The sequence below is a fragment of the Zonotrichia leucophrys genome, chromosome 18, assembly GCF_028769735.1.
Source record: "Zonotrichia leucophrys gambelii isolate GWCS_2022_RI chromosome 18, RI_Zleu_2.0, whole genome shotgun sequence".
Classification (NCBI taxonomy): Eukaryota; Metazoa; Chordata; class Aves; order Passeriformes; family Passerellidae; genus Zonotrichia; species Zonotrichia leucophrys.
Window position 1 is genome coordinate 1,321,842 of NC_088187.1, and position 287,563 is coordinate 1,609,404.

At 42.7% G+C, this 287,563-nt stretch overlaps 5 protein-coding genes and 1 pseudogene across 24 annotated transcripts; 2 read left to right on the forward strand and 4 right to left on the reverse strand.

Moving 5' to 3' along the window:
- Nucleotides 1-26,891: 26,891 nt before the first annotated feature.
- Nucleotides 26,892-70,949, reverse strand: LOC135455553 (E3 ubiquitin-protein ligase TRIM58-like; annotated as a pseudogene).
- Nucleotides 70,950-100,624: 29,675 nt separating this feature from the next.
- On the reverse strand, nt 100,625-109,355 carry UTP18 (UTP18 small subunit processome component). Of its 2 annotated transcripts, XM_064728840.1 has the most exons (14): nt 109,021-109,355; nt 108,795-108,922; nt 108,595-108,690; nt 107,756-107,835; nt 107,469-107,554; nt 106,772-106,897; nt 105,721-105,895; nt 105,296-105,396; nt 104,435-104,525; nt 103,993-104,116; nt 102,932-103,106; nt 102,061-102,203; nt 101,409-101,468; nt 100,625-100,800 (listed from the first exon to the last, which is right to left on the reverse strand). In XM_064728840.1, the coding sequence occupies exons 1-13, from the start codon at nt 109,324-109,326 to the stop codon at nt 101,444-101,446; spliced, it is 1,656 nt and encodes a 551-aa protein (XP_064584910.1). In that variant the 5' UTR covers nt 109,327-109,355; the 3' UTR covers nt 100,625-100,800; nt 101,409-101,443. The 2 variants fall into 2 exon arrangements, with proteins under 2 accessions (XP_064584910.1, XP_064584909.1); XM_064728839.1 differs by having other exon boundaries at nt 100,626-101,468.
- A 414-nt stretch (nt 109,356-109,769) lies between these two features.
- Nucleotides 109,770-145,024, forward strand: MBTD1 (mbt domain containing 1). 13 transcript variants are annotated; one of them, XM_064728827.1, is made up of 18 exons: nt 109,770-110,021; nt 111,711-111,899; nt 113,714-113,756; nt 117,279-117,480; nt 118,613-118,749; nt 119,328-119,442; nt 119,531-119,616; nt 125,107-125,224; nt 125,860-125,994; nt 126,440-126,528; nt 127,797-128,031; nt 129,230-129,285; nt 129,546-129,650; nt 130,457-130,610; nt 133,032-133,114; nt 133,420-133,654; nt 134,259-134,336; nt 141,116-145,024. In XM_064728827.1, exons 3-18 carry the CDS (start codon nt 113,736-113,738, stop codon nt 141,232-141,234), a joined length of 1,968 nt encoding a protein of 655 aa, XP_064584897.1. In that variant the 5' UTR covers nt 109,770-110,021; nt 111,711-111,899; nt 113,714-113,735; the 3' UTR covers nt 141,235-145,024. The 13 variants fall into 13 exon arrangements, with proteins under 13 accessions (XP_064584897.1, XP_064584893.1, XP_064584898.1 ...); XM_064728823.1 differs by having other exon boundaries at nt 109,771-110,021; nt 118,613-118,752; XM_064728828.1 differs by having other exon boundaries at nt 109,771-110,021; nt 118,613-118,752; nt 130,457-130,604.
- Nucleotides 145,025-145,450: 426 nt separating this feature from the next.
- Nucleotides 145,451-147,966, reverse strand: LOC135455536 (nucleoside diphosphate kinase). The gene is made up of 5 exons (XM_064728852.1): nt 147,810-147,966; nt 147,473-147,605; nt 146,830-146,931; nt 146,114-146,226; nt 145,451-145,687 (listed from the first exon to the last, which is right to left on the reverse strand). Exons 2-5 carry the CDS (start codon nt 147,599-147,601, stop codon nt 145,570-145,572), a joined length of 462 nt encoding a protein of 153 aa, XP_064584922.1. The 5' UTR covers nt 147,602-147,605; nt 147,810-147,966; the 3' UTR covers nt 145,451-145,569.
- A 249-nt stretch (nt 147,967-148,215) lies between these two features.
- Nucleotides 148,216-153,025, reverse strand: LOC135455534 (nucleoside diphosphate kinase A-like). Of its 3 annotated transcripts, XR_010442338.1 has the most exons (6): nt 152,652-153,022; nt 152,029-152,161; nt 151,399-151,500; nt 150,632-150,744; nt 150,058-150,298; nt 148,216-148,304 (listed from the first exon to the last, which is right to left on the reverse strand). XR_010442338.1 is itself a non-coding variant. In XM_064728851.1 (5 exons), exons 2-5 carry the CDS (start codon nt 152,155-152,157, stop codon nt 150,181-150,183), a joined length of 462 nt encoding a protein of 153 aa, XP_064584921.1. In that variant the 5' UTR covers nt 152,158-152,161; nt 152,681-153,025; the 3' UTR covers nt 148,965-150,180. The 3 variants fall into 3 exon arrangements, 2 of the variants coding, with proteins under 2 accessions (XP_064584921.1, XP_064584920.1); XM_064728851.1 differs by lacking the exon at nt 148,216-148,304 and having other exon boundaries at nt 148,965-150,298; nt 152,681-153,025; XM_064728850.1 differs by lacking the exon at nt 148,216-148,304 and having other exon boundaries at nt 148,965-150,298.
- An 11,857-nt stretch (nt 153,026-164,882) lies between these two features.
- SPAG9 (sperm associated antigen 9) lies at nt 164,883-228,549 on the forward strand. Of its 5 annotated transcripts, none has more exons than XM_064728817.1 (30): nt 164,883-165,317; nt 171,361-171,481; nt 183,620-183,690; nt 191,620-191,714; nt 196,271-196,424; nt 200,422-200,632; nt 201,115-201,214; nt 201,779-201,900; nt 204,973-205,030; nt 205,561-205,713; nt 205,802-205,853; nt 206,273-206,403; nt 207,531-207,587; nt 208,415-208,588; nt 209,257-209,386; nt 209,630-209,722; nt 210,007-210,174; nt 210,862-211,033; nt 212,117-212,344; nt 212,981-213,176; nt 213,595-213,717; nt 214,257-214,337; nt 214,816-214,883; nt 216,084-216,232; nt 217,285-217,456; nt 218,408-218,521; nt 220,191-220,229; nt 221,090-221,266; nt 221,635-221,772; nt 224,846-228,549. In XM_064728817.1, the coding sequence occupies exons 1-30, from the start codon at nt 165,012-165,014 to the stop codon at nt 224,959-224,961; spliced, it is 3,969 nt and encodes a 1,322-aa protein (XP_064584887.1). In that variant the 5' UTR covers nt 164,883-165,011; the 3' UTR covers nt 224,962-228,549. The 5 variants fall into 5 exon arrangements, with proteins under 5 accessions (XP_064584887.1, XP_064584888.1, XP_064584890.1 ...); XM_064728818.1 differs by having other exon boundaries at nt 212,981-213,164; XM_064728820.1 differs by lacking the exon at nt 220,191-220,229.
- Nucleotides 228,550-287,563: the final 59,014 nt, after the last annotated feature.

Sequence of the window (287,563 nt, forward strand, 5' to 3'; positions counted from 1 at the left end):
GGTTTTCTCCTCAGCGCTGAAGCAGCATCTTAGTTTACCCAGGCAGCCTGTAGCTTTAAGTCTGGTCTCATCTAAATGCACCTGTCATATGCATTACTTTTGCCTCAGAGACTACATTTATTTTGCAATTACTCCATACTCAATGATAAATCAGAAATGGAGACAATGATCCTGGAAGAAAGGCCTGTAAATGCAAAAATGTACAAAAATCTGGTTGGTTTTAAATTCAATTCCTCTCTTAACTATACAATAATATATTCTTAGAAGTTTCCCATTATGTTGACTAATGAAACATACAAACAACAACAAAAAAATCCAAACAAAAATCCCACACACAAAAAACACACAAAGATGGTTAGCTATTATAATCATCCTACTGAAGAAGTTTTCTGGATATTGTATTGGACAAAACTGTGGATGAAAGAGCTCAGGCAGAACCCAGGTCCTGATGCCAATTTCCCCGTAACACCTTCAAATGTTGTGCAACACATCATCCCTGCCAATGTTTTGATTGCTTCTAAACCTGAACTGTTTCTCTTCTCATTCAAAATCCTCATCAAAACAGCAAAAATTCTCATCAAAATATCGTGTAGCAGTGGATCTCATCTGCATCCTTTCTATCCCTGAGCACCATTTGGATGGTGCAAGAGGAAATGAAGGTCTGAAATGAATCCCTCAAAATACACTGATAAAGAACAGGGTTGAAATGCTATTATTTACAGAAGAACCAGGGTAAAAATATTTATTTAACTTTACATAAATATCTTTGTTTTTTACATCCTATTCATAAACCATTTCTATGTGGGAGAAATGTGCAGGGATTCATAAAATTAGAGGGTTTTGAGAAAGCGGTTAAAAAGTCAGGCCTCAGACAGCAGACTTGTGAACATTGCTAATACAGTGAAAACTTTTTTAAGCAGTAGAGCAGAAGTGAGAAATAGAACAATAGACTTCTGTAATGTGTCTTTATAGGTTGCAACAAGGTTATTTAATGTATATCTTTAGAAGGTTAGTATGAATGAGTCTCTGTGCTTTGTCTCTCATAAAGAAGCCATTGTGTCAGAAAATTAAGTCCCTATTGTGTTAACTACCATTATGTGTATTGCATATGAATGGATAGAATTTTTGTCAATGTTTTGCTCTATGTGTGATTGGCTGAAACCTAGGCTGAGATGGCTTTATGGTACCCTGTAATGTGACGCTTCCTTGGCATTCCATTGGAATCAGAGAGCTGTGAACATCCTGTCTCCATTGTCCTAACAATGTACTGAGACTGATGTGTGAAATAAACAGCTCACAACACTGATTTGGATAGTCCCATCTCCGTTCGTGCTTGTATATAGTAGCCGCAGCATAATGGTACCCGAGTGAGGAAAAGTAGACTAGGATAAAAAAGAAAATTGTGGAAAACCTGGCCGCCGGAGACCCAGGTGTTAATCAGGAGGACTACATCATCCCCCTCGTTGTGTACAGCCGACGTGTTTGCAAGTAATCCTTTTCTAGGGGGCGCCTGGGTGACGAAAATGGGAAATCATTTAACTAAAACAGAATGGGAAGCATTTTACCAGCTTGACACAATGTTACAAGAAAAAGGACATTCCGATATCGCAAAAACTGAGCTTAAAAATTTACTCATCTGGGTGAAAGTGAATACTCAAAATATAAATTTACAGTCTGTTTTTACCTTTGATTTTTGGGATCAGATAAACTGGAAAATCTATAGCTTGTTCTCTCTTGAAAAAGATGAGAGCCTAAGTACACTTATCCCAGCCTCTAGGGCTTTGCTGGAGTGTTTTAAACAAACTAACCAGGACAGTTCTGACTCACAAAACAAAATATCTTGCTCAGATTCTTTAAATCCAAGTAAAATGGAGCCTGCATGCCTCTTGGGGAATTTGTTGGGTGTATCTCCAGACTCTGTGGACAGTGTTGCATCCACTGTTTCTTCCGGGCTTTCTAACGTCCCTGCAGCCGAAAACAGCCTTTCGTCCCTCCCTCTGGGAAAAAATGAACTCTTGCCGTGTCGGGAAATCTGTTCAGACTTTTCATTGTGTTCCGGGAATGTGAAAATTTGTGAAATTTGTTCGGGGGAGGGTGTAAGATGTGTGGAAAGGGGAGATGAAAAGAGGTTTTGTGATAAAGAAACTGTGTGTTGAAATAAACAGGGCCAGGAGACTTCTTCTCCTTTTTAATGCCTTTATTAAAAGTGATCAGCTCAGGATTGGGCGGCTCAGCAGGGCTGCAGTCCCCATCGTGTCTCTCAGGGCGACTCAGAGGAGGAGGATATGTGCAGTTCTGTCCGCTAGGGGCAGAGCCGGGGGATCCAGTCCTCGTGGGAGCCTTTAGGGTGTGATGTCCCTGACAGATCTTGGTTTCCCTGATTTGGTCCAGCTTGGTCCTGGCGTCGGGACGGCTCTCTGCTCAGGGCGAGAGGGGCTCTACATTTCTGCAGGCTCAGCAATCAGCTCCTCATGTCCAGACATCACTTTAGTCTCTCAATTCTTATTTGGCTCGTTGTTTTTGGGGTTTTCTCTGTGCATTTGGAGCTCTAGTCCCCCGCAGCATGCTGGTGGTAGAGTCACTTTGCATAACTCCTCCCTCAAGGTCTCTTCTCCTCACTGTTTGGGAAGGTCCTCACCCATTACTGTCTCAGAGAAGGGCCATTACCTTGCCCCAGCCAGGGCTTTTACTAATACAAAAGAGGAGATAAGCTACAACGACCCGGTATTAAAATAACAAAGCACTAAGAACCCTGGCAGAGACAGATCTGGCTGCGTCCCTGTAACTCTTTCTCACAAAAAAATATTAACTGAATTTTTGTTCATAACAGTCCCCCTGTTTTGCGGAGAAAAGAAGAAACCTCACAACTTGTAAAAGTTGTAAAGCCCGGTATGCTTTATTACGATGCGCGCCAGACGCAAGACTCCCCAAAAGGGCATGCGTACCCTGAAGATTTCAGACCTCCTTTTATCCCCCTTCCAAATGCATATGCATACAGTTTCACAATAAGTTCATACATATTCATCTTGCATGACACTTAGCACTAATTCTTCTTTATCGGAGGAATTCCTAGGTCGGGGGCAGATTGACCTCGTGTTTTTTCTGTTTTTCTTTCTCTGTCTCCTTGCTGTCTCTGGAACGCGGCCTCTCCTTCAGCTTTAGCTCCACAGACCCTTCACCTCTCCCAGACACTTCACCTAGTTCAGGATGGATCCTTACTCTGTCTCACCCCCTCTTTTTCTTTCATCGAGCTTAAATTCTTAAGCTCGCATCAACTCACAATTTTTTGTTTTGAATCCACTGTAAATCTCTTGTGCACTGTGGTAATCATGGTTACTTAACCTTGTTACTTTTCTTGGTTTCTTCAGGTTGGTTTGTACAGCCAATACTGTTTTACTAAAACAGATAAATAAGCATAGTAAAAAGAGCAATCCTCCAAGTCTACACACAGTGAGAAAAACCACCTTTTCCCATACATATTTTCTGAAAATCTCTAAGTTCTCCCACCCACTGGGATCAAGTGTAGGAGTTTGATCTTGATTATTTACACATGCTAATCTTTTTATTTCGTTTGAAATGTCCCTAATAATTGAATTCTTTATTTTTAATACTGCCTGGAGCCAGATGACTTTGTTCAACACAGATATTGGGATCCGAACTTGGCTTTTACAATTTTGGATTTTCTCAATTTCTATTTCACTTTCCCGGTTTTGTTTAATTTCTCCCAAATCATTATATATAGGAACTCCCAAACTTGATCCAGTTTCTTTGGGTAATAAGAAAATTGGTTTTATCACCCTAGCAATGCAGTTGCCAGATGAGATCAAACCTAGGGGTTTAGAGCTCCCCTGAAATGTGTTCCAAAAGGGGTTTATCTCTTTTCCAGTACACTCATATAAATACTTGTAACAAACAATTTTTCTTACCATTTTCACCATTTCTTTGCTTTTTACTAGATCTGCTGAGCTTGTTTCAGCAGCATCACATTCAAAGCACAACCAGGCTTCCCCTATAGGGCACTCTCCTAGGAGTGGCTGCCTAAAAGTGGCAGTATTCTGGGCTATCCAATACACTCTCTTATTTTTCTGATAAAGGACCAATTGGGAGGGGTTAACACAATCAGGGTTAGAACTGATGTGGACTCTCGACAAGGAGCTCACTTCCTTCTCATAGAGGGGTTGGTAGCATTCACTGCACGGCTCAGCTGGGCTTCCCAGAGCACCACCAGCAATCAGAGCCATCATTACTACCCTTCCCAAGAGTCCGGTATGGGTCATCTTGCACAGCCTGCCCACCCGGCCTTGCCTCTTGGGGAATTTTACTGAGGAGAAGCTTCCAAGCTCTTTAGAGTCCCTTCTACCCACTTCTCTGGTTAAACCTCTCTTGGTCTGTTCCCTACCAATTTTGGTTTCCCCCCCCAGGGGAGTGTTCTGTAGAGGATTAACCTGGAGTCTTTAGAATTAAATTGGGGAACTTAAACCAGAATTACTTATTTACAGTCTTAAACTTTTTACCAACATAATTTACACAAAACAGTCTTGAAACATTTTAAGCAATATTAGAACTCTGATACCAATTTTTCCCATACAGTTCAGTCTTTTTGACTCTTTCTTTTAAGAGTCAACTTTAAATCCTTTGGTCCTTTTATCACAGTATACTCAGGTGAATTAACTTGTGATGTGGATGAATCCTTATCCAGTGCCCGGAGGTGAGTGGTGTGGACTCTGGCCCAATGCCAGAGGGGAAAACTGGGAGTCTGGCCCAATGCCAGAAGGAGAAAGGGGTGGAGTCCGGTCCAATGCCAGAGGGAGAATGGGGTGCAGTCCGGTCCAATGCCAGAATGCCAGAGGGAAAAAACCTGATGTTGAATCCTGGTCCAATGCCAGGGGGTGAGAGTGATGTGAGTCCAACCTTTTTCTTTTGGTCTTCACAGTCGAATTAGTAATGAAGAGTACCTGAAATGGGCTTTCAAACACAGGCATTAATGGTCTGCTGGTAATGATTTTATCAAAACTCAGCTGCTCTGTTTAATGTTATCAGTAATTTCTCTTTTTCCATAGCTTGTATGTTTCTCTCATCAACTTCTACATTCTATGTATTTAATTCACTGGATTCTGTTCTATTTTTCAAGATCTTATTTATTTATCTCTTGCTTCTGTTTCTTACTTTCACTTACAGCTTAAATACTTCTTTCAACCCCTTACACTTAATTTCTTTTTTTTTTCCTTTTCTTTTTTTTTTTTCTTACACCATTCTTTTACACATCACACTTCCCTCTAAGGAAATGTGGTAAAACTTGTAATGCACAATCTACATTACTTCTATTCTAACTAGTTTACGTTCACTCTCTCATTTCTCATTCAATTTCACACATTCTTTCACACTCTCAAGACACAAACTGGATCATTATTCCTAGATAATCACAGGTCCCTGTAGCCCCCCTTTCACCCTGGGAGTTGGCCCAAAGGTCTCAGTATCTCTGGGCCTCTTGGAAGGGCCCTGACTCTGGTTGCCTTTGGTGCACATTCACCTGTGAGGCTGCCTGCGTGTCACTCACGCTCTTACAGCTACGGCTCCCTCACCCATCTGGGGAGCACTAGTCTGGTTTGCAGGTCACACACACACTTCCACTGCCCCCTTCCCACCTGCCGGGGAAGTTGAGGCTGACTTTGCTTGTGACTCACTCTCACACACACAACAAGACAACAATAAGGTACCTTTTACTTTCACACCACTTATTACAAGTTTAGTTTTGCTGGCCAGTTTTGGTGCTATTGGATATCCTTTCTACCTAGCTGTGGTTTTTTTTTTTCTAACTTCAGATGTTACTTTGTTGAGACAGGACATATCTGCTCCTGGATCAACCAAAAATTCTAATTCTTCATTTAGGGGTCCCACTTCAAAGTTTACCAAGGGCTCTTCTAGATGTCGCATCAGGTCCCCTAAAGTGTAAAGCCCCTGACCCTCTACTCGTCACCTCTAAGGATCTTCCCTAAATTATCTTGTTCCCTGGCTATTGCCACATCGAGACTGAGCTTTCTACAAAACCTCCTGATGTGTCCTGGCTCTCCACAGTAATAGCAATGTCATTCTCTCAAAGGGACTTGAGGTGTCTCTATCCCTCTTGCACCTGACAGTACAAGAGGCCTATCCTTGCCTCCTCCTGGTGGTGGACCCGCCCACCCTGCACTTTCTCTGGCTACAGCAACCATGATCTTAGCCTTGGCCTTTGCTTTTTCTTCCTCCCTCCTTAAATACACCCTCAATGCTTCTCTTAGTAACTCATTAATGTCCTTCTCTTGCCAATCTTCCATCTTTTCCAGTTTTCTCCATATATCAGGCCAAGATTTGGTAACAAATTGGACTTTTAGTAGCATTTGACCTTCTAGGGTGTCTGGGTCTATTCTAGAGTACAACTGGAAGTTCCGCCTTAGGCGATTAAGCCAGGCAGCAGGAGCTTCATCTTTCTCTTGTGTACCCTCAAATGCCAATTGGGTGTTAGTTCCTTTGGGAACTGACTCTTTGATCCCCCGTATTATCAAAGACCTATATTCCATCATGGCCTTCTTCCTCTCCTCCTGGTTAGGGTTCCAGCTGGGATCCGTTAGTGGCAATTTCGGTTCACCTGTTGGCACCTGGGGTCCTGTACGGTTATCTTTCTCCCAAATTCTTATGCCAGCCACCCTAATCATCTGGACCTCTTCTGGGGAAAATAATATACTCAGGATGGAATTCATCTCTCCCCAAGTGTAGATATTTGGACCTAGAAATTGATCCACTTGGTTGGCTATGCCCACTGGGTCTTCAACTAAATGCCCCAACTCTTTCTTGAATCCTCTCAACTCAGAAGCAGTTAGGGGAGCATTCACAAAGCCAACACTTCTCGCTACTCCTCCCATAGGAACTTCTCTGAGGGGAAAGAGTCTCTCTGCCTTGGAGGTCTTGGATCTGGTGCTACAGTACGGCCCATCTTCAGATGCCAAACTACTTTGAGGGATATCTGGGTTACCCTGAACGTTCTGCCCATCAGCAGGTGTATTTGCTGATAGCTGTTTACTGGGCGAGGAGGCGTTTGTGTCCCAACTAGGAGGAGGTAAAGGGACAGCAATAGGAGGGGGAGAAGAGCCTGAGTGAATATTGAGTGCAGCTGGAGAAGGGGTGGAGAATGCAGCAGGTGGAGTAGGCACTTGGGGTGGTGCAGAAGGAACTGGAAGGGCTGAAGGGGGTTGTGAGGGAGTGGTTACTGGAGGGGATACTGGGTTTATCATAGCGGAAGCTGAAGAGGTAGAAGGAGGAGCTTGAACAGGTGTTAATGAGATGGCAGCCAGGGGAAGAACCGGACCTGCCATTTGAGGTGCTTGAAGAAGAGGATTATAAGGTGGAGGGGCAGAAGGAGGCAAATAATCCAGGGGATCCCATCTTTTACTAGTCCTCTCATCCCCTCATTCATTCCCCTCTTTCTTCCTCTGTACCTTACAAATTCGCACCCCTTCATCTCCAACAGCGCTCTTTAACCAGCAGGCTACATACAATAATTGCTCATGATCAGTATCCCCTTGAGCTGTCAGATAATTATTTAATAGTTGGCACATCCACTTATCCTTCGTCCCACAACAAGGCCATCCTCCTTGTAACTCTAATTCTGGCCACACTTCCATACAATAATGGATCATTTTCGCTTTATCTAATCCCTCCGTGGCCTCTATAGAATCCCATTTTACTAACAGTTCTCGTAAGGGACTACTGGGATGTATATACCTCAGTCTCTTACCGGTCTTTTTACTATTACACCCTCCCATTTTACAGGTCTCAACAGTAAAAAATCCCAATGGTGTCTTTACTGACCGTTAATTTCAAAAAGAACCTTCTTTGAGGAGTTTCAGCCTCCTCCACTGAACTTCAGATTTCTGCCTGATGCTCAGGACTTTATACTGAAACAACTGCCTGGTCCCTTGATTGCCCACCTTTCCCCACGTCAGGTCTTACATCTATCGGGACTTGAACACACGAAACCTCGGCCTGAGAATCTGGGTCGTGCCTGACTCCCTCAGTCAGGAAAAACAACTGCCTGATTTTTTAGTTTGCCTAACCCGCCAATTTTTAGGCTTCACCGTACTAGGACTTAAAAGCAAACCACAGCCTCCTTCGCTGGGGTTTGTGCCTGACTCCTGTGTCAGGACTTCCTTTTGCCTGCAGGGCTTGTGAGCTACCCGAATCCTTCTCGGGACTGACAAAATCTTATGCGAATCCTTCTCGAGACTTACAAATGCTACCCGAATCCTTCTCGGGACTGACAAAATCTGCCTGACTTCCCTCTGTCAGGGCCTATTTTGGGTGCGTGCCACTCATACAAACATTCCCTCCGCACGCCCGGAGGGGAGGGGCCCTTTATTCCCCCTTGGGAGACTCACTCACACTAATTCCAAGCTCCGCCCCCTGTTCCCGGCCGGCTTTCTCGCGAAAGCACGGAACCGCGGTACTGAGGAGTCCACTCGCACTTCGAAGGTCCGGCTGCCGGCCTCCGTCTCATTCACACACACATGCGCACGTCTCCCGCTCCCGCCACCGGCTTTCTCACCAATCCGGTGCTCGGGTGCTCCTCTGTGTTGCTGGTCCTGAGGAGTTCCCTCTGGTCCTGGTAGCCAGCTGTCCTGGAGTCCAAGATGGCCAGTCTTGAATCTTCTTGCGGCGTGGCTATCCCGGACGAGCTCCCAGCTGAAATAAACAGGGCCAGGAGACTTCTTCTCCTTTTTAATGCCTTTATTAAAAGTGATCAGCTCAGGATTGGGCAGCTCGGCAGGGCTGCAGTCCCTGTCGTGTCTCCCAGGGTGACTCAGAGGAGGAGGATATGCGCAGCTCTGTCCACTAGGGGCAGAGCCGGGGATCCAGTCCTCGTGGGAGCCTTTAGGGCATGATGTCCCCGTCAAATGTTGGTTCTCTCAGCCTCGGCGGCCACCTGGTCCTGGCGTTGGGACGACTCTCTGCTCAGGGCGAGAGGGACTCCGCATCTCTGCAGGCTCAGCACTTGGCTCCTCATGTCCAGACACCACTTTAGTCTCTCAATTCTTATTTGGCTCGTTGTTTTTGGGGTTTTCTCGTTGCATTTTGGAGTCGAGGTCTCAAGGCATGCTGGTCTTGGAGTCACTTTGCATAACCCCATCCCACCCTCTCAGGTGTCTTCCCTATGTTGGAAGAGCGCACTGCCTCAGGGAAGGGCCATCCACTCCACCCAGCCAGGCCTTTTACTAATACAATAGAGGAGATAAGCTACAAAGACCCGTGATTACAATAACAAAGCACTAAGAACCCTGGCAGAGACAGATCTGGCTGCGTCCCTGTAACTCTTTCTCACAAAAAAAATATTAACCGAATTTTTGTTCATAACAGAAAGTAGTGAAATCACAACAAAAATCCCTCGCTAGATATAATGATTTCTTTACAAATCTCTTTATATCGAAACTTCATTCTTGAGGAGGCCTGAATTGACAGAAAACTCCAGTCTCTGCGAGGTGACAGCTATCATCCAATCTGCAGGTAAAGTAGCGATTATAAGTTCTTTTATTCTCATTGACATGTAGTGAATACTTTGATATTTCTGAGTTACAGCTCTCCTGCAGAAGTCCTGTATAGGAGTTTTGAATGCTTAATGAAGAAGTATCATCTTTAAATAGAATTATCTTTTCCATGCACCTCTCCCACCACTTCTTCCAACCCCAAAGAGCTTTGGATTTCTAAAAAGTTCACTCATGATAATCATCTTATCTTACCAAGTCAGGAGGTGTCTTGGTAATGTGTTAGTTCAGGTAATTTTGAGTCTAAGCAGGTGATCACCTACCTTTAAGTAGATGATCCTCATAGTGTAGACTAAATGACGATGTGCTGATTTCTACACAAGTATGACTGGCGAACAGCTGGAGTGTGAGCCAGCCAATCCCTGACAAGAATGTAAGCAGGTAGCTATTGGCTAGTGAGCTGAGTGGTAACCAAATCATAGGCAATCAGGTTCAAACGTGGAGTCTTTTGAATAGCCTATATAAGAGCTGTGCACACCATTAACACTCTCTCTGCTGCATGAACTCCAATGTTGTGTCATCTCTCCATCTCTCCCAACCATGACACACAAAGTCCAAAAAGTTTATTTTCCATAAATGTAGTGGTGGAAAACACTGAGTACTTTGACAAAATAAAGTTCTACATACAAAGGAATTTAATGCAGAGAATAGGCTTGTGCTTGGTGGCTCCAGTTCAGCCTCTCCCAGGAAAAGTTTTATTACTCCTTGGTCTGTGCAAAAGTTTGATTGAAACTGCAGAAGTTATAAAAATACAGCCAAAGAAACACAAAACAAAGTATTCACGGTTCTCCTAGCAATGAGGTTTGTCATTCCAATGCAAATTTACCACAGTCTGCAGTGGGAAAAAGATATTGGTTTCAGGGCTGGGAGTGACAGCAGAGGAATGCTAAAATCCCCAGTTTTCATCCTTTTTTACATAGTCTTTCTGTGGCCTCAGGAAACAAGGATAAGTCAGACAAAGATTTGCTAAGCATCTGTTGATAGTTCTAAGTAGTCAGTGCTTTAAAAAATTCAGATTTTCTCTACAAAGAAAGACCTATTTAAGTGTCAATAATCTGGTGGTTGTTCTAAACGTCTCTGCCAGGATTTAAGGATAACAGAGAAATGTCATAAGAAAAGGGAAAAATATCTTTCTATAAACCCTTTCCCTCATTTCCAATGTGAAATTATATCAGAAAATACTCGGTGAAATAAACAGGGCAGGAGACTTTTTCTCCTTTTAATGCCTTTAATAAAAGTGATCGGCTCAGGATTGGGCAGCTCAGCAGGTCTGCAGTCTCCCATCGTCTCTCCCAGGGCGACGAGGAGGAGGAGGATATGCGCAGCTTTGTCCACTAGGGGCAGAGCTGAGGATCAGGTCCTCGTGGGAGCCTTTAGGGCGTGGTGACCCCTCAGAAGTTGTTGTTTGCCGCTTCGCCCCGTGTGCTCCCAGTTTCGGGACGACTCCCATGCTCAGGGTGAGAGGGATTATGAAGGTGTTTAGCGTCTCTGCAGGCTCAGCACTCCGTTCCTCACGTCCAGACATCACTCCAATCTCTCAACTCTTAGTTGGCTCATTGTTTTGGGGTTTTCTCAGTACGTTTGGAGCGATAGCCCCCCCCATACCATGCTGGTTCTGGAGTCACTTTGCATGCCCCCCCCCCCAAATCTCTTCAATATTTGAGGAAAAGTACAACTTAGCCTCGGGCAAGGCTCTGCTAAAACAAAAGGAGCAATTAGCCACAACGACCCGTGATTACAAAAACAAAACAGGCAGAACTCCAGCAGCAACAGTGATCTGGCTGATTTTTGTAACCTTTTCTCACAAAAAATATTGGCAGATTTTTTGTTTATAACAGTCCCCCCTCTTTTTCTTTGATAGAGCTTAAATTTAAGCTCGCATCAACTTACAATTTTTTACTCATGAGCTTCATATTTAATTTTTTGTATTGATTATAAATTTCTTGAGCACTCTGGTAACCGTGGTTACTTAATGAAATAAACAGGGCCAGGAGACTTCTTCTCCTTTTTAATGCCTTTATTAAAAGTGATCAGCTCAGGATTGGGCGGCTCAGCAGGGCTGCAGTGCCTGTCGTGTCTCCCAGGGCGACTCAGAGGAGGAGGATATGCGCAGCTCTGTCCACTGGGGGCAGAGCTGGGGGATCCAGTCCTCGTGGGAGCCTTCAGGGTGTGGTGTCCCCGTCAGATCTTGCCCCTCCTTGCTTATTCGGCTTGGTCTCTCCGCCGGGGACGACTCTCATGGTCAGGGCGAGAGGGACTCCGCATCTCTGCAGGCTCAGCACTTGGCTCCTCACGTCCGGACATCACTTTAGTCTCTCAACTCTTAGGTGGCTCGTTGTTTTTAGGGTTTTCTTGTTGCATTTTGGAGTCGGGGTCCCAAAAAGCATGCTGGTCTTGGAGTCACTTTGCATAACCCCCCCCACCCTCTCAGGTGTCTTCCCTATGCTGGAAGAGAGCACAGCCTCGGGGAAGGGCCATCACCCCACCCCAGCCAGGCCTTTTACTAATACAAAAGGGGTGATAAGCTACAATGACCCGTGATTACAATAACAAAGCACGCAGAACCCTGGCAGGGACAGAGATCTGGCTGCCTCCCTGTAGCTCTTTCTCACAAAAAAATATTAACCAAATTTTTGTTCATAACACTTAACTTCGTTACCTTTCTTGGTTTCTTTAGGTTGGTCTGCATGGCCAATACTACTTTAATGAAACAGGGAAACAAGCATAGTAAAAAGAGCAATCTTCTAAATAAACACACAGTGAGAAAAACTTTTTCCCATACACTTTTATTGAAAATCCATAGGTTATCCCACCAACTGAAATCAAGTGTAGGAGTTTGTTCTTGGTTATTTACACATGCTAATTTTTTTTATTTCGTTTGAAATGTTTCTGATAATTGCATTCTTTATTTTTAATACTCCCTGGAGCCAGATGATTCTGTTTAACATAGATATTGGAGTCTGAACTTGGTTTTTACAATTTTGGATTTTCTCAATTTCTATTGCACTTTGCTTCTTCTGTTTGGTTTCTCCTAAATCATTGTATATAGGAACTCCTAAACTTGATCCAGTTTCTTTGGGTAATAGGAAAAAAGCTGGTTTTATTATTCTAGCTGTATAGCTGCCAGACCAGTCTCCTGACAATTTAGTGTATGCTGTAGTACTAGAGATCAAAACCAGGTGTTTAGAGCTCTCCCGAAATGTGTTATCAGTTTCTGTTGGGCATTCCTTATATTTACACAGTTCTTTCATTTTCCAAGAGGGGTTTATCCCTTTTTCAGTATACTCATAACATTCATATACCTTATAGTGGGTGCACTTGTCTCTTTCTCCTTTCTCAACAGACTCTAATTTGTTTGGATCTCTTGGGATCCACTGGGTAGCTGAATACTTTACTACTAAATACTTTTTATAAACCATTTTTCTTACTGTTTTTACCATTTCTTTTTTTCCCTAGTTAAATGGTAAATGGTACCATAAACAAAGTGCAAACAATGAAAGGAATGCATATGTATTACCTAAAATAATATCTTATGGATAATGTCTATTATAAAAAGTCAGTGAATTCATATTATGAGATTAACCACATAATCGGAATCATTAATATATCAGCAACAACTGTCCTAAGAAGTCAAGATCATATTTTTCCACAGATCTATGCATATATGACATTAAAGTAAAATAAAAGTAAGACAGAAAGCACTAAACATCTTACAACTCTTTAGTTTAGTTTAGTTTGGAATTGTTAGTCATTCTTCTGTGCTATCTATGGAAGATAAAACAGCAAAGGTTGTTATAAATAATTATGTTAATTAACCAGTGCAAAACATTTATACTATAGAATCTTCAATGAAATCAAGAGTCTAACAAATTCTATATTCACATATTTTACATAAGTTATTATCTTATGTCTTTAAACAGGTGTTTACCAATGCTTCATCATAGCTGTTTCAGTCAGTTCCATCTTATGTTTATAACAAAATAACTATATCTTTTAAGTTAGATGAGCAGATTTCAGCAGATGTTAGCCTCATGCAAACTTCACATCATTCATCTCCATAACAAAAGAATTGCATTTTTTAATGTAAACAACCATATTTCAACAGAACTTTAAATTAATTTCACTGAAACTCAATGTTATTTATATATAACAGAAAGTATATCTAATATAACTTGAAGTTAACATTACTGAAACTGAAAAGAAATTGATCTTAATAGAACCTAACAGAACTTAAAATAACAACTTAAATTGAACAACACTTAATTTTGCTTAATCTTTCCAACACCTAATCTTGACAGAAATTAACTTAATAGAACTTAACCTTAAGAGAATTTAAATTTAACAGAACCTTAACACAAATTAAATGTAACAGAACTTCAAGTTCACAGAACATAAACCTAACATCACTCAAGCTTAATAGAACTTAACATTACTTAAATGTAACGGAACTGAGGTCAGAGTTGAGACTGTTCATTTAAAAGTTCCAGAAACAACTGAGTTTAACTCATTTTGACTCTATCATTACAAAAAAGTTACTAGAAATCTGTCATACAACAGTTAAACATCAATGAACAACATGCAGGTAAGCAACTGTTCCATGACTGAAATAGCAGCAACATGGATTTACTGGACAGATTATAAAGGTGTGATAAGTATGATTTTAAGCAATTTAGTTTTGAGAATAGTTCATGGTAACTGGAAATATTATTGAAAATACTAGTAGTGGAGATTTTTCTTGTCTAAGTATAACTTTGTCAGGATTTTTCAAAGTGCAGCTTTACTCAGAAAAATGACAACAGCGTAGATTTTGGCAAACTGCCCTTCAAACTTGCACCTTTTTGAAATTGTCTGTACAATAGATTTGAGCTTGGCCTAATAAAGATAATGGGACATAAATACTGAAGGCTAAAACAACAAGAACCTACTTATATAGTACTGCTATGAGTTTTGCACAAGTAACTCAAGTCAATGGGTGTGTAAGACACATATATAAGCAGCTGCAAAGTCAGGGTTTCAGATTATTCTTATGGAGTGAGCTACTGCTCATGGCAGTTGTGGTCCATCAGTGTTCTTAAACTGTTTTGATATCTAGTCCAATTTCAATTCATATGTGGCAAGGAAGAATAACCACTCTTGAATAACTAAATAGGTATATGGAACCAAAATGCTGTCACAAGTGTCTTTATGGCAAAAGATTTACAACAAATTACTTTAATAAAGATGTGGGGTAAAAAGCAAGCAAACTGGTAAAACTGGCATAATTTGTCTACCTTTGCAGTGGGGTTTCATGTACTAGTTATAGCTAAGCCTCAAATAGTTGCTGCTGATAAAATGGAAGGTTTGCCTTCAATGTTAGCAAATGAATGCCTGATATATGACTTAGCTAATCGCTCCCAGTGCATCATGCAGTGTGCTGAGTCTGGGTTTGAAAATTAATTGCTGCTCTGTTAACACCTACCATAAATATTTGCAAGGAGGGGTCCCCCAGATTTTTTAAGGGGACATCCAATCTTACGAATATAAGCCTTCTTGTCTACAAACTGAAATATTATCCAGTTGCAAATATTTTAGGTATATAAGTTTCTAATTGTTGTGGTAATTGCTAACACCATTATAACTTAACAAAGAATCAGTGTTAATTTAGTGCAACCAGACCTTAAATCAAAATTCTTGAAAAGGGAGTGTACATCCTCCATGGCATGTTCTACCAATCATGCAATATACCAGCATTTTTGTTAAAGAATTTAGATTTTGTCATGTTACCAAAATGTAGGAAGAAACTACATTTACACAGGCAGCTTTGAATCTCTCTAGTAAATAATCCTGTTAAAAATCGCAGCTCACTGAGAATACAAGGTTAATTTTAGCACATGTATTTCAAAGCATCCTCTAGGCGTTCTGATAGCGATGTGCCATAGCTTCAGCATTTCATGCAGGCTATGATCCTGCCATGCAACGGATCTGACCAGCGGCTCCTGGCAGGCATCAGGTGGAGGAGCCACATGGCGCAGGGGCCTGAGAAGGGGTGGGGGAGCTCTGATGAGTTGATGTCACAATCCACTCGTACAAGTGGGGATCGTGATGGTTCATTAACTGATCTCAGAGTGCAAAATCACAGAGAGGATTTCAGTATTAATCAAAACAAATGCACCTTTATTGAGTGCTCACAGCAAATGTGATAGAAGGATTTAGAAAGGAGATAAAGGGTAGAGAGAGAGAGAAAGAGGGGAGGGGTATAGCTACCAGTGGAGAGACGAAATCCTCGTGGTCTAGCCAATAGATCCATCTTGTCACATCTGGGAGCATCTAAAAGTCTTAGTTAACTCAGGGGTCTATTATAGTCGTCTGTTGAGGGAGGAGCAGGTAAAAGATGATGAAGAATAAGTCTATTGAAACCACCAAGGGGAGAGCAGGTAAAAGACAATGGAAGAATAAGGCCATTGGAAAATGAGTACAGACAGTTCAGCGGCAAAACATGTCAAAGCAATCTCAGCAGTGAGCAGGACCCATTGTTTTCAGGATTGGTTTCTATGGGATTGGTTTCTATGGGATTGCCAGCAAACACACCTGCAGGCAACATTTGGCAGACATCTTGCTTCAGTCAGGCCAGTGACTTCGGACCATCTCTTACATTTGAGGGGGCTTTCAAGCCCAGGGACCCAAAACCAGCCATGGGGCAAACTGTGGGCAGGGGGATTGATCTTTTTCCTTGGATCCGTTCTCAGGATCCATTCTCAGGATCCGGGCCTTGGATCTGTGCCCAAATTTGTTATCGGTATCTTTCTTAGCATTCCCTGTTGCAGCTGCTCACAGGAGTTTTAAATCAAGGTCTCTCTCATTTAGGAAAGAGTTACAAGAGTTTTTTTTAACCCGTAATAACAGTTGCTCTAATTTGGAGAAAGTGCTGCAATATTTGCATGTGGAAGGGGCTAGCAGCGGGCCTGTTAGCTAAAGGAGCAGGAAGTAAGAAGAAGCTGAACCAAGGTGATCAAGAGAAGAAAGATGGGAGCATTCTGCAACTGGAGGGGAAACAACTGGAAAGTGTATCAGCCATTTTCACTAATAAAGTGTTGCCAACTGCTGCCAACGGTTGTGAACGGTTGCAAACGGTGCTAACGGTTGACAACTGAGACTAAGACTGAGTGTGCTTGTGGTCTCTGCTTTAAAGTCGTGACCGCCTTGACTGCGACATTTTGGTGACCCCGACGTGATGGAGGTATGCAGCCTGAGAGCTGTAGCAACCTGAAGAGCTGTGGAGATTGAGATATGCAGCCTGAGAGCTGTGGAGGAATATGCAGCCTGAAGAGCTGTGGAAGCATATGTGTAGCAGCCTCAGACCTGTAGAGAAGAATATAGCTATTGAACCAAGGAGCTGTGGCAGCCAGGAGCTGAAATATGCAGCCAGGAGGAGAAATATGGCCTTTGAGTCAAGAAGCTGTGTGTGCCGATGTGATAAGAAAATAGTCGGTGGGGGCCCAGTCCTAGCAATTGGTATACGTGCCCCACTGGGACGTAGTGGGGGAGGCGGCGTTGGTGCAGCTGAGAGTGGCAAGGGGAAGCCACAGGGACCTGATTCCCTCCAATCAAGACACCTGGAAGTAGGTGAGCCACCAACTAGTAATAATAGGAAAAAAATTATCTAAAGAGGAAGAAAATGTTCTGTCTACATGGAAAGTTTTGTTAAGAAATAAGGGAATTAATACGTCAGACTATGCACTTCGTAATATATTGCTCGTAATATATTGCTATCCCACCCTTAGGATACTTACAGTTCCATGGTTCCTCATCCAGCAAACACCACAGACCTAATCAGCTGTACCAGGATCTTGCTTTGTGTCAGATTGTATCTGGCAAAAACTTACTTCCCTAAAGATGTTTACATTCCTTTTTCACATGGGTACAAGGATGGTTCTCATGGTTATGAATTTCTTTCTCACAGTTACTTTCAGGTGAGCTGTTAGCCATACTTAGCTGAAGTAGCAGGCCTGAGCCATGATTTTACAAGGGTAACAAGGCTCTTATTTATAATGTTTTACCTGTATGCAACAGCATTGCAGCTAATTAGTGCTAAATCTGGTAGGCAATTTTTGGATGATGAGCATACTTGTCTATAAAGAACAAAATGAGACCAACAGCTTAGTTTGCGGACTAGAACAAGCAGCCATCTGTCACCCTGGTATTTTAAGGTTTTCTAAACCTTCTGATGTTGACATTCTTGTAGTAAACTTTCTCACACACTTTCTGTAAATAACTCATTGTTTTGCATTCCTTTATGGAGGAAGAGAACGTTAATAGACTGTTAGTTTGACCAGTGTCATTGGAGAGGTGGCACTGTGTGGTAAATAGGTATGATTCGTGCTGATAAAAATCGAAACAGTAATCAATATTGATACAGTAATTAATATTTGAGAATAATAAAATAGTTAATAGTTAAAAGTTGTAATGCCAAAGAAGAGAGGGAAAGGAGGGGCTCCACCCACCCCCCCCTTCCCAGCAGATGTTCTCAAGGACCACAGGAAAGAAGCTGAAGATACAGTTGCTAAAAATGACCAAGAACCTGGTTGGGTCCAAGAAAATGCTAATTATAAGGGACTTATTGCTTTGATATGCAGACGCAGTGATACGTTAGTCTTGGCTTACATTGTGCACATGTGTAACCCAAAAGTGAGTTAAAGAACAACGAAGAAGACTACAGGGCCTTCATCAGTGATGACCCCCAAAGACTTGTGCGACCACCAAACCGAGTGGTGGCGCATGCGTGGTAAAGGTGGTAATGAAGGCGGAGACAGAAAAGTGACGAACCAAAAATAGGAGGAGATGGCATTGACACACGGCATATAAGGGGTGATTTTCACTTGGTAAGCTTGGCAAGGGTCATTGAACCCTGCCGTCTGTACCCCGCGGTAACTCTTGCGTATGCGCTATTATTGGAACCAAATTATCCCTTATTTTAATCAAATTATATTGTATCCAATTTTATATTTTTCATCTCAATTATTTCATTAAAATTGTTACTACTTTTAATATTGTTTGGTTCTTTTTAATGATGGGATAATTGGGCAAACATAGCACACTGTCACCCTCCAATCCGCTGTCACTTGTAGAAAACTGTAAATGTTAGAGTCAGAAAATGAACTTCCCTTTTTTCTTCACCTTGAGAACAGCAATGTGAGCTTGTGCTCTTTCGTGTCCTATAGTGACAGCCATCAGGAGATTATTTTCTGTTCATGAGCTAGAAACTGGTCACCGAGAATGAGGGCCTTTGCCGGGGTTGAGCCATTTGTCAGGGAGGGGAGACTCAGACACTCAATATGAGTGATAAGCAAAATCCGTTTATTGAAGAAAGCATCAGACACTTATACAGCGAGTAATAAGCTTATGAATATTCTGTAAGCTAAGCAATCTATTGGTTAAACTTTTCTCATGTCTCTTTCACTGTTTGTTATCCTACCACAGCTAGGCCCAAGGACACTGCTATCTGTGCAGGTGCAGGACTTGGAATTAGCCATGGTTTTGTACTTTTCCATTTTCTAGCAGCTAAATTCCCAACATCTCCCCTGTTTTTATTTTTAAAAAAAAAATTCTATGGGCTAATTCTGTCACACTCTTTGCAACACAAAAATAGGCAATTCTAACAACTAAACAATATTTTTAGCTAGTAAGGTTTCTTTTACAAGGGATCTAAACTAGGAAAACAAACCAAAAAGGCTATCACTAATTATAAGATATGCTATTTAACATATACAAAAAAAAATTCTATGTGCCACAAAGCTCAAACAAAACCCAGATGTGCTAATATAATTCATAAAAATAAGCTAAAGAAAGTTTGCTTTCTATTCTCAAACAGCAAATATATTTTAAACAAAAACAACTCTACTCATAAAAGCTTCTAATTGTTTCTTTTAACTAGTCTCTAATGTTCACAACAACACTTTGCACACAGGTCATAAAATAAATGCCTATCATAAAAGCATAAATCTATCTAACATCACTTAATAACATTTAAACTTAATATTTTAAACTTAAATATTAAACTTAACAGAAATTAAAACCTTAACAGCATTCAACATTTAACAGAATTTAACATTACTTAAACTTAAAAAATCAGCTAATTTTAAATTCTACATAACCTATACTTAATATAATTTTAATCTTAACAGAAAACTTTTGGTCAACAAAAGTTTGTCTGTAATCATAATAGAAAGCAAGTGATATCCCAAAATGAATACCAAATGCTATATGTTTTTGTTAATCACATGCTTTTAAAAACCATGCTTTTATTAACTAAAATTTGAAATTATCAATTATTTCAAATTTTTTTATTTCATATTTTTATTATTATTTTAATTTATTATTATTTTTATTCATTTTATTTTATTATTATCATTCATTTTATTATTTATCATTATTTCATTTTATTATTCATCATTATTTTATCTTATTATTATTTCATATTTTATTATTATTATGCATTTTATTATTTTTCATTATTTTATTTTATTATTTATTTAATATTTTATTATTTTATTTATATTATTATTATGCCTTCTAAAGTGGCTGGGGTGAGAAGCACTATTTTAAAAAACAAACATTTCCTTTGGATTCAGAGAAAGGAAACAATTCTTATTTAAAAATATTTATATAGCATTTTTATAAAATGCCTAATTTAGGAAGTACAACAACAGATGTTTTCCTTATGCAAAACAGATATTTTTTAGCTCAAATTTTTAAAACACATATATTATTTAAAGTTTATGTTTATGCATTACTTTCTATATCAGTAATTTAATAAAACTTTTAATTTATACCAAAACTATTTTTTCTTTACCACTCTTAATTTAGCTTTCAGGGCTTGAGCTAAAACCATGTCATCAAAAACCTCTGGGTTTCTCATTTCTTAATTCTTCCTCTAAGTATTTTCCCATTGTCTGTGTCCTTGGGAACAGCAAAGCCACATTGCATACCACTGCAATAAAACACTGTTTAAGGTATAGCTGCGAAAAAAAATTCTTTTGAATTCAGTGTTTGCTTTTACCTTTACCACATTTAAACAAAGCTTAAAAAATATAAAAAATACACTTATTATATTTCACTTCTACAACCACTTTAACTTGTTTTTAACATTTTTAAATTTCTCAAAACACAACTTTGGAGTCCGATGCTCCACCGACCAAGTCACCCTGGGCTTCCGACGTCTAAAGTCTGTTAGGAAGAACAAAAGTCCCCTTTAACACTTGGGTGACAAACGTCCTCATATCCTTTGATGTTGCCCGTTCATTATCACTGGTCTCTTAATTGCAGTAGGAATCTTTCTTTTGTTTACAAGAGTTACAATTATTACGGATGTTAAGGTCTCTCACCGAAGCCCTTGCCCGCTGCGGGTCGGAGGGAGAAGCGCTCCGCTGGAAAAAGGGCTCCGGTCCCGCGGCGCGTGTGTCGGAGGGGGCAACCCCCCAGCGCTGGGCTCTTTGCTGCGTGCACTGCAGACACCGCTGCACCCGTGGCCGCGCGGGTCGCTTTCCCCGCGGCCGCTCGGTTCCCCCCGCGGCCGCCGTCGCTCCCGCCGCTGCGCCCATGCCGAGATTGGAGTGGCACAGCCCTGCAGGCGTCCCGAGCCGCGGCTGCTGCCGCCATCGCAGCAGGGTCGCTGATTTATGGTGCATATACTTGCAGCAGCAGCACCACAACGCACGTTTTTGCAAGTCTATATGCAGCAATCTCGGGAATTCTCTTCCCAAGTCAACAGTCTATAGTCCCCGCTTTTCTAAAAAGCATTTAAAAGGATTATATGCCGTTTGTCCCTGTATTACCTTTTAACTTGTCATTCATTTAGCGCGCTGCAGCCTTTCCAAGCCTTTCCAGGATTTCGACGGCATTCAGTCAGCTGGGCTCTCCTGTGAGGTCGCCAGAGCACCGAAGCCCACTCTTTCGCCTTTCTCTAGGTCTCCTATAGAGGGTCGCCTAAGGCAGGGCCGCTTTTTGTGCCTCCCGGCCTGCGTCGGGACTGACACCCAAATACTGCACCGACCGTGGCTCGCAGGGGTCCATAGGGTCGCTGTTCCAGGCGCCAATTGTCGCAGAGAATGAGGGCCTTTGTCGGGGATGAGCCATTTGTCAGTGAGGGGAGACTCAGACACTCAATATGAGTGATAAGCAAATTCCGTTTATTGAAGAAAGCATCAGACACTTATACAGTGAGTAATAAGCTTATGAATATTCTGTAAGCTAAGCAATCTATTGGTTAAACTATACTATCAACTCTTCCTCATTCCTTACGGGTTACATCTCTCTTTTCTCATGTCTCTTTCACTGTTTGTTATCCTACCACAGCTAGGCCCAAGGACACTGCTATCTGTGCAGGTGAAGGACTTGGAATTAGCTATAGTTTTGTACTTTTCCATTTTCTAGCAGCTAAATTCCCAACAGAAACTGTGTCAGAGAACTAAAACTATTTGGAGTCCACCATACCTTGCCTTACCTCCTGAGCCAGTTTTGAATTACCTGCCCTACCTTGGTGTGTCTAACCCAGCAATAAACTCACACTTTGAAAATCAGAAAAATTGCAGATCCGTGCCTGTAGCAACATTCCAGCTTTACAGTGGGTTTCGTGCTCTCTCTCTCCAGGAGATAGATCTTTTATATAAATTAATTAGGTACAGTAGAAATGCTGCTGGTTGAATATTAAAGTATCTGCTTTTGCTGCCTATTTGTACTGAGGAGCATGTTGAAATGCCGGATTGCTGCAGATTTTATGCCAGCCATGTACAAAAACAATTACCTGCAAATGATGTTGACATTCTGCCCCCTTGTACTGGAGCCATGCATCAGATCTCTTACCTCTGCCATATATCACTTGATTCTGAATTGTTCTGCTGTGTCATTAAACCTGTTTATTGTAAGTTTTTAGAAGATTGTTACATTTTTAACCCTCTTTCATACTCTTCAAATTACTCTAGCATTTAACTCACAGCTAAACAGCAGAATAGATTAATTTACCACCTGAGAATAAAAAACAAAGTTGAGGAAAATGGATTTATTTTTACAAAAATAAAACCTTGCAAAACTTTTTAGGGCAGACAATATGTTTTCACTTTGTGCTTGCCTGCTGCAAAGGAGTTCTGGTCTGGTGCTGGATTTGCAGATACCCCCTTAAATACACAGTAAAATTATACAGGGGAAAGGAATACAAGGGAGAAGCTAAAAATGGATTTTTGTCTCTGTGCATGCAAACAAGATAAGCCTCAGGAAAAACAGAAGAGGAGGAAATCCAGCCGTGGGACCACTCCTTGAACAGTCTCCTTTCCCTAGCTGAGCTCTCCCACCCCTTCCTGGAATTATCCATGACTCCTGCCCTATCACATGTGTCACCATGAAAACTCAAATTTTTCTTGAACAGTGGAGAAATCTGGAGACAGCCCTTGTTTATATATGTGTGCCTTGGACTACTTTTAGGGTTTTTTTTTTTTAAATTCCAAGTTTTGTGCCATCACTGAAACTGAGATCAAGGGACATCACAGTGGTGTGCTTAGGGGAACAGATCGTTCAATCTTCCCCCCTTTCCCAGCAGCAGCACATGAGGTTATTAAAGATTTACTATTTCTAGCTCTAGTCCCAGGTTACAATTAACATTCTGCACCATAGGAGCTTTTCAAAAGCTGTGAATTTTACCTGGTGCACAGAAACCTACTCCTTGCTTTATCTCACTTGGCTTAGTTATATTAAAAAGGAAAAAGTGAGGTTGCAAAGTAATTATGTGGTGGGGGGTGACAAGGGGGTGGGGCGTGGAATACAATTTATCATGCTGAAAAGGATTTAGCCCTGCAAATGAGTTCTTTGCAGCAGTTGTCAGAATCAGGAATGGCAAAGGCAGCACTCCTGGGTGGGGCTGCAGGACCAGAGAATCTCAACAGCCCAATCCCTGACATTTAACCTAAACTTCCCCTGGTGCAGCTTAGGACTGTGTCCTCTTGTTCTGTCAGTGGTTCCCTGGGGGAAGAGACCAGTCCCCATCTGACTTCAACGACCTTTCAGGGAGTTGTAGAGAGGGATAAGAAAACTCTGAGGTTTTTCTGAGGAAACCACAGATTGGAGTAGATTCTGACCCTGTGGAGCAGAGAATCCTGTGCAGGATGTGGGAATTCTTGGAGCAGACTGTGGAGATCCAGCTATCTAACACCACCCAGAATGTCACCTTGGAGAACCCCAGGTGAGGGAAAGGCAGAGAGGACCCCTGGGGGTGCAGGGAAGGAGGTTTGGATGTGGTCACTATTTCATGGTGGCAACATCTCCCAGGGTTTGGTCCATCTCCTGCTGGTCTCCCAATGCTCCCACCATCTCTCAGTAGTCCCACCATTATCTCCCATTGGTTCCAGCACCTCCCAGTGGTGGGGAGACTGTCTCCTACTAGTCCACCACCTACCACTTGTTCCACCACAATCTTCTAGCAGTCTCACCATCCTCCCCAGATCCCACCCCTCCATTTCTCCTCCACAGGACCTACTTTTACAGTGGCCACAGCCCCTCCAGCCCTCCCATGCCCCTGCCTCCTCCAGCGCCTGCCAGTTCTCCAGACCCCAATTTTGTGGCTCTGTGAGAGTCCTGGTCTATGAGGCCACAAGCTTCACCATGGTCTTCTTCAACCCCCTGGACTACAACCTGTTTCCCATGGAGCTGGGCCTGGAGCTGATCCTGCTCAAAGCTCACCTGGGCAGGTTGGAGGACACCTTCACCCATATGTCCCAGAGGGGGACTCCCCTGCTAACCAACAGGACAACTGAGGGCCTTCATGTCACCCTGGACACCTGCCAGGAGCCCATCCAGGTGAGTGTTGGCCATGTCAAGGTGACAGCCACCATGTGCAACACACAGAGGTCCATTATCACGGTGGTTCTGCAGGAATGGAAGTATTCAGGGAAAGAAGCTGGAGAGAGACTGCCATCCTATGTGATACCGAAAGGGTTAATTTCATTTTAACTGTGCCTGTGAACTTTCAGCAGAGAAACTAGGCATGCAAAATTGCTTTCCCAGCAAGGACAGTTCGAAGATAAGAAGACATATGGCTCAAGAATGTAGTAATAGACAAAACAAAGATTGAATCTGGGAACTTGGGTGGGTTTTATGGTAATGGGTAAATTGTAATGTGCACTCACTTGTAAAATAATCTGTGCATGTATGGTTAGAGGTATCCTTCATGCAACCTCAGGACTGAATAAATTATGCCCTCTTTAAACAAAATTACTGTTAAGGAGTCTTATTCCAATATTTTGGAGAGCCAGCCAGAAGATCCCCAGACAAAGTTACTGGTAAGGAGGGTTTGAGTGTCTGGCTAAGCTTATTGTGGGGAGAGTTGAGTTGCCGACCTCAGGGGGTCAGAGTTTCCCTGTCCAGAGTTCAAGTCCTCAAGAAGTATTAGGGTTTCAACTCCCCTAGAAGGCATTAGAGGTTGTCCCCAGGAGGTATCAGGAATCATTGTATCAAGCTAAACTCGTAGTTTAAAGTAAAATCATTGTTCCACTGTTTTGTTGCACAGGCTACCACCATTCTGACTTGGGTGGAGGAATGAAGAAGAAAGAAAAAAAAACCAGTCTCAATTTACAGTTGAAACCCAGCCCTGGCCTCATCTGGAGCCACTTTTGTGGTGCAGTTTGGTTAATTTCTTTGCATTCTTTGCATTCTTCTTGAACTCTAAGAGTGTGTACATGTGAGAGTGTTGCGTTGATTTGAGTTTTGCAGCATATCAACATGCGGATGCCCGTGATATAAAAGTTCATTTGCTGAGACGGTGTTGGAGCATGATTGAGTGTTTGCTGGGGTTTTGGAGTTGCTTTAGTTTTGTGTGCATGGCTGAGATCGCATTTGTGGACTTCATGCACCCTCTTGTGTCAGTTTTAGTGATTGCTGGTGCAGCAGTCTTCCTTCTCTTCCCCACTCCCCCTTCTGTTACAAACCCGGAAATACCATTATAATTTTCAGAGATAATAGCTTGTATATTTGTAATTATTGAAAATGGGGCTGGTTTCTTCTAAAACCAAAGTGGGAGATTTCAATTCTCCATTGAAATGTATATTGAAAAACTAGAAACAGATTGGAGGAGACCCACCAAGTAAACCTAGACTAATCCAATATTGTCATCAGTAGTGGCCAGTATACCAGTTAAACTACCAGACTAAGAGGCCAGAGAATAGTACCTTAGTTTAGGGAAGGAGAGAGGGAAATTGAATGAATTGCCTTATGTGGATGTATTCTTTTATTTGGAAAACCATCTGAAACTGCAAAAGGAGCAGCCAGTGTTGGGGTGAATCTGAGGTAAACAGAAAGTTTCTCATGGCCTGGTAATGGTAAAAGTACCTTTCTCTTCCAATTGATCTTGAGGCATGGGTGAGATGCCTCACCTCTTCTTTACAGAGAATATCTGGAGAGACTACCTAAAATATTTGAAACCGTTCTCAGGACCCAAACTGACTGGACATACAGGTTCTGCTAGATAATCTAGTCGATTCTACAGAAAAAGAGATGGTACTACACACTACTAGGAAGGAGGTGAGCATTATAGACACAGAGGGCAGGCTACCAGGAACTGCTGAAGAGCACTTTCCCTCCCTGGACTCCCTTTGGGACCCCAATACCAAGGAAGGGAAGGATTTCCTGGGACAATATCAAAAATGGATATTATTTGGCTTTAAACATGCAATGTCAAAGCAAATCAATTGTTCTAAACTTTATGAGGTGAAATAAGAAACTCATGAGACTCTAACTGTATCTGCAGAATGCCTAGGGGCAACTTCCAGGATATACACTAATATTGATCCAGAAAAAACAGAGGAAGGAAAAGAAACAAAAAAAACAGGCCAAACACACAGAACAACAGTATCTATAGTCAGAGAAACCAGCTGACCAGCCAGCCAAAAAAGCTAGCCCTTCACTCTGCCCCCAGCTCTCACTGGAAATTCTGGTCTGGCTCTCACTCATCCTGATGATCCCAAAGTCTGGGGGATTGAGGGGGAGGGTCAGTGACACAAAACAAACAAAAAACCCCAAAATTGCATGAGATTAAAAAAAGAAAAAAAACAAGATAGTAATTTTTCAGGAAAATTCACATTACACAAGTGCTTTTTTCATACTATCACAAAAGAAAATTTATTTCCCTTGACAAAATAAAATTTCCCTCAAAAAACTTTTCATTCTGATGCATGATTTAGAAAGCTGACCGCTATGCCAGATTTGTCCTCTAATTCAATACTTTTGTTCAGAAGACACAAATCAGCAACCTGATTACAATGTGATTCAATCACAGTATTGACCTTTGAAATGCAGAGTAAACTAATCATCATCATCATCAGAAAACTGCAGTATTGCTAGTGGTTCAGTGTCAGGCTCAGCAGCAGCAAGGCCTGTAGAGAAGAAGGGAAGGAATTTGCCTTCCTGTCTGCTGCCATCAGCAATGCTCAAAGTGTACAAAGCTACTGCCTTACATACATCATAAAAAGAAACCTTCTTGGCTGGGATGTCCAAGAAGATCCCAATCTTTGACAAATAGCCAGTCACAGTCAGAGAGGTCCAAGGATTCGTGCAGGCCAAATAATCTTGCCCGTCTACACATGCGATAACCCAGAAGCCATTCTCAGGACACAGAGTCAAAGTCCCTTTGCGAGCAACAGATTCAGAGGCAATACCCAAGGCCCAGTTTCTTCTTGTCCCAACATTTACTTCCCAATAGTGTTTCCCAGAAGTGTATCCTTCCTTTGCCAACACAAACAGATGGGAATCAAATCTCTTCTGATTTCTGAGCACGAATCCGATGACACCAGTATCTTTTACTGTCCTCCCATCTGCAGAGATTTCCAATCTGGGATGAGCTGTGTCAGCATCCAGGATGACATCTCCTGCAATGGTCAGGTCAGGCCATGAGGAGCAGAAAACACAAGCTCTGCTTTTCTGAACCTTTCCCTTCTCTGCCATCATCCCCCTCTCATTTGTCCTTCCCCCCCTCCATGCTCAGGTGCACTCGGCAGGCTCTTGTCTTAGGATATCTCAAGCTTCTCCCTCTCCTCCTGCCATGTCCGTTTCTGCCAGAGAGAGTGGCAGCCAGCATATACCAAATGCCTGACACTCTTCCAGTGCTCCTGAGACTACAGCAGGCAGCTCCTAGGATGAGGCTGTGCTGCTCAACCTTCTCTGCCTCCATCTCTGCATTGCTGGCAGGGAGTAGCCTGAGAGAAAGGACCAGGAGTTGGCAGCAGATGGAATTAGGTTTGCTTGCCAGCAGCTGTAATTAGGTTTGGATTAACTCCTTGCCAAAATCTGAAGGGGATTTTCAAGTTTTAAGCACTTTTTTCCTCAATAACAGGAGACCACCAGTGTACAATACTGCTTGCACATGGATTAGAGTGGAAGAGAAGCCTGCAGTGCCACAAGGATAGGGGAATGTTTCTTGCCTCAGCTTTCTACATGCATCAGGGGATGGGAGGAACCCTGGTAGGACTCAAGCAAGGTGCAGTGTCACAAACTGAGGTCCTCTAGCTCAATTCTGATTGAAAGGAGAAGGAGCTGCTCCTGCTGTGGAGCAAGATCAGCTCCAGACACTTTTCCTGAGAGGCCCAAGAGCCAAATCAGAAGTGGAAGATGGAGCTGCAGTGGCCACTGCAAGCCAGCTGTGCCTGCTCCCCACAGCGGAGAGGGCTCCTGACGAACACAGGCAGGGCCTTGGGCAGCACATAACAGCAAAAAGTCAGCCAACCACCCTTCCCTGAGTGTGTTCTTCCCCAAACAGCTATCTGAGGGGGTTGGATGTGTTTTCTAGAGCTGCACTCAGGCTCTTGAGTACTCACTTCCTCATCTCACTTATGCTTACCTTTGTAGGACTGTAGGACTGGAAGATCTGTGGGAAAGGAGAAAAGCAGGAAATAAGTGCTTGCTCTGGCAATGAAGCAAAATTGGCCAACTCTCCCCCCTTGGTGACAATGAGGCCACTCTCATGCTCCCCTACTCTGACACTGACAGTATGGTCAGATGCAAGGCTCGTAGTGTTGCTGGGGCGCTGACAACACAATCAAACAGAGAGGGATTGAGGATATCTCTTAACATGACACCCAGCTCGCTCTCCTTCATCACGCTGATGCCACGCCCATGCTCTCCTACTCCCCCACCACACACACGCACCGTTCTCTTAACCAGTTCTACTCTCCTTTCATCAAAGACTCCCAGAGAAAACATCAGGGTGTGTGATAATTTTGTTTTCCAGACATGGGGCATGTGGCTCCAACTTGCTTCCTCTGATGACCGAGGAGGACTAAAATGTGCTGTGAGATGAACTCAGCCTCCCTTTCCTTTTCAAATGGGAAAGAGAGGCGAGAGGAATGGCCAGACCTAAACTAAAGGCTTTCACAGAGAAAGACTTGCCAGGAAGCAAAGGTGACTTTTACTGCACCAGTTACCCCTGGAGACCCTGTCAAAGTGATCGAGCACTGCTGGGCCGGGGGGAAGAGGAGCAGGCCTTGCCCAAGGCCTGAGCCCCTACATTTCATCTGGGACTGTCACACTCGTGGTGGTCCTTCCTTCCCTGAAGTCTCCAACTCCCAGTGTTCTGGGGCACATGGGCTCTGGAAAAAGGAGAACAAAGACCCTCCCAGCTCAATAGAACTGGTTTGGATGGATTGACTGCTGGAGGGCTAGGGAAGGAGCACAGGTCCTGTGAGCACTCCCAAAGGCTTGAGAAAGGCCTGATGGGCAGGATGGAGGGTTGGGATCAGCCCCCTCCATCTCTCCAAACAGCAGTTATGGGCTGTGGGAGACAACAATATTTGTTAAGGGGAAGAGAAGTGGGGAAAGCAAGAAGACAATACTAAGGCGTGGAGGTGGGCTCCTTTACCACATATTGGGTCATAGAGAACCTACTCTACACATTCCTTTCAAAGACAAGGTAATGAAGAGGAACCTTGACCACCTGCTGCCATCATCTCAGTGTTCAGGTGTCTTCACAGGTGGGGACACAAGAGCTACTTGCCAAGAAAATCTGTCCCTCTCCATCCACTTTGAGAAGCTGTGTACAAGAAGCTCACAGGACAATTTGCCTGTAAAGCAGCTTTTGCCTTCAGAGAGATGAAGTTCTGCTGGAAAAGGCCTTGCTCACCTAAGTCATATTTTGTGGACCCCAATGAGGTCTGCAAAGTTTTTTCCAGAGTTTGGATTTCTTGGGAGAGCTGCTGGATGTCCATCAGCCTCATGGATTCCAAGACCCTTGAGGTATTTTCCTTCACTTGCCTTCCTGTAAGAGAAGACTGGTGTCAGTGGAACAGTGGTTTTGCCTCACCTGAGATGAGTATGGTACCACAAGTTACAAGGGACCGTTCTTCTTAAAAAGGACTAAAAAGACACTGTGCTTTTACTCCATCTAAATGTGATGGAGAGAAAACAAACATTTACTGACTCCCAGCACCATTTCACCATCAAAGATGTTCCACTGTCATGGGACAAAAGAGCTGCTCACAAGGAAGTTCTGCCCCATGCACCTACTCGGAGGAGGCAAAGAACTAGATCACAGGACATTTGTAGAGCAGCTTCTACCTTTTGAGAGATGAAGGCCTGCTGGGGAATGGCCTAGCTTACCTAGTTCATTCTTCATGTCTGCTCTTCTCATCTGCAGGTCACACTGTGTAGACCCCTCCATGTTCTGGAATGCTTCCTGCAGAGTTTGCATTTGCTGGGAGAGCTGCAGAAGGTCGTTCCTCCACATGGATTCCATAGTCCTTGTATTTGCCTCCACTGTCCTTCCTGTGAAGAAAGAACCATCTCACTGGAACAGTCTCATTGCTGTCTTGAGGGGGAGACTGGCAACCTGCAATCATAATGCCTTGAAGCTCTGATTTAAACTCCCTGGCAGAGCACCTTCCCTTAGGACTCTCCCATTCCCTGTGGTCCTCCCTGAAGGCTTGACCAAGGCCTGCTGGGCAGCAGTTGTTGGTGAGGATGGAACAGGAAAGCCTTATAAATATGATTGCCTGGCAAAAGATTTTGAGAATATAGAAACCATAAGCGAGATTGAAATGAAAGCAAGTTTTGAGATCCCTTAGTTACTGAACAACTGGAAAACAATGGTGTGGCCAGCCGAAGGTAATCCCCTCTTGATGAAACAATACCCTCTGCAAGCAGGCAGGTCCAAGGGTCAGAGCAGACCCTGTAGCTTGGCAGAAGGGGCCCAAAGAGTAAGATTTAGGGTTTAAAATGTAACAGAGTATGGTAATGTGGTAAATAGGTATGATTCGTGCTGATAAAAATTGAAACAGTAATCAATATTGATACAGTAATTAATATTTAATAATAATAAAATAGTTAATAGTTAAAAGTTGTAATGCCAAAGAAGAAAGGGAGAGGAGGGGCTCCACCCACCCCCCCCTTCCCAGCAGATGTTTTCAAGGACCACAGGAAAGAAGCTGAAGATACAGTTGCTAAAAATGACCAAGAACCTGGTTGGGTCCAAGAAAAAGCTAATTATAAGGGACTTATTGCTTTGATATGTAGATGCAGTGATATGTTAGTCTTGGCTTACGTTGTACTGGCTTGGTGCGCATGTGTAACCCAAAGGTGAATTAAAGAACAATGAAGAAAACTACAGGGCCTTCATCAGTGACGACCCCCAAAGACTTGTGCGACCACCAAACCGAGTGGTGGCACATGCGTGGTAAAGGTGGTAATGAAGGCGGAGACAGAAAAGTGACGAACCGAAAATGGGAGGAGATAAAATTGACACATGGTATATAAGGGGTGATTTTCACTTGGCAAGCTTGTACGTGAAGTGGCAAGGGTCAAGAACCCTGCCCTCCATACCCCGCGGTTGTTCTTGCTTATGCGCTATTATTCGAACCAAATTATCCCTTATTTATACATTTTCTAAACTATTCAATTACAATTGTTGCTACCTTAAATATTGTTTTGGTTTTTTTGATGGGATAATTGGGCAAACATAACAGTAATGTAGTGATTCTTATAGGTTGTATGGAAATGTTATAGGATATGCATGCTGTAGTAGATTGGTTGAAGAGAATCTGAATATTCAACACTGAAGATGATTTATTGTATTGTAATGGGAACTTCGCTCCTCTTCCTCTGCTCTTCCTCTTCTCTTCTCTTCTCTTCTCTTCTCTTCTCTTCTCTTCTCTTCTCTTCTCTTCTCTTTTCACGCTCACCTCTGCACTTCTTCACCCCCTCCTTTCTACATGCTCTCCGCTCTTAAACCTTTAATTCTCTTACACTTTAAGCCTCTCTTCTCTCAGCCCTGCTCCGAGCTGCAGCTGGCAGCTCGCAACAGGGCCTTGCACTCATGCCCTTTGTAATAAACCGATAGTTTCACGACTTGGCTGCAGAGATCTCTCGTCTCCGTCCGTCCCGACCGTGCGTGACCTCTGTCACTCCTACAGTCATTCCCGCAAGCACTGAAGGCAGCACTGGCCTCAATCCATCTCTCCAGACAGCATCTGTGTGCCCTGGGAAACAACACTCTTTTTCACGAGGAAGATGTGGTGGGACATCCCCTACCTGTCCCTAAGAACCCATTGTGGTCCCAGGAATGTTCACTGTACCTCAGCCTTGGTCAGTGGTTCCCGAGATTGGATATGGACCCTGTTCCTGCCCAGGGCAACGTCCCTGGACATTTGGCAGAGAGTGCTGGGTGCTGCCAGTGCCCTCTCCTGCCCCCACCTCATGCACTGGCCATGGAGATGCCCCCTAGCCGAGCAGGTGAGCATGGGGTGGGGCTCATCATGGGCACAGACATGCAGGTTGTGCACAGCCTGGCTTCACCCAGTGTGGCATCAGGACTGGGGCCATAGCAGAAGGGCTGTGGGGAAAGCAACAGGGACAAGGGTTCAAGGGGAAACCTTATCAACTATCAGACAGTGAGAGAACTCAAACTCTCTTTGAAGCGAGGGAGAGAAGAGGGACCTTGAGCCCCTGCAGAGAACACTTTAGCATGGAGGTGTTCCAGTGCCATGGATGACAAATCTATTACCCATGTAAGGGCTGTCCTTCCCCATCCCATTTTAGGAGCTGTCAAAGAATATCCTCTCAGGAAAGATTGCCTATAAAGCAGCTTTTGCCTTTTGAGAGATGAAGGCCTGCTGGGGAATGGCCTAGCTTACCTAGTTCATTCTTCATGTCTGTTCTTATCATCTGCAGGTCACACTGTGTAGACCCCTCCATGTTCTGGAATGCTTCCTGCAGAGTTTGCATTTGCTGGGAGAGCTGCAGAAGGTCGTTCCTCCACATGGATTCCATAGTCCTTGTATTTGCCTCCACTGTCCTTCCTGCGAAGAAAGAACCATCTCACTGGAACAGTCTCATTGCTGTCTTGAGGGGGAGACTGGCAACCTGCAATCACAATGCCTTGAAGCTCTGATTTAAACTCCCTGGCAGAGCACCTTCCCTTAGGACTCTCCCATTCCCTGTGTGGTGCTCCCTGAAGGCTTGACCAAGGCCTGCTGGGCAGCGCTGAAGGCAGCACTGGCCTCAATCCATCTCTCCAGACAGCATCTGTGTGCCCTGGGAAACAACACTCTTTTTCACGAGGAAGATGTGGTGGGACATCCCCTACCTGTCCCTCAGAACCCATTGTGGTCCCAGGAACGTTCACTGTACCCCTGCCTTGGTCAGTGGTTCCCGAGATTGGATATGGACCCTGTTCCTGCCCAGGGCAACGTCCCTGGACATTTGGCAGAGAGTGCTGGGTGCTGCCAGTGCCCTCTCCTGCCCCCACCTCATGCACTGGCCATGGAGATGCCCCCTAGCCGAGCAGGTGAGCATGGGGTGGGGCTCATCATGGGCACAGACATGCAGGTTGTGCACAGCCTGGCTTCACCCAGTGTGGCATCAGGACTGGGGCCATAGCAGAAGGGCTGTGGGGAAAGCAACAGAGACAGGGACAAGGGTTCAAGGGGAAACCTTATCAACTATCAGACAGTGAGAGAACTCAAACTCTCTTTGAAGCGAGGGAGAGAAGAGGGACCTTGAGCCCCTGCAGAGAACACTTTAGCATGGAGTTGTTCCAGTGCCATGGATGACAAATCTATTACCCATGTAAGGGCTGTCCTTCCCCATCCCATTTTAGGAGCTGTCAAAGAATATCCTCTCAGGAAAGTTTGCCTATAAAGCAGTTTTTGCCTTCTGAGAGATGAAGGCCTGCTGGGGAATGCCTAGCTTACCTAGTTCATTCTTCATGTCTGTTCTTATCATCTGCAGGTCACACTGTGTAGACTCCTCCATGTTCTGGAATGCTTTCTGCAGAGTTTGCATTTGCTGGGAGAGCTGCAGAAGGTCGTTCCTCCACATGGATTCCATAGTCCTTGTATTTGTCTCCACTGTCCTTCCTGCGAAGAAAAAACCATCTCACTGGAACAGTCTCATTGCTGTCTTGAGGGGGAGACTGGCAACCTGCAATCACAATGCCTTGAAGCTCTGATTTAAACTCCCTGGCAGAGCACCTTCCCTTAGGACTCTCCTGTTCCCTGTGGTCCTCCCTAAAGGCTTGACCAAGGCCTGCTGGGCAGCGCTGAAGGCAGCACTGGCCTCAATCCATCTCTCCAGACAGCATCTGTGTGCCCTGGGAAACAACACTCTTTTTCACGAGGAAGATGTGGTGGGACATCCTCTACCTGTCCCTCAGAACCCATTGTGGTCCCAGGAATGTTCACTGTACCTCAGCCTTGGTCAGTGGTTCCCGAGATTGGATTTGGACCCTGTACCTGCCCAGGGCAACGTCCCTGGACATTTGGCAGAGAGTGCTGGGTGCTGCCAGTGCCCTCTCCTGTCCCCACCTCATGCACTGGCCGTGGAGATGCCCCCTAGCCGAGCAGGTGAGCATGGGGTGGGGCTAGTCGTGGGCTCTTCAACTTGGAGGTGTTTCAGTGTCACAGAGCAGAAAACTGGTTTGCCATGTAAGGACTCTCCTTCTTCAACCACTTTGAGGAGGTGAGTCCTGAGAATAAGTTCACAGGACTGTTTGCCTGTAGAACAGCTTTTTTCTTTAGACAGATGAAAGCTTGCTGGGGAATAGCCTAGTTTACCTAGGTCATGCTCCAACTCTGTTCTGATCCTCTGAAGGTCACGCTGTGTGGCCTCATATCTCTTCTGGAAATTTTCCTGCAGAGTTTGAATTTGTTGGGAGGCTTCATGGTGGTCTTTCTCCAGCCTGGCTTCTAAGGTGCTTGTTTTTGCCTCCATTGTCTCTCCTGAGAAGAAAGAACATTTTCATTCAGACAAAGGTTTCATGGTTCATGGTTTTCTTGATGGAGAGACCATTGGTCGGTAATGACAATGCCCAAAAGCTCGTCATCACAGCTCATCATATAAAATCCCTGTCAGAGCATCTCTTAGGGCTCTCTTAGGCATCTCCCACTCCCTGTGGGTCTTCCTAATGTCTTGACCAAGGCCTCCTGGGAAGGATGGAGGGTAGGAATGATCCCACTCTATCTCTCCAGAGAGTACTCTGGGGAGATAATATTCTTTTTTATGAGGATTGCGTGGTGTCACAGAGCACAAAAACTGTTTCCTGTGTAAGACCTGTCTTTCCCCATCCCCCTTGAGGAGATGTGGAGGACAAGTTCCAGGACAGTTTGCTTATAGGGCAGCCTTTGCCTTCAGAGGTATGAAGGCCTGTCATGGAAATGCTTCTGCTCACCTAGTTTGTTCTCCAGCTCTCTTCTGATTATTTGAAGGTCACGCTGTATAGCAAGCTTCATGTTCTGGAAAGTTTGCTTCAGAGTTTGAATTTGTTGGGAGAGATGCAGGAGGTCCTTCTGCCACATGAATGCTATATTCCCTGTGACATTTGCCTCCACTGTCCTTCCTGTGAAAAAAGACTGGTGTCACTGGGACAATGATTTTTCTCCCTTGAGGTGAGGTCGTGTCCCACTAATGGCACAAAACTTTCCTTTTAAAAAGGAACAAGGAGATGTTCTTTCACTCCCTTTTACAACAAGTGAGAGAAGAGAGACCTTGACCATCTCCAGTTGCCACCTCAGCAACAAAGGTGTTCCAGATGACTGGGATATAAGAGCTGCTCCCAAGGAAGTTCTGCCCTTTCTGACAAAAGGTAAATGATGAACTCACAGGTCAGTTTACCTGTAGAGCCAGATTGACCTTCAGGGAGATGAAGTCGTGCTGGGGAATGGCCCTGCTCACCTAGTTCATCTTTCAGGTCTGTTCTCATAATCTGAAGGTCTCGCAGTGTGTACAGGTGGGTGTTTTGAAAAGCTTTCTGCAGAGTTTGAACTTGTTGGGACACTTCATGGACATCCTTCTTCCACATGGATTCCAAAGCTTTTGTAGTATTTGCCTCTTCTCTCAATCCTATAAAGAAAAAGAACAGTGTCATTGGGACACTCTCATTACCTTCTTGAGGGAGAGAGCAGAGTCCTTATTTAAATTCACTGTCAGAGAGTCTCTTCAGGTTTTCCCTTTGAGTATTCTTGATCAAAAAACTGTTCCCCACATAGGGATTGTACTTCTCCATCTGCTTTGAGAAGCTGTGGTGGACAATCACCCAGGACAGTTTGCCTGTAGAGCAGCTTTTGCCTCCAGGGAAAAGGCAGCCTGCTGCCTGCTGCTGGGGGAATGGCCCTGCTCACCTAATATATCCTCCAGGTCTTTTTTGAGGAGCTGAATATCACACCGTGTGGACTCCTGCTCATTCTGGAAAGCTTCCTGCAGAGTCTGAATTTTTTGGTAGAGGTTTTGGTGGTTCTTCAGCCAAACAGTTTCCAGGGAGTCCACTCTCCTTCCTGTGAAAAAAGACTGGTGTCACAGAGATAATGATTTTTCCTCCCCTGAGGCGAGGACTTGTTCCACTAGTGACATAGGCCTTTCCTCCTAGAAAAGACCAAGGAGACGCTGCTCTTTCACCACCTTCAAGGACAGGGGAGAGAAAAGGGACCTTGATGACCTCCAGTTGCCATATCAGCAATCAAAGATGTTCCACTGGCATGGAACATAAGAGCTGCTCCCAAAGAAATTCTGCACAAGGCACACACTCCAAGGACTAACTCACAATTCATTTTGATTGTGGAGCAGTGTTTGCTTCCAAAAAGATAAAGGCCTGATGAGGAATGGCCCTGCTTATCTGGTTTTATTTTTTCTTTTTTCTTTCTTTATGCAGGGAAGGCACAAGAAATTCAATTCAGTTTCCTCATGTCCTGCCTATTTCTAATTTATACTCTCAGACTTTTCTTTCCTCAGACAATCCTTTCTAATTCAGAGGCCTTGGAAAATAACTCAGCCCTGAAAAACAAAGATGGGGACTTCACATTCTGATGGACCTGTAGGCACCCTTACTGATCTCTTCCTTGGTTTTCAAATCCTCTTCCACCAAGAGTTTACTCTGGGAAGGAGCCTTGGCCTCTCTTGTGGACCTGCAGTCTTCCTTGTGACATGAAAACTTTTTTCCACTACAGTTTTTACCTGTTGAAAGGAGTCTCAGCATCACTGTGAGCCCTTCTAAACATGAGCTTGAAGGTGCTGTGCTGCTGGTGAGGAATATTGAAAGGAGCCCCATTGCCTCCTCACTCCCCAATGGTCTGGCCACAGGGGAGAACCCAGGCTATGCTGCTTGCCAAGTGAGCAAAGAACATTCCTCTGCCAGCATCCCAGCTGGAAAGAATGGGAATGGGAGAAAAGATGGCCTTAGATCCCAGGGAGGATGGGATCCGGAAGAGTCCAGGATGTCCTGGTCAGTGCTGGGAAAAGCCCACTTTTGGGGCAACTCTGTATCTTGGGGACCTGGAGTCCTGAACATCTGCATGGGGATGGGAAATATAACAAAGGACTTGTTGGAGGACTGTGTAAGTGGGAATTTCCAGAGGGTCGAGATGTTTGATTGCACTGCGCTAGACCCTCATGCACCTTCTTCTTGCTTGGCAGAGGTTTTTTTCCAAGAACTGTGGGTATGTCCTGGCACTGATCCATCAGAGAATGCTGATGGAAAGGCTTCTCTTTGTGTCACATAGGACCTCCCCTTGGTCATCTGTTGATAGTCTAACAAGAGAATGAATCTCATAGAAATGCAGAATTGCAAAGTCAACTCACCAGACAATGGTTTGGGTGTTAAGACACCTTATAGACCTCTCTTTCCAATCCACCATCATCTCTCTCCAGCCTTCCACTAGACCACATTGCTTTAAGCCCAAGCCAACTCGGCCTTGAACCCTTCCAGGGATGAGATATCCTTAGCTCCTACAGCAATCTGTGCCAGGGCCTCACCACCCTCACAGGGAAGATTTTCTTCCTATTATCTGATTTAAATCTACCCTCCTACAGCTTAAAATCAGTTCCGCCTTGTCCTAGTAATCTGTGCCCTTGAATGAAGTCCCTCTCCAGCCTTCTTGTAAGCTACTGGAAAGATGTCAGAGACTGGGTAAGTTTAGTGTCTCAAGTCAATGCTTTCTGTGTGTCTGTATGTGTGTATGTGTATGTGTGTCTTTGCATCTCTGTGTCTGTCTCTGTGTGTGCATGCCTGTTTGTCTGCGTCTGTGCCATCTCTCTGTCTGTCTGCATGTCTGTGTCCCTGTGTGTGTCTGTCTGTGTGTGTCTATGTGTCTGTCTGTGTCTGTTCATGTCTGTGTGTGTCTGTCTGTGTTTGTGTGTCTGGTTGTCTCTGTGTCCGTGTGTGTGTCTGTGTATGTGTCTGTGCATGTGTCTGTGTGTCTGTGTGTGTCTCTGTGTCCATGTGTGTATCTCTGTCTCTGTCTGTATGTGTCTGTGTGTCTGTGTGTCTTTGTGTCTGTTTGTATCTGTTTGTGTGTATCTAAGTTTGTGTCTGTGTGTCTGTGTCTCTGCATTTCTGTGTCTGTGTATCTATTTGTGTGCATCTGTGTATGTGAATGTGTGTGTCCATGTGTGCATGCTGTGTGTGTGTGTGTGTGTGTGTGTGTGTGTGTTTGGAGGCAGGTCAGGCCTTTCTTTAAGGTAAGACAGCACCCTGCCCCCAGACCCCTCAGATTGACTGAGCTGTCAATCAATCAAACAGCAGGGGGAATTTCCTGCTCAGCCTCTGATTGGCTGAAGTTCCAGAAATCCTGTCTAGGAGGTGGGCCCACAAAGTGCCAAGGGATTAAAAGGGATGACCATCCAGTACCAAACCGTCTGGCCTTGCTGGCTTTTTTGGGGTTCTGGTCTTACCAATGTCATAATCCTAGGAGTTGGTAGCTATGCCTGTGGTTTTTCTATATCTTTTCTGTCCTTGTCTCTGTCTTCTCCTAATTCTCTTTTCATGAAACTTTGTGGTAACTTCACATGTTAAGGACTTAAAAGTTTCTAGGTTAAATGGACTAAGTAAATGAAATTGCTATCAAACTAATACTAAGTAATGTCACTATAAGTGGTTTCATGTTGAATTTCATGTTGTATTTAATCCTTTTGCCAAAGCTTGCTTTATCTTCTATATTTTGGCAGTAAACTTTTGTGTGATTTTCAGCTCTTGAGAATATCTGGTGGGGATTTATTTCTCCATTGTGCTATCTAGAATCAAGGAACTTTGAGTTTAACCCCTGGATTTAAGTATCCAGGGTGTAATAAAGGGTCTCTAAAGTCTGCCTAGAGCCCTCTCTGCTTCTGTTGTTTTTCATAACTACCATAGACAATGAATATGGACCATTCTAGATACACCAGGTAGCTGGTCCTGATGCAGCAAAACAACTGACAAGACACCAACCCTCCTGCTCTGGAAGACATCTAGGACAGATAGAACCTACAGTCATGGATAAAATGAACTCAGCAGACATCTTGGTGGGATGGCTGTTGACTATGGAGATGATACCTATGTTTGTATACTTATGTATACAAACATACCTCACATATATATGTGAATGTTTATGTATATATGTTGGAGGGTGTAGGATGTTTAAATGAGTAGATGGTATAAATTAAGTGGTGGAAAATGTCCTGGTTCAGGCCAGGCTGGGGTAATTTTTGCAGTGGCTGGGAAAGGGGCATGACCAGGACCCTAATGTGATTTGTTACAAACTCACATCATTGGCATGGGGTTGGTGGGAAGTGGAAAGGGACACTGTCTCTTCTGGGGAAAAGGGATGCCTTCTGGTCAAAAAGAAAGGGCAGGGAGGGAAGTCATCCTGTATTTTTTTATTGTCATGGGGTCCTTGATGTGGATTTTGCATATGAATGACTCTCTCTTTTTTACACTTCCTTTATTAATATTGTTCTTGTTATTGTTTTTTTTTTCTTATCTCATTGCTGATTCCAGTACATTATTCTTGTCTAAAACCATGATCTTCATCTTTTGTGCCTCCAGTTCTCAACTCATCCTGTAGCAGCAGGAAGAGAGAAGGAATAGGGGACTGAAAGTATGGTGTGTCATTAGGGAGTCTCAGTGGGAGCAGTGAATTGGGGAGTTCCATTCCTAAACCACAATACAGACAGAAATGGAGATGAGGCTGAAGGCACACAGCTTGAGAGAGGCAACTGGTGTGAGGTCAGTACAGCTTTTGGGGAGCGGTCAGTCCTGCCTTGCCATGAGCAATGAGGTGCTGGTGTGGGCCCTTGGCCATGACACACTGCCACAGGTTCCCAAGGTTTGGCAGGGCCCTGCTCCAGCTCCCACCCAGGAAGAAAAACCAAGTCCACAAAAATCTCCCAGAAAGGGGAATAGCCGTGCCCTCAGACACCACAGAGCTGGAACACCTGGCACTGGACTGGGGAAACAAGACTTCTCCCCAGCCATGTCTGCAGAGGCAGAGATCTCTGAACAGGCCCTTACCAAGGTGGGAGGCACCACTGACACTTCTAGGAAAAAAGATCCAGATCTGATGAATGAGCTCCACTGGAACCATTGGGAAGAATGAGACCAATGGAGGTAGAGGAAGGGACGTTCTAATTCACCCCAGAAAAAGTACCTCAATCCCATCCTCCTTCCTTCTCTTGCCTGTAGATGCCATGGTCCACTCAAGCTCTCATGCATGCGGTGGCATCTCCCTTCTGCCTCTGGATGGCAGACAGCAAAATTCTACCTGCAGGAGAACTCAGAATTTGAGCTGAGTGGAAGCTAATGCATCTGTGAGCCAAAAGTCGACTCTACATGGTATTTCATCCTATTTGTCAGAGAGTAGTCTTACAAGAGGCTGAGAAATTACATCCTGCAGCCTCACGTCTAAGAACATGAGGTCCTGTGAACCAAGAGGCCTTACCTTGAAATACTAGAACAGCACCAGCAGCCAGTGTGAGAAGGAATAAAGGGAGCTGTATCCAGGAGGCAGGAACCCACTGAGATGCACCTGGAAAAACAGAACCTTTGGGGAAAAAAAAAAAATTCAAAAATTCCTTTGGGGAAAAAAGTCCACCCCAAGAGATTTTGTGGAGATGAATGGAGAAATAGTCACAATCCTACACAGGTGGTCAGAGCCTGCCTTCCCTCAGGATGTGCACATTCCTAGGGGCAAGAGGGATCCTGCTCATCTCACACTGCAACCTGTCCTGCCTGCAGTGCCTTGTGGTGCTCTGGGACGGGTCTGGCTGAACTGGATAGCTGTCAGCTTCCCTGGCACTGCAATGGGCCTCACAGGGCTCCTGAGACAGTGAGCCTCCAGCAAAGACTTCTGGGGACAACAGAACTCACCTGAGATGTACACGGTAGTTTTCTTCTCCCTCTGCACCAGTGGGTTCAGGATTTGACAGGTGACTTTTCCCACTTACTCTTCTGTAACTGTGACTCAACTACAGACACTGAAGAACTTCTCACTGTCCTGATTACTTTCAGTGTCTGCAGAGAGCCCCTGGCCATCCTCAGTAACCCACTGGACAACAGGTTCTGGAAACCATCTGTGTGATCTGCAGCCAAGTTCTAGCCCTCACCCTTGGGGGCCCTGAATTTCAATGAACACTTCACCAATACCTTAAAGACAAGGGAGTTTCTTAGTGAGAGGAGTTTGTTTCCTTGAAAGCAGCTCTTCCTTTGATTCACAGCTCTTTCTTAACCCAGAGTTTCCTGCCAGTTTGTCAGTTTTTCACAAAATTTTTACATTGGTCTTTCTGTCATCCCGCACTTCATCTGCCATAAATGCCAAAATTCCTTTGGCTTTGAGAGAGCTATGGTGTGGGATGGATTCGCTTCTCAGCTCCCCATTATTTCATGGAGCAGGCAGGGAGAAGGTGTGTTCTTTGTATTCTTCTTTTGGAATGACTCTGTAGGACCCCCATCCAATTTTGAGGATTGGTAAAGCAAGACACAGCACAGTAGAGCCCAGGCACCTCCCCATTCCATGCCAGAACTACAGATGGGCACAGATGGTCACTGACAGGAACTGTGCCAAAGCTTCATCAGTGTGAGGAGGTGGGATGCACCACACACAATTCAGAGTCACACTCCTGGTCAAAGCTGGATTTTATATGAATTTATCCCGTGTAATACTAGGAAATGAGCTCTGTCTTGAAGCTTTTTCTCTCTCCTCTCCCAAAAGCATCTCTAATTCCCTTTGGATGAGGGGATTTAGATTCAATCTCAGGAAGAAATTCTTGACTAAGTGTGAGGCACTGGCACAGCTTGCCCTGAGCAGCTGTGGATGTCCCATCCCTGGAAGTATTCAGGCCAGGTTGGACAGCATTTGCTCCTGCCCATGGCTGGGAAATTCAAATGAGAAATTCTTTAAGGTCCCTTCCAACTCATGCTTTTGAGTGATTCTAAGATTCCCTGATTCCGTCATTCTATGCTCTTTCTCATTAGTGAATAAAGGTTCACCAGCTCCATCTGACATTATCAATACCTGCACACAAATGGTGCTGACTGTCCAGCTGGGGGGAACCGGCAGCACAGAACATCTCCTTAGCCCTTACCCCAGCTGAGAAGTCACAAGACAGAGGGCCTCATTCCCATCAGTTCCACAGCCATGGATGCTGAGCACTTGGATGTCTGTCAGGTAGCCTCACACCTCCCCAGCAAGGATTATTGCAATTTTCCAGCCCCATGTGGGTCAGAACAGGGCTCAGGCTAGGCATGGAAGTTGCAGAACATCTTGACAGCTGGCCTATGCTGGGAGTAGGGAGGTGATGTGTTGGGTCATATGAGGGGGGCATCAGCTGGGGTACAGTGATATTTTGGAGAGCTCTTTTCCTTCTGTAAGAGCTTCCCCCCTTCCCTGCTCAGCCCAGAAAGTCTCCAACTGCAATGCTGAGCTTGGTGGCCATATCAACAATCCGATCCCTGGATATCACAGTGAAACTGTACATTTCTTCATCTGCTGGCTGGACATTCCTCAGTGTCAGGGACACATTCCCAGTGTCAAATCCATCTGTTGGCACTGATATCCATCCATGCTATTTCTGCATCTGTTCACCCCCAAACTACCTACATGTGTAGATGTTCTCTCTGTGCCCATCTGTGATTTTTCTCCACTGCACTTCGGGATTGTCCAGTGGCTACGTGGAAGAGATGGTGCAAGGAATGATTGTATCCTGACCAACTACATTGTATCCTATTCCAACTACATTTTCAAGAGACGTGAGCTCAAAATTGTCTGTGAGTGAGCATCAGGCTGAAATCCATCAGAAAATGTACTGGTGTGAAGGAAACAGGTCTAGGAGTCACAGTGGGGAACAACTGAAAGTAATAGATTAGAGGGAGAAAACAGGATGATACAAGTTGTACAGGATGGGATTATTTTGGGGAAAAGAAAAAATAATAAATGCATAAAAGCATATCCAGAGCCATTTCATGCACCTCCCCAGCTGGCCTTGCCCTTTCTCAGCCCTGTGTCACCAGCAGCAAGGTGGCTGTGACAATGCCAACTGCCAATGCAGACAGGGAAATGCTCCTAGCACTGGGGCAGAGCAGGACAGGGCACAGCTGTCTTGGCTTTGGTCTTCCCTGGCTTCACCTCTGACTTCAAACGGCTGGATTCCCCAAGACCAGAGGGGCAGGACAGCTCTGGCTCTTGTGGAGTTTGAATCAGGGCTGCTCAGGAGACCATGGCCCTCAGCTCCACGACTTTTGATCATCTGCAGGCTGGAATCCCTCAGGAAGGAACAGAAAGGAACAGAATTAAAGGAACAGAACAGCTCATGGAAGCATTACCTGAGAAAGGGATAGCCAGAAGAAGTGCCAGAGCCAACAGGACCCATCTCTTCTGCTCCATCCCTGCAGTCCAAGGGGTGGGATGATCCTGCAGCTGACCTGGAACAGTCACAGAAGGGAAGTGAGAAAAGAAGGGAAATCCTGTCCCAACCCCTTCAGATCTTTCTCCTGGCACTTGTCAGCAGCTGTGACTCCTGAAGGTGCCAAAACTCAAAAAGTTGAGATCAGAAATCAAGAAAACTTGTGCCTTTCCAGAGATCTCAATTCTACTTGCAGATTCTGGGAATTTCAGTCTAGCGTGCTCTCAGGAAGCTGTGACAGGGAATGCAAGAGAAAATTCAATCCAGTCCCTACTTCCTGCTGTGAAATTTGTTATGAACAAACATTCAGTTAATATTTTTCTGTGAGAAAGGGTTACAGGCACGCAGCCAGGTCTCTGTCTCTGCCAGGGTTCTTAGTGCTTTGTTATTGTAATCACGGGTCGTTGAGGCTTATCTCCTCTTTTGTATTAGTAAAAGGCCTGGCTGGGTGGGTGGATGGCCCTTCCCCGAGGCAGTGCGCTCTTCCAACATAGGGAAGACACCTGAGAGGGTGGGGGGGGTTATGCAACGTGACTCCAAGACCAGCATGCTTTGAGACCTCCACTCCAAAATGCAACGAGAAAACCCCAAAAACAACGAGCCAAATAAGAATTGAGAGACTAAAGTGGTGTCTGGACATGAGGAGCCGATTGCTGAGCCTGCAGAGATGCGGAGCCCCTCTTGCCCTGAGCAGACAGTCGTCCCAACGCCGGGACCAGCCATCTGAGAAGCTCAAAGAAACAAGATCTGACGGGGACATCACGCCCTAAAGGCTCCCACGAGGACTGGATCCCCCGGCTCTGCCCCTAGTGGACAGAGCTGCGCATATCCTCCTCCTCTGAGTCGCCCTGGGAGACGCGACGGGGACTGCAGCCCTGCCGAGCCGCCCAATCCTGAGCTGATCACTTTTAATAAAGGCATTAAAAAGGAGAAGAAGTCTCCTGGCCCTGTTTATTTCAGCTGGGGGCGCTCGTCCGGGATAGCCACACCGAGAGAGGACTCAGGACTGGCCATCTTGGACCTCCAGGACAGCTGGCTATCAGGACCAGAGGGATCGGCTCAGGTGCAGAGGAGCACCGGAGCACCAGATTGGTGAGAAAGCCAGTGGCGGGGGTGGGAGACGTGCGCATGTGTGTGTGAATGAGACGAAGGCCGGCAGCCGGACCTTCGAAGTGATAGTGGACCCCTCAGTACTGCGTTCCCGGCTTTTCGCGAGAAATCCGGCCGGGATCAGGGGGCGGTGCTTGGAATTAGCGTGAGTGAGCCATCTCCCAAGGTGAAATAAAGGGCCCCCCCCTCTGGGCGTGCGGAGGGAATATTTGTATGAGTGGCACGCACCCAAAATAGGCCCTGACAGAGGGAAGTCAGGCAGATTTGTCAGTCCCGAGAAGGATTCGGGTAGCATTTGTAAGTCTCGAGAAGGATCCGCGTAAGATTTTGTCAGTCCCGAGAAGGATTCGGGTAGCTCACAAGCCCTTCAGGTAAAAGTAAGTCCTGGCACAGGAGCCAGGCACAAACCCCAGCGAGGGAGGCTGTGGTTTGCTTTTAAGTCCTGATACAGTGAAGCCTAAAAATTGGCGGGTTAGGCAAACTAAAAATCAGGCAGTTGTTTTGCCTGACAGAGGGAGTCAGGCACGACCCGGATTCTTAGGCCGAGGTTTCGTGTGTTCAAGTCCCGATAGATGTAAGACCTGACGTGGGGAAAGTTAGGCAATCAAGAGATTGGGCAGTTGTTTCAGTATAAAGTCCTGAGCATCAGGCAGAAATTTGAAGTTTCAGTGGAGGAGGCTGAAGCTCCTCAAAGAAGGTTCTTTTTGAAATTACCAGTCAGTAAAGGCACCATTGGTATTTTTGACTGTTGAGACCTGTAAAATGGGAGGGTGTAATAGTAAAAAGACCGGTAAGAGACTGAGGTATATACATCCCAATAGTCCCTTAGGAGAACTGTTAGTAAAATGGGATTCTATAGACGCCATGGAGGGATTAGATAAAGCGAAAATGATCCATTATTGTATGGAAGTGTGGCCAGAATTAGAGTTGCAAGGAGGATGGTCTTGGTGTGGGACAAAGGATAAGTGGATGTGCCAACAATTAAATAATTATCTGACAGCTCGAGGAGATACTGATCCTGAGCAATTATTGTATGTAGCTTGCTGGTTAAAGAGCGCTGTTGGGGATGAAGGGGTGCGAATTTGTAAGATACAGAGGAAGAAAGAGGAGAATGAAGGAGGAGATGAGAGGACTAGTAAAAGATGGGATCCCCTGGATTATTTGCCTCCTTCTGCCCCTCCACCTTATAATCCTCTTCTTCAAGCACCTCAAATGGCAGGTCCGGTTCTTCCCCCGGCTGCCATCTCACTACCACCTGTTCAAACTCCTCCTTCTACCTCTTCAGCTTCCACTATGATAAACCCAGTATCCCCTCCAGTTCCTTCTGCACCACCACAAGTGCCTACTCCACCTGCTGCATTCTCCACCCCTTCTCCAGCTCCACTTAATATTCACTCAGGCTCTTCTCCCCCTCCTATTGCTGTCCCTTTACCTCCTCCTAGTTGGGGCACAAATGTCTCCTCGCCCAATAAACAGCTATCAGCAAATACACCTGCTGATGGGCAGAACGTTCAGGGTAACCCAGATATCCCTCAAAGTAGTTTGGCATCTGAAGATGGGCCGTACTGTAGCACCAGATCCAAGACCTCCAAGGCAGAGAGACTCTTCCCCCTCAAAGAGGTTCCTATGGGAGCAGTAGCGGGAGGTGTTGGCTTTGTGAATGTTCCCCTAACTGCTTCTGCGGTGAGAGGATTCAAGAAAGAGTTGGGGCATTTAGTTGAGGACCCAGTGGGCATAGCCAACCAAGTAGATCAATTTCTAGGTCCAAATATCTACACTTGGGGGAGATGAATTCCATCCTAAATATATTATTTTCCCCAGAAGAGGTTCAGATGATTAGGGAGGCTGGCATAAGAATTTGGGAGAAAGATAACTGTCCAGGACCCCAGGTGCCATCAGGCGAACAGAAATTGCCACTAACGGATCCCAGCTGGAACCCTAACCAGGAGGAGGGGAGGAAGGCCATGATGGAATATAGGTCTTTGATAATACGGGGGATCAAAGAGTCAGTTCCCAAAGGAACTAATACTCAATTGGCATTTGAGGGTACACAGGAGACAGATGAAGCTCCTGCTGCCTGGCTTAATTGCCTAAGGCGGAACTTCCAGTTGTACTCTAGAATAGACCCAGACACCCCAGAAGGTCAAATGCTACTAAAAGTCCTGTTTGTTACAAAATCTGGGCCTGATATTCAGAGAAAACTGGAAAAGATGGTAGATTGGCAAGAGAAGGACATTAATGAGTTATTAAGAGAGGCATTGAAGGTGTATTTAAGGAAGGAGGAAGAAAAAGCAAAGGCCAAGGCTAAGATCATGGTTGCTGTAGCTAGAGAAAGTGCAGGGTGGGCAGGTCCACCACCAGGAGGAGGCAAGGATAGGCCTCTTGTACTGTCAGATGCACAAAGGATAGAGACACCTCAAGTCCCTTTGAGAGAACGACATTGCTATTACTGTGGAGAGCCAGGACACACCAGGAGGTTTTGTAGAAAGCTCAGTCTCGATGTGGCAATAGCCAGGGAACAAGATAATTTAGGGAAGATCCTTAGAAGTGACGAGTAGAGGGTCAGGGGCTTTACACTTTAGGGGACCTGATGCAACATCTAGACGAGCCCTTGGTAAACTTTAAGGTGGGACCCCTAAATGAAGAATTAGAACTTTTGGTTGATATAGGAGCAGATAAGTCCTGTCTCAACAAAGTAACATCTGAAGCTAGAAAAAAAAAAAAACCAGCTAGGTAGAAAGGATATCCAATAGCACCAAAACTGGCCAGTAATACTAAACTTGAAATAAGTGGTGTAAAAGTAAAAGGTACCTTATTGTTGTCTTGTTGTGTGTGTGAGAGTGAGTCACAAGAAAAGTCAGCCTCTGTTGCGAATTTAGCTGCTAGAAAATGGAAAAGTACAAAACTGCGGCTAACTCCAAGTCCTGCACCTGCATAGATAGCAGTGTCCTTGGGCCTAGCTGTGGTAGGATAACAAACAGTGAAAGAGACATGAGAAAAGAGAGATGTAACCCCTAAGGAATGAGGAAGAGTTGATAGTATAGTTTAACCAATAGATTGCTTAGTTTACAGAATATTCATAAGCTTATTACTCGCTGTATAAGTGTCTGATGCTCTCTTCAATAAACGGAATTTGCTTATCACTCATATTGAGTGTCTGAGTCTCCCCTCACCGACAAATGGCTCGACCCTGACAAAGGCCTTCATTTCTCTGTGACAAGCCTCAACTTCCCGGGCAGGTGGGAAGGGGGCAGTGGAAGTGTGTGTGTGCCCTGCAAACCAGGCTTGTGTCCCCCAGTCGGGTGGGGGCTGTGACCAAAGTGTGTGTGTGTGTGACCTGCAAACCAGACTAGTGCTCCCCAGATGGGTGAGGGAGCCATAGCTGTAAGAGCGTGACTGACACACAGGCAGCCTTACAGGTGAACGGGCACCAGAGGCAACCAGAGTCTGGGCCCTTCCAAGAGGCCCAGAGATATTGAGACCTGTGGGCCAACCCCAAGCTGAGGGGAGGCTATAGGGACCTGTGATTTTCTAGCAATAAGTTTGTGTCTTAAAGGTGTGAAAGAATGTGTGAAAGTGAATGGGAAATGAGAGAGTGAATATAGACGAGTTAGAATAGAAGTAATGTAGATTGTACATTACAAGTTTTAGCACATCTACTTAGAGGGAAGTGTATTGTGTAAAAGAATGGTGTAAGGAAAAAAAAAATTAAGCATAAGGAGTTGAAAGAAGTATTTAAGCTGTAAGTGAAAGTAAGAAACAGAAGCAAGAGATAAATAAATAAGATCTTGAAAAATAGAACAGAAAACCAGTGAATTAAATACACAGAAAAATAGGAGAATAAGAGTACTTTGGGAGTTAAGTTAGCTGAGAAATACAACTCCTTGCCAAATACAGAGTATGTAGAAGTTGATGAGAGAAACATACAAGCTATAGTAAAAGAGAAATTACTGATAACATTAAACAGAGAAGCTGAGTTTTGATAAAATCATTACCAGCAGACCATTAATGCCTGTGTTTGAAAGCCCGTTTCAGGTATTCTTCATTACTAAGACGGTTGGACTCACATCACTCTCACCCCCTGGCATTGGACCAGGATTCAACACCAAGTTTTTCCCTCTGGCATTCTGGCATTGGACCGGACTGCACCCCATTTTCCCTCTGGCATTGGACCGGACTCCACCCCTGTCTCCTTCTGGCATTGAGCCAGACTCCCAGTTTTTCCCTCTGGCATTGGGCCAGAGTCCACACCACTCACCTCCGGGCACTGGATAAGGATTCATCCATATCACAAGTTAATTCACCTGAGTATACTGAGATTTAAAGTTGACTCTCAGGAGGAAGAGTCAAAAAGACTGAACTGTATAGGAAAAATTGGTATCAGAGTTCTAATATTGCTTAAAATGTTTCAAAACTGTTTTGTGTAAATTATGTTGGTAAAAAGTTTAAGGCTGTAAATAAGTAATTCTGGTTAAGTTCCCCAATATATTTCTAAAGACTCCAGGTTAATCCTCTACAGAACACTCCCCTGGGGGGGAAACTAAAATTTGTAGGGAACAGACCAAGAGAGGCTTAACCAGAGAAGTGGGTAGAAGTGACTCTAAAGAGCTTGGAAGCTTCTCCTCAGTAAAAAATTCCCCAAGAGGCAAGGCCAGGTGGGCAGGCTGTGCAAGATGACCCATACCAGACTCTTGGGAAGGGTAGTAATGCTGGCTCTGATTGCTGGTGGTGCTCCGGGAAGCCCAGCTGAGCTGTGCAGTGAATGCTACCAACCCTGCTATGAAGAGGAATTGAGCTCCTTGTCGAGAGTCCACATCAGTTCTAACCCTGATTGTGTTAACCCCTCCCAATTGGTCCTTTATCAGAAAAATAAGAGAGTGTATTGGATAGCATACAATACTGCCACTTTTAGGCAGCCACTCCTAGGAGAGTGCCCTATAGAGGTAGCCTGGTTGTGCTTTGAATGTGATGCTGCTGAAACAAGCTCAGCAGATCTAGTAAAAAGCAAAGAAATAGGGAAAATGGTAAGAAAAATTGTTTGTTACAAGTATTTATATGAGTGTACTGGAAAAGAGATAAACCCCTTTTGGAACACATTTCAGGGGAGCTCTAAACCCCTAAGTTTGATCTCATCTGGCAACTGCGTTGCTAGGGTGATAAAACCAATTTTCTTATTACCCAAAGAAACTGGATCAAGTTTGGGAGTTCCTATATATAATGATTTGGGAGAAATTAAACAAAACCGGGAAAGTGAAATAGAAATTGAGAAAATCCAAAATTGTAAAAGCCAAGTTCGGATCCCAAAATCTGTGTTGAACAAAGTCTTTCGGCTCCAGGCAATATTAAAAATAAAGAATTCAATTATTAGGGACATTTCAAACGAAATAAAAAGATTAGCATGTGTAAATAATCAAGATTAAACTCCTACACTTGATCCCAGTGGGTGGGAGAACTTAGAGATTTTCAGAAAATATGTATGGGAAAAAGTGATTTTTCTCGCTGTGTGTGTACTTGGAGGATTGCTCTTTTTACTATGCTTATTTATCTGTTTTAGTAAAACAGTATTGGCTGTACAAACCAAGAAAAGTAACAAGGTTAAGTAACCATGATTACCAAAGTGCACAAGAGATTTATAGTAGATTCAAAACAAAAAATTGTGAGTGTATGCGAGCTTAAGAATTTAAGCTCGATCAAAGAAAAAGAGGGGGGACTGTTATGAACAAAAATTCGGTTAATATTTTTTTTGTGAGAAAGAGTTACAGGGACGCAGCCAGATCTGTCTCTGCCAGGGTTCTTAGTGCTTTGTTATTGTAATACCGGGTCGTTGAGGCTTATCTCCTCTTTTGTATTAGTAAAAGGCCTGGCTGGGTGGGGTGGATGGCCCTTCCCCGAGGAAGTGCGCTCTTCCAACATAGGGAAGACACCTGAGAGGGTGGGGGGGTTATGCAAAGTGACTCCAAGACCAGCATGCTTTGAGACCTCGACTCCAAAATGCAACGAGAAAACCCCAAAAACAACGAGCCAAATAAGAATTGAGAGACTAAAGTGGTGTCTGGACATGAGGGGCCAAGTGCTGAGCCTGCGGAGATGCGGAGCCCCTCTCACCCCGAGCACAGAGTCGTCCCAACGCCGGGACCAACCAGCTGAAAATTTCAAAGAACCAAGATCTGACGGGGACATCACGCCCTAAAGGCTCCCACGAGGACTGGATCCCCCAGCGCTGCCCCTAGTGGACAGAGCTGCGCATATCCTCCTCCTCTGAGTCGCCCTGGGAGACGCGATGGGGACTGCAGCCCTGTTGAGCCGCCCAATCCTGAGCTGATCACTTTTAATAAAGGCATTAAAAAGGAGAAGAAGTCTCCTGGCCCTGTTTATTTCAAAATTTAATGGACACCTTAAAACACCAATTTAAATCTTTGGTTTGGAATCACAGAATCTTTAGGTTGGAAAAGGCCTCTGAGATCAGAGTCCAATCTTTAATCAAAGACCACTAGACCAGGCACTTAGCACCACATTCAGTCTTTTCTTAAGCATTTTGAGGATGTTGACTATACTACCTCCCTGGGTAGCCTGTTCCAATGCCTGACCACCCTTCAGTGAAGAAATTGTTCCTGACATCCAACCTAAATCTCCTCAGCACAACTTAAGGCTTGAATTTCCTCTTGGCATTTTGCTAGTTTTCTGGGAGAAGAGGTCAACTCCCAGCTTGCTACAATTTCCTTTCAGGTATAGAGAGTTATATGGTCACCCCTTCTCTCACTCTGTTGAGTTTACATGGGCAGGTTTTGGTAGCAGGGGGTCTCCAGAAGGGTGCCTTCTGTGAGAAGCTTCCCTATGCCCAACAAAACCTATGCCAGCCGGCTCCAGGACAGACCCCCTGCTGGCTAATGCTGAGCTACACATGGATTGTGATGATGCCTCTGTGATAACATATTTAAAAAGAAAGTTATTGTGCAGATGTAACTGAGACCAGAGAATAGTGAGGTGAGAGCATGTGAGAAGAACAGCTCTGCACATAGCCAGGTCAGTGCAAAAAGATGAGCAGGAGTGCTCCAGGTACCAGAGTAGAGATTCCCCTGAGAGTCTGTGGGGAAGCCCATGGTGAGGCAGCTGTGCCCCTGCAGCCCATGGAGGGTACACAGTGCAGAGATCTACCTGCAACCTTTGGAGGAGCTGCACTCTGGAGCAGGTGGATGCCCAAGAGAGGCTGTGACCCCATGGGAAGCCCGTGCTGGAGCAGAGTACTGGCAGGGACCTGCAGACCCATGGAGAGAAGAGCCTAGGCTTGAGCAGGTTTCCTGGTATGGCTTGTGATCCTGTGAGCAACACACACTGGCATGGACTGTACCTGAAGAACAGACCCCATGAATGTGTGGCCCACATTGCAACAGTTCACAGAGAACTGTTCCCTATGGGAAAGACACACACTGAAGAAGTCTGTGGAAAAGTGTCTGCCCTGGGAGGGACCCCACACTGGAGCAGAGGAAGGATTCTGACTCCTCTCCCTGAGCAGGGTCACAAATAAGGTGTGATGAATTGACCATTGCTTCCATTCCCCATCTCCCTGTGCCACTGTGGGGAAGAGGTAGAGCTGGGAAAGAGGGAAGGGTGGGGAGAAGGTGTTTTTAAGATTAATTTTACTTCCCATTGCCCTTCCCTGCTTTTTTTAGTAACAAATTCTATTAATATCCCTGAGTCTGTTTTGTTCTTGACAGTATTTGGTGAGTGATATCTCCTGGTCCATAACTCATGAATCTTCCACTATATTTTCTTTCCCTGTTCAGCTGAGAAGGTCAGTGATGGAGCAAGCTTTGATGGGTACCTTGGTAGCATCCAACCAAGGTCAACCCACTACACCAGGTTAAACAACCACAACTCCTTCAGCCACTCCTCATCGGACATGTGCTCCAGACTCCTCACCAGATTCACTTCCCTTCTCTCTGGACTTGCTCCAGCACCTCGATGTCTTTGATGGGCCTAGAACTTGACACAGCACTCAAGCTGTGGCCTCACTACAGCCAAGTACAGTGGGACAATCTCTACCCTAGTCTTGCTGCCACACTATTCCATATACAAAGCATGACAACAGAGGTTTCTTGCCTACCTGGCCATGTGCTGGGCCATGTTCAGACACTGTTGACCAGTACCCCTAGATCCTTATCTGCTTGGCCACTTTCCACTCTGCTCCTAGCCTGTAGTGCTGCAGGAAGTGGTGGTGGCCAAATTGTATGACAAAACTCATGGTCTTGTTGAACCTCGTGCTGTTGGTCTTGGCCCACTGATCCAGCCTAACTCCCTCTAAAGAGCCTTTCCACCCTCCAGGAGATCTATGTTCCCACCCGTCTCAGTGTCATCTACAAATTTACTGAATGTACATTCAATCTCCTCATCAATTAAGATTTTAAACACAACTGCTCCCTAGGGGAAACCACTGATGACCAGACATCTGCTGCATGCAGCATTATTCCCACCATTGTCTGGGCCCAGCCTCCAATCAGCTCTTAACCCAGTGAAGATGCACCTATCTAAGCTGTAGGTTGCAGCTTCTCCAGGAAATGCTGTGGAAGACTGGGTTGAAGGCTTTAATGAAGTCCAGATAGACAAATTCACAGCCTTTTCCCATGCACCAGATGGGTCACTTGGTCATAAAAGGAGGTCAGGTTGGCCAAGAAGGACCTGTCCTTCTAAGCCCAGGCTGGCTGGGCCTGATTCCCTGGTTGTCTTGTATGTGCTTTGTGGTCACTCTTAAGATTATCTGTTCCATAATCTTGCCAGGCACTGAGGTCAGGCTGACAAGCCTGGAGTTTCCCAGAGACTCTTTTCAGCCTTTCTTGAAGATGGGCATCACATTGGCAGCTACACTCATCTGGGACTTCCCCTACGAGCCAGAAATGATGATAAATGATACAGAGCACCTTGGTAAGCTCTTCCACCAGCTTTCTCATCAGCCCCGGATGAATTCCATCTGATCACATAGATTTGTGGGAGTCTAAGTGGCTCAATAGGTCACTATTTCCCCCTGAGTTACAGAGGGTCCATTCTGCTCCATGTTTCTATGTACCAGCTCAGGTTTGTGCTAAGGATAAGAGATCTTACTGTTAAAAAATGAGGCAAGGAAGGTGTTAGGAACCTCATCCTTTTCTTCATTGTTTGTGATACTCTTTCCCCCACATCCAATAAAGAATAGAGGGTTTTTTTGGTCTTCCTTGTGTTGTTGATATAATTATAAAACCACTTTTTATTATCTTTTAAAAGCAGTGGCCACATTGAGTTTTGACTGAGCTTATGCCTTTCTATTTTTCTTTCTATATGAGCTAATGACATCCTTGTATTCTTTCTGAGATCCCTGCCCCTTTTTCTTAAGGTCATACACCATCTTTTTTATTTTGACTTCTTGCAAAATCTCCCCATTTAGACAGGCCTGTCTCCTCCACCACCATCTCATCTGTCAGCAATAGGGACAGGTTGCTCCTACACCTTCAAGATTTCTTCCTGAAAATATGTACAGCCTTTCTGGAAGGTTGGGTTGCAAGAGTGTCTCTGTCCATACACTGAAATGGGAGGAAAAGTAGGAAGAAAGAGTTTATGCCATCCCATGCCCACCCTTGGAGGAAGGGGAATCCATGGCACTTGCTATCCCAAAGTTATCACCCTCTGGAAACAATTAGGCTGAAGAGTGACAGTGCATCAGCTCCAGAATAAACCTGAAATCATTTAGGGACTTGCACCAGGGTTGACTTTGCTGCACTACACTAAAGATCCTTTCCTTCTCTGGCTCTAGCTCTCTCAGTGCATTTTCACATTTCCAGGATGTGCCTGACCTCAGCCCCCACAGCAGCACATTTGGTGTGATATCTTTATTAGTTTATTCACGTTCAACATTCCATATTTAATGAGCAGTAGAGAAGGTGAGACATCCTGATGACTTCCAAGCAGGAGTCCTTCACCCTACACTGTAGTGTGTGGATATTTCCTAGAGAAGATGACCAACAGGCCTCAGAGCAACATCTCATGTGACTAAATTGGATGCTGTTAGAACAGGCATGGTGATGGATCAAGAGCAGTGACAGGGCAAATGTTCAATTCACATGGTTTTAGTCACAAATTCCCCCTTTTCACTTCCTAAGGAAAGACAGGGACTTCCAGAAATATTTCTTCAAATTCATTATTGACCACTAAGATGAGGATTCATGTCCACTCTGATCTCCATAGCACGGACTCTTCACTGGTTGTTCTGAGCTCTATTTATGGTACATGGAGGTAAATGAGCGCTGTGACTTCTCTGTTCTTGTTTCAGCTGGGATAGAGATGCTTTTTTTCCCAAGTAGCTGGTCTAGGGCTGTGTTTTGGATTCGGTATTGAGAACAATGTTGATAAGATTATTGCTCCATTGTGCTCACCCCAGGTCAAGGATTTTTCAACATCTTTTGCTCTGCCACCAAGCAGATGCATGAGAAGTGAGGAGGAAGTACAGACAGGACAACTGACCCAAACTGGCCAGAGGAATATTCCAGACCATAGAACATCATGACCTTTATGTAAACTGTGGGAAGCTGGCTGGAAGCGGGCTGATTGATGCTCAAGTACAGGCTGTGCATCAGTCAGTGGTTGGCAAGCTATTACTTTGGGCATCACTTGGGTTTTGCTCCTCTCTCTCTTTCTCTCTATTTATCTCTTTCTCTTTTCCCTCTCTTCTTTTCAACAATTTTTTTTAATTGCCATTGCTTGTTTTATTTTGTTTCAAGCTCTTCTTATCTCAGCCAACAAGTTTTAGTTTTCCAAGGGGCTGTAGGGCACCAGGGAGTGAGTGAGCAACTGTGTGGTACTTAGTGGCCATCTGGTGTTAATCACCATCAAGTCCCATATCATTCATGAAGCCAAAGGTCTTGGAGTGAGGTGGCCACTCCCAGAACTAGACACTGAACTCAAGGTGTGGCCTCACCTGTGCTAAGTACAGGGGAAGAATCACTTCCCTAGTCCTGCTGGCCACACTGTTCCTGATCCAGGTCATGATGCCATTGACCTTTATAGCCATGTGGGCACACTGCTGGTTCATGTTCAATCGGCTGTCAACCAGTACCACCAGGTCCCTTTCTGCCTGGCTGCTGTCCAGCCACACTGTCCCCAGTCTGTGGTGCTGCAGGGGGTTGTTGTGGCAGAAGTGCAGGACATGGCACTTGCGTCTTATTGAACCTCATATTGTTTGATTTGGCCCATCTATCCAGCCTGTCCATGTCCCTCTGCTGAGCCCTCCCACCTTCCAGCAGATCAATGCTCCTACACAGCTTGGTGTCATCCATAAATTTGCTAATGGCAGACTCAATCCCCCATCTAGATCATCAATAAAGATATTGAATAGGATTGGGACCAACATTGATCACTGGGGGACACCACAGTGTCGTGGATACAGCATCATCCCCATCACTTTCTGGGTCCACCATGACCCAGTCCTTAACCCAGCAAAGATGCATCTGTCCAAGCTGTGGGCTGCAGCTTTTCCAGGAGAATGCTATGGGAGATGATGTTAAAGGCTTTGCTGAAGTCCAGGTAGATACACCCACAACTTTCCCCACATCCACCAGGCAGGCCACCTCTTAATAAAAGGAGATCAGGTTGGTCAGGCAGGACCTGCCCCTCCTAAACCCATGCTGGCCGGGTCTGATCCCCTAGCCACCCTATAGATACCATATGATGGCACTGTTCTATAACCTTCCTGCCACTGAGGTCAGGCTGATAGGCCCAGAGTTTCCCACTCTGAGATCCTCTTGAGACAGAGTAGAAATTTTCCAGAGTAGAAATCCATTTTGGATTTAGGTAAATTAAGTCTTGAATTAAGTCTGTAACTTGCAAACATAGCCTTTTGGTCTGACTGCCTGCTCTTGCAAAAAAATCTATGCTCAAAGAAGCTGCTTCAGCCAAAAGACAGAGATAAGAGAGGGGCTCCTTGGGCTTTAAAACAGACAGAGAGGCTGCGGGAGACAGGGCAGGGTGACTCAGGAGTTCTTTCTGTATTTTCAGATAAAAAACTAACTGCAAGGGTAACTAGCTGCAAGTGTAACTAGCTACAAATATAATGTGAAATCAGTAAAATTAATGTGTCCATATCAACCTATTGTGAAATTCCATGCATATGGATTAATAAGGGAAATTAAAAAAGGATCTGGAGTTCCCAGAGGTATGCATGTCTTTTAAGGGGAGTGATCCCCACATGTGCCCAGTGCTGTAGTAAACATACCGGCTTTACAACTTTTCCAAAGTTGTGGAGTTTTTTTCTTTCCACAAATCACTCCTTCCAGCCCTTCTTGTGGATGGCCATCATATTGGCACCTCCAGTCCTCTGGGGCCAACCTGGTGAGCCAAAACTGATAAATGATGGAGAGTGATTTTGTGAGCTCTTCTGCCAGGTCCCTCATCACCCTAGGATGAATCTCATCTGGTCCCATAGACTTGTGAGCATCTAAGTGGCTCAGCAGGTCTCTAACTTCTTCCTCCTAGATTACAGAGGGGCTATTCTGCTCCCCATCCCCATCTACTAGCTCAGGAACCCAGTTGTCCTGAGGACAATATGTCTTATTTTTGAAAATTGAGCCAAAGAAGGTTTTAAATACCTCAGCCTTTTCATCTTCTCTGGTAACTATATCCCCCCCCCAGGTCCAATAAGGAATGGAGATTTTCCTTGCTCCTCCTTTTGCTAGTAAATTTTTAGATATGCTTTTTATTATTCTTTACAGAAATGGCCAGATTAAGCTCTAATTGATCTTTAGCCTCTCTAATTTTCTTTCTGCATGAGCTAACAACATCCTTAATCACTTCCTGAGTTACCTGCCCCTCTTTTTAAAGAAAATAAGCCTTTTTTTTCCTCAGTTCCTTTAAAATCTCCCTGTCCATTCAAGCCAGATATCTTCTACACTAGCTCATCTTTCAACACATAGGGACAGGTTGCTCCTGTGCCTTCAAGATTTCTTTCTTCAAGTATGTTCATCTTTTTCCCAAGGTGCTCTCCAAATCAGTCTCTACAATAGGCTGAAGTCCACTCTCAGGAAGTCCAGAGTGGAAGCTTTGTTGAGGCCCCTCATTGTTTCACAGAATATTGAGAACTCTATTATTTCATGATCACTGTACCCCAGACACAGCAGGTCAAGTGTAGTCCCTCCCCTGGTAGGCTCACTCACCAGCTGTGACAAGAAGTTCTCCTCCAGACACTCTAAGAACCTCCTGGACTGCCACTTCTCTGCTGTGTTAAGTTCCAGCAGACATCTTGCAGGTTAAATGTCCCACAAGAACCAAGCACTGGTGATCCTGAAACACCCTCCAGGTGCTTGTAGAATAATACATCCCCCTCTTCATCCTGGCTGGGTGATCTATAACAAACTCCCACCAGGCTGTTGGCCTTCCCCCTGATTCTTGTCCATAGGCACTCGACCTTATCATTAATTAATTAATTTTAATATCCATGGTGTCAAGAGTCTCCCTAATACACAGAGCCACCCCTCCACCTCTTCACTCTTTTGAAGAGCTTGTAGCCATCTATTGCAGTCATGACAGTCATCTCATCACGTTTCCATGATGGAGACTACATCATAGCTTTCCTCGGGTACAGTGGCTTCCAGCTCCTGTTGTTTGTTATCCATGCTGCATGCACTAGTGTACCTGCACTTACTCTGCCTTACCACCCTTGGGCTTCTTTCTGGAGAGCCTGGTTTCATCCTCCTACCCCTTTAAACCTAGTTTTAAGCCCTCTCAAGCAGCCCTGCCATGGGAACACAGGTGTAAAAAGCTCAACACAACAAGAAACACACAAAGGTAGAATTTCTCCATCCCTCTAAGCTTCCTCTTTAGCCCTGCTAAACAGACACACGGGGACAGAGAGCAACTAACAGCAAGAATCAGTGCTACAGCAGAAGGGCGGAAAATGGAGTGAGTTTGACTCTAACACCTGTCAGATCCCCAAAGATCCCTGAACACTGTGGAATTATGAAATTAATTAATTAGACAATGCCATGATGACCTGAGGTTTGCTGCTTATAAATTCGTAAGCTCAATCAATCAATCAATCAATCAAGGTACTAATTGGGAAATTTTAAGCTTAATAATGTTTCTGTATGAGCAACTCCCCTGTGGATGCTCTGGGAGTTATCATCATCCTGAGTTACTATAAAATCAAGGCAGTTTCACACTGTTTCAACTTGCAACAGGAAAGAGTTCTGAGTGATCATACTTGGAACCAGCCTCACTTACTGAGAAGGAAGTTCCAGCATTATAATTAGTCCTACTTTGCCTCAAGGTCCTGCCTTAAGGGGGTACCCTGGGCCCAACTATCCTTTCCAGAGGGGGAATTCTCTCCTGCTCTGCTGCCTCTCCTGGACAGTAGCAGAACAGTCCTTGGGAAACAAACATCAGACTCAGAAGGCCAGTCCAGATCTCAACTTTCCCCCCAAACGACCATTCCCTATAACTTTTAGTTCCTCTCTGAGCCCTTTTGAGAACAGCTGTGCTGTTGATGCCCTCAGTTCTTGCCACCTGCACCTGAGGAGACCTGGGGGATGGGAAGAGCTTGTGTGCACAACTGGGATGAAGGGAAAAGACCAGTTCCTTTCCACCCCAACAGCAGCACCATATTCACCACTTGCTCAGGAGAGAAAGAAATAACAGAGATCTGCTTACCTGCCTTAGTCAGCAAAGATGAGCACTGATATCGGACAGGTATTTTTCTTCTTGCCAGAGAAATTTCCAGTGGCAGAAGGGAAGGAAAATGAACAGAAGAATCAGATCCTGAAGTTTAAATGTGGTATCTCTTTGCCTAAAACTCACTTTGCTGCCTGAAGGTCAAATCTTATCTGCTATATGACAGCTCTGTGTTGGTGACATAGGCAATTAGGTGCAAATGGAGCTTCAATGTCAATGAAAGTTTTAAGATAAGCAGAGATCCAGCTCAACACCACAAAATATGCTGTTTTAGAATTAGAGCTGGATTTTACCTGTTGTCAGGTAAGAATGATTGCCACGTCTCCAATCTATAGATGAAAGGTGAACTTTGATCAGCTCCTTAAGGAAGTAACTTTGAAGATTTAAACTGAAATTAAGACTTAAACAGCCAGGGATTAACTTGGGGTGTGACTCTGTTTGAAGATCAAGGATCATTCTTCTGTAAGACTGATGATTTTGTTGACAGGTTACCTAGGGAATGAAGGTGGGGTTTTCCTGGGACTTCACAGTCACCCTTTAGAGAAATTAACTTGAAATGGGAGCAATTCTGTTTTTCTAGAGGATGACATCTGAAGTACTCTTGGATTCCCACTCAGCTTGCCCCTTAGTGTCACTTCTCACAGCTGTTTCTTCCTTCAAAGTCTGTGCCAGAAGTATTTCTCATTGCCCTAGAAATTATTTGATATGGTAAAATCCTCTCTAAGTAATTTCATATCCTACTATGAGCCACCTGCCTCATGACAGAAAGATGTTTTCTGAAGGTTTCCTGGGTTATAGTGAGGCTTTTGATAGTGACACTAACATCAGCCTTCTGGACAAGCTGCCCGGCTGTGAGACAAGTGGTACTATAAGTGAAGAACTGCCTGATTGCCAGGGCTCCTAGAGTTCTAGAAAACTGTCTTGGTTTGAAGGACAGGTGTCTGTTAAGGAAGATAGGACCCTCCCTTGGAAGGGGCGTGCCTGCAGCCTCACCTCATGTGCAACTCTAGGCCCCCTATTTAAGAAGAATATGAAGTTATTTAAAGAGTGGCAACAAAGCTGATGCAAGGGTTAGAGGACAAGTCCTGTCAGAAGCTGCTATGGAAAACTGAAATCCCTTTGTTATGAATACATGTTACAATATTGGCTTTTCACAAATATTAATGGATGCTACATGTATAATATTAAAGTAACTTTGCTATAAAGATATAGGAGTTTTTTGTTATTTCTGTTGTTAACTAAACTTAGACATAGTAGTGAGATGTTAGTGAGATCCTTGTGTTAAAATGCCTGCTTGGTTGGGATAACATTCAATGAACATGTGATGGAGACCCCTGCTACTGCCAATTATCAGCACCCACCATCTGTAGAAAATATGGACCAAAGTCCAAAGTGGAGGTGGTAACAAGAACAGACCAAAACTACAGCCAAAAAATATGCATGCTCTAAAAAGGCAGATCCAAGAAGGAGCCATGGTAAGCAGTTCTTGCAACATGTAAACTAGTTTGGAGAAAATTTTAAATATTCATACTTCTTTATGAATATGCAATAAGCTGATGCAATAGGAAAGGTATGTAAAGGGCATCTTTACATAAAGACAGAAATAGCAGGTGTGGTCTTGGCAAAATGCCAAGCACACAGCCGTAAATCTTTGCTTTATTGTCTTTGTCTCCTATTATCCTTTATTAAACTTTTAAATTTTTACAGGAGACTAAACCTCCTTTTTCACACCTTCTCCTTAGGTGGCCTTTGCCAAGAATCCACAGAGCATCTGGGAATGTAACAGTGGGGTATTTTGAGCCACTCTTTCCCAGTCAGGCTGATTCCAGTTACTGGGATCCCACATCACTCCAGAAATACAGACATGTTCTGTCCCTCTGTAGCCTGATGGCATTGGGATACCTTGTGCCCCAGTGTCTGCTGGAGCTTTGTACTCTGGTGGGGCTGCTGTGCCAAGCCCTCAGATGCACACACTCCACAAACCCATTTGTGCGTCTCCTCCTCCTGGCTGCATGCAGGGTCTCCCTGGTTCTGATCATAGGATTGTCCGTTTACTTCATGTAAAAACAGTTTAGAATGCCCTTCCATAGGATCAGGAGTAAGATCAGCACTTTCATTCTGTCTGGGAAATAGACAGCTGGAGATTGGAGAAACTGAGTGGAGGAAATGAGAGCAAGCATCTCTTCTGCTGGCTCCCAGCAGCTCGTGGGCTAAATGGCATCTGCCTTTTGTTTAATATGATAATTTAAGTCACTGACAGATCTGTAAGGAGCCAAGAAAATTCAATGCATGTTCTGCCACCCAAGAGTGAATCTGAGAACTGGTGATCTCACCAGCTCCATGATGGTCATGACAGCCCTCATAGTTTTAGGCAAGGAACCCTAACATTTTCAAGCTTAGGCAACTTTTCAAGTTTAGTCAAGCTCTAAACCTGAATTTAAAAATTAATTAATTAATTAATTAATTAATCCAGGAGACCAGAGTCTGAACTGCACATTCAAAGGCAGTTGCATTGTGTGGTGAAATGGAGCAGGTAGGAACAGGCTGGCAAAGCTACAAAGAGCCTGGGGGTAGTGCCTAGAGACACTCTGCAAGCTCAATGCTCAGCCTGAACCCATTTGTTCTGACAAATGTGGGCTGACAAGATGCAGTAATCCCTGCTATGTCATCAGGCCGGGGGAAATTTAGGAGCATTCTCAGCCTCGCTCCTCAACCTGCCTGGGCATGCATCTGCTGAGACATGGGTGTGTTCTGATGCCCCCACTCACCCCCCCATCCATGGACAAGACTTGGGACACTTTGGAGGCATTTTAGGGGTTAATTAGGCCAGTGCAGGGAGGGAAAAGGGATGATTTAGGGGGGCTTTCTGGTGTGTCTCTGTGTCCCCTCCTACTTGAAATCTCCCCAGTCTGTTGGTATTCCCTGTGTGAAAAACACGTTCACTCTCCTGTGAAAATTTAAAAAGTTTATAAAGGACAACAGAAGACAATGGAGGTTAGGATCTATAAAATTAGAGGGTTTTGAGAAAATGGTAAAAAAGGCAAGCCTCAAACAGCAGATTTGTGAACATTGCTAATGCAGCAGAAAGTTTTCTAAGCTGTAGCGCAGACGTGAGAAATAGAACAATAAGCCTCTGTGATTTGCCCTTTTAGGTTGCAACAAGTTTATTTAATGTATATCTTTAGAAGGTTAATATGAATGAGTCTCTGTGCTTTGTCTCTCATAAACGAGGCATTGTGTTAGAGAATAAGTCTCTATTGTGTTAACTGCAGTTACGTGTGCTTCATATGATTGGATAGAATTATTGTCAATATGTTTTTGCTCTATGTGTGATTGGCTGAAACTTGGACTGAGATGGCTTTATGCTATGCTGTAACATTACGTTTCCTTGGCATTCCATTTGAATCAGTGAGTTGTTCACGTCTCTTGTCTCCATTGTCATAACAATGTACTGAAACTGATGTTTGAAATAAACAGCTCACGGCACCGATTCGAGTGTCCCGTCCCTGGTCGTGGTTGTATATAAATTGCCGATGGCAAAATGGTGCAGAAAATAATCTCTCTAGCACCCGTCCAAAAAATGATGAACTCTTTCCATGTTGAGAAAAGCGTTCAGAATATTCATTGTGTTCCGAGAACATAAGAGTTCATGAAGTTTGTTTAAGGGCGAGTGCCAGCAGCACAGAAAGATGTGAATTTGCAGACATTTTGTGATAAAAGAATTATGTGTTCTAAAATTGTAAATGCAAAGACAGCAGAAACTAGTTTAGAGTCTGTTTTGTCTAGTCAAAGAGCTGTAAGGGTCACTCCTGTGACTGTTTTCCCTTTTCAAGAAAGCAACCCCTCAGATTCGGTTCAAGCAGGTAAAATGCTTTGTGATTCAAAGAGTTCTTTTTTGGTAAATTGTTCAAATAAGCCTCTGCCAGGTTTTTCTGTTGTTCGCCAGCCTTTTGATGTACAAGATGAAATAGCAGTGAATAGAGCTCCTCCACAGGACAGGGCAGAAGAGAAGACAAATGCAGCAAGCAGCAGCCAAGAATTGAGCCAAACTAAGGGGACTCTGCCCATACAGAAGTTTGAGGAAAGAGCAAGAGATTTTTGAAGGGTTTCTGAGGAGAAACAAGCTGAGATTTTAAAGAATTAGAAATCTATTTCTTTTGCTGTTGAGAGAAAAGATAAGATGTTAAATTCTCAGTCTGATGTTAGCTGTTCTCCAGCTGAATCTCCACAAGCAAAGGGACTTTGTGAAACATGCCATTGTTCTTTAGAAATTATCAGAAGTACAAACCCAAAGTCGCTTTCCCAAAGAAGTTTGAATCTTAGCTTTCCTCCTCAGTCCAAAGAACACGCCCTTTGTCCAGCCCCTTCTAGCAGAGCTTCAAAAGGAGTGTGTAGTTTAGCTGAGCCCTCCTCTGCCCCTCATGGCAGAGCTCCAAAGAGAGCATGTTGTTTAGATGTCTCTGCCAAGAATTCAAGGGTGTGTTCTTCTGTCCATATTGGCAGAGTTTCCGAGAAACTTTGTTGCTACAGCAACGTCCCTGCCAAGAATTCAGACACTGGCAGAGTTCCCAAAACAGCTGCTGTCAGTGGAACTGTCAGCTCCAGTTCTGACTTTTCATTAAAGCTGCCTGATTAGTCTCACATTAATCAAAAATTAGAAAAATATTTAGACTCAAAGAAACAACTCCTTGCATTACCTGTAAGATATAGTCGCAATGATCGTAACCCACAATACGGAAGACTTACCCACCATGACATAAAAGAATTACGTCAAGATTTGAAAGAAAGTGAGTTATCTTCTGCCTATTTTAACAATGTGCTGAAAAGTATTTTTTATTCTTATAATTTAGTCCCTGCTGACTGTCGAAATGTGGCTTCTCTAATTTTAACCAATTCACAGTACCTACTATGAGAATTACAATAGAAAAAACTTCTTAATAAGTTAGTTGAAAAATATGCAGATACTGATTTTACAGATTTAGATGTTGTTCAATTAGCAAGTGATCCACCTCACCACAGAGCAGAAAATCAAGCAGTAGACTTACGCCAGCCTGTATTAGCAAACATTAAAGATGCTCCTAAGAAAGCCTTGTTTTCAGTACAGCCATCTAGCACAAATGTAAATTCTTATCCGCTGATTAAACAAGGTGAAGCAGAACCTTATAGTTCGTTTTTAGATAAATTAACTCAAGCAGTTGAAAGGCAATGCCCAGATGAACAAGCCCATTCCTATATTGTTCAAAACCTTGCTTTTGTAAATGCCAATGATGAATGTAGAAAAATTATCTTAACTTTGCCTGATCAGCCTCCAACTGTCCCACAAATGCTGACAGCTTGCAGCAGACTCATGAACTCACAAAATCTTGCAAATTTACAAGTCAATGCTTTAAATAAAACATTGAAAAATAATTTGACACAACGAATAGATAAAATTGAAAAGCTTTTAGAGAAACAAAAAAAAAATTAGAAAAATTGTGTTAGCACTGTGTGGTTAGACTCTGATAAAAAGCCTCATTGCTTTGCTTGTTGTAAACCTAGTCATGTTAAAAAAAGATTGTCATGTGTAGACATTCCAACCAAAACAACTTTCTACCTGTCATAAGATATGGTTGTCATGATGTATATGATTTGCTAATATCTTGTGGTACAAGTTTTGTCTTCAGTTCACAGAAGTTTCCAAGATCCAAAATTCTACACTACATGAATGATTTGCTCATCGCAGCTTCAACGCAGACAGAGATAAAGCAAACCCGTGCTACTGTTAAAACTGAAATCCAAATGCTGGACTTGACATTTCTACGACAAAGATCCAAAGCTGTGACATTAACTCTTCAAAGAAGACAAGCTCATTGCTGTGTTCCGAAAAGCCCTTTCTTTTTTGCAGTTTTAAGAGAGACAATACAAGTTTGTAGCCTCATTTTTCAGTAAGACCCTTCTGAGCCAGATCCTTTGCCTTGGGCAATCGTAAAGGCGAGCCCGACCGATATTGCTGCCAGACCTTGAAGACCTGCAATCAGCGCTGACAATTTAGGTATGGAAAGGCAAGCAGCATAAGATTTATTTACTGCCTTTTTACAAAAAAGGCAGGTTAAGGGGATAGATTTGCAAAAGGATTTACCAGGGCTATTCACTTATGGCTACGATAGGGGAGTTTTTATTAACCCCCATACGGTTCACGAGTTAATGGAGTGGCGTAAATTCGGTGATTTATTATGGGAGGCTACTTTAGAGGACGATAAAACTGCCAAGAAGTTAGGTAAATTATGGAGGGTGTCGTTCACAATGAATTACTGCAGTTTCAGGCTGAGAAAAAGGCTGCCCAGCAGGCAACAGCTGCTCATGGGCGTAATAAAGTTTACGATCAGGACAGGGGAACACCATTAGCTCCTGCAATGAGGACGGTTTTACTACCTGCTTCGCCGCCCTCCTCTGCTTCAGCAAGCCAGGCTAAACAGTGCTCTTCTGAGGCTTCCACACCCCTGAACAACAGGAGCCATGGCCGAGACCACCCGATAATCTCCCGAAAATCAATGAGCCGAACCCTGGGGTGGAAAACGACCTAGCGGGGGCTATTGCAAGGGAGCAGAGGTTGGCGTGGGCTGCGCTTACAAGAGAAGCTATGGAAAAGGGGAATAAGGAAGTTATCCGCGCTGCTACTGAGCTGGCTTGTCCTGTTGCATTCAATCCGCAGGAGGGAGGGGGCATGCAGGCTACCATTACAGTCCTTGATTGGAAATTGCTGTCTCAGCTGAGGTCTACTGTTAGTCAATTTGGAGTGAAAAGTGAGCCAGCTAAACAGATGTTAGACTATATTTTTGATACCAGTCTTCTTTTGGTGAATGATTGTCAAGGATTAGCTAAATTGATCTTTACCCCACATCAGCAATTGTTATTCAATGCTCATTGGCAAGAGCTTGTAAACGAGTGTGTGGCAGTAGAGAGGCAGCAGGGAGACCCTCTCCATGGTATAACTGTTAATGAGCTTATGGGCCTGGGACCTTTTCTTCATACCGAGGCACAAGCTTTGTTGGGGCAAGAGAAGTGCCGGGAGGCTATGAGGTTGGTCAGGCTTGCTATAGAGAGGGTAAAAGAGCCAGGAGGGATACCCATGTATATGGGAATTAAGCAAGGGCCAGAAGAGTCATTTGGGTCATTTATTGATAAGGCTGCTGCTGCAATCAAAGGGCTGGGGTGTCAGAATATCTTAGGGGGGCATTACTCAAAGAGTGTGCTCTTCAAAATTGTAATTCTACTACTAGGACCGTGCTTAATACTCTGGGTGCCAACTGGACTATAGAGGAGGCATTAGAGAGGATGGCTTTAATGCCAACAGGAGCACAGGCCTTTGTAGTAGATGCAATCAAACAATTAGGGCTAGGCTTACAAGAACAGGCAAAGTCCTCTCAAAATCAGGTGTTAGCTGCTCTTGCACCACTTCAAGCTTCAGCAGCACTGCCTCCAACGGCTAGTTGGTGCCAGAACCGCAGTGACCGTGCACCGACACAAGTCGTCACTGCAGCATCAGCACCCTCTCCTGTCTCCAACCAGCCAAGCCTTGGCTTGGAACCGGCAGCCGCTGTAGGAGTTATGCTGATGACCCCGCACCCACGAAAAATTCCGACAGAGATTCATGGACCTATTGTTATACACGGTCAAGCTGGGTGCTCTGCTGTTTGGAAGATCATCTGCGTTGGGATTATTCGTTTTGCCTGGTGTCATTGAGGTGGACTATATGGTTATGGTGCATACCCCTTTCCCACCACTCCAAATTAACAAAGGACTGAGAACTGCTCAGCTGGTGCCACTTGAACAAAATGACTAAGGGATAACAGACTATAAAGGGACAAGAGAGGCGGAAAAGGGTTTTGAATCCACTGGAGGACTTACCTTACTGACTTTGAACCTTTCTGAGAGACCCAAGAAAAGGGTGGAAGTGGAATTTCAAGGACAGAAAGGATCATTTTCAGGCTTGTTCAACACTGGAGCAAATTCCAGCATTATTAGCCCTAGCCATTCGCCTCCTCTCCGGGTTCGCATGAATGAAAAACAGCTTTCTTACCACCTACCATGCAATGCCTGATAAGGCAGGACATTATGGCTCAGTTGGGGGTGGTTTTAACCCTTTGGGGTAAAAGCCATTGCTTGGACCGTGGCTAAGGAACCTTGTGACATATGCTATAGGGATATTAGGTGTGCTTTTAATGCTTTTACTTATTTTGCCTTGTCTTATCAATTGTAGTCAAAATATGGTTAGTAGAATGATAGAAAAAACTTGGCAGACTAACCTCCTTGTGCAAAAAGAAAAAAACCGGGGGAAGTGTGGAGAGCTTTGTTCAAACATGGCTTATAGAATAAGGCCATGAACAAATACAGCTGGTTAAAAAGTAAAAGGCAGCTGTAAGCAGCAAATTCTCAGGCTTTTTTCATTAACAACAATAAACACCATGTCCTTGAGTAAGTGACTAGAAAAACATGGTGGAAAACATGGAGGCCTTGAGAATGGTCAATAACAAGTCAACAACAGGATGAGAAAAACAAGTATTGGCCTCAACAAGAAACCACAGGTGTTGGCAGCAAAGGAGGGGTTGGCATGTAATCTGTGGCCAATGATGAGCTCAGGTTTTGCAATATGTATGAGCTTAATTAACACTACTATAAAAGTGCGTAAGCTGGATCAATAAATCGGAGATCGATGCTCATCAATCGGATGGTCATCTCCCTTCAGTTTCCTCAAATGTTATTTATGAGTATGTCAATTGTATGTTAAATGTTTGTTTAACAGAGCTGATTTTTGGCAAAAACTTCGGTTATTGTTTTTGTGGAGAACAAAATTTTAAAATTGATATATCTGTAAGGATTCTGCCAAAACTTAGCTCAAGAAAAAGATGGAGCAAATGCAAGTTGTATGTTTGTATTGGTGGATTTTAATAGTTTTTTGTCGTGCAGATTTGCCTGTGGAATAACCGAAAACAAAGATTTGGGTGACCTTAGCCAAGGCAGCCAACTCAGATACTATATGTTTGTCTAACTCGGAACCAGAAAAACCTTTTACAACCTGTCTGGTTGGTGTGCCAGTAAAAGAGTTGCCTTAGGTCAAAAAACCATCCAATGGTAAGCTGGGTGGAATTGACAATGGAAACAATCCCTCATTGAATTGGAACATTTAGTCCAAAAAACTTCCAAAAGCAGCATCTGAACCTCAAGAATTAGAAATCCTTGGCTCTTTGAACATGGATTTTTGCCTTACTTTCATAGCTCGTGCCTTGCGAAAAGGTGATCCCCCAAAGTACAATGTTACCCCTCATTATTTTGCATATAGGAATTTGAGTTTTTGGTGTAATTTTTCAAACAGTTGGGATGTGCTTCCTGGGGCTGATCAATATCCACGGCAATTGCCAAAAGAGCATAAGTTCATTTGTGGAAACAGAGCTTGGCAAATCATTCCAGCACACCTTGAAGGTGGCCCTTGTAGCATTGGTATGCTCACTATAATTGCACCCACTGCCAAAGCAGTTATGAAAAAGAAACAAAGGAGAATGAGAGCTGTTCCTCATTATGAGGAGAACTGTCAGAGTGATTTTATGCCTTGGAAAGATTCAGGAAAAGTTTGAGCAGGTTTGTTTTTACCCCAGTTGGCTTCAGCAGTGGCATTGAAACAATTAGATCGAGTTGGGTGCTGGCTGAGCAAACAAGATAATGCCACATCCTCTGCAATTAGTGATATGTTAACCAATGTTGATAGTGTTAGACATGCTACTCTTCAAAACAGAGCAGCAATTGATTTTCTTTTACTGGCACAAGAGCATGGTTGTGAGGAATTTGAAGGATTGTGTTGTATTAATTTGTCCGATCATTCTGAGTCCATTCACAGAAGCATACCAAAACTGAAAGATTTGACAGCTCAGATTAAAGAAGATGGTGGTTCCTGGCTAGATGATTTTTTTCAAGAATAGAGCTTTGCACCTTAGCTAAAGCAACTTTGCAAGATAAGTCTTTATGTATTGGGTGTTCTGGTATTGATATTGATAGTAATACCCTGCATACTTCAGTGTGTGCAGTGAATGATGAACAAAACGGTCCGAGAAGTTTTTGTCATACAAGAGAGAGAATTAGGAAGTAGAAGCACAGAGAGTTTTCGAAATCTCACAAAAATAGTAGACGAAGGTGTTGGAATGGAGGAAGGTTTTGAATTAAGACCCTGGAATCAACCAGAGTATTTTGAACAATGACTTGTAACTATTGTCAAACGTGATTCATATCTCTTTCAAGGACTGGGCCTTCACAGCATTAAGTTGCTGTGCTGTAACATAGCAATGCTTAGGATCAGCGCAAATAAGACTCCAGCAGATAGTAAGCAGAAGTTTTGCAGTAAAGCTATGAAACTCAAGTAGTAAACGAAAGAAAATGAAAGTTGCTTGTTGAGTCAACAAGAATCCTTTTCTAGGGGGCGCCTGGTTTTAGGTAAATTATTTCCTATTTTTGTCACCCAGGCCCTCCCCTAGAAAAGGATTACTTACAAACATGTCGGCTGCAGACAATGAGGGGTATGATATAGTCCTCCTGGATAACACCTGGGTCTACGGCGGCCAGGTTTTCCACAATTTTCTTTTTTATCCTTGTCTACTTTCCTCACACGAGGCACCATTTGCCGCGGCTACTATATACAAGCATGAACGGGGACGGGGCAATCCGAATCAGTGTCGTGAGCAGTTTATTTCACACATCAGTCTCAGTACATTGTTAGGACAATGGAGACAGGATGTTCACAGCTCTCTGATTCCAATGGAATGCCAAGGAAGCGTCACATTACAGGGTACCATAAAGCCATCTCAGCCTAAGTTTCAGCCAATCACACATAGAGCAAAAATATATTGACAATAATTCTATCCAATCACTGAAACACGTAATTGTAGTTAACACAATAGGGACTTATTTTCTAACACAATGGCTCATTTATGAGAGACTGTGAGAGTCTATCCAAAAATCTTTCCTTTTTGCCTCACAATTGTCATGAAGAGAAAAGACCACTGAAAGGTTAAAAACTGTTGAGCCAGTTGGGAAAGAAAGTCTTATGCTTATTCAGTGTGTTCACAGGTGGTGTTTGCAGAACATGCCATGCTGAAATCAAAAGGGGCATGCTGCCCTTTCTGAACAATGGATCTGGACTTTCTCCCTACCTCCTGACCTGGCTGGTCTGAGCTCTGGGGTGGTTCCCCCCCTCCAAGAGAAGACCCCTCTTGCCTGCCTTCAACCACTGTGACAGACAAACAGAGATGCGAATCCCCTCATCAAGGAACCAAGACAAGACAAGAAACCCCCTTGGCACGCCCCTGGCAAGCCCCTGGCACCCCCCTGGCACCCCCTTCCAGAGAGTGGGACTGAACCCCCCCCAGCTCGGGGAGAGGGGGAAAAACTGCCCAGAATAAACGTACCTGCGAGCATTCGGCCATGAAAACAATGGAATAAACACCCCTCTCCTTCTGTTCCTATTCTATTCCCTCCTTGGTAAACCTAATTTCGGCCACCCTTTCCCCCAATGAAAAACGGTATATTTTGGGGTGCAATCTGACTGTGCTTTGAGATCTCCCCGGGATGTGCACCAGTGAGCTTCAAGGGCTGGACCCCCAAAGGACAATGACACGTTTCGGTATCTATAGACCGTACCTGTCCTCCTTTCCTCCCTCTTCCCTTGTCTTACCCTTTTCTTCCCCAGATTCCCTCACCAACGCATATTCAGCTGTGATTTTTTCAATAAAATTGTATTTTGTTGATTTTTTACTGCAAACCCCCTGTGCCTTGTTGGTTATTTTGCACCAAAAAATCATCCGTCACCCGTTCATTCAGGCGGACCTCGACGGAGACAAAGCACAGAGACTCATTCATACTAACCTTCTAAAGATATACATTAAATAACCTTGTTGCAACTTATAAAGGCAGATCACAGAAGCTTTTGTTCTATTTCTCGCGTCTGCTCTACTGCTTAGAAAACTTTTTGCTGTATTAGCAATGTTCACAAGTCTGCTGTCTGAGGCCTGCCTTTTTAACCACTTTCTCAAAACGCTCTAATTTTATGAATCCAAACACTCATTTCCTTCTATTCATAACTAATGTATAGTCACCAGTACAATCAGGAAAAGATGAAACTTACTGATGTCAGCAAGGGAAGGATTTGAAAGAACTATTCCCATTAATCCTTGTATAGACAGTAACTCTATCATTAAAATCTGAGCCCTTTTAATAAGTATCATTTGTGGGAAATTCAGGACTTCTGGACAGCAACCCATTAGGATTGAGCAGAAGCCATTTCTTGTTTACATGATGAACTTATACATTCTAACTCTCGGCACCTGCTAGTCAGGTATTTCTTATTGGTGCCTTTGTCTTGTCCAGGCATTCTGCATGCACCTCTCAGAAGATGTGTTTGGTTACAGTCCAGGTGCTTTGCCGCCCCCCGTTATTGAGTTCTTTTGGTCTTGGAATTTGGTTTCTCAGCTTCTCCTTCGTTATTTTAGCACGGCTTATGTCTTACTAACATTGATGAATTCCAGAGGGCCCTGAGAAAATTCTGATAAGAACAGTTCCAAGCTGGATGGCTAGTGCACCCTGTAGTCTATGTGATTCAGATACATTGCTACAATTCCCCCTTCTTCTCCTTCTTGCACCAGCCAGATCCTTTCCACCGTATTTTCTACCAAGCGGCTCACCAATTTCATGATGCATGGAATAACACAAAGCAACATAATAATGACTGCTAGTAGTAACAAAGCTCCCTTTACAATATCTTTCAACCATCCAGTTCCTTCCCATCCCTCAAAGCATTCATCCAAACCCCAGTCATTCGCAGTCAATTTATTTGTGTTATTTTGTAGTTGAGTTTCCTGTGAATGGATGCAGAATGGTCAGAGAGGTTAATACAACACATTCCTTCAAAATCCTCACACCCTTGCCCATGTGCTAACAACAATAAATCTACAGCAGCTCTATTTTTGCAGTGTGCCATGTCTAATAGTATCTACATCAGTGAGCATCTCATTTTAAACAGCTGAAGTTATGTTTAGTTGTTTGACTAAACATAACTTCAGCATCCCAACTCATTATGTGTAGCCAAAGCTTGAGCAGCAGCAACACCTGGAGCAAGGAATGATGCTATTATTCGTGCTGGAGCACCCAAAACTCTACACAATTGTCGCAATCAGGTCTTAAGCCTGTGATTGTTCTTTCAGTTCTCTTGCTGTCCTCCTCTCCAAATAGCCTGATTCAGCATTTTGCACATGCTAGCAGCAAACATGGTTAGTTTTCCTAAGTAACAAGGACCAACAAATGAATTACTTGGAATATCAGGCCATGCTCTATCTCCACAGATTAAAAAGACACCTGGTGGAAGCTTTCCTACAGTTGCATTTGCACCAGCACTTCCAGGATAAGTCCAATTGTGGAAATATTTGGTCACTTTCTGATACCATGTAGAATTGAGATTAAGGATGACACGATTATTTTTGGGTCTTGGGACTAGGACATTGCTCACAGAAGTTGATTGTGGGTTTAAAAAGTGGTTAAAAACCAGGCAATAATTTCCAGGTAGTGATCCTAACATATCTAATTCTTGGGGCTCTAGTCAGCTTTCATTCTGTGATTGTGTTATTATAGCTGCTTGGAAGCCCTCGCTGTTTGCCTTAATCCCCAACCTTTAGCATATGTCCAATTTTGTACCACTGCTGGCTATGTTACACCAGCGATCCTTTGCACTTGGTTTATTTGCTTCCACCTATTGTTTTCCTCCAACTCCTACCCATTTTGCAAAACCAGTAAAGTTACTTATTGGGATACCAATTAAACATGTGTGGAAAGGATCTCCTGGCATGGTTAAGGATAAACAAAAGAAATCCACCCCAGTAGCATTGGCCCAAGTAAGACACATGTTCTCACGATGCCATCTACACTACAGATGTTGCCACGTATCACAAGGAACAGAAACCTCCAAAAACCTGTACAACTAATTTAAGACTATTCTTCATCCTTAATATTGGCAAAGAACCCTTCCCCTATGAAATTAGGGGAAAAAATCCAAACTGACTGCGCCTCTTGCTCTTTGTGCTCTTCTCCTATTCTGTCTCCTTTGGTTCTTCTCCTCCCACATTTGCTTTGTTTGTTGCCATTGCTCAGGTCTAACTCCCCATGTCCCAGGAATAAATACTCCTTTTCTGCATTCAGTAGCCTTGATCTTATTCTCTCTCTCCTTTTTCTTGAGCTCCGAAGGTCGTTATGACGAGGATTCATTATGTCAGGTTTTTGTTCCACTTATGGCTAGTGTAGTAATAGAAGAGATTCTTAGTTCTAGAAAATGTTACTAATCAACACAGACTGTTGCTCAGCTAAAGCTATGTTAAATTCCTGAAGCCAGAGCAAGAGAACAGTGGCTTGACAGAATTAGGAAGAGTTTCTTTTTCTTTCTTTTATATAGCAAAAGTGAGAGTGCATATTAGAGTTTGGCATAGAGTAGGCGATTCAGGAAGTCTGTACTGTCTGTCTGATTATCTCAGCCAATGAAGCAAATAAGAGAGTGATGCAGGGGGAAACTTAGGGGACTGCATCCCCCAACCACTTGAAAGTCTCCATGGGAAATGCCCCATGGCCTCACCGTTTATTCCAATAAAGTTATGGGACTCCTCTGTCTCTTTCTGGGACAAAACCCTCTGGCATCAAGGATTAATTTTCCTAAGAAAATGAGCACTCATCTGGGATCCTTCCACCATCCCATGGCAGTGAGCAGAGCTGAAGGCACCCCTCACCCAGTTTTGGTGATCAGTTCCCTTTGGTGGCAGCTGACACTGGGTAATTGGTTGGGTACCCAATAGTGTCCACTTGAGACAGATGAGTAGGGGACTAGAGGGTCCATGAAGAGTCCACAGGGAAGGACCACTGAAAATGTCACCAGTCAATGGGATTTTTGGGGAGTAAACTTGAGGGGGCAGCCATAGAGGGTAGCATTGGTAAAGCCAGCAACAGGTCCTGGCAAAAGGGATGACGATCCAGAAAGATCTCCAAAGAATCCCTTAGGAGAATATTGAGGTAGTTTGCACATTCTCCCAGAGGTAAATAAAGACAATCCATGCCCGAGGAGCAGTAAGGGGAGTTGAGAAGGGGTCTCAGCAACAGGGGACAGATGGTGTTGGTATGTTGGGAAAGGATTGGTTGAAGTGGAATGTGGAGGAATATGGTTAAGGCAAGTAGTAGCAGACGGCATTTATCATCAAAATTTGCCAGCTGATTCAGCTGCAGGTTCTTTGTATCCCCAGCTTCCAGGACAGGGAAAACAAGGAGTCAGGGTGAAGATGTGTTCTTTATGGTGGGAAATGGCAGGACAGGCACAGAAGTGCAGGATTGCGAGCATGGGCTTGGGGCTCGTGGGGAGGTGCGGGCCAGGGCTGGGGCTGTGGGGCAGCCAGGGCTCAGCTCCAGGCAGTACCTGACCCCAACACCGCTTCCCCAGGCAGGGGTGGCATTGGCCCCCAAGCCCCACGAGGCTGCTAGACATCCTGGGCCCCATGAAGCTGCCAGACACCCCAGCTGCCTGTGGTGCTGCCAGCTGTGCCCTCTGGGTGTGCCGGCAGGGGCCACTTTTGGACACTGTAGCAGGACAGAGACTGGCTCTAGTATATGGCGTATGGCAAAGAGGGTGAGCACAAAGAGGAGGAGCAAAGAATATCTGGGAAATGCAAATTGTACGTGGTAGGATTAGGATTTTCTTTTAAGGATTTGATTTGGGTCACTGGAGAAACAAATGATTTTGAGCTGTGGGAGACTGAGCACCCACAGGCAGTAGGGGGGCTGGAGGCTAAAGAAAGGGCAGAATAAAGCTCCTGTATGAACTGGTTAGAAAGATACAGCAAGTGTATGTACAAAGGGATGAGGAAAAGGTGAAGGCAAAGGTGATGGCAGTGTTCTTACTGCTGTGGAGGGAGTCACTGCAGGGCCCAAGGGGGCCCCCAGGACAGAAAGGATGAGTTTGGCCACAAGGAGAGAGCAGAGGCATCCTTCCTCAGCAGGGGAGAGCCCACCCAAAGAGCGTCTTGGAAGGAATCAGTGTACTATCTGCAAGGACACTGAAAGCAAGCTTGCCCACAGAAACTAGATCCTCGGGAGGATCAAGTCCAGCGATGAATGGAGATGGATTACTGGGTGTTTCAGAGGTTCCCATTATATCCGGGAACCCACCACACTGGAGCCCTTGATAACACTTAGGGTGCGTCTGGAATGGAAGGAGGTATTTTACTGGTAGACACAAGGGCCTCTCAATCCACTTTGAATTTTATGCCTTCAAAGGAAAAATTGTCAAGAAGTTCTTTAATTCTTCAGGGGGTAAGTGGAAAAGAAGTGAGGATATGTTTCTTTCAACCACGGATTAGCACATGTGGGGGTTAGGTTTGAAATGCATGAATTTCTGTTTATTCCTACTTGTAATTATAAGTTACTGGAGAGGGATTTGCTGGTTACATGGGGAATGCAAAATAACATTGTAAAAAGTGATACAGAAACTAACCCTATTGTAAGTTTGTGAAGCTCCTGCCCTAGTCCTTCTGGACATGGAAAAAGAATTTGAATTCTATGTGGATGTTAAACAGGAGCATACTAAAATAATTTTACCATGGGAACACTGGATTACAGGGCAGCCTGTTGCCTACTTTTCTAAGATATTAAACCCAGAGGCCAGGAGGCTTGCCTCATTGTCTGCAGAATTGTGCAACTATGGCTTTAGTAGTAACCGAAGCCTGAAAATTGATGACAAGATAATGTTTCGTGAGACTTACGAAGGCCTCACATAGAATTTAAGTTTTGTGAAGCAAAAAAGCCTCTAAGTGAATGTCCAGGGCTTGGTTAATACAGTCTAAAACTTATTGAATGGAACAGAAAGATGTAGGACTGAGAAGTGGGAAAGGCTTTAACCCAGCCTCCTGTTAAACAAGGACTTTGAACAGTCCTGGAGAGGGGCACCAGGAAGAAACCCATGACTGCATTCACGTGATGGACCTCCAGACCTGGGCTAGGGAAAATTTAGGAGGCACTCCCTGGCCTAAGGGAGAAAATGTGTTCATTAATGAGACTTCATGGGCAGTAGAAGGGAAGCAAGTTACAGGAGACGCTATTATTAAGGGATGGGAATTAGAAGAAGGGAGGATGTTGCTGCCCACATGGTCAGGTCAGACTGCGAAGCTGTATGTGCTTGCAAGAGCCTGTGAATTAACATTCGTACTTATTCTAAGCATGCATGTGGGGTGCATAAAATAAACCTGTTTCCTCCCACACTTAGAAATGTGTGGGAGGAAACAGGTTTTTTAACCTGCAGAGAAAAAAACATTAGCGCATGACAGCTTAATTACTCCTCTCTTGCAGGTAGTGAATTTACCAAAAAGGGGGGCAATTATGTCCATTAGGGGACATCAGGCAAGGTACTCAGAGGAGACAATAGGCAATTGACTGGCAGATGAAGAAACTCAGAAAGGAATATTTTCCCCAGAACTCTCCAAGACCCTCCCTTTGCTCCCAGTGACTCAATCACTGCCAGACAAACTGTCTTTTCCACCAGAGGATCTGGAGATAATTAAAAAGAGTGGGGCAGAGGAAAAACTGGAATAATTGGTTTACAAGAGATGGCAAACAATGGAGATCAGAAGCTTTGGCCATACAAGTGTTAGAACAACTCCATGAAGGGAGTCATTGGAATTCTGGAGGAATTGGCAGAAGCCTTCCTCAAGATGTATTTTGCTGTGGGTCTTTTTAGTCTGGCAAAAGCAGCTGTTGAAGTTTGCTTGATTTGTGCTGAAGCCAATTAACAGGGCTACAAAGAAAGCTGCCAGAGGAGGGAGGCATTAGGCTGTATGTCCCTTCCAAAAATGCCAAGTGAGATGCTCCAAGTGGGAAGGCTTAAATATCTTCTGGTAATTGTATGTCAGCTAACAAGGTGGCCAGAAGGATTCCCAACTCCTTCAGCAACTACAGAATCACCTATTAAGGTATTTTTGAAACAAATTATCCCAAGATACAGGACTGTAGAAGCAACAGACTCAGGGGAACTCATATGAAAGATCCTTCAAAGGGTTATGGCTACTTTAGGAAAAAAATTGATCCTCCATACCCTGTGCCACCACAAGAACTTATGTCAGGTAGAAAGAAATCGAAGAGAGAAATAAAGAAACACCTTTTGAATATGGCAATAGCCACCAAGATGCCATGAGTAGGGCTTTTGCCATTGGCTTTGGCAAGAATGAAGGACAGACAAAAGAGAAAATCAGTTCTCTTCCCTTGAATTATTGTTTGGCATTCTTCACCCAAGTAATTCTCAGCCTCAGGGGTGTAGAGGTAAGTGACGTATATTTAAAAGAATATGTGGCCAGGATGCTGTTTCTTGTGAAATCCCTTCAACAGGAGGCTCAGCTGGCACAGCCCCTGCCTTTGGACTTTGGCTGTTCATAACATCCAACCAGGGGACTTAGTTCTGCTTAAGGAGTGGAAAGACGTACCATGGGTTGCAAAGTGGCGTGGTGTTACTGACCACAGAAACAGCCATCTAGACAGCTGAACACAGATGGACCTATCACACTCTGCTCAGTGTCCCTAAGGCCCCAGAGATTTGGACATCTCAGCTGGAAAAGAAGGACAGCGGGCTTTGACTGACACTCTGCAGGAGTGGTCTGGAGCAGCAGCCAGTGCGTTGACATGGAGGCAAGCCACATGTACCTAGCCACAGACTGTCTGCTGAAATAGTCTGTATGAGCATCCTTCCTTTAGAATCTACGCTCACTGGGGGGCTACTACTTGCTGTCATTGTTTTCTTTATCTTAGGTAGTTTTTTAGGTAGTTTCTTTATCTTAGGTAGTGCATCCATTGGCCACAGGTAGTGTAGAAGAGAATGTGAAAATTAGACTAGGTCATTAGAATACACTATTAGAATATTTTCCTTACTAATTCTACTTTTCTTTTGTCAGCTAAGTTTAGGCCAGGAATGGAAGAATCCATTTCCAGCCTTAGGAGAAGAAGCAGCCAAAGTTTTTAATTTTAGCTATTGTTGGGTCTGTGGAGGGCCAGAAGGATCTGAAGAGTGGCTACGGGTGACTAGTTCAGTGGAATCTAAATAGTGGCTCAATAACCTAAGTGAGGTCCATAATGGGACAGGATTTGGGGAGAAGGAAGTCCATGGTGACTTCATTCTTCTGAATCAGGCAGTTATTGCCTAAATAGGACAGGGGGTGTCTACTTGGAAAAGCATTTGTGGTTTGACTATCTTTGGGTTTAAACAACTGGGCCTGAATTCCCAATTACCCTTCTTTCAGTTGTTCCAAACATCAATCAAATGCCTGTGAAGCTCACTAATGGCAGCTGGCTGAGGTGTTCCTACCATCATTACCAAAAATATTTTGAAGATTGTAAAGCAGTGGGGAGGGACAAGGGGTTTTTTCGGGGGGTGGGTGGGGGGGGGAAACCCCTAAAAATAATACCACCTATTTTTAAGTTGCCTCCAAGAAAGTTCCCCAAACAGAACGCATGTTGTTTGTGATTATCAGTGCAAATGTCAACACCAGAATAGAACTTGAGCCCTTTTTAGCGAGTTCTTCTCCAAATCCAAGCAAGCAGATGGCAGATGTAAATGTAGCTGGGAATCCTGCAGGGGAGCTTGGAAATAAAAACATTGTAACTCTTCTAGTGGGGTAACTACTGTTGTAGCACTGCTGAGGCCAGGACACGAGCTGTCTTTTGACCCACCAGTTGATGACCGAGGGTAGGAAGGCCCCTTTGCTAACAGAACATGAGCTTTGAAAAGACACCATTGGCATTGAAGCCAACATGAGTGTCACAGCTTACCTCCAAACTGCTCAGGAATGTTATATGGGGCATATTAGACCTACCACAAGTTCAGGGAAATCACTTAGGAATCAAAATCTATGATGATTTAAGTAGTGAAAGCAATCAGTGTATGCAACCCTGGCTGGAGGGAGCACCCCAAAATGGGGAAAAGATGAATGGCCACCAGAGAAAAGGATACCACACTATGGACCAGCCACTTGCAATGCTTATGAATTAATATGAGGTGCCAGAGTGACACCGTGCCCCGGTCACAAGAGGAGGAGATGACACTGGTCACCGGTGAGCTCTGACCCCCTTTCCTGTCGGCACGCATCACAAGTGGCCACTCCCCACTTCAGCCACCAGCAGGCAGAGGGCAGCGGGTCAGTCACAAGCTGAGGTCCCATACTGAGAGAAGCGGCCGACAAGTGTAGACCCAAGCTGACGGATTGAGGCAAAGGAAAGAGAGAACGGCCCCTTGCTTGCATCTCAGAACTGTCATTATTACTTCCTGTGAAAAGAGTGGTACAGGTGCAGGAGCTGGAAGGGGAGACAGAGAAAAAGGCGATTTTTAAAGAGGGGCTGTCCCCTGGGAGAAGACAGCCTAACAACAAATCAAGGGCCAGATAGGAGGAGTATAGGGGACATACATAAACATAAAACCAAGAGGGAAGGGAAGAGTGAATACCAACGAGTGAAGGGAAATATCATAACTGACAACTAACTTTCTAGATAAATGGATGTAGCAAATAATGACAGACAAGCTGCAGGGGCAGAGTTTGAAGGATGGACAGGGAAAGATCTGGAAATACCAGAACTGACATGGGGAAAGGTAGGAAATTAGATGGTAAACAATTTTAGGGAGAGACTATTAGGAAAACCAAACAGGGGTGAATAGGAACAAATAATTACAATATTTTAAATAATTTCTTAAACAAAAATAAAAGTCCAACACCCCACTGCCACACCAGAGAACCCATTTGTAATTTGAATAAGATATTTAGGTTACAAGCTGTGTTTGAAATAATAACCAACCAGACAGCTACAGCTCTTTGCCTTCTTGACGACCAATCTATTCCAATGAGGAATGCAATATTTCAGCATTGGATGATATAAGATTGTCTATTAGCAGAAGGAGGAGGAGTTTGTGGAAAATTAAATTATTCAAACTGCTGTTTGCAAAGAGATGGCAACAGAAAAGAGGTCAAACAAATAACAAAGGTAGCTCATGTACCAGTCCAAAGGTGGAAAGGATGGGAATGGGACATGTTGTCATGGATATCTGTCAATCTTTGGGTTAAACGAATACTATTTCTCCTCTTCTGTGCTATTGTAACTCTAGTCTTTTTACCATGCATGACACCTTGCTGAGCGCAACACTTTCAGTAGGTGATCAAGGGGATGCATGTAGTAGTCATGCCTATTGATGCAGAAATGACTACAAAAGGGTAGAAAATTGTCACTGCAAATAATTGCAAAACCAAAGAAGACCCAGGAAGAAATACTTAAATCAATGGTAATTATTGGAATAAAAATCTCAATATAACCAGTTAGATTGTGCCTGGGTCAGTGTGACCCTCGCTGCTGAGCCAAAGGCAGTTTCTGTGGTGCTTTACCCCAGAGATACCTCGGCTGCCGGAGATTGCAGCAGGGCACTGAGCAAGTCCAGGCTTGTCAGGGACTCCGTTTACCTCAGGAGAGAGAGCTTCTGGCGATGGTGAAGAGAAAAAGGAGAGGATTCTGCTGGAGGGTTATATCCAGATGTTTATTCCATGGTTACAGAGATCTGAACCGGGGCAACTGCTCCACCAGAATGCAGCCGCATAGTCTGATTAACCTTTTAAGCTCCGGGACAGGGGAAGGGGAGGGGACAGGTGAGCTACCAACCAGGTGAAAGGGGCAGGGTCTCAAGGGACTAGGGACACCTATCCAATGTCCCCCAGGCCTGAAGGACCAACCACACGACGCCTTGCTAGAATGTTAAACCTGATTGACAGGGCACACTCAGCAAGGGGCGAGGGGGGAAGAGAGAAGGGAATATTGGCACACCTGAGGAACAGACCCGGAAGCTAAAAACACACCACAACAGTAATTAATATCTGTAAAGACAATTATGGAGAAAATAGAAAGAGGTGGGATTGAAAGGATTAAGATGAAAGGTGTCAGCAAATTAACAGTGGTTTTATGGCCCTTGTATTTACGGGAGGGTGAAACCTCTGTGTTAAACCCTCTGGAATCATCACTTGAGCCTCCTGTGTTTCTCAAGATGTCAAAGCAAAATTGACCCACCAAACTTGTATGTGTCTCAATCTTAATCTTGGCATCATCCTTCAAGTGTATTTCCTCACAATGAAATTGGAGTAGAAAATGCTTTAGGAAATGCTTTGCAGCCCCTTCTTTGCCAAAAGCCCAATCTGCTTTAATTAGAAATGTTCTTCAAGTACAAGGTTTGCATGCAGCCAGTGAGACTCACATTTTAGAAGTACCATCAATGGTCTGATAAAGACGTAGCACTTTCAAGCAGGCTGCTGGGACTTAGGAAGATATTTGAATTCTGTTGACATGCAGTTCTAGTAGCAGAAAATGAAATGCTGTTAGACAAGCCTGCTCCCCAAATAGGCTTTGCCTGGATCCACCTGCCCTGCAGCACAGCCTTCTCCCTTTCTCCTTACTGCCCTCTGCTCAGGATCAACACACACCTGGGGTATTTAAATTCCTGTAAGACACAGTGCAGCTGATGGGCAGCAAATGCAGCCTTCCCAAAGGGGCGGCCAATGACCCGGCCTGCAGGGAAGACTTCAGGGAGGAATAGAAGTTTCCTGAGTGGCTTTTCATGGTCCTCTCTTTGCCATGCAGACAACGGCATACATGGCGCAGCTCCATTTTGGCAGTCAGTCCCGAGGCAGGGCTGTGGGGAGGACAGGGTGAGCTGTCTCTTCCTTGCTCTGATACCTGGGCTGATAGCAATGACACAGTGACTTTGGCAAGCTGATGCTGCCTGTGTCATCACCCCCTTGAGTTGGTCTGGGCAGCACCATGGGAAGATCTTGCTCTGCTTGTGGGCTCAGTGATGACCCTGAGACTGTCACAGCAGTTTGGAACATGGTGCTAAGGACACTAGTTTTGTGGGTTTGATCCTGTGTGGGCCATTTGATGATCCTTGTGAGTCCCTTCCAACCCATCATATTCTGTGATGTGATACTTTGTACACAGCAGGAAGCTTTGACTAAGAAGTAAGTGCTACCAAGGCCTGGGGGTACAGGTTCCTGCTGACAGATACCCAGGGTAAGCCTCTCTCTCTAGCAGGATCAACACACAGATATTTGTTTCCCTGGCCCAATTCAAAACCCCAGTGATGGAGGGTTAACAGCTGTCAGAGAGCTTCAGTCACTGCCAAAGAGCCACCACCCTTCAGGTCTCACTTTGTACCACCTCCCATTATGGTTAAATGCAAAGCATCACAAATAAAAATCTCTCCTTGCTTCTCTCCTGTGAATTGTCCTGCAGGAGACAGAGAGAGGGAACCCTCTGACTTCAAAAAGTTTTGCAGAAGATTTGTACACTAACAAAGTCCTTCCCTTTCTATTTCTGAAATTTGACCTATCAAAATCACACCAAATGTTGACTTTTGTTTGTCTTTTCTCCCGTTTGAATAATTTCTACCATTAATGAGTTCTTAAAATTGGTATTATTGGAGAAGTCGATGGATATGTCCCAGCAGTAGACCATTCCCATGAATTGCTGGCGAGCCCTTCTCAGCCAATTGCCAGGGCATCAACTGCCCATGGATCCTGTGATGGGCATTTCAGGTCTTTGGGTTTTTTTAATGTATCCCTTTCAAAAGGCTTTTCCCAAGACTCACTCTTTCAGGTAGGCAGTGTCTCCTGCCTTTCCTGTTTAAAACTGAATGACACAACACTCATGGATGTAATTACTGCTGAGAGCTCAAAGCTGAAGGAAAAACTCGCATGCCGAGACAGCAAGGAGACAGAAAAAGCAAAGCAGAAAAGACCACGAGGTCAATTTGCCCCGACCTGGAAATTCCTTTGATAAAGAAGAACTGGTGCTAAGTGTCATGTGGGATGAATATGTATGAACTTATTGTGAAACTGTATGCATATGCATTTGGAAGGGGGATAAAAGGAGGTCTGAAATTTTCAGGGGTACGCATGCCTTTTGAGGAGAATTTTTCTCCGTGTGCGTCCGGTGCCATAAATAAACATACCGAGCTTTACAACTTTTATAAAGTTGTGAGGTTTCTTCTTTTCTCCGCAAAACATTTTGGCGAGCCAAGGCAGGAGTTCTCTGTCCCCGCGGGGGCAGGGGGGATAGACGGACCTCCAAGGCGCGCCCCAGGATTTTTTCCTGGTGGGGCTCCGCTTGTCTCAACTTGCCACCTGCGAGGACAGACAACGACCCGCTGGCCTGTGGAGGAAGATATGCTATGTACTGAGGGGCCAGGGGGGAGGAAGGAGAGAAAGGGAGTAAACCACCCAGAGACGTCTGGGTTCATGGGTTCAGCTGATAGAGCAGCTGTATTAGAAACGGGGTTCATCGTTCTGATAGAGCAGACCGCTAGCGGCTTTGGGGGTAAGCCGGGTGAACCCGTGTATGTGTGTATTGGGGATTCATAGTTCTGATAGAGCAGAACTGGTGAGCCCGTGTGTTTTGTTGGCGTGTGTGTATGATGTCCGGACACTGTGTTGTTGTATGGTTAATGTGTGTGGCCAGTGCACTGTGTTTGTGATCGTGCAGGTGATATGTGTATGGTGTATAAAAGAGAGTAAATCTACAGTGCCCTACAGTGCGGGGGGGGTCAGTACTCCCCGTGTTTGAAGCAGCCGAGTGAGGCCAGAGGCGCCGGCTGCAGCAGGCTGCGGGGGCAGGGAGAGAAGTGCCCCGCGGAGAAGCGAGTGGAGGAATGTCAGTGATGGTATTTATCGTGTTTGAATGTAGTGATTTGTGTAGATTTGGTACATTTTAACCGTGAGTATGAGCTCAGAGAGTTCCTTTGCCTTGGATGTTTGGACTTGATCTCTAGACTGTGTGCTGTTATTTTGATTGTGTCCAGGAAAATTGATGAGTAAATGCCGAATTATGGTATGCTGTGTTGTGTTGAGAAAAGTGAGCACTTTGAGAGATACGCCCTTTCCCAGTGATTTTGTGTGGTGACTTTCTTCCGCTGCATTGTGGTGTTTGTAGAGATTTTAAGATTTTGTTGCAACAAGAGTAGCATTTTACATAGGAGAAGTATAGTACGGTGATTTATGTTTAACTTCGATAAAACGAGTTAAAGGAATTCAAAGAATTCTCCCCCTCATAGTAATTCAAGCCTTGGCTCTAGTGAATTTGAGATAAAGGGCGGGGAGGGGGTGCGTGTGTCTGTCTCTGCAAGCATATCAGAGTTTCGGCTGTGACAAGCACAGCCTTTTTGCAAAGCAGTAAAACAAGTGTAAGTAGACACAGTGCTTAATTAGATTGTGCAAGAAGAGAACTAGAAAAGACTGATATTTTGTAAAACAGAGTTTATATAGAAGGGATGAATGAGATGAATTAGTTAATGAGACTTATGAGATTTATGAGACTTCAGTTGGTACTGCAGTAAATCTTTACTGAAAACAATCTGCTGAAAGGATTTAAAGTTCTCTGTAACAAACAGAATAGCCTGCCTTTGTGAGCAATTTCGGGGAGCCTTTGGTACATCAAGAGGCTAGCAGGCTGTGTGAGGTGACAGTGGCTGTACCCTGGGCACAGGGACAGCTCTGGCTGCCCTGTCTCCCCAGGGAACACGGGAATGGCCTGTGGGCAAAAGCTGGATGTGCAGGTATTATTGCAGTGCGGTGTTTATGAGAAACACTGGTATTGCTGTTTTGCTGTTCCAATAAGTGTCAGAGTACACGCCCCGAGTGTAAATTAGAGGTTTCTGGTCAAGCGGATTCAGAACCTAAGGTCTTAGAGCTTGTGTGTGGGAATCACATCTGATACCTGCCACCTGGAGCTGTGTGTATAGGAGGAAAACTGAGAAACTACTGTGAAGGTCTGTAAAAAGGTTTGAGTGGAAGCGAGATCGGGCAAGGAGAAATAAATAATGAGAACTGATCAGAGCAAACAGGTTCCTAAATTAGCCCCTTTTGGGAGGGGCTCACTGGGAGGAGGTTGCCAGTAAGAGCAGCTCAGAAAATAAAAAGATTTATACTGCTTCATTGCTGTTAGTACTGTTTTATAACAGGAAGATAAATGGGATAGTTTTTGTATGCTGAAATGTCTTTTGTTTTAAGAAATCACCCAGAATGACAAAGAGACTGTGAGGTCAGACCGCCCTCTGGTCTTGGCCCTTGAAAAGGAAAACAAGGCAAAGAGAAAGCAAATCAAACATGTTGTTCAGCATGCAGCATAAGATAGCAACGTATGAAATCAGGCAAGGATTATCATGCTGAAATGCAAAGCAATCACAGTTCGCAAAATGAGTACATATGATTTGCTAAAGGCTCCTCCCAAGGTAAGGGAGGAGGGGTAAAGGTGACCTTCCCAAAAGGGAAGAATTTTTGTCGGCACAAAGGTCATATATTCAGTTTTAAATAAAGCTTTAGTACCTGTGGAGAATGTTTATGTTGTAGTGTGGGGAATGAACAACTGGCCAGTCTGAGAAGGCATGCTTTTGCTAACCTTTAAAGTAACATGTGTACTATGTGTACCTAAAAGCTTTTGTACAATTCGCTCAATTTGCTAAACATTCTCAAATGAGAAAGGTTACTCTGGAGGCAAATAATATAAAGATGTTAGGCTTAATATTAACAGACACTGAAATTAAGAAAGACATTAGTAAGGAGATATTAGAATAAGTAAATAAGTGTTTTCAAGGGTATTCGCCTCTGCTGTACCAGGGAGAGTGAAAGATGCTCCCCCATGGGATGCTCCCCCATCAAGCTTAATGAAAGAACACAACCAGTGAGAACTGAGTAGTACCCTCAAAGGGAAGGTAAGGAAGGAATCAGTCCAATAACTGATAGTACTGGATTAAGGGCTGTCAATAAGATAACACAGAATTTGTACCCTGTGGTAGCAAATCCATAGACCTTACTAACTTGTTTAACACCTGAGCTAACCTGGTTCACTGTTTTAGGCCTAAGAGATGCCTTCTTTTGCCTCCGTATCCATGAAGCCAGCCAGAACATTTTTGCATTCAAACACAAGCTCGCATAGTCCATGTGCCTGAAGGCTTCAAAATTCTCCACTCCGATTGGAGAACAGCTTGCAAAGACCCAGAGTCCCGGGAAGCTCCACAAGAGGAAAGGAGGCTGTTGCAGTACATAGATGATCTTCTAGTAGCCACTCGGACGAGGGAAGCGAGAGAAGCCTGGACGGTAAGCCTTTTGAATTTCCTAGGACTCCAAGGGTGCAGAGTCTCAAAGAAAAAGGCACAGGTAGTGAAACAGAAGGTAATCTACCTGGGGTAAGAAGTGAGTGCTGAGCAGCAGACTTTAAGGCAGGGAAGCCCTATGCCAAACCCTGAACCCCAGACAACGAAAGAACTCCAAACTTCTTAGGCATGGCAGTGTAGTGCCAGCTGTGGGTTTATGTTCGCCAGACCCCTCTATGCTCTTATTGCCAATGGGAACTGAGATCTCCAGTGGACAAGAGACGCCACACGGGCCTTTCGCCAGCTAGAGACTGCCCTCATGTCGGCTCCAGCTTTGAAACTTCCAGATGTAAGTAAAGCATTCTTTCTATTTTTCCATGCAAGGAATTGCCCTGGGAATATTGGCTCAAGACTTGGGTCCATACCAGAGGGTAGTTGCTTACTCCTCTAAGCAACTAGATCCAACAGCCGAAGGATGGCCAGGTTGCCTCAGAGCTGTAGCAGCAGTTGTGCTGAACATTCAAGAGGCTCACAAGTTTACCCTGGGACAAAAATGACTGTGCTAGTGTCCCACACAGTGTCCGCATTACTGGAAGTAAAGGGTGGCCACTGGCTTCTCACCAGAGAGGTTTCTGAAATACCAGGCCATCGTGGTAGAGCAAGATGATGTAGAGATAGTGGTGACTAATATTGTCAACCCAGCTTCTTTTCTCAGTGGAATCAAAGAGAAGCAGTACACCATGATTGCCTAAAGACCACTGAAGCTACCTACTCCAGCCGCACAGACTTAAAGAACACTCCTCCGGACGATGCAGAGACCTGGTTCACTGACAAGAAAGCGACATTGCAAAGTTCACAGTGACTACCTGCAGAGAGGTAATAGAGTCTGGACCCTTACCAACAGGTACCTCTGCACAGGATGCTGAGATAAATGCATGGACCCATGCCTTAGAAACAGCAAAAGGCATTCAGAGTTGTGCATGCACATGGAGCCATCTGGAAGGAGAGGGGACTGCTGACCTCACAGGGAAAGAAGAGACAATCCAGCTGCTGGAAGCAGTTCAGCTACCTGAAAAGGCATATTAAGGCACACCAGAGAGTGAGCTTAAAAATTGCAGGAAAGAAATGAGCTGGCGGATGGAGAGGCAAAGAAAGCAGCAAAGGGTGAGGTACAGATTTTCCTCAAAGGTAAGCCATAATACAATAATACTAATCAAAAGAGACGTACAACTGCAAGGGGTGGGCTACCATTGAAAGAGAGCTAGTAATCCCTTCCCATTTTCGTGGTTACTAGTGAAGGAAGGGCACTAGAAAACACACTAGGGCCTAACTACTTGTCATGGTTTGAGCCTGGCACAGAGCCAGTGCCCCCATGAAAATGCCTCACCCTGGTGTCTGCTGTGAGATGTGACCAGGAATAAGCAAAACAGGCTCCAACTTAAACATAAATAACACTTTATTACCTAAAACTACAGGAAAAAATAGGAAAGACTATAAGGAAAAGAGAAAAAAAAAATTGAAAACCTTACAAAAACCACTTTTCCTCCTCCCCACTCCCTGACTTTCCCAATCCAATACATTCTCTCAAAAATACCAACTGCCCAGCCCGGCACGACACTTTAGTATACTCAAACTGCAGTTCATGAAGAGGAAAAGGAGTCCTTCTTGTTCCACTGAAAACCTCGGATGCTTCCTTGTCACTTCGGCACCGCCCGGAAAGTCCATTTGCCGCTTGTGACATGTTCCTTCCATGCTCAGTGCTCTCACCACCGAGACATGGCCAGAGCTGCTTTTAGGGTGGTCTTTCAAGGATGCCTTGTCTCACTCCAAAAAGGCACAGTCTCTGCTTTTGGGACAACTGTCCCCCCCATATATTTCCAACCCCCTGGGGCCGGGGGGTCCTCACAAATGAACCCTCCTGGTTTTGAGGCACTGCCTCCCCCTAAATGCAGTCTGTGTCACAGGAACAACTGAGTCCATGGCTACAAGAAAAGTCCAGCCAAAAGGCCACTCCAAATCATCTCTCCCCATCCAATCATCTCCACAATCTCCGGGCCAAAGTCCTTATCTCTCATCTCCCTTCTTATTCAGCTTCGAGGAGGATTAGCATTTTTGTAAGGCCCCAATCATGCAAGAAAGGGTTAAAAGTTTTCAGTCTCTGTCTGTCGGTCCCGGAACGGGCTCCCACGCATGCTGCCCACACGCTGCCGCTGCGGCCGGGCAGTCTTCCTCCCCCTTCTCGCTGGCTGCTCTCCTGGGGGGAGGGGAAAGGGGGGCTGGCTCCCCGAGGGCTGACTCTCTGGGATCTTCCACCCTTCCATCCTCGAAGCCCCCCCCCGAAGCCCCCTCAAGCCCATCTCTGTCCAGGCCCCGGGCCTACCGCTACCGCATGGCCGGCCCCTCCCCCGCCCAGCAGCAACAGGCTGGGCGGGAGAGAGAGAGATCTGAACTCCTCGCCGCGATGTCCAAAAAGAGGAAGTGCCAGGGCAGTGCCCTGCTTTTAACCCCTGTGTATTCTCGGAGGTGTGTCCAAACCCCACTGGCTACACCAGGTGTCAGTATGAAACCCAAAACCTTCATTGGTTTGACCACAGCTTCCCAGAATTCCCAACTTCTTCCTGGTCAAACCATGACACTACTTAAAGCCTTTTATAGAGTGTGGCTCCTTTCTCAAAATGACCAAGGCTGCGAGTGATACAGAGTGCATTGAAATGAAGTGTTGACTTTGAAGTAGTAATTCCCACAGGCTTTCTAGAACACACATCTGATTGAAAGAATTGTTGTATCGTTGTCAGGAATTTATATGCCACTATCACTCAGGTGAGCTGATAATGTGATCCTTGCCTCCAGACTAACCTCAAAATACCCCCCCGGGCCAAAACTCGGTCAGACTGGGAGAGGCCATGGGCCTGTACAGCAGTGGCAAATCAACTTTTCAGAACTCCCAAGGAAAGGGGGGTATCAGTACTTACTGGTATTAATAAATACATTTTCAGGGTGGCCAGAAACATTCCCCACCAGAACTGTCAAAGCTCAAGAGGTGACCAGATCATCTTTACAAGAGATAATGCCACGCTTCAGAGTTCCAGCCACAATATCCTCAGATAAAGAATCACCTTTCATTTCCAAAATAGTGCAACAGATTAGTAGTCATCTGGGCATAGATTAGGAACTTCACACCCCATACCGCCCCCAATCAAGCGGCCAGGGGGAGAGAATGAATCATTTGATTTAGCAGCAAATCATAAGACTGGGGCAAGAAGCTCTTCCACTAGCACTATTGCAAATTCAAACTAAACCTTTTGAGCTAAAGGAATGCTGAATCCTTTTGGAATGCCTTATAGAAGACCATATAGAATACAAGGGGAATGTCCAGAATGTCCACTTACATGGTGGCATTAAGCAAACAGCTCAGAGTAATTGAGAAACATGTGGCTGGAACTCGGAGCAGGGAGTTAGATAGCCTGGGGTTGATGTATATGTTAAGTCTCTTACAGAGAAGACTTCGGAATCATAGTGGGAGAGACCACTGCAAGTACCTCTCACCACCTTCACTGCAATCAAAATCAAGGAGCAGAATGCTGGATCCATCACTCTCGGGTGAAGAAGGCCCAGAAGCCCCTTCAGGAGTGACACCAGGAGACAATGAACTGAGACTAAAACTTACTCGGGCAAAATGAGTATATTGCGGTCGGGAGTAGCTCATACTTTAGTGTACAGAATCGTTTTGTATGGAATTGTAACTGAAGTTTTAGAACTAGAGAGTACCTCTACCCAAAGCAATGCTGAACGGCCTTGGTCCCTGGCATTTAATCAGTATACTGGATCCATGGGAAAACCTTCTGAGATAAAAGATTTAAACATATCTACTGTAGTAATCCATGAGAATCAGGTGTGTGAGGAGTAAGAATAGCAACAACAGGAACTGTGAACACTTCAAGGAATCTGAGGAGAAGAAATCAAAGTAAAGTGCTTAGTCATCAATAGGATGGCTTATGAGAGACCAGATGTAATTAGTGTCTGAACCTCCCCTGGTGTATATGAACACCAGGAAGTCTGTGATAACCTAAGTGAATCAGACTGTTGGTGTAATTTCACCCTGATACAGCCTGTAGAAGCGACCTGCCTTTGAGCTCAAGTTACTGTCAGACTTTCATTTGAATTCAAAGTGGACACTGCACTTTTTACCACAGCGGGGCCTTATACACCCCATACTAGTTCAGACTCTACCCAAACTCCAAACTTGAACCTAACGTAGTAAAGAATGTGACTGAACAACAGCTATTATTCAATCCAGAATGGTCTCTCAAACGTGTGGAGTTGATAATGCAAATTAGCATCTCAAAAAGCCAACCAGCCTGCTCCTCCTTCCTAAAAACTTCCTTTGAGGGCTGGACAACATGGTCACAAAAACAGGCATATCTCAGGAGCAGACAAGAAAGGAAGGAGCCAGCTCTCCTGGTGCCTAAAACCAGGAACACCAAGAAATCAGTTTCCTTAGGTCATTTTCCAACCTGGTTGGCTGAACCCCCAGGCAATGGCTGGTAAAGGGTGCTGAACTGCAGGTGGTAAATTAACCCAAGCAAGGAAGGTGATTTTCCTTATTTATAGCTATTCCTTTTCCTACTGAGATTTGGATCAGTGATTGTCCCAGTCTGAGGCAGTTGGATTCTGCTTAAAAGAGGTTGAGAGAGAGAGACCCCCTCAGAGCTCAGCAGCAGGCTGTAGGATTTTGAGCATCACTTTTGTGCTGAGTGTTCCAAGCAGCAGAAACCTGATCCCAGTTTCTTCTGAGGCACTGCAATGAATTCAGGCTCTTCTCTCAAGATTTCCCCTCCATTATCTTCTGCCCTGAACACAGTCCACAGCTTCATCCTAGCTAGGGGCAAGGTGGGTGAGGTTTTGTAGACCAGGAGAGACATTCCTGCTTGCCACACATCTGAGAAATCAGGTGCTTTGGAGGGAAAGGGAGAGGTTAGATTCCCTGAAGTCTCTACATTTCAGAACAAACATCTGCCTCAAGTATGACCTAAACCTCTGTCAGATACACTTGTGAAGTGTGTCTGAATTTGCAGTGTGAGCCCAGCACATCCCTCTGGCAAGGAGGGATGGTCATGGACAGAAAGCAGTTCCTGTTCCCCATAACAAACATCTAACTGGCATATTAGGGACAAGATTAGGAGTTTTAAATGGAATTGATTCAGAAATACTGATGAATAAACTGGCTGCTGCAGCAGGCAGCCTAACAAAATTGAAGCAGCCTTTATAGTAATCTCTATTGGCATTAGGAACTAGCCAGTGACAGATTTCAAAAGTACTGCCAAAGTAAAGAAGTATGAAGAGGCTGGGGACCAAGACCACCAATTGATAGTAGAAGCACTTAGTATAGTTCAAGATAATGTGTCTTTAGCTTTCAGTTGTATACAAGCACAGTTATGGATACAAGCAACAGCAGCTCTGATCATATAGCAAAGGAGTGAAGGTAATTTTCCAGCTGAAATTCGGAAAATTGAGTAGGATAATGCAATTGATTTTGAAAGGAAGTTTCAGTCCTGGTGGACTATGGTGAATTTCACCTATGATCCTGTTTCTAATGTGGCCACTGCCTTTGTGCTTACCATACGTAATGCCACTGTTTATGTTATGCATCCCATCATTGCCCTAAGATTAAACCATGAAGAAACAATACTCTATCCTTCAGAACATAGAGTGTGGGCACGAAAAGATGAATGAAAAGTGGCAGACAGTAAACTTAGAATTCTGCATTACTAGAGAACAAATGGGATTCGTTTGTGAAAGCAATACTGCTAATGCCCAGGATGTGTTTGGACACTGAACAGGGTATTTGCCACTTTGAAATTCATCCAGTCACTGACCAGAAAACTGTGCTCGGATATACTGGAAAAAGGTGTTTGAGAACTGCTTGTGCTGCTGTACAAATTGATAGCAATGATGTTATTCTGTTTAGTAGAAACCATTCTAATCTCTGTATTTGTAATTTTGTTAAGATTATTGGGTGTGATTTTTCGTATTTGGTACCAGTAACATCCCACCAGCTGATTACAGCCAATTACACAGTGTATCACAGACTACCACCTACCCCTATCGGGGCGAACCTTACATTGGTAAAACAATTAATTAAGCACCAAGACCTATTAGAAGTCCTGAAAGAAATCCAAGAAAGTAGAAAGAAAACCTTAATTACTGTCCAACATGCTACAAAGGAGATAACCAGAGTTCTACAAAGAATAAAATAAAATATGGATCATCACTGGTGAGATGTGATCTTTGGGTGGTCACCAACTGCAAATGGAATCTTTAATAAGTTGTGCCACGCTATTGTAGTTTTACTAATATTAGTTGGGATAAGCTTAAGATTATCTATTACATTGTTAATTTAGAACTGGAGAATACTACAACGAATGGCTGTACTAACCTCTTTATCAAACGTACATAGTGAAGCATTAAAAGACACTTATTGTCATGAAAGTTTTCATTAAGTAAAAGAATTTACTTATTTCCTAGGAAAGGGGGGAATGAGACAGAGTAGGGATCCATCCTGAATTAGGTGAAGTGTCTAACAACGGTGAAAAGTCAAACGGCCAAAGCTGAAGGAAAAACTCGCATGCCGAGACAGCAAGGAGACAGAAAAAGAAAAACAGAAAAGACCACGAGGTCAATTTGCCCCGACCTAGAAATTCCTTTGATAAAGAAGAACTGGTGCTAAGTGTCATGTGGGATGAATATGTATGAACTTATTGTGAAACTGTATGCATATGCATTTGGAAGGGGGATAAAAGGAGGTCTGAAATTTTCAGGGGTACGCATGCCTTTTGAGGAGAATTTTTCTCCGTGTGCATCCGGCGCCGTAAATAAACATACCGAGCTTTACAACTTTTATAAAGTTGTGAGGTTTCTTCTTTTCTCCGCAAAACATATACTGGGATTTAAAGTTGACTCTCAGGAGGAAGAGTCAAAAAGACTGAACTGTATGGGAAAACATTGGTATCAGAGTTCTAATATTGCTTAAAATGTTTCAAGACTGTTTTGTGTAAACTATGTTGGTAAAAAGTTTAAGACTGTGAATAAGTAATTCTAGTTTAAGTTCCCCAATTTAATTCTAAAGACTCCAGGTTAATCCTCTACAGAACACTCCCCTGGCGGGGGGAAACTAAAATTTGTAGAGAACAGACCAAGAGAGGTTTAACCAGAGAAGTGGGTAGAAGGGACTCTAAAGAGCTTGGAAGCTTCTCCTCAGTAAAAAATTCCCCAAGAGGCAAGGCCGGGTGGGCAGGCTGTGCAAGATGACCCATACCGGACTCTTGGGAAGGGTAGTAATGCTGGCTCTGATTGCTGGTGGTGCTCAGGGGAGCCCAGCTGAGCTGTGCAGTGAAGGCTACCAACCCCGCTATGAAGAGGAAGTGAGCTCCTTGTCGAGAGTCCACATCAGTTCTAACCCTGATTGTGTTAACCCCTCCCAATTGGTCCTTTATCAGAAAAATAAGAGAGTGTATTGGATAGCCCAGAATACTGCCACTTTTAGGCAGCCACTCCTAGGAGAGTGCCCTATAGGAGAAACCTGGTTGTGCTTTGAATATGATGCTGCTGAAACAAGCTCAGCAGATCTAGTAAAAAGCAAAGAAATGGTGAAAATGGTAAGAAAAATTGTTTGTTACAAGTATTTATATGAATGTACTGGAAAAGAGATAAACCCCTTTTGGAACACATTTCAGGGGAGCTCTAAACCCCTAAGTTTATCTCATCCGGCAACTGCATTGCTAGAGTGATAAAACCAATTTTCTTATTACCCAAAGAAACTGGATCAAGTTTGGGAGTTCCTATATATAATGATTTGGGAGAAATTAAACAAAACCAGGAAAGTGAAATAGAAATTGAGAAAATCCAAAATTGTAAAAGCCAAGTTCAGATGCCAAAATCTGTGTTGAACAAAGTCATCCAGCTCCAGGCAGTATTAAAAATAAAGAATTCAATTATTAGGGACATTTCAAACGAAATAAAAAGATTGGCATGTGTAAATAATCAAGATCAAACTCCTACACTTGATCCCACTAAGTGAGAGAACTTAGAGATTTTCAGAAAATATGTATGGGAAAAAGTGATTTTTCTCGCTGTGTGTGTACTTGGAGGATTGCTCTTTTTACTATGCCTATTTATCTGTTTTAGTAAAACAGTATTGGCTGTACAAACCAACCTGAAGAAACCAAGAAAAGTAACCAGGTTAAGTAACCATGATTACCAAAGTGCACAAGAGATTTATAGTAGATTCAAAACAAAAAATTGTGAGTTGATGCGAGCTTAAGAATTTAAGCTCGATCAAAGAAAAAGAGGGGGGACTGTTATGAACAAAAATTCGGTTAATATTTTTTTTTTGTGAGAAAGAGTTACAGGGACGCAGCCAGATCTGTCTCTGCCAGGGTTCTTAGTGCTTTGTTATTGTAATACCGGGTCGTTGAGGCTTATCTCCTCTTTTGTATTAGTAAAAGGCCTGGCTGGGTGGGGTGGATGGCCCTTCCCCGAGGCAGTGCGCTCTTCCAACATAGGGAAGACACCTGAGAGGGTGGGGGGGGTTATGCAAAGTGACTCCAAGACCAGCATGCTTTGAGACCTCGACTCCAAAATGCAACGAGAAAACCCCAAAAACAACGAGCCAAATAAGAATTGAGAGACTAAAGTGGTGTCTGGACATGAGGAGCCAAGTGCTGAGCCTGCAGAGATGCGGAGCCCCTCTCGCCCTGAGCAGAGAGTCGTCCCAACGCCGGGACCAACCAGCTGAGAAGCTCAAAGGACCAAGATCTGACGGGGACATCACGCCCTAAAGGCTCCCACGAGGACTGGATCCCCCGGCTCTGCCCCTAGTGGACAGAGCTGCGCATATCCTCCTCCTCTGAGTCGCCCTGGGAGACGCGACGGGGACTGCAGCCCTGCCGAGCCGCCCAATCCTGAGCTGATCACTTTTAATAAAGGCATTAAAAAGGAGAAGAAGTCTCCTGGCCCTGTTTATTTCAACTTGCATCACACATTTTGCAAGAAATAAATGTTTAACCTGTTATGAGTAAAAAGTTGTCCATATTTTTAAAAGTTGCAGAGTTCACAAGTTAAACCAATTGCTGCCAAGTTGGAGTTCTAACTATTTATTGTTAATAATTTCATGTTGCAATCTTCTGTTAACAGTTTCTGAAATAAACAGGGCCAGGAGACTTCTTCTCCTTTTTAATGCCTTTATTAAAAGTGATCAGCTCAGGACTGGGCAGCTTGGCAGGGCTGCAGTCCCCGTTGTGTCTCCCAGGGCGACTCAGAGGAGGAGGATATGCGCAGCTCTGTCCACTAGGGGCAGAGCCGGGGGATCCAGTCCTCGTGGGAGCCTTTAGGGCGTGGTGTCCCCGTCAGGTGTTGTCCTTTGGTGATTTTGTCCAGCTTGGTCCTGGCGTCAGGACGACTCTCTGCTCGGGGCGGGAGGGACTCCGCATCTCTGCAGGCTCAGCAATCGGCTCCTCATGTCCAGACACCACTTGAGTCTCTCAATTCTTATTTGGCTCGTTGTTTTTGGGGTTTTCTCGTTGCATTTTGGACTCGAGCTCCCAAAGCCTGCTGGTCATGGACTCACTTTGCATAACCCCCCCCACCCTCTCAGGTGTCTTCCCTATGTTGGAAGAGCGCACTGCCTCGGGGAAGGGCCATCCCCCCACTCAGCCAGGCCTTTTACTAATACAAAAGAAGAGATAAGCTTCAACGACCTGTGATTACAATAACAAGCCCTGCTGCTTCCTGGAAGACGGCACCCAGACGGTGAAGAGGAGGGGACATCGAGTTGGCATGCAAATGACATCGGATCTGGCATGCAATGGGAGAAGCCCCTCACCAAACCTAGCTAAAAACCCCTAAAAACAACGAGCCAACACAAAATTGACAAATCAAAGTGATGTCTAGGTCTGAAGAACAGAATCTAGTATCCGCTAAGACCCTTTTTACCCCTCACCCTAACCTCAAAAGATGTAGGCTAGACAGAGGACCTCGAATGGTAAACCAAAGGGGAGGGAATCTCCTGTAGGTCTCGATGGAAGCCTCACCTCTGCCCACAGACCAATGGACAAAGCTGCACTCCACCTCTGGGTCACTCCTGGGAACAGCAGTGGCTTGACCACAGACCCATCAGTTCTCCCCACCCAAGCTGATAATTTTTAATAAAGGCATTAAAAAGGAGAAAGGCCTCCTGCCCGTGTTTATTTCATAACCCTTTCTTTCTGCCACTATTTGAAGCCATTTCCAGTAACACAAGAGCAAACAGAACCTTGATTTTATGACACCTTTTCCATTTACTCCCCTGCTCCATCCAATTTTGACCTCTTACAACCAGAGGTCAGCAAGATGAACTGGAAAAACAGCAGGAATTCCTTGTGTTCAGCTAAACTAAACAAGTCCAGGACCCAGTAATTCCCAAATTCTAACCCCAAACCTGCCAATCACTTGCTGTATGGCTTTGAATTACTGGATTTGGGAATTTTGCTTTCAAATAGGTACATTGGAGAAGTGCACACCATGCAAAAAACGGAACAGTGTCAGGAGAGCATTAGATTAAACAGCATTAAAATTCTTCAGAGCCCCTTCAGTGAGATTTGGTAACAGGCAAAATTTACCTTTTTAGAAATCTTTCATTTGAAATTTATTTAATAATTTTATGGATGAAATCACACTACTTAAACTTTACTTAATGATAAAATACAGAGATTATGAGAAAAGGGAATTACTTGCTAACCACAATGAAACCCTCTCCCATCAGCAGAGCTGTCTCAGGACAAACTGGTCAGTACCATCCAACAGCCGAGTGTTCCATAAGTGATGCTGAGCTGTGCTCTACTGAAGTCAGAAACCACTTCCAGCACCTGGATTTCTGAAATTCAGGTCTCAGTCCTGAAAGGGTTAAAAGCATTGTGTCTAGGCATACTTGAGCAAGAGTAAAATACATTTTAACCAATATAGAAGCTAGCAAAAATTAGCAATAAGAGATACAGGATGAAACTTGGTGAGAAGTATGCAAAAATGAAGGACAGACTTTGCTAGAACCAGCAAGAAAATCCCTGAAGCAGCTAATGAGAGATTGCTCACGTCTAGAGGAGAAAGGTGAAAAGGGCGTAGGGATGAAGACATCCAGCCTGCATCAAGGGACCACTGAGGAAGATGCAGAGCCTTCCTCAGCGACCACACGGGTGCACTGCGCCTGCCCTTCCCGTGTGCTAATGATCATGAGGTCTAAGAAATAGTTTGCATAACCACACCTTTTCTAAGGAAAACTATGAATATGCATAAAAATATGACCATATATTGAAATATGCTATGTACCTGTGTGCGTGCTGCTAGGAGGAGATATCCCCGTGCACCCAGCACTCTGAATAAAGAAAATACTTGCTTCTCAGACTTGGTCTCAGAAATGTCTCTTGGCCCGTTTGAGGCGATTCAGTCCCAGACAGACTTCAGCCAGAGATTTGTTCGTAACAGAAGAATCCTACAGCAAGCATCTTAATCAGTGCATATTAACAGTCTGCTTATTTTTTAATTTTACTCTTCCATCCTAGGGTCTTCAGGTTGAGATTAAACTCTGTACTCAGTTTAATACATCCAGAGCATACTCTGCTTTTTCCAAGACTTGTGAATTCAAGTTCTCATCTCACAATTAATCACTGGCAAAAACACTTCAAAAACCTAATATTTCTGAACATACGGTATTTTATTTTTTAAAATAGCATGACAAGAATTCACCAATGGGCTCCTATAGTCAAAATCTTTGATGTGGTTATACAATCAATTTTTCTCATGCTCAGAGTACATCTTCTGGGATGCCACATTCACTGAAGTCTTAATGACTGGTTACTGGAGCACCTTGACTGGTGCTGTTACCTCCCAAAAAATTCCCTTGTGGAAAGAGGTCAGACATGAGTCACAATTTACTCTCAAATCAGGGTTTTACTGTAGTAGGTCCCTAATCAGCCTTTATTTCATGAATTTAAGCAGAACAAGGTAGCCACTTTAAGAAGGGAGAAGAGGAGCAGGATTTGGCAGCAGATGAAGAAGCAGCAGCAGACCCTCTACCCCAGTCCCAGCTTGGGGATCCTGATGGATTTTCACCACTGATTTAAATTTCACCACTGATTTAAAAATCATGTGATACTTAGGATTCTTTGCTTTCACAAAAAGATAAGACTGGTGTTTTCCTAAAAATTAAACCCATGTTAGATGCAGTTGTTTCTGTGACACTAGATACAGGAAAGCATAAACGGGGTGGGGTTTTTTTCAGCTCTTGGTTTAGGGCACCTTGAAGCTACAGCTGGGAAGTTGGCCTAAGCTGCAACACTGTGCTGGTTTGACCAGGAAGAAGTGGGAATTCTGGGATGCTGTGGTCAAACCAATGGGTGCTCAGATTTTGATATTGGCACCTGATGTGGCCAGTGGGGTTTGGACACACCTCTGAGAACACACAGGAGTTAAAAGCAGAGCTGTGCCCCTGGGAGGCTCTCTTGGGACTTGGAGGCAAAGAGGTCGGATCTCCCTCCCCCGTCCAGCTGCTGCTGCTGGGTGGGGAGGGGCAGCCATGTGGTAGGCCTGGGCCTGGACAGAGATGGGGGGTGAGGAGGCCCTTGAGGATGGAAGGGTGGAAGAGCACCAAGAGACATCGGGCAGCCACTCCCCTCCCTCCAGGAGAGAGAGAGAGGGAGAGCCAGAGACGGAATGTGATAGCAGCTGGCCGAGGAAGAGAAGGGGGAGTGCAGCAAGAAGGTGCCCGGCAGGGCAGTGTGGGAGTGCCGGAGCTCTGGGACAGGCAGACTGAAATTTTTAACCCTTTTCTTGCATGATTGAGAACTTGCAAAAATGCTGATCCTCCTGGAGCTGGATAAGAAGAGAGATAAGAGATGAGATAACAAGCCTGGCTGAGTGGGGGCAGAGATGACAGAGTGGCCTTTTGGCTGGACTTTTCGTGTGTAGCCATAGACTGAACCATTTTTATTCCTGTGACACAGAGACTGCATTTAGGGGGAGGCAGTGCCTCAGAACCGGGAGGGTTCAGTGTGGGTACCCCTCAGCTCCAGGGGGTGAAAAAAATGGGGGGGACAGATGTCCCGAAGAAGAGACTGTGCCTTTTTTGGAGTGAGACAAGGCATCCTTAAAAGACAACCCTAAAAGCAGCTCTGGTCCATGCACAGTGGTGAGAGCACTGAGCATGGAAGGAAGATGTCACCATGGCAAAAGGACTTTCCAGGCGGTGCTGAGTGACACTGGAAGCACACAAGGTTTCAGCGTGTTTCCAGGGGAAGCCTATGGTGCAAGAAGGACTCCTCTCCTCTTCATGAAGGATTGAATATTCTAAAGGGTGGTATCAGACTGAGAGTTAGTGATTTGGGAGAAGGTATTGCATTAGGAAATTTGGTGGGGGGGAGGAGGAAAGTGCTTTTGTAAGGTTTTCTTCTTTTTTTTTCCTTATAGTTTTTTCCCTCTTTTTTTCTTGTAGTTTAGTTAATAAAGTTTTCTTTATTTCTAAGCTGGAGCCTGCTTTGCTCATTCTTGGTCACATCTCACAGCAGACACCAGGGAGAGGGTATTCTCATGGGGGCACTGGCTTTGTGCCAGGCCTAAATCATGACAAACACCAACATCAACAGGGTCTCAGGGGACTGGGCTTCTCTAGGCAGCAAAATGCTGTTTCCAGCCCAGCCTCAAGCGAACCAGGCTGATGGAAAAGCTCCTGCTAAATGCATGGAGCAGAGGTCAGTTTGCAAAAAATTTCTGTTTCAGCCCTGGAATATTTCACATAATTATAATAATTAAGACATTCAAGCACTTCTGGAAGACACAAGCTTGAGTGCCAAGCAATAAAATCTTACTTGTGATCTTACACGAAGCATTGGAATAAGCTGAAACAAGTTGCCTGGAAACTTACCAGGTACATTTATTTAAAACCAACAAATTTAAAAATACATATATTCTATTAGTACTTTGTACCTTCCATATAAAATAAAAAATAATAATAATTGCAAAAAAATGCTTTGATTTTGTCAGCATCATTTTATCTGCAGCTTACAAAACCTGGGGAAAGACCAGTAGAGATAATTTTGTTAGTATTCTCCAAACACCGAGCCATCACAAAATTCTATGCAAGCTTAACATGCAGAAGCCAGAGCTGCTTCCAGTCTAAACAAGTTCAGCCTCCCCTCATTAACACAGTTTTTGTCAATCTAGTGTATTACTGTCAAGGCTACAAGATTTTCCAGTTTCCCAAGAAGACATTTAAGTGCACTATAAAATCGTATCTGCACACAAACTATGCATCAAACTTCAGTAATTCCTGTAATGGGAATTTGAAAATATGCAGACTTCTGTGGGCTTACAATACTCCAGAATAGGATCAAGCCAAGTCCCTGTCAGCCTGCAGCTGTTTATCAACATTGCTGAGTTTGACTTAAATATAATCAGCTCAGTCCTGCTGACAGTGGTTTTTAGCTGAACTTGCTGCATTATCAGAAAAGCTGAGAGTGACAAGGCCAGTCCTACCCCAGCCCATGAGTGTCCAGGCAGGACAGATCACACAGGGCTAAGAAATTCTTCCTGCCATCTATAAAGAAGTGGAGGCAGCAAAATGAAAATTTTGAGGCTCCTCAAGGCAACACTGTAAACAGTTCTAGTGCTGTTTTCACCTCAGTTACTGGTTCATTTTCTCCTGTATCTTCTTTCAGAAAGATGAATAATGTTTCAGCCTAAAGAAAAAAAAATTGAGAGATTTAAAACTTCTCAGTAATCTGTTGAAGGGACAACACATAGAAACAATAACTCTTCAGCAGTGTCACTGAGTATCCTAAGCTAATCTGAAACACAGATGCAGTAAAAGATAGCAAACATCCACCTGCTAGAATAACTTAAGTGCCATTATAATATGCAGTTCAATTTCAAATAAAGAACAAATCACAAGATTTATTCATATTTAGGAATATTTTTGTAAATTTTCCCTGTCTTGATAAATCATTAAAATCTCATCTTAAAATTAAGCAGTTTTTCAAGCACGATGAAGTTGTGATTTGAAAAAAAATATTCCTGCTTAAAATCAGCCCTGCTCCTCACCCCTGACCACACCAGCAGAGGAGCAATATCAAAAAGTATGGAAACAGAGTGTATTGCATAATCTGACAAAGATCAAGGGCTGTTCTTCAGCATGGAAAGCCAACTCCACACTCCAGCAACTCATTAGGTGTAATTCAGATCAGGAATCACTTTATCATTTACAGTCATCTGCCCCATCTTACAGAACATAAGCATGTTACCTGGGATTAATGGATCTAACTTAGTACCTACCTAAATAACAAAGCTTTGCCTTTGTTATTTGCTACAGAGAAATATCCACTTCTGGGAGAGAAGTCCATAGATTGAGTAAGATAAATCTGTTTTTTTCTGAAGACTGGGAAATTTGAGAATACTGTATATGAAGGAAGATGCACCTATTGAGAAATATGTCAGAATTTAAAGCTGGGAAAAAACCACTAAAAATAAAATTAAACTACAAATCTATAATTGAAGCTCAATGTTAAGTTCAAATTTTCAGTTATATTCCTACCCTACAAGACTCTCCCTATAGAAATCTATTGGAGAAAATGAGCAGGGAACACATCACGGAACCAATTATTGCAATTCTCAGGCCTACAAGTCCTCAGAATAATTCAACAGTTCCTCTGTTGGCCAGAATTTTGATAAGGCTGGCAAAAAAACCCCATAGTAAGATGGTTACAGTTACCAACTGCTGAAAACTCACATTTGTTGCTGAGCTATATTTACAGCACTGAAATTGAATCACACACCGGTTAGGTTAGAAGGGACCATAGAGTTTTCACCCAGTTCCAACCCACTGCCATGGGCTGGGACACCTTCCACTAGACCAGCCTGCTCCAAGCTCTGTCCAACCTGGCCTCAAACACTTCCAGACATTTTAGAGAGCATTTTAAAAAGGTAAAAAAGGTAAACTAAACTACAAAACATTATTTTCAAAGCAACTTTACTATGGAAAATAAAAATATACTCTTGAAAATGCAGAATGTCTTGGCCATGTCTGGATCTGGTTGGTCCAGCACCTTTTGCAGTATCTTATCTGCTTCATATAAGTTTTATTATGTCGCCAGCAGTATTTTCAGCAAGATTTATAAGAAATATTGTAAAAAGAAGCTGAACATACCAATTTGACAGCCTCATCAGTGTCACGGGAAGCCACTGCCAAAATCTCTGTGGTGGGATTAAAGGTCACACAGGTGGCAGAAGTAACAAGGTTCATTATGGCCTTAACTGGTTTAGGACGATTTTCTTTGAGGCAGACATCAGTAGTGTATAAATTTACAACTCCAGAAGATGAACTAAAGAACAAAATGAACAAATATTATACTGAAAAGTAACATTCCAGTATATACTGTCTTGTAATCTATAGCCTCTACTCACCTGAAAATGTAATTTCCAATTATTTACTGGAATCTGCAATAATATTTTGTTTGGAGCTTGATTTTCCTTTGGAGTTTATAACAGTATCTAGTAGAGGAGTTTTTGGATTTTCTTTTTTCTTATATAGTAAGAGACTGAATTCAAAGCAAGGAGAGCTTGGTATCAAAAAATTCTGAAGTAACTTCAAGTTTTTTTGGCTGTTTTTTTTTTTGAATTTTGGGGGTTTTTTGTTGGGTTTTTGATTTTTTTTAGTAACTGTAGCATAAGCTCACTTTAAAATCCTCTTCTACAGTGAGCTAGGAAAATATATATTGTACTCCTCTATTTATTTGCTATTCTCATTTAAAAGAATCCAGACACTAGCTGAAACAGCATCTTGGTAAATTTGGAGAAACAGCTTCAGCCTGTGGCTTTGAGTTGAGGCCCCCTTTTGAAAGGCTAACATGCTGCCTGGCAGAAGCCAAATTTACTGAAGAGAATCAGAAAAGGGAGAAAACCCTGATCAACACTGCTGTTACAGAATTTGTAATTTTAGTCAGTGTGATTTTGAAATTACCTGCTGAACCCAAACATGGTAATAGTAATACCAGTATCACTCCTATTGTTTTAGGTGTACTATGGTATTTTATATTTACAAAGAGAAAAGTAAATTATTACCATAAGATAAGGAATATTAATCTATTCATGCCTACTCTTCTCTTATTAGAACCAAACCATATTCCTACACTCTCACCAGCCACCCACAGGTCCACTGAAGAGCTTCAAAATCATAGCAGAAGTTGCTGTCAAAGTTCAGTCACTTACCCACATGCCACATACTGGTTATTTTTTGAAACAGCAATGCACTTTCCTTCCAAAGAACCTTCATCTTCAAATTTGTGTAGACCCTTTCGGCTTCTCACATCCCAAATGAAAACTTCGCCTTCCTCTGGTTGCAGAATGAAAGATATTAGAGAAAACTTACATACACATCACTTTGTTAGTCCACTTTACTAAAAAAAAAATTAATTAGATAACAACTAAAAGCTGATTTACAACTATCAAATATAGGGTATTTTTAAAAACCCCTACCGATTAAAGGCATACTAAAATAGTAATTCCATTCTTTAATGATTGATCACTTGGTTGTATTTTTAGGAAAGATACTAGCATAAATTTTTAAAATTATTTTTCTAAAATTATAAGTGACTTCTAAGAACTCGTGCAATTTAAATTGAGGTATTACTAGAGCTGCTGCAATACTCACTTGAATAGCTGTATATTTTACTGCTGTCTGGGGTGAAAGCAGAGGCAGTGCACCTTCCATTCACTTTCATAGTGCTGATCAGTTCTTTTGTCTGCAGGATGAAGACCAATGCTGAAAGAGATTCTACTAAAAATCTACAGAAAAGTTGTTTCCTGTCCCACAAAAATCTTGTAATTTACCCTGACATTCAGAGAACAGCACCAATGTTGTCAGTGCCTGCAGAGCAGAGCATAAGCTCCTGACTCTAACTGCAGGTGGATCAACAAACACTTGTTTGCTCCCTCACTGAAGGGCCTGAGTTATACAAAACTGAACTTCCTTATTTAAAAGTATTTTTCCTGGTGAAAGTTTAAAACACATCCACCTGCCATCAAAGGCATTTCAAAATTCAGCTGAAAGATTGCTCTATGCATTATGAATCAATGTTTGGTATGATTCATGAACAGAGTACAGTAGCAGGCACTAGCATGACTCCCAAAAAAGCGGCCCTATATTTCTTCCACCCCCAGGTGCCTGTTCCCACGCTGTTTCCATTCCTCTCACCAGCACAGTGCTTGTGCAAGCAGCTGAAATAAAGCACTGACACACGACTTCTTCAAGCTGAAAACCCCATGGCTTTCATGGGGAACTGCCCTGAGTTCCACCAGTTCCATGCAGCTGGGGAACAAAGTCTCAGTGTGTCCAAAGTAATTCCCTGAAGCTGCAGTGGGTTGATTCCACAGCACATTTTTGAGGGCTGTCACAGTACATGTCATACCTTGCCTTCAGTTGAAAGTTAGATTGCCTTGCAGATGAGATAAAAGCAGATTCAAAAGAGAAAAGGCACCAAGGAAGCAAAGCTACACCATGCAGAAAAAGTACCTTCATGGACAGCAAATGAAGATAACCTGAATTTCCAATCAGCAGCATAAATGATCCATCTGGAGACAGTTCGAAGTTTCTGAGGAATTTTTCCTCCACACCTTTAAAAAGAGATTTGAAACTTGAAATTGGTGCAATTTATTCTTTGGCCTCAATATTTACAGGTAGGACGAATTTGACTAAAACCTGACTCCAGCTCTTCATTTCTGCAATATGCTGTCACAGAGAAGCTGAACTCAACCTTGCTCATGTGCGATAATTAATATCCCAGACAAGTAACACTAAAGGTACTTTATTTCCTTGAAGACAAGTAAATAATACAAACTCCAACAACTCACTGCACTTCGTTCTAAAGGAAATTCATGTGCCATCTCTATTTGGGACAGCTTCAACTGCACCCAGACACTCAGAGCTGCAAAACATACCTCGTACTTTCGGGATAGGGATGATACTCCCAGCCATCATGTCATACACAAAGAACATGCTGTGGTGAGTACCAGTGGCTATAACTTGTTCTCCATCCACACTGAAACGAGCCTTATAAATTGGAAAACTCTCTAAATAGATGCTTTGTATTTTTGGGTTCTTTATACCATCCACCTTCAAAAAAGAAAGTAACAAACCAGGTTGTCATATTGAGAAATATATCAAATACTTTTACAGAGTAAAATTACACCAACTTCTCAGCGGAGACTCAAGTAGTAAGAGGTACACCACCATGAAGCCTTAAATTCTTCCTCTCTCCTACAAATCACCTGGTTCTTAGCTCCTCACCTCATGTAACAGGCACTCCCTGCCTTTCTGATAGACCTCTCACCTCTTGCCCTTCCTCATTTTGCCCGTACTTTGTTCAAATAATCACTTCTACTCTGCTGTTTCTAAATGGAAACATCTGCTTTGATTTGGGTTTTCTTGCAGCTCTGTGAGAGTATCACATTCCACTTGTCTGACCATTTCAGTGACACAAGGCCATGCTACGAAATCCTAAATAAAATTAGGATATTTAGTTTTCAGAGGAGCCCGGCAGTATCTCAGGATGAACACCTTCTTCCTACAGCATAGCCTCTCCATCCCCAACATGGTTTCACAGCATTTTTACAGTCTCAAAGCAAAGTAGGCTGCTCCCCCCACTACAGGTTGTCCCAAACAACTTAAGAAGAAAAAATCTCCTTAGTACTTGTTCCTTGCAAATCTTCAAACCAAATGTTTTTAAACACAAATCTTCAGCTAAAAACTCTGAGACAAAGAGTTTGCCAGTACTCTGCATGTGCTTGGTGTGAAGTCACAGGTGGAAATTCCTTTCAAGATGCCTTTAACCAAGGAATTTCCATTGTAACCACAGACATTGCATAACCACTGCAGATGTGCAGAAGAAGAGAAAAAACAAAGTCTACCATTCCAGGCTATTTCGTGAACATTCAAAAAAAAGGTTCTATGTTAGTGACCATCAGCAGAGTACAAACTGAAGTTCTTCACCTGGAAGAGGGACACAGAGCGATCATGCCCAGCTGTCATCACCACTTGAGCTGAAGGATGAAACTGCACTGTCACCAGTTTTCCATTGGCAAAACGTTCCTGGTTTGCAGGAGGGCAGGTGCTCATCTACAACACAGACCAGACAGTTTAAAAAAACCCCAATAATCACTTATGCTGAATAAAAATGCATTTACTCTTTAGGCTACAAGACCTCAAGCCCTGTGATGAAGTTCTGGGTGGCATGAGGTGAGGAGAGCACACACAGCCTGTTCAGGGAGCTGCTCCAGTACAAATACAGGCTGAACTCAGCAGCCTTTCTATCTGCATTAAAACTGAGTGTAAAACCAGCTGCATTCTGACTCATCTGAGATAGCTGTAGGAGACTGTGTGAGAAATACTCATTTAAGGCCTTCTTAAAGATCATTTCAGTCACTTCAAAGTCATGGGAGAATTTCATCCTCCCTCTGCAGAAATTAAAATCCTACTACAAGATACTATTTAGAGTGCAGAAAATTCTTATGTCAGACAATACACCTCAGTTTATTGTTTTATGCTTTCATGTGAACTGTTCAATTTTACTTATCCTCTAAAGCTTCTAGTTGCAGAAACAAATTCACAGAATCACTAATTTTATACACAACGAGTCAAAGTGTGCACTTAAGTCCAACTGAAGTGGAAAGATATGGTTTGTCTTTACCTTCAAAATCCCTCTTGGCAGAGACTCTGAGCTTGTTATGAAATTGCCAGTCCTGCGTAGCAGATCATCATCTTCATCACTGTCACCTCATTAAACCAAAGCATGTGGAATCAGCTAATTGCACAAGTACCCACAGCAAAATCAACACATTCCTCACTGAAATGAATTAAATTAAAGCACACTGAAGGAACAAAGCAAACTGAGAAGACATCAAAAGTAATTATCTTCTAGCAAGCTAAATAGGGAATCACAGAAACACTTATCAGAATAGCACTGGGCATATTTACTATCACTCAAAGTCCTTCTGGAGTTCTTCCTGTTTTCTAGATCAGCCCAGGCAGGAACTCCTCCCATGGCTTGCTGAAACCTTATGAGAAAAAGAGGAAAGAGAAAAAAAACCATAACTTTTGTGAGACAGTAATTTCCTTCTATGAGTTAAGTACTTAGAAGAAGCACAGTGAGAATTTTGCAGGATTGCTTGTACTCAGAACACAGTGCAAGTTTTTTATTAAAAAAAAAAAAAAAAAAGATTTCACTGTTTCTTGTATAATTCCCTAGAAGACAAATTAATTTGGGCACTTTGATACAAGTACTAAACAAGCTAGTCCGGACAATGCTAATGCACACTTTATTTACTATTCTTAGCATCATTTATTATTTAAAAACACTGCAAACACTGCAGGAAGCCCTGACTTTAAAGAGACCACATGAGAACAGTGGATAAAGAGAAAAGTGACTTTGAATGTCACATAAATATATTTTAGCTTACAAAATTGTTGGCTAGATCATCCACTAGGGAGATCATCCACTCCAACTCCCTGCTACAGCAGGGTCACCAGGAGTACATGACATGTGAAGATGTCCAGGTATGTTTGGAATGTCTCCAGAGGGAGACTCCACAGCCTGGGCACCTGTTTTAGTGCTCTGCTAATCTCCATGGAAAGAAATTCTTCTTCACGTTCAGATGGAACTTTTTGTGTTTTAGTTTATGGTTACTGCCCCTTGTCCTGCTCTAGGTGCCACTAAAGAGTCTGGCAACATCCTTCTGGCACCTACCTTGGAGAGCAATGATCATGAGATCAATATAGTTGATATAGTCAGCCACAAAAACATTAGTGAAACTTACTGTTCCTCAAGTCTTTTCTTTAGTTTTTTCTTAGTAAGCGTTGTCTCGGCATCACTTTTCATTAAATCTTTCCTGTACTTATGGGTCATATCAACACTAGAGGGTAAAAACAAACAGAACACAAACATTGTTCAAACCAAGGCCACTTACAAGCACTCGCAAGTGCGACAAATAATTCTCATCACCTAACCCGAACTTACTTTTCCTCAGCTTCATCATCCTCATCTACCCAGGCCGGACTTTTGAGCAGTAAGTCACGTTTCGCTTCATTTTCCATCCCCGAATCGCTGGACTCTTCCTGGAGGTCCTTCTCCTCTGCAGCAGTAACCTGAAAACAACCAAACGGACCGTGCGACCAGGGACACGGCCGGGAGCCCGGGGACCGAGCGGGCGGGGCTGCCGCTGTCGGGTCTGGATGTGCCGTACCCGTCGAGGCCCGGCCAGGCGCCGCAGCAGCTCGTCCTCCTCCCCATTGAGGCTGTCACCGAACACCAGCTCCTCCAGCTCCCGCTCGGCGCCTGACACGCAGCTCAGCGCCTTCAGGTGGCGGGCGCGTCGCGCTGCCTCGGCGGCCGCCGCCTGATTCGCCACAACCAGGAGCCGCTTCGCCGTCCGCCTGGGTTTCGTCATTTTACCCGCTTTGGTCCCTTTAGACACTTTCTTCGCCACCTTCATGCTGGATGCTTTTGCCGCTCCCCGCTCCCGCCCCACAACCGCCGCTAGACCACGCATGGCGCACCAGACCCGGAACCGGAAAACGTGTGCCTAGTCACATGACCCCCGCTTGGACACGCCCCCGCCTGCGATAGGCTCCTGACACCGCCCCGCCCCCTCCCCATGTGATCAAGTCCCCGCTCCCGGCTGTGACCCGTGGTCACGTGACTCATCTCGTTTCCTCCCCTTGCTCCCACCTCCCCGCCCATCCCGAGTTCCACGTGACGCGGCCCAGTTGGACCGCTCCATTGCGAGCTCGCGGAGGGGGGAATCCCCGACCCGGGAGGCAACACTCGTCCCTCATCGGCCCCTCACCGGGACATCCCGTGTGCACCGCCACTCGCTAGCGGACACGGCTGCTCTAACGCCCCGCGGTCCCTGCCTTGGCCCGGAGTGTCCACCCCCGGTAACAAATGATTTCGCCCAGGTGGGGGGGGCATATGGCTGTGTGGCCGCTCTGCGCAGCCCGATCCCGGCGGGGGCGTGTCCGCGCCTGCGCAGCAGCGCGCTCATGTTGTTGATGTCCCGGCGGCCGTAGTCGGTCCTGGTCGGTTCCCGGCGCTCGGAGCGACTGGACTGCCCGGCCCATCCCCGCCCCGCTGGGCCTGGTCCCAACCGCGGGCACCTGCAGCGCGCGAGTCCCTGGGGCGAGCGCCTAGAGGCAGCAGGCGGCTCCTGCCCATGAGGGCCTGATGGAAAACACAAAGGAGCTGGTGAGTACCGGAGCCCGCGGGTGGTGTGACCGCCACAGCCCCGCGGAAGCCCCAGCCTCTGGTGGGGGAGCGGCGCGGGCTGAGCTGGGGCGGGGAGGAGCTGAGCGATCCCCGGTGCCCGCGCCGGGGGGAGGCGGCCTCGCAGTGTGTGGGTGAAAGTCGGGGACAGCCCCGGCTGTTGCGGGGGCGGCCCCACGGGGTGCGGGGATTGTGCCCGTCCAGGGCTGGGGCTCCGGGGGCCGGGCCGGCGCTGTTGTTCGCGGGGGAGTCTGGTCGGGGCACCTGGGGGCTGCAGGGCTGTACTCCTTTGTTGCGGCCCGCCTATGCGGGGTCGAGTTTTGTCCTTCGCCTCTCTTTCCTCTTGTCTCGGAGAAAAGTTTCAGCTTCTCGCGGGCGCGCTCGGATCCGCTTCTCCCCCTGCTCTGCTGTAGTGCCGGCTTTCAGCAACTTCCTCCTGTAGTTCCAACCTTTTCAAGTTGAGTTTTCCAGCGTGGTCAAGTTCACTGCTGGAGAGTTTTCTTTATTATCAGCGCTTCAAAAGTTTTGGATTTTTTGCGGCCACTTCCCCCCCATTCCGTGCAATTTTCATGACTTCTGATGTTGTGACTGTTCTTTTTGTGAGAAGTAGTAAACTCGTGAAACCAGTTTCACTTTCAGGTTTTTGCTTTGAAAATTAGAAATACCTACTACAAAGCATATGGTGATTATAGTAAAAAATTCTGTGTGTGAAAAAGCAATTTATTTTAAAATGTGGCTGGCAACTGTTAAAATTTTTCAAATCTAAACCTAGTCAAAACTGAAAGCTGCAGGGCAATCTCTTGTATTTTAAATTAAAATTATTTTGCACGTTTGAGGACCTGCATTTACCTATTTATTGTATTCAACAGTTTGATTTTGACTTAAAAGGAATGAGCTAAGGCTATGAGAGTCTAATCTGGAGCCTTCAATGAGAACTAAAATAATATATTCCCTTAAGAAGGCAATAAAACTTGGCAGGTTAATTGTCCATACTCATTTCTTCAGCCTGGGCATCGTTTTGAGGAAGTGGGTAATGTAGGCTGTAGGAAACTATGCAGAGGGATCTTGTTTCCCAGGAACAGTTTAGGTGCTGTTCTTGAGAATATGTGGGCTTGTGCACATGCCGAAAGATTGCAAACTGGAAGTAAGAATTCTCCTCATTGTTCCCTAAAGAGCAAGGTGCCCCTGGCAGGAGTGGTAACATTCAGAGAAGTTCTCTCTCATTGGCTTTCATTTCTCTTACCTTCTAAAATTTGATTTAATTTTGCAAGGCTTTTCATATCTTCTGCAAACCACTACTGCATTCCTTCATTTCTCAGGTAAGTTGGAACACACTGGGGATGTGGGATCCTTTGCTGAACCTGGCTCTGAGTGGAATGAATTTAGGTGTTGAAGACTTTGATTTTGGGTTGGTGGTGGTTTGGGGGTTCTTTGCATTTAAATTTGTTATTTCATTTGGGGGTTTGTTTGTTAATTTTAACGGTAACACAGTGTTTAAAGTGAAATATTTGCCTCTTCCTTTGCCGTACTCCTGTAAAGGCCTTATAGAAATGTAATAGAGTTTGTAACAGATTTTCAGTTTTATCAAAACTCAGATATTTCACAGATTAATCATCACACCCCCCCCTCCTCCAAAATTTCCTGCTAATATGATATATTTTTTTATGAAAGAGTCTCCCCTCTTGTGTGAAACCCCCTGGGGAAGAGGCTATGGACAAAACCATTGACAAACAGCAGAAACTGGCTTCAGACAAAATGCTGTCATACATAGCAAATGAAGAGACAGGAAAAAACATTTCTGTAATTTTCCAGCAGAGATTTTACTTATAATAAGAGTGGAAGGCACATTTCCAGATAGAGGTGAGTTGCTATATAAAAAAAGTAAGTTTGGTTGGTTCTGATTTCCAAGAATCCCAAGATGTTTAGTTTTGGGAGTCTTTGTTTGTTTTTAATGAAAGCTGAAAGTGTGTTTTCTTTAAATTGGTATCATGTTTGAATTTTCTTTTTTGGTCTTGTTCTGAGGCACAATTTGGCTTCAGTTCCACAGGGACAAGCTACTATTCTACTGTAAATTATTTTGGCCAATTTGTATTCAAAAGAGTTGTAATAAATTAGTTCTATTGTAGTGTTTCCTTAACATCCAGAGCTGAATCTAAGTTTGTAGCATAAAGGATAAATGAACTATTGAAAACAAAGCCTATGCATCAAGTTTAATTTTAACTTGGAAATACCCTTGGATCCATTCAGGATATGTGATTAAATCTGTCTTATGACAGACCCTTGGCTTGAAGGTTGTGGTGACCTCATTGTTGACCTGGGCCTCAGATCCCATCTGTCCATAGTTCTGTCCTGTTTGGGAGGGTTGGAGCTGAACATAGGAAGTCATGCCTCTGTTCAAGTGCTGGTGTACCTTTGCTGAGCTACAGCTCTTGTACTCCAAGCTCCAAATTGCTTCCGTTCTGAGTTCAAGTCCCAGATTGAATTCCAAAGTAACAACAATCATTTGGAGTGGTTTGAAACCTTTCTGTGGCTGTTTTGCATCTTCCTCCTGTGGCCAGCTGCACTATGTACCTGAGGGTAATAGTTTTGGTTACATAATAATGGGGTGCTTTTCTTGCAAGTTCTTACCTTCAAAACTCTTTTGTATAAATTTTGCCAATGCTTGAGCATAGTCTTCATCAAAGCACTAAAGCCATTTCCTAAGTTAGTGTTTGATGTCTAAATAACGTGAAATGGTTTCTGGTTTTGCCATGGATTGCTCACCCTTTGTGCCCACTTTTTTTGTGTTATAAGAGTAGTTACTAAACTCAGAGAATGTATGCTATAATGTATTGATCAAATTCAATGTGTGTGTATATATATGTATATAAAAATGTGTGTTTAGAGTGAGAAGCTGGTTATTTTCTTATTTGTTTAGAGTTGCCTTCCTGCTCTCAGGAAAACCAGTTTCCCTAACTGTGTTCTTTTTCATACCATTTGCCTTATGTAATGCTTAATTAAGAGTATTTCTTGAAAATGGTCTGTTGTCAAGTATTCACAGGGAGGAGGGGAAGAACAGGAAAATGGGAAGTTGGGCAGAAAAAGAAAGGAGTTCTTAAGAGTTCCTTTCTCCACCCATCCCTTCAATAAAGAAAAGTATGCAAGAAACCCCCTGAGCAAATAGTACAGGGTAATTTGCTAGTGCTGCTCATGATACATTTCACAGTGCTCTGACTAAAAGCCTCAACCTCTGCTGAGGAAGCTAATAAGTAATCTTATTAGGAAAATTAATCTTAGCCTTTCCTAATCATATTAGAAAAATAAACTTTAGCCAAACTTTCAGAATGCCTGAAAGTTTGTCGTGTTCTTTTGTTTGTGCATTGCTTCTGCTTAATGCACAGATAGATGCTATTAGTGGAGCAGTTACTCAAGCTGCTGCTCTTTTGGCATTAACCAGCCGCAACCTTCTGTTTAATAGCAAGCCAGGCTCCTGCTCCAAGCGCTTTCTGTGGATAGACAGGAGGCTGGTCCCTGTTTTGTTAGAAGTTGAATACTGTTTAGATTGTGTTTGGAGGAAAAGACAATCTCCTCAGCATGATTTTTAGTGCTTAGTCCAGCTTTGAAGAGTAGGAAGCTGGCTTTATGTTGATTTAAGGGTTGGTTTTTTTCTTTGCACGCCTCTTTTTGAATCCAAGGACCTGCAGCTGCTGTGGGGAGATGCTGCTTCAGACAGACAAGGTATTGCTGTTGTCTGTGAAGCCTTAAAGGACTCATCAAGAATTGCTTGTCCTTCACATGCCTAGAAATTACTTCCAACATTGCTTGTTCTGTTACCGCATCAGGGATGAGATGAGGCTCTTTGATTTGTCATTTCCTGGGCTCTGCTTTTGCCTTTTCCAAAGATAGAAGGGATAACAACAAAGGGAGAGAGAATGTGTGCATAAGGTAGATGATTCCAATTTCCTGGTATCTCTGATGAAGCTCACCATAGTATATTAGAGGCCACCAGCACTTCAGGAACTGTTGATGAGATGATTGAGAGCTTCTGGAAAAAGATTGAGGCCCTAGAAAATTAGAAAGGGAAAAATTTTGTACTTAATTTTCGAAAGAAAAAGGTGGAACCAATTAGCAAGGACTCAACAGAAATTGCAAACTGCTGCTGTACCAAAGCCGCTGCTTTATCTTGGTTATAATTCTGTCTGAGGTATACATTGTCCTTTTTTGTAAGGATGTGTGTTTGACCTTTGAATTCAAGCAGTGCTCCTACTTTTTTCACTTCCAGATGTTAGAGTTCCTTTTCTTCATCTGAATTCTGCAGGAAGGGTTATCAAAGCTTCCTCATGTTCACTTTGTTCCTACAAATGCTGTGTTTCAACACGGGTTAAAAAGAATCTCTGTGGTGTTTATTGTCAAAACAGAAGTGTTTTGATCTGCTCTTACAAAATTCCAGCATAGGTATTTGTATATCATCTTCCCTAACTTTCACCTACTTGTGTGTACAAAGTATTTTGTCAGTTTTCTTCCTGCAAACTCTTTGAAGCCTTTTTGAAATCTCATAAAGTATTGTGAGTAGTTTGCCCAATTGCAGTCCAGGTAATAACTACAAATTAACATTAAGACTGTCCTGCATAAATTATCTGGCAAAAGCTGGGATTCAAATGTTTTATAAAAACTACAGTATTATTTTAAAATGATAAGCAAAACTGCTGATTTGAATTGCAGATTTGTTATTCAATAATTTTGAATTGGAACTGTGTGGCTAATTATTAAATAAGTGGAAAGGTGATACATGAGGTTTGTTTTGACAGTGTAGTTAAACTCAAAAACTTAATGATTGCTACTTTTGAAGTTGTATAAAACTGAAGAATGATTTTTCCTAATTGAGCCCCCAGCTTTCCATTTACAAAGCGGAGCTGTTTTCCTTCCCGCCTGTGGATATTTTGGCAAAGAGAGCTTAGCAGTAATACTGATGTTCTAAATGGAAATGATGCAAAAGAACAACAAAAAGAGCCAGATGCACTCTTGTGGTAGTCACCTTGCCCTGTGCTTCAGCTTCTGGTCCTTCACCTTGCCTCCAACTTCCCAGTTCTTCCTCAGCCTTCCCTGGCAGTGGGAGCAGAGCTGGCATGGAGAATTAGTGGGACTGGGAATGGGCTGCACTTCAATTTCTTCTGAGTGGCATCAGCATTTCACACCACTGAGCAAAGTTACCATCCTGTAGGTCCAGGGTTCTCCAGTCTGGAGTGGGAAGGGGATATCCTATGCAGCCTCCATAAGAGGGCTGAAGCCACAGAATCACACCTTGGTATGGGATGAGGCTCTAATCTCTCAGTGAAATCAGACCAGTCTTAAAGAGAATAAGGGCATGAAGAGGGAGATCCTTCCCTGGGCTTTGAAACACCACAAGTATCTGTCCATTAAACCTGAGCATCGTAGTGCTCTGGTAGTACTGGTGGGAATGGTTCATATGGAATCACGATTTCTATCATAGAAGAGACAGTGATCAAGAGACCTTAAACACTGTGAGATGTTAAGGAGTTCCTGAAATCTTGAGGAAGATGACTAGTTTTCATCATCTGCTCTGAAAATTCCTGGCAGTGTTGGCAGGACACTGTATCCATGGCAACATTGTGATCATCTTCTGCTTTAAGCTGCACACATGTGCACACACAAACAAGTCACTGTCATGCATGTTGGTGGCAGATGGGACAGGTGACACTGCTGCCAGCACGGGTCAGAGCCGAGCTGTGTCTGCCATGGCTCAGGGTTGCCTCTAACAATCCCATGGGCTGGCCTTGAGGAAGTTGTCGGGTTTTGCCCTGTCCTAAATTTGGTTTGGTTTAATACAATTTTTTTTTTGGCTGGGGGGTATATTCATAATTAACATTACACTGACTTGGTTGTTTTGTTTCAGAACTACTGTAAGTGTGTTTAAAGTGTTTGCCTTATTGCATAACCTCTTATGCTTACTGGGTTTTTTGATTTTTATTTTTTTTTAATAATTGCATGCTAGGATTGGGTCAGTGTGGAAATCAGTTTTCCCTTGTGCCCATTAGGAAATTCTTCCATAATAGGATTTATTTAGATTGCAAAGTAGAATATATTATAATAAAGGCATAGCATGGCAGAAAAAGGAAAATTAGTTCTTGGAAAAGGAAGTTGAGCCAAAGGCTTCTTTAATTTTTCTTATTTTTTTGTCTGTACTTCATTCCCCTAACTTGTGCTTTTATTGTAGAATTTCTTTTTTGGTCTTTATTTATTTCCTCTCAAACTTAGTAGATACTAAGATTATGGAAATAATATGAAGCCATTTTTTTTTTAGCTTAATGAGGGCAGCTCACATAGGAGTAGCCTTGTTTCAATGGAGCTGTGTAAGATATTAATAAGTGAAAATTGTCACTGTATCAAAATGCATATGGTGGATGTGCCTCAGAAAAAGTACATCAGTTAATCTCTTACTTCTTTACTGTCTTTGCTGGAAATTGCTTAACTGTCATGCCTTCTGCAGAATTGTGTGGTTTTATCCTACTTCAGATTTTTTTATTATAGGAAAACTATTATGTAACAAGTTTTTTGTAAATGACAGTGGCAAATTAGTTACCTTTCTCTCTTTCAGCATTTGTAGGGACCTTATTGCCATAGTAACTGAGCTCTTTATAATGGTTAATGTATTAATGCTCTGAACAGCTCTGTGAGCTGGAGAGGTGCTCCTGCTTCACATGGGAGTCATGGTCTCGTAGGGGAGCTGAGTGATTTATGGATCACAAGCCAATAAGAGCAGAAAGCCTCTCATTCCTTTTGCTGTGGTATAAGGGCCCTCTTGATTGAACTGTCTTTTCTCTGCCCAGCTTTCTCAAATTAATGAATTTTAGTGGAATTGGCTGCAGCCATCTGGAATGTGCTCATTTGCATATAAGATCAGTGTGTCTGTCAGTGTATAGCTCATCAGACTTAATGAACTCTAAAGATACCAAGGAAATTAAATGTATGGATGGCTCCTGTTTATTCTCAGTGGATCATGAGATACTTTTTTTTCTTTTTGTGTATCACAGCACCAAAATTGGCCAGTTTTGATTATACCAGTGCTCATGTAATTGGCATTACAAGGCTCATGTCCGTGCTGATACAGCAGTGCCTTAGAATATCTACCTTTGAAGACTAACCTGTGAAACTTTTTAAGCTTGACTTTGAAATCTTTGCATTCAGAACATTCTGCTATTCTTTGGTTTTTTTTGTTGTTTGGTTATTTTTAATTTTTAGACAGAACGTAGTTCACAAGTGGAAAGGAAACACCGAGACTCATTCGGGATGTTTGACGGTTATGATAGTTGTAGTGAGGACACCAGCAGCAGCTCCAGTTCAGATGAAAGTGAGGAGGAGGTTGCTCCTTTGCCATCCAGTCTCCCAATTATCAAGAACAACGGGCAAGTTTATACTTATCCAGATGGCAAATCTGGCATGGGTAAGTATGTGCTATGTGAGTGCTAGGAGTTGGATATTGGTGGATTTAGCGTGTGCTGGATTGTGACAGTCCCATCTGAAATGTTGGTCCCAACTGAAAAGGGACCAAAGCAGCTAAAGGGTTGGGGTTGGTTGGTTTTGAGAAAGGGAATTGTTTGGGTTCTGCTAAACTGAAATAAGAGAGGGTTTGAATCCTGCTGACAGGGAAGAAATAGTATGGGAACATCTGCCCTCCTGTCAAATGTATTGTGTTTGCACATGCGTGTGTGTGTTCTCATGTGCATTGGTTTTATTCTTGGAGCTTTGAGGACAATGTCAATGTGTTCTGTCTATGCCAGGGCATACCTTTTCTCTGCCCTTTGTTACACGTACAATATGTTTAAATATTTGTTCCTATACTAGGAAAACTTCATTATTGCTACTGTATAAAGCCTGTTAGTGTATACCTGTTCAGTTCTCACTAGCTGTGAGTTGGAGGATACTAGGAAAATAAGTTGAAAGGGAAGATTTCTTTTGTTATCAGGAAAAATATTTTATGTGAAATTCTAGTGATTAATGTAAAGCTCTCTCTGGGCAGAATTTGAGTGTTGTCTCACTGGCATTATGAGTCTTACTCTTAATGAAATACACTGTGGGTGATGCTGTCCATCTCTGGAACATGATTCTAGCCAGAAAAAAGCACTGGTGGGCTGGGGTAATTGGGATATACTAATTTATGAATCAAACAGTAAATCTGGTTTTATTTCAGGTTGGAAGTATTCTGTGTTTAGAGGAAACCAAGATTGGCAAGCCCAGATTCAAAGCAGATGCTTCCTTGAGAACAGTGAAAAACCAATAATCGGCTTGAGCTAATTTAGCTGGGTCATTCACTTGCACCGGAGATGAAATTAATAGGGAGCAGAAAGAGGCACTGTTTCACCAGTGAACTTGAGGTCCTTGCTGTTTAACTGATATTAGTAGTGGTGTTTTAAATTTCTTTTTTTCCTGTGCAATTTTCTTTGGGGTAAAGTCCTCAGAAACTGTTTGATGGTACCACCTCCAGGACCTTCATTCTGTCCACTACATTCTGAATTTTTTTGCAACTTTAACTACACTTTTAATATTTTGAGGTTTTTTTTCTTTCTTCTGATTAGCTACGTGTGAGATGTGTGGGATGGTTGGTGTCCGAGATGCTTTTTACTCTAAAACCAAGCGCTTCTGCAGTGTGTCGTGCTCCAGAAGCTATTCCTCCAACTCCAAGAAGGCCAGCATTCTGGCCAGGCTTCAGGTAGCGGTACAGACACCGTTTTCTTTACATCCTTTCTGTCGTCTGTGATGGTGAAATTGGGTATTTGTATAGATGGCTGCATGTTTGTAGATTAGGTTCTTGGGTTTGAGGGTTTTTCTTTATAGAGTTTCAAAATAGGTATATGTGTGTTGACTTAAAATATTAATCAAGTAATCATCCACGTGTGTCTGTAGTATTCAAGAAAAGAGAAAAATAAATGTCAAGAAATATCATTATACCCTGTCTCAAATTCATTGCAAATGCCAAGAAATTGCATTGCTATTAAATTAGATTAAAAGTTCTTCCTTTTGATCTGCTTTTAAGAGATATCTTTTTTTCAGGTAAACAACAGTGAATCTATAGTGCTGTTCAAGTTGGGATAGTAGTACAAAAGTCATCTTTTGGACACTCCTTACTACTGGTTTTTAAATTTATTTTATATTACGTGTGTCATACTTAGTCTCTGTGTACTTCTGATTTTAGTTTAAATCTGTTGAAGATAGCTGCAGACCTGTGGAAATTTCCTGACAGGAGTTTGGAAAGATGTTATTGACTTGGGTTGTGGTTTTGGTTTTTTTTAGGGTAAACCTCCAACGAAGAAGGCTAAAGTTCTACAAAAACAGCCCTTAGTGGCTAAATTAGCAGCATATGCCCAGTACCAAGCAACTTTACAAAACCAGGCAAAGACAAAAGCAGGTAACAGCATATAAACAGACCTGAAACAAAAACACTGAAAAATTGGTGCCTCGTGAGCAGCTTCCTAACTGAAATAACTTTCCCTTAGCAGCTGTCCCTGTGGAAGGTTTCAGCTGGGGTAACTACATCAATAGTAACAGCTTTACAGCAGCTCCTGTTACCTGCTTTAAACACGTGAGTATTTCTCAGTTTGTGCTTTCCTTCTCTGTGTATATAAGTGAGTCTGTGGAAGTTCTTAAATTCATTTTTTCAAAACATGAATATCCAAATATTTTTCATGATGTGAGTATCGCTACTTTTTAGATAATTTATCTGTCCTTTAAAATAATTCTGAACACCATCAGTTACTTTTATCATAGATACACTCTCATAAACAAAAAGGAAGGCTCTTACATACTTGAGAATTGTTTTTCTTTTGTTCAAGTCACAAAATCATCCCACATACTGCAGAGTAGCAAACCAGCCAACTCAAGCTGTACTGAAAACAGTTACAAAAGGCTTTTTAGATTAAATCGGGCCTGTTCCATTGTGTTGGACTGATCTTTTTGTCACATATTTAGATTTGGGGTTTTCGTTCTTTATTATTTGTCAGATTCTCCCTGTCAGTCATGCTGCCAGGTGGTCTAGTATGGGGGAAAATTAAGGCTGTTAAGAAATCTGAAATTTAAAAAGTTGGTTTTCTTTGTTTTAGAGTTTCAAAAGTTTCAGACAAAAAGATATTCTTTGATGACTGAGGAAAGTAGTGGTTGGGGAGAATATTTAGTGCCATCTGTCTTTAATGTGTTTATAAAATTCCAGGCATGAGACATTAGAATGACAATTAAAATACTGTCATTACTTTTACTTAAGTAAAAGCTTTGACAAAAGGTGTTTTCTCAGCATATTTTTTTAATTTGAGAGGTTGAAGTGTACTGTATTACAATATTTTTGTCTTGCTCTAAATTATGTGCTGAAAGTTGTAATCAAAACAAACATTTTTCTTCATGGAAGTTGTCCATGAGAGAGAAGAGAAATATTTCCTCTTCAGTGCAGGAATTCCTGCTGAGCCCTCTCAGATCATAAACCAGTGGGAGCTGAGGGCTCCTGGCAGTTGGCACTCTGTGAATAGCACCCTTTATGCTCAGAGGCCTCAGCTACTGCCCAGGACAGAGCCTTGCACTAGGAGAACTTGGGGAATTTGTATCAAATTCTGCATGCTCGAGTCAGCATGTTTGCACTTTGCTTTCACAGCTATGTACATGTAATAAGTGATTTCAAAGTCTCGTTTGATAACATGGACTGTGCTATTGGATCTACAAATGTCTCAGGGTGTGTGGCATCCTGTGTTAGAGACAGCTACAGTCGTCAGATCACTTGTAAATTATTATTACATTTTATTAAAAGCAATTGTATCTCCCTTTCTCACTGTTTCATTCATTCAGCTGCACAGTGCCCCAGTAATGTGAATCAAGACCACGCTCGTGGTCACATTGTACCTCCAAGATTTTCACAAGATAATGGCAACAGTACTACCATGTAGCCTGAAAGTTGTTTCTTTTCTGTCCTCATTTTCCTTTTTCATACAAGTAAAATGCAAATCCTGCTGTTTTCTTTGGAGATTTCTACTTCTTTGGTGGATATGAGTTAGTGTTATACAGGTATGATTTGCATTTAACTTTATGTAATTATTTCTTTGAAAAATACATTATTTAGACCAGTCAGAATCTGACAAACACATCAGTGCTCTTTCGTTAGGTCCTTCTCTTTGTCCTACTCTCCATTGATAATTAAACAGTACTCTTTTTGACTTTCTGGAAAGATTATTGCTGTTTTCTATATACTGTATTGCTTTGATTTGTAAAAGTTTGTATTAGTTGATGTTTTTTTACCATCCATATTATGAATTTCATACACCTGTGTGTGTGTGATTGAAGATATAAAGCTTATTCTGTTCAAGATCAAAGTTTTGAGTTGACAGTAAAATCGTGACATATCTACCCTTAAATTCATTATTCAGTAAAATATATTGAATTTACTGGTTATACTGGATATATCTGTATGAATATTTGATAGGGAACATTAGGATCAGTGTTAAAGAAAATTTAAAGGAATTATGAGATGTGAGATTTGGCTTTTTTTTAAGAACCTGACGTACTTAAGTATCTCAGCTCTGATGTAGATTTCTCACATCAGTTTTTCTGGTTTTGTTTTTTTCCTGGGAAGTTATTTCTTCTTCATTTTAAAACAGCTACCTTTTAGAATTAAAGTATCTAAATCTTGGGAAGTTCTTTCTCTTTATGATAAGATTAATTTTAAAGTATTTTGATATACTTTTTGTGCTTCCATGTTACATTTATTCCAGACTTGAGTGTTGAGTAACACTAATGAAATTCAGTAGCAATAGAGTGGTCATGCCTATGATTTCAGCGTTCAGTAAACTGAAGTAGGGAACTGCTTTTGTTTATGTCCTACAGGAAGCCCATGGCAAAGCCAGAATTCCCATTTGTGCACCTTGCAGCCTCTTTTTTTTTATTTTGTCAGATTGCGATAATCAGGCACACAGCAATAGCTGCTGCAAGGAGAAAAACTCAATTTGATGTTTTTAATATTGAGTTATAGTTTAGTCCCATACAGTGAGCTCATTGCTGACCTGCATTCCACTTTTTATCCTCTAAACACTTTTTACTCTTTTCTATAGTTGCTTTTATTAGTTTAAACCATTTCTACAACTGAAAGCAAATTACAGTGGTTTGAGTTATTTCTCAGTACTACTTACTGGACAACTTTATGCACAGTTAAGAGCAATTATTTCTTTTCACTGTATTGCTAATGAGAGGCACATTTCCTGAAGTTCTTTCTTCCACCCGAATTTTATTCTGAGCCGAAATACTTTCATTCTCTTGATTTCATCTGTTTTTAAGCTATATCCAGTGATTTAAGGGAGCATTTCCAGGATGCTACACTGGGTGGCAGTGTTCTGCTTTGAAGGTTTTTGTTTAAACCCTTTTGCATGTTTTCTCCTCTGGCATTACCCACTGTTGGAGCACTGCTCACAAACGAAGTTTCAGCATTCTATACAATTCAGGAATTGGTAGCATCACCACGGTACCAATGGAATCGGTAGCATCACCATCAGGATTTGCCATTAAAATCCTGATTTAAAGTCTACAATCATGGCAGTGTTGATGCCATCCAAAACCTCTAGAAGCCACTTATTTAAGCCACATGAGCTCTTTATTCAGGTGCGTATGTGGAATACTTGGCCTTTAGGTGCTCCTATCAAACAGGCCCTTCCTGACTGCACCTTACCTTGCAGAGAAGGCCCTTGGTGCTCACAGATAGACCCCTCCCAGGTCATGTCCCGGAGCAGGAAGCCAGGAACCAGCTCTTCCTTGTTTGGGAGTGATGTGACGTGGATCTCGTCATGAGTTTGAAAGGTAAATTTGTTCTTACCTGTAAATGATGGTTCTGCTAGTTCACACTATGCCAATCCAGACTGCAGTCACCTTTCAGTCAGCAGATAAGTAAGACTTAACACTTCTCTAGTGCACTTTGAGTTTTTAAAAGCACTCTTCAAACACTCATTGATTAATCAGATGAGACAGAGGAGAGATGAAGGAAGATGGCTGTCACAGCCCTGGTTTATCCAGGTCTTCCTGCTTCAAGAATATCCCTAATGAGTGAAGGAGATTAAGATAGTGCAGTGAAGCAGATGTTCTGTAAACCATCCCTCAGGACAGTATAGTTGTCTGACACTTCAGCAGTGATGCTGCACAGGATGGCTTCCTTCTGGAAAGGGTGAGCCATATGGATTGGTGTAGGAGAACTAGCAGAACCAATGTTTTCACAGACAAGGACAAATTTAACTTTCTGCTATTTCCGTCTATACCAATCCACACTCTGGAAATGAAATTTCCATTTTAAGTTGATGTCAGGAGAAGTCTTTTGATATACTATTCTCACTGAATCAACAGAATAGACGAGCAGGCAATAAAATGTACTTCAGTGCAGGTGGATTATGAAATTAGTCAGCACTTTTATTTTGGATTGTTTGGCTTCATCTGTATCTCTATACGGGCAACAAGATTTGCTAAAATATGCAGTTTGAAAAGTTTATTTCCCCAATTCAATTCAAAAACGTACACGTGTCAATTTAGAGAGGGTAGTGATCACAGGATGGAACTTAAGTTGTATCTGCATATTTTGTGTGTGAAAATAAGCTGTCATCTTTTCAGTTGGATTTTTCTCTGGCTGCCAGTTGGCAGAAGAGAGCTCTGTGGTCTAGACTGGTGTAGATGGGACATAGCAGAACATGAAGAGACAAAGCTTCAAGAATAGAAACTGGCATACTTACATTTCCTTTAAGAGTTGAAACTAGTTTTAAGTTTTGTATAACCTCAAATACTTCAACTAGTGAGGGATTTCCTTTTTTTAAGATAAATTCAGCTTCTAGTGCTACTAATGGCAATTGCTGATTGCCAGCAAAATTCCAATATTGTAATTTTCAGTTATTCAGGATTAATCCAGTTTTCTTCACTCGTAGCTTCTGTTTGAAGCAGTTGGAGGCTGTTCCCACTGGGTGGTTCAGTTCTCTGGGTTTGCAAAGAGCTTTGTAAATGAGACAGTGCAGAGCCAGAGGATCCCTCCTTCAGTTGTCCCAGTGATAGCTGGGTAATCTCTGAACAGATAAGAATTTGTCTTTCTCAGAATTGATGTGACTGTTGTTATAAAACACCCAAGATATGAATCTCTCTCTCCTGGGTAGTCTCAAGTTTATTGCACACTGAGAAATTTTGTAGCTTGTTACCAATATAACTTCGGTTGAGTTACTGTTAAGAATTTAGGTTCTTTGGCACTGTGCATTTCTGGTATCTACAATACCATCTTTGACTGATATTTCATTATGCTCTGTTCAACAAAATGTTCTTCTGGAGATAACAAACTAAATGCAATTTCTATCACCAGCTTCTGCAAACCCTTACGAGTTCATCAGGTGGATATTCTTTCTTGTTCCTAACATATTCCTCACATGGGACAGTGTGGGGGATCTTGCTGTGCCTTTCCTTCTGATGTTCATGACAAAGGTGCCGCTCAGAGCCTTCTGTTCTTTTTGTCTGCTCCATGGAGTGATCACTTGCAGGTGGTGTGAAAGCTTGTTCCTCTGAGAGGATGTGAAGCAGTGGGTGATGAACCCTACCATAATAAATCATCAGAATAGAATAAAGAAATAATTTTTAGGCATTCTTCCAGAAACATGCCTGACTTGCAGAATTTAAAGGTTTTGATGTCTGTGCTACAGGTACCATGATTTTCTTGCAAGTAGAATTGCATAGCGATTTCCATCATTCTTACTAACATCAGTAGTTTCTTCCCAACTGAAATATCATAGAATAAAACTGACCTTTGGGAATGTACAATTTGTGCTTAACTGCTATTTAAACTTGGAATGCTATAGCTTTTTTTTCAGTAAATACACAGGAATAATTGGATACAATTTCAGTATTACGCATAGTTGTCAAATTAAAACAAAAGTAGGTTCTTGTAAGAAACAGTGGTTTCTAACCATGTTTGTTATATGTGTATTCAATGTTTTGTCTTTTTAAGTTGCTTGTAGAACACAGAGATAACAAAAAATTACTATTTTCACATGGTGAGCTGATGACTTTTTAACCCCAACCTTGACAGGCGCCCATGGGGACTTGCTGGGGTGATATTGCAGAAGGAGTGCGAGTGGAGGTTCCAAACACTGACTGCAGCCTACCTACCAAAGTCTTCTGGATAGCTGGAATTGTAAAATTAGCAGGTAAATGTGTTTCAGTTGAAATTAAAATAATCAAAAGAACTATGTGAAAAAATAAGTACTTTAGTCAGCGATCACCTGGTGAGAGAAATGCTGCCATTGGTCAGGTTGGCAGAGCTGTGCCTGTAGATTATACATTGTAGTGCTGTCACTGTTCTACACTGGCTGCTGTGATGCTTGAGAATGTCTTTCCTTGGTTTGATTTTTTAAATATTGCCTCAGAGTGCAGTAAGACTAGTGCAGAGCAGAAAGGAGACGTGGTATAAGACCTGTCAAGAAGCCTCATTATACAAATCACTGGTGAAAAGTTAGAAATTCAAGGTTACGGATCTAAGATATGAAAAAGCAGATACTGTGCATAATTAATTTTGTCCTCTTTTGTGCAATTTCTAAAGGTTTATAGTTCCAGAATTTTAATCTTATTTAAATTGATTTACATGATAATACATGCACATTTATCAAAGTAATCAATTCTGTGCATTAATAGCATCCAGAAATGTGCCAAAAAACCCCAACTTGCTATTAAAAATTACATTTAGAAAATCAGTGTAATGTATATGATGATTGGTCAAAAAATATTCAAACATATTTTATAATCTTGTTTCATTCTTGTATTTTTTTTAAATGCTTTCTTTCAGGCTACAATGCTCTGCTGAGATATGAAGGATTTGAAAATGATTCGAGTCTTGACTTCTGGTGCAACATTTGTGGCTCTGACATCCACCCAGTTGGTTGGTGTGCAACCAGTGGGAAGCCCTTAGTTCCTCCTCGCAGTATGTAAATAGTAGTCTTACTGATTTCAAAGTCTCTATTCAACTAAATTTGCTCATGATCCAGATAGCAAAATGTTCTTTTGCCATAACTTTTTCAACAGTTATGAATTAATAATTTTAACTTTTGACTGATGCTGTTTTTCTTGGAGTAGCCCATCTGATGTGACTCAAAGCTTTTAAGACTGGGGTGGCAGCAGTTAGCTAATCAGTTATGGGAATATGCACTTATTTTATTTATACTTTGGTATTAAGTTGTTCACCCTGGGCTATTATCTTAATCTTGGATAGCATTCATTCTCTAAAGAGGCTTTTTGTCATTATTGTCATCTAGGCCTTGTAATAGTCATCTGGGATTTCTTCTTTACGTATTCCTGACTCTAATATTAGTCTCTAATGGGCACAGTTAAAAATCAGTGGCTTATTTCTTCCCCTTCATTTGCAACAGGCATCCAACACAAATACACAAACTGGAAAGCTTTTCTAGTGAAACGACTTACTGGTGCCAAAACACTTCCTCCTGACTTTTCTCAGAAGGTAAGGCTGATCCAGTATCAATGATGTTCTATAAAGAAAACTGCAGCACAGTGTGAAGAACTGAAATATTTTACAGTGGCACATTAGCTTCTCTTGCAGGGAAGGAGATACAGTAGTTTCTTCCCTTAGACACAGTTTTCCTTGGAATCCCTTCTCCAGTTATGTCCACACTTGTCAGTATGTATTTGGTAAACTTTGCTCTAGAAAGAATAGCTGTCTGTAAAAACTAGTTGGTCTATTTTAATTTTAAAATATCCCATTTTAAAAAATCCACAGAAAACCCAGAAGTGCTCATGAGTTACCCTGTGATATTTAAGAAAATTAAAACTGATTTTTCTAATTCAGGAATTACTTGTTTCATGAACTGAACAGAATATGTTAATATAGCATGGATGTAGAAGGAATGAAGATCATAGTTTTAAATCTTAGTATTTTTTTCCTGCTCTGGACTAGGTTTCCTCCTGTCTTAGTCATACCTTCAGGTGTGGCAGCTGCTGTATAGTGTGCTGGAAGTTTACTTGCCAATATTGTGAGATGATGGTATATATAGTTCTTAGTGGAAATATGCAAGCTTAATTCATTGTTTTACACTGCATGTAATGTTTTAAAACCAACCAAAATGCCTTTCTGCGGTTGTTAATTTTTATTTTACAATTGCCTCACTTGGAAGCCAAATTAAATTGGCAAGATCTCAGTCCTTTGGAGAGGTGGTAATGAAAATGGCAAGTGACAGATACTGCTTTTTAATACAGTCTGTTTTCACGGAGCAGATTAACATCTATTTCTTTTGTATATTTTCAAGAAATACTTTTGTAAATGGCCAGCTTTAATTATGTTGAAGATTTGTTTTCCATGCCTTAAAACAAAGCATTTTAATCCTGTTTTTAAAATGCTGTATTTTGAGTGGATGACACAGCAAGAACAAAAAATCTTGAGGTTTTTCTTGTTAAAGTTGTTTCTCAAGGTAACTTCAGCCATTGTTAACAACTGGACAAGCTTTCATTATGTCAATTGAAAATTCCTTGAACTTATGTGAGAATTGTATCTCATCTTAAGGGATGACCTTGAAACAATTAAGGCATTGTAGGATCTGTTCTTAGTTTTCTGAAATATTTTGTTACAATGAAATAGAAGACAAGTTGTCATTTCTCTGGCATGATTAACGAGTACTTCAATTAAATGAAGTGTGTCAATACTGTGCTTTAAAAGACAGGAAATGGAAAAACAGAAGATATTGTTACAGAATGTATGTTTTGTGTTGTTTCAAGGTGTCTGAGAGTATGCAGTACCCATTCAAAACTTCCATGAGGGTAGAAGTAGTGGACAAGACGCACCTCTGCCGGACAAGAGTGGCAGTGGTGGACAGTGTTGTTGGGGGCCGCCTGAGATTGGTGTATGAAGAGAGTGAGGACAAAACTGATGACTTCTGGTGCCATATGTACAGCCCACTCATTCATCATATTGGCTGGTCTCGAAGTATAGGACACAGGTTCAAAAGATCTGGTAAGTTTGGTTTGGGTTAGAGGTGTTTTGTAGGTAGTGTTGGCTGGGAGGAGTTTGGCTTGAGCAGTTCTGTTGCTTTATACAATTAGTCAAACTACCTTGAATAATGGTACTTGAGGATGTTATGTAATGTGGCCCAGGGGTTTTACCAATTTTATGACACTCAGGAATTTTAGTTAAAATTACAATTAACATACTATACAGCAGTGGAAAAGCCAGAATAACCTTTAGTGTGTAGAAGATTCAGTGATAAACAGAGGCTTGCAAACTAAAGGTAGAAAAACCTTTAACTGCACAATTCAAGCATGATAGACTTCACTTTTCATGCTGATACCTGGAATTACAGCCCTACTCCACAAACTCCTAGTTTCTTCACATCTAACTCCTTTCTACAATGCAATGTGGACATGTATCCTAGTAGAAACAGAATTTCTATTTACTGGCGAGTTTAAAGACTGTCTAATATTTTATAATTGCAGTATTTACATGATTTAGAGGGCATTTGGGAATGGGCTGGGAAAATGAAGTGACAGTGTGATAGAGGGGACACAATTAAGGCCTTTGCTAACTAAAATACAAAAGCAATTGTAATTTGAAATAGTTCAGACTTCTAAACAAACAAAAAGAAAGTGTGGGTTTTTTATTATTTCTCTGTTCCTTTGAGCTGGTATCCCTTGTAAGAGACAGAATTTCTGTAAAGCATTCTAAAAGGCTTCCCTTCAGGAAAAGGCCTTCAGTTTCCCTAACGCTTCAACTTTCTCTGAAGCCATTTATAAATAGACATACACACACATGCATTTCAAGTGATTATATGTAATTATATAAAAATATATATAAATGTAATTTTCTGTCATAGCATAGTGCAAAGTAATTTAAACCTGCCCATTTTTTGCAAAAACTTCTATGTTACACTTTCATCAATTTTGTGACGTAATCAAATGGTCTTGTAAATACTGGATATTGGCGGGTTTTTTCCATAAATTGTTTGTTTTATAGAGGCAGTTCAGGTTGAAGTCAGCAAGGAAAATGGATGGATTATGTCCTCCAGATTTTTGTGGTAGTGTTACTAATAAACTGTGGGCCTCCCAACACCAGTGATTGTGTGGTATTGGTTAACATGTTCAGAAAAACATATTGTGTGCTCTGTGAACAAAACTTCTGAACAATATTATAGTATTATTATTATTATTCCTTGTAGATATTACAAAGAAACAGGACGGACATTTTGATGCACCCCCACACTTATTTACGAAGGTGAGTTGAGTAGCTGGAACACTCTTTGCAGAGTTGATTGAGGACCTTCAGTTCCTGTTGTGTGTAAACCTGACCTGAAACTCTGTTTACATCCTGGCCCAGCACAAGTGTTTCTGCTTGTGTCATCCAATCTGATCTCCTTGATATAAGCAGACATGGTAGAACAGATATTTCAGTCTGTTGCTTTGGCAGTGTTGGGGTATGTTTTGTTCCAGGCTCATTAAATTCTTTGTTGCTGCTGCTGTTCTGTGATTCTTTAGGTCAAAGAGGTTGATGCAGCTGGAGAGTGGTTTAAAGAAGGAATGAAATTGGAAGCTATAGACCCCCTAAACCTTTCAGCAATATGTGTGGCAACTATCAGAAAGGTAAGAAAGCAAATGTGCGTTTTGGGGAGGGGAAGAGGAATCCTTTTCTCCTAACCTTTATTCAGGCTTGAAACAAGAAGCTCAAAACCAAAATTAGGAGAGTTCATTTGCACAGTGAATAGGGTATGTTTGTCAATTGTTCATATACAACCGCTATGAAAATGTGCTTATGTAAATTTGACTTTAAGCTCTGGAAATTCAGCCTTACCTTTAGTTAGAATGTATTTGTGAGAGGAATTTACAGGAAAATGTTCTGCTAATTATACCAAGTGTTTTGCAACTGTTCAAAACCAGATCTCATCTTGCTGACTTGCAGAAGTTTATGAAGATATTTTAAGGCTGTCCTTCTTTCTTAGTTTGATTGAAAGGGAACCAATCCATGTGAAATCTGCTTTAAAAGAGAAAATGTAAAAAGCAGCTTAGCTGAATTGTTTAACCTTTCCAGTGAGGAGAATTGTTTTGATTTTGAGTAATGGCATACTGAATATCCTTGCAAGCTGAGGAATAGACTCAGTTATAAAGCTTTAGAAATAGGGCTGTTGTTCACAAGAAAAATAAACTAGAGATCAGAAAAAGGAAATGTTCATCTCAAAACTTTGCAGTTATCAAAGGTACATGTAACAGTGGTATTCACAGTCCTAGAGACAGATATGATTTGGAGGGTTTTTGTTATAATTGAATATCCTTCTAAGTGTGCTTCCATTATTATTGAATTGCTTTCACTCTTGAAATGTGGCATGCTTTCTTTCTCGCTTTCTCACCCAGCTGAAGGTATTTAATGTGAAATTTTGTTTCTCTTTACCAAGGTATTAGCAGATGGCTATCTTATGATTGGGATTGATGGCTCAGAAGCAGCAGATGGGTCTGATTGGTTTTGTTACCATGCCACTTCCCCTTCTATTTTCCCTGTTGGTTTCTGTGAAATTAACATGATTGAACTAACTCCGCCCAGAGGTACAGGTAGCATTCTGACACCTTCTATTGTTAATACTGCTCAGTGATTCTGTGTGTGCCATATGCTTTGTTTCTTAACTCAGCCTACAAAATTCAGGTCACTTCTTAGGACTTTCTCAAGTCTGAAACAAATACAACAGCTTTACTTCCAAGTAATCTAAACCAGAGGTCACCAGCTTTTCATTTAGAAAAAGTTAGATTGGTTATTGGCTGAAATAATTTGCATTTGCTGTCAGAAATTGAGGATTCCACTAAGTCAATGGAAAGCGTGGGAGTCACTAAAAGGGCTCTTCAGAAAGTCACTGGTTAGGAAGTCCTGCCCACCAAAACATTAACAAACACTGTGAAGAATCTCAGGCTAATTCACAATGAGACAAGTCAAATTTTGGAAGGTTATACACAAACTTGAGCTTTAGGACTGTACAGTAAATAAACCCCTCTGTGAGGAAAAGCTTTCTGTTCACAAGCACATGTGTCTACAGAAGACTTTGCCTCCCTTTCCCCATTTTTTGCCCTGGTCTGGTACATTTTAAGAGGATCATAGCTGTATAACAGCTGACAGATTACAATGATTTTCCATGGCTTTTTCCCTCCATTCTCATTCTTGCAGACTTCTACTTGTATTTAATGAAATATTTTACTAGGTAATAACTACAGTGTAATGCAACATGAAGAAAATAATTTCATACCATTTTTGTCGTACAGTGACAGCTCTCTCCCCTTTGAGTGTGTGGAAAGTGCAGTTATACATTTTTTTCAGTCAGCTCATTTAGTAAATTTATTGCCTAGAAATTCATGGGCACCAGCATCCCTCAAATCTGAGGTGCAGAGACTCTTGCAAGAGAAGTTTTTATGGGTGAAAATGCTTGTATATCAATAGGTATCAATCCATTTAGAAATACATGTATGAAACTGATGAGATGGAATAGGAGAAAAACTTGCCTTTGGTTTCACTCTTGAAACACTGCTTTCAAAATGTGGATTTTGTTGTTAGCACATTTATGATACTTATAGTGTTTCTTGTATCGTGGCAAGCTAATTCTTTACCTCCATGTACATTTTCCCCTTTATTGCAGTTTTTACTAAGTGCTGTGTCATCAGCGAGAGGTGATTATAAATCACACATACAATAATCTAAAAGTAATTTGGAAGAGGAATTACTAGCAGTAAAATACAGACCATAATGCGCATTAGCAATTTTAATAGGACCAAAGTGATCAAAGCTCCTTAGCTCCAATGAGGAGGGTACTTTGCTTTCCAAATTATGGGCTGGAAAATGGACAGCTTTCTAATTCTGCCTCATCTGACAAGGCCCACGTGCACATTTCCTGTGTGTGATGAACTTGAGTACAAATATATTGGTGTAGCAGAGGAATGTTACATTGAGAAGAAAAACATTAATATGCAGAACTGATACAGTATTGCCATTTTTAATTAACTCTCTAGCTGTATCTCTTCATGGATAGATTCCATAGCCACTGTGAGCACTCTTATTCAAGTTGCATTTAGTATTGTGGATAACTTCAGTTGCTGTGGAATCATTGGACTTTACAAAGCTTATTCCTCTCAAACTTCTTCATCCCATGCTGAAATCAGTAGAAGATGAAGATGCTTGGGCATCTTGAGGGATGGGATTGAATTTTGGGCTGTGGGTACTGAGAGTGGCAGCCCTCTATCCCCATAGAAGTGAGATGCAGACCTCTCCTGTAGCTCCCACACCATGCCCACTGCACTGCAGATTTTCAGAGTGTCCATCACTGCACACTGATGCAGAGAAATCCTCCAGGCTATTGTTCCTCCAGCTAGAATTAGAGAATTATTCATTAAAAGCAGTTGTTAAAATTGCTCAAAGGAAAAGATATTCCTGTGTTTTATGCATATTCAGTAGCAGATACATATCTTTTTGAGAGATTATTTTCTTCCCTTTTATAATAGCTTTAAAAAATCCTCTAATTTTCCATATTACATGTTCCTGCTATTTTTACCCTTAATAAACTTTTAAAATATCCATGTTTATTCTTACCATTCTGTTCCTGACAATTTAAGTGTTTCAATAGTGGAGCTATTTCCCCACAGGGAAGAAACTGGATATTCTCAATTCCATGATCTGTTCTGGGTCATTTGTGTAGGGCATTTGTTGAGATAAGAATCTGCATGGACAAAAAGCTTCCAGTTTAAGTGATTAATCTTAACTGAATGTTATCTTTTACATTACCCAATGCTTCATTCTTGTTAGTTGCAAATGGGCAATGTCTAGGTGTCTTTTTGTCCCTTAGATCAAAGCTCAGAGAGTGGAGGTTTCTGCTACTGATATTTAACCTTTGTTGTTTTTTTAGCTGTAGCACACTCACTGTGTGCTATTTTTGCTGTTGTTCTTACACGTGAAATTTGCAGTTGATGTATGAAAATGTTGTTTCAAATTCACAGGTTATGCAAAACTCCCTTTTAAATGGTTTGACTACCTCAGGGAAACTGACTCAATAGCTGCACCAGTAAAGCTCTTCAATAAGGTAATGAAATTATATGTGTTTGTACTGGAATTAGTGTTTTCCTTAAATTTTTGCATAGTGCATGGGATAGACCCATTTGTTAAACACAGCTTTGAAAAGGTAAAACTTCTAGAGATAAGAACCGTTTGAGTAAACAAATGTTGGTATCTCTGAAATGTTAAACAGCTGCAGAGGTCCAGGAAACTTCATCAATGATGCTTGGTTTTTTTCTATATTAAGTGGATTGAAATCCCTGTTTCAGCACTGTGCTTAAACTATCTTGATGAACGTCTGTTTACTGATGTTTGCTTTCTTTGCTTCCCCAGGAAGTTCCAAACCATGGGTTTCATGTTGGCATGAAACTGGAGGCAGTAGATCTGATGGAGCCTCGCCTGGTGTGTGTGGCCACAGTAACGCGCATTATTCACCGCCTTCTGAGGATACACTTTGATGGGTGGGAAGATGAATATGATCAGTGGGTGGATTGTGAATCCCCAGATCTGTACCCTGTGGGATGGTGTCAGCTCACTGGATACCAGCTCCAGCCTCCAGCGCCACAATGTGAGTCCTGCTTTGTCAATAATGAAAATTAATTTAATGGGGACTCCTTTTACTAACCTTTTCCAGTTAGGTCCCTAGGCGTAACAAAAATAGAAAAAACTCTTGCTAATGCCTGGAAGTTCTAATTGACAGTTCTAATCTTTCCCACTTTGATTTCTAAAGTACTTCTGAGTGTTTTTTACTATTTTTCAATGCCAGAAGGTGCTGACTTGATGCCGGGAAAAAGCCTCTTGTCAGTTCTGGAGAAGCTCGCTGAGAATTTATGTTGCTTTAAGACTGCCAGTGTTTCTGTTTCACCTCCTAAATTAGTGGAACTCAGCCTGTGCAGAAGCTGTATGTAATTTGTTACATCACAACTTGTCCTTGTCAGATCAAGTGATAATAACTGATGATATGCATTTCAAAAACAGTTTTTTAATATGAGGGTAATGAGCGAGTTCTTGTTAAATAGTTTAATGCAAATTGATTTTCCACAGTAAATTTCTGTCTTTGTTCAGTCACTAAGGAAAAATTCTTAAACTGTGTACCAGCTTTGACACATTTTAAAGTGGGGTTGTTTTTTTTTTTTAAATGAGCATAAATTTTGAATTCTTCATTTTTGCAGCATCAAGAGATAGCCAGTCAAGTTCGTCCAAACAGAAGAAAAAAGCTAAATCACAACAGTACAAAGGACATAAGAAAAGTGGGTGACAAAATAGTGTTTGCAGTTTACCTGATGCTTTAAAGTTTGTGGTCTCTACCTAAGTCCCTGTTCTATTTGGAAATTTTCATGTTTTATGCACATGTCTAAACAGGTGTTATGCTTAAAGGTGCAGTATGCCACAAAAAGAACTTTTTCATTGAGAATAATTATTTTTATATTTTGTGGTAGGGTAGATGTTGCTAATAATAATCATCTATTAATTGTAGATGGACAATGGTTAAAATAATTTTGTATTCTGACATAATTTCAGTTAAATAATACATTTGCTGTGTACTATATTGGTAGTTGTACTGCCTTGTACAAAATACTCAGGTATCAACACACTTTTCCCTCTGCTCTCTGTAACACAGGTAAAGGAATAAGAGCCAAGTCACTGGGATCAGAAAGAATGAGGTGTAGAAAATTTAAATAATCATCCAACTGGCTTCTCTTTGAAACAAAAAAAAAATTACTTATTTGCCAGTTTTTTTGGTTTAGGCATTTATGTAAATTAAGCTCTTGTATTATTACTTTCAGAAACAAACAGCATTGCTGTATGTGGCTGTTCTTGTCACAGTAAAACACAGTAATGACATTTTTAAGAATCTGCAGTGTTCAGGTACTTTCCACAGTAATTGGTTCCCTTTGAATCAAGTTGTCAACATGTAAAGTTAGCTTGCTTAATTTAGTTCTGTTTCCAGAGTGTTTCGTTGTAGTATCAAACTAATGTGAGGAATTAAAACCTTGTTTTCCTGGTGAGTTTGTGAATGGATATATTAAGGCCAATTGGAACCTTCTTCCCCAGTCATTGAGAATACATCCTATGCTGTGTTGATCTTTGGGGATGAAAAGAAGTTGAGTGTCACAGATAGAACAGGTGTCTCAGAAGTTCTTAGAAATTCCTGTTAAGTGCCTCAAACATTGCACTGGTTTTCTTTTCAGTGTTGGAGGAAGTAAACAGTAAAATCCAGATCCTTTTCGGAAAGCAGTATTTTTACAATAGAATTCAGGTACTGGAAAACTCCTGATTTGAGAATATCTGGGGAAAGCTGTGAATGCTGTTGCTTTAAGCTGGGGAAATATGGCTTTATGGTTAATTACCTTTGTGTAAGACCTGGTTTTGGATAACTCTACACTATCTGTGCAGATTTTGTTTAGCAAGCTGTTCTAGACCATCATTCTCCTTACCTTATCCCTTTCCTAATACCTCTGCTACCTGTCTTACAGTAAGTGTGACCCAAACCTGGAAAATTAATCTGTCTTACTTAGTGCCATAGGAAGCTTTAGTCTAGCTTTAGAAAATTTAGTCCAGGGAAGTTTCTTCTTCACTTCTCACTAACCTAAGGTAAATGTTGCCTGTGGAAGCAAAGAAAACTTCTGATTGTGTTCTGGACTGTTTACTGAATACTAAGAAATGCTCTTAACACCAGAAGATGAGAGAATAACATCATGAAGAATTAGAGCCAGCTGCCTTGTGTATGGGTTTTTTCTAAATAAGTTATGGCAACCAAAGTGGTGAGTCATCGGAAATAACACAAAAATGTCTTCTGAAGCTTTTTCTTGTTCAGGACTTGTAAATAAAATAGAAAGTTATTTTGTAAATTATTTCAGTCACAAAACCATATAATGCAGCCATGGTGTTTTTATGGTACCATGTAAAGTCACCACAGATGATTAACAAAAAACTCTGTGTCTTACACTAGGTTAGTTTGAGCAGAGCAGGGTTATTTCCACACATTTTTCTCATGTGCTCCCAACACAGCCCAGGATGTCATGGATGTCATTGAGCCTTTTTGCTGTGTGTAACAATGCAGATTTCTGCTACAGTGTCCCCCCTGTCCTGGGGGCACTGGGAGCGGACATGTTCACTGGGAAGCAGAGCTGATTGCATCATAAACCTTTGGGAATACTTTTGGGGATATTTGAGAATCTCCCCCGATTCCCTTTCTGTCACTGTTTCTTTCAGTGAGTATGGTTTTGCCTGCTGCTCAGAAGACTGTGCAGGTGACTTCTTGAAAGGTAACATGCCATTATGCTGGGACAGTTAATTAATAATGAAGGATGTGATATTTGCTAGTATTGTCTGCTTCCTCTTGGGTGTGTATATCAGAATAAGGTTACTGAAATGATAATCTGACCTCTAGATTTTCAAGGTTGGAATTCTGTAGACACTATTCTGCCTCATTGATCTCTCTATAAGGCTATCCTGAAGTGGTCTTATAAGAAGAATATTTAAGCAGGGTGGTATCTTTAGAATATGCATAATCAGTTACCTTTTCAGGGCTGTCTGACAATGCTGATAGGACTGAAGCATCAGCAGCCACAGTTTTGATGTAGCTGAAAGCATGGATTTTTGCTACAGGTCTTGTACCCTCAATACAGATCTTGTACCCTCGGAGAGCATGCCTTGAGCACAGAATAGGAGCATCTTAGTGATAAAGGAGAAACATGGTAATTTGTATGGGAAATGCTCTAATAACACTTTTTCATTAATGCAGTGTTTAATAATTCGAGGGCATTTTAAAAGTTTTTTTGCTACGCAGTAGCAATACAATAATTTGTATTTATGGGTAAAATGGTAAATACCATTCTAAGGGAATTAAGAGCATGTATTTTTAGCGGTGATAAACTTTGGAGAGGATTATTTCCCCAGAAGCATCCTTCTGTCTCTTAGGCACACTCACTGAAACAACTGCAGCCTGAAACTGAGCCAAGTATCTTGGGTGTCCAGGCAGAGGAGTGTGTGTGACTGTGCAATGTAACTGCAGCAGAAGTAATTCACAGCATTTGTATTTCATTGATTGAGCATGAAATAAGTGGTTCATGGTGTTAAGCAATGCCCTTGAAGTCCTACCCATAGCCTGTAGAATTCAGGGACTACAATGTGGCTGTTGAGAACAATATTCCCAGTAATAACTAAATGATGCCATTGTGCAGGCCATGGTTTTTGAGAATGGGTGAATATCAGTCAGAGCCATTTCTCAGTGAACAGTCAGAGTTGCCTGATGCAGTTTAACTTGAGCATTTATTTTAGTTTGACTTGATGTTTAGAGAGGAAGGTAGGTACCTGTTGGAAAGAAACCTGTCAGTTTGTCCAGGCCACCCATGGCAGGTGAGGTGCAGAGGAGCTTCTCTGGGGACAACGAGTTGATTCCTCCTCCATACCGAGCCCTTCCAGCACAGACAGCCTCTGAGGCCTTCCAGCCTCCCAGGAATAGCCAGGAGTTCAATCCCAGCCTCCAAACAGGTAACTGGTCACAGCAGTGTTTCACTGCAGAGTGGGAAGCTGAGGTCTAGGGTGTCATGTGCTGACTCATCCAATCTTTCTTTTTTCCCTTTTTTTTCCTTTGAATTTCAGTTGGTTTAATTTTTTCTGCTAGAGAGCTTTTCATTCTTGCTGATGCACCATGTTACTGAATTAATCATAGCAGAGGGTTGCAGCTGGTTTAGAATTTCAGAGGAAAGAATGTTGTGGTGTGGGTTACTGAGAATCCCGGAGGGGCCCTGCGAATTGTTCAGATACAAAAAATGCACCCTATAAAACTGAATGGTAATGTGGATCTGGGAATATTGGATCTAAGTAGGTTATTATTGTGTATTATCCTTTGCAGAGAAAATTACCATATGCTGTAAATAAAGATTTTTGTCGTTGTATCAGAAAAAGGCAGTTATCTGGGAAAGTATCTTTGGAATATGTTATTTGAAATTTTGTGGATTACTAAGAAAATATATTTGAAGCAGTGTAATTGTTCATCTGTATGATTGAGCAGAGGAAAAACTCTTAAAAATTAATTGGTAATATTGAAGTCTATTAAAATTTTGAACTTCTTTAAGTATAGTTTACATAATGTAATCAATCTTCAATTATACAAATGCACTTCAAGCGTCTGGTAGTTTTTCTCTTCCCTTTTCCTCATATTTCTGGCAATGTAATGCAGCAAATTATTGCTAACAAATATATTGTAGCAATAGGAGCTGTCAGACAGACTGGATGTTCTCCCTGCAGGACAGTTGCCAGGTTGATAGATTTAGCTTCAGATTTGCTTGATTACTCCCTTAATCCTGTCTTAGTCTGCGCAGGCTGCCGTGTCAGCACTCTCTAGTGACTGGAATGTATCCAGAACAGTTTCTCCTGTCCATGTGTTATCCATTAACAGACTGGGAGAAAAGGAACCCAAATGCCACCTTTAGACCCTGAGTAAAACCTTACTCTCTTCTGCACACCTCTCAACACTTCTGAAGGAACTCTTTAATTTCACTTCACGTTCCTGCTGCTGTGTACATGCCATGTTTAACAGAGCCTTTGATGCCAAAGAGAAGCCTTGCTTACAGGAGAGTGTTCTGGAGCATCTGTTTCTTCCCAAATGTTCTTTTGTGCTAAATCTACATCTGCATTGCATTTCCTTAGTGCAAAGACATACACAGTCTGAATTTCTGTATCATTAGATTTCAAAGTTCCTATGAAACACCTGTGTTCCTTGGTTTCTGATACTCAGTGATCAGTTGAGGGGATGATTATGATTAATTGAGGGGAACTTTTCAACACTGAATTTTGGTAAGGCTGGAGAAAATTAATTTTGTTTGTGGTGTGGTTAGCCTTGTCATTGTCCAAAGATAGATATATATCTCTATATAGGTAGATAGAGATTGAAACCAGCAAGACCATACCTTTTCAGTCTCTGGGAAGGAGGCATCACATTGATACCATCTAATCAATTAAAGCACATTTGAGATTGGCCAGAACTCATTAATTATGTGCATATCCTCAGCATCATTCATTGCCTGATAGTGCAGTAGCTGTAGGACATATGCAGACACAGTGCATGGGATGTTTTTCATGGCTTTGAATGGAATCAGTGGAAGATGAGTAACAAAACAGCATCTGTTCTGAAACTTCTTGTCCATGGGAGATCTCAGTAAGGGTTCAAACACAATTCTTTTGTACCATCACGAGCACAGGAGAAAGGTTCAGCTCTTTACCTTGGTTTGTATGATGTGGTTTTGCTCTCTAGCAAATGCCTGGTGCTTTGAGTACTTTGCATCTTTCAGTCTGAAATGATCTCTTGAGCGCTGAAATTCACCTGTTGGACTGCTTCATTTTTAAAAAGGATGTACAGCCAGTCTTGCAGAAGAAGAGACTGTTCCCAGAGATTCACCCAATTGTGAAACATACTGCTCTATTTGTACTGGTTTTGGGAGGTTTGAATGTCATGGCATCAGACAGTGTGTCTCTGAGTCCTGGCAAATCACTGAGACGATGTAAAAAGGAAGTACCTTGCCCAATCTGCACTCCTTTCCCTTCAGTTGGATGATTTAAATTAGTTTTCCTTTTTCTTCTTTCAAGCAATTTGGTGCGCAGCTGTAACTAAGCTTTTCTAATGGAGGATTGTAGCTAAAAGCTGTATAACATGAACAAATGAAGTAAGATATCATTAAATATCTTAGTGTTAGGACCTTGGTTCAAATGAGCCGGAGACAATACAAATCATGGCAGCTGCTGTTACTCCTGTACCTGCAGGAGCTTCCTGCTCAGGGGAGAGAAGGGAAATGACATGCATGGTGGGTTTGTTTGTATCCCTGACCTCTGTATAGCCTTTGCCTGAGGCATTGCAGCATAGTCAAGTAGCCAGTTGTGTGTCTTCTCATTTAGACAGTACTTTGTTGTCCCCCCCTCCCAGAGATCAGGAATCTTGGACAGAGTTGGCCATGATGCAGGGAAAAGTATTTGGGAGAAAAAAATAAGGAAGGAATTGTGGGTTCTGTAGGTGGGAGGAGGACTCTATTAAAGAAAGATGAGGAGAGCTTGCTGCAGCAGCTTTTGACATCTTCTGCTATCTTAATTTTCAAATTTTATGTTTATTTAGCTCAACAGCTTGTTTCAACATAGAATATTTTTAAAAGAATAATCAAACAGCTTATAAATTACTGCAGGGCTATCAGTAGCAGCAGGTTCTGGGTTGGGGTGTTTTCCTTTCACTGCATGTTTTTGCATTTCAAGACACATTGGCAAGGTATATAAACAATATATTGAATAATTATAAACTTTCATACTTTTCTCATTCATTTGGTCATAGAGAATAATTCATTTTTGTATAATCAACCCTTTAATGTGGCTACTGCACCTTTAATGAATGTTTACCTGTTTTGTTTTCAGTGTTCTTTTCATTGTGCTCATATTTTGATAATCATGTCTATTTGTTAGTGGAAGTGGAAAAGTAATTGTGACATTGCTATTCATAATATCTTTCTCTTAATCCCATTTCTTTTAAATTTTAAGAAGAAAAGGGAAGATTAAAAGTATGAAAATAATTTTGTTTTAATGAAACTTACCTTCTGAGATCTTAAAATTTTATAGATGGATTGAGAAATCTTTGTTAATATGTTTTGTTGTCTGACATAGACTGTTTGCAATAACTGTTTGTGAAGTAGTTTGAATTGTAGGTTAACTGTTGGCCATTTCCAATCTCATTTTCACTTGCATAATGACTAAATAGGAAGCAAAGTGGGTTAAAAGTTAAAATGGTTTAAAATACTCAGTTCTTGAGAAAATCTGGTAGAGAATATATTATTGTAAGTAATTTTAAATCTCTTAGAATTAGAGTATAACTTACACTTCCATCTGCACTCACAAAGTGTCTGTTCTCTGTGGGATCCTTAGCATTAAAGCATCGCTAAAATGCACCATGTAAGAAAATGGGGAATCTGGGATGCTCCCAATATCAATAATATTACGTCAATTTAAGTTGTATAGCTGTTTAATGTGAATTTTTGATTTGTAGTGACTTCGTTACAGCTGAAGGAGGAGTTGCTGGATGGAGAGGAGTACAGCTTCCTGCAGGGAACGTCTGACCAGGAAAGCAACGGCTCCGCCAGCTATTACATCAAGCAGGAGCCCTGAGGCAGCTCCCTGGAGCGAGGGGCACAGCATCGGTGACAGGAAAAGAACCTTTCACCAAGACTGACTGATTCTGTTTCCACTTGGATGGTGCAGTTCAGGTGACTGTGCCTGGGGCGCTTTGCTAAATGTAGATGAACTAGACTCGGTTCAGAATTTTTTGGAACAGTGTGGAAACTATTTTAGTGAAAAAGATTTTTCAATTTATTAAAAACAAAAACAAAGGACACTTTTGTGTTGTATTTGAAGCTTTTGAAAGAATTTTGTAATATTTTCAAGTTCAGATTTATTGTGCATTGTTAACAAGAACTGAAATTCTAGTTTTTTTGTAAGATTAAAGTTTATTTAGCATGATTGTGGGAAGCAGTTGGAGGAAGATATAGTTGCAAATACAAATGAACTGTCATAACAAATGAACCTTTTTGGTACAAGTTGGGAGACTGTTGTACTCTTGTGAACTGCACTGGTCACGTCTCTGTTTTTTTAATTGTGAAAATAAGGCTTTAAAGCCCCGATTTAAAGGCATAAATTATATACGGAAGACAGTCCTGTAAAGCTCTACTCAGTGAGTAGCCCCAAGTGCAACGGAGCCATCACCTGAGGAAGATTTTACATTTTCAAGGTGTTTTTATTTAGTTTAAAATACCCTTTTTGATATAAGGTTTTTGGTTTTTTAACATTTTTTAGGGGCTGATTCAGTGCCCATTAATATCAGTAGCCTTGTCTCCGCCGACTGCAGTGGGCATTGGATTTGATCTATAAAGCTCTTGTCTGTATATGAATGTCTGTAGTCTTGGAATGCTTCAGCAAATGTTTACAGAGCCCTATACCAAACTGGAACTTCAGAAAATTCTGTGATTGGAAGATTAGTTGTAGCTCTGAATTTTGACTGAAGAAGCAGCTTAGATGGACAGTCACTAAGGATTCGCTTGGTAGTGGGAAGGAACTTGTGAGTATTCTTGTGATTTTTTTTTTTTTTTCCCCCCATTCAGAAAGCCCTAAATGTTTCTTTACCATCTTAAATATTTATATGTGATCATTCAGATGATGTGCCATATGGTTTCAGGTGACCTAAAAGGAGCCCTGCATTGTGGATTAAAAATAAGTTCAGTCCTGCATAACCTGCAATATTCATGTCTTGCTGCAATAGTGTAACACAGGAGTTGAGAACAGTATCAAAATCACATGGTTTTAGTCTATAATTCAGAAACTGGATTTGCCTATTGCCTGGAATTCTTGTCTCATGTCAAGCATCCCATTGCCCCCCAACTGGTCAACTTCCAGATTTTTACAAGGCAAAAGTCACATAAAAGGGTGAAAATGATGAGCATTTAAGCACAAAGTATTTTTGCAGGAGCTTTTAATAATTTGGATTTTATCTTTCCATATTTTAAACTTTTGTACATTTTTGTAAATGGAGTTGATGAGTGAGGTGTTTGATCAGCCCTGCAGAGCTGTGACTGGAAGAATGTGCATCAAGAGCTTTAGCTTTTACTGGTAAGGTTCATTAACTAAACTCTCAGGAATTATAAATTCTGTAAGTGCTTCTGGGTCTTCACAGGTTCCCTTCAGAGCAGTACAATGATCATCTGACTCTTGACCAGAAATTAAGGCTTAAAAAAAAAAAATTGTCAAAAATTATTAACATCTGTATCCTACAGCCTAAGAAATGTTTTAAGGATATCAACCCACAAAGCCCCGGGAGACCATTTTTTTGTATATTGTTGTTTGAGCTTAAAAAAATAGTGCATAGAAAGTTGAAAACCAGCAATTTGATTATTTTCTAACATATCGCTCCAACTTTGGGTACATAGCATTGGTGATATACACAGGTTTACCTCATTCTATGCAAGGGGGGTTAATTATGTAAAGTTTTGTATTTACTACAGGAAGTAAAGCATGTGCTGTATAGTTTAGGAATGTCTGGAATTCTTTCCTCCCTTACTGGTAAAATTTCTTAAATTACAACCTGTTTTTAACAACAGCTTCTTCTATTGACAGAATCTGTTAATCTGATTACAAGAATCTGTAACTTCAGGTGGTAAAGGCATTTTAGCTCGCTAAAATAGCCATAAAAAGGACTTTGTTGGACCTGGTAGTCTTCAAATAGCTCATCTCAGATTCTGACCCACGATGTTTATTTTGAACATCAAAATAGACAACAGCCTAGATTGGAGAACTAGGATTAGAGACCATTGTAGTGACAGTTTGAGCCTTGCTTGTTTTCCTGTGTTCTCAATTTAATCTGCTGTAAAATCCAGCTCTGCAAGCATTGATTTCATTTGGTAAGTATAGCACTATTGATTTTTTATTTTTTTTTTTTTAATGCAACAACTTGCAGGTTATCCCATCAGCTGGAACAAGGTTCTCACAGTCTTGCTTTCTTCTCTCATCAACAGCTTCTGACTTCAGTAGAAAAACTGTTGCATTAATTAGTGTGTCATAATGTAGAGAGAGGGTTGGACTAGTTAATGAGTGAGGTGCATTGCCTGGTCACTAAACTGAGTATTGCCCCGGCTCATCCCTGATTTCAGAGTTGATCTCCAAATGTCAAGAGGGAAAATTAGTCCTTAACACACTTCCTGTGTTGGGAGAATTATAAGAGTCTGTCCTAAAGTCTGTCAGTCTTTATAATATTCCTTTATTCATCAAACACTAAAGTCTGTGAGGTGATCTATGTTCTCAGGTACCTGTGTGACTTCAGCAGTTGGTGAAACGCCTTTTGTGTCTCTGGGTTCATAATATGCCTCAGTTGTGTAATTGTCAAGTACAGTGACATCTGTGCTAAGCAAACCATGGAAGGAGCTGCTGGAAGTCACTTGCTGAGGAGCAGCTCAGGGAAAACCTGAGCAAGGTGCTACCAGGGATGTGGTCCCCAGAGAACCTGAGGGGTGGCCCTGTGGCAGCTCCCTGGCTTTGCAAAGCATTCCTGTGGCTCTGGGATGTTTCTCATGGCTTTCAAGCTGTAGTACCTGCCTGAGGGAGCAGCAAATGTTGGACACCTAAAACCTTCAATGGGGTTGGACTAATGCTGGCATTGGGCACAGCAGGTTTTTCTGACCATGAGGCAGCCCAAGCCCTGTCCCTGACTTGGCTGCTGTCCTTGTTCCAGATCTCTCTGCTGATCTTTGATTATTACATTATTTTCAATAGAACTCTCTAACCTGTTCCTTGCTGCATCTGAGGAAAGCTACAGCAGTTACTGATTCCTTGTTCTATGGATGCTAACACGGGTTGCAGTGTTTGTTTTGGGTTTTTTATTGTTGTTTTCTGTGATGTGAATACCCTCCCTCGATCTTTGTATGATGGTGCTAACACATTTGGTAACAATCCTTTATTAGGAAGGGATTTCAAAAAACTGTGATTTTAGCTGAATTTTTCTTCCTTTTGATTTTTTTTCATATTTAAAATTAAAAGCCACAGCCATTTATACAAAAAAGGCATCAGCTTTGGCCCCTGGAAAAATGCTGGGGGCAAGAATCAAGAATAAACAAATGGGTTTTTACATAATTTCTGTATGTATTTGATATATAGATCAATATCTGTACAAATTTAATCTTTTATTTTCTTTGTAATTTGTGTGGTCACTGAGGGAGTATTTAAAGCTTTCTCATGCAATGTACATAACTCAGTGAAAAAATGCTTTTGGAAAAATTAATGTTACTTTCATTTTTACAAGACTGCGGATTTTCAGCATGGATGTGAAAAGCATTAAATCATAACTTTGTGTACAAGATAAAAATAATTCACTAAATTTGCCTTTTTTACACAAAATAAAAATGATTAAAAGTCTTTTTCTGAATAGTGATTGTTTTGCTTACACTCTTAACCTTATTAAAAATACCCACAATCTGTAATAATATGAGTATTTTAAGTATGTTGGTGTGATGACAAATGGTGTGGGGCCCTGAGCACAAGGTAAGGGGTTTGATAAGAGAAGGTGAATTCAATAAGCATTTTAGAGAGCAAGCTTTGCACTCAGTCTCATTTCATTTAGTATTAATATTTGTGTAAGGAGAAAATTTTGTGGTATCCCTTTTTTCTTCTAGCTGTGTTGGAAGTAGCTCCAGCCTCACTTCAGCTCTCCCTCTGCAAAGCTGCTGCTGCTTGAGTCCAACAGCTGTGCCAGGGTCACATGTCAGTGGCTCCTGAATGACTAAAATTACTTTTATGAGTATTTGAACAGGGGGTCTGTTGTAAGTGAATGCACCACAAGGAATTAGTTCACACCCATTTATTTGACAGTCACTTTCAGCACTAAGATAACTGTGGTTGCTCCCAGGGCAGCAGCTGGAATGAGATGAGGTGTTGGAAGGCACAAATCACTGTGGGAACTCATCACTCGTAGATCCAGTCATGTGCGCAGGGCTTGAAGTCGATGAGCTCTGCGGGTTTGAACCACAGGTTGATCTCCTTCTGTGCACTCTCCACAGAGTCGCTGCCATGGATGATGTTCCTGTGGAAGGAGACAAACATTGATCCCTATAAAAATACACCTCCAGCAGCCTTGTTCTCAGTTTGCAAAAATGTGGATGAAGCATCTAGAGTGGGGAGACTACTGCTGTTATTTCAGGTAGAGTGTTCCAACACCCCACCCCTCCAAGAGCTAGTTATGCCTATCAGGGTCACTCTAGAGCTACTGTTCTGCAACAGCCCCTGCCTGAGCTTACATGCTGCTTTGGGGAAGAGCTGGACTGCAAACAAAGTCAGCTTTGTACCACTTTCCTAAGTAGCAGATATGCACTGTGACCTGCAAATAAAATACAATCAGACTAAGGTCTCTACCACCAATTTTGGTTTTCCAGAATAAAAGACTGCCAACAGTTTTTGTGTTGGCAGGTAAACAACGAGTAGGAGTTGTTTTAACAGACTGAGTACAAACCTTCCCACTTGAATGCAGAAATCACCACGGATGGTGCCAGGCTTGGAGTCTGCAGGGTTGGTTTCCCCCAGCATTACTCTCCCAGTTTTAACCACATTGAGTCCTTCCCATACCTTAAGATAAAAAACACAAAAATTCTGTTAAGCCATGCTTATGCAAAATACTGACAGTTCAGCTTTGCTCCACCATACGTTGCAAAAAAACAAAGGTTCTACCATTAAAGATATTAACCTTGCCTAGATTATCTCTAGGGCTTGTAAAGGTGACAAGGGAAAAAAACAACTGAACTGGAAGTTAATGTACACAGCGAACTCCCAACCTTTTGTGTTGTGGAACAGGGACACCCTGCTGAGTGTTCTCTCCTCTGTCATTATCACACCAGGAGATGCTACTAGAGCAAGTACCTTGTTTTGGGGGGAATGTAAAAATTAATGACACAGAAGTTTGTGTCAGAGAGCCTGAGCTTTTTTTGCCCAAAACAGATTTTTTGGCACAGAAGATTTGCTTTCAGGAATTTTGCTTTATACATTTATACATTGAGCATTTTAATACCCATTTTATATGAGCACTTTTCTTATTATATAGAAATTTCACTGTCTTAATTTTTTCTTTTGCCACTGTCAGAACAAGGTAGTTTAAAAAATATTCTTAATAATTTATAGAGCAAGAAAAATATATTCAAGAAAGTAATCTTAAACTGAAATGAAGTCACTTACCATGGCCACAACAGGTCCAGAGTTCATGTATTTAACCAAACCAGGGAAGAAGGGGCGGTCTTTCAGGTCAATGTAATGTTGTTTGAGAAGGTCTTCAGAGGCCTTCAAAAGGACAGATTTAACTTTAAATATCATTTTCTGAATGTCATTGAACAAAAGGTGTTACAGGTGTTAGACTGTGGCGTTAGTGATTAGATTCACAATTAATGTTACCAGCAATGCTGCAGTGCTATTGTGTGTATCAGTGCGAGCTCCTGCTGTAATATTAAAGGAGTTCTTTGTGGCTGTGCTGGGAATTGTCAATATGATTTCTTTGCACGGCAGTGAGCCTCTGCAATAAGCAGAGTACGGGGAGTACGGGGTTCCGGGGTGATGTTACCCAACACAACCTTTCAGCCTAGGCCACTCCACCTCTCAATGCAGCAGGGCTGCATTAAACCTCTGAAGCAAAATTCGCTGGTTATGGAAAGGGTAGAAGCCGTGTGCCGGGGAGGAAGGGCCTGACGCGCGCTCCAGCACAGGCGCCATCTGATCCCAGTTCTGCCGCAGGAGAAGCCGCAAGTGGAGATTCGCGGTGCGGGTATGGTGAGCCCTTCTCGGGCAGGGCACGGACAGGGTTTGGGGGCAAGGCGTGGGCACTCACGTGTACGAACTTCATGGCTACGAGCCGGAATCCTTTCTGCTCGAACCTCTTGATAATCTCCCCGACCAGCCCGCGCTGGACGCCGTCGGGCTTGATGGCGATGAAGGTGCGCTCGCTGTTCCCCGCCATGGCGCTGCGGGCGGGAGCGCGGCGTGAGGGGACGCGCGGCCTCAAGGTCGGCGACGGCCATGGCGGTACCGCCCTGCCACGCGGCACCGCCACGGAATGTCCCCCCGGCCCCACCGAGCCCGGCCCGGCCCCGCCGAACCCCGCCGGGCCCCTCCGCCTGCATCCCCCATGCCCCTGGAGCGCGGGGCCCGACCCGGCCCGGACTCACCTATCCGGAGCAGCCGCCGCCGCTACCCTCCGCACCGCTGCCGCCGGAGGAAGAGGCGCAGGATGAGGCGTGCACGCCGCAGATCCCCCGCCCTGCGCAGAGGAGGAGCCGCCGGGTCGGCGCCGCTTCCGGGGCGGGATCGCCAGCGCCAAGCGGAACCGGGCCGGGCCGGGATGAAGTGGGACTAGGCCGGAGAGCGGCCGCTTCGAGGCCCGGGGACCGCGGGGTGGCTCTTGGCCAGCCCTGGCCGCACCTGCCGCCTCCGCCGCCTCGAGGGTTATTTACAGACGCAGCAACTGTGGCTTAAGCCTTTAAGGCACTGAAACGCCGGCGGATGTTTAACACAACTAAATAAATTTTTACTAATTTTTTGCTGAGTTGGCTGCTTTCAGGTATCCCCGCGGCCTGAGGGTTGGTCCTGCCAACCAGGCTGCACTGCACAGCACGGCTACAGCTCTTCAAAAGCATATTTATCACAGAAAAGTGATGTGGGACCTGTAACACAGGAACATTATTGATAATTTTACTGGGAAGATGAAGCTGCCAAGTGTCAAAACCTCACAGTCCCTGAACCTGTGTCACAACATGAAGTGGGGAGTGTGTTGTTACTTTTTATGATGTTTACTGCTTGGCCCTTTCCTAGTTGATAAGCACCTTTGCCTGAGCAAGTTATAATCGCACACCATCACTGCAGCTGGGATATGAATGAAATAACCTCTGCAGTCCTTGCACTGTCTCTTATTGAGGGGCCAGTTAGTGTCCTCACAGGGTCAGTTAGTGGTTTCACACTGGACCTGCTCAGGTACCTCAGCTATGCAGGATTGCTGGCTTCCACCTCTTCCCGGTCACATCATATTAGAAACACTAATCAGCAGCTTCCTGACAACCCAAGCACCTCCAGATAAAGCACAATTCTCTATTTTGTGGAATTGAGATGTCTCAAGTAACCTTTCAAGCAAAGATTAAACTGGAGACCACTCATCTCATGCTCAGGTTTGTCAATATTCCCTTTCCTCCAACTTCTTTTAACCGAGTGATTTATCTTCTATAACATTGAATAGTTTCAGAAGTGGGGCTCACAGCCTCACCTACACCTTCATAGTTAGAGAATTTGTTCCACTTCCTTATATTCATTAATTAAAGACAAAATATTTAAGATTTCATTTTATTTCACTTAAGAAACAGCAAATATTGTTTTATTTTGTGCCATCTCTTTTTAGGAGCTTGATATCACCATAAGGTATCATAAGCCTTCCATTCAACATTCACTGCATAGTTCAGTATTCAGATACAAGAATTCGCTCTGGGGGAAAAAATAGAGGAGCTTGAGCAACTGATTCCATGAAACTGTTGCTCTTAGTGAATAAAATGTTGCAGAGAAATAAATACATAATATCAATCCCAACTTCCTCATCCAGTACAACTTTTGCTGTTGAAACTGAAACACCTTCTGCGTTGTTATGACTCTACTTCTTTACATCATTAAATACAAAACCATAGTGATGAAGTCACTTCTAAAACAACTTATCCAAGAACGATTTGCTTTGAAGTTCCAGCTACTGAGGAAACTACACTAATGAGAACACAGCTAAATTACCTGCTGTTCAGCCAGCAAAGCAAACACCACTTATTGCTCTGTGCAATGTCAGAGAGCTGCTGCACTGAAGTGGCTAAGGGTAGAATCTCCCTCATCCATCCTCACATTAATCTTCTTTTCACATAAAAGAACATTTCATCAAGCCTGGCTGGTTAATCGGTCCTTAAAATACTACATAAATCCCATGTGGAAGGAAAAAAGAGTGAGTTGAAACGGTGTCAGTGTGGAGGAGAGTTGTCATTTTAGCCAGTTGAGCTCTTTATGGGCACAGCATGTTCTGGGGAGAGAAATGAGCTTTTTTTTCTGCAGCCATTTTAGGAATGGGGACACACTTGACTTAATATTAAGTAAATCCTCAGCATTTGGGCATATTATCAATGCATTTACACACCATCAGTTGTCCTGTAATGTTTTAGCAAAGTTAACCTCTGACTCTGAGCTATTTGCATATTTATTTACTAAATAAATTTTTACCCTTTTTTTTTTGTTTACTAAAATACACTCTTATGACTATAAAATGCTTCAGAAAAATATATGTTATCTATTCTGTGTTTTCATCTCATATCTCTCAGTCCCAGAAGCAGCTTTTAAAATGTGCAATTCCATCTATAACTTGACAACTTTTAAATCAAAGAAGTAGCAAGCACTGACCCTGACATCCACAACAGAGCAATTTCACTGTTTTCTGAGGTTTCTACCAGGGAATTCTTTCAAATAGCTAGAGGCTAGCAGCTGCTTATGGACATGGGAATATCAGAAGATCCAGGCTGGGTGTTAATCATAGATCCACTCATGAGCACAGCTTCTGTAATCAACCAGTTCTTCAGGAGTGAACCATAAATTGATCTCTGTCTCAGCACTTTCCACAGAATCACTGCCATGAATGATGTTCCTAGGAAAAGAAAAGGTGAATAAAAGAGAAAAGGAATTCTTAAAGTAAAGTAAGCTTCTTGTTTTGAAGTGATTCCCACTATGGACAGAAGCTTTAAGTAACAGTAAAGTACAAAAAGACACAGCATAGGCAGTGCCAGCTTTGCTCCTCATTTTTGTCAATGGGGACAACCATGACTTGATCCGTATCCTTAGATACTAATATGTCATGGGCACAGGGAATGGCAGCTCCATGTGTAAAACAGAGAAGGATGGAGCACAGTTCCTGTAGATATCATGACATAACACTTAGCATTTAGTGCTTTTGGGTGATACCAAATGTTTTAAAATTTACTTTCCAACTTGGACACAGAAGTCCCCACGAATAGTGCCAGGCTTGGAATCGAATGGATTGGTTTCCCCCAGCATCATTCTTCCAGTCTTAATCACATTAAGACCTTCCCACACCTTAAAGAAAAAAAAAATCCTTTCAGATTATTAAATTTTAGCAGCAGATAAATTATACCATCCACAAGAACACAGGGCTGTCCATCATGGCACAAATCACTATCTGAATATTTGTCACAGTGAGACAAATTTATCTCCAATTCTTCTGTCAGATTCTTGAAGCATCTGCACACATGGTCCCCCTCTGTACAATCCCTCTCCTCACAAAGGGTGGGGAGAAAACCATTTTCCATCTCAGTATGGCCAACAGTGTCCCAGAGCTGTTTGTTCATGGGAGAGCTAGGCCTCAACTATTTTACAAACACATTATCAAGGAGAAAAAGAGAACTAAAGTTAAAATGTTCCACCATCCTTTTTCAGCTTTCTTACTACATGGCATTTCAGAGTGAGGCTTTTGTGCAGGTTTACTGTTTCTCAAGGTCCTGGTTGTGATTCCTTTTTGCCCCTGCCCTCTTCCTCAAAAAACTGGCTCAAAGGAGTGAAAGATTATGAGAAAATATTAAAGAAAAATAGTTAACAGCCCATCTTCCTAATCACAGTATTTGAATCCAGATTTTGAAATCCTTTAAAAAATAAACTGGAATTCAGCAGGTGACACAATCTCATTGCAGGGAAGACAATCAAGCAGTGTGGTTTTCCTTGACAGGAACTCACCATGGCTACAACAGGTCCTGAGTGCATGTACTGCACCAGGCCATCGTAGAATGGCCGGTCCTTGAGGTCAATGTAGTGTTCCCTCAGAAGGTCCTCAGAGGCCTGGGTTATAAAACAGACAGACAGAGAAAAAAGCTTACAATAAGAGCTTAAGAGCATAGTGAAATCACAGAGGTAAACCACAGAGCATTGATAATCCTGAAACTGGCACGCACTTTAGAATTCAGTATTTCCAGCACCTTCCTGGGAGTACTTTTGGTCTATATGAATTTGAACTGTTTGCTTTAACTACAACTAAACTTAGAAAAGATTTTTTGTCCATGCAGATAGTTTATGTGACCTGGGATTTGTAAAAGATACTCAAAGATATTTATTTGGCATAGGAGGCACCTGAAAGAATATTCTCTTCAGACTAAGGGCATCAGGTTACTAAAATTAGTGTGCTTAGCATGTCTAAAGCATTTAGCCAGAGCTGGGAATTGGAACTTTTCCAAAAACATCCCAAGTACGACTTCTCAAAATTTCAGTTTTAAATGTTACAGAGGCCACATTTGTTGTTACAGCATGCTGCTGTACTTGAAGGCTACAACTCATATAAAAAAGTAGACACAGCAATTGAGGAGAGCTTACTTGTATTAATTTCATGGCTACCAGTTTGAATCCTTTCTTCTCAAAGCGTTTGATGATCTCCCCCACCAGTCCCCTCTGGACCCCATCAGGCTTGATGGCAATGAAGGTGCGCTCCTCAATGGCAGCCATGATCCTGAGGAGGGAGGGAACAGAATTTGTTATTCCAGGACTGTGAGATCCCAGTCCATCCCAACCCTGTCTGCTATAAGTGTAATTAGATTTGCTGCATCTGAGTCAGTAATCCATGGTCTCCAATGTTCGAACAAACCAGTGACAGCTCACAGGTTTTCCCAAGTGCTGCAGGAGTGAGTTTGAAGCAGTGGAAGGGTGCCAAGTGTAAGAACAATCACCGAATACCGAAATCAGAAAAACTGAACGGAAAGGAAGCTAATGATCACCACAGATCCATCTTCCAGTGCCGTGCAATAAATTAATAAATTAGTACAAACACAGAGTTTTCACCTGGAAACCAGCAGGACCAGAGGGGCTCTGAGCCCTGCGCTGGAGCACACCTGAGTGAGCAGGTGAGGGATGCAGGGGCTGCGCGGAGGCTCCGCGCGGGGGTGCGGTGACACTGCCCGGGGACGGAGGGACCCTTCCCGCTGCCCCGCAACCCGGCTTACCCGCTGGTGGCCCAGTGGCTCTGGCAAACCTTGAAGCCTTGTCCCTCGCCGGTGGCCCGGTGGCTGTGGCAAACAGTGTCCCACGCTGATGACCTCGGTGAGTGCCGGAGCCCGAATACTCCACTGTTCCCTGGGCGTCTCCCACAGCCCGTGTCCCCCGCTGTTTCCCCGCGGCTCTGGCAGCCCGTGTCCCACGCCGGTGGCTCTGTCAAGCCGTGTCACCGCGGGTTCTCACCCGGTTTAGCCGTGCCCCACCCCCTCGCCCCCGCACAGCGGCTGCCGTGGCGACAGCGCGGCCTCCCGTCCGTGCACAGCGCCGTTACCGCCGCCAGCCCCGATCGCCAGGGGGGAATTCGGGATCGATCCCTGTGCCCGATCCCCCGCCCGGGAACACCACCACCCACCCAATGCCTCTTCCCTCAGAGCAGGAGTGCCGGGCTCAGCCCTTCCAGTCTTGCCTGCTGGATCCCGGTTTTTATTTAACAAAAGGCACATTACGTTATTTTAATAAAAATGTCGTTATCGTACTGTTCTGCTTGTATTTCCTCTTTAAATTAGGTAATTAATTTTGTTTGGGTTTTTTTTCTGGTTATACTATATTAGCTCTTTGAGTCAAAAGACCCTTCAACCATTTACCTAACCCTGAGCTGCTTTGCCTTGAGCATTTTATTGCCTTTAAGGGAATTGAGGATAAAGCATCTGGATGGAAATCCATGCTTGTCCTGTTTTTGCTTCCAAACTGAGGTGGACTTGCTGGGCTCCGCTTCTTGGCTGTTCTTGAAAGCAAAACAATGAAGATTTTGCTTCCCTCTGGGCAGGACTTTGCTGCTTGACAGGGAAAAGTTCAGCTTTTTGATAACATGGATTTCCTTACTTGGGATCCCTTCTCTTCACTACAGTCCATCACACATCCATGTGGTACTTTTGGTTCTGGTGGGAGACTCCAGATCTGACCTAAGCATCTATTCAACCAACCTGCTGTCTTGTATTCAGGGTCCTTTTCCATCACAGTTTCCAAGAGCTCTGATTTAGCAGATGATATTTAAAAAAATAGTGTCATACATTCTAGCAAGTCCTCCTTGAGGTTATTTTGAAATTAGAGTTTCTGAGTAGTCTCCTGACAATGCAAATCCAATTTATTCTCTTTCTTTGATACACATTTATTCAAGATGTTTCATACTACTTAAACAAACTCTAATGCTGTAATCTTCACTATGGCAAAATAATACATAAAAAAAGAAAGGTCTCTAGAAACAGGATGTTTATAAAAATATCAAGTTTTAAAGCAGCAATAGGACATCTATTTACAGTATTGTTAAATCTACATCATTTAATGATTAAAGCTTAGGACTTGCCCTAAGGTGGGCAAGCATGACTTCCAGCTTTACCATAGGTCTGTTCTGTGATGTGTGCCAAGTCTTTTAACCTCATTAAATAAGGGTCAACTCTGCCACTTTTGAGATTAATCCATGATTAGCAGAGCAAGTTGTTACTGTATAAACGAGATTTTGCTTGTTGCAAATTTTACCAAGATCACTTAATAACATTGGAAATTACATGTTTATCTAAAATGTGAAGAAGTAGAGAGTCTAGACAAATAATTTCAAAAAGATAGACTGATCATGGGAAAGAAGTAAACACCTTCAAAGTTGTCAGTGAGTGAACTAAGTGTAACTGTTGAGCTCAAACCATTTCCACATTACGTAAACCCAGTAGAGATTTTTAAAACAGGCTTGAGACAAAGGACTGACTGTGAATGTCTCCAGACTTCAGGAGAATTTAACACAGCTCCAGCTTTGCTGGTTTGGGCCCAGTTTTACACTGGTCTCAGCTCACAGCCTCTGTCTGTACCACTCGGAATATTAGGGGTTCTCATCAAAACTCGTAATTTGTGCTGTGTTCCTCTTGCTCCTTGTAACCAGAGTCCTCACTCTGACATGCTTTGTTGCTCCAGGGTATCCTACTCTTCATTTAGCTGAGTGATGCTATCATTCATCAGTCTTTATCTTGATTTCTGTTGTGCTTTAAGGTATAAACCAGAATAAAATTAACCTTTTACATAAAATTTCTTCCTCTAGGTAAAGTGACAGTTAAACTTTTCTAAATCCAGAGTGATCCAAGTGATCCTGGTAAATTGCAAATCAATTTACTTGATGCGGTGGGGCTCCTGCCTCTAGCCAGGGAGGGAGAATTGTTTCTTTTGGACTATGTGGATCCAATGGCCTGGCACATCAGAACCACAGAAATACGAAGCTTTGGTTGATACTGGAGCACACTGCATGTTAATCCCATAGGGATCTGTGGGGGCAGAAGCTGTTTCTAGTGCTGAGGTGACAGGGGGGTTGCAGCAGTTGACCCTGTTGGAAGCTGAAGTGAACTTGACTGGGAAGTAGTGGCAGAAACATCCTATTGTGACTGGTCCAGAGATCACTTGTATTCTGGGCATGGATTTCCTCTGGAGTGGCTCTTACAAAGACCCAAAGGATTCAGGTGGGCTTTAGGAATAGCTGCTGTGGAGGCAGAGGACATTGACCCATTGAACACCTTGCCTGGAGTGTGACAGAGTCCTTCTGCACCTGGACTCCTAAAGGTGGAGGAATATTATGTCCCAGCTGCAACCTCAACAGCGTACCACTAGCAGTTTTGGATGAATTGAGATGCCATCGCACAAGAGGATCTGTGAGCTGGAGAGCCAAGGGATGGTCAGTAGGGCCCACTCACCCTTCAACCGTCCCACCTGTCCTGTGCACAAGCCTAACAGAGAATGGAGATGGAATGTGGACTATCATGCCTTGAATGAAGTTACTCTACTGCTGAGCACTGCTGTGCCGGACATGCTGGAACTCCAGTACAAGCTGGAGTCCAAGGCAGCAAGGTGGTACGCCACCATTGACATTGCCAACACATTTTTCTCCATTCCTCTGGCAGCAGAATGCAGGCCTCAGTTTGCTTTCACCTGGAGAGGTGTGCAGTACACCTGGAACCGATTGCCCCAGGGGTGGAAACACAGCCCCACCATCTGCCATGGACTGATCCAGGCTGCACTGGGAAAGGGTGAGGCTCCAGAACACCTGCAGTACATTGATGACATCACTGCATGGTGGAACATGGCAGCAGAAGTGTTTGTGAAAGGAGAGAAAATAATTCAGATTCTCCTGGAAGCCAGCTTTGCCATCAAAAGAGTAAAGTCAAGGGACCTGCCCAAGAGACCCAGTTCCTGGGAATGAAGTGGCAAGATGGGTGGCATCAGATACCCACTGAGGTCATCAATAAGATCACAGTGATGTCTCTCTCCCAACCAGCAAGAAGGAAACGCAAGCTTTCCTAGGTGCCATAGGAACGCTTTTGGAGAATGCACATCCCTAAGTACAGCCAGACTGTGAGCCCTCTCTACCTGGTCACTTGCAAGAAGAACACTTTCCATTGGAGTCCTGAACAGCAACAAGCCTTCACCCAGATCAAGCAGGACATCCCTCATGCAGTTGCCCTTGGCCCAGTCAGGACGGGACCAGAGGTAAAGAAAGTGCTCTATTCTGCAGCTGGGAACCATGGTCTGTCCTGGAGCCTTTGGCAGAAGGTGCCTGGGGAGACTTGAAGTTGACCACTGGGATTGTGGAGCTGAAGTTACAGAGGGTCTGAAGCCAACTACAACCCAACAGAGAAGGAAATCCTGGCAGCCTGTGAAGAAGTCCAAGGTGCCTCAGAAGTGATCAGCACAGAAGCACAACTCCTCCTGGCACCCTGACTACCAGTACTAGGGTGGATGTTTAAGGGAAAGGTTCCCTCTACCCACCGCACTACTGACACCACATGAAGCAAATGGATTGCCCTCATCACACAGTGTGCCTGTATTAGAAACTTGAATTGCCCTGGGATCTTGGAAATAAATACAAATTGGCCCAAAGAGGAAAATTTTGGTCTGACTGACAAAGAGGAGCAGGAACAGGTGACCCATGCTGAGGAAGCTCCACCATACAACCAACTGCCACAAGAAGAAACACGGCACGCTCTTTGCACTAAGAGTTCCCTTGTTGTAGGGACAAATCAAAAATGGAAAGCAGCTGTATGAAGCCCCACATGACAGGTTGCAGAAACTACTGAAGGAGGAAGGTGAACTCAATACTTGCTGAACTCAAAGCTGTCCAGCTGGCCTTGGACATTGTTGAAAGAGAGAAGTGGCCAAAGCTATACTTTTTCATGGATTTGTGGATGGTAGCCTATGCTCTGTGGGGTTGGCTGGAAAGGTGGATAAAAGCCAACTGGTAGCATAGAGGAAGACCTGTCTGGGCTGCTGAGAATGGCAAGACATTGCTGCTCTGGTAGAGAAGCTACCTAGGAAAGTCTGCTGTGTGGATGCCCATGTCACCATGTAACAAGGAGAAGCAAAACAACAAACCAGGTAGATCAGGCTGCAAAAATAGAGATATCGTAGATAGATTTGGACTGGCAACATAAGGGAGAGTTTTTCCTAGCTCAATAAGCCCATGATGCTTCAGGCTATCAGAGCAGAGATGCCACCTATAAGTGGGCATGAAACCAAGAGGTGGATCTAACCATGGACAGCATCTGCCAGGTTATCAGTGACTGTGAGATGTGCGCTGTGATCAAACAGGCCAAGCGAGTGAAGCCCCTGTTGGTATGGTGGACGGTGGTCCAAATATAAGTATGGGGAGGCCTGGCAGATCAATTACATCGCACTGCCTCAAACCCGCCAAGGGAAGCGCTACGTGCTCACAATGGTAGAGGCCACCACTGGATGGTTGGAAACCTATCCTGTGCCTCATGCTACTGCTCAGAACACTATCCTGGGTCTTAAAAGCAAGTCTTTTGGAGGCATGAGGCATGGTACCCCTGAGAGGCTTGAATCCAGCAAAGGGACTCATTTCAAGGACAGCCTTATCAACACCTGGGCTAGGGAACATGGCATTGAGTGGGGGTACCATATTCCTATCATGCACCAGCTGCTGGGAAAGTTGATCAGTGCAACAGACTGCTTAAAACCACCTTGAAGGCACTGGGCGGAGGGACTTTCAAAAATTGGGAGCTGCATTTAGCAAAGGCCACATGGTTAGTTAATACCAGAGGCTCCACTAACCAGGCAGGCCCTGCCCAATCTGAACCCTTGCAAACAACAAATGGACATAAGGTTCCAGTGGATACCTTTTCCCTACCAATTTCCCAGCATATACACGAGATGTACCTCTCTTGTACATGTACCTCATGTACACATGAGAGGTATGCTGGGAAAAACTATTTGGATTAATTCTGCCTTGAGCAAAGACAAACCAGTCCGTGGGGCTGTCTTTGCTCAAGGACCAGGTTGTACCTGGGGGGTGATACGGAAGGATGGAGAGGCATGATGCATACCTCAAGGGGACATTGTTTTGGGGTAAATCATCCATCACACTATGCCTGTATCTAGATCTAGATGTATGTATGTATATAATTAAGGTAATGCACATTATAAATTATCAAATCGTGAACCAAACTTATAAGAAAATTTAGCAAAGATTTATGAATTTGTCTGTGAGACCGAAGTTCGGTCATCGAAAACCACCACAGCCAAAGAGTCAGAGTCGAGCCCGGGATCGGTGCCAGGTGAACACAGATCTGACCTCCGAATGTCAGTCTCTCCCTGTTCACAAATGCTGCCTCACGCAGCAATTTTCTTATTACCCAAAGAAACTGGATCAAGTTTGGGAGTTCCTATATATAATGATTTGGGAGAAATTAAACAAAACCGGGAAAGTGAAATAGAAATTGGGAAAATCCAAAATTGTAAAAGCCAAGTTTAGATCCCAAAATCTGTGTTAAACAAAGTCATCCGGCTACAGGCAGTGTTAAAAATAAAGAATTCAATTATTAGGGACATTTCAAATGAAATAAAAAGATTGGCATGTGTAAATAATCAAGATCAAACTCCTACACTTGATCCCAGTGGGTGGGAGAATTTAGAGATTTTCAGAAAATATGTATGAGAAAAAGTGGTTTTTCTCGCTGTGTGTGTACTTGGAGGATTGCTCTTTTTACTATGCTTATTTGTCTGTTTTAGTAAAACAGTATTGGCTGTACAAACCAATCTGAAAAAACCAAGCCAAGTAACAAGGTTAAGTAAGCATGATTACCAAAGTACACAAGAGATTTACAGTAGATTCAAAACAAAAAATTGTGAGTTGATGCGAGCTTAAGAATTTAAGCTCGATCAAAGAAAAAGAGGGGGGACTGTTATGAACAAAAATTCAGTTAATATTTTTTTTGTGAGAAAGTTGCAGGGGGCAGCCAGGTCTCAGGCGCTGCCAGGGTTCTGTGTGCTTTGTTATTGTAATCACGGGTCATTGTAGCTTATCACCCCTTTTGTATTAGTAAAGGCCCTGGCTGGGGTGGGGTGATGGCCCTTCCCCAAGCAGTGCGCTCTTCCAACATAGGGAAGACACCTGAGAGGGTGGGGGGGGGTTATGCAAAGTGACTCCAAAGTCCAGAATGCTTTGTGGGACCCGACTCGAGATGCAACGAGAAAACCCCAAAAACAACGAGCCAAATAAGAGTTGAGAGACTAAAGTGATGTCTGGATGTGAGGAGCCGAGTGCTGAGCCTGCAGAGATGCTGAACACCTTCGGAGCCCCTCTCGCCCTGAGCAGAGAGTCGTCTGGACGCCGGGACCAGACAGGACCGAGCCAGGCAAAGTAACATCTGACGGGGACATCAAGCCCTAAAAAGCTCCCATGAGGACTGGATCCCCGACTCTGCCCCTAGTGGACAGAGCTGCGCATATCCTCCTCCTCTGAGTCGCCCTGGGAGACGCGACGGGGACTGCAGCCCTGCCGAGCCGCCCAATCCTGAGCTGATCACTTTTAATAAAGGCATTAAAAAGGAGAAGAAGTCTCCTGGCCTTGTTTATTTCATATGGTATGGGATAAGGGGTGGAATGTCTTGGGGATTGGCTTTTTATCCCATATCCCATATTGGTTTTGTTTTATGTCTGGGGTGGTCACTGCTGCCCCCTTCCCCCTTCCCTGATGTAATGGGTTAAAACTTTAAGTTTGTTCATCAAAGCTGACAAGGTTGCACCATCTCAATTTGTTTGCTTAAGTAAATTTCCAGACCTAAAAGGATAAGGAAGGTGAAACTAAAAGACAATGGGTTTCACAAACATTTGTTTATCTGTTTAGTAAACTGTTAATATGGGTGGGGGGTTTGCTATGATTGATAACACAGTATCAGCTTATCCACTCAGTAAACCTAAGATTCCAGGAACTCAGCAGATTGAGCCTAAAATTCCAGGAATCAGACAAAGGAAAATACCAACCTTCATCTTCAAACCTCCGGGGGCTGGAGTATGACCACCTAGACACAAAAGAAGAATACGCAGAGTACTACACATCAACCCGGAAGCAGGACTGTGTAAGAACTCCACGAAATATCAGGAGAGTGCGGCAGTGGTAGAGCGGGGACTCTCCTGTCGCCCAGCGCACCCGGGGCGCTGACTTTGCCTATTATCGCTTGCTGTATCAATTAATAAATTTCATTTTATTTGGACTTATTAGTCGGTGATTAATTCCCCACCCCAACTAACCTATAACACCTGGCTTTCAGTGTAACGTGATGGGTTAGAGCCAGCCCAGGATTTCCTGAGAGAGTTGCAGGCAAGGGATGGTTGCGTCCTCCTGATGGGGTGATTTCATCTCAGTGGCCGTGCAGTGCCATCCCTCTGATGAGAGATACTATGTGGCTTTTGCCCATTTTTTTCTTTCCCTTTGGCACTGTGTCTGGAGCTTGCTTCTCTGCTGCTTAGGAGCCCAGAGCCACTGCATGCCACGCTGGGACCAGGAGCATGCCTGTCCCATGTTATGAACAAAAATTCAGTTGATTTTTTTCTGTGAGAAAAAAGCTACGACTATTGCTGGGCTGCTGCTTGTATTATGGTAATTACGGGTCGTTGTTGTTAATGGTTGTTTTTGTAGTAGTAAAAGCCCTGGCTGGGGCGAGGTAATGGCCCTTCTCCGAGACAGTGACGGGTGGGGACCTCCCCGAACAGCGAGGAGAGACCTGGGGGGGGGGGGGGGTTATGCAAAGTGACTCCAGGACCAGCACGCTGTGTGGGACTACGGCTCCAAACGTACTGAGAAAACCCCAAAAACAACGAGCCAAATAAGAGTTGAGAGATTGGAGTGATGTCTGGACGTGAGGAGCCGAGTGCTGAGCCTGCAGAGATGCGGAACATCTTCGGAATCCCTCTCGCCCTGACCACGAGAGTCGTCCCCAGCGCTGAGACCGAGGGGGACGGGGACGGGAAAAGCAACATCGGATGGAATCACCACATCCTAAATGGCTCCCACGAGGACCTGATCCCCAGCTCTGCCCCTGGTGGATAAAGCTGAGCATATCCTCCTCCTCTGAGTCGCCCTATGGGAGAGACGACGGGAGACCGCAGCCCCGCCGAGGGGCCCAATCCTGAGCTGATCATTTTTAATAAAGGCATTAAAAAGGAGAAGAAGACTCCTGGCCCTGTTTATTTTGTCATCTCATGTCTGCTCACCTCTGCTGATCCAGTTGGCTGCTTCTGAGGTTCCTGCTACAGTCCATTTCGCCATCCGGGGGCGCACCGGGACTGGCTAACCTGTGGGTTTGTGAAGGAAGCGCCTTTCCAGCTCTCCCGCCGGCCCCCCACCATTACCCAGGTGCAGCCGCGGGGGAATCATCGCACCTGCCCGGCCCGACGGGGCCACCAGCGCCCCTGCCGGCTGTGACCAGGATGACAGCGGAGGGGAAGGTGCCTGCAGTTGCGAGAAGGCTGAGAAGGCTTCACTGCTCTCGGGGTTCTGCTGGGGGTTGCTGCTGCTGCTGTTGTTTGTTTGCCTTGTTAGCCACATACATATACATATACATATACATATACATATACATATACATATACATATACATATACATATACATATACATATACATATACATATACATATACATATACATATACATATACATATACATATACACATACACATACATACACACACACATCCACACATACACACACACATACACATACATGTACAGAACTGTTTTTCCTTTTCCCGTATCTTTGCCTGAAAGCCGCTTAATTTCAAAGTTGTAATAATTCAGAGGGAAGGGGGTCACGTTTTCTACTCCAAGGGAGGTTCCGCCTTCCTTTGCCCTTGTCTTTCAAACTAGGGCAGTGTCTAACTGCTAAAGAGAAACAGGAAAAAAAATTCCGTCATAGAGATAATTTCCAACAATTTAAATGAAAATTTCACTTGAGAATATGTATGAGAGTACATATCATGTCTTTTAAAAATTATTTTTTAGCTGGAATTATGTATTTTTTTGGTAATAATTAAAAGTCAAACAGCTTTTCTTTCCTTTTGCCATGTTTATAAATTGCATTTTAACTGCCTGTGCCCTGGCTGTACCACTTTAAATATTAGCTTGGGAGGATGACAATGTCTAAACAGGACTCACAATAAATCCGATATACAGGGCTGGAGTCTTTTCTTCTTTGTCATTCCTGCACAGACTCACTGGCTCGGTAAATGAAGAGACAAGAGAGCACATGCATTTAAAGCACAGTTCCTGCCTTAGAACCAGTCCAAATGAGAAAAAATTAAGTGCAAGGCTCTGCTGCACTCCAGTGGAGCTGAATGCAATCACGGCAGTTAAAACTGCATCCCTTCTCAAGGGTTCTGTCTTTTTTAAAGCACATTTTCATTTCTTTGCTCCTGGACTGCTGCTGGGCAACCGGGTTCCTCAGCTGTACATGTGATATTACCTAATGAAGAATACTGATTTCCCCAAGTTCAAGTTGTATGACAGAAGTTGCACCAGAGGAGGTTTAGAGTGGATACTGGGAAAAATTTCTTCACTGAAAGCACTGTCAAGCCCTGGCAGAGGCTGCCCAGGGCAATGATGGAGTTAACCATCTCCTGAGACATCTGAAAAAACTGCAGATGTGGCACTTGGGGACATGGTTCAGTGGTGTCCTTGGTCGTGCTGGGTTAATGGATGGACTTGATGGTCTTAAAGGGTTTTCCCAACTTAAATTACCCCACGACAAAATGAAGGATGTGAAACAACTCAGAAAATTTTCAACAGGTATTTTCAAGTTTACTGTAAATGTCTGTAACAGCTCCCATTGTTCCCATGACAGAACACATGATCCAGAAGGGAACCCCCTATTCCAAATCCTAAGAAAATCAATCTCTCTCAGCAAGTGCAAGATGCCTTCTAAGCTGTATTACTGTTAAGAAAACAGGATTTCTGATATTATCTGGAGACCTTATTAGAAGGCAAAGGCCCTTTTGCTGCCAGACACCAGCAAACAGAGCTGCAGAGTCCCAAAATTCAGGAGTTAAGATTCTAACTCCTCCAGTCACCCCTCAGTGAATCACTGGGTCTATTTATGCCTCCATGGGTGTGATAAACAAATACCCTGGGAGCTGTCAGACTGCATTGCCTCACATCTGCCATTCACAGAGGGAGCTGCCTATGGGACACCCCAACCCCACAACCCAACCGGAGCTCCCCACCCTGGCCCCACAGTAAGCATCTAAAGGGACCAAACCTTCTGTTGTCAAGGGGCCCCAGAGCCTCCACCAACAGCACCAGGGCTTTGATATTCACTTTGGTGACCTGGGGTATCTAGGCCTGTATCAGGAATAGCGTGGGCAGCACCAGGGAAGTGAGTGTCCCTCTGTTCTTGGCAGTGCTGTGTTCAGTTTTGGGCCACTCACTTTAAAAAGGATATTGAGAGGCTGGAGTGTGCCCAGAGAAGAGGAAAAAGGCTTATAAAGGGGCTAGAAAACATGTCTTATGAGGTTGGATTTGTTTAGTCTCGAGAAGAGGAGGCTCAGGGTGACCTCACAGCTCTCTAGAACTACTGACAGGAGCATGTAGCGAGGTGGGGATGGGGCTCTTCTGCTGTGCCTGCAGAGACAAGACCAAAGAAAATGGCCTTCAGCTGAGATAGGGGAGATTCAGATTAAATATTTGAATTTTTTTGTTTTTACTGTTTGTGGGGTCAGGGCTTGAAATCACCACACTGGAGCTATTTAAGAGGCACTGTACCCAGCACTGCGTAATACTGGTTTAGAAGTTACAGTGGTAGTGCCAGGTGCATGGTCAGACTGGGAAAAAAACCCAGAATCAACTAGGTTGGAGAAGACCTTTGAGATCATCCAGTCCAACCTGACCCAACATCACCTTGTCAACCAGAGTGTGGCACTGCATACCACATCCAGTCTTTTCTTCAACACCTCCAGGGACGGTGACATCTCCCTGGGTAGCCCATTCCAATATCCAATCACTCATTCTGTGAAGGATTTCTTCCTAATGTCCAACCCGAACCTCCCCTGGCACAGCGTAGGGCTGCATCCTCCTGTCCTGTTCCTTGTGACGGTGTTCACAGGGGTTTTCAGAGGAGGGAAGAGACGAGAATTTGACTCCATGCTTCAGAAGGCTTGATTTATTATTTTATGATATATATTACATTAAAGCTACACTAAAAGAATAGATGAAAAAGTTCTCATCAGAAGGCTAGGCTAAGAATAGAAAAGAATGAATAACAAAGGCAGCAGTCCCAGACTCTCTGTCCGAGCCAGCTGTGCCATGATTGGCCATTAACTACAAACAAGCACATGAGACCAATCACAGATGCACCTGTTGCATTCCACAGCAGCAGATAATAATTGTTTATATTTGTTCCTGAGGCCTCCCAGCTTCTCAGGAGGAAAAAATCCTAAGGAAAGGATTTTCATATGAAGATGTCTGCGACAGTTCCTTGTTCCCTGGGACACGGCAGAGCAGAGCCCGACCCTCGCCTGGCTGCACCCTCCTGACAGGAGGAGTTGTAGAGAGGGATAAGATGTCCCGTGAGCCTCCTTTCCTCCAGGCCGAGCTCCCCACAGCTCCCTCAGCCGCTCCTCACAGGAAGTGTGCTCCAGACCATTCCCCAGCCTTATTGCCCTTTTAAAGGTCTCTTCCAGTCTTGACGATTCGGTGATTCCTGACGTGTCCCCGACAGCCTAACCCTTCCCGCTGCCACCCTGCTCCCGCCGAACGCATTTTCCTGAAACGCAACACCAACTCCGCGAGCAGTCACCGCCATAGCCCCGCACAGGCCCTGCCTCTCGATGACATCACCAGCAGACCACACCCCCCCGCGCTGGCTTCTAGTCCGTAGCTCCGCCCCACGCTGCCGTCCCGGCAGACCCCGCCCGGCGCGGCGGGTGAGGTCAGAGACGCGCGCCGCTCCCCGCCCGGCCCGACCGAGGCTTTGCCGCCGCCGCAGGGAGCCGCTCCGAGCAGGACCCCCGGGCCCCGCCAGGCCCCGCACAACTCCCTGCCGCCATGGAGCTGGCGGACGGCGTGGTGTACCAGGAGGATCCCGGCGGGCCCGGCCCCGCCATGATGTCGGAGCGGGTGTCGGGGCTGGCGGGCTCCATTTACCGCGAGTTCGAGCGGCTCATCGGGCGCTACGACGAGGAGGTGGTGGCCGAGCTGATGCCGCTGGTGGTGGCCGTGTTGGAGAACTTGGACTCGGTGTGCGCTCACAGCCAGGAGACCAGCGTGGAGCTGGAGCTGCTGCGGGACGATAACGAGCAGCTGCTCACGCAGTACGAGCGGGAGAAGGCGCTGCGCAAGCAGGCCGAGGAGGTGAGCGCGGCGCTGGGCCGGGGCGGCTCCGTGGGGGCGGCCGCACCTCCCGCGCTGGGCCTGCCCGGGGCAGAGCGGGCGGCGCCTGGAGCGAGTACCGGGGCTGCCCCGTCCGGCCGCGCGGCCGGAGTTGGGGTCGCGACGCAGCTTGGAAGAAGGATGAGGAGGGCGCGGAGTACCTCCCGGTCCGTGCAGCTAAGCCGCAGCGGGACCCGTCCGTGCGGGTCCGTGTGCATGCGGTCCCCTGAGCCGCTCATCGCGGAGGGATCCCCGGTCACTTCTGCGGAGCGCTGCGGGAAGGGAGGGGAGAGGCGCAAACATGGAACCGTGCGCTGGTTGAGCTGTCACGGCCACGCGGGATGCTCCCCGCGGAGGGAGGCGCGTTGTCCATTTTTGCAAAAATAGTGACAACGCGTTACAAAAAACATGGAAATACACAGTGTGTAGCTGAAGCCCTTCAGTGATGGTACATAAAGCTGTAGGCAGCAACAGGTGGTGTGGACTCTCCAGTGATGTCGACTCTGATTTGGGATGTTAAATGTTTTTATTTTAGTGTTTGTACCAAGAATCATTTCAGCATAAACAAGCTTGAGAGGCATTATCTGATCTGATATTATAAACCGATACAATAGGAAGCAGCTGTGCAGGGTAACTTCCTCCAGCTCATTGTCTTGCCAAACTCCTGAAGGAAATTGGATTGGCAGCATTATCTGTAATGGAACAAGCCATCTTAAAAATGTATTTCCAGACCCCTTGTCCTGTGCTAATCTCTCTGGTTGTGCTTGCCTTCTAAATTTTCCAAAAATCAGAACAACTGCACTGAGGGTGAACACAACATTAACAGTAAAAGCTTAATTTAAAAAGCATTAGCCCTGTACAAACACTTGTTTGTGAGTGCAGAATGTTGTCTGCAGATTATTCCAGGACTCAGTTTGTTATGAAGAACTGCGGTATGAATGGTGTCCCCCCAGCTGTTGGACTGATAAATCATTCATCCTCCTTGTCAAACACATGGTGGTTTTATAATGCCTTATGGACTCCAGTCAGGGGACTGGAGTTGCCACACTATTTCTGACACAAGCTGATGTAAAAGGGTCTTTTAGAAAATATGTTTATATTGAGAGTAATAGGAAGGGATTGATAAATACTTTCTGAACTAATTAATGAGAAAATCCATCAGGTTTGAAGCACAGGCAGCATTTGCCAGATCAAAAAACAGGCCTTGGGCAGCTGGACAGAAACCGTACCAATGTGATGAAACAGAACATGGGGTTAATTTTGTTGTTGTAGCTTTTCAGGAACTGTAAGTGCCTGATTTAGTAGTGTGCTTCCCTGCCATCTCCATTTCTCTGTGTCATGATAAATTAGCTTGAGAGGACAGGCTTTATGCAGTTGAAGAACCAGTGCTCATGCTGCAAGACACCTGGCTGATGCTTTCCAAAGTGCAGTTAGACCAGAGACTGTATTTTCATGGTGAGCACAAAGGTCATTTTTGTGATGTGCTGAGGTCATTGCACTGTACAGGTGTGAAAGTGTTAGGTACAGCCTAGTGTGTTCAGGAGAGGTGCGTGTGTTAGTCAGGCATGGTCATTGAATTATTTTTTCGATGCTGAGATAACCTGATGGGTGCAGTATGGTTGAAGTAAAAGAAGGGAACAGAAATTTAACATTTCCTTGGACAAAAAGGTGCTTGCTTAGCACATTATCTTCGTTTGGAGTTTGTCTGTGTCATGTGGTGACAAAATGGAGAATTTTGAGCTGCTGAGTTCCATATTTATTGTCATCTGTTCTTAATTTCACACAATGGTTTGGGTTGGAAGGGACCTTAAAGTTCATGTCACTCCAACCCCTGCCACGGACAGGGACATCGTTGCAACACCATGTTGCTCCAAGCCCTGTCCAGCCTACTCTTGAGCACATCCAGGGATGAGGCAGCCACAGTTTCTCTGGACAATTAACACACCTTCTTTTACTTTCTGTTTGTTTTCTGTTGTAGGACATGTATTTGCAACAGTATCTTTATGAACATTAAATAGTTTACTATATGGGTAGGGGTCTCCTTACCCCATTTTTGTAATTTGCCTTCTTTATTTCGTGTGCTTAAAACATGTTACTAAAGAGATATCTTAAAAGTTGTTGCCTGAGGATTTCTGGAATAATTGTTTTTAAAGTCACCCTGACAGAAGTTCTGGGCCTACTTCTTAACCCTGTGGGTACAGTTTTGATCTTTGTAGTTGCTGTGAAATCACTTGTCTGACGTTTAACATGATAGGTTTTTTGATATTGCTGAAGGAATGGAGGAACCAGCTGCTCTGCTGTTCTGCTTCCAGTTCTTACCTTTGCACTTGGTGACTGTGAGGTAACAGTTCCTGCCCCAAAGAAGGGGGAGAGGAACCAGCATTTGTGCTTCTGCTATTTTATACTCTGATAGGAGTTACTTCTGCAGCAATGTGCTGTTTCAGGCCTGCACTTGTAGCTGGCATGTGTTTTGTGTGCACTTGGAAAGAGGATAAAATCTACTCCATTTAGCTATGCCAAATTAGGATATCTTTTAGCTTTTCTGCTGTTGGTGGGATTAAACTGTTTTTGAACTCTTTGGCAACTGGGAAAAAGCATCTACCACTACTAAAATTGGTTTAAGTCATAGCATAAACTTAATGTCTGCTTTTCCTTACTGTTCCCACAGGTAACTTTCTTCGTTAGGATTGTATGTTGAGTAAACACTGTGCAGTAAGAGTTTAAGTATTTTGAACGAACAAAACTGAGATGCATTTTACAGAAAACTTCCACTCTATTTTATGGCTATCAGGTTGTTTTCATTCTCACATGTTTTTCTATCCCCCAAGTCCATCTGAACTGGCTTTTTAGGTGTTTTTTTTTTCTCTCTGCTCCAAGAACTTGCCATTGGCTGAGAATCTGTTATTGTTGCAATACACATCGCTGAAGGACGTGTCATAGAGTAATAAAGATTGCCAAGTGGGTGGCACCCTGACATCAGATATGCTCAGCATTGCACCTGGGTCCTGTGACAGGAAAACCAGTCAACATGTAAAGAGACAGACGATGATATAAATAAAGGAAGAGATATTTCATTTGGCTAATAATGTATTACTGAGTGCTTCAGTGGTTGTGTATAGGACAGAGGGCTCCAAATGTGCTGGGCTGTTGTGTAGTCTTGAGTTCTTATTTATTCCAAGGACCTCTGCAAGCTTTCAAGTAGGTTTAAAATTGATTACATAAATATTTTTGCATTTAGTTGTGTGGGACTTTCTACACTTTTTATATGAGGTCTGTAAAAACATGTTGGACAAAGGTCTGAAACGACGCATGTGATCCTGCCTGGAGAAAATGGGATGGATTAAATGGGAGTTGCCAAAGATGGCTGATGAAGGTATCGCAGGTTGGGTTTTAGTAGCAGGCACATTCAGGAGGAGCTCTGAACCTGGAAACAAGATGGCCTTTTAAGGATCATTCCAGCTGTATTTTCTGTAATCTTATATAATCTGGTCTGATTGTTTTAAAGACAGGTTGGTGTCCTTCAGCTTGTTCTTAAAAAAAAAAGTACCAAAAATCTCACTTCTCACACTTCTCATGAGAGTTGTAAAGTACATCTTTGTGGCCCAAACAAGATGTCACTTAAAATGGGGAAAACTAGGTTTTTGTCTGCCTCAGTGTTTTGAATAACCAGTAGCTGGGGTTGAAATGAGAGGATAACTATTGAGTGCCTAATGTGTTCCTACATATGCTGCTGTATTTACATTAAACAGTGCAGGAGGTAAGTAGTAGTTGAGTGTATTATCAATGTAAATTAAAAAAAGTAGTTTAGTATGGGTGCTCAGCCTGTCCTTGGCTGCTGTGGTGGTTTATCTCACTAGTTCTTCTGTCATACTTGTGCAGGCTTAGTTAGGGTGTGATGATCAATCTGCTGGGCCTGTGTTTGTCATTATACCATCACCAGAAGGAGAAATGAAACCAAATAAAAGTATTCAAAGTCCAAAGTTCTCAATCCCAAGATCTGATCAGGTATAGTTTACAGCAGGGGAGGGAAAAATACTCAGGTGTAATTACAGAAATGCTTTCAAGTATAGTAATGTAAATTTGGACTTTAACAAAATGAAGGTAAACTAATGGAAGGTAACTTTTTCCGTTTTAGGGAAAAACAGTTTTATCACTTGCAGTTGAAGAACTTGAGAGGAAATACAAAGTTATATCTCTCTGTGGTTTCATGAGTAACAATGACATTAATGGCTCTGAATGGCTGTTTGTTATTCATGAGTATAATTGCCCCTGGCCTTTAACAAGCTATGACATATTTTTGGGAAATCATCAGAGAAACAACTAAACAAAGATGGTACAGTTTTATAATTCTTATTTCATGTTTTCCCATGTTTAGTGTAACAAACTTCCTGTGTTTAGTGTAACTTTAGCCCCAGTACCTAATTTGTGTCAAACTTTGAAGCCCTTTTTGAAAAAGGAGTCTGCCAAGAATTGGCCAGACGTGACTTGAATATTAAATGGGCAAAAGTCTTGAATCAGTTACTACAAAGAAGAAATGAAACAAACTTAATCATTGAGGTTTTCAAATTACATGGATTAATTAATATTCCCAAACTTCGTGTGGGCGATGTAGAAAGATTCCTGCACATCTGTGTTTGAGGAGGGATTTTTCAATGGCAGCACCCAAAGCAGAGCTACCTGGGCTATGTCAGCTCTTCCTCAATTGTTGTGGTTTGGTTTCAAGCACAGTCATATGAACACCATGCCCAGTCCTGTGATAGCTGTGCAGAGCATGTCTGAAAGGGACTCTTGTTTCGCTTCATAGGTTTTGATGCATTTCTACATCTGAAGTACTTTTTAATCAGAACTTCTGATGATCCCGTTCAACTGAAGCCCTTTTCATAAGGTTATGAATTTCTGCTTTTGTAAAAAATGTGTGAGCAATGGCTACAATGTAGTAATAGTTCATTAACAGTTGATGTATGACCGTTAGAAATACTTTTCCCACTAAATTTTCCAAACAATACATAGGAAAAAATATTCAAATCAGGTTACTGTTTTCAAGTTGCTGCCTTCACTGTCCCTTTTCTGCCATGTGGTCCTCAGCTGCCTTTGCCCCTTTAACTGTTGCGGATGTTAAGGATGTTTTCCTGCAGAGGTTTCTGGTCTGCTTCTCCTCCCTGTTCTATGAGCCTTCTGCATAACTTGTGTTGGTGGCCTTGTCTTCTCCTTGCAATGCAGAGCATAGAGTACTGCATGACCTAAAATATCCTTGGCTTTTAGAAGTGTTCTTTGTGCCAGTAATACATATGGAATTTCTTGACTTTTTAGGTAAGATAAATAGCAAAAAAAAGTGCTTTCAAAGCTGCTATAATGGCGTGTTGGTAATTTTTATGTTAGAGAATGTAAACACTGATGCATTCATCAGTGAATTCCAGAATATGGGTAATCAGAAGTGTGGTAAACCAAGGAAACAGAAGGTGATGGTGATCAGCACAGAGTTTTCTGTGGAGTTGACAGATTGTAGATGGTTATTAAGGATCTGATGAAGACTATGAGAATTTATAGCAGAATTGGGTGGGAATGGAAAAGATATCAAATCAGGTTGGTTGGTACTACTGCTAGTGTGTCCCTGTTGCAGTGTGTACCTTTGTGGCTTATGGGTGAAAATAACTTCACTGATGTTCCTTAGTCAGACTAAGGATACCCAGGCTCCCTGTGTTCACATGCACTGTTGGCAGTTGTTGTACATTAAGTTAGACAATAATGAAATAATTCATATTTATGTTAATCCCAAGCAGGTTCTCTGGAGTAGCTGGCACTTAGTTGCAAGTTATTACACAGTATAACCTAGTCTGGGTGCTTGACTGATGGACCTGGACTGAAATAGTTCTTTGTGTTTAAATGTGGCCTATGGATCTATTCAGTTGGTTTGGAAACCACATTGCACCTTCCTGGCTGTGAAGGGCTGCTGTGTTTCTTCCTACCTGCTGCAAAACCTGTAATTAGTTGTTTGGTCTAACTTAACTATTTTTTTGTTGTTTAGAAATTCATTGAGTTTGAAGATTCTCAAGAACAAGAGAAAAAGGACTTACAGACCAGAGTGGAAGCATTAGAGTCACAAACTCGACAACTTGAACTAAAAGCAAAAAACTATGCTGATCAAAGTAAGTAAAACATGGTGCTCTCCTTTTAAGTGTATTAGTGCATTTTAATTTTTGTTCTGTAAAGTGATAATGCACATGCCTTCTGATTCCTGTACTTAGACAGATAACTGGATTTAACTCTTGTGCAAGTCTGTTTTCTTTAGAATTAAGGCAAACAAGTCAGATACAAGCTTGTGACTTGTAATTGATTCTTCTGGTGTCCTGCTTGTATTTCTTACCTTTTAGACAGTGCTTTCTTCACATTTAGCAACTTTTTTTCAGAAGATGCTTTGATTACTTCCTTGTTAGTGATAACAAAATAAGATATTTTCTTCCTATTAAACAGTTGTCTGTGCTAAAATAAAGGTAATCTTCAGGTTTAGAAGCACAGCTGGGAGGAGAAGAGCATTGTTGGTGATTCTCATTAACTTCTATATAATTTTTGCTAAATGATTTATTTCTAGGAGACATTTAGTTTTTATAGAAAAACAGTTTAGGGAGAACACTTCCCTTTTTAGAGATGTAATAGGAAAAAAACTTCTGGAAACTTTGGAAAAAGATGATAGTGATCAGTTGTCTTGAAACACTTGAAGTTGAATATTTTGTAGTTTAGACATTCTGCTGGGCTGCTTCTTATCCAGCCACACAGTCATTGAATGAAACTTCATCATCAGTTTTTCTACTTTTATACTTCAAGCTTCTAAGCCATCTTCTGTTGATGTGAGACTGGTGTGTTCATCAGTTAATATCAAGCTTTTATTGCTGGACTCTGCAGGAATGTAAAGTGAGAATTGTGATGAGGCTGAGAGATGACCAGTTTTTAAAAGCAGTGTCAGTCTTCAAAAGTAGCCCCTTTTCACTACTCTTTCTTCCTTTATTTCTGCTCAGCTACATTTCCTGCCCCTAACACAGTAAGTTATAGCTCTTTTCAGCTGACGCTCTAAAATTTTCCTGTAAAATTTAATTTTCAGTGGCATGATTGAGCCTGTAGCAGGGCAGGAGTATTAGTCTGAGTGTCAAGATGAATGTAGGTGGCACCTAGGGCAGAATTTTACTGAAATTTGGACAGCTCAGAATGTTGTTGGCAAATCTTAGAGGCATCACCTGCTTCATTATCCATGTTCAAATATTCCCAGATCCTGTAGAGGCAGGGATGAAGGAGCACTTCAAGCAATCTTTCGTAGCAAAGACCAGTGTGATTATTTCCTAGGATTGTCTCTTTGTAGATGAAGTCAGGCTAAAATGATTAATTGTAGAGACTTGTACCTGAAACCCTGCGAATCTCGTGGAACGGTGTTGTGTGTGTATCTAAGAGCCTCACAGGAGGGGAAAATAAAACATTGTAGCAGGAGTTAAGTGGCGTTTTGGTGACAAAGATACTGTTTCTATAAGACCTGTGCTCATAACACACAGCTCAAACAGCTTGTTCATGGGAGACCCCACTCTCTGACAACAAGATTGTGGATCAAGATTGCATCCTGTCCTGTAGGCCATGGCTTTATTGTGTTAATACAATCCAAAGGATAAAGTGGTTGCATGAAAAAGAAAAATCAGTTGGATTTCTGACAATGTATGTGGCAGCATACCTGGAGTTTCTCTAATAGAAATTACATTTACCATGTATTGATAACAACATTTTATGTTGCTCTGTGAGTCTGTTGGTGTGAAATTATCTTTTTGCTTTGAAGCCTTCAAGTATATGTATGATTTTAAAGTTTTATTTATTTATTGTGTGTATATGTGTGTGTATATCTATAATAATAAAGAAAGTATTTTCCCAAGAAACTCAGCAGTTCCAGTAGAAGCACTGAGAGTTGCTACAACTACTTTTATTGTAAGAAGTAATGTTACTAAAAACAGTTACCATAACTACGTAAAGGTCTAGTGATGAAACAATGATTTTAGACAGTTCCAAAATCTATTTATTAGAGAAAAAAATCTTTGTATTGGAGAAAAACCTTCTGTGATGGCAGAACTGTATATTTGGAGAAACAATAGGGCTGGGTTAAACACTGAGCTTGCTTATGCTTGGCCTTGATAAGCTGTCTGGGACAGCATGAAAGGCTGCTGGGAAGATTTGTCATGCTGCTGATGCAGAGCAAGATCAAAGGGGACATAAGCACATTTGTTGAACACCTAATGAATATTATGCAAGTTAACTGTTTTTTTTTAGTGATCTAAATTTCTAAGGTATGAAAACCATACAAGTACATATTTGTGAAGCAGCTTAACCTTACTGCATTACCTTGTTTTGCTGGCATGTTGTACAATCCAAATGATCGATGTGTCACTTTAATTCAGCTCCAAGTCTTTTAGCTATATTTCTTTTTCTCTTCTACTTCTATAGTACTGCCTGTGCATCTAAGTTAGGCTCTGGTATTGCTAACTGTGTTACCACGTCAACATTCAAAACGGTGGCAGTGTTATCACTGGTAATGGCAGTTGCAAATGTCTGGCACAGAGCAAGTAACCAAATAAAACCTGGGTCTGGAGTGCAGAGTGAGATCACAACATCAGCTGGTGATATGAGTAATAGATTGGAATGGAAAACAGGTAATACATGGTTCTATGTCATACTTTACCTGCAAGACTTTTTGCTTTGTGTAGGCTGCCTGTGCTCTGTTTTTGCTCAAATAAGCAAAGCCTGTGAGAACAAGTTTTGCCCATTAAAAAGTTTTGACTCATTCTCTTTAACACTGGCAGTGCTGAGCATTTAGTGAAGACTTGTCAGCTGGGACAGCTCTTAAGTCACATGGTTGAGTTCTGCTTGATTGTATGTGCTTAAATCTGTGTGCCAGTTAAGAAGTTATGGTTATTATGTCCTGAATTTTAAGTACTTGTTTGTGCAGTCTAAGTGATTGTCATACTAAATCAAAAGGAAAAAAATGTATTTCTTTGCACTTAAATTTACTCTGTGGGATTGCATCGTTCGCCCTGTATTCAATCATTTCGGTTAGAATAAAGCTGCCTTCTGAAATTCCTGGAGTGAAATCCAGAGGTTATTTTGTGTCAAGCAGTTGCACCCTTCCTGTGGTTCACTGACTTCTTTTCGCCTCATCAGAAATTGAAACAGTTGCTGCCACGTGAGTGAACTACCTTGAAGTGGTCTGTTCTTTTTTAGGAGGTGGAAAGAGGGGGAGATGACAGCTGGAAGCACTGTGAGCCTAGCAGATGATGAAATCCTGAACGGTGGAAGCAGATGCACTGGAGTTACCACTCCTGCATGATGGGTAGCACTCAGTCCTGATACTTGATGAGATGTGGTGGCTGCCTAAGTCAAGTTTGCTGCAAAAAAATGGTGCAATATGTGGCAATCTGGGATAAATTCATTAAACTTTAGAACTGCTTGAAGGAGAGCAGAGGCGTAAGGATTTGTGGCTTCTATTTGAGTGCAGGAATGGGCTCAAATCAAGAGCTTGTCTGGAGCTCCTTGTCTTATGATCCAGCTTTTCATCTCATTTTGCACTGCTGCTCTTGGCTTTAACTTTCCCTGGGTTGTTCCTGTCCCTTGTGTGGCCTGGCTCTCAGCAGTACCTGGACAGAGAGGGGCAGTATATAAAGGGGCCTGTATTCTTGGAGTCTGTGCCATGTGGAAGCTCAAGCAAGTTAAATAGCAGAAAGTTTCTGGGGATTTGTTTAGGAATGATGTTGGTACAGGCAGAGATTTTAGAAGTTCTTGCTGTGAGTCTATAGTAAACTTTTACTGAGTGTTGACAAATGTTTATTTTTGGGTTTATGACTTACCCAGAATTCATGTAATTTTTTCCTTCTCAGCAGCAGAGGGCACCTGTGGACATGATAATGCCACATGTTTAGTAGATAACATTATTTTGTTTTGCAGTGGTATATCTGAGGCCAATGCCAGGTTGTGATATAATTTTAAGTATTTCTTAGAAGAATTTGAAAATACCTGACTTCCACATTACTTCAAGTCTTTGCTGTTGTGAGATGCCTTTGTGCTACTTGTAATTTGTTTGCAGCATTAAAATATTTGAAATGTCAACCCTGGACCTGGAAAACAGAGGGCTGTTAAAAACTTGTAATAGCAATACACAGCTCATTTGTCCAGCAGTGCTCTGTGAATGCACACGATACTGCTGGGATAGTGCTCAGTCTCCAGTTACAGGAAGGGATAAGATCTTCTCAGGCTCATGGGATGTTCCACTGAGTTCTGGCTGGGGATGGGGGGAGGGGAGGGACGGAGCGGGCAGGCTACAGAGGTTTATTTTAGTTTCCTTCCTTGCCTCTTTCTGGGAATGTCAGTTTTCTGTATGTATTACAGGCTATAAGTTAATTAAATTTTTGGGAATAAAAAATGGCTAGTATATTTTGACTTACTACAGGAATGGAACAGCTTTGGCATAAGCTTTCTGGAGGAATCATTCTTGGGGTAACTTATTTATTAGAGAATCTGAAAAACACCATGTCTGCATGATTGAAGTGCTTTCTATGCTTTCTAATTGAGGTGGTAGGCTATGGGACTTGAAAGATTTGGCTCCTTTTCTGGATCTGCCTAGTGCTAAAGTACAACCAAAATAACAAACTGCATTTGACAAGAAAACAGATATATCTACATACCTGACTTTATCAAACCTGAGCTTTGTGTGCAAGATAGATTACGTTTGGAGAAAACTGCATTTGTGAGGGAAACCTAACAAAACAAACAAACCCCAAATGAGTATAATCCCAAGAAACAGCTCTTGAGTTTTGGAGCTGTAAATGTTGTGACACAACTCTTGAGATGATGGTATTTTCCATGTCAGGTGATACTCTGCAGTTATTGCTTGCTGAAAGTTTTATTTGGTATATGAGACAAATGCTTTGGAAGCTGACCTAAAAACATTTGTTTTTCTCAGAAGCTAAACAGAACTATTGCTTTCATTGGCTTCAAGTGAAGATGCAAGACCAGGTTTTGTTGTGAATGTTCTTCAGATGGTATTTGATATCTGATTTCTCCTCTGAGCTCTCAGGACACCAGCATTGCTGTAATGTACACCCAGGCAGACAGTCACTCTTAGATAATCTGAAGGTATCCAATATCTAAGATCTCTGCACATGGGATATCATGCAGCTCATGTGGCTCTGTAGTTAACAGGGAGTCTCTGATGTGAACTTTCAGCTGTGAAGTTTAACGGAAACAGAAACTTCCCAGAAAGTTGTTTTGAGACTTGATTTGTGTATCTGCACAGATGGCGATGTGAATAACTAAAATGGTGTGAAACAGTTCTGTCAGTAAATGCTGCTTCTAGGGATGGCTCTACTGGTGTGTATCTCAAGGAATACAAGAAAGCTTTTCAATAGGTCCTGGAAAGAAGTTGAAAAGTTCAGGTTTGTTCACTGGGGACCTGGATTGTTCCTGCTTCATTTTCACAGGCTGCCAGCAGTAGAACTAATCTGATTTCCAGCAAAGGAGGAACGGAATGGCTTGGGTTCTTGTATTTCTTGATTAGCAGGTGTGGAACTGAACTCTTTGCTAGTGTGTTCTCAGTGTGGATGTTCCTCATCTCTGATGGTATCACTCATTATCTCAGGTTTATTTACCAGGCAGATTCCCCCTGCCCTTTGCTACACTGTGCCACAGGTGTCAGTCACTGCACCTGAAAAATCCTTCTGTAAGAAGTGTGAGTACCAGGGTGCGCTGGAAGGGGAGGCTTTCATCCTGACTGTGCATTTCACCGTGCCTTCCCTGGCTTCCCAGCTCTGTTCCCAAAGACCTGCTGTCTGTGTGGTTTTGGGAGCCAGCAGCCCACTAGATGGAGCAGGGGGTACAGCTGGCTCCAGGGCAGGCACTGAGCCAAGCTACAGGACTCAAGGCTAAAATAAAATGGAGTAGGAAATTAGAACAGTGATTGGCCTGCTTTAAGCTTTGCTGTTAATATACCTGAGCAAAAGTGGTGAGAAGAGCTTGAAATTCACTGGTGTATAGTTAACTGCTCATGTGTGTTTTTAAGTTAAGGGAGTATTGTAGTTTATGTGCTGGAGTTTGGTTGTTATAGTGATTTTGTTGCTCAAAATACTGCAGTAACTTAAGAAAATTACTTTAAATGTCTTTTAGAATCTTACATTCCTGAGTTTTTACTGGCTTTTACAACAAATCCAGTCTGCTAAAGCTTCTGTGTCCACACTGACTTGATGTGGATTTTATCAGACAGGGAGTTGCTTCAATAGCCAAATGTATAAATGGAGCATTCCATTGTTTGCAAAGCAGTCAATCAAAAGTTTTCTCAGTAAAACACCTCTTTTGCAGTGACTGGGCAAGAGGTTGGATTTTGGGCTTGATTTTGTGTAGAAGTTTCTGATAGGTATTTTTGATTGTTTGAGTTTCAGCCTATGTGAGGAATGTCCTGGCATATGGTTGTCTTTATATTAAATGTTGTAGCAGAATGTTTAAAGAGTTTTGGTTTTTTTTTAAGTTTTGTTTTGAGTTTTTGATAACAAATTGCAGGGATTTTGTGTGCCTGAGACATAGTGCAAACTTGAACAGTCCAGAAGTGTCAGGGATAAGACCATTGCTGCTGCATGTGTTGATACTTGCTATCAACAGAGCATTCTTGACAGCTAAATGATCTTCATAATTTCAAGTGCTCTACTTACTAAACTGAGATCTAGAACTGTATTTCACAGTGTAAGAGCTACTTGAACATGTTGGTCTTGTCAAGGGGTTGAATTTTTCACTTGTTTTACAAATTAGATTTCTGTGCTGGTTTGATTTGCAGGCCTTACCACTTCCAGGTTAAACACTTGTTTGATAGCTTAGTCCCCTTTTCAGTCCATGAGTGATGTGTGTGCTCTTTGGCAACTATTTAGGAGGTCATAAGGTCCTTCTGGATCTGTATCTTAACTTTGGTGTGGGACCTGCATTAAAGAATAGAGCCAGATGAAAGCTGTCCAAGGAGAGTCTTCAGACAGTCCTGATGCCAGGAAGGGCTTGTTAATTAGCTGGATCTCTGTCCTGGCTTGTGTAGGAAGAACTTGTAATTCCTCTTGAAGGCATCACACTGGTTGGATTTGCCATTCTAGCAGGTCTGTTTCTCTTTCTCCCCCTCAGGCTTATCAGGAGTTTGAGGCAGAGGACAACATACAGATGAAGGGTGTTCCAAACTTGGTAAAAGCCATCAGACTTGGGAGGTAAGCTCTGACTTTTGAACAGGCAGAGTGGGCAGCTTGGTTGCCTAGTTCCTCATAATACTGTCAGGAGACAGAAACTCCAGTTTCTCTAGTTTACTATTACATTTAATATCATATTTTTAGGCTTAATTGGTTTTCTGTGGGAGAACCTTCATCAAGATTGGTATCTCAGGTCATTAAAGGTGTTAGAACATTGGCAGTGCTGGAGAAGCTTGCACTAGACCTTGGGTTTGAGTTTGTGGAGATGTTTCAGGGGGATGCCTTCTCATCAGCCTAAAAGCATTAGAATATTTGCATTTTATGCTCATGATGCTTGAAGACCTTTCTATTTTTTCAACATAAGCTTCTAAGAGTGAGTAGTGCAACTTTTTTGTTGGGTGTTACATTTGCACCTGCATTATGTTAAACAATGTAATCTTGCAATGTAAGGTCTTCCTTGATGTGACAAGGCTTTGTAATGGCTTTGTAAAGACACATTGCACAGAGACAATGGATACTTTTGCTTTTAGGATATATATAATCAAACTAATTTTATCATCCACACATAAGAATTTGACATCTTAGTGGAAAAAAGTCTGCGACTGAAATATCAGAGGAGCTTTTTGTATTGTTACTTAAGTCTGATAGGAACTATCAGACTTGGCAGGCTCAGCATGTGGCAGGCAGTGCCAGCACCCAACTCCATTCCTCTTGAGGTGTTATCAGGGCCAGACTTCCACTCCTTTGTATGTTGGTGTATTAAAATGGAACTGGCAACAATTCAGTTTAAAACGTGTTTCTGGATGCCAGTGAAAGGCATTTTGCCCTCCTATTTAGTTTCCTCTTACTGCTGATGGGACTTAAGTTTCTCAAAGTTTTTGGGGTGAGAATCTGGTAGTCTTCCTCAAAATTCTTCTGACTCTGTGATCAAGTTGGTGGTGATTTCTGATCCTTGGGGAATATCTGATCTCTTGCACAATGTTTAATTGGAAAAATATAGTGTATTCTGTTGGTTTGTTCTGCAAGATCATATCTTGATGGGAGGCATATTTTGGGTAGAATAGATTTCTGGTGCTATATCTCATCCTGCAGGTATTGGAAAAACCAGTTCTCAGGACTGTTGTGGTGTCTGTTGAGGGTATGTAACTTAGTGTACATCCTCTTCTGGCTGAAACTTCTATCTCTAGCACTGTTGCACAGCTGGAAATGACTTCCAGAAGAAAGTGCTTAATGTCAAGTTATATCATCTTCTGGGCCATTAATAGTTTTAACCTTTGTACTTAATGAAAACAGTGGTCAGATCTCATGGAGATATCCCCCTTGACTGTGCAGCGTCACTAGCCACCTGCATTTGTCTTCCATTACTTGATTCAAGGAACTATTTATTATAACTGAGCCATTAAAGTTTAAAAACATTTAAAGCTTTTCTTTCTTCACAGATGGAAAAAGTGGTGTGCTTCTTTATGGAACCTCAACCTCTGTGAAAGTGTGTGTTGTATCCATAACAGTGGGAAATGCTTTTCTGGATTTCCTGAAGGCTGGTTTTGGACAGCTGCAAAGAAGGGTGTTGGTAACACCTGATGTAGTGTGTCATGGTTTGAGCCTGGCACAGAGCCAGTGCCCCCCATGAAAATGCCTCACCCTGGTGTCTGCTGTGAGATGTGACCAGGAATAAGCAAAACAGGCTCTAACTTAAACATAAAGACCACTTTATTACTTAAACTACAGGAAAATAGGGAGAGACTATAAGGAAAAAGAAGAAAAGAATTGAAAACCTTACAAAAAAACCATTTTCCTCCTCCCCCACCACCTGACTTTCCCAATCCAATACATTCTCTCAAAAACACCAACTGCCCAGCCCGGCACGACACTTTAGTATACTCAAACATCAGTTCATGAAGAGGAAAGGAGTCCTTCTCGTTCCATAGGCTTCTCCTGGAAACACACTGAAACCTCGTGTGCTTCTCTGTTACTTCGGCACCGCCCGGAAGGAAAAAAGTCCTTCTGCCGCTTGTAACATCGTCCTTCCATGCCCAGTGCTCTCACCACTGTGCATGGACCAGAGCTGCTTTTAGGGTTGTCTTTCAAGGATGCCTTGTCTCACTCCAAAAAGGCACAGTCTCTGCTTTTGGGACATCTGTCCCCCCCATATTTTTCCAACCCCCTGGGGCCGGGGGGTCCTCACGAAGAACCTTCCTGGTTTTGAGGCACTGCCTCCCCCTAAATGCAGTCTGTGTCACAGGAACAACTGAGTCCATAGCCACGAGAAAAGTCCAGCCAAAAGGCCACTCCAAATCATCTCTCCCCATCCAATCATCTCCACATTCTTTGGGCCAGGTCCTTATCTTATCTCATCTCTTATCTCCCTTCTTATTCAGCTTCGAGGAGGATTAGCATTTTTGCAAGGCCCCAATCATGCAAGAAAGGGTTAAAAGTTTTCAGTCTCTGTCTGTCCTGGGACGAGATGATACTCCCACACGTGCTGCTGCTGCGGCCGGCCGGGCACTCTTTTCCCCCCCCTTTTCTCTTCCTGGGCCGGCCCTCTCTCTCTCTCCTGGGGGGGGGGGGCTGGCTGCCCGATGTCTCGATGTCTCTTGGGGCTCCGCCACCCTTCCATCCTTGAAAGCCCCCTCAACCCCCACCTCTGTCCAGGCCCCTGGCCTACCGCATGGCCGCCCCTCCCCGCCCAGCAGCAGCGGGCCGGGCGGGGGAAGAGATCTGACCTCTTCGCCCGACGATGTCCCAAAGAGGAAGTGCCAGGGCAGTGCCTTGCTTTTAACCCCTGTGTATTCTCGGAGGTGTGTCCAAACCCCACTGGCTACACCAGGTGTCAGTATGAAACCCAAAACCTTCATTGGTTTGACCACAGCTTCCCAGAATTCCCACTCCTTCCTGGTCAAACCATGACATAGTGTTAATCTTCATTAAATGTATTGTTGAATACTTTCCCAGATTCACTTGTAGAATTCATCCCTGGAGTTGGCTACGCTGTGTAGACATGAACTCGCTAAACAGTGTTGGGTGCATCACCCTGGTGTGTGTGGGAGTTCCGGGCGAGGCTGAATTGAGCCGTGACTTCACCACCCAGCACAAAGCAGCAGGGGAGGATCCTTGGACACTGTTTGTTGGAGAGGGAGCTGGTTTCAGCAAATACAAGGTCCAGCAGTCATACAGTTAGCACTTTTTGATCTCCTGTTTTCCCAAAGAGGGTTTAGCACAGTGGAAAGGTTTACAAGGGAGATCCTCTGGGATCTGTGATACACAGCCTGGGCACAGTGTGCTCACATGAGACCTGCTGAGTATTTCTGATGGGCAGCTGTTTAGCATCTCGTAACTCATGACTTGGATGTAAATCAGGCAAAGATAGTGTATAAAATATGGTCTGTCACATCATAGCTGTGTTAATTATAAGTTCTGACTCTTGCTTCTGTAATGTCTTCCCAAAGGCTTCCATAAAACTGCACTTCAAATGTACAAGGAGACTTAAAACACCTTGTGCATCAAAACAATAAACAGAACTCTTCTGTTTAGTAGTGTTCTGCATTACATAAATATGTATTTTTTGATGCATGCATTGTGCTGTAAAATAAATTTTTCTCTATGTTGTGTTATAGAGACTTGTGCCTTCCCTGCTGCTGTTTGATCCAAAGAGCTTTTATTCTGTTTGATAACAGGGCAGAAATGGAAGCATTAGATCTGGCAATGGTATAAATAATATTTGATGTAATATTTTGGCCATATATTTATAGGTGGACTGCAAAAGGTTGTAGCAAGGAGCGTAATGTTCTTATAAGAGCAAGATTAGATTAGTAGTGCAGAATGTTTATACAAATTTGAGTGAGTAGACAGTTATGTATTTTGGTTCACCCATTTGACTTGAGCAAAGAGTTTTTTTCTTTAAAACATACTTACGATTGAATACTGTGCCAAAATACAGATAGATCGAAAAGAAATGATATATGGAGAATTAATTTTCAGGAGACCCAGCTGGCAACACGAAAGTATGCAAAGAGCAGAGAAGGTCTGGACATTTGTCTTCAGATAATGTGTGTCTGGCAGTGACTCTCTGGAAACATGGAACTATTAGTTTGAACTTTCCCAGGGATATTTAAACATAGCTAGTAGAATAAGCTCAGTTACACAATTTGATACATGTGCTTATGTCACATGAATATTGTGTTCAAAAATACCTGAATAGATATAATTCACATCTAAGCAGCAAAAATGTTTTGTGTTTGAATGACACAATAAGTTGTGTGTAGAAGGTTCTGAATTCTGTTACTTTTTCTGCAAATGAATTGCATTGGGAGATCACAGTTTGTTTCGGCTCAGTTTCATCTGGGCTGTAACGCAGCACAGATGAACTGAGCTGCTCAGTTGGTTTCATCTCCCTCTAATAAGAACTTACATTTTAAAGTTCTCCTAAATCTGCTAGATCTATTTTTAATTTCCTGGAATACCTGCAGAAGTATTCAAATGTTTTCTCTCTTTAAATCTATTGCCTTAATGCTCAGTGAAGTGTGAGTGAGTGCCAGCAGAAACCTTAATTTCTGTACCACACAGGGCTTGAACGTATTTTAACAGATACCTTGCCTATGTTTGTCCTGGTTAAACACCTCTGGAAATTGTGTGGATGTGTTTTAGGGAACTGATGTAGGACCTTAGTTGGAGCGCATGGCTTCATCTTGGATTGAGTGACATGGCCTCTGCCTCTTCCTGCCGTTTCCATGTGAAGCAATCTGGGTTGGGGTGAGCAGTAAGCTGGCCTGGAACAGAAAAATCCCCTGTCACTGGCCTAGCAATCAGCAGGGGAAAATAGGACTTGGGCTCCTTAGGGGAATGCAAATTGCAGTATTGTGCTGCTGTTGATGTACTTAGAAAGCTCAGTGATAAGAGCTTAAAAACATAACCACTGACATACTTTTTATCCTGCTTTGTGCTATTCACTTCTAGGAATACTCTAATCTGTTTGCTTAGTCCCAGGCAAGTCAGTCTCACTTACTAGAACTCTGAGGTTAATTTTAATTCTTTTATTTTTATTTTTTCTTCCAGTTAGCAGACTTGAGGAGCGGGAGGCAGAACTCAAGAAGGAATACAATGCACTTCATTCAAGACATACAGAGGTAGGTTGTTACATCAAGATGATTTTGGGGTATCTGTAAAAATATATCTGTGGAAAACCTTGTGTTGTGAGCAATTGGGAAAATTATTGAATATTTTGGTTTGTACACTAAGTTGTAACCAGGCTTCATGTGGTGATGTAGTTTTTCTCATTCACATCTCAGTGACTATTTCTCAATGTTTGATTACACATCTGTCATTTTTATAGCTTTGTCAGGTATGGAGAAGTTTTAAAAAGGAATTTGTTCTTCCATATTTCAGAGGCAATTTTTCAAAACACACTAATAGGCTTCAAAGAGATAGAAATGAAATTACATTTTTGTACTCTTTCTGTCAATTTTCTGTGTTGGTTTTATTTGTACCATTGAAGGAAAAAATCCTTTCAAAACCTAGCCTGCTGGGATTTGTGATTTATAAAATTCCATGCCATACTTTGTTGATACCTATTGAAAATGGGATTTGCTGATGAATATAGAAAAAGTTAGAATTTGTTAATTTAAATAAATAAGAACCACACTGTTTAAGTTGAGTGCAAAGCACAAAACCAGGACTTGCAGTGCTTCAGTTTTCATTAGCAGGTTGTCTTTGCCATGCAGGGATGTTTTACTGCCTAAGTCATATACATATTTTAGTGAGGAGGTCACTAGGTCCTTTGAATTACTCTGATTAATCTAGAGTGTCACTTGGGCACAATTCTCCTTACTTTCCTTGCTTTGCCTTTGGAAGGTCAGAGATCATTGCTATCAAAGAGATCAATGCCATACTGACTGCTCCCAGTCCAAAAGACCCTTGTGGGGAAAGGGGAAGCAGATACAGATGTCAGATTTGGTTATCTTGAATGCTTTCAGCAACGTTAGGTGTTTTATATTGACAGCAGCTGAAAAGTGACTTGGTACCATGACTAGTCTGTAGTGCTTGTGTGACAAGACTTCTGAAGCTCTTAAAAATAATGTGTTTACTAAAATGATAGCATTTTAAAAATCACATTTGTTACTAGGTAGCTGCTTTAGAATGCTTTAGACTATCTAGAAAACCAGATAGTTTTCAACATGTGTTGAAAACTGGAAATCTAAATAGAAGTGACAAATCTGAATGCTGCCCTGAGGTTTGGCCTCCTTTTGATCTGGAAGTACTTCAGAGTATTGGATGCTTGCAGAGTTCCAGCTATTGTAATTCGAACCTGTGGGTTCTGTCACAATAGAACTGACAGGTTTTCATTGAATCCTGTTTCACAGAATTAAAGATTAAATGTATTGGGCACCATTCAATGCACAACTCAATGAAACGCTAATGTCATGTTCCGAACATCATGTCATGATATGTCTGAATGTCATGTTCTGCATAAGTTTTGCTCCAAAATGGACAACAGCCTCTGCTGGTTTGATTCCAATTTATTAAATTCTTTTACATCTTAGATTTGCTTTCTTTGGTGTAGGGAGAGATGTTTCCTTGGGTTTTACTGTTACTGGGCTGACTATCCGTTCTTCATAAAGAAATATTTTGTAGTGCACCATGGTATATCAGTACCTCTGTTCTCCTAAAATTAGATCTGTTTTCTGTACTCCTCGCTTTCAATATGATTGCTTCCTTGATTTTTTGTTTTCCAGACCAGAGTGAATCTTGCAAAGATGCACCTCTTTAAAGGATTGAGCATGTCAATATTTTAATGTTGTATCCTGGTGCATGTCTGAGACTCAGGGGCAGAAATCCCTGGGAACTGGAAAGGACTGGCTGATAATAATGCTCTACTCTCCATTCCTTTTGTGATTTCCTGCTTCCCTTTCTACCAACAAATTCTAAAACTTTATATCTGTATAGTAACTTTCTTCTTTTAATGCAAGGTGTTTTGGCAGATATCCAATCTCCTTTCAGCATTTAAGTTTATCAGTTTTATTGGATCAAATATTTCTATCAAATACTTGGTTCTTAAACTTTTTTCTTTCATGTTTTACTAGGAAGGGAGACTTCTTTCCTTCTGAGTCCACTTCACTGTTTCTTTACAAGCAATCCATCTTTGGTACTTACAATGGCAATTGTTTTTCTTTCAGTTGACTAAATAATGGACAGAACATTTAGAAAGATTTTTTTTTTTTTAATTTTAGCTCTAAGATGCTTATTTGACAGATGTCATGTTAAAGATGCGATGTAAATACATTTTGTGCAGTCTTAATTTCTGACGATTTTTCTCTCTTCCATCTTCATTATTTGTTTCCTTCTACCTCCCAGCCACCCTTATTCTTTACTTCACTGATGAATATTTCAAAGTTGGATGTCTTTCTCTTCCAACTACTGACCTGAATCAGTATCCATGTCCTTCAAAATATCCACCTTTCAGCCGTCCCTGTCTGTCTGTGGCTGCCTTTGCTGGAGTTCACTGCCCAGCAAAGGTGGTGGCTCAGCACCCCAGGGAATGTCACCCATTTCAAATCCTAATGGACCAAGACCTACTGAAGCTGAGTCACCTTGGTGAGTTCTACCAGGGATGTGAAGCAGAGAGCTGAATCAATTCCTCTCTACAGTGTATGTGTTGTGGTAAGAGCTGGGAGTTCTCCTTGGAGCTCAACCTGCCAGAGACAGGGTCTGCATTGCAGTTCCAGCACCAGCCTGCCCAGCAGTGAAGTGTCTGCAGCTGCAGAGATACCCCGGATGGGGAGAGCTGTGGAGACAGGCTTTACCCTCCATCATCCTTCTGTTAAATCAGTGTCTGTCTTGCTGCTCTCTGGAGAGGGCAGTGGGCTGGCTGGTGTGAATGCAGGATATCCCATTAAGCCTCCTTCCTGCTAACTGGCTTGATACAGGTATGAGAACCTGAGCAGTTGAGATGGCAGATTGGAAGGTGAGGTGTAGCAGGTAGTGAAGAGGATAAAATGTTTGGTCTGAGCAGAATGGCTGGAACAGCCTGAACATGTTCTGACTTCTGTGCTCTGGTTCCTTGTCTTTCCTGTGCTTGCAGTGGGTTTTGATCTTTCACTGATCATACTCTGCTTTAACACTCAGATGAGATGAGTGACAAAACTATGTGCTGGAGTTCCTGGGGTGGAACTTCTGGAACCTAACTATGCAAAATCTTGTTTCCATCTTTCTCTGACTGTAAAGGACTAGATGAAGGAAGCAATTATACAGCGAAGGGCAGTGTGCTGGAAAGCAGAATGGTTTACGGTGGCAATTTTTTGCCTTTGCTGCTGAGATGATGCACTGCTGCTGCTGCCTCTTTGAGAGCAAACCATTCAGGGTGGTTTTACCTGGTGAGTAGGAGGTAAAGGATCTTACTTTCTTTTTTCTGCAGAGCTAAAGGACATAACTTCATAACTATGGCACTGGCTTTTTAAAGACTTGGCTAAGGCTTTTATGTTTATTACTCATTTGGGAAACTGAGGCAAAGCAATACTTGAGATCTCCTGGAGAATTGACTAATACTTGTGGCCTCTCTCTGTGCAGCTTTCCAAAATAAACCTAATTTTTCTTTTTTAAAGGAAGTTATTCTTTTTCTCCTTTGGGAAGCACTAGGCTGAGGTGGTTCGATATCTTTCCCTGACACATAGAATATGGGCTTAATTTAATGAAGCATAATTGGGCCATGGAAGTTTCTCAGTGTTCTGCACTGATACAATGTGACAGAACAGTGAGCCTGGCTCTGGCATTGAGAATGGACTTTGTCAGGTTCATTAGGATAAACATATCCCTAGCAAGTCCCTGGGCAGGGGACAGGAAGAGAAGGCTAGTGGAGTTGTCTATTTACAATTATAGCTAAGCATGGGCAGCTGTCAAATTGTCTGTGAGATTAGACTTTGGATATCAATTCAAGCAAATAGTTTTTCTAAAGCCTTATGCTGAGCATTAACAGCTTGATCTATAAAACCTGGATTGTAACATCTTTACTTACTAATGTATCTGCCAGCAACACCATCTTGTGCATGGATAAAGATGCATCAAGCTCTCTCATGAGAATGGTGCTTTTACTTAGGTGAGAAACTCACCACAAACCCTGAAAGGAAAAAAGGTGGAACATGGATGTCTAGAACTTTGATACTGGATCAAGGAGATTCTATAAATATGTTACTTCAATAAAACTAGATTATTTGGTACAGAGAAAGATCTATATGCACACAGTTGGGTGCACATTCCCAAAGGGAGGAGCTGCTTGTGCCCAGCCCGGCTGGATCTGCAGGATAAGCAGTGGGGTCTGTAGCACCGAGACTGGTCTGACAGCCAAAGAATCACTAAAACCTGTCTGGGAGAGCTAAAGCAGTGACACGAAAAGGAAGGAGGAGCAAAAGAGCAAGGAAGGTATAAAGGAGATGCTCTCAGCCTGGTTAAGGCAAAGCTGCAGGTAACATCTCCAACATGGCATATCCACATTTGTTTGTGACAAGTGCCAGGCTTGTATACATTGGAGTGGTTGTATTTGTAAGGGTAGAAACTGAAATGAGTGCCAGGATGTTCATTGTTTTTTACTGAGTGCTGAAGTTTAAGATGTAGAAAAACTTTGTAACACTTCTGCAGTTGTAAAACTTGTCAGGTGCCCTATGAGGAAATCTGAGTACTTTTATGAGGTGGAAAGAGACATTGCAGTCAAAGGGAATTGATTTCATGTTCACTCTGTAATATGTTCAAAGGCATGCTATAGTTGGTTTGTACATGTACCTTAAAGTCATTAACACCTGAACTGTGAATTGCTGTTAACTAAGGTGTTCCTTCCAAGTTTTGAGTTTAATTCCCTGAGCTAATAATAATTGAGCAATGTGTTCAGTTACAACAATGCTGAAGTGCTCTCTGTCTGTGATGTGTATTCCTAGGAGCAGCTGGTTGTATTCAAAGTACTTGTGGACTTCATGGGCAGCAGAGCAAATTGTCCGTAGTGGAAGGTTGTGAGTGGCTAAATATTTACTGCAGCTTGTATTGAAGATGGGTAGACACAGTCAATTATTTATCATCGGTCCTCCAGCATAACTTCAGTAAAAATTGTGCTGAGTGGAGAGCAATTCAGTCCATTTAAGTCTATTTTAAAATTGTTAGTAATATTAAAACCTTTTTATTTCAACAGTGGAATAATCTCAAAACAGCAGATTCTAATCAGATTTTGAGCCCTGAGAATTCTAGTGCATTAAGTCATTACAGTTTTTTGGATCAGAATGGCACTTCATGGATATGTCAAGACTTGAGGGTCATTTAGATTGAAAAGATTTTTGAATATCATCTGGTTCATATCCCGGTGGTTTTGGAATGAGTCTTCAAAGTTTTATTGCAGATGAGTGGTTAGAGTGGGCTTACTTCTCCAGAAGCTGCAGTTTATTACTTTAACCTTCAAATTAAGTTTGTGGAAGTTGGGAATTCACACACCATTTCTTATGACTCTACAGCATCAGCTGTGGAGCTCCCCATCCCATGGGAAGGGAGGGTGAGGAACTCTTTTCCTTGTGGACACTATTCCATTATTGTGAACTTTTATCCTTGGGACCCTGAGTTGAGGCAGAGAGTGGGCTTTACATGGTGGTACCACTGTTCTGATTTTTTGGACACCACAGGCGCCTATAGCCCGGATCAGTGGAGAAATTGCTGTGTAGCACATGCACATAGAACCTTATGATTCTGTCAATCTTCAGTTGCCATGCAGCATTGCACTTTCTGGTTTTAGTTTTATTTTTTGGTTCCTATAGCTTATATGCATTGTGCTGAATTATGTGATCTACAGATTTGCATTCTTTATTATCAGCTTCATTTTCAGCTGCAGAACAATAGAAAGTGAACAGTCCTTTAAATTGACTTGCCCTCCAGCCTCTGTGGATAATAAATGTGATGAGACATTTCAGTAAACAAAAGAACAGACTGAGAGGAGGGAAGAGAGTAGGTTAAAACCATGTCCTTTGCAAAACGTGAAAGCTGTTGAGTTTTACTGACCCTATTATTTTTTCTTATGTGTTAGCAGTTCCCTGCAGAGGTACTAGACACTCATCTTCTGTTCACTGGCTGAAAACAAAACAGTTGTTCTATTTAAAATTTAACTTTGAGAAACCAATTGGTGTGCTGAAAATGGGGGGTTTTGTAGGCAGGTCAGCAATATCCTCCTCCTGTGATGAGGGAATACATGAACAGAATATGGAATGGTCTCATGTGCATTTCAAAGTTAGACACTCTTGCTCCCCCCCACCCCGAATTCCTAAACTATCTGCATTATAATAAATTTCTGTAAAACTATGCAAAGGAATAAGCGGAACACCTAGTTCTGGCTGCTTGGTTAAAATGGAAAAAAACAAATGTGGATGGTTGAAGGTGGAGCTTTCAGTCCTCTTGTGCCTTTTGTTTGTCTCTGTGTGTGAGCAAACATTAAAAACCAGAAAACAAATGGGATGGTCTGGTGGAACACTGTGTTTTGTTGGAGGATAAATGCTGTAAGCTTTTGACAGCAGTCCAAGAATATTATATAATGTTTCTCTGAAAATAGCATTATATTTTTTTCTGGTCTGAATTATATTTATTAGTTCAGGTGAATGCTGGGAAAACCAACATCTGTATGTAACCAGCACTTAGCATAAGTTACTGATTTGTAGAATATCCATCAGTCAGGATGTCTTAAGCCAGTTTATTGATCAGAAAAATCTGGAACCAAGAATATTTATTCCTATGTAGCTAATGCTGGCAAACGGCATTTGAGGAAAAACTGGAGCTAGTGGAGGTTGGTGGCATCTGAAGGTCAAACTTGGATACATCAAACCTGTCTTGAGATTAACTCATAAATGTAGGTTTCCAGGTCCTGCTGAGTTCTGTACTCATATGTGCAGCTGCCCCCAAAAGAAAAGATTATATAAACTGGTTGTACAAATGCCTGGAATATCACTATTCTGAAGTGTTTGTATACTCTTTGTGGAATAGCAGAAGAAATTACAGTTTTAAAGACTAGTTTGTTTGCTTGCTTGTTTGTTTGTTTTTTCTAGAGGAAGCTGTTAAAATGTAACCTCAAGATGTCTCAGGGAAAAAAAGTACATTAAATTCCTCTGCAGTACACCTGTGATTTTTCTTCTTTTATTGTTCTTAGAGCCCTATTCCTCTGTGAACGTGAATGTTGGAAGTGCTAAAAATATCAAATTGTGCATAGGCTTCTCAGACTTTCCCAGTTTTAAATTCAGAGATGTGTGTCCAAATGAAGCCCTTGGAAAGATGCAGTGAAACCTCATCTTCTCCCCATGCATGTCCTGGATCCGTTACATGCTGAGAGCAGCATCCTTTGGCCATGGGAGTTGGGGCTCATTAAACAAGTCATGACTGTAGGAATACCATGTTGTCCTGTGCTTGTCTCTTGTGAGAAAGAAAGAGCAAGCAGAAGTCATCTTGAGTGCTAAAAATCCACAGCCATTCTGTCCTTTTAATGAGATATCAGTCTAGATAATTTAAAACCAAACTTCCCTTATAGAAAATACAGAAGGCTTAAGTTTATTTGTGTTTTAGAAGAAAAAAAGAAGTGAGGTCTTCATATTTCTGCCTACAGAAATAATATGATTATTATCCTGTAGATTCAGAGTCTTTAATATTTGAGGAGCATATTGTCTGACCTTCACAGTACTTTGCAATTAGGCCTATAGTGCCTAATATGTATCATGTAAAAAATGCTAATATCTGCTGGACATAGAGGTCTCAGACTCCAAAATGGATTTGAACGTGGTAATTCTTTTCCAAACTCATGTTTGAAATAGTGCATGCACTTTCTTTACCCTTAGGATGTTTTCTGTACACAAATGTACAAGGAAGTTCTCCAATATGTTTAATTTATTATGGACTTCTCTTCTGGTCTGTATAATTTTTCTTCTTTATTTCTTTAATATCTCTAAGTCCTCTTCTGTTTAGCATTACAGGGGGAGAATATATTGGTCAAGAACTATGCAGTTGTAGTACAAGTAAATGTTACTAAGTATTTGTGTTTCTGTCCTTTTAAACAGATGATACACAATTATATGGAGCACTTGGAAAGAACCAAACTTCATCAGCTAACAGGGGGTGATCAGCTAGAATCCACAACACACAGTAGAATTAGGTAAGCTATTTATTGCTCTCACCCTGAAATGAGAAAAAAATTCAGTTCATTTGTGTTTGCAAGACTTTGTTCTTTAATCCTACAACAACAGTTTGGCTGAATCAGAAAGATTTGTTGTATGATTGCAATGCAGTAAGAGAACAGCGTAGAAATCTGTAGAAAGTGGCTTTTGCTGTTGTGCGACTAAGCGTTGAGATATACTTTGTAGATTAATTAACCTTAAACAATTTGAGCTTTTTTGGAGTGTTTGTGCTGGGGCAGGCAGGGAAAATGTCAGTGACTGTCCCAGCATGGCCGCGGTCTAGCTGCGTCTTTGTGTGCCTGCATGGTACCTGCTTGTCCTCAGGGCTTGCTGGGAATAGATTATGCAGATTTGGGAGCTTTGGAATCTGTGAACCCTTCATGGAAGGAGGGAGCAGCACTCTCGGCTGGCTGTGCTTCTGCGCTACTGCATTGATGCTGTGAGGAGCGGCAAGGGGGAGGAGGGTGGTGATGTCATTGCTTTGGAGCTGCTGCAGAAGAGTGGAATGCTGCTGCTGCTGATGGCATTGTTTTTGTGGTGGCGGCCGAATGACAGACTTTGCCTACAAAGATCCCCCCTTGGCCCCTGCGTAGCCTTCTTAGAGCCGGCATTCCACCATGCCCGCGCAGCGCCATGAATCCGGGCTGCATGCTGCTGTTTGTGTTTGGCTTCGTTGGCGGGGCGGTGGTCATTAACTCAGCCATCCTGGTGTCGCTCTCGGTTCTGCTGCTCGTGCACTTTTCCATTTCCACTGGGGTGCCAGCTCTGACGCAGAACCTCCCGAGGATCCTCAGGTACTCCAACCCACTGAACCCCATCTTTGTGTGCTCTCACTGCTCCCCTGCTTTCTGTTCTCCTGCTTTTTCAAACAGGGACAAATTAGAGAAGTAAATTATGTATAAATGTCAGGTTTTGTTGTAAATGTGTTTGTGTATGGAGATACAATCTACTTTTATCATTGCCTTTTATTTAAGGTCAGTTTATGTATCTCTTCTGTGCAAAGCTTTAGCATCAGTTTGATATAACCTGCTGCAAAAGCTGCAGTGTTAATGTCAGGGATAAAGCTCGTGTTCAGTGTATTGTCACGTACTTGGCTGATCTTGTGTAGCATAAATGTATGTAGTCCAAGGCTTTGTACTATTAAACTGCTCCTGTTTTAGTAAAAAGGCTTATGTAAGATCAGTTAATTGATGTTAAAACCACAGTAATTAATTGATCATATTATTTTCAAGAAATCTGATTATTGGTTGGTGGGGGGGAAAAATCTTTCATTATTGAAGCATTAGAGCTCTTAAATTGTATTCACTATTGTTTAGCCAAATGTTGCCCTCTCCTCTGTTTCTGTACATGTATGGCAATTTGCCAGCTGTCTGTCCTGTGTCCCGTCTCCCCCCCACCCCGGTTGTGTTCTGCTTGTCCTCTGTGCCTGGAGCAGTAGCAGGCAGAAATGCTTTAGAATATTGTGGCCAAAAGTAGTCTTGGCATCTTTTAATACTATAATTACAGCTGGAAAAGTTTTAAAATGCAGCTTTCTGGCCTGGAAACTTGACATGTTTTACCTGTGGCTATAAATTTAATGGTAAATTTTATTTTAAATGGGAAAAATGCTGGAAATTACTATTCTCTACACACTAATGTTGTGAAGTCACTAATGTGACTTTTTCGTCCTTAATACTTGGTGCATGTAGATTTTGTATGGTAGCATACTTTTAACTTGGGTCTGTGAGCACAGAAGTGTTGTTCCAAAGATTAAATGCAACCAATAGATGGAAAAAAAATACCAGTTTATACCAGTAACCAATAAAAAACTTGAATGAATATTTAAATGTGAAGAAATAAAAGAAATTTTCAAGTGAAACTCTGTAGATTGACCTAGTTGGTAAGGCTGTGTTTGTTTAAAGGTGGGGGGATGGGGGGGAAACACAAGCCCAGAACAAATATTTCCCAACTCTAAAACCAAACATAACCAAAACAGAATTTCATATTCAGTAACTTACAAGTTACTTTTAAGTTTTAAACAAGTCAAATGGCTTGAGAAATTGTTTTTTTTTTCTAATGTGCTTTTGCTCCCCCAGAGTATTTATTGGATTTGAGGGGTTTGGGGAAGTTATGTTTTTTCCTGCCCTTCTAATTTGCTTTAGGAATTACATGAATTAAAATTCACTTTCTTAGTATTAATTAATTTTTAAAAAAGAGATAAAAATACAGGATGAAGGAATGTAATTGTAGAAAAAAAATTTCTATTTTTAAACACTAGTCAGATTTTAGAACTGAGCATCTAAAAGTTCCTTAAAGGCTCCTGCAAATGTTTCAATGCATCACTTATTAGTTTAGGCTTTTAAAATACGTGTTTCCATTTTGCTCACTGTGGCATTTTCAGATTTTTTTTTTGTGCACTGGAGAGGTGGAAGAGGTTCTTTGTTTTCCTGCTCAACAAGCAGTGAAATAAATTGAAATTGCTTCAGTCTAATTGGATAATTTCTTTTAATGCAGACACTCACATAATAAGCCTAATTTCCAAAATAGCCTCTTTTGCAAACTTCATTTACTGTACAGCCTTGCAATGCACCTGACCTCTGTTCTAACGCATCAAAGTATGTTTATAATAGTTTTTTTTCAAACTAATCTGGAAAAAAGAAGTGATGCCAGGTGTGAACTGTTTAAACTGTACCCATTTAATATTCTTTCTTTTGAGGATTGCGAAGCAGATCAGCTTTGTGGCATGTGGAATGTGCAATATGGAAATGTGCTGGACCCTCTGCATTAAGCCAGGCCTCTCACAATACAGCTCTATCAACCACTAAAGGGCAGCTTTTCTTCCTCCTTTTTGTTCCTGCACTTTTTATCCACTGAAATGGTCTCAGCCCCTCTTTTGACATAATCTCAGCTTCTGTGGCCTGTCTTTTGTTCCCCACATGCCTGAGACTTGTGGGAAATCGAAAGCAAAGCAGGACCTGTTACAATAGTGGGAACTCTTGGAATCCACTGTGGGGTTTCTCATTCCAGCAGTTGCAGATGCTGGAACATTCAGATGTTTTGAATTTTGTAACCCAGACAGATTTTGCTTTACTTACTTGTTGCCGGCTTTGTTGTGCTAAACTACTTCACAATTAATGACTTAATTTGGAATAATATTTCTGAAAGACCAAGATAGCTCCAATGTGAGAATTAGGTGCAAAGGATTTTGTGACAAGGAGCATCTTTGTACACCTGGACTGGAAAGGTTCATGCCAATTTAAATTGTTTGCTGTTTGAACATTGTGATTTTGACAATGTAATATTTACCAAAGGGAGTTTACTGATAAATTGGTGAATGAAATCCCTTCTTCACTAACTTTTCTTCAGAGTAAATAAACAAAATCAAAAATATGTCCAAAGCTTTTGCTTTTCAGCACACCTTGCCATATATTTGCGTGTATTTTGTATGCAGATACTAATTCCGCCTAGGTTATATTTAATCTGTGAAGGGCCTTGTGAAATAAAGCGCATGTGGTTGTGTGTTGGCTTTTCATAATGCTAAAATGTGAAAACTATGCCATCACTTGTGCACACTTTTATCTTCTCCGTCTACTATACTTAAAACTGTGCTCGTTGATTATAGTCATTTTTTTTCTACATTACATTGTTTTGCCTGAACAAACACTTTGCTTATCTCAGTTCTAGGCCTGGCTGATAATTTTCCTTTTCAGGGCTGGCTTCAGTATCCTATGAATGACATTGCACACAATGGTTTTGTCTCTTGCTAGCCGGAAGAATGTATTCTTTTGTTCACTGAGCACACTGCTGGTTTTTTGTTTCTTTTGAGGGTTACTACGTAAACCTTTGGAATTTCCAGATACTTATTTGCCATAGGGAAGAAGAAAGAGTGAGGAAGTGAAAATTTGGGATGAAATAATTTGCTTTGCTGGCACAAGCTTTTTTGTAGCTTTAGGGTAGAGTGTTGGAACTGATCTTGGGTAAAACTACACAATTTTTAGCTGAGCCAGTTGTAACATTGGTAATTCCCAGACCCAGTTCTTTTCTCTTACACAAATCCATTTCTGTGATCTTCAGAATAAAATACTGAATGATTTGAGAAGAGTTGCTTGAGGGTTACTGTTTACAATTTTGCAAATGTTTCAGTTGATGATTTAGCTGTTTGCTGTTGTAGAAATTATGTGCTTATATCTTGAAGAAAAAGTTGCAAAATGGTATTTTTAATAGTGGCTGCTGAAAACTATTTTCAATCTGAAGTAAGGAAACATTTTTGTCTTCTACTTGTATTGAACAGGTGTTTCATTTCCATAAAAATTTAGCTGTAGTGTAAATCAATAACTGCTATTTAAAACCATGCAATTGACTTGGCAATTGTGAAACGAGGAATTATTGGGTGCTGTGACGCAGTCTGGGTGTGCTGCACTGTGCATTTAATGGAGCAGTGTCTGGATGTTTGAACCTGAAATTTCACCACTTCCCTGCTGATTTCAGAGGCTGCAGGCAAATAAACTGTGGGACATCTGAGATGGCTGATGAACCCTGCATGTCTTTCCAACAGGAAGGAGCGTCCAATATCCCTGGGCATCTTCCCATTACCTGCAGGAGATGCTCTCCTCACGCCCGAGGCTCAGAGGGAGGTAGCAGAAACGCCTGCAGCAGAGCACTGGAAATTCCATGAGCTGAGCCAGCCACGGTCCCACACCAGCCTCAAGGTGAGTGCAGCCTGGCTGCCTTGTGTGGCATGAAAAACTCCCATAACAGATGGTAGATCTTTGGGAGGGTGCAAAAAACCAATAAGCTGCCAGATTGAAAGAGGGGAGGTAGAGCCCTGAAACTTCTCTGTATAAGTCAAATTCATTGCTTACTCCAGTGAACTTTGAGGGAACTTTTCTTAGTACAAGAAACCAAGTGTTGGGGACATTTTCCAAATGAGTGATAATACAGATTAGTTCTCCTCTTATTCTCAGTAGTGGGTCTTTTCTTTCTGACTAAGGACCCTTTCCAAAGGTTCCAACTTCTTTTTCCACACTAAATATGTTACTAGGTAGTGGGAACAGTCTAATTAGCTTTAATAATGCTGCTTTTAGAAGGAAAGCTTTGATTACTACATGGGCAGTGCTCTTCATGCAGCCTCTGCCTATTACCAGCTGTATGGTGCAGGTAGGCCACAGAGCTAAGAATGACGTAACTTTCCTAAATTAGTCTGTGAGCATGATTTCCCTTGCTTGTAGCCTGGTCATCATTCCTGCAATTGTTCTATGTTCCAGCTGTGAGAGGGTGGAATAAACCAATCTGCAGGAGTGGAGGAATGGGGGAGTGGTGTTGGAGTGTGATAAGTCTGGCAGTCTAAGGTGCACTCACAGCTCAGCAGGAGGAGGATCTACAGAGTGAAGAACTCCAGAATGTGTAAATCCTCCCAGTATATATTTCTTCATGAAGTTTTTTGGAATGTACTGTTATTTTTGGAAAGGCATATAGCTGAGAGGAGTTTCCTCTTAAGTCAACTTAATACCTGCCTAGCCCAGGAATATTAACTGATTGGAACTACAAAACTATTTGGAGGTAATAGGAATCCATTTATTTATCATGGATGTCATAAGGAGATAATGGGAAGAGTAAATAGTGGTTAATTATAGGGATATCAAAGTGACAGTGTGAGTTTGCTTCTAAAAATTTTTCACTTAAAAAAGAGTGCTAGTCAGGAGGTTGGATCTTGAATATGTCCAGTTCCCTTTGTCTCATGCTATTAACATTAGTGAATTGGCAGATTTTAGGAAAGCTGACTGAAATATAACTTATGTACAATAAGTTATGACTAAGAGTAGATGGAGGTGAGGTAGAAAGGGAAGCTTCTGATTTCATCTTCCTCCTCAGAAAATTGGCTAATCCATATTGTCAAAATAGGCTTCTTGATATAATTATTCTAAAAATAATGCACTGCTAAAATGAGAATTCACAAAATAGCACAAACTGTAGTTGTTCAAATCTATTTATTCAGAATAAGTTCCTTGAGTCCAAAGCAACATCTTTACTTTGTAGCTATGAATGTAAAGTACTTCTGAATTGAACCTGTTGAATAACCTGATATATTGAAGTCAAAACCAGCATTTGAAACTTTTTTTCTCTAGTACTTTTCTTCTTAATATTTTTAACATCCAGTAGAAGGCACAAACAAGATTCTGCTGCTTTCTAGCATCTATTTTCCATTCATGCCTGATCCTTTCCTTAATGGTTTCTTCAGTGTTTCCTCCAAAACTATCACAAACAGGGAGCAGATAGGCAGAGATGAAAAAATCTGTTATTCTGTAGCTTGTGCAATAGTGAGATTGGTGGATATCATTGGAAGATGACACACATTTATGTACCAGTCATTCTTTTCTGCTCATTCCTGCACAGCACTGCAGATGAGTTACTCCTTCAGATTTAATTATTGAATTTTTAAACTTTTTTTTTCCAGGAGGTGTCTTTTGGCAGCATGATGAAAAAAGTAAATTTTGCTAAGTCAGCACCGCACTGAATTTCAAATGTTTAGTCTTTGAGATATTCTGATTAATTCAGTGTCATTTTAATTAAATTACTTTTGCTTTTCTTTAGTTCTAGAACGAACATTTGTAATAGTGTAATTTGCGTGGTTTCCAAGAGTAAGCTAAAAAAATACCATAGATAATAAAGTCAGAAATATAAAATATATGGGTGATTTGAAATTCCCTTAGGGAAAGAACCATTCTATTCCCTGTTTTTTCTTGTGCCATCAAGCTATTTTCCTTGAACTTTGCGTGTGAAAGTCAGTGATTGGTTTGTGCTGCATCAGTTAGTGGATGCTCTTGGAATACAAAGATGTAGAAGTGTTTAAACAGAGCCAGCAACTCTGCTGAGGTTTTATTTCTTGCTTGTGTGAGCTCTGGTTGCCCTTGGTAAGGGGCACCGGCACCACTTCCTCCCTTCTGTATCTGCTCACTCGAGTATGAACCGTTAGCCAATGCCTCAGCTTCACCCATTCAGAAGGCAGTTGGGTAAATTGCAGTGGTTTTTTCTTTTCTTCCATTCCTTTAGAGGTGTCTGTATTTCTGAATACTTTTGACAGAAAACTGAATATTAATAATTGATTATTCTGCAATTTGCTATAAAACAGTGAGAACTGTCAGTAATTGATAGGCAATGAGTGCTGTATTTTTGTTTCTAGGATTTGCAAATTCAATGTGTAGATGTTAAAAATAAAAATTTTGCCTTAGTAAGTTATAAAAGGAGAAATCTGTAAGTTACAATTCATACTAATCTTATGCTAAGTACAAGTGAGACAGTGTACATCTACATGCAGGTCTTTTCTGTGTTATTTTAAAATAACCTTTAAATTCAGTTTTATTTCTTCCTCAAAAAGGCATGCAGTGAATTTGTGCTTTGCAAAATCTAAACCTGTTTTGTGCTTGACAGAAATGTTACAGACTTGTCCAAGAGCCTTTCTTTCACCTGTGATTCCCAAACAAACTTTACTAGAACTTTTGATAAAATGTTACCATCCTGCCTCCATTTTGCACACAGCAGCCTCAAAGTTCATCTTTGTTTTCCCCAACAAGATTCCTCTAATGGTGTGTGCTAGAAACTATTGGCCTAAACAGGCAGACTTGTTTTCCTCTCTGCAGTGGGCTGTTGTTCACTGTCATGTGCTACTTGAGTCACAGATCAGACATCTGATGTGGGTCTGGGCATGAATGGGCAGTAAAATGTGAATGAAGGAGATGAGTGAAGAGCTGAGAAAGGGCTGTTGGTATATTCAGGTAGTGGCCTCTGGCTGTGTCACACACAGTGCACTCTGCCCTCCCACACAGTGCTGGATGCAGCTGTGTCTGGGTGATGGTCCCAATCTGGAGTCCAGCAGCTGGACTAAGTCTGTAATTAATGTCATACGTATGGGTCTTGACATGGTGTCACTGGGAAATGCTGCCAGGAATCAGTTTCTGAGGAGGAACTGTATACTGATGTTCCTTGGTGGATCTGAAATCTAACTGGACAAGTAGTTACCACAGTTCCAGGTCCCATTCCCACTGTCAGCCAGTGCTCACAGTTCAGACTAGAAAGCGTGAAAAACTTAAGCGAAGTGCTTGCAAATGTGGAAATGTTCCAGGCCAGATTGGACAGGGCTCGGAGCAGCCTGGTCTAGTGGAAAGCATCCCTGCCCACAGCAGGGTATTGAAGCAAAATTATCTTTAAGGTTCCTCCCAACCCAAACCATTCTGTGATTATGACTCTATGAATTACCACAGTTTTATATTAGTTAAATCCATATTTGCATCAGTTCTTCAGTGGCTGCTTTTTAAGGTACTATGTATATTCAGAACCATTAATTTTATAACAGCTTTGGGATGATTAGGCAGTTCATTGTTCAGCTAGAAGGACTCTTAGGATGAGAATGCTGCTTGTTTTCTGGAAGCCTTCACAGAAAAGTAGTGGCTAAAATGATCAGCTGGGATCAAACATTGCTATTAAAAATAAAGGCATTTTTATGTAGCTGTAATTGTCTTAGCAAGAGTGAAACAGTCAGGCTAAAGATGACTGTACTGGCTTAAAATATTATTTTTTTTTTATTTGTCTTTGCATTTGCATAATTTTCAATAAAATACAGTGATTTTGTTGTCTGTTCCTTAGTGTATATGCCCAACTCTTTTAATAAAACTTTATGTTCATTTTTTACTGGTAATGGTGCAATTCTAGGATGAGCTCTCTGATGTTAGCCAAGCAGGCTCCAAATGTACTACGCCAGCATCCACAGCTGCTTCAGATGTTCCTGTGCTGCCTGCTGAAACCCCTCAAAAGGAAAATGTTGAAGGACTTGCAAAGGACACAGAGATGTCAAATGAGAAGCTGGATGTAAGCAAGAATATTGAAGTACAGGCAGCTCAAGAGACAAGAAATGTGTGCACTGGTGAGCTGCTTTAACTTCTTAATGTAGGGTTACTATGGACCTCATATTTGATCACTTATTAACTATCTTTTGTTGTGCCACAAATGAGAATGGGGTTTCTACTCAATATTTTAAGGAGTACAGAATATTGGTCAGAGATAAGTCTGTTGTTTGTTGTCTGCTTTTTGCTTCAGAATTATTTAAGACATTTCTTTGGCAGTAGAAAAGGCACATAGAGTTGTGAAGTGTTGGGCATCTTGGTTTCAGTTGCAGAAGTAGTAGGAAATAAGTGCTGTTGGATGACTTGTGTTAAATTTGGGAGAGACCTAGAAATTCCAGTATCTGCACTAGAGTATCAAAGTCTGTGGGTCTTTTCATTTATTTATTTTGATAAGTCTTTGTACAGAAGTATCCTAAGTTGGTGATTGATGAAGAACTACTACATGTAGTTAATATGTCATGATGATTTTGTTTATGGGCATGTACCACTTGCTTTGCCCCAGGGGGAAATGAAAATGAAGAAAAATCTGAAGTTCAGGCAATTATTGAGTCAACGCCAGAGTTGGATATGGATAAAGATCTCAGTGGATATAAGGGTTCCAGGTAAGTTGTGTGTTGTGATTTGAGGAAGAAGACAAATTTTAGAAGGTTATTTAAAGATGCTGTATATGGGAATTTTCCTTTTCTTGTCTTTGTTTAATTCTTGTGATGAGATAAGGATAAAATTACCCTATATGGTGAATCTTAAGGATGTAAGAAGAGCTTTGTGTGAAAGGAGCCCCTTCTCTGACCAGAGGAATATTTTGACCTCCTACTATTCACTTCTCTTGCATTCTTGTTCTATTAAATATCTTCCAGTTTAGCTGAGCTGTCTGTTCTTCAGGCATTTGGGGTAAGTCCTGACACAATTTCTATAGGCCAAAACTTGACATGCTTTGATTTATTACAATCCTGTCCAGCTCAGTATCATCAACTGCTTTAAGTCTGAGATCTTGATGGCAAAGCAGTATTTGAAAATAGAATCTAGAACTTGTAAGTCAAATGAAAGCTGTGGGGTTTGTTTGAGGGAACAAATGAACTACTGGTAAAAAATACAGAGAAAGCTTTTCTTCATTGTGGGAGTATTATTTCCCTGCTTTTTCATGTCCTGTTTAATTCTCTGCCCAGCACTCCCACCAAAGGCATCAAGAACAAAGCATTTGACCGTAACACAGAGTCACTCTTTGAGGAGCTGTCATCTGCTGGTTCTGGCCTAATTGGAGATGTGGACGAAGGTGCAGATTTACTGGGTAAGAAAGATGCTGTATACAGAAATTTTCCTTTTTAGGAAGTGCTTAATTAGACTTGCTGGATTTGTTGTTACATTTCATTTGCATTAAAATTGTTTGAGTAGCATCCTAAGGTAATCATTGGAATGCTAAACCAGAAGCGTTTCTTCTTTCTCTCTGTATAAGGAGCTTAATCTTCTGGGGCACTTCCTACACTGTTCTCCATTTCTCCCTCTATGCTCTCTTACATAAGGATTTTTTTCTCAAGGAAGGATTTTTGTCTTGAACTAGTTTTAGGTAGTTTTAATCAGGTCGTGCCTGATCTGTAGTGGCCTGGCTTTATCACCTCCTGCAGCAAATGAAATGGTGGTAATTTGAGAATCAAACTGTTAATTGATAGGGGAGGGAAAACCCATATTTCTCCTTCCCCTGAGGATCTTGCTGTTACTTCTATGCTGACTATTTCAGTCACTTATTTCAAATGACTGAAATAAAATTGAGTTGACCAAGATCAAAAAGGTCATCAGAAGAATAATCTTTCTATAAACAATATAGCAAGATATTTTTACTATGTTATTGTTCAGGCCTCATTTTGAAATAATGAAAGTCTATACTATGGAATGTATAAAATCCAGATGCTACTCTCAGGTGTTTTCAAAATGAGTTGAGTGCAGAAAATCAGCAGCTTGTTTGCTTCTGTCCTCTGATCCTGCAAAAATACAGATTGTTAGGATTGTTGAGACTCCTGTGTGCAATCTTTTTCTGGTTGTTCAGTGTTCCTCCAGAAACTTACTTTATATCAAACTGGTGACATTTCTGCAGGTGTGATATTACTCACTAGGAGTAATGAGCCTATCTCCAGTCTGAAATGGTTTTTCTTTGTTGTCACTCTGAGCTCTCCACATCCTTACTGCTCCATACTTCATCTAAAACTCTTGGATGTCATTCCATTCTCACAGAGATAAATAATCATGCATTCTGCATGCAAAAATACAGATACTGGAGAGTATTAACATGGAGCAACATCCATCCCTTAGCTGTGATAAATTCATTAAAGAAATCAAACTGTTGTCAGGATATCCTGATCCTAATACTTTGTTTTTCATGGGCAAAAAATAATATAATTTTTTGTTTAACTTATTTAAGGTTTGTCAGTGAGTTTATTACCATTTTCTGTAAATCTATTGCTGGAAACACCAGTGTGTGCACACTAAGCCTAGGGTTATACCTGCATTTGTTATGCAGAATGTGTTGATCTGAAAATTTTATTTTAGAATCATAATTTCCCTTTGAGAACAGCCATACTTCAAAATCTGAAAAGCCACACCTGCATCCAGGATAGCCTGTGTGTTTGAAGCATTTGAACCTGTTCTAAGTGAGCATTAAACTTCAGTATAGAGTTGTTTAAAAATAGTTAATTAGGATTCTCTAATTTGTTTTCTCTTGGGCTGCATACCCAGGGGAATATTCTGGTGTGTATGCTTCTTTTTTCAAAAAATCTTTGAAATTTGTTGCTTCTCCAGTTAGGCATTCTTGGCTGCTGCTCTCATACAATATGTTCTCTGCATTTTTTCCCTGCTTGGTAACTTTATTTTGCCGTTGCACTCCGGCTTTCTAGTTTTTGTTCTCGCATTATAAAAGATCCTGAAACCTGTTGGATGTGATCCTACATACTTTTATCTGTGAATATTTAAAGTGTTTAAAAAGCACGAGCAACTTCAATAAAATCTCTTGATGGCTGTAGTATAGGGGATTTTTTTCAGATATTGATAAATCAACCATGGTTGATCTAAGTTACTCCAGTAAATATCATTTACTTTTAATCCAAAACCCAGAGAGGGAAATGTCAAAAGAGAGAACTTTGACTTGCATGTCTATTTATAGATACCTTTTCTTCTTTATCCAAATATCTTTAAAGTCTTCTGCCACCAAAGTTGCTTGGAAGATTGTGTTTCTAAAGTATTTTTAAAAGCCTCCACCATTAAGATACCTTGTTCATTCATTATGTTAATCTTGAATTAACATAATTTCTGCTGTTATTTTGTCATAATTATTTTGCTGTGCAAGATGCAAAATAATTATTCTCTCCTGAAACTACCTTTTTTAAAATTCTGAAAATTATATTAGGTATGCAAAAAATAGGGTGAGAAATTAATTTCCAGAAATCTAAGTAACACTGAAGTAGTTATGTTAGTAGTTATGTTGAAAAGTTATGTTCACTTTTCTCCCTAAGAGCATTTTAATTGGAAACTTCTGAATGGCTTAGAATGTCTTCCAAGGACTGTGCTTCTAAATTATTTCACAGAAAATGAGACACTTTTATTGAGTTACTGATTCATATAAAAGGTTTAACCGATGGAAATGGTTGTGACAAACTTAAATCCTTCCACATCAGTCTTCTCTATAAATCCTGCTTCTAATCACATTACATCCCACTTCAGATTTTTGGTGGTGGCTTTGTTTTAATTCGCTCTTACTCCCTAAGTCTTAATATTTTATTTCTCCTCAATCATGCTACACCTCACATGAAATGTTTCTTGTTCTTGTTTTTGCTCTACATGGAATGCATGGGCTTTAAAGACCATAATTTCTTTGGTAAGGTATCATTTGCTCTGGGGAAATCTGCAGGGCTTTCACAATCTGAACTTTATTCAGCATGTTTTTGTGTAGAACTGATACACTTTGTTATATAACAATTTATAAGAGATCAAAAAGCAATAATGATAATGCTGTAAAACACAGTTGAGCATTTTAAACTGAACATTTTGTGGTCTGATACTTCTGCAATATATGCTGTGTTTGCTTTTTGACTTAGTACTGTATCATCTTCTAAATATACAGAGTAGCAGCACTGGCCTGTGCTTAGGTAGGGATGTCTTCGGGCTTTTTTTAATTGAAGTCAGGCTGGGAGAAGGTGGGAGGGAAGGCTAATTGTAGAAGGTAGGTCCGACCTGAAACTTCAGATAGCTCACAGTTCTTCTGACAAGTTTGTCATATGTAAAATTCATTTGACTTTAGACAATGGCAAAACATAAGTTTTGTAAAAACATCCATTTTATTTACTGATTTAATGTGTTTGTTTCCTTTGGAAAGGAATGGGGCGTGAGGTTGAAAACCTTATTTTGGAAAACACTCAGCTGCTGGAGACAAAGTAAGTGAGAATGTTTATGTAAAAAATACTGACTTTCTGTTATTTCATTATATCTTCAATATCCTGATACGGAATTGAAACTATGCAAATGTGCTCTCAGTTCTCAGAGTAATGGAGGTGTGAGTATTTTGAATTTGTATGTGCATTTGTCTGAGTTGGTCTTCTAGAAATTAAGGATCTAGTAGGAAAAATCTGCTTTTATCCTTGTAAGACTCTAAGAAATGCAGCGCTGTGTTCTGATGAGCTCAACTCCCTGTCAGAAACACAGCTTTAAGTGCAGAGGCAAATCCACTGGAGCACTGTTGAGGGAAAATCAAACTATTTATCAGTACTTTTTTCTAGTAGAGAGAATGTGAATGTGTTTGAATGTTTGAGATTTGGGAGGAATGATTTGACCTCTAAGAAAGCTGTATCTTTTTACAGCAGCTCTGTGTAAGAAATGTGTAGGTCTTTAAAAATAAAACCAGGCTGAAGCTGAACTGCGAGACCATGGCCATCCTTATAACCATATGTTTTCAATGTTTGTGTAGAAATGCACTGAATGTAGTGAAGAATGATTTAATAGCAAAGGTGGATGAATTGACCTGTGAAAAGGATGTACTACAAGGTGAATTAGAGGCTATAAAACAAGCAAAGCAAAAGCTTGAAGAGAAGAATAAAGAACTGGAAGAAGAGCTGAGAAAGTAAGTTTAATTCCATGGTTGTCAAAAAGGAAAAGAAGACAAACCCTACTGTGATATTTATTGCAGCTGTTTTTTATTTTCTATTTAGAGCTCGTGCAGAAGCAGAAGAAGCAAGACAGAAGGCTAAAGAGGATGATGATGTAGGTGTATATGTGTGGTTTTGTGTGCATACGTCAGTGGGACATTAGAAGTCTGTGTGTTTAGTGAGTGCTACTAAAACTTACTGCTTAACAAGTAATGGTAAAGTTCCTTCCTGTATAGAAATGACAGAAGATCTAAAGAGCACAAGTAAACTTAAATTGACAGTGATTAGTTGTCTTGCTTTCCTCTCTGCCCACTTGTTAGCACACACTTTTTTTGAAGACCTGTTTTCATTCACATTATATTGCATTCAAAGGATGGGAGGAGAGAAAAGTAAACCCCAGATTTCCAAAGCCCCAAACTATTTGAAATCTGGAATTGTGCCCTAGCCTGGCTATTATCAGGAGGCAGAGGGTGGCTCTGCAGGGCCCTGTGGTGCACTTTTGTCCCTGCCATGTTTATTAACTTGTGTGCCCAGAGCGATGTCCCCACGGCACAGCGGAAACGCTTCACACGTGTGGAAATGGCCCGAGTGTTGATGGAGAGGAACCAGTACAAGGAGAGGCTGATGGAGCTGCAGGAGGCTGTCCGATGGACTGAGATGATAAGGTGAAAAGGCTCTTATAGAATCTTTGACAGAGCTCCTTGTGATTTTTAGATGCTGGGTGATCTGGTCAGCAGGTTCATTGTCTTCTGCTTGTTTTCCTCATGCCCATGAGGATCATTGTTTTTAAGTTAAGGGCATATAATTTGTCAGAATGGTTCTTGGTGAGACCTCAGTGAAGATATGTTACTTCATATGATGTGAAATACACACATTTTTTCAAGGGATGCTTATTCTGAAACAGAAAAAAAAGTTGGTATTTGTAAATAACGTTAATGTGGTGGGCATTAAAAATTACTCTGTGTGTACACATGCCTTGTGCTGTCCATATAGGGATAATGTCTTCAGACTGAGCATAATTCCTTTGGAAAGACTTGGGTTGTTCAGGATAAAACAGTTTAAAGCTGTGCACGGCATGTTAAATATAAACAATATAGATGGTGATTTGGTCTCATTTGCATCCTGAATATTCAGTTGTTTGGAAGGTATGGTTTGAAAGCATTAAGTTTTCTGCCTCAGACCAACTCATCCTTGTCCCTGACCACAGGTACCAGAGGCTGTGGTGCTGCCTGCTGGCCATGGACAGCAGTGACATGTAGTTGTTCCCATTGTCTTCATGCCTGTGACCCTTTAGGAGGAAAAATGTACATTTCCAACAGCCATGGCTTGTTCTTCTGTAGCTATTATCTGCTGTAGAAATCCCCTCCTATCTCTAATCTATGGCAATGGGAACACTTTATCAATTATTTACTGATGTATTGAAGATTAATAGACTTTAAAACAAAAGACAGTGGTTAAAATATTAAATAGGGGGCAGAATAATTTAAAATGGTTTGCTGCTTTCTTCAAGCTTTTTTCATTACAAAGTGTTATGCAGACTTGTCTCTTCTGTCTGAAAAGTTGCCAGTTTGTTTGGGATGCAAAGAAATGGGGATGAAGTTTATTATGTAACTTTATTTCCTGTAGGGGGAATTTCGGTGTTGTGCTCTGATCAGTAAAGAAGTAGTAGTGTGAAAAAAAAGGGCTTTGTTATTTTCAAGATGTTATCCTTTTTTAAAAAAATAAGAGTTTGACACTGTTCCGTTCCTTTTCCTTTTTAAATTGTTGCTAACTTGGAATTAATTTCTTGTAGAGCATCCAGAGAAAATCCAGCCATGCAAGAGAAGAAAAGATCAAGCATTTGGCAATTGTAAGTATAGAAATAAAGACCCTAAGCAATTAGCTGGCACATTTGTGTATGTTAGCTAATTATTTTTTGGCAGATGAAGATATCTTAACACTTCTCCTCTTGTTGCCCAGCATGCCAACTCGGTAAGACTGCTCTGGAAGACAAAATGTATTGTAAGCTGCAGTGTGTAGTGAGTGACTGTGCACTTTGTGAAGTTAAATACCAAAGTGCTGGAATTTTTTCCTAGCTGAATATGCACCAGGATTCTTGTTCTGAGCATTTTTTCCACATTCATTTTTTTGATGAAAAGTAGAAACCTGAATAGCATGTGTGGGTTGCATTTATTTCAGCTTCTTTTCCCTCTTGTGAGGTACAGCTTACCGAGTGTTACATTCTCCTTTCTGACATCAAGCTCTTAAATCTAAACCAGTATTTTTCTCAACAAGATGTTTGTCAGATAATCCTTTTGATGTTGTGACTTGCAGAAAACTGTTCTATCTTGTTGCACAGAAAATAGTGGGTTTTTTAAAATGCTCTCTGCATGAACTAATGTCCTTCATAGAACTGTCTTCCAGGTCTGATGTTAACATCCTAATTTTGTTGGTTCTGTGTAAATGTTAATTAAAGATGAAGTTCCCATTGAATTTGATAAATGGGATGATAATCCTTTAAAAATTTTTCTTATGGACATGAGTTTTGTGCGTTGAGAGTGTTGCTGAGTGTGTTGGGCTCCAGTTTCTTACCTTATAACTGTCTTGAACAGGCTGGCATATGCTGTGTTTTGCCTGCGTAGTGAAGTTTGGATGTATCTGACAAATCTTGACTCTTGTCTTTTTCTCTTCTTCTAGTTTTAGCAGGCTCTTCAGTTCATCCAGCAATACAGCAAAGAAACCAGAACCTCCTGTCAATGTTAAATATAATGCTCCAACCTCGCACATTACTCCATCAGTCAAGAAAAGAAGCAGCACCTTATCTCAATTACCCAGTGACAAATCTAAAGCCTTTGAATTCCTCAGTGAAGAGTAAGACGTTTTGGTTTTATAGTAGATATGCTCTATCAAGTGTTTACTCTTTTAGTTCTCTGAGATTACTAGCATGCTGCTAAGTGAAGTATAATCTCCTGAAGTGAGTGTTGATTCATAAGGCATCAAGATAGTGCAGAGTGAAATGTTCAGCAGTGGGTGAATACTTGGAGCACCTGGGTGAAATATTCTACTTGGTAAATACCACTGTCTTTCAAGAAAGTGCATTTAGGCACAGGAGGCAACACTTGGTATGCTTTTATATGAAAATGTTGTAGCTGAGCAATAACTGTACAGGTACTTAAGGTTCACTTAAGAGTCAGGCTAACAAGAATCTGTAATTATTTTTTCTCTCCTGTGCTTTGTTTTGGCAATATGTCCTTGTGAATTACAACTTTTAAAGCTCCTAGTAAAGCTACACAACCCAAGTTAATTTCTTTTGAGGATGCTGGCAATAGACTTTCTGGTTTTGCCTGGCTTTCCCCAATCCCTTAAAAATAGCCCACAGGAAACCAGATGTCTTGATAGGTGAAAAAAACCTAGGGATAGCCTTGGTAACCCAGTGCTTCCACAGTGATCTTGGTTATTGAGTTTAACAGCAATTCCCATTGCACAAGAGATTCTAAAGAGCATAAGTAAGCAGTTCCTCAATCCTGATTCTTGCCCAGAACTGAAGCCAGTTTAGCCTCGCGCCGGGAGCAGAAGAGGGAGCAGTACCGCCAGGTGAAAGCTCATGTCCAGAAGGAGGATGGCAGAGTGCAGGCTTTTGGCTGGAGTCTACCTCAGAAATACAAACAGGTATGATGTTTGCAAGCGTAATGGTAACAGCTTCATGTTTTGTCACATTTGTAGAAGGTGTGATTTCACAGCTTGTGTTTGATTCTAGCTTTTTTTTGTTGAACTTAGCAGCAAAGAATCTTTGTAAAGGAGACAACAATGCAAAACTCTTCATTGTGTTTAATAAATTCTGAGCAACTGATTCCAAAGATTGTAAACCTCTTTTAAAGGTAAATTTGTTTGTTTGTTTGTTTTTTTGCCTAGGTGGCAAATGGCGGACAGGGTGAAAATAAGATGAAGAACTTGCCTGTACCTGTTTACCTGAGACCTTTGGATGAGAAGGATACCTCTATGAAGGTAGGATGTTTCCAGTGATGATAAGAGACTCGGGCAAACTATAGCTTGAATATTTTTGTTTTGGACTCCATTACATTCTTTTTCAAATAAGTTGGGTTTTTTTTAAATATAGTGAAGAAGAATTTATGTCTCAGTAAAATGTATATGACTTTAATTGTAATTAATAACTTAAAATGGACTCCGGATATATAATAATGTTGATATCACTTAGCATATTTAACAATGCTTGTCTCTCTCTCTTTTTTAGTTTGAGATTCAAGTGAAACATTTCTTTTTCTCCCAAGCTGTGGTGTGCTGTAGGGGTGAACCTGTCAGGAGGGAAGACACGAGATGGAGGATCTGTGGTTGGTGCCAGTGTGTTCTACAATGATGTGACTGGCGTGGATGCAGATGGCAACAAGCAGCAAACAGGATCCCAGAGCAGCTTAGATAAACTAGATCAAGAGCTCAAGGTAAGGTCACTGCAAGGCACATTTAATAAATTATATAGTTATACACCTTTACTGTGTAACTGTAGAGTACTAAAGTATTTTCTGATCAGGTTCATTGGTAACAAATAGTGTTTTCTTGGTTAGTCATTAGCCCAGAATGTTTGGGTTATTGAATCCAACTATTAAATACTTTTGAATCTTCCCTTGCCGGCAAATCTCAGGAGCAAATAAATTTTACATCAAAATTATGTACTGCTTATACCAGTGCTGCCTCCTTTAAAAACCATTTGTGACAGACCTGTTTATGTTCTAATTGCCATAAATGGAATTCATATTAAGGGCATAAAAACAGTCTAAATTTTCAAGTGCTTTGGAATATCACATTAACCTGTGGTGATACTGAGTATGGCAGTTAGCATGTCAATAATGTTTTTATTTTATACTGGTCTAACTGTATAATTATGCAGTGTAATTATAATATTTTATGTATTTTTAATAGAAGTATGAAATATGAGGGAGCTTTATACTTCATTTACATAAACAACTAGTAATTATGTGTAGTTTTGCAATGGCATTGAAGATACTTAACTTCCCACATATTTATGTATATTTCTCTAGGTGAAAATATAAGACCATAAAAGATCAAATGTAGTAATTCTATTCTTGTCCCCCTTTCTGTTGTTAATTTCTGCCTTTGTTCTCCTTCAGGATCAGCAGAAGGAACTGAAGCACCAGGAAGAATTATCCAGTCTAGTTTGGATCTGTACTAGCACACATTCTGCGACAAAAGTTATCATTATTGATGCAAACCAACCAGGGAATATTCTGGACAGTTTCATTGTTTGCAATTCTCATGTGCTTTGTATTGCCAGTGTGCCAGGTAAATGCTTGGGCTGGTTCAGCTCCTGCCTTTTTTAACTGATTCTTATTCAGTTTTTCGTATGCAATGAAAACCCACAGATTTGTTACTTAGTATGATGAAAGGTTACTGTAACAGAGCAATAAGAAAGTGGTTAGTTGTACATGAAACTATTGCATTTCTACCCTACTGTTTCACTCTTTAGTTGGCTGTTGACTTGCATGAACCGAAAATAAGAGAGGTGTCAGCAGCCAAGGGGAACTGTTTTGTTTGATGTACTACAAACTGCAACAGAGTAGATATTTCATGGAATTGCGAACATCACAAAAAGAAGAATATGTTTGTTGTTTTTTGGACGTCTTCAGCCTCTTGAAGATAAGCAAGCTCCCTTCAGAGGGAATCCTTTTTGCATTTATAATTCAAGTCTTGAAAGTATAAGAGAATTGGACATGAGAAAAACAGGTTTTTTTCCAGAACCAAGGCTCTATTGCACCTAAATTCTTCATGACGACATAGATAGGTGCCCTTGTGTACCTGCACTGTTATGAAATCTGATTTTAGAGGAAGATATAATTAAAATTGAAATAAACTATTTGGAAAGCTGCAGATTGAAATAGAGTGAATGACATTGTAATGGAGCATATGTCGATCTTGCTTTTGTTTTGTGAGCTTTGTGACAGCATCTTCCACATTTGCTGATTATGTGAAACTAACCTTGTAGATAGGGGCTGCCTGCATGTTTAATCTCTGGAGAGCTCATTGAGTTTGAAGCTTAGCTATTAGATAGAGAGATTATTTGGCTTTATCCCCATGAAAAACACCCAGTGACAGGGTCCAAGGGAATGGCTTGAAGTTGTGCCAGGGGAGGTTTAGGCTGTATATCAGGAAAAGATTCTTTCCCAGGCGGTGGTGGGGCACTGAAAGGGCTCCCCAGAGCAGTGGTCATGGCACCAAGGCTGCCAGAGCTCCAGGAGCATTTGGATAATGCTCTGAGACAAAGGGTGGGATTGCTGGGTGTCTGTGCAGGGCCAGGAGTTGGACTGGATCTTTGTAGGTCCCTTCCAGCTCAGGATATTATGTTATTCTGAGTTTAATCTCTCTCAGGGGCAAGAGAAACAGACTACCCTGCAGGAGAAGAAGGGTTGCAGGAAGCAGATTCCAGCCAAGTGGACAAATCCTCCCTGTGTGGCAGTATGACCAGCAACAGCTCTGCTGAGACTGACAGCCTGCTGGGGGGAATCACTGTGGTGGGCTGCACTGCTGAGGGTCTCACGGGGACTCCTGGTGCCCATGACACCAATGGGGCCTCACCTGTGGCAGAGAAACATTCAGGTATGTGATAAACACTACAGGAATATCAGGGCTGGCCAAACACCTTGAGATGAAGCTGGAAATAAGTGGTGCAGCTACTGAGGTTAACAGTGTGTAAGCTATGATAACATAAACTCACTGTAAATCTGTAAATTGTAGCTGAGAAGGTGGTGGAGGTGACATGAAATGGGAATTGGCAGCTGCTTCTTGTAGGTACTTTTGAGAGAATTCTTGTGCCTGCTCTAGAGAGATTTTAATGTAGTATTTGAAATGCAGATCTTACCAGAGAGTGACTAAAATATATACCTTAGATTTTGTCAAGTCTTAATAGAGATTTAAGTGTAAGTGATTATTTTGTAGACATTCATATTTTTTTTGTCATATGGCCTGCAGAGCTGTATGGTGGTATGATTGTCTATGGATAGTTAATAATTTAATGGCCAGTCTGAGCCATCAGGCCGATTCTTAAAAGTGCATTTGAAATTTGTTTATACAGTGCCACCTACTAAAATTTGGGCATTTCTGATGTGGAAATTGTAACTGTCTGGCTATAATAGCTATTCACTTCAGTTTTAAGTATCAAGTTCTGGCTGTTTTAAACAACAACAAATTCTATTGCAGTTGTTTAAAAGTTTTTCAAATTTGCTTATTTCATAGATATTGCAGCTGAAAATAATTCAGTAGATGAGAACATTCCAACAGCAGAGGAGGCAACAGAAGCAACAGAAGTCAATGCAGGGACAGGAGAAGACACAGCTGATATTGCACAAACTGGAGTCTACACAGAGCATGTCTTTACAGATCCCTTGGGAGTGCAGCATACAACAGAGGCATCTCCAGTGTATCAGCCTAAGTACCTAGTCTCGGGCCTCATACCTCTTAAAATGTATTTTTAAAAAGTATAATGTTTGTAGGCACATAGCATGGAGACAAAATTACTACTTTTTCCTTTTTAAGTGTGTTGAAGTTCATATAAGTAGTCTTGGTACAAGACTGTGCTTTGTGACTCTCTTCTGCAATTCCCCAGAGGTAATAATACTGACAGGTTTGAATGGAACCTAGTTTTCCCTGTAAAAGTAAATGTCCACAATTCATGGTTATTGAGGTTTTCATCTGTATTGTACTTTCATGTGTGGTTACTGTATTTTTAAACATCTCATGTACTTCAAAAGGTAGTGTAGGAACTCTGAATTGTGAAGTAAACACCTGGCTTATAGCCTGAGTAATCTGTGCAGTTCATTAAATGTATTTTAACTGATTTTTTTTTCTAGTACTGAGTCACAGTTATATAAGGATGTTGCAGTTCTGCCAAGCGAGCAAGATCTAGTGAGAGAAGAAGCACAGAAAATGAGTAGCCTTTTACCAACCATGTGGCTTGGAGCACAGAATGGATGGTAAGGAAGTGCTCATCTTGTTATATTTATTTATAATCATTACTTTAAACTTGCTTCTTGTGCCTACAGGCCTGATAACTGTCTCAAGTCAAGATTAAGTGCAGGATGATCTAAAGAGAGCCAAAACCTTGAATGCTTTGCTGCAGTTTTTAGGCATTATAGAATTCAAAGGAAGTATTGTAGGTGATTAGCAAGTGCTTTTTTATTAGATAACACTATCTGCAGAGAAGTTCTGGGTTTTTTTTGTATTCAAAGAAATTATGGTCTGTTAATTAAATAGTTTTCAATATTTTAGTATGCTAGAAAAATGTATTGTAATTTTTACTGCAGATGGATCTGCAAGGGAGTTTGTAATGCTTTAGACCTCTGAAAAAAACATTCTGCTGCTTATGTAGTTCTTCCTTTCAGTGTACACATAATTTCCAGTGGAAGATGAAAACTTGTTTTCTCTTTGATTGTGGATTTCAGTTTATAAGGGTTTTGCTTGTGGTTGCTTTTGTCTGGTAGTGCTTTTAATCCCTCCTGATTTGTCTTTGCAGCCTGTATGTTCATTCGTCAGTGGCCCAGTGGAGGAAATGTGTTCATGCCATTAAACTTAAAGATTCTATTCTCAGTATTGTGTAAGTCCTGAAAGAATGTCATGTAAATCATAATGAATTTCTGTTAAAATACTTTCCAAAGTAGTTTTTTATTTCCTCCTCAGATATTGGGAATGTCAGTTGCCATAACTGCCTGCATGCTTTTTGAGGGACAGTGGAAACCTTCTAGGGAGTAAGGAAAATAAAAGGAATCTTGTACCTGTTGGAAATACACAGCCCAAAGGATGAGCTGTAATTATGCAAAACAGTTGTAGGTTGCTATTTTTGCTGTTTTCTTCAGGCATTGTAACCAGATATATTTCAATCTCTCTGAACTGGATTTTGATCCCTTGGTGCATCCCTTCTCTTGAGCTATATTGTAGAAATCAAAACACTGGGGCTAATAAAAAATGACTGTAAAAAATATGCTGAAATATGAAATGTTTATACCTAGTTTTAAACTTGCCTTCTGAGCAGAGCAGTCTAACAGACTGTGTTGTTGTGCCTCCTCTTTCCTCAGACATGTCAAAGGAATAGTCTTGGTTGCGCTGGCAGATGGGACACTTGCGATCTTCCACCGGGGAGTTGGTAAGGATTCTGTTGCATCCGGGAACCAGGGAATTTTCAACAGTAGTTAGGAAAGAAATGTGCCATTTACAAGTAATGTTTTGATAATGTATTCCCCATTGACCTTTTTATGGATTGTTATGAGAAATATTTCTTGTTATTTCAGTTGCAGATTCAAGTTCTTGTGTTGCACTGTTGTGGTGCATTTATGGAGTATTTTCTTACTCTGAAATGGAGAATGGGATAGATTTGCTAAATAGGGAAATGCCATATGAAAGTCTGCATTGATTATCATCTGTCTTGCAATTTTCATTATGCTCAATAGTCATGTCTTCTGTTTTATTAGTGATAAAAATTGTCGCTGGGCTTGTCCTTCAATGAGAATTTTGTAAGCATCCCTTCAGAATTTCTGCTCAAACTGCTCCTGAACCACCTCCATTCCTCAGCCTCCAGAAATAGGACCTGGAGGGGAAGGTCTTACTATGGAGCAACTGAAACTTATGTATTAGCTTGTTTTTCCACCCTATTAATTTCATCTTTCCCTTGTGATGCTTAAATCCTTGTGCTCAGCATTTAAAAGAATTTAAAAGGTTGCACAACACTAATGCAAATACTGGAAAAGATGCAGCTGGGATGAAGTTGTTTTTAGTGGTTTTGTTTTGTTTATTTTTTTAAAGCTCACTGCAGTGGTTCGCAATACCTAAACTTCTCTAGTGAATGTCATTGATGATCTGTGGCCTTAGTTCAGTCTACAGAAGAATTTTAATTGGTGTTGAATGATGAAATTTAGTACATTTTTAGTAGATTTGAGGTGCCTTTTTTAAGACCTTGCAGCATATTTTAAATAAATCTGCACTGGCCAACACTTCTATGTTCTGCCAAGCAGCAGGTGCCTGGTGCTGTATGGGAAGCTGTTTGTTGTCACAGGTACTGGTCGTAGTCAAGCAGAGCCTGTATCACAGGGCAACCTGCTGATTTAAAAATGGTTTGCTGAATTTTTAACCTGAATCATTGTACAACTTTATTTTTTAAAAAACTTAACATTTGGGATGTTAGTTGCTGTTTGTTTAAGAGGAGCCTAGCCATAAACTTGTACAGATTTACCCAGATTATTACAATACTTTAAAAAATTAGACTTTTAAGATAGTTGCTTTTACTTCTAAATTTTCCTTAAACCAAACACAGGTTCCTGTGTTACTTTTTTTCTTCCTGTTTTTGCAGATGGTCAGTGGGATTTGTCAAACTATCACCTCTTGGACCTGGGCCGGCCACACCACTCCATCCGGTGCATGACAGTGGTACATGACAAGGTCTGGTGTGGCTATAGGAACAAAATCTATGTTGTTCATCCAAAGGCCATGAAAATAGAGGTAAGTTCCAATGCTGATTAAAATAATTAAATGTTGTGTTTTAATGCTGCAGCTCGGACTCCCGAGTAACTCCGGAAGCATCTGTTTTCATCAGTACAGAAACAGGCTACCTAGCAAATTTGATTTATGAAATAGTTGTTTTGGAAGACTTAAAGCTATGATGAGAAAGTTTTCCCTTATTGAAACCAGTTTTTGGGAGATTTAGTTCTCCACTTCTGGCTGGCCAGAAACTGGAAAGTGTGCTTGTGCAGAGCTTGTACAACCAGCTCCCAGCATATTCTGGGTGTGCCTCATTTTGTTCTCCACCCATGTGCAGAGATTTGCAAGCGTTAATTTGGAATGTACTCTCTTTCCAGTTAGAGAAAAGTTTATGCAAGTTGTGTGAGCTGGTGTTTTATCTGCAGTGTTTAGTCTGTCATCTCAGGAGCAGAAAGTGGCTGAGGTTTCTGCAAGCCTTGAGCAATATAAGTGCTTCAGCTCCTGCTAATTGGCCTGAGACATGGGCCAGGCCTTTGAGGGTGGCTGCTCAGCTCTTCTGAAAATATCAGTCACTCAATAATGACCTGTTTTTGTGAAGAAGACTATAAAATATATGGGAAAACTGAAATGAAGTTAATATAAAAGTGAAATTGATTGTTTTGCTGGTGGATAGTGTGTATTTTGCACATGGTGGGGTTGTTTATAAGTCAGTCATGATGAACAAGGAAGAAAGACATTTTTTAGGCACATGTACCATGTGCTGTGGCAGCAGGATGTCAGACCAAAAAGGCTCCAGGTTCAAGGGAGACAAGCTGGAGCAGGCTGGGGTGAGATGTGTAGATGAAGACCAAGTAGGAAATTACAACTTTGAGATCACACTCAGGGAAGGGAATTAGCAATTTTAGAGCATCACATGCTATTTGTAACTGAGCTAAACACTGTCTGTGATCTTGCAAATCAGAGCGTTGTGCTTGATTGAAAATTGCCAATTCAGACTGTATGAGAGTAACAGAGAAACCTTTCTTACTCTTCCCTTTGTTTTACCTTCTCATTTGACCCCCAATATTTCACAGAAGTCCTTTGATGCCCACCCAAGGAGGGAGAGCCAAGTGAGGCAGCTGGCATGGGTGGGGGATGGGGTGTGGGTGTCCATCCGCCTGGACTCCACCCTGCGCCTCTACCATGCCCACACCTATCAGCACCTGCAGGATGTGGACATTGAGCCCTATGTAAGCAAAATGCTTGGTAAGTTCCCAGGAAAAACTGGTGTGTTCTTGCTGTCTGCAGCTTCCTTTTCCTGCTAGAGATCAGGCAGTTCTTACTGCAGATTTGGGGTAAAGGTCGATGGAAAGACCAGTTAAAATCAGTTTGTGCAAACTTGAATCTGGAAGCAGAAGCCTAAGTCAGTCTATGAAGCATGATGGGGGTGATGGATCTTCTGTTTCAGTCTGTTGACCTTACCTGGTGTGTAAAGTGTCCTTAAAAACTCATAACTAATGAGGAAAGTGGTGGTTGAGTTGGGCAGGCACCAGTAGAGACACTACAATCTTTCTCTTTTTCTATACTGATACAATTTTTTTATAGTTAATAATGGGAAGAATCCATTACCTGCCTGGAAAAATTGCCTAATTTTTCAAAAAAAACCCCTCAAGATAAGAAATTTTTATTGCTGTTGAACCTAGTAGGCTCTCTGATTATTTTGATTAATATCTATATAAGAGCAGTTTGACCACATACCTTACACAACAAATACAGGTAATTAGGCTCTGGGAAATCCTTCACAAGTCACTGCTGTGCATTGCACATGGCTCGTGTCAGCCTTCTGCTCCCCCGCTAACAAATGAGAAATTAATTTAAATGGATTACAAACCACTGTCTTAGGTCTGTAAGCTCATTTTTTTATTTGTTTTAAAAGCTGGTAAGCCCCAAAAAATTTTACTGTGCAGCATTAAGGACCTTTTTTGCTTTCTCATAGCTAATGTTAGACTTCTAAACATAGGTTCTCAATTTAATTGCAGTGTTGTAGCCTTCTAGGTTATCTTTACAACTTAAATGTGCTCCTCTACTTTGTTTCTGTCATAAGTGGGAGGGAATTACTTGTGTGTGTGATTTGGGAGCTGGATTTTAGATTCTCTGTTGTAGAACTAAAATTATTCTTGCTCATAATTTTTGATGAAAAGCGTCTTTTGTTTTTAGGTACTGGTAAACTGGGATTCTCATTTGTGAGAATCACAGCACTTATGGTGTCTTGTAATCGTTTATGGGTAGGAACAGGAAATGGTGTCATCATCTCCATTCCATTAACAGAAAGTAAGTAAAATATCAATGAATAGCACTGTGCAATATGCTGTAGGCATAAAAAAAAAGAGAGAGTATTAAACAGCATTCAGGTGCTTGCTAATGGATAGAAAACTTCGCTGCCAGGTTTGTAACAGATCTGGCCTGTGTGATGTTCAGCACCTATATCTGTGTATGTGGTTACAGTTACCCTGAAAAAATAACAAATCTCCAAAATCTCCTGTATTGCCATTTGAGCAGAGTTGGCTTGAATCAAAGGGACACTTTGAGGCCTTAGAGGTGTTCTGAGCATTAAGAGCATTGATAGATGTTTATTGCTTATATGAGCCATCATTAGTTTTCTTATTAATGTTAGTTTTGATTGCTGTGTGTTCACAAAATACATTTTTCTTTGATTTGAGCATGTTGATGTTGTTGTTGCTAATACAATTTGATTGGCTTTAATTTTTGAGAATTAATCACAAATTGCATATAAAGGACTGGAACAGAAGTAGCACAGATTGCTTTAAAGGACACGTTCAGAGTTATAGGAGCTGTAAATACATTCAGACAGGGCACTAACATCCAGGTCACATTCCAATCATGTAAATTGTGGTTTTTGCTTCGTAAGAGACCCCAGACTCTTGTCATAGACTGAAACTAATTGAGGGCAGTTGAATCTCAGGAGAAAAGAACAGCTCAAGGGCAAACCAAATCTTAAATAGGTAAAGCTTGGTAAATTGATCGCATTTAAACAACAACAATGAAATTAAAGCCTCAACACTTGTGCCTGAGACTAATGTTATAACAGGTGGACAGCAGTTTCAGAAAATAAAATGCAGACCTATGATAGTCCTAATTGTACTGTTGTTAATTAGAAAATAGTGTGGTCTGACAGGTGGAGTTTTAGGGTGATTCAATAGTGAAAACTCTTCATGTTATGTCTGCTTTGTTGAACAGCAAACACATGCATTGTTTCTCATGTTGTTCCATTGCATTGTCCATCCATTCAGTAACTGTCTTTTTTTTTTGCATGAATGTACTAAGGAAGGACAGACTTCCTGTCATGGATTTTGAGACACTTTAAATCATGCTTTCAAAAATGATAGGTCTTAATTTGCATCAAGCTTAAGTTAATGTTTCCAGGGGAGTTTGTTTTAAGCCAGGAGTGAACAGAAGAGGTCCCTATTAAAGCTGTTCAGTTGCATTTCATTTCTGTTGGTTGTAGGTCAGAACAGCCTTTTGGGGGTAGCCTGATGGTGGGGCTGAGAACCTTGGTCAGAAATAGTAATAAAGCAGTTACATCCTTGCATAACAGTGGCATCTCTCAATCCCCTGGGTCTTAGTAGCAGGGCAGCAGATGATGTTCCAAAAGGGTACTTGAAAACGTGAGTCATTCTATATTATTCTGGAGCCTCCTGTCAAGGAAAGAGAGAAAGGGGAAATGTTGCTAATCAATAATAAACTTAAAAATACGTGACAGTCCTTTTGTGGTCTATTTTGTACTGGAACTTCTATAGTAAGATGCTGTTCTTTGTGACATTTGATCGAATCTTCAGTAATTAAATATCTGTTCGTTTTTTTAGGAGCTAAAATTTTAAGCTCTGCCTTATCAAAAACCAAAATATGAGCAGTGGGTTCTCATTAATCCTTCTCCTCTACTGTCATACCTATCCATTCCCCTTTCCTCCTTTCTCACTAGCTGTAATCCTCCACCAGGGACGTTTACTGGGGCTGCGGGGTAAGTGCAGATTCTGAACCAAAACCTACTTTCAGGCTTATAATAGCCACTTTGAGGCTGTTTCCCACTCCTTATAGATTTACCCTTTGTATGTTCCTAAATGTTCTTCCACTTGCAGTTACTGCATTGCAGCAGTTTTATGTTTGCTAAATGGCCACCAATCTGCTCAGCAGTTTAGCATATCATCCTGTGTTGCAGCTGAACTCTCATATAGACTTTCTCTTCCAGCCAATGTGATATCACATCTTATAACTTTGTCATTAATCCACATCATTTGCTGTCTTGTTACAAATCACTGTTTCATTCACTACTTTGATAGTCTTTGGAATGGAGATGGCTTGTATGTCTAGCATGAGTACTTCTCTGGTTTAATGTATTTTAAAATTTCACAGTAAAATGTAGATATAGAATGATAATAGGGTAGCACTTTCATGGCCACAGGTGGCTGTTTCTAGAGAATTTTTGCTGGCAAGGGCATACATTATGATTAGTTGGAATGAAACTGTCTTTAATTATATGTTTAAGTGCATGGAATTTGCTCATATTCAAACACATTAGAGGTACTTATTTTCTTTGAAAGACACAGTCCTGTCACAAATTATTTTTCCCCAAAAGTAGGATATTGAAATCTGGTGTTTATGCTAGACTAATAAGAATCCTGCTCCATTTTCTGATGTACTTAAATAACGAAGCATGCAATCTTTTTCTTTCCAGCTCTGTCTTGAATTGGCATTGCTGCCCTCCTGTTTCATTTTTATCTAAGTTGGCTTTAGCTTTTAGATTGTACCATAAGGTTTCTTACCAAATAACCACTCCAGCAATTTGTGTTTTGAAGTAGAAAACAACCTCTTCTTTTACAGCCAATAAATCAGCAGCAGGCTCTGGAAACCGTCCGGGGAGTGTGATCCGTGTGTATGGAGATGAGCACAGTGACAAAGTCACTCCAGGGACATTCATCCCCTACTGTTCCATGGCGCACGCACAGCTCTGCTTCCACGGCCACCGGGATGCTGTGAAATTCTTTGTTGCAGTACCAGGTGAGGTTTTGTTACCACCTTTAAGAGAGGTGGTTTTTTGGTTTGGATTTTTTGTTTGTTTGTTCTTTTTCCTTCATTCACTTAGTTGAACACAGTGCTTAGTCAAAGATAGCAATAGTACTCTCAGAAACAATGTATTTTAATTACAAGGCTTGTCTGATTGCTAAATACAGCCCTGTTTAATGGGAGGAAAAGGGCTTGATCACAAGCAGGGACTTTGCTTCCTTCTGTGAAAAAGGTGCTGTGCTAAGTGAGCACTTGCATGTTAAGAAGGTATTCAACTGCTTTAGACATTGTCATCTAATGACCAAGGACAGAAGTTTTTACTCTGAGATAAGGCATAAAAAAGTGTTCTGTTTTCCACCCAGGTCAGGTTGTTTGCCCTCAGAGTAGTAGTGGAGCAGATCTAACAGCTGATAAACAAGCCCAGGAGTCCTTGAACCAGAGTCCCTTAAAATCAATGTTGGTGATAAGCGGTGGAGAAGGATACATTGACTTCAGAATGGGTAAGAAATCTGAGCTTTAAATGAGTCGTACTTCATACTGAAAGGGTATTAACTGCAGTGGAAGTGGCCTTTGAGTCCTAGTAAAATATCATTATTGTACTTGAATATCTGTATATAGGCCTTGCCCTGGTAGGTCCCAGTTGTTGTTGATGGGCTGCATCTGTGATGTCCTTCATTGGGCTGCAGCTGTGGCTAGTGAAGATAACTGGGATAAAAGGGGGTGGGTTGGCCAGTCAGGAAGAGCCTTGGAGGAGCCCTGACTAAAAAGGAGCCACATGCAGAAGAAGGAGTCTGTGCTGTGAAGATCTGCAGCCATAAGAAAATACCAAGAGAAGGTATGGGACTCTAGAAATCTAATAACAGCAATTAACCACATAATAACTGCTGCTGTGATTGCAGTGAGTGCATTTGTGTGGTCAGGATACAGAATCTTTACCATACACTGCAGGGGTAGAAATATTTTTATTCTGACACACACCTTCAGCTTCTCCTCCTCCCAACGAACCATGACCTTTGGGATGTGAGAAATGATGCTCACTTTTAAAATTTCAAAGGTTTATTCAACTTTAATGTGAAAAACGGCAATCACTTATTTTTAAAATTTGAAAAGTTTAATACTGGTAAAATGGTTATAAAAATAGTAATACAATTAGAGTAGTAATAATTTGGACAATTTGAATTAGGACATTATGAGACAATAGAAACAAAGAGTTATGGACTCCGGATACCTTTTTCTGGGCAGCGCAACCCCGAAAAAGGACACCCGTTAGCAAAGGATTAACCCTTAAAAGGAATAGCCTGTTGAATATTCATACATCCCATACATGATGCATGAATTCCATTCAAACAAAGGATTCGGTCTGGTCATGACAGCTTCTTCCTCCTTATCCTAAAGGTGTCTTTGATCCTGAGTGTGGCAGGAAGAAGTCAGTTTCCTCTGATTAGAGAACAATAAATTCTTTATCTCTGAAGACTTAGGTGTCCTGTGGCTGCTATCTGCTGCGAGTACCTTATTTCTTTCTTTAAAAATTATCCCACTTACTTAGTTCCAATTTTAACTACAAAAGTTACCTTTTAACTACAAAACTACATTTATCATACTGTTAAAATGTTAATACAGCACTACTAATCAATACAACAAAATACATATAGTAAATATCTGCATAGAGCCATATAATATGCACTTTTCACACTTAACAAAAATACAACAAAAGGACTAAATAAGAAAAAAATACAGTGCTGGGAGCAAAGGACTCAACCACCATGTGCTTGTCTACAAACTGGATGCTCTGTCTTTTATACCTCTAGCTCCTCGCAAAGTCTCATCAGTCGACTCCTTCTTTGCTGTCTAGTGGTGGACTTCACTTTCTTACATCTTGATTGGAGATCAGGTGTTACCGTAATAACAAGCCGACCCTCCCCAAATGCCCCAGCTACCAAGGCCATCCCAATGCAAGGGGGAGGACATATTACAGCAACATAACTATACATCTACAAAATTTCTCTTAACATTTGCCCCTTAATTGTGAGAGCCAACCATCTAATTACTCATCTATAACAGGAAAGACTGTGTCAGAAGGTTTATTTGAAACTCTGCTTTGGAGTCATGTATCACCTTCCTGTTAATACTTTCAGTCTTTCTTTGTCAGGTTAATCTTTTGTCTCAAACTGCCAGAAGACATGTCCTTAGTTACTTAAATATGCAGACTGACTAAAAACAAGTCATGTTAAGTGAAGAATACTCAGTGTAAAATTTAGTTATTTTTGAGTGGGAAAGTAAATCACTTATCTCTGCATGCCCATCACTGCTATTTGATCACTGCTTTTCTTAGTTGGCAGTTTGGCATGATCTAGCCCATAAAAGATTTCTTGTATAAACATGTATCTTCTTTTTAATTGAACTCTTTGGGGAAATAAAGTGAGAGCTGTTGTGATTCTGTGCTTATAGTCTGCAGCTGGAGACCTTGACAAAAAGAGCATGAAAAGGTATCACAACTCTTAGACCTGCTTTTGACCTTTTGCCTAAATCTGTTTGTAGTCTTTCAAAACCAACCAAACAGCAAAACAACCCACTATAAACCATTACAAAGGAAAACCCAGGAAGGCCATTCCAAATACTGTCATCCCACTAATCAGTGACAAGCAGGTTCCTGGGGTGACCGTGTTGGATTTCCTGTGAGAGGCAGGACTGGAGACAGTTCTGTGCCACAGTGCAGTGAAGGCTCAAGTGCTGCGGTCACTCAGGGCAGCTGGAACAGCCACATTCCAAATGCTCATTTTGCTCTCCCTTGCATGATGGCAAAGCCATGAGCTGAGTGCCAGTGCTGTGTTAGCCCAGCCAGTGCCACATGAGCCTAGCAAACTTTGGGGTTACTCTGTGTTTAGCTCCCTCAGCACCCTCCAAAGGAGTCTAACCAGAACACCAGCCAAAATCTGATTTGGCACCTTCCTGAAGGTGTAGGTCAGTTCCTATTTCCTGTGATTAAAAGAGACCTTCTGGATTGATGGTCCTGACTGTCCATGGGCAGTTCAGTGTCACTTTTGGTCCCAGTCAGCTGCTGTCACCCAGAGTTCTGGTGCAGCTACAAAACTGCTCTTCTTTGTGAAGAGCAATAATGGAGAATATGATCAAGGGTGTCTTTGCCACTGTGGGCAGAGTTGTGACAAGCTGGAATAACTGGAACAGGAGGAAGGAGTGGGAGAGGTTGACCACGGACATGAATGTTGTGTTGACTCACATGTGCTCAATTACAGCTCTTGTCCCATAGCATTTATATGTTTGGGTTTGTTAGGTTTCTCTCCATTAAAGAGTTATAAGTAATGAAACACGTAGAACATGGATACTTATGAACCTGCCATTATTTTTTGGGCTAGAAGGAAAGAATATTGCCAGCAGAATGCTGGGCTCTGAGATAATTATGCAACACACTCTGTTTACATTCACAGACTTTAATATGTTTTTATATCAGCATATGGCAACACTGTCTTTTTAGTGTTAGTTCTTGTCTTGCTGCATGTGGTGTTGATGCTGTTCTGGTTATTGGCTGCCTCAACCAAAGCTGTTTTGTTCCAGGTGATGAAGGAGGAGAATCTGAACTCCTGGGAGAAGCTCTACCACTTGAACCTTCTGTAGCCAAAGCTGAGAGGAGTCACTTGATAGTGTGGCAAGTCATGTGTGGCAGTGAGTGAGCCTGTAGGATGCAGTTGGAGATCTTAAAAATGGTGGGGGGGGGGGGGGGGGAAGCAAAAAAAAAAAATGCTTCTGCATGTTTTGTTTTTTTTTTATTTTGTGAACCTGTTTCACTACATGATGTTGAAGCATTTCTTTGCTGTTTAACTTTATATTGCAACCTGTCATAATTCAGCTATACAGGAATTAGCTTGTGCTGTTTTACTGCACCTGTGTTAAATGGAACAGTGTGAGGAAATCAGATGTTTCTCCAGCTGGTGTGCACACCACAGTGAACAGCTGATACAGTTTGACTGTACCACAGCAATCTCATGTGTTCACTTCTTTGGTAGTCTCACTTGAGTTCAGCTTTGTTCCAACTGAGCTTCATTTCACTGTATAATGCATTGGGTAAAACAGCAAAGTTATTCCCAGGGTATGAAAAAAATGGACAAATTAAAAGATGGATTACTGAGACTCATCCAAATACTTAGTGAGGGCTAAAGCAAACTGTATATTTCAGCTTTTGTTTTCAAACCTGGATAATCTTTCTCATACACTGTACACAGTTTAATTTGTTACATTCTTCAGAATTTGCGGGGGGAAAGAGGAGGCTGTATAGGAATTAAAATGAAAATATTTAAATAAAATCTTATTTTCACTATTGAACCTTAAAGTTTGACAACTGCTGCCCTCAGTAATGAGCAATTTTGAGCATGTTTTTCCATTTCCCTGACATGGAACAACTCTGGTTCTAAAGGGTATTCTTAGGTTGATATAAATTGGAAAATAACTTTAAAATTCTCAATCAGGGGATATGTTTTGTTCTTTTCTTAACCCCTTATGTCCTAAGCACTTAGAATGATCTTCTCTGCCTAACTGTTCAAACTCATAAGGCACTATGTGTGTGAAGGTTGGAGACCTCAATTAGAGCATGAGAAAAGAATGAAAGTGTACAGGAAAAAAAACCACATTCTACACAAGTGAGATCGTAAAGGTGATGCCTAAGGCATGAAAGGAAGTGTAGTTCCAGATAATTAGGTACAAATTGTCTTTTTTTTTTTTTTTGTGGCTCCATACCCCAGTTTAGTTAAAAAATAAATAACTCAGCAACAATATTATCCGGTAACGCAAGGACAGAGAAAATTACCAAAAGTCAAGAGACTAATCTTAGGCTGACATTCTGTCTACTCATCATCTTTTTTTTTTAACCATAAATGTGAGTTTAAGATGGTCTTCCTTTTACATTGAAATTTCTGCATTAGTATCAGACCTAAGTTAAACACTTCATGATTTCTGTACTTCAGAAGATTTAAAAACCCAGATTTGCTCTTTAATTTAGTCTCTGGAAAGTAAAAGCTTTGAGGGGTTTTAATGTGCATCCAGCATTTACCCCCAAAAGGCTGGAGCTGTTCAGATTAGCAGAGAAATTAAGTAACTTGATTATGTGAGAGAACTGAACAGTTTCAGAGGAGTAAATATAGAAACACTTTTTTAAAACTGCCTAAACATTTTTATGCAATAGGAGCAGTTCTGGTCTATCAGACAAACATATGTTTATATATTTTCTTAGTTTTTAAAATGAACGCATTTAGCTGAGGTCTATTGTGTAAATATATATTTAGGCAGCTTTTTCAAATGCATATCATAGCTGATAAACCAGAAAATCTCCATTCAGGTCTATTGGTTAGATTTATATCTATAAATACTTTTTAAGCAACATATTTTGTACACAGCTGTTCCTCTCGTAAATATGTATTTAGGACATGAACTATGTAGTAAAAATCCTTATTAAAGATGTTTATTATCTTGGTAGTATTTTTCTCTTCAAGAATGCCAAAAGCAATGAGAGCATGTTGTTCATAATTTGCTTTCCATATTCATCTTGAATGTCACTCTTAAAGTACTTTGGCTTAAATATAAAGTCTGGAAGCTTATTAAAAATTATACAAATACCAATTATACAAAAGTAACCCGAGTCAACACTCTTAGACCTATTTTAAACTTATAGGCATGTATGCTGAACATGAAGCATATCTGAATTAACTGATGGGATGTCTTAAGAAAAATGCTGTCTAAACTTTTACGTTTGTGTAGAATCTTCACTGTGAGTGGTGCAGTTTCATTGCATTTCCTGCCATTTTCTTGAATTTTTTTTTTTCTCTTCGGAAAACACAATCTCCAAAGTTTTTTAGTCACTGGTTGATTGTCACGTTCTCATGTTCTCAGAAGAAAAGCGCACAATTCTGTTCCTTGGTTCTTTGTAGGATTTAATTTGTTATTAAAGACAAGCTGTTTTCTCTGAGTGGCATTACTGCTCCAGCTGGAGCAGTGCAGCTTGGCAAGTGTGTACCTGGTCTTTTGCCAAATGAAGCTGGCCCACTGTGCCATTTTAGCCACTTCAGTGGGCCAGCCCTTGCAAATAGTTCAGAGAATGATGGATTGCTTCTGTCCCAAAGTGGAAGGGTTTTAAAGCAGACAGTAGTTGAACTGTGTAGCACTATGAGTGTAGATAAAGGCATGTGCACTTCTCTCTATTTCTCATTTAAAAACTTTATCCCCTGTCCTAAGGTACAGTAGATTAATTGGGTCCTATTGCCATCACAGTGTGCTGGGCTGTATAAACTCCCCTTAAGGTCACTTTGAAAGGTGAATAAAGCACGCAAATCCCAGGCACTGTGATGACAATACACCCTCAACTCTGTCTCAAGAGTGTGTTTATGCATTACACTCGTGATTAAAGCATCGTATAAATAGGAGCTAATCTCTTGATATCTACAGCTTGTTAATAGTTTGGAAACATTTTGAGCACAAAATATGCAGCACGTGACTTGCCTAGGTAGGGGTGTTTGCATGGTGAGGGTGAGGCTGCATTGTCCATTCCTTGGGAAGGTCTTCCTGTACCGGATAGGATTGAGTTGACAGGGCGTAGACACTTTATCATAGGCTGCCTTAGTAATAAACAAATGTTTAATCTGTTTTAATATACTAACTGTTCTAAAGAACGTATGTCTTTAAAAAATGCTGTGCAACTGAATATTTATTTCCATGTGAGTATTATAAAAGTTACCAAAGGATTAAACCTGACTTAGCACTCTGTAAATGGCCCTGTTGAGGCGGGCCTTGTGAAGGCCTCGCTCTGTAAAACAAGACATGGCAAACTCAAATACAGTTCTTCTTTAGGGAAATTAAATGTTTTTTTCTAACAGGGTTATGCCATATTGTAACAACCTATATTGCACCTCAAAGCATTTTTCTATACACTAAATGTCTCTCCCACCCTCTAACAAGATTAAGTTTCCTTTATTAATTTTGTTGATGCACATTTCTCAATCTTTTAAACATATATTTTAAACGATTTATGGTCTGTAATTTTTGAAAGTTTTGTCTGTTGGACACTTTATGCTCAATTTTACTTGCCTCTGTAATCTGAGATGGATTCTACAGCGTTAAACTTGCTGTCTGTTAAACTTGAGGCTTCTTTTCTGTGAGCAGAAGAGCTCATATAGCAGTGTAGTTATTTCAGTATTTATTTCTATTATTGAATCCATGAGGTTCAGAATGTAACTTTGTACATGAAATATATATAAATATGTATATGAAACATGCATTGGGTCATTGTGTTCTTTGTAATCTCATGTTAATTTTGCCAAGTTTTGGTGCTATCAGAAGACACAATTTTGGGAATTTTACACTAATGCCAAATATTGTCATTATCAATGACGTGTTTGAGTCAGTCTGGGACTAGTGTTATCCTGCTCTCTCATAGTGGGCTCAGACAAAAGCTGTGAAGAAAAGTTATGATGTCTGTGCCTCTGTTAAGATACAAATCTGGAGGAGATCTGCTTAATGCAGCTCAGATGAAATGGATTATATCAGATGAAATAGATGCTGACACTGAGATTTGTTTTTGAAATTGTTTTAGCAGAGATTCATCAGAGCTCAAATGCTTGCTGGTTACTTCCTGCTCAGCAAAGGAAGTGATGTGTTTTTAAGGGAGAATAATGAGGACATGGTGACTGCAGAACAGAACACTTGGCCAGAGCCAGGGTTTCATTTTTCCCAGCTCCTCTGCCCCTTTCTAGGCACATTTGTCCCAGCTGTGTGTCCTGATCAGTGTGTCAGGAGTGTCCCTGAGAACCCCTGGCTATTCCCAGCAGCTGAGGGAGCCCCACTGGGTGCAGAAAACAGTGCTGGGGACACAAAACACCCCCTGCCCTCCCCGTGAGTGTCACTGCAGGTGCTACTGCTGCCCTTGGGCCCTGGTGAAGGGCTCACATGAAGTTGTTTAAAACTTCCAGAACAAAAATGCTTCAGATTTGTTTGCACAAATGCATGTGCAAATACTGGAATCATCCATGGATGAGAACTACCAATTGTCCTGTTACCACTGTTGTACCACCTTGAAGCTTTATAAACCTGGTGCTTAACAAATCCACCATAATTTTTGCTTAGTTACTGGATTTTCCTGGAAGATTTTTTCCTCTCCAGAACATATGTCCTGGTGCATTTCCCTCTCCTTACAGTGATGAGTCTGGGGCCATGTCCATTCCCAGGCAGGTCACACACTGCACTGTGCTAAAGCAGATTGTGTCTGTATTAAAAAGGAAGAAACAACATAAATCTTCACTCTGGAAATGTTTCAGCTCTTCCAGCAGCCCTGGAGGCCCTCAGATCTGTGCGTAAGCAATTGAATTTTTCAGATCTGGTGTTGAGAGAGATAAGAGAATAGAGTTCTGAACTGAGCTAAGGAGTTACAAGTAGTGTTTGGAGACTGGAGTTTGAAGCCATTGGAAATAGCAAACCTGTCTGCACTGGGCATGGGATCATGGGAAAAGCATTCACTGTTTCTGAGGTAGATTTCTAAAAAGTTTTCTCAGTTGTACCAGTCTTCTACACCAAGAAGTGTTCAGGGCAGAATACACACACTATTAAACTTTTTCACTGCCAATGCTTTTATTGAAAAACACTATTTTTGGTTGGAAATTAAACCTCAAACTTACTAAGGGAGACTATTTCCATTTTTCTACAATGTAATAAATAGTAAACCAAAAATTTGGATTCTTTTTGCCTTCACCTCCCATTTTCAGTGTCCTGTCTGTACAATACAGTCTGGAGCTGGTACTGACCATTGTGGTGATCTCTGATGCACAAGTGCCCCTTAATTCTACTGTAAAACAAGCTGTGAGGGGCCTCTGGCCAGGGACCTGAACTAGCTCCTGGCAGGACCTGCAGGACTCTGTGAATCTGTGTGGTTACACTTCTTTAAAAAAAGAAGTGTATTTTGAGTGCAAATAGTTTCCTGCTCTTTAAAACACTTCAGGATGATGGCAGGAAGGGAGCTGAAGGGAAGAGATGCGGATTGGTGCTTATTACACTCAGCTTGAGCTTCTTCTGGCCAGGAGCAGGAGCAGTCCGAGTTGTGACACAAGATGGTGCTCTTACAATTCAAACAAAATGTGGAGCCCGAGAGAAAACTCATTCTGCTTGAGCATTCCCTTCTCCTAGCCTTCCTACAGCAGCCAAGTCTCAGGTTCCCTGAAACCGCTCTCCCAGGTGAAGCTGTTGTTGTCTAAGGAAGGATAGTGGAACCCAAGCCACTCATGGTTCAGGAGATGCTCCCCTGTCCTCACCTCTGGAAATGCTTCAGTTGGGATTTGCCTCTGTATGCTCTGGAGCTGGGGTCTCCTGTCCAATTCACCTAACATCTGGGAAAGTGAAAGGTTTTCCTTTATTAGACAAAGGTCCTGCTGGGCCCTGGGATGGAGCCAGGCAGGGCAGGGGAGATGAGGTTTCTTGGCACTGCAAGGCCTGAGCAGCTGCTCCCCAGCACTCCCCTTCCTGCTGCTTCTCCAGCCTTCAGGGAAGTTCTGTTCCATTTGCAGATGCGATGTTAAAGGCCCCGTTCGTTCTCTGCCTGGGAACAGCAGTTCTAAACTCATGAGCCTGCAGCAGATTGGGCTGCAGGGCTGAGAGGGCTGATCTCCTTGCATCTACCCCAGACCACCCACCTCCAATGCCCAGGGATTTGGGGCATGTTTGGGGGGTGCTGCCATCTCCTGCTCCTGAATGTTGCTGTGTCCAGATGCCTTTTAGGCTGTCTCAGATTTGGAGCTTAAATGAAGAGGACAAGGGGGAAAAAAACCCAAAAAATCATGTTGGAAACTTTCCCAGACATCACATCTGCTTTTCACTTCCACCTTTCAGCACACGGGGCTGAGATGGGATCAATATCCTTGTGTCCCTGAGGGCCTGCCCTGGCTCAGGGCTGGCAGGGATGGAGCTGCCACCAGCTAGGCCCTTTGTGGCAGAAATAGCAGCACTTCCTCCCAGTGTGATCCTTAGACTTTCCCAAAGCCTGGTCTGCAGACACAGATCTCAGGGTCTCCCTTTAAAATTAAATTCGGCTGATGTTTGCTTTGAGTTCAAGGAAAAAGGAGAGCTGATGGTGCTGCCCTGGGTCGGAGTTCATGCCATGGTGGTGGCTGAAAGCAGCACTAGGAGGGAGCGGGAGTGTGGGGAGGTGTTCCACAGGTCACTCTGGATCCTGCTGTGTCCAGGCTGGATGAATCAGCTTCTCCCCTGTGGAAACAACTGGACTGATGGAAAATTGTGCAGCTGTCTGTATCCCAGCAGGACTAAAAATCAGGAAATCAGAGAGCTCACTGGTTTGCAAAGGCAGCTGGAATACCTCTGAAATACTCTGGATACTCTGAATGAGAATGACAGAAAATTTTACAGTTGTTCTGCCACTGCACGGTTGCTCCTGGCAGATGTTGTAGGGTTGCAGGTGCTATACATGGCTCTGTCCTTGCTTGGGGTATTTGGATTCTGCTCCTGGAATGGCACAGAGATCTGTGGGATATCTGTGGGATGAGCAGCACATGGATGAGGTGTGAAGTGTTTCAGCCTTTTCAGGCCAGGCCTGGTTTGGGGTGGGTAACTGCACAAGGAAATGTTGTTAAAGGCTGATGGGGGAGGCTGTATCCAGGCGAGAAAAGGTGCTGAGGACTCTTTTCGTTGCTAATTGATGTGTTCAATGAGAGAACAGCAGGATGTGTGTGTGGGTGGGGAAAATTCAATCCTTGTCAAAATTGCCCAAAAGATAATGAAAATCCCTGAGATAAGAGAGAGGTGAATTGTGCAGCATCCACAAACCCATTAGAGTCCGGTTGACTCACTTGCAAATAAACACTGTGTGGGTGCTTGGGAGCTAAAAAAGCACTTCTGCCCTGTGCAGATGTGCTTTTGTCTCATTCCTCCTGAGAAGGAAGGAAGGAGGGAGGAAGGATAGAAGCTCAGCCAGGTCCAAGCTCAGAGGTTCAAGGGGAGCAGGACCGCCCCACCTTGGCATTGCAAACTCAGCACCAGACACGAGGTACCCATCCTTGTCTTGCCCGGGGCTGTACAGACTTCCCCATGTGGGATGAGAAAATGAGGAAGGGCGTTTCCAGAGGCAAGGAAGGCACCCGGAACATCCCAGCACCATCTGACTGGCAGTACCAGCACTACAGAACACCAAGACAGAATAAAGGTTTCATGCAAAGGGGGTGAGGAAGATGCTTTGCTGCTTTTTGGGTGACAAGCTGCCATCAGCCAGGCACAGCAGATCAATGACTGGCTTTTGCAAGCATTTTTAATCCTTCTCTGAACTTTACAGGGTGCTCAGAAAGTCATTATTTGGTCCTCCAGCTACTCTACACACAAATACTGGCCTCAAGGCACAGTGTGCAGCACTTCCTCCAGGGAAGCTCTGGTGTTTGGTCAAGAGACATGGTAGCAGACACGGTAGCTTTGCTCCACAGTTACTGCAATTTCCTTTCTTGTTTGTACAGATTCCATTTCTTAGGTATATCTCACACTCTGCTTGAGCAGCTCTCATCACTACTTATCAGAAACTAAATAAATCAGTAGTGCTGCAGAACCTTCTTTCCCCTCCAAAGATGGATCACCCAGACATGTTCTCAAGAGTACGAAGTTACTCCAAGGCAATGGTCACAGCCCCAAAACTGTCAGAGCTCCAGCAGCATTTGGACAATTCTCTCAGGCACAATAGTGGGATTATCGGGGTGTCCTGTGCAGGACCAGGAGTTGGTCTTTGATGATCCTTGTGGGTCCCTTCCAACTCAGCATATTTCATGATGATATATTGCTCCTACATAGGGCTGTGTCAGGGCTGAATCTTCTGAGAAGCCTTCAAGGTAATGATGGCATCAAAGTGGGTTGTGGTGAAGAGATGCTCCAGTCACCCCCACAAGCTCTGACATTGCAGCAGAAACATTGCCAAGCCCTGGGGCAGATCCTTCTGCAAGCCAAGACATGGATACAACCACTCTGCTCAATTTATCTCTTCAAAGGTTTTGACTTGCTGGCACCTGAAGAAATGGAGAGGGGTGAGAAAGGAGCAGTCCCACCAGCAAACACCTTGTTTCTGGGGCAAACACTAAGGGCCAAGATTGGGGTGAGGTTTTCCAACTTGGCACAGGCACAGTTTTCATGAGAAACTGAAAGTTGGCACTTCTTGGCTCTCCTGTGCCATGGGGCAAGTGCCCAGCTGCCCTCCAAGCTCCCATATCTGATTGACTGCCCAGCTGTGCTTTAAAAGAGCCCAAATCAAGAAATGCTCCAAAAAGAGCTCACTGGGGTGCTGGAATTGGAGTCCACTCTAAGGCCAGTAGTAAATTACATAAAACCATAGGTCATAGCTCAAGCTGAACCTTTTGTAGGCCATAAATGCACGTTTCCTGGATTTTTATATCTTCTGGTTAAAAATGTAAAAATACTTTGTGATTGGAATAAGCCAGCTAATAATTTCTTGACATAAATTCTTTGCTGGGGAAAGCTCCCCATCCCATGAGGATGTACCCTGCAGGAAGCCAGGGGATGTCCCCAGAGGAAAGATGGGCATAGAGAAAAATTGAGCCACTGCCAGGTGTGTGTGTACTGTAACTGAGGGTCTTGGCCAGGGCCACATCACCATATAGTGACACAATATTGTGCCCTCCCTTTAAATGGTGTCAGTATTTGGCATCTTTATTTCTGCATGTTTTATGGCTGTGGAGGGTGCAAGATCTTATTGGTCTTTAATATCTTGGAGTTTGTTTATTTGCTATCTCCCTCTCTCTCCTCATAGCCTGTATTTTGGGATCATTCCCATTCCTCTCTGGATTATTGCCTCCTTGGTTCAGCCTGGGCAGTGCTGAGCAGGGTGTGTCTGAAGTGTGACCGTCCCTGTGAGATTTCCTAAACCATGAGGCACTGGGGACCCCACTGAACCTGCAGTACTCCCTTGGCTCCCCAGTCTTTTCCTGAGGATCTACCTGACTCTTATTTTTTGCTGAGAGGTTTTTATCCTGCATTTGTGCTAACTTTCAGCTCAATCTGTGCTTTGACTCATTTTCATATTGTTACTATCTCAAACCTACTCCTTGTCACTTATCTGGGGAGTAGGCAGGAGACATCCAAGAATCTGAAGCCAAAAATAGGGAGAATGAGAGAAAATAAAATTATGACTTTCAAGCTCTTCTGACTCAAAGGCAGTCTAGCTGTGCAGCTGCAGGTGCATGGGATACCCTTGGGGGTGGCACCCTGTCATGGTTTGAGCCTGGCACAGAGCCAGTGCCCCATGAAAATGCCCCACCCTGGTGTCTGCTGTGAGATGTGACCAGGAATAAGCAAAACAGGCTCCAACTTAAACATAAATAACACTTTATTACCTAAAACTACAGGAAAAAATAGGAAAGACTATAAGGAAAAGAAAAAAAAATTGAAAACCTTACAAAAACCACTTTTCCTCCTCCCATCCCTGACTTTCCAATCCAATACATTCTCTCAAAACAACTGCTCAGCCTTGGCCCACACGTTAGTATACTCAAACTGCAGTTCATGGAGAGAAAAGGAGTCCTTCTTGTTCCATAGGCTTCTCGTGGAGACACACTGAGACCCTCGTGTGCTTCCCTGTCACTCCAGCACCGCCCGAAAGTCCATTTGCCGCTTGTGACACGTTCCTTCCATGCTCAGTGCTCTCACCACCGAGACATGGATCAGAGCTGCTTTTAGGGTGGTCTTTCAAGGATGCCTTGTCTCACTCCAAAAAGGCACAGTCTCTGCTTTTGGACAACTGTCCCCCATATATCTCCAACCCCCTGGGGCCGGGGGTCTCACAAATGAACCCTCCTGGTTTTGAGGCACTGCCTCCCCTAAATGCAGTCTGTGTCACAGGAACAACTGAGTCCATGGCTACAAGAAAAGTCCAGCTAAAAGGCCACTCCAAATCATCTCTCCCCATCCAATCATCTCCACAATCTCCGGGCCAAAGTCTTTATCTCATATCATCTCTCATCTCCCTTCTTATTCAGCTTCGAGGAGGATTAGCATTTTTGTAAGGCCCCAATCATGCAAGAAAGGGTTAAAAGTTTTCAGTCTCTGTCTGTCGGACGGCTCCCACGCACGCTGCCCACACGCTGCCGCTGCGGCCGGGCAGTCCTCCTCCCCCTTCTCGCTGGCTGCTCTCCTGCTCTCCTGGGGGGGGGGAAGAGGGGGGGGGGGGGGGGGGGGGGGTGGCTGGCTGCCCGATGTCTCTTGGGGCTCCCCCACCCTTCCATCCTCGAAGCCCCCTCTGTCCAGGCCCTGGCCCCAGGCCTCACCGCATGGCTGTCCCCTCCCCCGCCCAGCAGCAGCGGGCCGGGCGGGGGAGAGAGATCTGACCTCCTCGCCCGACGAGTCCCAAAGAGGAAATGCCAGGGCAGTGCCCTGCTTTTAACCCCTGTGTATTCTCGGAGGTGTGTCCAAACCCCACTGGCTACACCAGGTGTCAGTATGAAACCCAAAACCTTCATTGGTTTGACCACAGCTTCCCAGAATTCTCACTCCTTCGGGTCAACCCATGACACTCCACCCTTCACCTCGAGAATACACTTTCTAAAATTATCAACAAAATTACAAAGCACTTCTATACAACAATACCTTAGATTCACTATGACTATTCATCTACCTTAACTTAGTACATGCTTTCCTTATTCTTCTTGGTCTCATCTCACAGCTTTACCTCATCATTCTCCCGTGATTCGATTTCCCGGTCCAGGGAACCAAAAAATGTCATGGTTTGAGCCTGGCACAGAGCCAGTGCCCCCATGAAAATGCCCCACCCTGGTGTCTGCTGTGAGATGTGACCAGGAATAAGCAAAACAGGCTCCAACTTAAACATAAATAACACTTTATTACCTAAAACTACAGGAAAAAATAGGAAAGACTATAAGGAAAAGAAAAAAAAATTGAAAACCTTACAAAAACCACTTTTCCTCCTCCCCACTCCCTGACTTTCCCAATCCAATACATTCTCTCAAAACAACTGCTCAGCCTTGGCCCCACACGTTAGTATACTCAAACTGCAGTTCATGGAGAGGAAAAGGAGTCCTTCTTGTTCCATAGGCTTCTCGTGGAGACACACTGAGACCCTCGTGTGCTTCCCTGTCACTCCGGCACCGCCCGGAAAGTCCATTTGCCGCTTGTGACACGTTCCTTCCATGCTCAGTGCTCTCACCACCGAGACATGGATCAGAGCTGCTTTTAGGGTGGTCTTTCAAGGATGCCTTGTCTCACTCCAAAAAGGCACAGTCTCTGCTTTTGGGACAACTGTCCCCCCCATATATCTCCAACCCCTGGGGCCGGGGGGTCCTCACAAATGAACCCTCCTGGTTTTGAGGCACTGCCTCCCCCTAAATGCAGTCTGTGTCACAGGAACAACTGAGTCCATGGCTACAAGAAAAGTCCAGCTAAAAGGCCACTCCAAATCATCTCTCCCCATCCAATCATCTCCACAATCTCCGGGCCAAAGTCTTTATCTCATATCATCTCTCATCTCCCTTCTTATTCAGCTTCGAGGAGGATTAGCATTTTTGTAAGGCCCCAATCATGCAAGAAAGGGTTAAAAGTTTTCAGTCTCTGTCTGTCGGACGGCTCCCACGCACGCTGCCCACACGCTGCCGCTGCGGCCGGGCAGTCCTCCTCCCCCTTCTCGCTGGCTGCTCTCCTGCTCTCCTGGGGGGGGGGAAGAGGGGGGGGGGGGGGGGGGGGGGGTGGCTGGCTGCCCGATGTCTCTTGGGGCTCCCCCACCCTTCCATCCTCGAAGCCCCCTCTGTCCAGGCCCTGGCCCCAGGCCTCACCGCATGGCTGTCCCCTCCCCCGCCCAGCAGCAGCGGGCCGGGCGGGGGAGAGAGATCTGACCTCCTCGCCCGACGAGTCCCAAAGAGGAAATGCCAGGGCAGTGCCCTGCTTTTAACCCCTGTGTATTCTCGGAGGTGTGTCCAAACCCCACTGGCTACACCAGGTGTCAGTATGAAACCCAAAACCTTCATTGGTTTGACCACAGCTTCCCAGAATTCTCACTCCTTCGGGTCAACCCATGACACACCCTTAGCCATGGCCACACAGTGGACATCAGTCTCCTCTTCCTGGTCTCAGTGCTGTGCTCCTGATGGCCAAGTCTGTGCCATGAAGTTTGCCTTAGTCTCAGCCCCTGCTGCCTGCCATATCCTTCAGCCTGTTCACATACTCTGTACACACCAAGCAGGAGCAGCACTGGGGTTGTAGCTGCTTTAACTTCTTTTAGGATCATGTTTGATTAAGCCATGCATTTGTTTTCAAAATCCTCACCTATTTCTTGCTGGTTTTAACTACCATTTATTCTTGGCTGAACTGGTTTTAAATTTCCTTATTCCAGTCTGAGTTTTCCAGGTCCCAGAAGAGAAAAGGGATTAGCCAAGGGCTGTTGTGGTATTAATTTCTCCTGTATTGCAATGTTGTAATGCTTGAGTCAAAAGTTTCTAGGGAACAGTAGCTCAGTTAAATAATCCTGTAACTGGAGGAGTTAAAGAAGACATTTTCCACTCAATCTCATGCATGATATTCTATACAGAATCTAAAGAGCGGCATAAATGGACTTGAGAGGCATCTTTTAGCTGATCATGATATCACTGGTGTGGACACTCAGCCAGACACTGGACCCACAGGCACTGGGATGGGCACAGCAGCATTGAACCAAACCTGATGGGCCACTCTTGCTTATCCCCTGGTGAAGTTTACTGGCACAAAAACACCTTTTCTTGGGGAAATGGGGCACCCCAGGAATGGGCAGTCCCTACTGGCCAGGGGGACACTGCCATGCTCTGCACGACTGTGTTGGGAGGGGTGGAGCTGAGGCTTCATCAATGAGGAGAGGGCACATCCATGTGTCTTGCCTTGATCATTTTAGTCACTTGAGCACCAACTAGACTTTTGATAGAAGCTTGGATTGCAATCAAACCAGCCTCTCAGGGGCTGGGAACTCCCCATGGAAGATGCAGCTGCCTGGTTTAGGGCCGACCAGCAAGCAGGGATTATCTCCAGACTGGAAGATGGCTCAGAGCTGTGGCTTCTCCTTCCAAAACTACCATGAAGGTGATGCTGGCTGATGTGCCTGAGCCTCACACAAGCTGCTCCTGCATCTTTGTGGTGTATCCATATCCCAGCAGATCCTGAGAACTACTAGGGATACAGCAGTGGGCTTGTGCCCCGAGGGGTGGCCATGCTGCTCCTCCCTGCCCTTTACTCTCCCAGCAGGAGTGGTTGTTCCATCCCCTGGAAAACCCCACATTTCCATGGCTGAGGGTGAAAGGAGTGTGGTGGAGCCTAAAGCAGAGTGGAGGGGCAATGCCCCACCATCACCTGGCACTAGCCCCTCAGAGCACTGTCCATACATCCTCTATTTTTGGCAGTCTCCAGCTGGGAGTCCAGGATGTGCTGGGAGCCTGGGACACACCATCTCTCCTGTTAAACCTCTGTGAGTTTCCTATTGCTGAAGAGGCAGTTGCTTGATGTCCAAAGACACTCAAGTACTTAATGATGTCCTATAACTCTGATGGATTGTATCACCACTATTTTTAGCACTCTCACTTCTGGTATGAACCCTTATCTCTCTCTTTTCAGCCTTTTATTTTCAGTTTCTTATTGCTGTATCCTAAACTCGTCTCCAGCACCAGGTGGGCAGCAGCTGGGGAAGTATTTTTGTCTGCAGGCAGCGCAATGAGATGCTCCGAGGCAACAGGACCTGCTGGTGTGGGAGGACAGGCACAGTTTTGGTTGTCCAGCAGCTGACACCCAGCCAGGCCTGCAGGTGTGGCAGCTGAGCCCCAAATCAAAGCCCCATCCCAGGGCAGGACCTGCACTTCAGGCATGACTACTCCTGCTGGAAACCCAACCCGTGGTGAGTTTGTCTCAGCTGTTTCGAAACACAGCTGAGTATACAGAAATGGGGTGTTGTGTTGGTTTGGGGGTCTTGTTTTGTGGTTTGCAGCACTGAGGTGTGAGCTTGGTGAGGTCTCAGCAAAGTAAGACACATCCCTGCTGCACATCCCACACCACAGTGGTCCTCCCAGTACAGTGGGATCATCCAGAGGTGAGGGAGCAGCAGGGTGACAGGTGCATGAGTGAGAAACTCTGAGTCCCTCCCCTGTCCCTCTCAGCTCCATTCAGGGAGATGGGAGTTGTGTCACCCCTCCCTTGGCACCGGGGCCTCTGGCAGGGACCCAGCAAGCTGGATGGGACAGAAGGAGGAAACCTGGCCCTGGGGGAAATGCAGGGCTGGAAGAGGAACATCCCGGGGCTCCCAGCTGCTGACAGGGGGACAGAAATAGCCACGCACCGTTCCCTGGAAAGGAACTGTGGCTTATGGACATCCCTACACAGCATGGACATCTATAGGGAAAACCTGCCCTGGAGCAGTGACCCAGACAGTGTCTGGCTTCCTCCCATCAGTGCTGCTTCTCCCAGGTGCTGCTTGCTGGTTTACCAGCATCACCCATCCCCTCTGTATAATTCCTTCCCTTTCTGCAGGCCAAGAGTTCACCTGAAGGCCATCAGACGGATTTAAGCTTTTAGGAGAGGAGTAAAGGGGTTTTGGAGAGAACCACACCAGCCCTACTGACCTGCATGAACTGTTCGGCTGTGAGTCTGGGCCCTGACTGACAGGCTGGCGTGTTCTGTCCTGTTATTTTATGGAATATCAAGGCATTTCCTTCTGAAAATGCTTTACATTTCATTGTAAAGCAGCAATCTGGAAATGCCATTGTCACAAAGTCTTGGTGGATGTCTGTGCTGTCGGCATTCAGCTAATCCTGACTTGTGTGTGCAGCTCCTGTACCCTCATTGCTCCGGTATGTGTGTCACTGCCACCACCACATCCCCCAGCCAACATCCAGAAGTGACAGCACTGACTCACAACCTGTATTTGTTCATCTGACCATAATAAACCAAGCCTGCAACCCTAAAGCAAAACAAAGGGAAGTCACAGCTTAATCCTGTCTACAGGCAATCAGGATGTGAGCAGGTGAAGAGCACCAGGAATTGAGTCCTCTCCAAGTCCATAGCAGCGCTTCAAGGGCCTTTGCAGGGTTTGTTCCTCCAGTGGATGCTTCTCTATGTCAATGTGAATCCAGTTTGCTTTGCAGTGAAGCAAGGGCTTCCAGACCTCCACCCTCAGTGCTGCCATTTTCCCTCTGCTAACTGAGACATGGGAAACATGTCCAAGGTGGTGCAAGACACCTGGTTACCTCAAAGTGAATCTTCTGAACTGAATTATATTTCTTGTCCTGCTGAGGTGGAGCTGGGGATGGGATGATGATGGATGGAACAGGCAGCTGAAACAGCAACAGGGGTGGGCAGGGACAGGGGGAAGCAGCATCTCAGATCTTGCAGTCATTTGTGGAGTGTACAACTTTAGGACTATGAATACAAGCTGACGTGTGCTGGTGTGTGCAAGCCATAGTCCTGCTAGGACAAGACATGTGACAGGCTTCAGGAGAGAGAATTTTAGGCAGCCTGGTCCAAACCAACCACCTTTTTGTCAGCATCTGAACTTTTTTTTTTTTTGCCATGCATTTTTTCTTTTTTATTATTGCAGGTTTTTATTTTCAGTTTCTTATTGCTGTATCCCAACCTTGGTGCTGAATTGGGTTTATTTGCTGTTTTTCTGTTGTATCCCCCCTGCTGCTGGTTTCTGCTGCAGCCAGGGCTGAGCCCAAGTCTAGGGCTTTGGTGTGAGGTGTTACCAGCTGGATGCTTCCATGGGCCTTTGTGAACTTAAATTTTAGTAGCAAATAGTGGATGGCTGCAGTCCTGGGATGGACATCAGGCAGGACCGTGGGATTCTCCTTGACTGACTGGCCGACCAAATGTAATAGCAGAGTATTTCTGCTAATTAGCTGGAACCTGTGAGCTGGTGGTGTGTAGCACTGACACACACACACACACACACACACACACACATGTATCTGCCTGTGGATAGTGGGGGCTCTGAGCACACAGAGTCTTTGTGTGAGAGATTCACATCAAACCAGACTGTGGGAGGCCCAGCTGCTCAGCAAAGTAATGGGCCTCAAATTTGAGCTTTTAGAAAGCTCCTTTTTCTCTATTTTTTATTTTTTTTCTTTGCCTTACATGAACAGGACAATTAGTCCTTTGTACTGGTAAGTATTATTTAGTACACACACTGCCTTTCCCCCTCACCAATTTGGGTGGCAGTAGCAAGGTCTTTCTGTGTGCATTCAGTCAGTATGAGAAGGTTCATCCGGCCCTCTGGGCAAAGCATTCTGAGGATTGCCAATAACAATGTCCCTATGCCCCTGAACACGTAATCTCTATAAGAAAAGCAGGCTCAAACAGGTGGGTGAGATGATTTGGAGCTCTGCTGTGGAGAGCACTGACTCCACATGCCTCCTCTAGGCTGGAAACACACCTTCAACTTGGACCTATGGGCTGGACAAAAAATTAGGAGGAAAGGGTTATGTTCATGATGAGTCATGCCTGAGCTGTGGCTTGAAGCAGCAGCAAGTTTCTCCTGGATTATTTTCTCTCATCCCATAACACTTTTTTCCCTAAAACCTTTCAAACTTGGGCTGGTCTCCAGCCCTTTGAGACTGAAGCAAAGCCTACCTAACCCCACACTGCTGAAGCAGACATGAAAATTAAGCAGGTTGGCTATTTTTGAGCCATGAGTAAGATCAAAATGCATGTCCTGACAGGCAGCAGGCACTGCTGCTCAAGCCTGTCCCTCGGGATGGGGTGGGTGACCGACGGCACCCACTGCACCCCCAGCTCCAGAAGAACAGCAGCCAAACCCCAAACAACAGAGTACATGGCATACCTGGTGCCTCACTAGTCACAGGGTATTTGGATAAGGATATTGTTTTTATTCCCTTTTTCATGTGCCACCTCTGTTATTTAATGTGTGGCTAAAATAGACGATGGAATAAAATTCCCAAATATTGAGGTAGAAGGATAAGAGCCTGAATTTCCTGATCCTCTAGCCCAACAAGTCTAGTGATCATCCTGGTCCTAAGAAAGAGGGCAGCAAGTTTGGAAACTGAAGGTGATGTTTTGGCAAGGGCAGGTAAAACCAACACCAGCAGGAACTGGCTTGCTTATATTTTCATTTTCAAGGGGGTTATGAGCAATCTGTTCCATAAGGATCCCCAGTGCTGTCAGCTCCAGCAGCTGCCAGGTGTTTAGCTGAGGGGTAATCAGGGAGGCAGAGGTTCAGAAGAGCATTCATGCATGTGCCCACTGAAATGGTATCCAAAACCATGACTCTGAAACTTGTTTTCATTTGGGAGACACCCAGCTCAGGAGGTACGTTTTACTGGAAAAGGGACCTTCGGTGCTGAAGAGTAGGATGGAGTTTTCTGCTCTTTAATTTTAAATTGGGCAAGGGCTTGTAGTCACTTTTCTATATCTGCCTCCTTCAATTTGTGAGTAAAAATCTGAGGGTTGCCTTGTGGTTTATTTTTTGCTTCATAGTTTCTTACCATTACTGCAATGAAAACAGTACTCAAACACTATCATTAAAAGGTAAAGGCAGGGAAGCATTTGCACTTCAGCAGCATTCCGGCTTCAAAAAATGACAGGGATCTTGAGCTTCCAACTAGAACAGGAGATAGGGTCGACAGAGACAAGAAATCTGGTTGCCCTTTTCCTTCAGCTGCAAAGGGCAGTTTGTGTTTGTGTTGAGCAGTGAGATGAGGGATCAGGGGAAGGATTTGGTTAGGGAAGGAAGGATCAGCTATGCTGTCACTGTGGGAGCATCCTGCCCAAAGCACCAGGTCACCTCCTGCATCCGAGCTCCTTTCCCTGCCCATCACAGCCCGCAGAGTGATCCTGCTGGGGCTTGCCAGTGCCTTGGCTGGGATTCCTCAGATCCAACGGCGTGATACGAGCCGTCTGCCCCCCTCCAGGCTCTCTCAGCGCCCCCGGCAGCTGTGTTGTTCATCACCTAGAGCAGGGACCAGAGCCCTTTAGGCTGTGTTACAGCCCGGGAAACACTCGCAGCTTTCCAAGGAGCCCGGAACGGTGCTGGCTGCCTGCCCAGGGAAACAGCCCCTCAGCAAACCCAGGATACAAATCCCGACCGTGCAGCTCAGCAATTCAAATGTCATGACTTAGACGCAGCTTTCTTCACCACAGCAGGTCTTACTTCATGTATTTATTTAGTGTGAGCAGCAGCAATGTATTTTAATCAAACCCTTCTGGTGCACCAGAATTGATTTTGCAGCTCAGGCCATGGGCTTCTCTGAAGATGAAAGGAAAGCAGCCCAGTCCCTGGCAATGGACACTGGGAGTGGGTCAGATCTGGATTTACTCAGCTTTGCTTCGCCTTTCTTTACCATCAGCCAAACTGAAACATTAGATCTGGCTCCCCATGAACAGTGGCAAACTTTGGATCTGCGCTCCTGTAATAAGCAGTCGTTTGCCCTGGCTAGAGCCTTATGACTCTGCAGGAAAAGATATTTCTAGGTATTATTCCTAAACAAAGAATGACAGTTGAACAAAGAACTTTGTCTAGCCCTCTCAGGCATCCAACTCTTTGAGTTTCTGGGGGAAATAATGAATAACTAGATGAGACAATAACTAGAATGAGACAATGAATAAGATAAATAACATTTAACTGGTGCTATAATGAACCAGCAGTCTGTCTCTGTGGACAACCTGCAAATTCAAGTTCATTGCTGTTTTGTGTGAGAGCCTTAAAAAAGGCTGTGAGTTATTTGCCAAGTCCCTGGAAACACAATTGGAATTGAACAACAAATTCCCAGTGGCATAATTTGAAAAAACCCAGCCCTATCCCTACAGGAGATAGAGCTGCAGGTTGAATATATCCTGAAAAAGCTTGGGTTTCTCTGTGCAGGATGGCAGTGTGGAGAGGGAGGGTGGTTGTGTCATGTGCCATTGAGCCCCCGGAGACACCAGGCTTGGTTACCAGTTCCTGGATAGCTGTGAGATCCTTACAGTTTAAACACAGAAGAGCAGAGGAAATGAAGTCTCTGTGAATAAAGCAAATCAATCCAAGAAAGGTTTGAAATATACCCAAGAAAAAAGATTAAAACCAAACGGAGTTAGATGTTGGTGCCAAAATTTGATACATTTTGTTTAATATTAAAAGAGGCAAAGAGAAAGAAAGTAAAAGAAAGAAGTGTGTGTGGTGGGGGGGGGGGACAGGGAGACAGTGACCAGGGTTAGGTAGAAACATTATTAACCCTTCTGGGGGTCCCAACGATGTCTCATTGCTCCCCTCCATCTGGTCTTCTGGATGGTGAGGGTCCCCCACTGCCACCGTGGCCTCACCACACCACGCACACTTCTTTCTCTATTTCTCTCTTTTCTCTTTTTTCTCTTTGCATCTTCTACTGTTAAACTAAATGTATCAAATTTTTGGCACCAACATCTAACCTTGTTTGGTTTTAATCATGTTTTTCGGGTATATTTTGAACCTTTCTGGTTTGATCCATTTTATTCACAGAGGCTTTGTTCCCTCTGCTCTTCTGTGTTTAAATAGGATCGTAACAGAGGCAAATTCAGCCATGAGAGCAGAGAAGGATTTTGAAATGAGCTCTGTGTTCTCTGCTGCTACAAGTACTGACAACAGGCCAGAACGGGTGAAAAAAAGAAGGTAGAGTAAGACCTGGCAAAGGATTCTCATGGTCCTTGGGAAGAAAACTGAGGATGTGCACACCATAGAGCCCCAAGTGTGTGCCTACCCAAATCCCCAGATAGCTTCAAACCAGTGGATACAGGCTTTTGCCCTGGTGTGGCAACTCCACCACATGGACAGGATTTGTGGCCAGGTCTGAGCTTGGCCTCCTTGTCAGAGCCCTCTTGAGCAGAAGAAGCTGCCTGCCTTGCAAAAGGCTCCGCCTTGCTCCTGGGGTTGAAACAGAAACCACAGCAAAGCGCCAAGAGCTTTTCCAAAATAACTTTCGAGTTCACTGCTGGGGAACTCGGCTTAGGTAAAGCTCATGAAGAAATTCCCATTGTCTTGGTCTCTGGGCAACCTTCTGGCTGCTCAAAACTCTAGAAGATATGAGGGAGACATCTGGAACAACCCTGCTGTCTCTACAACCTTAATTTGGGTATAAAGTACCAGGGAAGTCAATATTCTGGCTGTACATTAGAGTGTAGTTAAGAGTGCAGCAAAGAAAGGAAAGTGGGGATCCCCTCTCTCTGGGCAGCAGGACCTCTGCACACTTGCTCTTGAGTCTATTCAGCTTCCAGGCAGTAAAAAAGCAGAAGCTTCCAGATGTGCATGTCCAGATGTGCACAGGCAACTGAAACAGAAACTAGGCCACAGCAAAGGATGCCCAGAAGGCACATGACACTGCATCTGTGTTTGTTTTTAAGATAATCTCTTGCTTTTTTCATTAAAAACCAATTGGCATTTTACATCTCATAAGCTCTCCCTTTGCAGCTCTCTAGCAACCCTTTGTGTGTTAACTGGATCATCCTCACGGTGTCTTTATGGAGAGGGGAAGCTCTACAACTCCCAATTCTTAGGCAGATCAACTCTATCAAAGCAAACCACCCACTCACATGTCCCACCAGCCGGGAGCACACGAGGGTGAGCCCCACCATCCCGCAAGGGACATGGCTCCGGGTGGATGGCTCCCCTGGAAAGGCTGCACGCACTCAACCCTCACATCTGCTCTGCTAATTTACACCTCAGTAGATGAGCCAGGGTGGGATGAGCTGGGATGTATATCAATGATTTCCTTACAGGTAATGTTTCTCCTTTTTCAGAGGAAAGTGGGAAGGGACAGGCTGATTGATGGCATCCCTCTACTGACATCCCCATCCCATCCCAGCCCTGATTCCTTCATCTGTTCTGAGATGGGCTGGAAAAAAAGGTAGGGGGGGGAGATGGTGAAGACATTGATGCAGAGTGGAGGGAACCTTTCCATGACTTATAAATCTACCTTCAAGCTTGGAAAGGGCAGACTGAAACATGTTTGCAAATATTTGGCATTTGACAGCAAACTGTGATTGCTTACTCATTCAGAGAGATGGGGGGGCGGGGGTTGGAAGGGCCATAAAAGTAATAGACACAGCCAAAACTCAAGCAGGTCTACAAAGAGGATTCCCTAGATTTAAGCTCTGTCAGTGGGGCCAATTTCCCTGTATGAAGAATAACACAATTTCCAACTGCTATGTCACATTCAGATGTTGCATGCCCAGGGTTTTATGAAAACTAATTATGTTGATGCCATACAGTAGAGTTTAACAGTTATCCATGGATTTCCAGGAAGAGAGGATATTTCCTAAGGCATTGTGCTGGGCCCAGCTCAGTCCAGTAAGTTGATGACGCCCTTGACTCCACTCCTTGGGCATTTCTTTAAGTGCAGCCTTGGAGCACACTGTTCTTAAATCAAAGCATAAAAATAACCAAACCTGTATCAAGTGAATTGTAGCAATCGGAGGAATGGAGGTAATAAACAAAGTTAAAACAGCCTGATAACAATATCCTGTTACGAATGAAGAATAGCCATTACTTTCTAATGGTGAAATACAAAACCTTTCTCGTGAGAAGGCATTGATTTTCCAAGAAAGGAAGGGGAGAGCAACCCAGAGATGTAATGCAGCATGTGTGGGCACCAAGAGGGTATAACAATGACAAAACTGAGCAAGTATCTCATCTCCAAAAGCTCAGGCTGCCTGACCTTTATCAGTGCTCGGGATTGTCTGTTTGGGATGTCATTAAACAAGGCAGGCTTCCTCCAGCAGAGCAGTGTATAGAAGTCATTGGAATGGGTTTTGAGAGTGAGATTCCAGACCAGCTACTCAATGGACTTGGAAAAGTCACATGCAGCCAGAAATAAATCCAACACAAAAAACTAGTTTTGTGTAATAGCTCTTTACCCCATGTTCATGTTGGTAACCTGGTTTCCATGGCATGCCCAGTGCAAATCCCAGTGCTTGATGTGCTGGAGAACTGAGGGTGGGATAGGAACATCTTAAAGGCAAATTTAGGAAAAGGTAAATGACTGGAATAGTCCTTGGGATCTTGGGAGTGTGGATTTTATGTGGTCACTGTCAGCTTTGTGTGAGAGGGCAGGCAGGATGGGAGGGAACTGCTGGTGTTCAGCCCAAGGTTTAGTGCTCTAAAGCCATGGGTGGTGATAGGAGCACTTCCCTCACAGCTGGGTAAGCTCTGGGCAGTGTATGAAAGTCACTCTATAGAGTAGAATAACGAGTGTGAAGAGTTGTAGGGTAGCTTGAAGACTGACATTAATTACCTACTAATTTTCTAGTTGTGATCCATGAAACACTTGTTGCTGATCCCCAGACAGATGGCTAGTCACATAGGATGGGCTTCTCATCTTCATTTCTATCTGCTATATTTCATTAAGACAGCTAAAAATAAAAATATCCCTAACGTTATTTTTCCATGCAAGTTACTAGTACAGTGACTTGATGCAACTGTGAATAGAAGAGTTTCCAAGAGACAAGATTTTCTTAATTAATTCGTGATCTGTGGCATGAAAAGCAACTGCAAATCCCTACATGAGATTCATCATGAGCACTACACTTTAAGTGCTATTTATCTAGAAGAGTCAGTTCAAAACAATATTTTTTTCTGGTATAAGAAGAGAAAAGAGGCTGCTGTCTCTTCTGAGCAGAAGAAATTTCTGCTTTTAGACTCTAACCAGTTGTAGATGGTGCCTACAAAATGGAGATGTAATCAAGGAGATCCTTCAGGCATGAAATCTTCTTTCCCTCTCTGTAGTAAGAATATCTCCAGAAACAACTTTTCTGCACAGCTCCAAGCCTCTTGTGAGCCAGCACAGTGCCCAAAACTCCCCTTAGGGGGAATGCAGTTTTGGGAGGTTAGTTGGTTCTATCTGTCACAGATTTTTTGGCTGTAGCTGAAGTGTCTGTGAGTGGAGAAGCTGTGTTCTTGCACACATAGCTCTCACAATTTCAGAGTGTAGTTCCTGATGCATTGAAGAGTTTTCCTGGGAAGTTATGGTCCCTTCCACCCATATTGCATTTTACTTATTTTCCAAAAGAGACAAAAACCTGAACCATTTCTTTCTAGTCCTTCCATGCCTTTTGCACAAGTTCTTTTAGAAGGACAGAAGCTCTCCCCTATTACACAATGAAGAAGTTTCAGTATATTTTAGAACAAGGAACTGTTAGGTGGCCCAAAAGCCCCAAAGAAAGCGCAAACAGAGAGAACAGGCAGTCCAGCAGTAGCAGCATGGCGTATTGAGGCACTCCAGGGACTCAGCTAACACTTGGTCTCCAAAATTTTGCATGAAATGTGGGGCTAGTATTTAAATCTGGGTTATTTTTATCCTTAACTACACAAACCATTGCCCTAGATCTCCTGGATGGTCACCCATTGCCGTGTTATTGCAGGGGTTCCATACTGTTGTCTTCTATCGCAAAAGTTTCATACCTTCTTGGTGTTTCTCGTGGGCAGCCCCTCCAAGCACTAATTCTTTCTTCTTCACAAAGTAGCCTACAAACTCCAGTTCCCTTCTCAATCAGCCAACCCACTCTTTTATAGCACTCTTCTCATTGGTTACAGCTGTGGCCTGTTATAGTCAGGCCTGTTCCTAATCGGTTGATAATTGGCACAGCTGCAACTCCTTAGGGTAAGATTACTTTCTACACTACCTTTATTTTCTTATATTCTATCCCCCAACAGTTACCACAGATATTAATCTGGGATGAAGATCTCTATAACTTTACTCTTTCACAGTTTTTGAGGTCTGAAGCCAGTGTGCTATTTTGGACTCCACAACCCAAATCATCACTCCTGCTGTGTCTCAGTGACACTGCCCACAGCACATAACCTTTGCTCTCACCCCTTCTTCTTTAGTTGCTTCAGTTTAGAAAAGCAAGCAATTTCCTCACCCTCCTGGCAACATTCCCATGAGGAAATTCCTCCTTCCAAGCCATAGCCACACAGCCAGTCACAACAATCCTTCCTCCTCTTGCATCAGGCTGTTTCCCCATTTGCTCTGGCTCTTGCCGCTCACTCCAGCCCATCACTCCAGGAGAACCTTTGGCTCCATTTGTGTGCCTGTTCTTTCTCCTCCAAGAGCAGCTATTTGAGTTCCACCCTAAGAACACATTGACTTAGGCCCCAGTTTAGAAAAGAATTTTATCACATGCTCAAGTGTAGTTGACTTAGACCTTCATTCTGTTTTTAGCTTATCAGAGCAGGGGTGGGTAGAGCCCTTGCCCTTTTACGCATGCCCGGGTCCCAGGGAGCTCAGCTGTGGATGAGCAAAGAGCAATGTGCCTGAAGCTGAGCAGGAGCTCAGATAAGGACTGTTGAGCTGGCCTCCATCCAGCCATGGTGCCATGTCTTTTAAGGTCTAATTATCTCCACACCACACTGCAGATGTGTCACCTGATGGTGGCGACACACCACGGTTATTGGGTGCTTCCACCCCAGCTCACCACCTCTGGATGGTCATTAAGCTCTGTGTAGTCTCTGTCTGCCTCAAACTTTGCCTTGGATGTTGGGAATCCTGAATAAGGACTTCAGGGTTAATACTTAGTAACTTCAGAGCAGAGAATGCGGCTAAAGTAGGCAAAACCCAGTGACTGCCTCCAGTTCAGACATAAAGTAATCCAGTAGTACTATAGCAAGTATTTTATTCTGCTTAAAGCACAGTGAAGCTGGACACAGGAGCACCTCACTTTCCTGTAGGGCCTCATCAGAACAGAACGAGGCTTAATGACAATGGCTAAAGAAACAGAAAGGCACCATGGATATCACTGAGCCACTCAGGACATTTACCTGAAAGTCTGGCATATTTAATTCAGCTCATATAAAAATTCCAGTGGTGAAGGGTGGAGAAAATTGAATGCTGAATGAAGACTTTTGTTTTCCTGAACAGAGCTGAAATGAAGAAGGTGGATGCTGACGATCAAATTTCTCCTATAGGTCAGAAGTCCAATGTACCATCAGATTTCATGTCATGGGGCTGCTCTCTTCCTAATTGCATCCAGCCAGGACTCTGTACATCACTGAGCTTTTATTCTGGGCTCCCTCCATAAGATATCTACTATAGTCAGAGTAATTACTAAATAATTTAAAATGTATTTTTTAAGGGTGAATCATTACCTTTCAATTCTACACCTCAGCAGCAAATAAAATTAGTTGCTGGCCTGCATTCATATAAAATATAAAAACAAGTACTTAACTGGATTGTTGCTACAGCAATTTTTTTTGTATGAATTTACTACAAATATTAAGCTACAAGCCTCTGGTAGCTGTGATCTTGGATTCAAAGGTATCTGGGACCTTGCAGGGATAGAGGCACCAAAACTCTGTGAAATGTGGCCTGAGGGCCCATGGCCTGACCCGGGTGGAGGATGGATGAAGGAAGAGAGCTGACCTGCGTTTGTTCAGTAGGTGATAGGGGGATGTGAGCCAGCAGCACTCTTCACACAGGTCCTGAGTGATTCCACTTCATAACTGCATGAATTATTTATGCATCCTGGGGAGAGAAGCTATAGCCACATCTCAAGCTGAAAAATAAACAAAAAACTAACCCCAAGAAGCCACAGTAGCTTATCACTTATCTGATGACTGACTTTTTGAATAATTCAGGTTTAACAGGGACATCCATGGTAGACTAGCATGACCTCCTATGGACATCTGTTCTTCTGCAGAATAAAATGAGACCAAGGGAGCATGTGAGCTCTCTGGCTGGCCAAATCACAGTATTAAGTTATGACAGAGGAACACAAGCTCTGATACACAATGATATTATGGGGTGATGGCTGAGAATCAAGTTGGGGATCTCACCTTCATCCTGCAGCTATGAAGGTTAAACTACCAGTCCTAACCCAGTTTTACAGGGTGTATGTCTCCTGCAGAGCACCTTCCAGCCCACCTCTGCTTTGAGAAACCTCTGTCTCATGTGGTAATTAACTCTCAAGGAGGTTTTACCCTTCCTACACCCATGATAGACCATTTGTGACCTGCAGTGCATTTTCTCCTTACTAATTTATCTCCCAAACATTTTCATACTGAAAAAAAGGCTTTCAAAGGTTTCAGCACATTCTGGTTTCCCATGTGAGGAAGAGCAGAGTTTTGCTGGTGCTGTAGGACATCTTTGAGATGCAGCTTGGGAGAGCAGTGGCAGCCAAGAGGAGCAGAGCTGCACAGAAGACGTCTGGGTTCCCTGGATGCTACGAATTTCTCTGAAAGCCAATAAACCTGGAACTGCAGTGGCAACTCAGATATCCTCCTGCAATGGAGTTGAGGCTAATTTTAGTCACCATACACTGTGCAAACAATCATACTGGAGCTGAGTTTATTTTATAAGTGCTGACTGCCAATTTGCTGCAGGGCATAGACTTTTCATATGGGTCTTAAAGAGGTTTGAAACTAGCTCTTCATTTGGTGGTGCTACATTTCAGATGGAGGGGGTGATTCAAAGGCACCCTGTGAGAAAAGCTAACTTCCAAAAGCAAAGGTCTAGGTGACTAATTTAGATGATATACTGATTTTTTAGCTGGCCAGAATTAGCTGTCAGTGGGGTTTTCTGAATCTACTTTTGATTCTATGTGAATTTTTCTTAATTCCCCTCATGAACTCACACCATGGGCCTGCAAGAGATGCTGGGCATGCTGGTGTCTGCATTACACCCAGGGTCTGCAGATAAAGGAAGCAGATCATTCCTGGGTTTGAGATTTATTCTCTAAATATTTGGCACATTCACAGAGCTCACTTATAACTGGGATTCATCTGACTTCCTAGGAAAGAAGAAGTTCTGTAAAACATTGCTATTAGACTGTGATTCATGACACTCATTTGAAAAGCAGAGGGAGACACAGGGAACATGAAGAAGCAGCAAGGCAAGGTACACTTCTAGGAAGCCCAGATTTCATAATGGACAGTAAATTGTTACATTTCTCTTCAATATTAAAAAGATTTAGCATGCAGACTTTCATCTGATAACTTTCACAATGTCTTTATCACAAGTGATGCAATGGATGAATTGTTGTGATAATGGATGAATTGTTGGTTTATGGATGAATAAGTGATGCTATGAATTGTTGTTTGTGTTTAAATTAAACAATCCTACATTATTTCTTACCAACTTATCATGAAGACCTTCAGGAATTTTCCATTCTTAGCTTTGAGGAAAACCACTTCCAGGTTTGAGGTCTTACCCATAACCTTCAAGGCATTCATCTAGCCAAACAGGTCTGCACAGACCTGAGTGCAGAAAGGAACTTGGAATCCTGAACTCAAAATTACATGGGAGGGTAAAAGCAGGAGCTTGTTTTCAGCTGTGGAGCTATGAAACTCCTGTTTTCTGCAGCTGATCTTCAGTCTAAGTGCTTTGGATGTAGGGTTCAAGCCCTAGTGAGTGATCCAAGGAAAATTTCTCCTTGGAATTTGCTCTGAATTTGGGCAGGACTAAGAGGAAAAAAATGTGCATGGAAAAACCTAATTTAGATGCAAAAGCTGTGAAACATCCAATTGCATTTAGGACATGGGGGGGGCTACACTGAATTCCTCTGAATGCAGGGAGCTGCAGCATTGTGCATGTATTTCCATTTAGGTGCTGATTTTGTAGGAGTCCAGCAATGCTCAAAGACAGTACCAAGATGAAAATAAGTAACTGCAGGACTGTGTATCCAACACCTAGCAGCTTCCCTGCCATTGAAAGGGTGGGATTGAGGAAAAATATCTTTTCCATCATAAAAGCCTGGAACAATCCAATTCCTTTGGGAAGGCTCAAGGAGTTGGTGATGCTGAATGTCAGTGGCTCTGTACAGAGCCTGGCCAGCCACCACAGGAGGCTGAAGGCCATGCAGAAGGAAATTATTCACCTGCTAATTCACATTTTCCCAAAAATGTATCTTCTATGATAGTGAAACCAAGTCCCAAGTCAAAGACTAGGGGGAAATAAAGAACCTGTGCAGAGATGAATGGTGTGTCTGGGCTGCTGGTTACTCCAGGGGGATGAGCAGACCTGCTTACCTCCCAGCATGGCTACGCTCTATTTTTGTACATTTTCTGTGTTATTTTGTCGCCCCTAAGCTTCATATTAAATCTGACCTTTCTGCTACACTTGACTGGGGAAAGGAAATCACCTGCTTTACTTTCTTCAGGGTTTTACATCACTGTGTGTGACAGGTAGATAATTGTACCTGGAAAATATGGTTGCATGTGAGACTAGGCAGGAAAAAATATCTAGGAGTAGGTCAGGATCTTCTTGAAGACCTGCCAGACCTGCTTGAGTGCAAATACATTTTTCAAGCTGGATATTTAACTCCCACTGCCTCCCGTGAAAACTCAACAATTGTAGAAAATCTTCTTTTGCTTTGAACAGTGGATAGAGACTCCAGTCCCCACTCGCATAGCCCTGAGCAAGCATGGGAAAAGAAGGTTCTGTGATTGATGATGTTGCAAAGAGTTGGGAAGTTAGGAAGGAAGAAAAGAAATATTTTAGGTCTCATGTAGTGGCTAGAGGTAGATCTAAATACATCATTGTGCAGCTCATGGTCTGGAACTGAGGCTGTAACTTGCACAAAATAAACATCACCCAAAAGTAGCTAAATACTTAGGTGCATCCTGGAGCATCAGGGGAATATTCCCTGGGGATAACAATAACCTCATGCAAACAGCTCTGTTTAGAGCACTCTTGTACAATTTCAAAGATCTCTTCTAATTAATGCAACTATGGAATATATTTATCTAGTGTAGATTTGATTTGTTGTATACCAAAGATGTTACTGGTTGAAACACAGTGACATTTCTGAAATTATGGCAAAGCTAATCCAGTGGGAAAGGTGAAGGGACACGGTGTGGCTGCTGTTTGCATCAAGATATGCACATCTTTCTAAAGCAGTGCCCATTAAATACATCTAGGGGCAGAGTAGATCTGCTGACCAGATCTGCACTGGGATCCAAGTTGCTACAACTGCTTCTTCTTACAGATCTATATAGTATCTTGATCTAGTGCTATCAGAGTGCCTGGATATTCAGGTTATCACCTCTAACAAGTGGCAGATGGGACAGGGTCAACTGCAGCAAATGCAAGAGCAGGGCTTGCACAAAAGGAAGTTTGAAAGCCCTTAATTAAAGTGAAGAAAATACCTTGTCACAGCTTGTTTCACTGGCTTTTCTCAGGTAGAAGCTCTACTTAATGCAGAAAAAATCAAAGATAAAGCCAAGTCAATACAGAAACATCATCCAACAAAAACAAAGGCAGTTTAGCAAAAGTTTGTTTGAAAATAATCATTAATTAGGCTAAGGTAAATTTGCGTATATGTGGGCTTGTTAATACTCTTCCTACCTAAATGAGACTAATTATTTCTCTAATTATTATGTAATTGTGTAGCCTTGGGATCATTGATTAGAGATGCACTCCTTTTCTTGCTGTTTTACCTAAATCCAAGTAGAAGAGAGGGATGCTCCTCTGGGATGTGCTGCTACTCCTTTTGGCTGCAGCCTTGACCTTATAAAAGAGGAACAGAAAACAATGAGTAAGCTGAGCTATTTATAGCTGAACTAATTTTCTTTTCACTCAATTAATAGCAATGGAAGAAGCTTTCAATACCCTTTAACGGTGTTTGTTCACTGCAATACAAACCTTTTCTGAATGTCTTAAGATGTAGGATTTTGAAACACAGGAACAGAGAGCATGAAGCATTTTGTGTTTCTGGCTGACAAGACTAGCACTGAGGAGCTGAAAGAGGGGTGCATCTGTGAAAGAAAAAATCCACACTTTGGAGGGAAGGTGGCAGACAGCAAATCTGTGCAAAGCCCTGCATAAAATTCTACAGGTCAAAGCTCAAGAGGCTTCTCAAGGTGCTTGGTGGACACCATGGAGTTTGAAATACAAAACTTTACTATTCCCAAGTGGGGAAGCTGAGGCAGAGTGCTTAACTTAGCAAAGGTTGCAAAGCAAGTTAATGGCCAGGCAGTGACAATTTTAGCCCATGGTCTCTGAATCTATTCAGAGAAGATGGACTCCCTGCCACTGTTCCTGTGCACAAATTCTGCGAGGCATGAGCTGCTGGGCTGCAAATAAACTGGGAAAGGTGGAGGGAACAGAGGGGGATGTCTTGGCTGAATTTTTTCTGTCCTGTTACTGAAGATTTCAGCCATAAAACCTCTCCCTGAGCACTGTGATGTGTTTTCTAGGTCTCTGAGGAAGTTGTTTCTAGGTCTCTGAGCTGTTGCTGCTGTCTTTTTTGAGCTGGACAAGATAGACTTTTTCTTGTTTTAAGTTTTTGAATTAAAAAAATACATGGAGTGAGTGAGAGTTCATTATACTTAACCAAGACAGAATTTGAAATCCTAAGTTTTTGTGACTTATTTCTGGTAGAAAAGCACTGTTGAAGCTCAGGTTCTCTGTGGGAAATGGAAAAACAGAAACTTCCACAGACACAAGAGGGTTGAATTTACAGCCTTGGAAGAAGCTTGGATTGATATAAAAATACAATACACAGACATCAGGCAGAAAAATAATAAACTTATGTTTCTATAGTTGTAAGTAAAATATGCCTTAAGTAAGTAAGAAACTGTATTAAATAGGATGTGGAAGGGTTTATAATGTAGTGACATAATTGTATAGATTAAGTGAAGAGTTTAGGAGTTATAATGGAAGCATATAGGTGTACATGCGATAGCAGCCCATTAGATAAAAGCTTCCACAGTGCAGGAAAATTAAGTAAAGGTGATAGATTAGAAAAGCAAAATAAATGCTTTGGCAACTATCTGTTGGATTAGAAAGTTATATATTGCCTTGTAACAAAGAACTTGTGACTACTTTGAGCTACGGCTGACTGCTTGCTCTCATAGATCTCACAGCCTCTGAGACTGATGTTTATCTGAGCAATAAATTGTTCTTAACCCGATGATAGTCTCATCCCTTCATTAAAAGCAGCAATAATAATAGGTCCTCCTCCCCCTCCAAGGTTTATAAAACAGCTTTTCTTCTTTGCTCCTCTCCACACTCTGGGTGTTCCACAGCTTGTTCCTCTCCATAACCACAAAATTCCTGCCAGAAGATTTGCTGTGTATTCCAAGGCTTTCTTCACTGTGGCAAGAGAGAAGGCAAAATATCCACTCTCTCCCCCTTTTAGAGCTTTGATTGGGTCCCTGAAATCTCTGCACTTCTCAGATTGCTTTTGGTGACCTTTAAGGCTCTCAGAGAGCAGGTGCTGCTTGTGAGGCCTTTTTGTGACTGTTGCTTTGTTTCCCTTTGATTCATCCTTTTTAAACTCCCAGGTCAGCCAGTTGCAGGTACAGTGCAATATTCATGAGAGGCTGATTTATGCAGGCACAAGGCTTGTGCAGCAGGATTACAGGGTACAGTATGTTACATGCAGTTTTAATTTCTTTTTATGACCAAAGGATACAGCCAGAGTTTCTCAAATATGGAATTTATGAGAGCCTCATTCATGCAGGCTTTAAAGGGCCCTTGCCTCTGTGCTCTGCGCAGATGGGGAGATGGGGCGAGCAGTCTGTACAGTCTCTGCCAGTGAACAAAACTACATGAAAACACCCAGAGCAGTCAACTGGACATTGAAATGGCCTCTGCATGCAGAGCCCAGCCACTTCTGAAGGATCTATGTAGTCCCAGCCTTTCTCTGAGTTACAGAAGAACAAATTCTGTGAAATATTTGAGTAAAAAATCTTCCAAGAAGAAGATTTTTGAACAGAAGGCATCTTCAGTGCAGTGCAGTGTCAGAGATTAACTTCAGGGCTTTTAAAACCTATTACAGTGCAAACCAGGTAACAGAGGGTATCTATGGTAAGTAGAGATATTTTGTCCTCTCAGTCTCCTGTCCTGTGTGCCTTGTAGACACTGTTTGTTCCTCTTCTGGCTTAATTTTGCACTTTGTATCTTACCTGCAAGTGCTTTCTTCTGAGAAGCCGCCTCTCTGCTCACACAAGGAGCAGGGTTTGTGTGTGTCCAGTAGCTCACCAGGCATGGTTACTCACCTGGAATTTGCATTGGAGATTATCAAACAGCTTGATATAAAAATTCAAGATAGTAAATGCAATAACATGGTCTGGGAATGGAATGTGGATGTCTGATGTAATGAATTACCCAGCCCTCCCATCCTTGGATTGTTACACATCACATTACATGTACTTGCATGCCACAGGGCTATTTTGGGGAGAGAGATGTTTCTTCAGAAAGTCACTAAAAATTTTGTAGTGGAACTGGAGTCCTTGGTGTATTCAGAAACCTGTCAGCAGGTTCCTGATGGGAGATGCCCCTAGCAGCCTGTGACTGTCTCCAACTCCAGAGTCCCTGGGGGAGGATAAAGGGAACTTGTTCCAGCTTTCATAAGCACAGTGGAGTAGTTTCCAAGTCTGGTGTCTCACAACAAGGCTCTTTCTTTTCATGGTGCTTCAGGATGGTCAGTGGGTGGTGCTGGCAGTGAGCCCCTGGATCCTCTTCTTATGGATGTTGCAACCACCTCTGAGCCCAGCCTCGACAAGTGGAAAAAGGCTTTCCTACCTTCAGCTTCTATTTCTGCAGAAGGGGAGCTTTTCTTTCCATCTTCCCTGCCTGCCATGCCATCCAGGAAAACAAAAAGGCACTGCTAACATCTGCTCTTTTCTCCTCCTACGCTCAGGCTCTTTCTCGGCTCCCTATTAAACCCCTTCCCACGCAACAGTGTAGGCAGCTCCTTCGTGTACATCTTGGAGTACACATTTTTTCCCCCCCATCCCTTGGGAGCAACATTTGCAAGAAGTGACTTGTGAGGGTTTATTTTTGTTCTTTGCTAAGAGTTTTTGGTTAGTGGGCTCCTTGCTCTCCAAGTGCAGCTCCTCCGCCAGCATTCAGCCTGTGCTCTGTGCACAGTGGGGCCAACACGGATGCTCCTAGAGACACTGTGTGAGGGTGGGAAGGGATGCAGCAATGGATGGAGAACATTCCAGTGGCTAAGCTATGCCCAGGTGCATTTGCTTCTTCCTTCTACCAAGAGGGGTTACTAAGGAAACAAGGAGACAAATTTCTGGGAAAAACACAGATATTCTTAATAAGAAACAAGCACTATACACATCTTTCAGTTCGGATGTTTGGGGTCTGTTCTTTGGTCTCCTGTAATGGAAAAGTGTCTGATTTTTGAATCTGCCTTCACTCTTGTCCCTGGCTTGTCCCTGGGGCAGTTGCAGGGTGCTGAGCCTCTACCATGAAACACATAAGCTCTGAGTCACTTCTGCTTCTGGCAAAGGGAATGGGAGAATCCATCTGGGCTCATTCCATCCTGGAAAACTTGCCATATTTTGCAATTTGCACTTGGTTTTATTTTGGTTGTGTTTTGGCTTTTTTTTGGGGGGGGGTGTTGGGTTTTTTTTTGTTTTTTTTTTTTTTGTGGTTTTTTTGGTTTTTTTTTGTTTTTTTTTTTTTTTTTTTTTTTTTTTTTTTTTTTTTTTTTTTTTTTTTTTTTTTTTTTTTTTTTTTTGTTTCCTTCCTCCTCCAATTGTAGTGGGCTGGCTTCTCCTGAAGATGGCATGGCTTTTTGTTGCAAGAGGAAAAAAACCCATCAAAATAAATTTCACCGGGAAGTTCAATCCAAGAGATTCAAAGCTGAACAAAGGTGCTGCTGTGCAGGGAGCTCTGCAGAAGATGCTCAGCTGTTTCCCACAGCCCCATTCAAGCCCCAATCCTTGTCAATTATCAAGTTATATGTACCTTACATTATTCCTGAGATTGGAAGGAGTAAAAAGTTCTGTTGACAACAAATTGCCTGGAGGGTACAAGCTAAAGGCAGAGGCACTGGAAGAGGTTGGACTCGCTGCTCTGGACTCATCTGCACAACTCAGGGGATGTGAGGCCAGTTTTGTGGTGCTGGGCCTTGGGCTGTGCAGGCAGGACTGGAGCGCAGAAACCAGCAACCCCCCCAAGACTTGCCAGTCAGTGGAAAAGAGTGATTTACTGTAGCAGAAATAGCAATTATCCTTGGAAATGAAACAAGATTAATTGCATCACAAACTGCAATCTCAAAAGCACCTACTTCATAACATCAGAACAAAAAGAGTTTTAGATCTAATGTTACTCTAGAAGGGGGAAAATACATTTTTCAAGGCAACTAATCAGATCCAAACACTGAAAACAATTCAGAAAATTCTGTAAAAGGAACATGAATAGGAGTGACATCATAAAAAAGGAACATTTCAAAAGGATTTATAATCCCCAAATGAAGTTCTCCGGTACTGAAACAAAGAAGAATTATTTGTTTTTAAATTTTAATTGTGTTTCCTGAATAGTGTGTTTATTTTGGGGGGTGTGACACAATTGTGTATTTTCCCACCATTCAGAAAGTATAATTCAAGTTATCACAAGGAACACTTGCTCATTAAAAAAAATAATCTAAGCTTGCCAACTTGATGGGTTTTGCAGTGTGGCTAACTTCCGTGGTTAACTAGTGGTGGCTTCCAGAGTGTTTAACTCAAACAAAGGGAAAGTTCAAAGACAATGGTTCAGTTTATCTTACTATATAATATTTTTTCCCATGAACACAGAAAATTATGAGTGACAGTTTTTGATAGATTTACAATGCCCTTAGATTGCACTGAGGCCATACTGAAGACATACTTGTTTTAGGCTTTGCTATCAAGAAATTTAAAATGCCAGTTCATTGGAAATGAATTCCAGAAGAAAGGAAGGGGAAAGTTTGTTGTTCTTCCATATTAGCTATTCTTGCTAACCCCTGTGTGCAAATGGCAGTGGGCATGGGGAGAAAGTGGAGAGCCTTCTAGCAACATATTGATTTTGCAGCCGGGAAGAGCACTGTGGAATTTGTTTTATCTGCATGGGAAGGTGTTTTATGTGTTTTGTTTGTTTTATCTGCATTGTAACCAGTGACAAATATCTCTTGTCCAGCTCTGATGGTTTATAGAGATAGAAAAGGTGTGTATGAAGGAAATCAGCTTCTCCTAGAGGGGTCCTATGGGAAATAACAGATTTTCCTCAGGCACTGAAGTGCTGCTCCATCCAACCAGATCCACAGGGCTTATCCAGAACTGAAATCCCTGAAAAGTCCCCAGGGAAGCTGCATCTTCTCTTACTCTTGAGAGGAATAAAATACTTTACCCAGCTGTATTTACCCAAGGGGTTGCACTACTTTAGGGCTCCATTTCACACAGAGAATTCCCAAGGCAGGTCCCCAGGTGATGAGGTTGCCTCTCCTATGAAATGCAGAGGTGCCCAAGGCACATTGACAGCTGTGGTTTTGGGACAGCGCTGGTACCAAGGACAAAAGGGAAAACAAAGGTAGTTTTTTGATCTGAAGTTTCATAGCTTGTTTCAGTATTCTACATATTGACTTTTGGAAGCATTTTTAAAATACCTGAAATGCAGTTGCACACTATTTCCCACAGTCATAGTCTGACCTGGGATATCACTATTTTGCACTTTTTAATAATGATGCAAAATCCCTAAAGTGAAGGTTACACTGAATAGTGGTTTGGATTAAATTGTTTGTCTGTTTTTTGTAATATTATTAATATTATGGTCGTGTTTTAAAACCAGAACAGTTGAGCCAGCAAGTGCGGTCACAGCTTCCAATTTAGTAGATCTTTCATTATCTACCTGGGGAGGGGAAAAAAAGGGACAATATTTTCCTAAATATTGCTGCCCGATACCAAATCTCTGTAAAGGTATCACAGAGCTGAGCTTGCTCTGCTTTGGCACCAGCACAAACCCCTCTGGACTAGCAGATCTCATGGGTTCACAGGGTGGTCAGGAAGAGCCAGTGATGGAAATATTCTTTTGGATGAGCTGCGATTCCCTCTGAGATCCCAAATAGCACAGGCAGTGTCACTATTTAAAATGAATTTGACATTGCAGAGCACAAACCCATTCAGCCCTCCTGGCTGTTCCTCATCCAGCTGCAGCTCAGTACTATCAGGATCAAAGGTTTTGTCAATTATAAGGAAGAGCCCCACAAAGATGGCTTCGAGTTTAAAATCCCTCTGGAGTTTACCCAGATGCATTTGGTTCTTCTTGTACAGCAAAACCACAGCACAGCTTCAGCCCAATACTGATGGTGACAAAGAATTGCAAAATTCCTGGTTTTGAAACCTACTTCTCCAAATAAACAGAGAGTAACCCAGGTTTCATCCAAATGCTCTGGTTTCTTGAACAGGCCCAGCACTAAAACTGGCTGTGAGCAACCAGACTCTGAAAAGTTTGGTGTGTTTAGAGCATTTCATTTAAAAAGAAAAAATTAAATTTAAAAAAATGGCATAAAATAAAATTTTAAATAGTTTGCATGAAGGAACTAACTTTAAAAATATATTATTTATTTATTTATTTAAATTAAAAAACATCCCTGGGCATTGTCAATGCTGAAAGAAGCATTTTAAAACCAAAGCAAAGCTCTTAAGCCTTCAAGAACTGCAGACAGGGAGAAAACACTGGCATATGCTCTTCCCCCAGCCTTTAGTGTGAGAGTTTGACTTCAGTCCCCCTGAAGGATTTATAGATACCCACGTTGCCCAGCTGGCTGCATCCCTTCTCCTGGATCAGCCCTGTGTCACACTCTGCTCCTGGTGTGCCTGACAGTTTGGGTCTGGAGGTACAAACCCATAATTCCATCAATTTCTCAAGGCCATTTTTTGGCAATTTCACTTCTCCATGTACTCAGAAGGTTGTTACCCAGCACATTTGTTATTTATTTGGATGCTGAAGGGCTGATGGCTAGTGGGTTTACCAGCTAAACTTGATGTTTAAGCTCATGTCCTGTAGAGAAAGAGCCACTGAAGCATGGATCTATTATCCCAAAATAAACAAGTTTGCCTTCATCCAGCATATTTCTCAAAAGGTTTTCCACGAGACACCACTGAGACTTCAAAATAGGGTTTTCCTGCAGTGGGAAATGTCAAAATGCACTCAAGCATTTGCTCTGCTGCTCATAGAGACAACCAGTCCCAGCAGGAAGGGATCATGACTGCAGAGTATGTTGGGAAGTGGCAGCACAGGGCTCCCTCTCACTTGCCTTCTGCAAAACCTTGTGCTGCTGGCAATTTTATAGCCAATGCTGGGAATGCTGGCATCAAGTAAATACTAAAAATTTGCATTCCCCTAAGCACCTGTGCTAAAAAATCCTGTAGAAAACAGATTATGCCACTCCAGCAGTAGGGCAGCAGGGCACTGTGAGCTTCAGCATTATCACTGGTGACTCTAATGTTTTTTTAAACCCTTGTAATATTTATACCAAATCATTCAGGAAAGAATTCTTTGTCATTCTTTTTCATTGCTGATAAAATTTCAAAATCAAACTGAGGAAAGCACCTGGTTATAGACACTTTATGTCAAGAAAAAAAGCCCAGATCAGATGTGCAAACACCTGAGGTTTATTTGGGCCACTAGAGTTAATATAAAATGCAACTCTCCTGAAGAAATGACATTTTATTTTTGAGTCATTGAGGAATGCTGCATGAACCATAAATGACAAGAAGGCTGTGTGTGTTCAGGAAGGTATTTGGTGGGGGTGGGGCTGGTATTTGGGATGCCCTGGGTGTGTATTCAGGGTGAGTTTGGTCCAAAACTCTATGGTTCAGTCAGTAGTTTCAGGCTGGGACCAAGGCAGGAACAGCCACGTTTCCTCCTGTTTCATGTCACTGAGTTTATGAATCCAAGCTCCAAATCAGCCCAAACTGACTTGGGCCAGTCTGGCCTAAGACTTGCAAGTCTTAAGTCTAACCAAGAAATCTCCTCTTGATGGAAGTCTGGGGAGGGGGAGAGGATCTCTGTGTTTTATGAGCTTCATCAATTCTATCTGCAGTGAGTTTTGCATTCAAAAGGTGCACTTAAAAACAGGTAAAATTTTGCAAAGCACAGCTACATTTAATTTCTATCTAAATTTCTACCCACCATTCCATTTCTACCCAAGTTTTGCTGGTTTGTATTAAGACACTTGAGAATGTGCAAATCCCTTTATCAAACCTTTTACATGAAACCCCTTCTTTTCCAATGAAAAATCTCCTGGCAAACCACCCCAAAGGCGCTGACGCCAAATCCAATTGAGCTGTGGCCATCTGGGGATGGCTGTGCCACGTTGTCATTGGCGGGAGGTGGTTCCCTGTGTAGGGGACATCACCATCACCCAAGCTGGGATGGAACCCCAAAACCCCCAGGGATGCCTGTCTGGGACAGAGGTGTGACTGTTTTAAGTTTGGATTTGCACAGAACTGGTTTGGCAGGGCTGAGACACAAAGGTCAGGGAGCAATGGAATGTGGGGTTATTTATACATGGGGCGCTTCTGTCTGACAGCAGCAATGTTTGATCGGGGACCTCTCTGGGATGGAATCCTTGGCACCCAGGGACACACACACACAGACTGGTCCACAGTGTGTCTGTTGCCAGAAGGTTTTCTCCCATCCTCTCCAAAATAACCCCCTTTGGGCCTGGGCTGAAGGGCAAATGTGTGAGACTGAATCTGCCTGATTCGGTATCAGCGTTGGTGGCATGAACTGGGGGGAAAATCCAACACAATTCAGGTCCCTGCAGCTGAAGCATCTCTCATCTATGTGCAAATGCTGAACTGACAGAAGGCAAAGTTTCTTTTTTTAAAGCCCAGTCCTGGTTTGTGCAGTTTAATTATTTCCTCAGATATCTTTTTAGTTATTTATTTCCACTCTCTAAAGCTCTTGGCTCTTTAACATTTTTAAATTATATTTTCTGAGTGTATTCTCAAATTAAATGTTTCTGAAAGCAGCCTTGCTTAAAAGGATGGGGGTTTGCAGAGCACTTGAGCCTGATTCAGCAAAAGCACTTGATTATCTTCAGTTTAATTTTACAAAATAGTTAAGCACATGCCTACAGCAAGGTATGTCCTTAAGTCCTCCTCTACTCAGCAAAGCACTTAAACACATGTTTTGCTTTAACCAGAGACAAGGGAATTTGAGCATATGCTTAAATATTCCTCAAACCAGGAACCTGAGCAGCTCTGGGAGATGATTATCCTCCTGCCTTTCTGGAACTGGTGGATCTGTCACACTGCTAAAAAGATTGAAAAAACCAAACACCTTATAATAAGCTATTTCTGGTAAAAGCAAGAGCAGCTCCTCCCCAGTTTGGGACTGGAAGGGCTTTTGTCAGGGCAGGGAGGGGGGTGATGCTCTGGAATGAGTGAAGCTTTGTGGCTGTGCTGTTGCCTTGCTCTATATTTGGATGTTGCTACACAGGCACAGTGCAGGTCCCTGCCTGAAGCCTGTGGGTGTTGCTGAAATTCAGATAATAAATGGCTCTTGTGATTTGACAGAAGGCACTTTGCTGAGTACATCCAAGGCCTTTCCTGGATGGGCTGGCTGTGATGGGGCTCTCCAACACCCTTTCTGCTCTAAGGCTTCAAGTGTGTTGGTGTATTTAAAACTGGACCCTACTGGAGGGAAAGCTCAGCCTGGAGATGTTCAGGGTAGGGTTTGGCACTTTGTCAAAATATTCAGCAGAGATGATCTGCTGCTGAATTTAAGAAAACCAGTCAGGTTGAGATCAGCAGGGTTTCCACCAGGATCACCTGTTTTGTTTGTATGCTGAGTTTCTCTGAAACCTGGGAGAGTGACACTCTTTGGACTCTCAAATCAAATTATCCTGGAAAGCAGAAAGGCTCCAAGCCTTTCTGAGCCAGAACACAGTATTTTCTGGGACTCAGCAACTGTCTTAAATCACAGCTTCCCTAATCCAAATTTGGAAAAAGTGTCATTCAGATTTTAGGCCCAGAGCTGCATTGTGATGCCATCATCCCGTACCTGCCACAAACACAGGACCAGTGGTCAGAAGAGGTGGCCCCATCCTGTGTGTTGCTGCCTGCTCCATGTGAGCAGACATACATCAGCTGTGGGTAAATAAAGACTTTTTCTTCATTCAATTTTCTGTATTCAAAACAAAAAAATCTCTTTAGGAACAGTGAGCCCAACACCAATGGTCCCAAGTGCTCTCTCCACTGCTCTCTCTGGCGTGACAGCATCGCCGTGATCAGGATCCAGGTGAGCATTGGGGGTGCTGCCTCCCATCCTGCACTCAGAAACCAAAGAGGCAATGAAACACAACTGTTACAGCAGCACTTTTTGTTCATTTGCAGGTGATTTGGGTAAAAGTTTCATTTTCCAAAATAAGGAGCCTCCTCATTCCCACTAATAAAACCAGCTGCTGATCATGTAGTTCCAGCACCAGAGAAAGGACTGGGAAAAAGAGCAAATGGATAAAAAAAATTGGTGTCAGTTTTCAGGTGGGAATGATCAAAGTACTAGAGGAAGGATCAGATCTACTCTCAGTTGTCCACCTGAAGCTTATCCTTTAGATGGGACAAATTAAAAGTCTGGATTTAGAGAGCTCTTGAGTATTTTTGGAATCAGGAATCTACCCTGGCTGAAGATGTAGCTCCCTCCTCGCCTGCCTAGTCTCCCTGTATATGCCCTGCAAAGCTCTCTCAGTACAGACTCTCGGCTTGCTTTCACTCAGGCATAGGGGACATTTAACAAGTCCCCCCCTTTTTATTTTTCAGAATATATTCCTTCCCTGTAAAGCTCTTGGCTATTCCTATCTTCCTAAAAAAGTCTTAAAAAAATGTTTGTGGTGCTAATGGTATGGAATGAGCTAAAGCTTTATGCCATTTTTAGCACATTTGGAACAGAGAGAATTGGAGGATCTGAAAATATATGCTTAATCGCCCCCAAGGAAAGACTGCCATAATATTTTCAGTTACATAAGCGAACTAAATTGGAAATCTGGAATCTATTCAAGACCTTTTGATCAGGGAGCTTTGCAAGTGCAGAAAAGTAAAAACACAGACAGATGGGGATTAGAGTTGAGCATCAGGAGAATAATTTCCTCATTTAATTTCAGTTCCACCAACATATAAAAAGCATTAACAATCCAGTTACGTAACGTGTGTCAGAGCCTGGCTGGACAGGGCAGGAATTCTTGCTGTAATTAAACCATTACCGAGCCCATGTTTGCTGCATGGAGGCAGGAGTCTCTCTGCACCAGGGAAAGACACCCCCCACACCTCCCTTCCTTCAAAAATCTGAGCAAATGTCCTAGCCAAAATTAGGAGCAGTTATTGAGGCTAATGGGAGCTGCAGGGGGTTCAGGGAAAATTGAAACCCACTCCGAGATACCGCTGGGTTCACAAAATCGAATTGACAATCACTCGCAAACCCAATCCACTCTATTTCTCTCTATCTTTGTCACTAAATCAGCTTCAGTGGGAGAAGCGAGATCAGGCTGAAGAGCAAGAGGAGATATTTTTGCTGATTGTTTGATGTTGGAAACAATAGTGCATAATATACTTGTTGTTTTAATAGTTATGTCTTTGAGAGAAGCTGCTACAACATCCAAAGACTGGAAAGAGTCTCACAAATTTGATGCTGCGAAGACTGGCAGATTGGATTAGGATTCTGTTCTTGCCTGTTTTCCTCTGCTTTGGGGCATATTTTTGTGCACAGTGGCTGATGCAGAGTGATACAAAAAAGCACTAAGAGGATGGTCTAAATGGAACCACTTACATTTCAGGATCAACTCACTTCTCAGCTTCTGGACAGATTTTGAAGGGTTTCTGATACCCCTGGACATCCATATTAAGATCTATTTGCCTACTGGAATCAGCTCCCTAGCCTGCTGATGTCTGCAGCCTTTAGATAAAAGTCGCTCCTTCTAGGTAGCTGATTTTTTTTAGATGTTTTTGAGAATTTCTGCCTGCAGATTTAAGTGCAGTTACTTTTGCTTGCCTTCACTCTTGTTACATGAACTTAGATGGGAGTAGGAGTGAGATTTCATAGACTGGGTCTGCTTTTCTTAATTTCAATTAATATGGCATATAAGAAGAGATCTGCATTTTTGGCATTGCTTTAGGATACTCTGCATGAGTTCAGAAGAGTCCCCAGGCAGTCTCTGCAGCAGGAGTAGAGTGGTCCTGGGAGCTTTCCTCCAACCCTGAGAAATCCCAGATTGTCCAAGACAAATCCCTGGAGTTCTCCTACGGTCCTCCCCCCAGCCCCTTGGGGAAAAGTATGGCTTGGAAATCCCAACTTCCTGGAAAATTTGCAACAGGGTCTGAGGGCAGCCCATAACCTCTAGGTCTGAGCAGCTTGAAGAGAGCTGCTGTGGGAGCAGCTGTGAGAAGGACTTGGGCTGCTGGACATGACCCTAAACGTGCACTGGCAGCCCCAAAAGCCAACCATGTCTTGGGTGCATCACAAGAAGCTTCACCAGCAGGTCAAGGAAGGTGACTCTGTTGAATCACCCACCCAAAATACTTTGTCCCTGGGGTCCCCACCATAAGGAGGATGTGGACCTGCTGAAGCAGATCCAGAGGAGGCCACAGACATGATCAGGGCTGGAGCCTCTCACCTCTGGGGCCAGGCTGGGAGAGCTGGGGGAGTTCAGAGTGGAAGAGAGAAGGCTCTGGGGAGACCTTAGAACCCCTTCCAGTGCCAGAGACCTGGAGAGGGACTATGGACAAGGGCCGGGAGTGGCAGAACAAGGGAGAATGACTTCAAACTGACACAGGGAAGGTTTAGTTTAGATATCAGAAAGAAATTTTCCCCTGTGAGGGTGGTGGGGCTCTGGCACAGGTTGCCCAGAGGAGGTGTGGCTGTCCCATCCCTGGAAATGTTCCAAGCCAGGTTGAATGTGGCTCTGAAGAACCTGGTCTGGTGGAAGGTGTCCCTACCCCTGGGTTTGGAACTAGGTGGTTTTCAAGGTCCCTTCTAATCCAAACCCTTGTGTGTTTCTAGGAGGCTGCGCTGGGGTTTGTGGATACACCATTACAAGGCTTAGGTGCTGCACTGGGATTTGTTGGTACACCATCACTTTCCACATTGAATTGCTGAGCAAGTGTGAGCCCAGCCATTAATTGGACCTGGGGACTGTAGTTATTTCTGGACCATGAGAAGACCACAACAAGAAGAGTTAGTCATTTGTGAGCAGTACTCTGCAGGCTTATGTTCCACAATAAAGAAACAAAAATAAGAGAGAAGCATTAAAAAATTAGTTGTACACATGACTGGCACATCGTTTCCATCCAAATGGGTTATACCGTAGGTGCAGATGAGATCATAGGCTGCTATTTAAGGAGGAAACCTCTACTTACATAAATGTCTGATTATGCAACTGTCATGGAAACCACAGATGACAAAGATGTATTAGATTAGCTTGTCCATTCCCTCCGAGTACAGGATTGTTCCTTGTGGTTTATTTTTCACTCAGGATTTTAAGAACTGATTGGCGGCTGCTGGGTGCTGAGCTTAAGAAGAAATGATTTATAGTATGAGCTGTCCCATTTCTAAAGGTGATTTCCTTTGGAAACTCAGGAATAGAAGTGCTTAAAGTCACTGGTCGCATCCAAAGATCCTCACACCAGTGTCTAGTTCATCCTTGTCCTTGTGTACTTGGAGTGTTCTGGCTTTCATTCCTTAAATTAGGGACTTTACCATTCTGCCTGATCTTTCTTTAGTTTTCATCCCCTGATATTGTTGTCTTTCCAAGTAATACTCCATTTTCTCTGGTTTTGCACTCTGCCAGTATTGTCCCTCATGGCTGCTGCTTAGCCAAGCTATACAAATTTTGCTGCTCTTAATCTTTGATCACAGGTCAGTCTTTTGAGCCATGCTCATTTTTGCTGCAGCACAGGGAAATCAGCAGGGATTAGTATTTTAATCTTCTTTCCCTGTTTAAAGAAACCCCAGGACACACATCGAATGGTTTTTCTGTCACTTGAAATTAAAATGTTTAAAAGTAAGTGTATTTATATCTCTTTTTCTCAATTTTCACCTCTAGCTCCTCTCAGTCATTGATTTGGCTGCTCTTCTGCCTTAGAAATGGTGCTTTTTGGAACAAATTGAACTTCAGTTTGGCTTCTTATCATGAATAATGTTGTTATGTCATGAGCTATATGGTTTAGTCTCACCCACGATCATTCTGCAAAATTAACCTGAACTGGTTATAAGTCAAACCCTCTGGGTTGTCCATTCTCACCAGAAGTGAGATTTGGGAGGATGCATAGCAAGACAAAGACAAAAAGATTAATGCTAAATACCAGTGATATTTAGCATAATTTTTGTGAATTGGTCCCTCTTTGATTGTGTTCTCCGCTTGCTCACAACGTGTTTGCTTGCTGTTATTTTCCATAAAGGTGGTCTCCTTGTTCTTAATCCCAATGCTTGCTGAACTCAACTCCTGCTCCCCTCATGTCCAATTCAGATAACAAGAAACAGGTGTAATGGGTATTTCTTGTTCTTAAGACCTACTGGGCAATGCTTAAAGAGTTTAAAGACCCATGAGGGCCATGCTTAAAGAGTTTAAAGCACTACATGATTTTTATGTGCAGAGGGACTTTAGCCAGGATCACAGAGCAAATTAAATTCAGGCTCTGTCAGATCTCAGGAAAGAAACAAGTTGGAGAGTTGAGCCCTCTCCTCTGTCAATGGATTCCAGAGCCAACCTGTACCTGACCATTAATGGACGATTACCAGGGAAGATGCTGCTGCAGAACACAGGGAGAAGCTGATATCCAATTAGCATGAATCCAAAATACAAAACGGCTTCTCTCTGACACAATCACACCAGGCTTGCAAGCTAAGTCTGGTCTCGCTGAAGTAATTTGAAAAACTCTTAGTGTTGGCATGGTTCTCACTGTCAGCCCTCCCAAGTGTCTTAGCAGTGACCTACACCTACCCTATCTTGCTCTAGGGCTATTTTAGCCAGGGCTGTCAGTGGAACTGAATTGTTCCATTATGCAGTGGCTCTGCAATGTGGAAAACTGCTCAGGAGGGACCACTCTCTAAAACAGAGGAGAGTAACTCAGTCTCTAGGGCCAATCCAGTCATTGATTTTTATTTATTTATGATTTTATTTTATATTTTCCTGAGGCAGCTGATACAGAGAGCAATTACAGTGGTGATTTTTCTGTGCTGTGGATCTTGATTGACTGTGCTGTGGAGGGACCCGCGCTTATTTCACATCAAACCCCACTGCATGGCAGTGCTTTCCAGGTGTTACAGAACTGAGACAGATTTGACCCTAGAGATGAAAATTTGAATTGTAATGTCTCACCCTGGATATCCTTCCATCAGAGAGAAGACAGTAAAGCACAGTGCTTTTGGGATGATTTAGAAGACAAAAGCACTGCAACCACTCATTTTAAATCACAGCAATTGGACTGCACAGCCAAGCCAACTGGTTTTGGAGCAGGTTAGATGAGTTCCAACCTCTGCTTCAAGTATTTAAGAGAAGTCCTTAACAAGAACCTGCTTTGTTGCACTTCTTAAAAGAACAAGTTACCTGAGGAGGAACTTGCTGGGTCCCTTCCCCATTTTTCCACAGCAGATGCCCAAGTTGCTGCTGTCCTGTGTCCCACAAACAGACACATTTCTGTAGGAATGATCCCTGAATTTAATCTAAAAGCCTCTGAGAGCCTTCTAAATAATTTCAGCATGAGTTATCCTTAGGAAGTTAAAATCAAAGGCACAAGGAACAGCATGTTTAATAAGATGGAAATGAAAAAATGAGAACCACATTGAAGGATTTGGGACTTTTCTCCCTGTATGGATTCCAAAAGGGCTCATGAGTTTGCAGTGCTCTGGCAAGCAGAGAGATGCTGTGCATTCAGCACAGGCAGCAATTACATCTCCTCTTTCTAAATTATGTTATCAGGAAACATCTATATTGTTCGTATGGGTCTAGATTATGCTCTGAGAATAGAATGTTCCCTGCATAAAGAGCACGGCTGGAGTAAATCAATGAGGATGCACTCAGAAACATCAATTAAAGGTAATACAAGTCTTTAGTGTGCTATCAGGGAGGGAGTAGAGTTTGAAAATCTGATCTTCCCAACCCTGCCTTCCTCTCTAGGAAAGCAGAACTACTCAGAAATTCATAAGGTTTAAAAATAAAATACTTGTCTCCTCTCATCCTCATCTTTACTCAGGTTTTTACTCAGTGCTGGTTCCCAGCATAGCAGATGAGTAATGTTTTTCTTCAGATCTCAAAGTTCTGCTGGGTTTAGGAGTTATCTTTCTCCAAGTGTCACAAGTTGAGTACCTTGGGTTTGAGGTACATGCTTTGGGACACCAGAAATCTGATTGCTTGAGGTGCCGAGAGCCCATCAGTGATCCAGTGGAAGTCAAGAAAATCAGGTTCCAAGCTTCTTCAGTGCACCACCTAGAAATTCAGATTTTCAAAGTTAACATTGATGTCTGAACACAAAATAACAGCAAATCTGTGATAGAGGTGGGAACAAAATCTAGACCATTCTACCTGTCAAGTGCGTAACACCTGGAGCTCATCTGCAGAGGGGTGAGTAATTGGGCCACCTTTGGACATCATTAGTAAGGGACATGTCCATAAACATGTCACTTGTCATCATGTTCTCTGCTGGTCCCAGATATTTCCTATTATTGAGGCAAATGAGAAATTAATGTGAATTTTCCTTCAGCCTATTAATTCTGCATCCCCTTTGCAGATATTAATTAAAATGCAAAATCTGAACCCGAGTTTGAGCCTCCCCTGTTCTCCACACAGTTCATGCAGAGGGTTCCTGCTCAGGCACATTGGTTACCTATGTGACACTCATCCATCATCAGGATTGCAATTGTGAGGGGTGGAAAATTTTCTTCTCACTACTCAGAAGGAAAAAGGACCTCGCAAAGAATTTATAAGCTTCTTCAGCTAAGTTAATTATTCAGGAAAGGGTATTTTTCACTGCAAGGAGCATAGGCAAGCAGATTCTAATCATAACTCAAATGCCAAACGATTTAAGCACCTTTGGTTTTAGTGGCTTATTTGATTAATATTAAGGTGGTGGAGCAGGGGGGGTTAGTGTTTTGGGTCTTTTTTTTTCCTTTAATGCTTTTTCCTGTTGGGCAGAAAGCTGCTCCCTTTTCGTCACAGCCTGGATAATGAACTGCAGCGTACAAAGCCAGTCATACAATACGCAGCAGTGGCAGTGCAGAGCAAGAATCTTTGGGAAGAGTTTCCATAGAAACATTGACGTCCTCCTGGTGAACAGGACACTGAGTTCCTTCAATGAGAGGTATGGGGTTTTAAAGGAGCAGTGAGATGGCAGGAAGCCAAGCCAGCAGAGCTATGACTCTGCATCTCCCAGCAGAATAGAGGGTTGGAGCTGGTGGGAGGGAAAGAAAAAAAAAAATTAACCAATTACCCTAGCATTATCAAAATGTCAGATTTGATGGTTGCTGCTTGAACCATACTGTACAGAGCCTGGTAAATAATTAAACATCTGACTGCAATGTATGTGAGACTTGGCAGCCAAAAATCATACTCAAGGCTGTGAACTTGTGGCTTCTAAAAAATCTCATCAGACTTCATCCCCAGAAGCCTTAAATTCAACACAAATTGGCATGATGCAGGCACAAACCTCCCAGGGACGAACAAGGTTGCACTCAGCGATGCACACCCTCCCCTTCCCTGCTTGTCCTGGAATGAGACAAGTGCTTTGCTGATGTTCCAGCTCTGTGTTTTAAATAGCCCTGTGTCTACCCAGCTAAATAGTGGCAGAGAAGCCCTGTCTGGAAGAAGGCTGTTTCTAGAAGGAAAACAGTCAGAGGAAATGTTTTTGCCAGAAACGTTGGAAATCATACAAAACAAAAAGGCAGCATGTGAAAGAATTCGCTGCTGAGCGCTCCCCAGCGTTTTTGTTCAGGCTCACAAAATGCTTCTTTTCAGATAAGACCAATGAAGGTGACAGTCCCTTCTCAGAAAGAGTGTGACCCACCCCACGGCCCATCTGATGCCAGGTATGTTGTTCAGAGCCTTCCCCTGGCCATGGGAGTTCTGGCTCTGGAGTGAGCACAACTCAGCCTGAGAAAGTGAGCAGCCATCTGACCCAACAGGGTCGCTCTCAGCCTTCATGGTTTACTCTGGCTCCCACTGAGCTGTATATCTCTAGCACAATTCAGATGACTCTCTGGGGTACCTGAATGTATTTCAGCATCTTACATGTGTCACTCTTCCAAACAGACTCATAAAATGGCTTGGGCTGGGAGGGACCTTAACACTCATTCAGTTCCAACCCCCTGCCATGGGTACGGGCACCTTCCATCAGATCATGTTGCTCCAAGCCCCATCCAAGCTGACCAGGGATACTTCCAGGGATGGGGCAGCCACAGCTTCTCTGGGCAATCCATGCCAGGACATCACAAGCCTCACTGGGAAGAATTTCTTCTTTGTACATAATTTAGCCTGCTCTCTCTGTCAGCTTTAAAAATACCAAATACCCAAACACCTTTTTGGGGTGAGTCACATGAGGTGAGGAGCATTCATTGCATCTCTTCCTCTATTTCTCTCCAGTGCTGATATCTCAGGGGTGACTCGTTGTTTCCCCAGCAAACCCCTGTGGTGTGAAGTTTCCTTTGAGCAGGTGAGCTGTGCTCCACTGGGACAACATGGAGCAAGGAGGGAACTTTGCTCCATGCAGGAGCAGGTGCTGTGGTCTTGAACCAGCCTTGTCCTCTCTGCAAGAGAGCTTCTGTTATTCAAAAGTATCTTGCAGGTTTCTACACGTCTGTTTCTTGTTCATATCCCTCCAGAGTGATTATCAAGAAATACAAGGCATCTACAACCCCATTACAGTTGAATGGGACCCCCAGGTACCCTGCACCTTCTGTACTCTGCTCCAGACAGTCTTCAAAGGCCAAAGACTGCAGTGTGGCTGCTGACTTTAATCCCTGTTCTTTGCAATGCTCAGAGACTGTGGCTATTTATACTGCTCTTATTGCAATGCTGAAAACTCTGCTGAGAGTGAAATTATTTCAGATCTATATGGGTATGATGCCACATGAAGTTCTGGTTTGTAATTTCATAGCAAAGACATCCCATTTATTAAATGGGCTCTAGGTAGGATGTTTGATACAGAATATGGCATTGATCTACTTGCAGAATGTTTGCAAGAAGATAATTTTGGTTCAACCTGTTCAGCAAGATTCACTGTAGACAAAGAAAGAGAGAAAAATCAGCAAGTCAGAGAATCTCAAACAAATGTCTTGAGTTCCAGGGACTTATTTAGATTGTTCCACAGGATGATGATATGAATGTCTTTGAAGGGAATAGGATGAGAGGGTAAAACAGAGGTTCCTCTTCCTGAGGAGTACTCAACTTTTTTCCTCGCTTTGTCTCAGTGTTGACTTAACCCTGTTTTGTAGATGGAGAAGACTTAGAAGTAAAGAACCATTTAGAATGAGGGATATTTTGCTTGAGCATTTTGTCCTTATCTACAACTTAGGGGAATTTGAAATCTCATTATTCTTTCTTGATTAACATACCTTTATAAGGTGTTCAGCTAGCATGACAATGAACTTGATTTATATATCCAGGTAACCTGAATCTGCATGCGCCAGGAAAAGATTGAAGGCAAACCAGACCCCACACCCACCATGATAAGACAGCTGAGTCAAGGTAGGTCTGGCACAACGCCTGGAGCTGATCCGGAGGGGTAGGGACTGTGCCCAACCTCTGGCTGACAAACCCACAGCGCATGGGACTCACGTGCTGGCATGATTCTACTTGTGCCTACACAAAAAGAGTGCTCAGTTCTACTGAATTAGGAAGAAATCCAGGTGGAGTAGGGGGATGCCCTGGTCTGACTGCAGCTGGGCCCTCTGAGCACCTCAGCATGGCATTTTTGGAAGAGCGAGCAATAACTGAAATTATCTACTTGACTGGCATTAAACCAGTTCACTACAGCAGTCCTGAATTTCTCTAAAACAAATCTTATCACAGCACTTCCTTTGCCAGAGGTGCTCCCTTCCCTCCCCTGATACACAGAGCTCACTGCTGTGCTGAGGGGTTTTTTTAGGTGAGCCACAGGCACTGCCCCGGCCGAACTGTTCTTACTCCAGATGTACAAACTATCTTTCAAAGACACTTAATGAAGTGGCACTAAGTCTTGTGAAACCTGATGGCCCCTGATAACCCCTTTGGTGCAGTGCTAAACTGGTGGGCAAATTCCTCAATGGAAATGAATTAATTCCCATTAAAGGCAGATTTATGTGCTGCTGGCAGGACCATGCACCATGCCCAAGGGTCTGCAGCAATGCCTCAGTGATTCCGTACTGGCTCATCCTTCGTGGAGAATTCCTACAAATGTCTTTGCATGCTGCTTAAAACTTGTAGACAGGCAGTTCCCTTTTCATATGTTGCAGTCAAGAGCTGCCAAAGATATGTAGATGTTTATTTTCAGGCATTTCTGTTCAGAGGAAGCATCAGTGCCCTGCTCACTGGCTGAATGGGGGAAGTCTCCCTCTGCACCTGAGCCTATTCCCTTTGGGTGGATCTTCAGGAAAACTGCAGGAGGAACCACAGCCAGCAAACTCTTTGCAAATCCTCTACCCAGATGCACTGCTGTTCCTGGGCTACAGCCCATGCCAACAGCAGGGAAATTTTATTTCCTGTGATACATCACTTGAGCTTTCCTTCCAGCAGATCCCACTTCTTTTTCACATCAGCTCCTCTGCTGAATCTAGGACACAGGAGATGCTCAATCCTGCCTTCTGGGCTCTCCTTCATCAGATTTACAACGTTTTTGTGCTCCAACAGTAATCACAAGCTGCTCGCATTAAATGCCACACTATTGGAAACTCTTTCCAAAGCGCTCCGAGTCTTTGATCATTCCTTGTAATAGCAGAAAAAAAGTGTTTCTTTCAATAATGAAAAATGAATTCCCACTTTATCCTTCAAATGGCAGTGGATTTCTGTGCCTTATATGTTATGCAAGCCCATTGCAGCAGCCATTTTGAACAACTAAATTTCCTATAAACTGCTGAAATTTCCAAGGTGAGGATCCTATTGTTACAAAGACAGCCTTGGAGATTGAGAGCATGTGCTGAAGAACAACAAAAAGGAAGAACTGATTTTTTTAAATATGGGAATTTGATATCAAAAATTAAGCATGGCCATAACAATTACAGCCACCTAGTGGGCAATTTTTAAAAATTTTAAATAACATTGATACTCAATTTCAGTAGTAAAATACTTGTAAATTAAAGAGGTGTAGCATATAACCTGGGGAGAAGCTTTCACAGTTTTGTTGTTGTTGTTTTTTTAACTTATTCTTCAGGACTACAGAAAATCTCAAATATTGTCCTTCTTGCATTGTAGTCTACAAATATTAGGAAAATTAGATCTCATTTGGTGCTACTGTTTTAATGAGGGACTTGCTGAGAGCATCCAACGAAGTGTGCTATTGCTCACACCGCAGCTGAAGGGACAGGACTGAATTTTTTAAAAGAGATTTTCTTTCACCAACTAGTTCATTAAACTTTAAAGTTAGATATATGACAACACAAGCTTTAAGTTAAGAAGTTGGCAACAGATCAACAGTCTTCACAAAGTGATTAAGGATCTCTTCTGCAGACGTTTTGTTCTTTTGGCTCTTGATGTCATCCATCATTTCAGGAGCTTCTCGGGTTTCACAGGGTATTTCATGTTGATAGGATCTCCAGTCAATTTCTACTGAAAAAAACAAATTGGAGAGTAAGCATTTCATCTGAATCTTTGCATATCAAAAGGAAGGAAAAGTGCATTCATTCATTTGTCTTTTATATGGATCATAGGGCTGAAACACTGAACTTCAGGTCTGAATTCCAAAAACTCCAAAGCATTTTGATTTAGCCCATAATAAAATCTGCACTGTGATTTCATAACAATACCTTTTAATCCACCTCCAAGAAGGGATCAGATACTCTGTGAGAGTTTCTCTGTCAGAATTTTTTGTTTTGGCCTTTATTTTCATCAAGCTTAGTAATCTGTATGCAAGATTTTAAATACATATTTACAGAACAAACAAACCTTTTCAGAATAATTTCCACAGGCTTTTGATCGCATGCCTCAGAGTGGAAGAACAGGCTATAGGATCTCTGAAGTCTGTGAAAAGAAATAACTGGCTGTGAATTTTGGAAATCCTCTCTGGCATGTGTTCAAGCTGGTATTAATGCAAACCACCCCATGCCAATCTCCTGACTCACCCCAAATGGCAGTTCCTGACACTCATCCCATTGCTGGCCTTCCCTAGGAAGAAAACAAAGCAGCTCCTCCCTTCCTTCCTGAAACCTCACATGCTCCAACGGCTCTGGACAGGGGCATCTTCTGTGTTTTCAAGTGTTTAACTGGGGGAGTGAGGCTGTGCCAGTGGGTCTTGAAAAGTTGTTTGCAGCGTTAAAATTGGTCTCAGCTCCCCAGTCCATGGGCACTGAGTGTCCTTCAGCCAGTCCTGGTGGTTTCATGTTCAAAGCATGAAAACCTCTTTGCAGCAAGTATGTCAAATTCTTCTGACTCTGATGCAAATCTCTTTGAAGACAGATATATGTCAATTATAGCATCATGTTGCTTCTAAATTTTATATATATTTATAGGACTCGATGGTCTTTTCCAACTCAAGATACTCTATGATTCTATGGTATTTATGTATTTATATATTATTTACGCAGTGTATAAATATCCAAGTAACCACTATCCAGATGCAGGCAACATTTGCAAATGAAAATGCTGTTTTAAATACCACAGTCCTGCAGAATGTTGTGTGTTTTTGAGGAAATCTCATCCCACATTTGCTTGTGCCAGTTCCAGGAGGTTTTTTATTCCTTGTCCTTCAGGCGAGATATGAGGAGTGAAGGGCAGAGGCTATGCTGCTCTAACTATGAATTTCTTGACCTCTGACAATTTTAGTTTTTTTAATCACAGCCTTTTCTAAGAACAGACTGTGCAGTACAACTTGCCATATAAAATCCTGGATAGATATGGAGCTGGATTTGTGTTGCAGTTACTGGTATTTCATTAACCTTTATCTTGACAAGTGGAAATAAGGAGTGATTCAGGGGAAATTTTTCACTTTCAGAGAAAAATGGTGCCAAAAGAAAGCAAGTGGGCTACAAATTAATAAATACAAATCTCAATAGCACGAATCAACTTACAGCTGGAATTGGCCGCTTGTCTGTGTTTTGGATGCATCAGAGCTGTTGCAATTATGCTCTGTGGGGCATGACAAAGCCACGGCTCAGGAGCCTGTGGGTGACCTCAGCCAGCCTCAGGGCCAGGGTGGCCCACCTCCAGCCTCCCTCCTCTGTTTTTCCCTCCCAGATGAAGACCTGGTCCTCAAGGATTGTCTGTCCCACCATGGGCTGTGGCCTCTCCATGCTGTGTTGTTTCTTCAGCCTTGTGTCTCCACTGGGCTCAGCTGCTAAAAGGCTTTTGCTCTGCAAAAAGGCTGCTTATACTCATGGTCCTCTTGATGTGGATATGCAACCACCAACTCTCCAAAACCCCAGGGAGAACCTTTTTTAGGAGGACCTGAACAAAATACAGCCCTCCTACAACTGCAGCCTCAATGGTGGCCAGCAGACTACCCTGGACGAGAGCTGGTGAGTAATAAAGATAACTGATGTTTTTCCTAGTGAAAATCAGCCTGACTCACCTCTATTTTGTTTCTTTTATTGTTATTTGTATTGCTGTGATGGCAGACAGCAGATCTCAGTTATTGAGTCCAGGCTTTTATCACCATACAACAGGACAATGCCTGCTGAAATGTTTCCAGACTAAATCAGTAGGAGGCAAAAAAGAAAAGGCTAAGTCACTTGCTCACTGCTGCCCTATAATTCAGGGCTGCCCTACTCCTCATTAAGCACCTTCACTCACCCATGGTGGCATTTTTTTCTGCTAGTTTTGCCTCGCTCTAAGCCGAGGTTTATAGATAGTCAATACCATTTGTTTTCCAAATAAAAGATCCACTTGGCACGTATATTTCGAGACCTGTCGTGCTGCAGGGGGAGCACTTGCTACCGGCAGGGGCTGCTCAGACCCGAAGCTCTGTACTGAGATACTGATCTGAGGCATCAGAAGAACAAAGCATGCAGTGGCAACCCAGTGCCACTCGCTCTGGCTGTGCCATCCTCCAGTGAGCAGCACAGTCCTGTACAATCAGTTCCTCTGTTAGATGAAGTCAGGATCTATTCCTGAGCAGGGATGCCATGGAAAATGTCTCTCCGGAGCTGTTATCTTCCAGGGACAATGTCTCTCTCAAGCCAATGTCTAGCACAGGATAAGCTTCCTACTGTTCGAAATACACATCAGCCTCTCAAGGCCTTTGCAACACTAAGGGTGCTGCGGATGCTGGAAGCAGTTGTACCCACCTCTGCACTCACCAAACAGAAGAGATCTCATAGAGTTCAACAAAATATCAGGGCCTGGATCCATGCATCAACTGAAGCAGAATAATTCCCAGATCCAGAGAGAAAAGCACAAACAAAGAGAACCTAGAAGTCAAAGAGACAAAAGCTGTCTGGGAGACCAATGCAGAAAAGCTCTGCCCAAGGTTGGAGGTTTAATGAGAGCTGAGTAGGATGGGACTTGGCATAGATAGAAGCTGTTAGGAACAGTAGTGAAGAACAGAATATGCAGATAGTGAGAGGGGAGAACAGCTGAAAGAGGAGGTTGGGAGAAAAGCAGGTAAAGGGGTGTAAATTTTGGCTTGTGTGTACCAGGACAACCGCTACAACCCTGCAAGAAGTGGCCTAGCATGGCAAAAACCAGACAGTTCCAGAGGATCCCTGCAGGAAGCAAAGCTGCTCAGCTGCTCTAGGGGGACAGAAGTGGTGCTGACACTGAGAACGGGCACTCCTGCTCTCCTGCTGCTCCAAGGCTTTTATCCTGGCCCAAGAGTTGGAGGCAGTTCCTCTGGCTTTCTTTTGGGGGGTTTGGTGGGAGTTTTGTTTGTTTGTTTGCTTGTTTTGATTTTTCTTTTTATTATTGTTGTTGTTTTGAGGAGGTTTTGGTGGTTTTTATTGTCTTTTTTTTAAAGGCAGATTCCAGATGGGTTCTGCAGTGGCAGCTCTAACGCCTGCCCCAAGTTGTCTGGGCTCTCCAAGCGCCCCAGTGCTTGCTGAGAATGACCCTAGAACTGAACTAAGCCTGTGCCAAGTGCCACCTCTGTGACAGTGCCTTGGACTCACCATGACAGCAGTGTTGGTGAATCTCTGCTGGTCTGACCCAGCACAGTCAGGGTATCCCAGGCTAGCATGTGGGCAAAGGGGTGAGCGTTTGTTTGAACTGATCTCAGCTCACATCTTGGCTTGGGAAGACATGCCTGGCATTCTGGTCAGCAATGACTAATTCTTGAAGTAAATAATCAGCCATTCTGGAGGGCTGTGCCTATATATTAGGAGAATTATTACTTTCTTCCAGCCTCAGCTGTGTAAAAATGCATTGCTTCTCTTTATGAGAAATTATTATCTCCATCTGTCAGTCATCTTGTCTCGGTGGGGAAGAAATCCCCAAGCCCTGTCATATCAGAAAATGAGAAAATTATCAATATCTAGTGTGTATATGAAAAATAGGAGCTCTTTCTCCATTTGGGAGAATGAATCTTGATTGTAATGTCTTATAAATGTTAGTGGCTTCTCAGACTTTCAAAAATGTTAATAATTCTGAGGTACCAAGATACTTTGCCTTGGAGTTCTCCATATTAAAAACATTGTCTTGCCCTCTGCAGCCATCTCCAAGTCTCTCAGAGATGAGTGGTCCTATACATTGCTTTATGCGTTCAGGAAGCAGAGGCAGGATTAGTACATTCATGCAAACACAACAGGCTCTGATGATTGCCTATGTATCAAGAGTCTGTATCCAGATCTGGTGCCTAAGATCAGCTTAATAAATACTATCAACTTCTGCCAAGCATAGGAATAGAAAAAATATGTCAATAGCTGTAGCTTTGAATAGGAATACTTGAGTAAAGGAAATCTCTCTTCTTCAGATTTCCAATGGCCTCATTATGCTGCCTTGGGGAGAGAGAAGGGAGCACAGAGGAGACAGCCCGAAGTGCTACAGCTGGGCTATGAGGGGATCCCATTTGTCTCAGAGAGGATACCCCACCCCTCTGCATCACAGAGGTGTCTGAGCCGGTCTGGGGTCCTTCTTCCCCTGAAGAGCAGCCACTGACAACATCTGCTGCCCCTCCAGGGGGGAAGGTGGGTGTTCAGGTGAGTGGGCTCAGCCTCCCATCCTCCTCTCCTAGAGCCACACATGCATCCCTGTGCTGCCCAGGGTCTTGTGCTGTTGTTGCTGCCTTCAAAAGAGTTTATTTTGGCATCAGCTCCCCATGGGAAACCTGTGAACAGCTCCTTCTCCCTCAGGCTGTCTCAGACTCCAGCAGAGCCCCAGCTCCTGTGGCTGCACGCAGGTCTGTCCCACTGCTTTGGGCTGTCACTCACCAACATGTTCCTTCACATGCTCCAGGGCAGCCTGAAGCAGCCAAGGCTGCCACATGCCACCATAACCCCAGGCATGCAGAAGAGTAGTTTAATTCAGATCCAGGCTTTATTAAGGCTACCTGGAACCACAGGTTTGAGTCCTGGCTCTATTGAAGCTGGCTGAGGGCTCAAGTGGAAGAACGTGGCAGAACTCGCTACTTCTCCATGCACTCCTGTGATAGGACTCACAATTATATCTGAATCTGTTCTACTATTTTCCTTTTCAAATATCTGTCCCTTTTGCTTTTATGAGTCATCAACTGTTTTATTTCCCTAGCAGATTAGATCGTTCCTCTCACCGTGGCTTTGGGCTTTTGCAGCTGAATGGAACCCAGGAGACCTGAGCATGGAGCATCAGGATTGAAGACACAGTAGAACACAAAAAGGGCAGCTGGTGCTCAGCAGACACCACAAGTCACTTAAAATGTCTTTTGTTTTTTAGCTATTGTTTGGTTAAATGTGGTACCTGCAGCTTGAACAATAGGCAGAGGGAGGGTATTGCACTGTCACGGAGTGCAAGGTGAGGTTTCAGTATGGGAAGCCAGAGGTAGCACATTGGCCCAGCAAGTCCTTCCAAGCAGTCCATTAGCTGAGCTCCCAAGGAGCCACACAAATGTTCATTGCATTTATTTGAGTCCACACTGGGGAAGTTTCTTTAAACGACTTGGTGCGGGGAAAAATGGATGTTGGCAGGGCTTTAGGTTCCAGCCAGAAGTAGATGAAGCCGTGGGAGTGTTGCTCCCAGAGAGAGGTCTAGGCCACCCACACTGGGCTCTTCTTCCTCCCGCATCAAGGTGTGCTGAGCCCTGAGGAGAGGTTTCCAGTCCTTCTTTGAGTCAGGTAGGTTATTTCTGGGATGCTCAAACTGGATGCAAGTGTCCCACTGCCCAGCTCACAGATCAATGTCCCCATAATCTGGGGACCCCTGTTCCACCCCATCTGGGCATTGTGTTGTGCTCCTTCTGCTCTTCAGAGAGCAGAGGACAAGAAACAGGATGCTTTCAGACACTTTAGCAACTGCTTTCTCAAAGCTTGTGTTGCTGCTCCAAAGAGAGTTACTCTTTGCATGCACCAGTCCAGAACTTTTTGGATGCACCAAGTGAATGAAATGTAATTTCCTTCTTTTTTTCCCCATTAAATTCCTCTGTTCTGAAGCTGAATTGAGTTTTCAGATCTAATTGTCCTTCCCTTTCCAAACAAATAGAATGCTTTGAAAAACTGCCTGTACTTTTATACACCCAACATCTGGTTTTGGTAAAAATTCTGAAACTTTTTTAATACTACTTGCAGTCTAGTGGGAAGGGAGGGTGATATTTAGTAGATAATTTTTGCCCTCATTTTTTAAGGAAAAACCCCTATCTATTAATTCTGCTGCTGGAAATTGAGAAAGCAGTTGGGCTGAACTTCTAAGTGAACAAACACTTACGGATCTATTTACACCTGCCCTGAAGCAGACTGTCATAGGTGGAAATGCTGTAATTATTCCCTCTCCCTGGTTTCCACTGTCCTACAAAGATCTCTTGGAGCAGCTTGTTAACAAGTTACTGCTGCACATGGTGAAATTAGAATCAAGTCCTTATTAACAACCAAACCAAACTGACAAAAAATTACTAAAATTGGCAATAGCAAAAGTGAGGGGAGTTGCTTTGAGTCAGTTTTTGCTTCTTAGTCCCATCTATTTAAGAAGGCTGAGAATTACAAATGACAAACGTGGCTGGCAGTTGAGCAGGGACAGGGACCTGAGAGGGAGTGATAGGGAGATGCAACAGCAGTTTTTCTTCTGTTCCTTTTTCCATCACTGCATGTTTCCAAATTTATTCCTCTCCCTAAAGAGTCCCTCTCCTTTGTTATCTTCCTACTCTTCTCCCACCTCCTTCTCCCTTGGTTTATTTCTCAGAACAGATGATCTCCTCTGCTCACCAGCCAGGTTAACTCTAGTTTCAGTATCAAAGATCATTTAGGCTGAAAATAGCTTTTACTGGGCCCATGTTAAAACCCAGAAGTGTCTGGTCACCAGATATACAGCTGCCCCTCAGTCGGGGTTATCCATGTGCAGGTACTCCCAGTTCCATGGTCTCAAGCCATTGCAGTTCGTCACAACTCAGGAGGGTTGTGAACTCAGTTACAGCTGATTATGCATCACATGAGAGGAGCTGAAGAAGCAGGAGAAAAATATCATTAATACAGACAGCCTGTCCTTTAGGGATATTTTTGTTTTTATGGCAAGTTTTTGGGTTTTTTGAAGTGACATTAAATTGTTACCGCTTTATGTTCATTAGGAAATGGCCAGTGGTGATATTTACTGTTGCCTTCTGGGGTACAGAGTCCAAATGACTCAGTTATGAAAATAAGCCTTACACTGTTCAGAAGTATGAAATGTGGCTCTTCAGTTCCAAGCATGAAGTAATGATGATTCTGGAGCAAGAGGATGGATGTGCTACAAATTCCAGTGCTGTCAACTTTTGCCTGCCCTGCGGAACAAGGGAAGAGAATCCTGAGCTGGAACTGCCTGGATGGAGTCAGGTGCGCACTGTGTCTTAGTGATGCACTACATGTCCAAGAGCATCTTTACTGTGGAAAGATATTTTAACAAATCATCTTTACTGTTGCACTTCCCAGCTAGATGGTGACAGTGGGGGGGTGACAGTCCCCCTCTCTTGGGCTCTGCAGAATCCCAGCTACCAGTGGAGGCACAGGGCGGAACAAAAGGGGCCACAACACGGGCCTGGAGGGCACTGGATTTCTTTATTTGATGGGAAACTCCCTGAGTCCCGGGGCCCCAGGCAACGGACTGGGGGCAAACAACAGCTTATAAAGGGGAGCAGGTCTCAAGGGAGGGTACAATGTTCAGCTAATCAGGAGAACTGGGGGTGGAACACAAGGCAGGGAACACAAGGGAGGAAAACTGCTTGGGATAGGAGGGGTTAACAACTGGATGTGGGGGGGAAGGGGTTTGAAACTTGGCAGGGAAGTAGTTAAGTAACAACAGATAAGACACCCGACTTCAATTGAATAACAAAGGCAGGTCTGTGTCCCTCTAAAACAGGGGGAGGAAAAAACCCCAAAAGGACTACCAAAGCACAACTCAAACAATAAACCTGCAAAATAAAAACATACTGTAACATTTACTTTGTGCAACCTGCTCTGGGTAAGCTAACCTCAACCATTCCATGATCCTGTGATGATATTAGGAAAAATTTCTTCGCCTAAAGGGCTGCCAAGAATTGGAACAGGCTGCCCAGGGCAGTGGTGGAGTCACCACTCCTGGAGGTATCTAAAAGACTTGCAGGTGTGGCACTTGGGGACATGGTTTAGTGGAGGCCTTGGCAGTGCTGGGTTACAGCTCGACTTGATCTTACAGATCTTTTCCATTCTAAAGGATCCTGGGATAAGATTCTGCATCCATGGCAGACTGGTGGGGGGAGGGAACAGACAACCATCAGTGGGGAGGGTTACAATGAGTCCCTCAGATGAGAGTCATAGTAGAGATTTCAAAATCTTCACTTCGTTAAAGGAGCAAATAGCCTTTCTTGAGAGCAGGAGATGCAAAGCAGGTACGAATTCAGTGCCATTGTATAGCAATATCCTTTGGAAGATTTGCCAGATGGCTCGCAGCAAGATTTTAGACTGACTTTTTTCCCAGCCAGCCATATCATCATCCATCAGACAGTCACTTTCGACTGACATTGCAGAGCATGGCTGTCTCCTTTCTGCCTTGCTTCTGTTTATTTCTAGCAGACTTATTTATATCTGGAACTGATATAAGTGGCACGATTTCTTTGTTTCATTAAAAGATTCCTTGATCTAAACTTTAAAGGATTTGTTTTTAGAGAGATCAAAGTCAACACAATGTCTGGCACCCCTAAGGTTTTCTTACATCCCAGTCTTCAAGTAAACCTGGAAAAGACATTTTGTGGCAGAGTAGTAAACTATGGTGACCAGGTTAAAGTGGAGCTAGCCATGCATTCTTGGGTACTAACACATGCCTATCATCCAGGCTTCTTAATTATTATTTTCCAATAGGTAAAACAATGTTGACAGAGCTTGCATTATCAGATGCAAGCCAAGGTAAAACCCAGCGCCAACAGCAAGCATGGAAAATTACATCCCATTGCCCAGCAACTCACAGTCAAGCAAGTAAAATATGATTTTCACAGCTGAGCAGAGGCATTGTCAGGGCGCTAACCTAGGAGCCACACACTCCTAAACTCCATCTGTCATGACCTGTTCCTTACTCCTGGGAAAAATTCATGTAGATGACTCCCTAAAAGAGGCTATTAATTCTGAGTAGCTTATTTATTAATTCTCAGATGTGAATCTTTACATCCCCTGATTTCTGAACACACAGTGGCATGCTGTGACTAGGACAGAGCTGTCTCATTCCTTCCTGTTGCTGTGGAAGGCATTTTTTCCCAGCCTAGTTCAATTATTCCAGGAATCAGCAGGTCTCAGCACACACCCAAGCCTCTCTGCCTGTTACCTGCCAGTGCCATGGAAAGGATGGGGTGTTTGCCGGCACTTTGAAGGAGCAAAGCTGAACAGAATGCTGAGTGTTATTGTGGAGGGTTGGAATACATCCTGGATATGAATCATCTTGCTCTTTCTGACCTACTGTCCTAATTGAAACTCATTTATTCCTCAGATGCTCATCGCTGCCTGGGTCGTACCTTTTCATAATGAAGCAGCAGCCTAGAGCTGCAGGTGTTTGCCCCACTCCTTCATTACGTGACAAATTAGAGGAGATTTAGTAAACAGACATGCTGAATCATGGATCCTCATCCTTCCCAAACATGACCCCAAATTGCTGTCCTTTTGTTTCATTGTTTTCTGTGGCAGGGTCATGCCAGGACATGTCTTTCCATTGGCTATATGAATTTTACTGCTGTGTATATTCCAGTAAAATCAAAGGACTTAGAAAAGGGATTCTGTAGAAGCTTTTTTTGTCAAGGCCTTCACACTCATTAGCTATAGTTTAGAGCACAAGCTGCCAGGCAGGACCAGCAGAGTTGCTCCTGTTTGACCGTGCAGGTGTTGATGCTTCTTCAGGAACCTCCATCACTTTGTAGATCAGAGATGATAGACGTCCCAGACTCATTTTTCCAACACATTTAAGAAGCATGCTCTTCCCTGATCATCTCATATCTCTATTTATTAAAGGGAGGACTGATTGCCTGCTCCAAGACTATGGGTAGTAACAGTCTGCCCAGCCTCATCCCTTTGAAGAATTTCCATTCAAGGGCTTATCTTTGCTGCAGAATGAGTTGGGACTTCTGGCCAAGAGTGCTCTGCTCCCTGCTCTGCCCGCAGTCCTCCTGGCAGGGTAGCAATAAATGGCAGCTGAGTAACCCACCAGTTGTTATAGATGAGGAGGTTAAATGTTGGAGTGACTGCAGACATTGAATCCATCGCTGTCCTCGGCAAATCCCCTGGTGCCTCCCTTGAGTCTTCCCAGTGATGTTCTTCCCTGTCATCTAGGCACTTCCCTGATTCAGCCAAACTGGGGTCATTAACAATTAATTACGCCCATTTGGACGTCACTTGGGCAGGCTGCTGTCAAACATTTAGAAAGAACAATCTGGATAGGAATACTGGCCTTTCAAAACACACTTCTGGCAATAGAAGTGAGAGCTGTCAAATGCAGCCTGGGCTGAGAGTAACAACCAACACTAACCTTTCTGGGGAAGCCATGATGCTTTTATGTATTTCACCCCTATCTTTGAAGGGTTCTGACAACAGTTTTTAAAATCTTAGAATGTGTTGCTTTCTTCACTTTTAGAGATTCCTTTTTTTTATTCCATTACATCTTCTAAATGTGTCTTTATTTTGCAAAGGTACAGCCTTTGTGCTGATCAGCAAGAAGAGACTAGACCCTTAACTCTGGCTGGATTCCGACCCAGCTTTAGATCAGCTCTGAATTTTAGATTTACTCCTCCTTACCAATTTAAGATGTTTTTTTACAATTAGTTTTATTCTTAAGAGATTGTCTCTGAAAATGCATTTCAAGTGATTTTTTTTTTATTCTACAGAAGGAAACTCTTGGAGAAAATAT

Excerpts from the sequence above, each read along its gene's own strand:
- UTP18 (XM_064728840.1), bottom strand. The coding sequence starts at position 109,326 with ATGCGTGGTCTAGCGGCGGTTGTGGGGCGGGAGCGGGGAGCGGCAAAA. Across the intron at positions 108,923-109,020 it reads GCCTGGCCGGGCCTCGACGG|GTTACTGCTGCAGAGGAGAA; the intron begins GTACGGCACATC and ends GGTTGTTTTCAG. Across the intron at positions 105,896-106,771 it reads GCTCTGTGTCCCTCTTCCAG|GTGGATGGTATAAAGAACCC; the intron begins GTGAAGAACTTC and ends TCTTTTTTGAAG.
- MBTD1 (XM_064728823.1), top strand. The coding sequence starts at position 113,736 with ATGCTGCTTCAGACAGACAAG. Across the intron at positions 128,032-129,229 it reads ACACAGGTTCAAAAGATCTG|ATATTACAAAGAAACAGGAC; the intron begins GTAAGTTTGGTT and ends TATTCCTTGTAG. Across the intron at positions 130,611-133,031 it reads AACTCCGCCCAGAGGTACAG|GTTATGCAAAACTCCCTTTT; the intron begins GTAGCATTCTGA and ends TCAAATTCACAG.
- LOC135455536 (XM_064728852.1), bottom strand. The coding sequence starts at position 147,601 with ATGGCGGGGAACAGCGAGCGCACCTTCATCGCCATCAAGCCCGACGGC. Across the intron at positions 146,932-147,472 it reads TAGCCATGAAGTTCGTACAC|GCCTCTGAAGACCTTCTCAA; the intron begins GTGAGTGCCCAC and ends GTCCTTTTGAAG. Across the intron at positions 145,688-146,113 it reads TTCTGCATTCAAGTGGGAAG|GAACATCATCCATGGCAGCG; the intron begins GTTTGTACTCAG and ends CTCCTTCCACAG.
- LOC135455534 (XM_064728851.1), bottom strand. The coding sequence starts at position 152,157 with ATGGCTGCCATTGAGGAGCGCACCTTCATTGCCATCAAGCCTGATGGG. Across the intron at positions 150,745-151,398 it reads CAGGACCTGTTGTAGCCATG|GTGTGGGAAGGTCTTAATGT; the intron begins GTGAGTTCCTGT and ends TTTTTCTTTAAG. Across the intron at positions 150,299-150,631 it reads TTCTGTGTCCAAGTTGGAAA|GAACATCATTCATGGCAGTG; the intron begins GTAAATTTTAAA and ends TTCTTTTCCTAG.
- SPAG9 (XM_064728817.1), top strand. The coding sequence starts at position 165,012 with ATGGAGCTGGCGGACGGCGTGGTGTACCAGGAGGATCCCGGCGGGCCC. Across the intron at positions 205,031-205,560 it reads ACTCAGCTGCTGGAGACAAA|AAATGCACTGAATGTAGTGA; the intron begins GTAAGTGAGAAT and ends ATGTTTGTGTAG. Across the intron at positions 214,338-214,815 it reads GATTCTATTCTCAGTATTGT|ACATGTCAAAGGAATAGTCT; the intron begins GTAAGTCCTGAA and ends CTCTTTCCTCAG.